Here is a 243,793-nt window from a genome sequence, read left to right as displayed (position 1 = left end):
ACTTATCACTCACCTCCCACCCTCCAATGATACTTTAGTCTCCCAGAAGGCAGGGGCTCTGTTTTGGCCATTTTGGCATCGCAGCACCAACAACAGTGCCTGGCACAGAGGAGGAGCTCCATGAGTATTGTCAAATGAATGAAAGAACGCGGATAGAGTACTGGTGGTAGCAGCCAAGTGCTACTAAGCCCAGCATCTGGCACATGGGAAGAGCGTGATCGATGGCAAGGGCTGTCATCATTGCCATTTCTTAATCCTCAGGGTACTCAGTACATGCCTAAAGTTTCTGCCTTCAAATAATTTACATTCTAAAAGAAGATAGACTTTTTACGTGCATTTTGCTGTGCGCTTCATATCATGTACTATGTTGTGTCATTGCTCTTTTTAAGAAAATTGTTTCTTAGTTTATTACTCTACGGTAGGCATCCTGAATACAGGAGCCGACGTTGAGGACTTGGTTTTAGTCCTGACCACTAAGTTTCTGTCTGTCCTGGTGATTCTCCTTTCCTCTGTGGACCCCGCCTTCCTCAACTTTCTCACTAATATAATAGTATTAATGTCCTTATAAGAACTTGAAATAAAGGATTTTGATTGAATTAAGATCTCTAGGGTCAGTTCTTTGCACCTTTGAATGTTACTGCTCGCCTGGTGTGTTGTTCTTATTTCCAACACCAGGGGGCAATCAGAACATTGAAACACATTCTGCTATTACAGTTCCTACCATTACATAAAGGGGTAAAGCAGAAAGATGATTGCTCTCTGCTTTGGTTCCCCGACTTCTCCCAATACCTTCAGCTCACAAATCTGAGCCTTATATCAGGCTGGTTAGACTCTCAGACTTCCATCAAAGGGAACAGAGCTGGATTGACTGAGAAATCTTGTATCCATCACTTTTCTGTCATGGATCATGTATGTGGTTGAGGAGACAGTATGTGGGTAATAAATTGCCTGTAAATGACAAACGGACACCCACAAGAAGGAAAACTGAAGTGTAAACTGAGATTTTGTTTGAAAGAGAAAGCAATTTAGGAATACTGTCCTGCTATGATGTCCGGATGAGCACATGGTGGGAAAGGTCCACTGAAGCTGTACATAGAGAGGAAGAGCCTCAGCCTGAACACTGAGAGACCTGCCATGAAGTCCCAGCTTATCCAGTGTCATGCGGTGTGACCTTGGGCAGGTGGCTTCCTCTCTAAGTATCATTTTCCACATGTGAAATGAGGAGAAGGGACCTATACACAGAAAACATGTCCTGTGTGTCTTTCCACCTCCTCCTGCATCATGGCAGGTATATCTCACCAGCCATAGGAGCCAGTCCTCCTGAGCCCTAACACAGCCTCAGAATCTTTTTAAATACTACAGCTAGTAAGAGTTGGCCCATAAGGGGAAACTTTGCTCTCTCTATTAACCTTAGATTATTTCTAAAAGTACTTCCAGTGTCAGCATTCTATAGTAATGAAGCTTTGGTAGCAGAGACCTCTCTAATGTTGACCAACTCAGGCCAGTTCTGGGTGATTTGGGGGTCAATATTTCGAAGACTTTATACATTAGGTAGAGACAGGAAAGTTTCTGATGCATGATTATAATGCTTAGCAAGAGTTGAAGAACATGATGCTTTAGCCCATTGGCTTAGCAAAAAAGCTTTCCTTGTGTGGAGAGGTTGGTCAGCACAATCCAAAGCAATAAAGAGGTAGGAGAACATGATTTCAACTTCGCCCTTGACCTTCAGAACTATGATTAGAATTTACAGAATGTGGCTACATTTAGGCACAAAGATCATGTTCTTCTAAGTAAATTTGGCATTAACAGGCTTCGTTCCTGGAAGCTATGTCAATTGTGTGATGTAGCCTCCATTCATTTAAAAATAGTTGCCAATAAACATGTCCTGTTATTAGTATTACTGGGATAGAAGACAGAAGATCTGAGTTGTGTTCCTGGTTCACTATTTGCAAGTCAAGTGATTAAACCTCTAAGAGGCTCAGTCCCCCACCTGTAAAATGGGATAATTATACCCGCTTTACTTAACTCAGGTTATGAGGGTCAAATGAGATCATGTACCTGAGAGTACTGCAAAGAGCAACATACCATACAATTCCAAGGGAAAAGGATGTAGATTTTTGTAGGGACCCTCTGGGGACATAATTATCACGTTGAACTCAGTCAAGGAACTAAAGATTGCTGGGCTCTCATGTATTGCTGGCAGAAATGTAAATTAGGGCAATTTTCCACAGGCATATTTGGGCAATGTGAATCAAAGGCCTTAAAAATGTGCATGCCACATACCCACTAGATTGATTAAATGAAAAAGGCATGCAGCACTAAATGTTGTTGAGGATATGGAATGCTTGGAACTCTCATATACTTCTGGCAGGAATGATGACTGGGAAAACCACTTTGGAAAACTGGTAGTATTTACTGAAGTTGACAATGTGCACATACCCTGTGACACAAGAGATCCACTCCTCAATAGTCACTCAGCAGAAATGTGTACATATGTGCACCGAAAGACATGGACCAGAATCTTCACGACAGCATTCTTTATAACAACAAACAGTGAAAACTTCCCCAAAGACCCTCCATAACAGAACGGATAAATAAATTAGGGTATATTTGTACTGTAGAATTCCATCTGGTAGTGAGAACGAAGGAGCTAAAATTAGTTGCTGCAGTATGATGACTCTTATGAATATAATGTTGAATTAAAAGTGCCAACTCAAAAGACTATGTGCCATATAATTCCATTTATAGTAAGTTCAAAGGTAGACAAAACTCATTTGTGGTGATCATAGTCAGGATACCAGTTACTCTTAAAGGCAAGGTAGGGTCTAGGAGCAGGTGTTATGAGAGCTTCTGGAAAGCAGAATAATGTTCTAGTTGCTGGTTACACAGATATGTTCATTTTGTGAAAATTCATTTAGCTGTACAATGATAATTTGTGCACTTCTCTGCAAGTATGTTCACTTTCAATAACAAGTTTACCAAATAATGTGCATGCCCTGACACAGAAACTCTATTTTTAAGAATCGATTTTTTTAAAATAAAATATTTATTAAGCAATTATTGGTAGCAACTACTTTAGATTCAGCAGCATGTCACTTTGCTGCACTGTCCTTTTTAAAAATGAAGTCACTAAGGTTTTCTTTTATTAGAATTTACATGATTTATCTTTTTCTATCTTTTACTTTCTGGGTGAATTTTTATTGTGATAAAATATACATAACATAAAATTTACCCTTTTAACCATTTTAAGTGTACAATTCAGTGGCATTAAGTACATTCACAATGTTGTGCAACCATCACCACTATCCATTTCCAGAAAATTTTCATCATCTTAAACAAAAAGCTCTGTACCCATTAAACAAACAGTAACTCCTCAAGCTCCTGGTAACTGCTGTTCTACTTTCTGTTTCTGAATTTGCCTATTCTAGGTACTTCATACACACGAACTAACGTAATATTCATCCTTTTGTGTTTTGCTTATTTTACTTAGCGTGACATTTTCAAGTTCATCTATATTGTAGCATGCATTGAATTTATTCCTTTTTATGGCCTAATTCATTTTTGCTTATTCGTTCATCTGTTAATAAACATCTGGGTTGTTTCCACTTTTTGGATATAATAAATAATGCTGCTATGAATATTGGTGTGTAAATCCTTGCTTTCAATTCTTTTGGGTAAATACCTAGAAGTGGAACTGCTAGGTTATATAGTAATTTTATGTTTAACTTTTTGAGGAACTGCACACTCTTTTCCACGGCAACTGTACCACTTAATATTCCCATCAGCAATGCACGAGTGTTTGAATTTCTCCAACACTTGTATTTTCTGGTTTTTGTTGTTGTTGTTTGTTTGTTTGTTTGTTATTATGGCCATTCTAGAATGTGTGAAGTGGTGTCTCATTGTGGGTTTGGTTTGTATTCCCCTGATGATTTAATGAAATTGAGAATCGTTTCATGCATTTCTTGGCCACTTGCATATCTTCCTTAGTATAACTCTTTTTAAATATAAAATATTTGACATACCGAAAGATATAAATGATAATGTAATAAACAGCTATGTTCCCACCAAATGGCTTAAGAAATAAAACATCCTCCAAACTGCAGAGTCCCCTCTGCACCCTTCCCACTCTCTTCTTCTCCTCTAAGTAAACCCTATCCCAAGCTTGGTCTATTATTCCAATTTGTTCTTGTTTTTTTTTTATGTTTTTTTTAGGGGAGGGGTAACTTTATCACATCTTATATGTATGCCCTAACAAAAAGTGGTATTGTTTTTGCATGTTTGTGCAGCTTACTTCAAAGAACTCACATGGAGTATGTTTTTCTCCACTTTTTTACTTAGCATTTTTGAATCCACCAGGTGTGTGCATGTAGCTGTAGTTCATTTGCTTTCCCTGCTTATGCCAGTCTATCCATTCTCCTGTTAATGGTATTTTTCTTCCCTTTTTTTTTTTTTTTTTTTTTGCCATTGCAAACACTGCTCCCTGAACATTTTTGTACCAGCCTCCTTGTGCGCATGAAGGATTTCTTGCAGGTAATGCATGCAAAGCAAAAGTGTAATTGAAAGGTCATTGCGGGGTCCACATCTTTAGCTTTATCAAAAACTATGAAATTGCGTTCTAAACGCACAGTGCCCTCTTAAACACTCCCAGCACTGTGAGTTCTTGTGGCTTTACAGCTTTATCAACACTTGACATTGTCAGACTTTTTCATTGTTGCCAATCTGATGGCTGTGAAGTGGATCTTGTGGTTTTAATTTGCTAATTTGCTCTTCCTTGTTTATAAGTGAGTTTCTTCATACATTTGTTAGCTGCTCAAGTTGCCTATTCTGTGGCTTTCTGGTTATGTTTTGCCTCCTTTTCCATTGGGTTCTTATCTTTATCCTATTTATTTATAGATGCTTTATGTCTCCTCAATACTGATCTTTTGTTGATTACATGTTACTAAAACCTTCCCACCTGTGGTTCATGTTCTCTCTTTTTAGCAGTGTCTTTTGTTTAACAGAAGATTTAATGTTTTATTTATCTCTCTTTTTCTTTATGGTATGACTTGTTTAAGAAAATTTTCCTACTCCAAAGTCAAAACAATATTTGCCTTTTGAAGTTTCGCTTTTCAAGTTGAGGGATTTAGTCTTCTTGGAATTGATTTGGAAGGACGTTGTGATGCAGGGGACCCCTCCCCACTTTTCTCTATTTGGATAACAAGTTGTCTGTTCACCAGATGTTCAATAATCAGTGACAATTGACTAATGTCATTCCTCTACTTAAAAATCTTTCTTCCGTGGCTCTTCAGTGCCATGAGGAGAAGCCCTGATCTCCTTGCCTCAGTCTACTAGATATTGTATCAGCCCCCTCCCAAGTCCCCCACCTTACTTCTCACCATTCTCCTGTGCTCCAGCCACACCAAACAGGATCTCTTACCTCCAGCCTTCACTGGTTTTATTCTTATTACCTAGCATGACCATATTCTTCTGATCTCAGTTAATACTAGCTATAGTGGGTTGAATGGTGGCCCTTCGAAATATATATCCTCTTAGAATCTGTAAATGTGATCTTATTTGGAAAAAAGGTCTTTACTAATGTAGTTAAGTTTAAGGATCTTAAGATGGGATCATCCCGGATTACCTGGTGGACCCTAAATCTAATGTCAAATGTCCTCATAAGAGACAGAAGATAGAAAGACCTCCACAGAGAAGGAGAAGGTCATGTGAAGATGGAGGCAGAGATTGGAGTGAGTGATGCAGCCACAAGCCAAGAAACTCTGGCAGACACCAAATGCTGGGAGAGTCAAGGAAGGATTCTTCTCTAGAGTCTTTGGAGGGAACATTGTCCTGGTGACACATTAACTTCAGACTTTTGGCTCCAAAACTGTGAGAGACTATATTTCTGTTTTTTTAAGCTGCCAAGTTTGTGGCAATTTGCCATGGCGGCCCTAGGAGACTAACGCAGGCAGGAAGCTGGAGTAGGGAGGCAGAGAAGCTGATGAGCAGAGAGCCAAGACTGGAGGGCAGAGACGACAAGATGGGTGGTGGGATGAAGAGAGTTTAAACCTCCAGGCAGGAGCTGGGCAGTTCTTGTATTGATAGACAGGTCCATGACCCCAGGCCTGGGAGAGAGGACAGTGTCTATAAAGGGGGTATAAGTGATAGGACCACACTGAAAGGACTCCTGGCTCCCAAAGTCCTCAACGGAATGAGTGAATCCATCCTGGAAACCTTGAGTTACCTCATCTACAGAGGATAGAGGCAGGAGGGACCCAGGGAGGTCCAAAGAGCACCAGGCAGTGAGGGAATAGACACTTCAGCTGTGGCAGTGAGCTAGAGAAAGGCAGACTAATCGCAAAAGAAGCTAAGAGCTAACCAGAGCATGGCTAAAAGTAGCATGGGTGAGGTCAAGGGGGCAATGGTGCAGAGGTAGATGCCACCAAGCTAAAGGCCAATTCCGGGATGGGGTTGTAGGAAGGTTTCCTGTGTCTTTAGGCTTCTTTGATCCCTGGGCCACTTTGGCAGGGACAGAGCCTTGGGCACCAATGGGGTCATGTCTGTTTAAACAAAATTAAACACTGGAGGTAAATTATTAACTTACTGAAGAAACAAATAGGAGTGTAGACATATCTCCAGCACCATGACTTGAGAGCTGCATAAAAGTTAAGAAGTCCTGCTTATCAGGGATGGCTGCCACTCAAGTTCCTGTAGGCTAGTGAAAGCATTTGCTGAAACCCTTCTCTGAGTCACAGTGCCAGGTGTGTTGGGAACAGAAGTATAAAGACAGCCAGAATCTGCCCTCAGCTGAGAGCTGGGAGAATCAGAGCTCACAGTCATGAGTGCCCATGTGCTAGTTACTGTGCCCTCAACAGCCCATCCATCATCTCATGTAATCCTCACTCCAACTCTCTGAGGTAGGGCAAGGATTGCCTACATTTCACAGATTAGGAAACCCAAGCCCAGAGAGGGAGAGAACTTGCCCCAGTCACATAGCTTGTCAGTGGAAGAGGAAAACAAACAGAGCTGCCTTTCGCAGAAAGGGGAATGAATTGTTACGGTTCAAGGTGTGCTTAGGAACCTAAGGATAGTAAGCATAGCTGACCCTTCTAAAGGATAAGGGCCAGGATCAGCGAAGCCATCAGGAGGCAAGGGAGCCACTGTCCCCTTCTCTCTCTCTTTCACAATATCCTGACTCTGCTTCTCACTGAGAACTTCTTTTATTTTTTCCTTTATTTTTGGGTTAAGAGCAAGAGTTCTGGCATCAGAGGTGTGTCTAGTTTTGGCCTCACCGTTAATTACCTCTGTGACCTCAGGCAAGCCAAGTTCTCTCCACTTCTCTACCTGTAAAATGGGGATACGATGAGCCCCATGTAGGGATCAAAGGATAAAATATGCACAAAGCCCTCGACACAGTGCCTGGCACATAATAAATGCTTAATAAACAGGAATTGCTGTTATCATCTCACGTGGTAGGAAAGAGCCTCCACAGCCCTCCTGCCTTCAGCACCACCAATCAGCTTACTAGCATCCTGGTTCTGAGTTCTTCAGCTGGATAATCACAAGTGATAGAGGTGGGGTCATTTTACTCAAACACAGTCTCAGGTGTCTGTGGACTAGTTTTAAGAAACGTGGAGGTGAGAAGCTGAGCACAGTAGTTAAAAGGTTTCTTTTACAGAAATCTCAGCCTCAGGTTCTTGTGATCAGAAAACTCATTGGTCAACCTTTTCAGATTTCTCCATCACGAACCCTTTGGGTGTGAGGGGTGGGCAGTCAGGCTGAGGGAACAGCAGAATAAAGGCTTAAAGGTGGGAAAGGGCCTGGTGTGTGCAGAATGGCTGCTGGCTTATAGGCTGTGGAAGGTACAGAAGGGGCAGGAATGATGGTTTGGGACCCAATGAGGAAAATCCTTGAATGACTACATTTTGTCATAGACCAAAGAGCCATTAATTTATTTAGCAACTATTTATCGTGTGCCAGCCTTATATAAGGCATTTTTGCTTGGGATTACCTAAGTGGAGGGCATAGCCTTTGTCTTCAAGGAGTTAAATTGTCTAATAGGAGGAAAGAGAGACACAAATGGATAAAAATTGTGCAACATGATCCAAACTCTAAAAAGGATCTGTTTAAGATGTGGCAGGACTTGGGGAGGAGCATCTGTCCACCCATGGTTGGGAGCCAGACAAGAAGAAGGTAATAATGCATCTATTTATGATTTTGTGTGTTCTGCCATTCTAGCTTTCCTAAGGGGAAACAGTCATCAGCCAATCTCAGTCCACATAGATGAAATGGACTGACCCCTTTCTCCACTTCTAGAGAAGGGCAAATGAGCCAGGTCTAGCCAATCAGCATATTCCATCCCTTGGCTATAGCGATTCGTTCAGTGAGTTGTATGTAAACCAACTCTGGCCAATGAGAGTCAACCCATGACTTGAGCTGGAGCCTAGAGGAAAGATGCTCTCTTTACTAGGAGTGCTGGCTTTATGGAAGACATATGAGCCTGGAAGAGAGTCCACTGTTTAGAAACTGAGAAAAATGACATCACAGAGGGAAGTAGAGCCAAGAGTTGGAAAAAGAAGGCACTTGATAATATTCTTCGAGCCCCTGGACCCAGCTGTGTCTGGAATCAAAATCATCCTTGGACCTTGTAGTTATGTTATTATTAAATTTCCATTTTTGTGTAAGGCAGTTTGAGTTGTATTTCTGTTATTTTGGAAAGATTCAATTTGTTCAGTCTCTGTCTCATCCTAGACTTCCAGTTTTTCTTCTTTCAAACAATTCTGATAACAGTTTCTTCTGTACATTGGGGAGGGAAAGGAGAAGGGATATATCTATATATCTATATATAGATACAGATGCTTATTTTTGTTTTGTTTTACAAAAAAGGGAATAACTAACTATAAGATTTCCTATCTCATGCCCTTGCCTTCCCCCCATTTGAGTTATCTATTATCTTGAATCCTTTACTTTCCTTTTATATACTTTATTTGCATCTTTATGTAATCCTCATTTTTTTTCATTTTAGTTGCTTTTAACTTTACACAATAATATGATAATGAATATAATCTTTTGGAGCCTTTCTTTATTTTTTTCCACTTAATATTGTGTTGCTAATATTTATCCATATTGTTGTGAGTCTTTGAAGTTAACTTGTTTTTGACTCTTGTATAGTATTTCATTGCATGGATATGTCAGAGTTTATTTATTTCATTCTTCTGTTGATAGCATTTGGGCTATTTCTAAGTTTATTCTATTGTGAATAGTGCTTCTCTTAACATATGATACATGTCTCATTGCACAATAGCCTGTAAGTTATTTTCAAGGTCCTAGTTTTCATTTTGGATAGAGGGATCATTGGCATTATTATATTATTAAAAGTAACTAACTAAATAAATAAAGTTTTCCATACATGGACCAGTGATGTGTATGCTACAACTAATCTAATTTTACACACCGGAGGTTCAGAGAGAAAAATAAATTGGGAAAAAACTAAATATTGCTGTGATATACCCAGCATTTTGTATGTAGCAATAAGTCTTGGAACTCTTGCTATAGTGGTACATATAGGTCTGTTTCATTTTTAACTTTGGCAGAATATTCTGTTAATGGACATATAATTTGAATGTTTAAATATTTTATCATGGAAAATTCCAAACATACACAAAAGAGGGAATGGTTAATGGAATCCCATGTACCCATCACCCAGCTTTAGTAATTATCAACATCTGGCATATCTTGTTTCATCTCTGCTACCACTCACACTCTCTTCTACTTTGGCTTCTATGAACAGTGCTAGAATAAAGGTCCTTTGTAAATAAACCTTTTCATGCATTTATAAAAATATCTGTGGAATACATTTACATTAGTGAGCTTGTTGGATCCAAAGGGTGAATGAAATCTAAGTTCTTACATATTTTCCTCAATTGTCCTTTAAAGAAGTTGCCCTAGTTCTCACTCTGCATCATCAATACTTCGTCATCTTTCAAACCTCATTTTCATGATTGCTTCATTTCAGGTTCCTGTTTCTTCATTTTTCTCTTTTTTCTTCTATCTTAGATGGAAAGAGGAAGGATGCCCAGAGCAAGTTAAAAAAAGCAAGAGTGGCATAAATGAGGTCAATCTCACAGCTGTTCTTGGGAAGGGATTGTCAGCAACTTGGGACCTGGTGTCTATGGCTTCCAAGAGCCTCAAGGCTTAGCTGACCAGAGTTGGGGAAAGTGGTACTGCTGCAAGCCAGTGCCCCTAAACACAAAAAAATAAAGTGAACTTGTGCTTTACCTTTCTTCTACATCATATTTGTGCCCAGTGTTTAATTGTTGCCAGATAGCAACTTTGTATAAATGAGAAGGTACAGACAGCTGGAGAAAGCTGTGCTGTATAAGTTGTCTTGATCTATTAGCTTGAGGGGTCTAGATCTTGATTTCTTCATCTGTCAAGCAAATAACTATATTATCTGACTTCTAAGGGATGGTTCAGCAATAAGATGTGAAGCTTCCCTGAATTTCATGTCATATTTGAGATTACAGTCTTGTTATTTTCTACATAGTAAGTTATTTCTTCTAAATGTTCTCAAATTGAAATGATAAGGAACTTTAGGCTGAGCATTCATTCATTCATTCTTCCATTCAATTAATAAATGTATTCAATACTTTTTTATTTTAGATTTTTTGCTTTGGAATTCTTTTTTATTTTTCTTGATTTGAAAAAAAAAATTTAGGGACAGATACTAAAGATCTCAAGATGAACTATATTGGACTTCATAGCTTTTCCCAGAAATTGGGTTTCTTGATCTACCTCCATCTCAGAGTTTCTTTGGTTTTATAGGGTGTGTGTGTGTGTGTGTGTGTGTGTGTGTGTGTGTGTGTGTGTGTGTGTGTTTACTTCCTCTTGTTGCTGCAGCAGTAATTGAACTAGTCAGCTTTACTGTGGTATTTGTTAGGAGTCTTTTGTTATAGTGATGGATCCAGGGGCTCAAAGGATGCAGCAGTACCTTCCCTCTTCTTGTTTGTCCCATCTCACTTTGACTCTGCTTTTCATTCTTCTACAGCAGCAGCATTTATTATATGGTTGGGGAAAATAGCCATAACCTTAAATTTACATAATCCTTACAGTTTGAGATCCTATGGAAGATAGGATAGACCTTCTCTCTCCCAGTTTCCAATAGACCAAATTTCAGAGAAGACTCTGATTGGTCCTGCTTTGGTCACATGCCTACCTCTGAACTAGTTATTCTAGCTAGGGGAGTGGAGTTCTGATTGACCATTCTGGGTTATATGTTCACCTATGTTGAGGAGCTGAGCTCTGCGATTGACAGATTCAGAGAGATGGCATGTGTGAAGGGGTAGTTACTAATAGGAAAGGATGCTAAGTCAACAATTCTTGTTCATTACCACTTCCCTGCAAACTGATGTTGCTTTTCCCCCATTCACATTGTCTACATTCTCACCCAAATTCCCTCTTCTGTCCTATTAACTCACCTCTGTGCTAAGCCATCCTGTCCTATACAGTTGGACAAAAGCAAGGGATTGGCCATTATTTTCTTCTAGTATTTTCTCTCAATACTTTTTTTCTTTATCTTCAAATAGAGGTGTAATCAGTATAAAAGCAACCCGACTTGCCTATGTTGCACAACTCTAATAGTAGATGAGACCCCTCATCTACTATCAGCTTTTCTTGGTCAAATTGGCATGTGATTACATTTCCACTTTAATTAAATATTGCATCCTGATGACAGGTGACCCTTGCGGTCAAGGGTGTAGCCCACATATGCAACTATCTCCTTTATACAGTGCAGTATTTGTACTTTTCAGATATTGGAGTTTCTTTCTCTTTCTCCATCTTAACAGTCTAGAAGTGATAATTTTATGACCTGGTCCATTCAGAGTCTACTTTGTCAGACTTCTTTTCTGTGTCTTTTGGGCTGCAAATGGCCTGTAGATGTGTTTAGTTGGCCCCACAAACAATGCAAATTTTTATTTTATTTTATTTTAGATTTATTTTTAGGTGAGGTAACCCTTGGTTGACCTCATGGATTGCAATCTCTTATTTTTTTATTTTTTACACCTACAGCAGCTGGTCTTCAACAATGCAAACCTTTAAAAATTTATTGCAAACATTGAAAAACCAAGAGACACTGCAAATATATCTGGATTTTTGTTTCTTTTGAAAAATCACATGGTCTATGAATCATGGACCCATGTTCCCCAAAGCAATGATGTGTGGCATTGGTCCTCTGGACTGGCCTTGTGTTCCCAGGCCAACACCCCAAGGGTGTTCTTGCCTGAGGCCCCTTTGCCATTTACTATCTCGCTTGCTAGTTATTTTTGCTTACACCTGGCCCACATCACTCAGTCACATTCCCTGCCTGGCCCCTGGAGCATTGTTTGAATTTGTGACTCCTGGTTGGGTGGCCATTGCGAAGCAGGGACAGGTTGAAGCAGAGTTTAAATCACTGATGAATCCGGGCCCAGATTGGCCTCTGCCTCAAGGCTCAAAGTAGACATAGATTGATGGTATACTTCAAAGGCGGAAGAGACACTTCTAAGAGTTTTGAAAGAACTGCCGCTACTTGTCTGTATTACATCCATTGTACCTTTCAAGAGAATTATATGATGTTTCAATACAATAAATGAAAGTTTCCATAAATAGATATAAATACTGTGGAAGAATGTTAGCGTGTCTTAAATTTGAATCACCTTAAAGAAGAAAGATGAGATTCAAACTCTTAAAATTACTTTGTAAAATAAAGTATGTTATCATCTTTTATGACTTCTCTAACTGTCCCATGTATTAATAAATGTTTGCAGAAGGAAGGCAGGAAGAAAGGAAGGAGGGGAAAAAAAGGAAATTATTTGAATATAGGGACTGGCTAATCCATTCTCTCTCTCTCTCTTTTTTTTTTTTACACCTACAGCACCTGGTCTTCTTAGGTGGTCTCCCATCCAAGTATTAACCAGGCCTGACCCTGCTTAGCAGCTGAGATCAGACGGGATAGGGCATGTTCAGGGTGGCATGGCCACAGATGCTAATTCATTCTTTAAAAATTTAGTTTCTAGTTGTATTAATTAGAAAAAGTTGCAAAAATAGTACAGAGGAGTCCTGTGTACCTAATATCTAGATTCACCCAAAGCTAACGTCTTCCATTACTATAGGCCATTACCTTTTTATATTCTAGTGTCTCATAGTGGGTGCTCAATAAAGTTTATTGAAAGAACATGCTTTTGTATAGAAAACTAATATTATCATCTACTGATTTAGCAGGTTAGTCTGTTTATTTTATTACCTTTGAATAGGTAACATCTGCGCATGGAATAAATTCAATAGGTAAAAAGTGTACACAGTGAATCGTAGGTGTCCCTCCTTTCCTTACCTCCTAGCCACCCATATGCCTCTCGAGAGACAGCCATTTATTCCTTTCTGTGTCTCTTTCTGCACAGTTAATAATAATACTTTCATGTGTCTGTTGTCTCCTCGCCACCCTACCCCCATCGTAGCATACCATATACACATCTTTTTCACTTAGTGGTATATATCAGAGGTCATTCTGTGTAAGGTCATACACTGCTTCACTGTTTTCAATGACTATTTAATACATGTCCAATCACATATTAAATGGCTGTACCATAATTTATTTACTAATCTCCCATCGATGAGCATTTAGGTTGTTTGATGTCTTTTATTATTAAAAACAATAATGTAATGAATATCCATGTTTGTTTTTCTTTTGCACAGATATAGTCTCTTTAGGTACCAAAGCATACATTTATGTATTTGAAATCCCTGACCATCCCTACTTGGTCATGTAAGTAGACCTTTGATGGCAGAAAATTTCCTAATGCTTTGTGTGATTTCTGGCCTAAGTCAATGAGATTTGCCAAAGACCTGGCAGCTTTAACCAGATACTAATGCACCTGTTGTCAGCTATTTTCATCTGAGTCTGATAAATGGAGAAAGGAACAAGATAAGTTGTACTCAAGATAGTCTACTAGAGATGTGTCATGAAACATAATGAATGTGTATTATTTTTCTTCACTCCTATCACTTGATCCAGCTCACTTACCCAGTCCTTGCTTCTAGCCAATGGATCTTATCTTTTATTCGAAGTTCTCCTCTATCTCCCCTTACAGCCCACCACATTTTGGTGAAATTTCATTACTCAGTAAATACCTCCACTCCCCCCCCGCCTCTCTAATTCCCCCCACTTCCACCCTTGACCCATGGATGAGGGTCGTCCCCTTCCACATGCTCCCAGTGAGCACCCGGGGCCTGGCATCCCTGGCACACTCAGGGGGCCTGGTACACCCAGGGGGTCTAGGCCACCAGGAGTATGGTCCATGGCTCCACCTGGGGTGCGAACCCAGGACCTTCCATGTGCAAAGCAGATGTGCTAACCACTACACTATGGAGCCATCCCAATACCTCCATTTCTAAACAGCTTTACACTGCTGAGAGATGAATCATGTCACTTTTGTGCTGCTGGCCTATGTCTTATTAACTATATCTTCCTTGAAGCAGAGATTTAACAATTGAAACTGGTTTCATTTTCGACCCTTATCTGGGTTTTCACTGCAGTCTCTACAGGAAGGACTGCTGCTCTTCTCCATGCTCAAAATTTATTTTGGTCCCATGAAACCCAGGGCTCCTGAGAAGCTGTTAGTTAATGAGCTGCCCCAAATGTCTGCAAAATGGGAGGGATACATGATGATGAGCTTACTTGTTATTCATTTAGTCATCAATTCATGCAACAAGTATTTATTGAGTGCCTACTCTGGGCCAGGCAGCCTTGGCCCAAGTCAGTGAACAAGACAAGATCCTTGCTATTATAGAGTTTGTTCTCTGGCATGTGTGTATGTTGGGTGTGGAGGAGAGACAAAAATAAATAAGCATATGATTTAGTATGTTAGAAGGTGATAAATGCCACAGCGGGGATGGGGAAGGGTGTGGGTGGGGCAGGATGAGGGAGGTTGGGAGTCAGGGACAGGGTGCACATTGCCATTTTAAAAAGAGTTGCCTAGATAAGCCTTGCTGAGGGTGTGAGATTTGACCCTAAGACTTCAAAGAGCAGAGAATATCCTTACATAGTATCCTGTGTGTGTGTATGTTTGCATGAAAATATCACTAATGACTAAATTTTTAAACAACTATATTGAGATATAATTGACACACTTTTGCATCACCTTTTTAAAGTGTACAATTCAGTAGTTTTTAGTGTATTTGCAGAGTTGTTCAACCATCATAATCATTACCTAATTCCAGGACATACATTATCATCATCCCCAAAAGAAACTCATCAACAGTCACTTCCCATTCCTGACTTCCTCCAGCCCTCCCAACCACTAAACTACTTTCTGTCACTGTAGTTGTGACTATTCTGGACATTTCAGATAAATGGAATCATATACTACATGGTCCTTTGTGACAGGCTTCCTTCACTTAGCATAATGTTTTCAAGGTTCATCAGTGTGCCGGTACTTCATTTCTTGACAAACAATATTCCATTTCATGGATATATTACATTTGTTTATCCATTCATCAGTTGATAGTGACCTTGAATTGTAAATATTGCAAAATGTCAGGGATGGGCTGTAGTAATTGATCTTCTCCTTTAGGACTAGGCTGCGCCATCTGTGAGAAGACTATTGTCAGGACTGATGTTGAACAGTTCCAGTTAGCACTTGTTAGGCTTGGTTCTGGGGAAACTAAAAAGCCACCATATTTAGATGCCTACACTCCCAGGTACCTCCCTCCTGAGCAGAAGCTCTGGGTGGTCCAAATGTGGTAAAGCAGATCTGTGTTTTTTTCCAAGTGTACTTTCTATTTCACATTTTGAAAATATTGTTTTCTACTTTAAAATGTAACCTCGGTAAGTTGTCTACCCAAGATAATTCTCAACAAATTTTCTTTTTTGTCCTTTTAATATTTTGGGTGTGGTAGAAAAGGGAAGCAGATCATCCTAACCAAATATTTGCGAATATCTGAACAAAGCCATTCGGCTGAGAGAAGGAAAGACTCCATGGAGGAAGTGGGAATTGAATCTGAATTTTAAACGAAGTTTCGATTTTCACAGAAGACTAGACAAGGAAGGAAATAGCATGTTCCAAAGAGGGGCAAAGAATGGAAAAGTTTATGTTCTGGGATACCGGGAACCCCTGGGCAATGTCGTCCGTACATTTTATGGCAGCCGTCAACCTGTGCATAAAGGGTGATGGTGTTGGAAATCCTCTGGATTTCTGCACATGTGAGACTCAAAGTTTCAGAACTTTTCTTGAGCGGAGTGTTTGAGTTAACAGTGTCTAGAGCTGCTGAAAGATGAACTGCATGAAAATCCAAATGGCTACATGGCTCCCTTCCCCCTCACCACCACGGTGAGAGTAACTGTCTAAACGACATCGGTGCGAAAACCAGACACGTCTCGGCATAGCTGCAAACAGCCCGACCGCAGGGGTCTTTCTCATTCGATCCTGGAAGTGGGGGTGAGGGTGAGGGGCCAGTGCAGGCGTCGCGTTCCCAGGAACTGTGAACTGAGGCAGAGGAGCCAGAAGGACAAGGCCCTAACTCCTACAAGGGACCAAAAGGCGTGGGGCACAACTCCGGGGAATGGATGCCATCCCCATTCCCGCCGAACTCTGGCAACCTCGAGGAGAAATGTCTGCAGCAGAGGGCTGAGAGCGGCAGGGGCGGAGCCGGAACGAAGGGGCGGAGCATGAGCATGGGGGCGGAGCGAGGGCGAGGGGGCGGGGTGGATAGGGCAGGGGCGGAGCAAGATGGTGGGCGGGGCGGGAGCAATGGGGTGGAGTGCGACAGGCGGACAGGGGCGGAGCTGAGGCGTGGGGGCGGAGCTAAGGAGGAGACCAGGGCGGAGGGATGGTGGGGGCGTGCCCGCCCGCTGGGCCCCGCCTCCCGCCCCCCGCCGCAGGCGCGCCCGCCCCGCCTTCCCGCTCCCTAGGGAGGCCGCGGCGGTCGAGCGCGGGGAGGGAGGGGAGAGCGGGTCACGACGCTGCCGGGGCGGGGATAACCCCTCACGTGGAGCAGATGAAAGGGCCGCGGCGCGACGGCCGGGGGAGCCGAGCCGAGCCTGCGACCCACAAAGCCGCCGCTGCTGCCGCCGCTGCGATGGGGCTGTGAGGCGTCCGCCTGCGCTCGGTCCTCCGCCGGCCCGCGACTATGCCCGGCCGCGCCCGCCCTCCGCGCCCTCCCGTCGCAGGACCATGAGGCCGCGCTCGGGCGGGCGCCCAGGGGCCCCGGGCCGCCGCCGCCGCCGCCTCCGCCGCCGCCCCCGCAGCCCCCGCGGCCACCGCCTGCCGCCGCCGCCACCGCTGCCGCTGCTGCTCGGGCTGCTGCTGGCGGCCGCCGGGCCCGGCACGGCGCGGGCCAAGGAGACGGCGTTCGTGGAGGTGGTGCTGTTCGAGTCGAGCCCGAGCGGCGACTACACCACCTACACCACCGGCCTCACGGGCCGCTTCTCGCGGGCCGGGGCTACGCTCAGCGCGGAGGGCGAGATCGTGCAGGTAGCTGCCCGCCGCCTGGGCTCCGAGCCGCCGCCGCCACAAGATGGCTCCGGGGGCTGCGCCCGCCGACCCTGCCGCGGGCTGGCGGGCGGGAGGGGCAGCGAGGAGGCCGGCGGCATCCCTCTTCGGCGGGCAGGCGGGACGCGGCCTCCTGAGCGCTGCAGCCAGGGGCGAGCGCACGTGGGGGCTCGGCCACCTGTGGGTTCGGGGGGCGTGAGGGGAACCGCGGGTCCGGGTACCCATGTTGGCGCGGCCCCCTTGGACCAGTTGGGCATTTCGGTTTGCCTCAGGTGGAAGTCCCGGGAACTACCTGTTGAATGCTAACTTTGGAAAGATGAGCTTGTAGCGGGCTTTGCTTTCCATCCATGCATTTTTTGAGGGGGGAGGGAGGGGAGGAGGGAGCAGCCGAGTTTGTCCAAGGGGGTGCACAATCTGGATCTTCCTTGGAACCTGCCTTCCGCCTCACCTGGGGGCTGACTCTTTTGCACGACTCTTGAGCAGCAATAGGCAGGGAAGCAGGGGTTGCTGACCGAAGAGAAGGGGATCGCGGGTGCCCTGGAGTGGCCCTAGAAGGCAGCTCTCGCTGCGTGCCTCAGGTTACAGAGGGTGGGAGGGAGACTGCCTGCCCGCTCCTGGGCCAAGGACTTCTGTGGAGGGCCTGGGAATCGGGAGTCAGGGTCGCTCACTGACAGGGCCTCCACCTTGCTCCAAGTGAAAGAGGTCTGCATTCAAAGCAAGCTGAGCTCAAGCCTCCGGGGATGGTGAGCTGGGTAGATGCTTTCCCGTTTCCTTGGCTTTGATTTTATCAACACTAGCTGACGGCCAGCGCATTTAAGGCGGTTAGTATGCATGATGGGGGCGATTTGAAATGTTTGGCTTGTCTTTGAACCTTTTCGGGTGATGAGATGGCTGCAGGGCCCAAGCTTTGGGCCTCTATGATTTACTCTTGGATGAGTTATACGTGTACTGTATGGAATGACTGCATAGCAGCCTCTTCCTTTGCCCTCCCTGGTGGAGACTCAAAGCTTTGCGTGTATAGGACAGGGATCAGCAGATAGGACGGGGAGCTGTGCAGCTTGGCTCCTTAGAGGTGTGTGCTTACAAAGCTGAAGGAGGCACCTCTGCTGGGCGATTAATCAGCAGCGTTGCCTCACGGGGCTCTCTTATTCCCATCTTAAACTTCTGCATGGCAAATAGAAGGGGAAACATGTTGTTTGAGTCCTGTGATGATATATCTTAAAGGCTTTTGGACTTTTTTCTTTGGTAATGTTATAACTATGGTCTTTATAAGTTTTAGAGACAATGCTCTGCTGAAGATTCCTACACGTTTCAGTCGCAGCCTTCACGACTAGTTAGAATCTTAGAGCTTGCTACTTGTGACTCCTTGTTTCTCTTTGAGGCTTTCAATGTGCCCTGATGGCTTTAGAAATGTTTGATTTACAGCCTCCCAAGAGAAAAGATGTTTTAACGTGGCACTTCACTTTTTGAAGGAGACTTTTGAAGTTTGCGATTTTTATCTGTAGTGTTTTAACTTGTACTTTCTCCACAGTAGTTTGGCGAGCTATCTATCCATTATGAGTAGTGCTATGCTTTGGAGATAATCTTGGGTTCACCAGTTAATATAGAATTAGCAATTTAAACATACCATTTGTAACTTTTTTATCCTGGTGAGTAGAGAGATAATGTGCGTATTTGGCAGAATGAATCTATTCTCTTTTGAAAATTTTGAAGCGCTTATCTAACTCTTTGTAGTCCATTAGCCTAGCCCAAAAAAAAAAAAAAAATTAAGTCAACAATTGCTAAGTAAAGAAAAGTGACTTAAATGGTATTTAATAAATTTACCTGTTAAACAATCACTAATAGGTGTCCTTAGTTCCCTTATAGCTGCAGTAATGTTAGTGAGTTTATCTGAGGTGTTTCAATAATCATTTCTTGATATTTTCACTATGTCATTAATAACTGTTGTGGGGGCCTACTTGTAAACCTCAGTGTGCACAGAAGGATCACAGTGTGTTTTCAAGGCCATGTATGTACAGAGGGTGGCATGCTTTTATCAGTTCTTTGAATATACTGCTCAATTTAAGGAACTGATGTGGTCCCTGTCAGCCTTGAAAAAGGTTTTTGAAAGGAAAGTTGATGTTTTAGGACTGCTGAGAGGAAATGCAACATTTTGCTTGAGAAATGATAATGCAGAAGAGACAAATTGGTGTTTCGCTTCAGATTAATCATGTTTTCTAAGTGCCCTTGTTGAACTTTTCAAACCTTTTATTTACTATCTTAAAAAGCTCTGCATGACTTGCTATTTAATACTTTATGGTCTTTAGAGCAGAGTTCTTTTCCTACAACTAAACCTAAATAGTAGCACTGTAGCATTGCTTTTGTTATTTCCAATTGGCTCAGTAGCACTGTTTCTGGTTTAGGGGAGGGAAAAAAAACCCTGTTTGGGAGTCTCCTTTAAGAATTCTAAGATAGGAAATTGGTTTGTATTACTGATTTGTTTCCTTCCCTATTACATGCAACGTGTGTGTGTGTGTGTGTGTGTGTGTGTGTGTGTGTATGTTTATACAGTAGATGCCTTATCATAGTCTGGTTTGCCTGGATACTTCTAAGAGTACCTGTTCAAGTACTGTTGCATGGATTAGGGTAGGGGGAGGCCTGGTTAAGAAGAGAGTATGTGTATGTGTATGTGTCAGTGTCTGAGAGAGAAAGTAATTTAAACCTTGGGATTAGTCACAGGATTCTTGGTTCTCCTTGTGCATTTTAGGTTTAAATAACTTTCCCAAGGTCACAGTGTGCTCTGTAAGAAAAGAGGTTTTTTTGTTTGTTTGTTTTTTGTTTTTTTTTGTTTTTGATGCCTTCATCTGTGAAAGTTGTGAAAACAATGTGTGGATGTGAAATGCTATTAATTACTTTTATTATCTTATTCATGCAGCATGAAAGCACATTTGCTTGTAAGAGTGTCAGATATACAGTGAGAACACTGAAGGAATTAATTACACTTTTTCCGTAGTTCTGAAGTGTGGAACTTTACAGGGATCTTAGGCATATTGATACATATTTCATCTTTGAACCAATCTGTTGCTATTAACGAGATTAATGAGATCATTATCTGAAACTTTCAGACTTGGCTGTGCAATTCACAGCGTTAGTGATGTTAAATAAAGGCCCGATTAAACAGTGGCTAGTGGTATGTGGACTGGTTAAACAGAGAAAATTTGCATTGCTAGAGATGAAAGATTGTTTTAAAGTGGAAATGCTTGCTTTTTTCTCCTTGAAGTTAAATATTTAGAAACGCTTGAGAAATTCATTTGTAGAAGGAATCTGAATGATAGGTTTTGTATAACTTTGAAATTCACCTTTCTGAATTCTGGGTTAGGTGTTGAATGGTCTTGAAAGCAGATGAGAGCTGAGAACGTTTAAGAGCTAAGCTGGTGCCTTTAGCTTTGAGGGGTTGGAGGAGAGCTGGGTGGTGGGTTAGAAAGGCTGAGTGAGATCTAGTGTTAACTAAGAGTATCACAGAAAATAATTTTTGGAAACTGATCCCTCTGCCTTGTTTCCTTGTCAGTGTGTTTCTGCAATTTAGCATTTGATCAAACACTTTATTTTCATCTCTATTTTAAGTTAACTTAACAGGCCTGCCTCTAAAAATTGACTTGGCCTAATAGAACAATTGTGCGCTGACAGCTGACCTGGATTTACACAGAAAGGGATTGCCGATTGTCTTGTCAGAAGGGCCTTCATAGGTTAAAATTAAGCATTTGATTGGGGGGGGGGGAGGGGAGAAGATGTTAGGACTGTGTTTTGTGACCATAAAACTCTTAGGGGCTCTTATTTTCTGTTTTCTTCCCCAAGACCTTATGTGAGCTACTAATACAGTTCTTAATGGAGATGAAGATGGGAATGGGAGCTAAGTATGGAGTCTGTAGACTAGAGGGAACATGGTGATGGCTTCCATTTGTGAACATTTATTGTATATAGGATACCATAGCAAGCAAAGCACATAGTTGCTCATTTCATCTTAACTGTAACATGGAATTAGCAGCTATTGTTAACCCATTTTACGGAGGAGGAAACTGAGGCTGAGATAGGTGATTTGACTTCTCCAGCCTCACACAGCTAGTGAATGATAAAACCTGCATTAAAACCCAGATCTGTCTGGCATCTTTGTTACTATTTTTGCAAAATAAATAAGCTTGGCTGGTTAGGATTTTGACATTAATTCAAATCTAATTTTTCATAGTCTGGTTTAGGAGTTCCTAACCTAAGGGTCACAGACTTCCAGTTATAGCATGATGTTGTGTATGTGCATTTTTATTTCCCTCCCCAAGAGTTTTGCCTCTTGGAGAGTTCTGTGATGCCCCTCTCCCCAAGAGGAAAAAAAGCACTAATCTAGTACCCATTATCAAATAGTCCATTGGACTATCAAATAGTCCATTACTAAGAATTTGAATGGAGTGATATGGGGCTCAGGCTGGCAAGAGTGGTAGAGAAGAAGTCTGTAGATTTGCATGCTTCCATTGATCATATTCATTTGATAGATTTTTACCAAAGCCTTATTCTGTACCAGACACTGTAATGCTGTTATCTTCTGGAGTTCATAGCCTCTTGGGGAGACAGACGTGTATGGATAAATAATAATCTTTCCCTATTGGTTTTCCCCACAGAAATAAGCCCTTATTCCCCGAGGCATCCATTGTCTATAATGGATTAACTTCTCTCCTGTGTATCTGTCTGGTACTAGATAAATTCATCATCCTTAGGAGAAGTGGGATAATAGTCACTTAAAGTATTTTCTGCATTTAGTTGGCAAAGTGTGAGAAGGCAACAATCTGAATGCAGAATGTGGGAGAACAGCATGTAAATGTGCTCCCTTTAACCATTCATTCACTGAAAAATGAAACGGAGCATCTATCATTGTTGCAAAGCTTTAAGAACAACTCACAACTTCCCTTGTGGACCTATGGGTCGGGTCTGTTTGTTTTTGCTCATCCCCAGATCCACCCCTGGGTCCCCAGTGCCTGCTACTTATCAGATACTCAGTATTTAGTGAATGAGTGATGGATTTAGAGTGGACATCAGGGAGGCAGTGGCTCATAATGGGTTTGGATTAATTGATCAGAATAATTTCATTTGGTTTAGTTAATAAATTCAGGGGCTATCTTTCCTTTTTGGTTGTTATTTCCAGAAACTTGCTTGATTAGATGGAAAAGATGGAACTCTCTATGGTTCTGGTAGACCCACTGGTATTATACCAAGCTGTATGAGAGTGACCTGTGTGTGCGTGTATCCTGCAGGGGCAGGATACCTGGCATTAAAAAGGTCTGAAGATGATCTTTGCTTGATAAAAACTTAATGTGGACATCTGTTATTGGTGGACAGACACTTGAAGAATAGTTCATGTCCAAGTCCTAGTGTCTCTGGGAGTAACTGTAACGGCCTGGCATTAAGAATCATCGTTAAGTTGAATATATGCCATGCAAAAACTTGCTTCTTGATGGTGTTTTCCAAGTCTGGAGAATGTGGATTTATAGTTCATGACAGAAACGACATTTAAATCAGTCTTCATAATTCAGAAAACTAGATCTAACCCTTTAGTGTGTTAGATGAGGAGACGTAGGTCCCAGAAAGTGAAGCCTTGCCTAGGGCCTTGTGGCAAATTAGAGACTACTTTGGATTAGTATTCAGGTCTTCTGACTACCAGTTTTGGAGCCTTTCTGTTATCCCTGGCGGCACCTCGACTGAGTGTACAAGGGAGACTAGATGTAGAAGTATGCTTTATGATCAGGTGTATAATTGGGGGAAAGCCAGGTATTCTTAAATTGTACATAGGGTTTAAGCACTTGCTTTTCTCTTTTAATTTAGATATTTTGAGTTGCTCAGACTTCCTTTCTGTCTCAGAGCTTTTAAATGATCAAGTGTTTCCTATGTCCTAGGCACTGGGCACAGGGCTTTTCTCACATTTAATGGGTGAGGTAAATGGCATGCCTCAGATTTTCAGATGAGGAAACCAAGCTCAGAGAGGTAAAGTCACTTGTCAAAGTCATTGAATAAGTTGGTAGTAGGGCTTAGATCCAAACCCAGATCTGTCTGATTCTAAGTGATTTCTGTTTTTTTCAAGAGTACTCTACTTGACATTTCTGCTTCGAATGAGAATATGGGAAATGATAGTAAAATTTAGAGTTGGGTATAAACCCAGACTGATGGATCAAAATATGATTCTGTAACGTCAACTGAGAAAATTACCCTCATAGAGAGATTTATTTCCTGCCTACCTTCCATCCTTCCCTTCCTTCTTTTTCTCTTCTTTTTTTTTAACCGCAGAAATCTCATTCTAACTTGTTTTTTCCACAGAGTGTCGATCTGGTAAGTTTGGGAAGAGGGACCAGTGACTTGACTTATCCAGCTGTCACTTGATGGCACTTCCATTTACTTACTTATTTATTTATCTATCTATCTATCTATCTATTTGTTTGTTTGTTTGTTTGTTTTGCTTCTGGGGAAATTGGAATGGCCATAGTAGTGTTCTGGCATTAAAAGGGATTTCTGGTGTGAGACACACCTCCTTCTTGTGGCTGACTTTCTAAGAGCCATTTTGGATTCTGCATGGCTTTCTCCAAAGAGATCATGGCTTCCGTTTATCACTTTTCTTACTTCACACAACACAGGCTGCGTGTTCCCAAACTATTCAATTTAAAGTCCATCCTCCTGGCTGTTAAAACTTACTATGGGTGCTGCATTCCTTTAGTAGGCAGACATTCATTGCTGCCTTCTGTCTGCCAGACCCTGTGCCAGGCGGTGTAACAGGTGGGGATGAGTACGATGCTGTCCCTGGCCTCAGCTGAGTGTAGGGTGCAGATAGCATGCAAACCACAGTCCTATCTGATAGGATGCATTCATGGGATACTTAGGAACACCTGGCCCAAGGTGCTAAGTTTAGGCACGGACAACCCATTCTGAAGAAACATGTATTTAATGGTACAGTGGATTTGCACCTTCTGGCCTTTTCCAACTGTTTTTACCTACCTTTGAGGTTAAAGCTGATAACCCCTTTATGGAGATGTACCTTTATACCTGTCAAACAGGATACGGAGGAAGTAAAGAGTAGAGGTTCTTTGCTCCTTTTGTAGCTTGAATGAGATGTTTTAAAACCTGACTTCTGGTGGCTCTGTTGATTTATGGTAGTGTGAAGAGAAGGAAGTCAGCTGGTCCACTGTGGTTCAAGGGAGAGCATTTTATTTTTGTTACCCATAAGATGTGAGACTTGATATTAATCCCCTTTTCTCCCTAGCAGTCAGTGTAATATAGTTGTTTAGAAACTCAGTGTGTAGAGTTGGTGAAAACAGACTTTGATAATCCTAGTAGTTTGATATGAAAATGTATGTTGGAATGGGGACTTCTAGTCTCCTGGTGCAGAAACTGTTGCATTTTTAAAATGAAAGAGTGAGGGTTATGGTTGATTAGGTGTGTATGTAAGGTTTACTCTAGTGCTGTAAGAATTTGATTGAAACTTAATTTTTTACTTGAACTGAATTCGAGTATACTAACTTGTCAGCAGACCTTTATTGAGTTCCTACTGTGGATATAACGTAGAGAAGACACAGCTTTTATGTATCCATATATAGTTTTTATGAACCCATGATATGTGGTTTTTAGATGTTGTTTCTTTGACTTCTCCCATACAAATATGAGCAGTCGAATTAGTCCCAGAGGAAACTGAGGCTGAGAATCTAAGTAAGCTTCTTGAGGCCAGAGTGCTGGCGTTGAACTTGGGTAACCTGAAGCCAAAGCTTACTGACTGGAGACCTGGGTGTATTTTGGTAAGATTAAGCAAAAATGTTAGGATAGATTCATTTTACATTACTTCTAGTTGGGACCAAGATCTTCCTTTTAAAAAAAATCATCTATAAATTATTTTTTAATCATAAAAGTAATAATGTGTATTGTAAAATACTTGGAAAATACAGAAGAGTTTGAAAAAGAAAATCCCATTACCTACAGATAACCTTTGTTTACCTTTTGTGTTTTGGTATAACTTTTTTTTCTCTTTTTTTTCCTCTTGAGCTTGGAGAAATTTTGAAGAAAATTCGGAAAAACGTTACATAGTATTTCTGACTTCATCCACCTTGAATATTTTCCTGCTACTACATGCTTTGATACATTTTAAAATGTCTCTGCAGCATATTATTGTTTTCCATTATCATAAGTAATGCTGTGAGGAACATACTTTCTCTATCTTGATTATTTTCATAGGATGAAGTTGTAAAATTAGGATCACTGGGTCAATGGGTATAAACATTTTTAATGTTCCTAATAAGTGTTGTCAACTTGGCCTGCAGAAGAGTGGTTCTAGTTTATACTCCCCTGCCAGGTCTGCTTACATGTTCCCATGTACCCTTGCTCACAGTGGGTAGTATCTTTTTCTGAAAACAATCCCCAAAACAGAAAAACAACTTCATAAAAGTAAAAGTCTATATAATCCTGTCATTTAGCAAATACTATATATACTGACTTTTTTCCTCTACCACGAGGATCTGAATTATGACTAATGTCCGCATCGAAGGGAAGGTACCTGGCGTGGTATATGGGTACCTCCCTTGTAGGTATGTCTGAGCACGATTCAAGAGCAGCAGGCTGCCCTTGTGTTCTGGGCAGGGACATGGCGGCTGTCCAGGCAAATGGCCGTGCTTGGAGGCTTAGAGAAGACCTCACCAAAGGGAGGACTGTGCTGTTGGCACACCCTGTGGCAGCAGCTTGTGGCCCGGGAGGGCGCTGCTGCATTCCCTGTTTTCTGCCCTGCCTCTTTCCCGTAGCACAGGCTCTCTGCTTATGAACAGACTGGGTTTGGAAAGACCACATAGATCTGACCTCTCATTCAGAGTGACACTGTTAGTCTGTGGTGGACAGAGATGCAAGTAGAGCCATGCACCAGACTATGGGGGTACAGTTAAATAGCAGGTCCCTGAGCTGAAAATGGCTTCGTGATATTTTATTTGATCTCTAAAAATTTAGAAATTTTACATAAAATCCTGGGGCTTTGGCTCTTCTTGAAAAATGAAAAGATCCGTCAACATTGGGTCCACATTCCCACATGGCAACAGCTTGGCCTGCCCTACTGGAGTTGCAGCTGTTCCCTTCAGATGGGACATGGGCCCTCCATCCAGTTGACAAGACCCTAATGCATTGCTTCAGCTTATTTTACTCAGTGGTAATTACATTCACCAGTGTGGCCCTGTAGGCATTGGGGTTTGCCATCCTGTCTATCTCTGAAAGATCTGAAGCTGAAGCTTCTAAGTTGTACTTGGTGAATCTCCTTTCTCTTGTTCAACCATCTGGCATATCTAATGTCCATTAGTAGCATTATGACACTTCAGTGGATCCCACAAGCCTCAAGTTAGGATGCTGAGGAAGGCCAAACCAGCCTTGATAAGACTGGAGTGCTCTTTTTACTTGATATAGGTGCTTCCATTTTTCTCTTGTTCTTCACAAAGGCTGAAGTCTCGGAGCCATTTGGTCTGCGCCTTCATTAAGATCTTTGTCCCTTCACAATTTTGCTCCTTGGTTTCTTTTGACTATAAGACTTGCTGCTTGAGCCAAAGGACACTTCGAAAATGCTGTGGCTCACCTCTTTTTTTACAGTGAGGGGACTGTTGGCAAGGACCTCGGGCCTTTGGTCACAAGAGGAGCTGGGATTAGAACTTGGGTCTTGGTGCTTTCAGGTGCTCATTTTTCTAGAATGGCATCCCGTATCAGTGGTTGGGTGCCAGAATATCTTCTATGTGCCTGGTGCTTTAGGGTCCCTAGAGAACTTTCTTTCACTTGTATCGTCTTGGAGCAGCTAGGAGCACCTTCCCTGGATTCTGCTCCAGAAGGCCGTCTGCTGTTCAGGTTGTCCTGGTGGCCAAAACTTGTCCCGCACTTGACGTAGAATGCTTTTCTCGGTATCTAACCGTACACTTTTACTTAAATACATTTGACATTCTGTGCTTAGCACCTTTATGCAATTTTTGGAAATATCACTGGCAACCTGGAGATTTGGCATCTTTTCAGAAAGTGCTGCAGTCTTGGAGTAGGTAAGCAGGCAGCTAATGGCATGTAAAGAATGTTGCAAGATTGACTTGCAAAGCCATTTCAAAATGTATATCAAGGTAGCTTATGGCCAAGTCAAAGGGAAATGGTGTACTCAAGATGGTGACTGATTTGCTCTTTCCTTGTTGACCTTACTTCTTGATGCCAGATGCTGCCTACGTGTGTCCCTGCCTCATATTCTTTTTCCCATCATTTCTCCTCTCCTCACCATTCATCTTTCTAAAGTAACATCTGATATTGTCACTCCCTTCATCAAAATCTTTCACGTCTGTCTCATGGTTTACTACTGAGCTGAGTACAGAGGTGACCTGGGCTGTCTCTCCAGCCTCTCTCACTGTTGCCTCTGGGATGCTGACCTGGGTCCTGTGTGTTTCTGCCCTTATTCCCTGAATGGATACTGGGCTCTCCTCCCTTTATGCCTTTCATTTTGGATTGCTCTTTTGCAGGAATACATTTCTGTGCTGCCACATTGCTGACCTTGCCTCTGCTCTTCCTTTCTCTTCTCCCAACTCTCACACTTCTAATCCTTCCCACCAAGCATTTCCAAGTTCTACTGGTGTGTTTCTTTGAATCAGAGCACTCTACTTTTTACTTCTCAGCTGGTCTTAAATTCATTATTATAGGTATTCTTTTATTAATGTTTTCTTTTACCCACAAGATAACAGCTTCCAGTAGATAGGGATTGTGTCTTACTCATCCCCCTATTGCCTTGCAATAAAATTCTTAAATATTTACTGAATTGAAATCTTCTTAATCAAAATAATAAGATGGTGATGGGGATGTGAGTATGGCCAGAAAAAGACTTGAGTTTTTGAGGGAGAGCTTTCTATGATTGTAGAAATAATTCACAAGCATGGGTGTTCCTAAGACTATTCCAGATAGTTGAGATGGACCAAACTCTCAAAATAATTTCACCGTGCTTCTGCTCTCCAGGAGGTCTGGAAAAAGGAGATGGGACAGAGAGATGACACCATCTAACTCTTCCCAGCCTGGCGTGTTGACAACTTGGGTATATTCTTTAAAACCTCCTGGAGAAGAGAACATCTCAGCCTGACAGTAGATTTTTAGGGAGTGTTTATGAATAATATTTTGGTGTCATTTAGAAAACTGGTACTTTGGGGGGCATAACAAAAGTTTACATGTAGTTCCAGAATGGCCCATTAGAAGCAACTGTATATGAGTCCTTACTTCAATTTATACCATTATATTTCCTAGACACCCCTGTCCCTGACACTGGAAGTTCTGGCATGATCCTTAATCCTGTGTTTAAATGCTGGGTAAGAAATAGTTTTAAAAGACTATAATAATATTTCCAAAGAAGCAAGCAGGCTATGTGTAGAAGAAATTGAAATTTCAGTTTAATGAACATTTGATAGGAACCACTGTAAACATTTAGGAATTATTAAGTTACGGTAGTCCCCCATTCTACTCTAAAACCCCTAGTGGTTGTCCGAAACTACGGATAGTACCAAACACTATATAAACTGTCTTTTCCTATACATACATAAATACCTTTTCACTTAAAGGAAGCACTTTATGGCTTCTCTTTGGCATATCTGAATTGCCATCATCAATATACCTGTGTTTTGGGGCCATTATTAGATAAAATAAGGGTTTCTTGAACATAAGCACTGTGATACTGTGACATTGATTTGATAAACTGAGATGGCTACTACGTGACTAATGAGTGGGGAGCATATTTGGTGTGGGTAGGGTGGGCAAAGGAATACTTCACATCCCAGGTGGGATGGAGTGAGGAGGCGCAAGATTTTATCACACTGTTCAGAATGGTGCGCAATTTAAAACTTTTGAATTTTACATTTCTGGAATTTTCCATATAATATTTTCAGACTGCAGTGGACTGTGAATGACAAACTGTGGAAAGAGAAACTGTGGATAAGAAGGGGCTACTGTATTACTTCATTATCTACATGTTGGCATGTTGAGATTTTTTGATAATTGTTTTTGTGGAACAGTGGCTATTGTATGGGCTATCCATGATGTGTTACATTTCACTCGTTCTAGGGGGGTTTCATGCCTTTTCATGGCACATCCACTCCAGAAATGTTCCCGTGTTCATCAGTAAATGTTACCCTCATTCAGGAAGTTAAATGAACAGCTTTAGTGTAGTTTTGAAGTTTTGGCGTTATTAGGTTCAAGACTCTAGGACACACATAAACTCACTTGTGGCATTAAATGTGCCATGTGGGTGATTTCAAGTTCCAGTGGCAGTGGTAATTTTTGCATTTCCTGACTCTTGTGTTTAAATTTGCAGTCTCAACATTGTATTACCATAGGTTTTCACATTTAATGAATATTTATGTTGAGCTCAGTTCTATACGAATGCGGTGGTTTCTGACTTGATTATAGCTTGCTATGCACTGTGGCCAGGAGTGCGCTACAGACAACAGAATTGGCACACGTCTCAGCATGCCAAGCCCTGGCGGATGTGGTTAGGGACCACAGTGACTGGTGTTCTGGTTGCCATGCCAACCTTGTTTTTGGAAGGGGGGGCTCTAAAACAGCCATAGGATGGGGGTAGGATAGTTTTGAATAGTCCAAGTAAAATTATTGCCTATATGTGCCTCTATAAGAAGATGTTGAAAACTCTGGAAGACTTATATGCTCAGATAACATTAATTTTCTTAATATTCAAATTTTAAAATTTACTTATGCAAAGTTATTTGTCCTCTTGCAAACTTGTAGAAGTTACATGGTGGACCTTTCATATATGAATGTCTTCCCTACTTGCTACAGGGTAAATAGGGAATCTTCTGTCTCTTAATATTACAAACCCCATCTCCCCACACTTTGCCGACATCTCTTGCCTTCTGGTAAATCTAACCTAGTGATGGCTGATTGAGGGAGGGGGAGGAAAAGAAGAACAGAAGGGAGGTAGATGGGGGACTCCCACTCCCCCAGCTTCTCATCTTCCTTCCTGCCTACTCCCCATCCCAAGAAGGCCTGTTCTCTCCCCTCCCTATTCTTGTGTATTCAGCAAAGACCATGGTTGCAGGTGCCATCACTCATAAGTGGGATCTTAGGATGCCCAGTTCTTAAGTTTTGGCATTCAGAGATGGGTGAGGGGCAGAGGAATGTGTCCCTGGCATCCTGCATTGGAACATCATTTACCCCTTTGCAAATGGTGTCCTGCGTGGTTAATGCTGTGGTGCCTGGTGTTGTGCAGTGAAATGTCTGGAAGGGAATTGATGGAATTCTCAGGCACAATTCACTGTCCTAGCTCCCCTTTACAGAAAGAGGCTGTGACTTGTGCAGGTTCAATAGCTCAGGTAGTCTCGGGTTGTGGTGGGCCTGTTCCCAAGACTTATCACATAAAAGAGCAACCCCCCCCCCCGCCCCCGCCACCCTTTCGAATGGAAATTTACTATTTTAGAAGGGGAGACCGACCACAAATTTAATCTTGCTGACTCAGAGGCACCTTTGTGACAGACAGTCCATTAGATTGTATGTATCCTCCTTCAGGGCAGGGGTGGTATCTCAACCTTTTGATATTTTCCCATTCCAGCACATAGGATCCCTTTGTGTGATTAGGAAAACCTATCCTTTCCTCAAGATACCTCACTTCCATTTGCCATAAATGGGTCACAAGGTGGATCTACAATGACCACAGATGTGAATGGTCCTCGAGTTTTGTAGTACACAAGACTGTCTCTTTGTTGGCTGAAGTGGCACCTGTCTAGAAGTTCTCCTGAGCTTCTTTCTCAGCAGTTCTGATTTGCTGCTTCTGATTTCTGTAGCTCATTCCTAGAAAACCAGAGCACTATGTGTGTTATAATTGAGCATAAAGGTAGGCAATATGATAACAAGGGAGAGTAAGGAGTTTAGGACATGGATTCTTTTTTTTTTTTTCTTTTTTCTTTTTGCCTACAGCAACTGGTATTCAGGACAGAGATTCTTAATGTCTGCTTTGGCTGCTTTTCTGCTTTGTGCTGATGAGTAGGGTCCTCAAATCTTGGGTACATTGTAATTAAAAGGTAGACCTTTTATAGAGCAGAAATATCACCACCATTTAATGGGAGAAAATACACATTTGTTCCTAATAACTAACTTGTAAGTTAACTTTTGGGCTATAAGCTGATTTGGGTGTAAGTTCTCTTTAGTTCTGTTATAACTATAACCTAGAGCCAACAGTATCTGAGAGGAGTTGGCAAGACACTTTCCTGTCATCGGATGTTGATATGGTTGTTAGAAGCAATAGTTTTCGACTTTGCTATGCAGGTACCCTGTTTGTTAGGTTCCTTAAAGCATGTTGTAAATTTTGTAGAATGAAGGGGTTCTGGATTTCCTTTGCTGATGAGAGAGGCAGCAGAGTGCCAGTTCTGGAGCCAGACTGCCTAGGTTCGGATCCTGACTGCTAGTCATCTGCTGCGGAAAGGTGACTTTGCCTCTCTGGCTTTCAGTTTCTTCATCTGTAAAATGGAGATAAAGTTTTCCTAGAGTTGTTTTGAAGATTTAATGAGTTGCAGTATGTGATTTGTGTTTAGTGAAGATGAGAAGGAAGAAAATAACATATATGCTTTCATGATGTCCCTCACATGTGTGTTACAGTTCCAAAGTGGTTGAAATTTTTTATTCTGAAGTAGTAGTTTATCAAGGTGCTAAAGATTTCAAAGGTGCTACTCATTGAGAGGTGATTATATCATAGAAATCATTTTTTAATACGCTCAATGCCTGACTACTTGCACCTGCACCCTTTATCTCTTAGTGTGGCACCGATGGGCCCCCCAGAGTGGCTCTTAAGCCCTGTGTGAGAGGCTCCAGGTGTTCATTCCTCCCTGATCTCCAGTTCCCTCTTTCACCTGTTTCCCGGGATGCATGCTTTGCTGCAGCTTTTTCTGCTCATCTCTGAGCATTTTCAGTTTGGCACGTGTGCACACACAGACACACACATGTGAACTGTGAGTCCAGTGTACAGGAGGCTCGCTTTCTAGGTCAGCCCGCTTGTTGTTCCTGAGGCCACATGGCCTGCATACGGGCATGAGTGCTCGGAAGGAAAGCTGGGTGGTTGGCTGCTTCTCTGGATCTGGCCAGGGCACGTGGAACGTTGTGATATGCTAAAGCTGGGCTCTGGGGGCCTAATTATGTGGGACCCGTGGCAAGCACAGGAGACTTCAGCACTTGGTTTGATCCAGTGTGCGATTTTGCCAAAGCAAATATTTTATTAATCTTAACCCCCCACATTAGACACATTGACTTTTTCTAAAAATGGGAATGATAGGAGTACATTGTGGTTTTTCTTTCTCTCTCTCTTTTTTTTTTTTTTTAACTGTCCCCTACCCCCCTCTGCCAACACTGGACTGTGCATTCTTCTCCTTGAATGGAGAAGGTAGCTTCCATCTCTGTCTACCCCCTTTTCGCACATTCCTGAGACTGGGTGATGGATAGACGCCCTTTCTCCTGTGCAGGTGTGCTTTTCTCCTTGCTTTCTCAAGAAGTTCCACTTTCTCCTTCAAGGCCAAAGAGTCTTTCTCCTAAAAAGATCTGCCATCCAGATGGAACTTCCCTAATTTGGCACTCTTCCTGGTTTCCTTAGGATTCTGGTCCAGAATACACTGTTAATCGACTTCCTGTAGTGACCTTCAATGTGTCTTGGGAGGTTCAGCCATAATTTTTTGTGTGGCACACAAGTGAATGAGTGAAGTCAGTAGCGAAGGACTTCCCACTTGACACCCTCAACACATCTTGGGTAAAGAGCATAGTCATAAGGTGAAATGAATCTGATATCAGCAAGTGAGCTTTTTCTAGTACAAACTAGAAAAAAATGCCTCTAAATAAGCAAGCATTCTAATGTCACCTCAGAAAACAATTCTGGGTTAGCCTCCTCCTTTCTCTTCACTCTGCCTCTGCATTGAAATCTGAGGGGACCTGGTAGGATTTACCAGCTTTGAAGTCCTAAGGTGCTATTTTAATACTTTTCTTTTACATTGCAGGTTTCAAGACCAATTTAACTAGATTCTGGAGGGAGCTTACTTTACAGCATTCTTAAGAGCTCGGACAATCTTGAAAGAGTTAAACTCTAATTAGCTCATTCCTAAGGTATTTAATGCCCTTATTAAAACTCAACTGCTCGTTCACTTTTTTCTTTAGTGAATCAGATTTCTTGAGGAGCTGAGCCTTGCTCCTCAGATCACAGGCTCACATGTTGAAGCTGGCAGTGCTAGAGGCTAGTTCCTATCTGTGTGACAGCATTTTTAATTTAACAGGACCGCCTTTGATGTTCCCAAATATTTATAGGCAGCTTTAGATCATTTCAGTGTGTGCTTTCTTTTTCTTTTCTTCTCTCTCTCTCTCCCCCTCTTTTTTTTTTTTTTTAACTGGAGCAAAAGTTCTTCCTCATGCAACAGCCTTTTATCCTCTTAGTTTATTTTTGTTTCCTTTGCAGCTTTGGCGAAGGCTCTTTGGCTGCATTCACACACAGGAGGTTGACCCTTCTTTTTGCTTCTTTAGGAGAGGCCACCTCTCTGTATCATCCTGCTCGCTTGAGATTGCTTAAGGCCTTTCTATTCGTCTGTTGACTTTTTAGAGGCTGAGTTTTTTTTTTTTTTTCCAATTTGGCTCAGGAATCTGCTTTCTGGCTGACCTGAAAGCTTTCATATCAGTGTGGAGACCTGGGTAACGTGTATGGAGGTGTCTCTTTATGGATGACCAGGCTGAGATGTCCTACTCTGCTTGTGCGTGTTGACCAGGCCTCAGCAAATTATGCCTTATAATGTAACCTCGGCAGATACTATTATACCTGGGCAAGAAATATAGGTAGATAGAATGATCTCCTGATATTTTCAGGCTTTCTCTGTTTGACTTTGTTGGATTTCTAAACTGAAAGTAGTAGAGAATCATAGATTTCACTCTCAGGGATGGGAAAAACAGAGTTGCGATATCGATTTGTTAAACCATTAAGAAAAAGAAAAAGGAAACTTTGAACCAATCAAAAAAAAAAAAAATGACAACACAGGACAGTGGTTTCTCCAGCCTAGACAAACATTCTGCTTGTGAAATAATCCAAGTTATTGAACTCTAAGTTGTGTGACTTACCTGGGTCCAGAACCTTTAATGGCTGCCTCCATCATCAATAAATAGTTCTGCCTCCTACTACATGGAAGCTTTTTAGGGCTGAAGGTCACATGGGTGGTTGGGGAGATGTTTAAATGAATGAATACTATGTAGACACTGTTCCTTGGGGCTTTACACTGTTTGTCCCATTAGATGTCCAGGAGGAGTCTGAGTGATAAAAGGTTCCATCTCTGGGTTTTTAGATGAGGACAGCAAGGTGCAGAGAGGTTTAACACAGCTAGTGAATGGAGAAGCTGGCCCGAAACTCATGACTGTTTATAGCTTCACCGTAAGGTAGTTTGAGTCAGGTAAATTAGATGGTGCTCTGTTAGCCTCTGATAGCTATAACCTCATAAGGCTAAAATCTAATGTGTGTTGCATTCTGAGATTTTAGAGCTGTCCAGGCCCTTGCCATGCAGGGGGTGCAGTGATGGAGAGTAAGGCCCTGGAGCCAGACAGGCCTCTGTTTGCATCCGAGCTCAGTTACTGCCAGCTTCTTTGACCTTGGCTAGGTCACCTATCTCCCTGAACCCATTTCTTTATCTCTAACATGGGATAGTATAGCTCGTACTCTAAAGGAGTTTGAGGATTAAGCCAGATAATATATGTAAGGTATATAATAAGTGCTTAATATACGTTAGCATCTTTGGCTGTTGCTGCATAGAATCGTCACCTTCAAGGAGTTCACAGTCCTGCGGAAAGGTAAACCAGTTATTAGATAGTCAGATAAACCAAGTAAACTTGGCAGCTACAGCAGAGAGAGATGTGCTGATGTTTATTAGCAGGGACCCAGGACAGAGCCGGCCACTGGCTTGGGTTTTCATATTCTTTTGTTCAGCGGGTTTGTATTGAGTGCTTATTCTGTGCTAGACAGAGCCTTTGAGTCATACTGATTACTCCCTTCCTCCTCCCAAAATTTCCCTTTTCCTTGGGGGAATTTGAACTAAAATGTTAATTGCCACCTGGAGAAAGATTTCCTGAAGTCATTTTTGCATTAAACCCCAAGATGCCAAGTGACAGTCCATTTGATAATTTATCTTGTATGGTTTCGCATTATCCTTCAACTATTATTTTAATCTTATCTAATTTTTCCCTAATTTTTTTGGTCTCTTCTACATGAGAACTTTATGGTCTTTGAGAATGGACAAGTGCCTCGCTGAGGGAGCAGGTGGTGATCCTTTTGTTCCTCACAGTGCCCAGATGGTGTCCGTGCCTTCTCATGGCCTGATTCCATGGGGATTTGTTGATAAGATTTTGCTTTGATTTGTTTTTCCAACTCAGCGCCATATTCAGATTTGATTACTAGCAGTGTAGCTTTTTTCTCTGCTTAGTTTCATTGTCTCTCATTGGCTCTCTTGAAACATAAATCTCATTCTCCATATCGCCCACCCCTTTGCAATTAGTGAGGGAGCTTGTGTAGTAGAACTTTTGAACTACCCACAGTGCATGATTCAGAGTGGGTGTCAGCATACTTTTACTTGTTGAATTAATTGATTGATAACATTTAATGTAGAACAAAAGATAGAGTTGAGAGGCAGTTTGTATTGTTTTTATATATTTAAGAACTCAAATAAGCCTTTCGCTTATTTGAGAGCTTTCAGTGGGAAGCGGGTATTTTCTAAATTTGTTGATTTGAAGCCAAGATGATGCTCTCCTACTTTTGGACCATGAAAATAATATTAATTTGTTATTCAGCGCTGTTTGAAGGAACCACTAGGGTAGGTCATTTATATTCAGCTTTGGTACACATGTTCTCTTTAAATAGCATGTTTAATTTCACATTAAAACTAGTTTATTTTATGTTCAGCTAAAACAACAAGTGATTGAGAGGATGGCGCAGAAGAAGAGTAAATGACAGAAAAGGAAGCATGCGATAGAAAATGGCTGCAGGTCAGCTCCATAGAATTAATTGAGAGTTAAGCAAAGCCTCAGTTTCTTTCCAGAGTACCCATGACAACCCTCTTCATTTATTTACCTTCTTTTGGGCATCTTGGTGGCATCCTTTTGTCTTCGGTCCATACACAGTGCACACCGGCTGTGTTGTGAATAAGGCAGTGGTGTCTAGGAGCCCATCTTGAACAGTAGTGTTGGGTAGTGTGCAAGTCTCTTTTGGAGGGGATCAGTGGGTGTCACTAACTAGCAAAATTTGGAAAGAAAGAAGTCCGAGAAAGTCGTGCCCATTCAGGGTGATGTTTGCTTTTTCTAATGATACTTGTGGAACATCAGTTTGCCCCATTTCATATGGGATATGTCTATCCTGTCATTTCCTCCCCCCTGCCCCCAGCTCTCAAAACTAGAAGCAAAGTCCATTCCGCATGGGTACTCCTTCCTCAGGCTTAGCTGGATTGCTGAGTGTGCGGTCAGTTGGATGCAATTTGTTTTTGCTCAAGAAAGGAAAAGCCTGCATTGATAATATGCTGATAGGACCTGTGCTTGCGATTTGGGTTTTTAAAATTGGTGATTAGCTAGCTCTCCGGGTGGGAAACATAGATGAAGTTAATGGTCTAGTGGAGACCACTAGTTCCCAGGCAAGGGCCTAGTGTTTCAGTTGGGCTTTTTAGTCACACTTGTCTGAAGAGGCTTTCTTGGTTTTGAACCACTTTCCAAAGCTTCAGAACCCTTCCTCGTCTTAGCTTTTTGTTGCCGCCTGTGGGAAACTTGCCCTTCAGGGATGGGCAGCAACTGGGAGCCAGCACCTTTACGCAAGGATCTGTCCTGGCGGCTTCCTGTTGGACTTGTTACTAACCCTTCTGTGACCTTTAGACCAGGATGATTTTCACTATATCTGTTTTCTCAGAAAATAAACTATAATTTGTTTTTATTGATGGAGCTTATGTTCCTAGGACTGTAGTTCAACGAAAAAAAAGAAAGCACTTTTTTTTAGCCCATATACTTTCCTCATTTACATAGTGAATTTGATGAAATCTAGTTTGTCTCTGGGAGCTTCAGTTTCTCCATTAGACTTTGGATCTGAAAGGTAGTAAGGAAAAAAGCAAAGTAACTTAGTATTTTCTTCTCCTCTGTGGATTTTAGCAGTCCTGACCTCTTTGTTGTAGTCTACCTTGTTACTGTATTTTTGGGTACAAATGGGAAGGAGTCTGTAGTAGGCTTTGGCTGTTTAAAGTGTGCCTGGCTGTGCTTAATGGCCCTCTTTCGTGGAGTGGTTTGATGGATGTGGGGCTTGACATTTTCTGGGTAGCGTTCACAGAATCACTGCTGGCCTCCTCCTGAGTGTCTGTAGGGGTGGTTTATGGGCCAGTGGGACAGACAGAATGTGTCCTTGAGATGGTGACATTATAAGACACATGGGCTGAGGTACCACATGCCCGGGGTGAGAGCAAGTACGCAGAAATGCTGAGAAGCCTCATGGGGGTTGGTTACCAGCTGAGTTCTTAAAGAAGGTGGATGCTTAGATTTGTCCCCTTTGGCCCTTGCTGGGGAGAAGGCATCCCTTGCTGAGAACCAAGCTGGGCTGGCATCTGACCAGGCTTTTTCTAGGTTTTAGGGTATAATGACTAGATCTGGAGGCTGCCTGACGTGGAATGTGCTGGTGGCAAAATTGGGCTATGGCTAGGAGATAAGAGACCTTATCTGCTCCCCAATCTGTCACTTAAATGGGACCTGAGGGGAGCCAGCTGCCCTGAGCCTTAGCCCTCAGATCTATAAACTGGGCGTGGGGGCTGGGTGAGATTCCTGGAGAGGAGTAGGGAGGATCTGCGTGCCTGGGCTGGGCAGAAACAGGAAGGGGAGAATCACTCAAACTGGAGAATCAGGGAGGGAACCTAACTTTGAATAAGGGATGGACTAAGGGAGGGTCTTTGAATGCCAGGGGAAGGCATTTGGCTTTTATTATAGAGGCCAATGAGTTCTGTAGCCATGTGAGAGAAATGATGTCCTCGTGCATGGTGGATTTTTGATGACACAACCTCCCCCTGCCCCATGTACTCCAGCATAATCACAACAGCCAGAGGATTTAGTTGAAGTCCCTGGCAGTCATTCCTCTTCAGAGAGCAGCCTGGAATGTAAGGGAGTAAGCGACTCTCTAGTGACATCCTTGAATTCATTTTATTAAAGATAAATAAATCACATGCCAACTTTGGCCTTTAACTGTTATTAGTAACAAATTGCTCTCCACCCGTATACTCGACCATTCATGACACCTTGGGGAAATTTGCTGTTGTGGCCTTTTTTTTCTGACCATTTTTATGTACCCCGAGTGCATAGAAACTTCTGGGGAGCGATTCACCAGCTGCCTTTCAAGTCCTGCCCATAACCCTTTAGCTTGGGCTCCGTCCGTTGACAGTCCTGGGTTTCAGAGGCGAGATTTTGAGATCCGTTAGGATTAGGCAATAAAGTGACAGGGCTGGTTTGGACATTTTTCTGGTTATTGACAGGCCTTACTATGGCTTCTCCCAAATGAATGAGGAATATATTTTTCTAAATCCAGCCATTGAGCCAAATGAGCCACAGTGGGATAAACTCTGTTTGTTTACAAATTATGTAAGAGAAGGGCCTGGCCATTAAATTCTTCTGGGCCAGAATATCTACCCCTCTTCAAAGTTGTAATCAAACTAAACAAACACTTTCCACAGGAACTAGCTCCCTCCCAAGAAACAGGAGCAGATGCTCCTGGGAGGCCTTTAGCAACTTCGGAATGTTTAAAGTAGAAATATGTTACCAAGGTGAAGTTGTTCCAGAAATGTTGCTTTCTGTAGCCAGGACCAAAGCGTGTGTCAGCTTTTTAATTTAGGGCAGGAGGTGCAGAATGAACTGGGCCAGTACCGGCAGAATTTCTGTAGGGTGTTTAATTTTCTGTTTTCACAATTGTCCCCTGCTTCTCATAGTTTCAGCTCCTTGTGACCTTTATTCCTTTCGGCTTAAGTAACCATTTTTTTTTTTTTAAGCTTGATCCTTATCTCTTATCTTTTAGTTATGCTAGATTATATCTGGGGATCAAGGAGCCTTCCTCTTAATCAAAACACTCAATTATTGCTTCTCTGTCCTTAGGAGAGATGTCAGGTGCAAAGCAAACAACCAGGGGTGGGAGGCTGAGGCTGCTTTGCCTTTGTTGTTCCAGTAAGACAGTGTTTTGGGGATTGATAAAGACCATCAAGCTCAGGGACACAGTTGCCCAGCTCTTGCTGATTTGGGTCTTCACTGAGTGGCTTGATTTATTTTGGCTTGAGAATGTTATGAATTTTAGGGCCTCAGGCACACCTGTATTAAAACTGAGATGCACTTTGTAAAGCCAAATGCAGATGTCTCTGGATTATGCCTCAAGATATGCTTTTTGCACGGCATCTTCTGAAGAACACTAGTCCTACAGAATGCTCTGGAAGGGGTTCCATGGTGAACTAACTTTGAGAGCACAGTTTATCATCGTTCACTCTTGGAGATTTATCTTGTACTGTAGTGGATTCATTGTTCTGAGAAATTTTGCTGAAAAGGAATCTAAATGAACTCTATTTAATCCGGCATTTCCCAAATATACTTGATTACAGAACTCCTTTATCTCAAAAATCCCAAGGTGCTGGGGGAAATTCTTCAGATAGTGATATTAGGTTGGTTTAGGGTCTGTGCTTGTCCATTTGGTGTCCCAATGGGTTATGAGTGTGGAAGGCCAAAATTGTGTTAACAACTTCTCACAGGGCCCTGGGATATAGTCATCACAATAAGAATGGTCTCAACTCCTTTAAACTATGGTAGAACTGTCTTTTTCATTTTAGCTTATCAGGTTTGTGGTCTTCTCTGTACTTGGATGGTGGGGCAGGGAGTTGCCCTATTAAAGAACTTAGAAACAGTGCTTCTCTTTGAGGAATTTAATTTCTACAAGGACTAGAAGATTCATGAAAGAGTTAAACAGAAATATCCTCCAAATGAGTATGAAATGAAAAGCAAGCACAGCCCAGCCCCAGCCCCAAATAGCCTGTCCTGTGGGCATTTGTCAGGGAGACTAGCAGGAATGAGTGCCTTTATTGGGATTTAGTGAGTGTGGGCATCTGGTGAGCTGTGGGGACTACGGGACTGTGAGTGAGGAAAGATAAGATAGAAGAGTGCCTGGGTAGTTGGGCTCACCTGTGTTTGACACATGTGTAACAGTCTCTTAGACTTGTCCCCAAACTGGTGTGTTAAAGTTGGATGAAATGCGTGCTAAGCTTTTGGAGGGAGGACTGTCTGGTTGATGTGCTAACCCACTCTCTGCTGGGTTAACATCCTGGATTTGGGGATGGCTGTCCTCCCCAACCCTGACTTTTAGGCTGTGAGTTTGGCTTCCAAGTTTTGGGGGTCTGCTGCCTTGGAGGTAGTGGGCTGAGCTGAATGGAGGTGCATTTTTCAGGTTCTTTTGCCTTAGTTAATGCACAAAAGACTTAGTTATGCTCTTCTGGCTCTAGTTGGAAGAATGTGACATGAGCAGGGCTGAGATATTCCCCCTGTGATAGGCTAAGAGGAGACTCTGAGACAAGGAGTTGAAATTCTTCAACTATGTGTCATATTTCATAGAATGTTGACTTAGGACTTTTTTTTTTTTTTTTTTTTAACTTTTTAAATTGGGGTTGACCTACCTGATGGATATTGTCAGCAGCTAAGCTCTCCCTAGCCTGGGGCATCCAGCCTTTTGCCTCATTGGCTTTGGATGAGGCCCTAGGCTCTGCTATTGCATTAAGGGTGGGGCTCAGCCTCTTCTCTATGCCCCCACCTCCACTCACTCTTAAGGAGATGCCCTCTTTTTGCTGGCTGCTGATCTTCAGAAAGTTTTTCCTTACGCAGAACCAAGCTGCTTCTGCTCCTTAGTTCAGGTTCTGCCTTTTGAGTTTATTGGTATTAGTGTCTCAAGGCTGCGAAAACAAAGTACCATAGACTAGGTGGCTTGAACAACAGCAATTTACTTTCTCACAGTTCTAGAAGCTTATAAGTCAGAGAGCAAGGTGATGGCAGGGTTGATTTCTTCTGAGGCCCCTCTCTTTGGCTTGTAGATGGTCGTCTTCTCTCTGTATCTTTCTTTATATGGTCTTCCTCCTATGATTGTGTGTCCTAGTTTCCACTTATAAGGACACCTACTATGTCGGATTAGGTCCCATCCTAATGACCTTGTTTTAAGTTAATCACCCTTTTAAAGACCCTTTCTTTAGATAGCCACACTGAGGTCCTAGAGGTTCGTACCTCAACATAATTTTTGGAAGACACAACTAGGTCCATAACATAGAGCCACTAAGACATAGATGGCTCTTCAGAGTTTTGAAGGGCATTATCCTCTGTCACCCCCTACCCATCACTACCACTAATAAAACTAACAAAATTTGTTTTCTCCTTTCTAAGTAACCCCAGTTCTTTCTGTTCATCATATGAAATGATTTTGAGGTACCTGGACTTGCTTCAGTTAAGAAACAGAGTACCCTGACTGCTTGTAATATTCCAGAAAGAATTAATTCTGATACCTGTTACCAGCAAATGGTTTTGATTATTTTCTGAAAATTTAAAAACTTAAAAATAGACCTGTAAAGTTTTATTAGCAACTTTAATAAACTTATCTTTAATTTTTGCCTTTTAATGGTGACCATTGGCATATGCACATGTGCACACACATGAACACACGCATTCAGCACCCTCCCATAAGATCAGTGCTAACCTACCATAGTCTTTTGTCTCAGGCATTTGTGTTTAGAGTCAGGTGCTCAGGGTCTAAGTTTATTTAGCACTCTTTGCCCTTCCTCATACTTCTTCAGTTTTAGGAAAGCCAGTGGGGATAGTTGTTTCAAAGGAACAAATGATTGTAGAGATGCATGTGTGTTTTTCAAATGCAGTTGCTGTCTGGAGAGCCTAGAAGTAACTCAGTTACTTGAATATAACTTCTTTTAGGTACGTGCTCTTATGCCAAAGTGTAGTGTAATTAGATTTAAAATTATAAGGTATCCTTTTCACTTTTGGAGATTGTTTTACTTTTTATTGCCCATCTCCTCCACTAGAAATTGTGTCCAAAAGGCTCATCTGTTTTGTTCTTTGTATTTTCAGTACCTAGAGTGAAATTCTAAAAAAAACCTTGTTGAATGACTGAACAAATCCTCTTAACCATCTTGTGCTTATTTAATCAGGAGAATCCTGTTGTATCTTAGAGGTAAATGTGTCAAAAGTGGCAGGTTGGGGCTATTCTGGCCACTTCCCCTTTTGCTGTTCAACTGTGGAGCTTCCCATGAAGAGACTCTCAGTACTGTTCACTCTTCTGCTAAATTATGGTTTTTAAATCCTGACTGATAGTGTTGACAGACTTTCTCCCTCTACTGTAGTCTCTTCAGATGGAGTGTGACACTCTTGGAGTACCTTTCTTTGAAGATGCTTTGACTACACCACCCAGGATTTCCAAATTGTAGCCCTGAGATGTCCAGAGCCCTGGCCCCACACAGCTGTTAGGCTGTTTTGGAGGCCCGACAGCATTACAAACACCTACTATTTATAGCATACTTTTCAGTGTCAGTAAATTATAGGATGCTCTTGCCAGTGGGACAGGGCGAACACCCACCTGCCTGCCACTCTCCGATTGCCCAGAAGCTTGCAGCCAGGTGGCAGGAGCTGCGTCCCACCTGAGTGCTTGCAGGGCCTCACCTGGCCAAGGCCTGCTGAGAGGCTCCCAGGGTTTTTAGTAGAGTCCATGTCCTTTGAGATGGAGTAAATGGGAATAAAGGAAAAAAAATGCCAAGGTATATGTGCTCTTGAGAGAAGCCCATGCTGATCTAATTGCCAGCTCCCTAGGTGATTGTATTTTTGATGGCCTGTGCAGGACTGTTTGTCAGGTTAAATCACTGGTGAACAGAGGAGTTTCCAATTCAATGTTCATTTAATTTGACCAGGCAGGATCCCTCGAATTTCAACAAGGTAACTAAAGACTGTTGAGTCTAAATTTGGGTATGATACAATCTCTGTTAAGGTGAAGAATTTTAAGAGTATGTAAAAGCTCTTCAAAAGGCCCGATAGGGTCGAGGGTCTTAGTGTTGCCTCAGTTGCTCCTTGGGAAAGATATTCTGGCCTGCCATTCAGAGTACATGGGAAGGGTTAGCCTCTTCAAGGCACTTTTAGAAAGGGCTCAGTTGCTAGAATGCTCTCCCCTGGCCTCCAGGCCTGAAGTAGTTGGACTTTTGGGGGCAGGTTTTGTTGTGCTAGCTTTTGGGCCCTTCATTTCCTTGCATGGTTCAGGGAGGGACATGGAGAAAGAGGCCTGCTCTGTTAGCTGGAGTTTCCATTGAAGTGCTAACTGCTGGATCCTTTGAACCTCCAGCCTGGGAGGGTATTTATAACTAGCTGTTTGCGTGCTTAGAGGAACTGAGGCCCTGCCTTTCTGTAGTGGTTGAAGAGCCGTGCCCTTGGTGTGGGCTGAAAGGGCAGGCCTGGCTCAGTGTGGGGACTTACACTCAGCTCCCCACGACCTTGTTCTCCTCCCCCCTCCCCCATGAGGCCAGCGGCCCTTTCAGGGTTAATGTCTCTGCTTTGGAAGCAGCTGGCCAGTTTACACTCCTCCCTGGGCTGTACAAAAATACTTCCTTTGAAGTGTTGGGAGAAGCGGTGAAGGGTAAAACCTGGTGAAGAATGAAACCTGGAGTGGGGCTTGAATGCACTTCTCTTTCAGGGAGTTTGCTGTGAGACTGACTAAGTCCCTAGCCGTCATTGTAACCCACTGGGCTGGTTGGTTCTCGTCACATATTTCACAGCTTCCAGCCCAGTCGCTGGCTTTCTCTGAATGTATATATGTTTTTGTTTAAAGTCACCCTGAAAGGAGTTATTTCTCAACAAGAGAGATGGTTAGAAGGCAGCCGCCAAACTTGGCGGCAGAAATCCCTTTGACCACACTGTTCCCTGGGGCTGCTCAGTGGGGGTGGTATCCCTGGGTATGTGTGAAACTGAATGAAGTGTTTCTACTTGGTGGAAAGTGGCTAGCCCTGCTTCTAGGCCCCGCTGGAATAGGAAAGCTGCCACCGACCCCATCTCTGATTCAGATCAGAGAATAGCAGCCCAGAAGACCACTGGAGTCAGAAGTTCTGGGTTCTAATACTTGACACCCAGCATGATGTTCTGTCTTCTCTTAACCTTGGGTTCCCCTTCCATAAAGTAAGCATCAGTGTAAATAAAGGATTGGGAGCACCTTGAGAAAGTGCAAGAGACACTGTTCTAAGGAAGAGCCTGCTGTTGAGCAGAAATGGCATTTAGGATAAAGGGACCAAAGAGAAAAGAATGCCAGAGCAGAAATGAGATGGAACAAAGCTTGAATGTCTTCTTAATCCTTGAGTATTTGCAGCCGAGGAGGGGTTGGGGTGAGATGGGAGGAGAGGCAGCTGTTAGATTCTAGAGAAGAATGCCAACCTGTTTCTCCCCACAGATGGGGCCACACAAGTTCTTTCTGAACTGGGGTTTGCAGTCCCTTCCTCCCTGAGAAATGTTCTTATCGTATGGATTTTGTATATCTTATTACACTATTTCCTATCTCTCTTAGGGGGTGAGGACCATGGATTTAAAATATCATATGGTTAACATTTATTGCTGACTTGTGCCAGGCCTTACACTAAGCACCTAACATGAATGATGTCATTTATTTGTTCTTATAACAGCCCTACGCTGTTAAGTGCTCTTGTCCCTATTTTATAAATGAGGAAACTGAGGCTTCAAGAAGTGAAATGACTTACCCAAGACCTTACTACCTACTACTAATACAAGTATAGAAATACAGCCCCATTCAAGCTGATTATAGACCCTCTGTTCTTAATAGCTACAAGTAAGTGAAGGAGGATTAAATTTAATTCTGTACCCAAACCTGGTCAGAAACTCTTTTTAGGGGAAGAAGTGAAACATCAAATGAACCCTGTTCTGGCAGTTTTGAACCACGTGACGTTCATTAGTTGACTCTTGCTGACCAGTTATATTTGAATAAACATAATTGTTTTTTTGCCTTGTAGTTTCTGAAAAGGAACTTTTCTGATTTATAATTCTGTGTTGTCTTTATAACATAAATGCTTTTTTTCTCTGTCCTTGGGAAGATGGTTTTAGGGCTCTGTAACCTTACAGTTGAAGGTCTTCATCTTCTATGGGTAGACTGCACCTCTAGGAATCTTTAACTCTAGGCTTTGGTCTTTCCCTAGCCTAGACTTGGCACTTAACTTCAAGGGACTTGAGATCCCATCCTTGACCTTCTTCAGCTGGCGGGGAGTGGGGGAGGAGGGTGGGAGGAGGAGACCAGGAAAGCTTGAGTGATTTGCCCCTATTTGCACATGGGGCCAGACCCAGGGCCAGGCCAACAGTCCACTGGCCACATGCCTCTCCTTTTCACCTGAATTTCAAACAGGAACGTAGATGAAAGGAATAGAAATGACAAGTCAGAGGAGTAGGAGGACTCTCATTTGCAAGCTTCTTTTGATCTTCACTCTTTTGTTTAAAAAAAACCAAACAAACCACAACTGGTAGCCTGAGCACATGGTTCCCTCTAATTTATTGAGGGGCAGTCATTTCTCTTTTGGCAGGAAGCCCCCATCTCCCCCATGGTCTGTTTCACTTAGGGTCCCATACCCCACTCCCGTTCTGTTACTTGGCTGCCAGATGTCATGCTCCTCTTTACAAATCTTTAAGAGCTTTTTCACTCTTCATAGCAGGGAGTTTAAACCCTGACTTACCCTAACATTCTAAAGCCCTTGGCATTTTGCTCCCAGTCTTTGCAATTTGGTATCCTGCTGCAGAACCCCTCACCTCCAGTCAAATGGCTCCTCTGAATAGGCTTTTTTGCCCACATTCTGCTCATTTATTTTTAGGCTTTTACTTTAGTGTTCTGCCCACATCTTTAAAGGCTGCCACCTCTTGGAAGCTCTCCTGGACCATTGCAGCACCTAGTTGTCTCTACTGCCTATGAACTTGAACAACATGGTCTAGCCACTCATTTGGCACTTTATAATATGTTATTTTTTTTGTTGTTTAATTTCTAGATGTATTTGTCTCCTCATTAGATTAGAAGCCTACTCAGGTCAGAGGCATGTGTTCTGAACTGTTTTGTGTCCCACCAGTACTCCATGGGTCTAGGCTGGATGCCGTATTAAGCATTTGGGACTGAAATCCTATAAATTTTCTGTTAATGGTAATGAAAGACTTGATAAATGAGTTTCCAAAACAAAAATTTTAAATGAGTAACAGATTTTTAGATAGCGTCTATGCAATGCCAGAATTAATATACTTTAAATCAGGAATTCTTAAATGAATCATGGAGTTAGTGTACATTTTTACATGTGTGATTTTTCTAAGAAACAGTTTATAGTGGGGATTTTTGACCTAGATCCCTTCAAGTTGAAAGCTTACTTACATACATCTTTTTAAAATCTGCCGTTATCGATATTTCATTCCTCAGTTAGTTACCCTTTTATTTTTAGGCTTTTACTTTAGTGTTCTTGTAACTTTTCTCCCCTAACTCATTTCTTGGCTCTCTAGTCACACTGTTATAATTGGATTCTTCTCTTAAAGATATCTCTGAATCTTATAGCTATTATAATAATGTATTTTGTTTCCTTATGCTTTCTGTAGTTTGTGATTACGCCTGCAACTGAGGGGTTCAGGTAAGTTGGTGGACTTCATTGGAATTTTTAGTTTGACCTACCAGAGTTCGAGCCACCTGTACAGGAAGGATTTATTTCCCTTAACCCACCTCTTCTCAGCCCTTTCCTTTGCCTTCTGGCCTGTTTGTATGAATTCTAGACTTGAACACACATAACAGTCCTGGACCATGTCTCTTTCTCTGTTAACTCTTTTGTGCCTGATCTATTTGTGGCTTGTTTAGCTGCAGCTGTGAGTGGAATCATGTTTGTGTCCCCATATGCCTTTTCCTTTTTGGCATTTTTTCCATTTCTTATTCCCCAGTTAAGTGTGTACCAGAAGAGGTGGTGACAACACAGGGTGGCCATTAACAGCTCTCTGTTTATAAAATGTGGGGATGGTCTAGGAGAGGTCAGGTGATTTACCTGAGGCCACTGGGCCAGTGAGGAGCAAAATTGGCCCTGTGAGGCAGCAGCAGGGATGTGTCATGCCCCATGCTGGTCCCACCTGGTGGTTTTGGGAGTCCAGAGCCTGGTTGATTGCCTCGTAGCTCTTTGAGGGAAGGCATTGTCCAAATGAAGCAACCTGCAGTGCTTACTCCAGGGGCCATTTCTAATCCAGTGTCAAAGTAATGAATTTTGAGGGTGAGTTTGGTATTTCCTCCAGGTTCTGTTGCGTTTGTGGGCATTTTTCTGGAGATGGGATCTATAATATATATCCGTCTCTTACAGAGGCCTGAGATCCCAAATTGGTGATGAGACCGTAATAGGGGTGACACTTGATGCCCCTCCCCTCGTAGGGATTGCATTGGAGAAGCTGACCCTGTGGGCCACATGCTGTTCTGGCTGCTCCAGTGACTGCTCTGGGGGCACAGGAGGAATAGGATGTGATCTACCCTCACCCCATCTAGTGTCAAATTCCTTCTTAAATTAAAAGCCTCTGTGGAATAACCTTTTAAAAATAGCAAAGGGTTAGAGGTTAGTTTCCTTTTAAAGTTCTTATTATAGAAAATGTTACATGTATTCACAAGTAGACAGAACCTTTTCATGTACATAATGTACCTCCAGTCAACACTCCATCACCATCACCTGTTTTAAAAGTTGTCAGCTCCTGCACCCCCAATACCATGTTATTTTGAAGCCAAGCCAGCCATATAATTTTTTTCCATAAATATTTCGATATCTTCAAAAGATACAGGTTCCTTTAATAAAACAATCCGATGCTCTTTCCACAAGAGGTTAATGTTAAGTTAGCATGACCCCTCCCAAGGGACAGCCCCTCCTCTCCATACTCTGTAAGTAATGGAGTGTGCACTTGGGTGCCCCAGCACTGATAGCCTGTTCAGCGGGTTGGATCCCGGTCGAGCCCAAGCTGGTGGGGAAGGAGCTGGCTCTGGCCCGAGATTGGATGGTGGATGGTGGATGGTGGATGGTGGATGGTGGATGGTGGATCCCGGATCCCGGTGTGGGTGCAGCGATGGTATCCATCGGCTTTGCCCGGGGCGGGAACTGCAAGATCAAAGGGCGCCGCGCTTCAAAGCTGCCGGAGCAGCCGGATTGATGCAGAGAATGAGAGCACTTCGCTGATGTAATCGCAGCTTGTGAGACAGGTTCTTTTCTTTCTTTATTTTTTTTTTTTTATTTAAACAAAGACACCCCTTGTTTGTTTAGAGAGGTGAAGCGTGTGCCATGGAGGACTCACAGCATCTGGAGGGCTCCACTCAGGTTGGGCAGGAATGTTGCAAGTGGCTGGAGTTGTCTTAGATGGACTTGCAGATGTTTCTGTAAAAGACAAACTATTTCTGTTAAGAGCAGCTGAATTTTGTCCCATAGAGTGGTCAGGTTTGTTTCCAAGTGAGCTCCTGAGATTTTGAAAGCAGTGTCTTCTGGTTGGGCGAATCCATCTTTGGAATACACCTGGTGAAGCAGGTAGGGTGACAAACCAAAAAGTAAGCAAGGAGTCTATGGGTGGCTTTTGCTCATTCCTGCCCCTGGCTCTAGAAAGGGAGCTCATCTGTCCCTTCCCTCATGGGTGTGAGAGATCTAACTGAGGCTGGCAGGTAGAACCATCCCATTTCTGGAAGGAGGGGGTCCCCAATTCAGAGTATGGCTGAATACCAGGATCTGAATATTGTCCCAGTCTTTATAAAAATCACAGGCCTTTGCCTGATCTTCTCATGTCTCTGTCTTCAGTAGTTGTTGTTCAGTACACACATTGGTGAAACCCTGTGCCATATATACCTTCACCTTCATGAGTAAAATCTGCCATATTCCATTTTCTTGATTAATAAGTCTTACGGACAAATAGCTACACAGACAGAACAGCCCTTCAGCTATTGAGTCAGCTTGTTGGAGGTTGAATTCCTTCCTAAGATCTTCCCCACATCAGAGTTCATGATCAGCGAGATCTGAGGTGCTCACCAGTCTAATTCGTGGTGATTAAAGCCCATGTCAGTACCTTACAGGCATCCTAACCAAACCCAGCACGTGTAAAACCAGATTTCTTTCCCCAAATCTGTTACCCTTAACTTCTTGTCTTTTACTCGAGATAAAATACATGGTATTTTTCTAGACTGTCTTTCTTCCCCTGGCCCCAGATGCCATCAAAATGTCTCTGAGCTCCTTAAGTGCAAGACTGGGAGGTTTTTTCCTTTTTTCAACTACAAATCAGATTTCTCCTGTCTTTTACAAAAGTGCTCCCCTATATTTTGTTATGAAAAATTTTAGACATACAGGAAAAGTGAAAGAATTCTATGGTGAAAACCCATATACCCACCACCTGTATGTATTCTACCATGAATATTTTACTATACTTTCTGTATTACATATTTGTCCATCTATGTATGTGATGTGTCTTTAATATTTGAAACCTGAGCACATGTTTATCCAGCACATGGTAGATGTCCAGATATTTTAACGGTTGTGACAGGATTTTACTTTTTTTTTCTTTTCTGTGATAGTGTTTTTTGAGGTTCTTTTTTTATTGCTTCTACCACTTTTAAATCCTGATAGTTTTCTCTCAGTCTCTATCTGTCAAGTTGGGAACAGCCCTAAGGATCTTGATTTTATTTAGATACTCAAGGGAGAACCTAGGATGTTATGGTGGCTAGAGGACCACCTGGAGCATGGAGTTTGCTTTGGCAACTGTTGTGTTTGAATGACTTGCCCTCTCACATTTCCTGGAGCAGAGCTCATTGCCTTTCCTTCTTGCCCCTTCCTTTGCCTTCTGGTGATATGGCCTTGTGGCTGCAGTGAGTATTTTGTTCAGAGGTTTTTATCCAACAGGGAGTGTACTATAGAGTGTGCTCTTAGCCTGCTGGTGGAACTTCTCTTCGGTTTTAAACAAACTGATTTGAAAAATATGTAATTTAAACAGTATTGTGTTCTTTAAAATTTTTTAAGTGGATAAAACAAGTCACATTTTTCTGAAATATCACTATGAACTTGTGCTTTAGGGGAAATTCATTGGAATTGACAAAGTCAGCTTATCCTTTTCATAGAAAGGCTTTAGCTCTGACTTGTAAATCAGCTTAGAGGATCCTAGAAGCCTAGAGTCTTTTGACTTATATGTAAAAATGAGTAAGTTTAACAAAGTTAAAATGAACCACAACTTACTGCACTTAGATTGGCTTCCCATGAACTCTTCTTTTTTCTTTGCTTTGCTTTGTATTCCGTCTAAAACAAGCTGGTGCGATTAGGGGTGTGTGCATGTGTCAAGTCTTTTAGAGGAGAAGAAACACTTTCATGATTCTAAGGAGGAAATGGACAAGATCTACAAGCTTATCTCATTCTTTCTCTTCATAGAATGGATAAGCTCTTCCTTTCTTGAATGACAGTCATATTTCATCCTGTGGCTTCCTGCTTCACGGGCTTGGACTTGGATAGGTTTCAGTTTCAGAGGGTGTGTGTGTGTGTTATTCAAAAGAATGACCTGACTTTGCAGTGGTATCCCATGGCCTCTAGTGTGCCAAGAGGTCCAGGACATAAGTTATATAGTGGACCTGCTGACTCTGCCTTTTATACCAGTGTTGTACCTATTTTATTTTGCTGTAGCTGTAAAAGGCAGCTACACAGCCTTTTCAGTAATGAAGCTAAGACCACTGTCGCCAGTTTGATTCTGTTTAGAAACTTCTTTTTTTATGTAGTCTAGTTCTAGTGACAGTTATGAGTTAATTGGTGTCTCCCTTCCCACTATCTTGATCTGTATTTAATTTTTCCCCAGCTCTTTTATTTAGAAGTTTTTAAGGCCATAAAAAAAGTTGAATGAATAGTTAGTTTAGTGTGACAAAATGTTAACAATTGCTCAGTTTGTCCTTTCACACGTACTCAGAGTGTTATGTATGTGTGTGTGTTTTGGCTAGACCATTTGAAAGTTGCCAGTATCTTGACATTTTATCCCCCAATACTCCAACATACATCTGCTGAGATTATGGACATGCTCCTAACCATTGTGGCATCATCACACCTATGAACTTGACATATTTGAAGTTCTCTAATTGTCTCAGAAATGTCTTTCATAGCTGGTTTTTAAAAAATGGAGGATCCATTCAAGGCCCTTCTATAGTATTTAACTTTTAAAGTAGTTATATTGCATAGATGCACAGATACTATATTGTTAAGAGGAAGCAAAATAAAAGGAAAGGCTTCTCCCACAATTCTATCACAATAAACCAAACCAATTTCCTTTTTCTCTCTCTTCTTATATTCTTAAAAAATGAAGCTTTGGACTGATTTTTTAGTGCATTTTTATAACCATGCATGAAATAATTGGAGGTATTATGGAATATAAAAGAAAAAATATCTTACCAAGGCTTATTATGTTGCTTTACCACATAACCAAAAATCGTGGTCTTTTAAAATTCTTGTTGAGATATTTGGAGTTTTATTAAGAATACCAGAGCAGGGGGTGGGGGTGGGGGCGGGAAGAATACCAGGAAGCCAGTGGCCTTTGAGTAATGTTTGAATCAAGAGGGAAGAAATCAACTCTTCCTTTTGTTTGTTCAAAGACTTTTTTGATAATTTATCAGTGTCTGTAGGTCTTGGGACTCCTACCTCGGCACTGTTGACATTTGGAACTGGCTAATTCTTTGTCGTGGTGGCTGTCCTGTGCATTGGAGGATGTTAAGCAACATCCAGGCCCCTACCCACTAGATGCCAGTAGAAAACTTCTCTCTCAGTTATGACATCTAGACATGTCTCCAGACATTGCCAAGTGTCCCCTGTTTGAATAGGGGTGATGGTGGTCAAATTGCCCTTAAAGAACCATTGCTCTAGAAACTCTTTAGAGTTAATTATTGGGTTGAAGTTGACTGTGCTACTGCTGAATTTCTGTGGAGGTACATTTCCTGTTTAATTATTTTAAGCCTTGTCCCTGTTTGAGAACCTAGAAATTTCTAGATGACACAGGCCCAGGGATTGAAATCAGTTGGCAGATGACAACTGAGTGTGTCTTTTGTGATTTTCACACTTTAGTGGAATCATTATTATCTGATACTGTTGGGACCTATAGGTGGTTGGGTAATTGAAAAAGGTCAGTTAAGTTGAAGCAGGGAATGATTGAAAAAGAATGATAGCTTAAAATTATGTTTTAATTAAAGCCTGTAAGTGGACATTCAAGCCCTGGCCTTTTTGAATGGGACCGCTGATCTTACTTTAGCCTTATCCTTAATCTATCACTTAAAATTACAGTTCTGGGTGTTTTTTTTTAAGTGAAGCAAAAACTTATAGAGACTTGTAAAGCTTTCAGGAGCTTTCTAGAATTTTGCCTGTTTTTTTTTTTTTCCATCTAATTTAAAAGTTGCATCTAGTTTTCAGCCCCCCACCCTTTTTTTTTTGTTATTTGCCTTCATTCAATCTTCCTGAAGTATTTTACTTAGTATTCTTAGGATAAAACTATTTTTTTCCATCATTTAAAATTTAGTTTAGTTATACACAGCAGGTAGATTTGGTGTAAACAGATCTAGAAACATCTTAGCGCTTATGTGTGGAGGTCCTAGAGAGTAGCTTCCTGTCCAGACGTCTGTGGTAGGAGCAGGTACTAGTTAGTGGTTAATTGGGCAGGTCTGTTTATAGCCCCTACTATATTCTGAAGTGCATGGAGAGGCTCCAGAGGAAAGTGGTACCTTTTCTAAGTGCATGCCTCCTTAGGAGTTGGAAGATCTGGGGCAAGCCCCTTAGTGTCTCCAGGCTTCTGCTTGCTCATCTGTCAAGTGGGAATGATAGTAATGCTTATCTTAACTACCGAGTAGGTTGTCCTGCAGGTTACACACAGGTCACTTAATAGGATATGCTTTCGTAAATGTTCCATGGGACACTGGTATGTTATTAATGAGCCAGATATTGCCGATCCCCAAGAATGGATTTGCTCTTCTGAGAATGTTGGCTGTTTCTTTGACCAGAGAGCACTTGAACCCTCATGGTAAGAGCTTTTAATCAGAACAGGAAATGAAGGAATAGCTCTGGGCTCCTACCATGCTGAGGATGAAGCCACGTGGCATGGCTGGGTCTTTGTCCTAGGTCTTGCTTGAAGAGAGATTTCTAGATTTCTCAGTGATGAACTTTAAGAGCAGGCAGGGGTGAGGAGGCAGGAGGTGGGAGGACCTGCGGCTTAGCTGAAATATAAGAGGCAGCCAAGGGTTCTCATCACAGGTTCTTTACTCACATTTTAATGTGAATACAAAGCAAGTGACTTGTGAAGACTGCACCACCCTGGAGGAAAAGAAGTAACCGTTTCAGTGCAATATTTTAGGATCTTCTGGAAAGTAACAAATTGTATTTATTTTTGCCAGGATATGCTGCTTTTTATTCTCTCATCAGCAGGTTGACCAACATTGGAGCTCTCTGCCAGAGTCTTGTGCCATTGAATGGTTAGATAAGTCTTGTACTAATCTTCATACCTTGAAGGGCCTTTTGTTGTAGAATGTCATGAGTTAGAGAAACTGAGCCTGCATAAAATGGAGCCCATTCATTTGCTCTTTGTAACCTTCCTCTTCCAAGGGAAGCTAGAATTAGCCCAGTAGGTGAAGAAGTCACTTTGTGAGTACTGTGGAACCTGAAGAAGACTGAAATTGTATAGCAGTTAGCATCAGGGAAACCCTGGAATTATTAGTGTAAATTGTTATAAGTATAGCACAAATTCTACTGTAAGTCAGCATTACTGTTTTGACATAGAAATTGGCAAAAGGGGAAAGAAACAATCAAGGAGGCTACCACTTTGTTAGGAAACCCCATCCACCTATCCATCTATTCATCTATTCAGGCAATATAGTAGGCATTAGGGATACTGCAATGGGAAAGACAAAAATCTCTGCCCTCACTGGGGAACCAAAGTCCTAGCACATTGTCATTCTGGAATCAGAATGATTCCAGACATGATCAAGAGACAGCTAAGCCTATGTCAAATGGCAAAATACAGGTGAGGTTTCTATGGTCAGAGAAGGCAGAAGGCATGATGGGGACACAATGAGCTTGGTGACACATCACTATAGACAGCCTGGGAGAACTATAGTAAGGACAGTGCAAGTCATCAGCTGAGCGTGGGCCAATTTGGGACAAAGGCTGTAGAAGGGCCAGGTGTGTGTGGTGCCTGTAGCCGAGGCTTAGCTGGTAACCTTACCCTGATCAAGCACAGAGCGGACGCATTCAGCCACACACTTGCGAATCACTGAGTGCCTGTTGGGAATCAAGGACGAAAGCATAGAAGCAGGGAGGTCTGCATGGTGCAGTGGATGGTGGAAGAGCTGATTCTTTCTTTAGTCAGGGAGAGCCCTGTTACTTCTGGCTTTGGTTTCTTCAGCTATAAAAAGAGGCCTGTATCTCAAAAGTCTCTACTGGTTTTAATTTTTTTAAAAATTGTAATATTGTTAAGAATGTAACCAGTTGCCTCTTTGATCTTTGATCAGTGACGGACATGAATGGAGGGGACCTGGCTTTTCCTGGTTTCTGCTACCTTTGGAGTGAATGCGGAATGTGTATTTTGCAGATGACTGGGTCATTACCAGCATGTGCAGAATTTCAGGCAGTGTGAGAGTATAGTAGCCACCCAGCAACACTGGGTCACTGTGTGAGTGTACTCATAATCTGTCACCAGACTGCTCTGCCCTGTAGTAACTGCAGCTGAGAGACAAGACTGAACAGAGAAGTGGACCACTACAACTGGAACTGAGTAAGCTTGGGCAGGGCTGACCTGTATTTCCTTAAATCCTCGTCTTGAGTGTCATTGGCTATGGCTGGGTCCCCTTAAGAACTCTTGTGGAAGAAAGTCACCAAATATTTCTGCTCATCAAGAGCTCTGCAGCCTTCTCATTATCAGCAGTAAATCTTCTGTATCCATCCTCCCTGAGATACACTGTTCCTTCTCTTCCCTATTCTCATGCCTTCTTCCTCTCCCTCCCTCTGCCTTAAAGAAACAAAGATTGGAAACGAAGATTGCTAAGGTTTTATTAGAGTGAAGTATCATGAGTGTGGGTGTGTTAACACCTATAACAGTGGCCAAATCTGTCAAAGTTCATCATCTGACATTGTAGAAAATCGACTTCCCTCTGATAGCAAAGCTGTATTTTAATAGCTTTTGGTTTTAAAAATACCGTTTAAACTCATGAACAAATGCATTCTTCTCAATTATACCCCAACTCTACCATGATCTTCCCTTTCTTCTCCTTATTTTCTCTAGAAATTATTGGAATCCACTTACAAAAACTGGAAAGTTGTATCTTATACTTGTTCAAAATGAATCAATTCAAATATGAACATATGGTAATTAAAAGGAGTTTGAGATGTTGTTCTGATTTTTTTTTTTTTTTTAGAGAGCATTCCTGGACCCGAATGAAGCAGTTAGTGTTCCTGATGAGCCACGGGCCCACTGAGCAACTGTTTGAGTCTTCTGGTGGGCATCATAACTATTAAGGAGTTAACATTACCTCTGCCATGTTTAAACATTAACCAAGGGCTTCCTCTGCTATTATCTGTTATCAGCAATTACATAGAACATTTTCTGGCAGGGGAGCTTTGTTTTTCCTCTGAGGAGATGCTAGAACAGGATGAAAATAGACGTTAGTCACCAACGAAGGAAGATTCTTGATTATGTCCAAAGAAACATTGGCCTTGTGGGTACATAGAGTTTGCCTTTTTGACATTTTGTAACCTCCCGTCAACACCCCCCACTCACCCACTGAGGGAGAGGGCTGTAGTATTTTATTCTATAATGATAAATAGTACCTATTTTCCTATTTGGGACAGTCATTAAAGTTGCTTCATGGAGATGGAGTAATGGCAAGGTGCAGTTAAACACAGTTGAGTGTTTTTGCTTAAGGACCGAAGGTATTAATGCTCTCCAGGTCACTAATATTTGGGGGGACAAATAAAGGGAGAACTGCTCTACTGCAGATGTGTTCATTCGGTTATTAACAAAAGACTGGATGACCCAGAAACTTAAACTCAGAGAACAAAAGTACTTTCAAACTTACAAATGGGAAGATCTTGGCGGCTCTTGAATAGCTCCTCTGGAGTGCTTTCTTTGCCACCTAGCCGCTTTGGAGCTGTGCAGTCTAATAGCTTCTCAGCCTAGCGGGCCCCATAAAATTTTAGCCTGTTTCTATATAGAGTGCTTTGGAGTGGCCATTTCTCTCTGCCTCTTATTTACTTTTAAATACCCTTTGGAAAAAGAGCTGATGAGATGCATTGAGACTTGGCATCAAAAGCCATTCATTGATAGCCATCACATGGGTTCCTGTGCACTTTTGGCTTTAAATTTTGTTTAAGAAATGTATATATTTTTTGTTTTAAGGAATTACTCTTATAACGGAAGAAGACATACACATTAAAATCTAATCTGTGAAAAAGTAGAAAGATTATAAAAGAGAAGGCTTCCCACTCCACTCTTCTTCTTATACATACCACTGTTACCTGCTGAGTGTCTGGTTTTTCTTTTCTACGCATTTATCTGTGCACCCCATTCCTTGACGTGCTGACCCAGGGCTTCTTGCATTACAGCCGGGAACACTAGGTGCACCAAAACCAAACCCCATTGTGGCTTATGGTTCAGATTGTGTGAAGCAAGACATACTCCCAGGGGGAATGACACTTATGGTTAAACTCTTGTTTCACTTCTCTTTAAGCTTCAGGTATTGCCCCACTTTTTGGATATGGCTATTCCGATTCTTTATTGTTCTCCTAATGGTGCTTTTCTAGAATGAAATTTCTGAATACCTCAGTTCCTTCAACCTCAGATACAAGCACACAGACCCTGCCTGTGTGTGCCCGTCCTTTGTCCATCCCTAGAGGCATCACTGTAAGAGCCCTAATCATGTGATCTGCTTCAGACCTACATGCAGCCCACCTCAGTGTCCCGTGTGGTAACACCCCACTGTTTTCAGGTTTCTAGTCACTCTGTGTGGACCTTAGCATTGTTCTTCTGTGGCTTTGATTTTTGGGTGCTCTTCCCATGTCCTTGGTTCATCTCTCCTCATTTTAGCCTCTTCACTAGAAGTATATTCACCAGGCTCCACTCCTTGAGATCAAGACTGCTGTCTTTGTACTCTTGGAAGCTTACCTGTATACACTGCTGAACTCATGTGAGGGTGAGGTGCCCACACCCGACACATTTGGCCAGCTGCCCTGGGTCAGCCTGCCACCTCCTCCTATCTCCTCCAAGGTTTGTAGGGTTCCAGCCTCCGAGTGGCTGCAGAAATGATTTTCTACGATTCCAGCATGATGGTTTATGATAGAATCCATTTTCCTAAACCAGATACTTCCACCAACAGCAGTATTCTTTTAGAGTCTCCAAAGAGGCTCCCCCACCTGGAGTCCTAACCACCTCACTAATCCAGGGAGTGGTGGATAAGGAGGGTGGACAATCTTTTTTTGCCTCAAAAAATGCTGCTTGTACTTTTCATCATTCACCACTTGTGTGCAGTGAACCCCATGGGTGGCCTTTTCCAGCGCCCTCTGCAGTGTGAGGGGAGTTCAGGGATGCAGACAAAGGCACAGTTGAGGTAATTTAGGAAGCTGGACGCCCTGTTCTCTGCTTTAGTCACTCCTAAGTGCCATCATTTTCATTCATCTTGGTGTCTGTATTCCTAGTTTACACTCACTGCTGCTCCCAAACTCAGGCCAACGTCTTTCAGCCATAGGTCCCTGATCAAGGAGAATGGGTTTCCTGTCTGTCTGCAGTCCAGTTTTATTCTCCTTATCTTCTGGTTGAAAGTCCTGACCCCACTCAGCCATGACCCAGACCTGGACCCAAGGTGGTCTTTCTAGCTTGGGCAGTCTCTCATCTCTACTTGTACAGCCTGGGTCTCGTGGTTGTCATGCCCATGCATTACGCCATACCTGTGCAGTTCCCACCTTGGTGACAGGCTGTCCCCTAACCCAGGAATACATCAGTGGCAGACCTTGATGCCTTTCAGGTCCAAGTGCCTCAGCACTTCTCTTGGGATCCTGAGGCTTGCTCACTGGCTGCCCTGACAGAGCCGCAGGCTCAGCACCTGATAATGTGGCCCATGATCCCTGGATCCACGAAGGCTGCTCAGTTCTGAGTGGCTTGCTTCTAATCACTCTTATTCCTCTCCCGCCCCTCCTCCCCTTTGCTCTAGGAGGTAGCAGTTTTTAAAGTAACTTTTTAAGGTTGGATTTCTGTACTTTTCTTTTACTGTGGTTTTCATAGAGCTTAGCCAGCAGACAAAAGCAGCCCTGTGAGTACCTCTGAGGATGGAGCTGAAATACGAATTTCACGGGTCTTCGTACTCCTGGACCTCGGAATAGTATCGAAAGTTTTGAGGAGACCTCCCAAAGCCAGGGCTTGTGATCTGTCATGGCACCTTGTTCATCTGAGCTGCTACTTACATACAGGTTTAGGATTTTTTTTTTTTTTTTTTAAATTATGACGATGAGTCGCTACCTCTTAAACTGTTAGTTGTCATGCCCTGGCTGGTGCTGTTAATATAAAGCTGAGACTGGAGGCCATAAATTTGAAGATGAAGATGATAAGCTTCTGCCAACAAACTTTTCTCTACAATGAAATTTTTTTATAAAAGAGAAATTTCCATGCCATACTTGTTTGTCTGAGATTTGTCTCCGTAGGCCTCCCAGAGACCCCCACAGAAGCTGGCTTGGGGTGGTAGAGAGAAGGGGATGGACAGAATGGGTCAGTTTGAGTTGGGACTGGCCTGTGCCTGCCTTCCAGTATGTGTACCATGTCAGGGCATGTGTCTGGTTTAAAATGCTATGCATCCATCAACATGCTGACCCCTTTTCAAGTTTCATTGTTCTATTGTTTTGACTATAAAAGTGACACTTGTTACAAAACCAGTTTCTGTGGTCTAGAACTTATGCATGTGTCAGAATCATCTGGCCCCACCTTTAGAAGATCTGATTCGGTGGCTCTGGGTGGAGCCTGAGAATTTGCATTTCTAAGGAGTTCCCAGATGCTGCTGCTGCAACTGATCTGGCCACCACCCTTTGAGGACTAATCTGTATTCCCTGGTGGTCTAGTGGTTAGGATTTGAGAAAGACTGATCCAGAGCTTACAAAGAATTAGCGTTATCTTCAGTCTTACCACTCAGAACATGGAACATTTTAGAATGTAATGAATATACACTTATATTATGGATGTATTCTTAAAAGCAAAGATAGTTCTGTGCTATACATATTATTGCTTTTTTTTTTTTTAAAAAAACTTTATTTTACAATAGTTTTAGGGTTACAAATAGGTTGAAAGATAAGAGTTCCTGTATACTCTGCACCCAGTTTATTTTATTGTTAATATCTTCCATTATTGTGATATATTTGTCATAACTAAGGAGCCATCATTACTACATTGCTGTTAACTGAATTGCACACATTTATTACTTTTAACGAAAATACACGAATGTATTTTTATAGTAAGTTTCAGGTATTAGAACTACATAGAAGTGAAAGACCCCTTCGCTCTTCCCATCCCATACTTTTTCAGAGTATTTTTCTATATATTTGTATACACATGTAATCTCTCTCTCTCTCTCTCTCTCTCTCATATGCATGCGCGCACACACACACCTTATTTTGAGACATGCTTTTTTTCATTTAAATATGTCTTGAAAGTTTTTCTATGTCAGTATATCTAGATTTTCCTCATTGTGTTGTAATGGGTAGTATACATTGTTTTGTATTCGTTTAAAATTTAATAATATCTTATCAGTTTCCGGATTTTAAATCTAGTAGATTAAAGGTGAGGTCTGGCACACCTTTCTTTTATCTTGCATTAGAGGTTAGAGATTATTTGCCCTCCTTTGTGGAGTACTTAGCATGTTCCAGGCACTGCCAAGCATTTAGCGTATATTATCTAACACAGTTATCAAAACAACCTTATGAAACAGGTGTCATTATTATCCCTGTTAACAGATGAGGAAACTGAGGGTCAGGGAGGTTAAGTGAGGAAAACCCTTTGATGACTTTCTAGCTGAAGCAGGCTCTTTGGTGTTTTGGGTGCCGTGAGCCATTCAGTTTAGTGTGAACATTGCTCGTTTGTTCAGCTTTCCTAGTGCCACACCTAGTGCTCCCAATATGAAGGTGAAGGATGTCCTTAAGGAACTCAGTCTGGTTGCGGAGACATGCATATAAGCAAATATGATAAGCATTCCAGTGATGCCTTAAGTTATTGGTGGGTTTTTGATGCCTTAAAGAAAAAAGTCCACCTGAGGAAGGGATATGTGCCTGTAAGCTGTTGCAGTGCAGATGGAAGTATAGCATCAGACCTGCATTCTAATTCTGAATGTTACTTTGTAGCTGAATGACCTTGGGCAAGGCACTTAACCTCTCTGAGTTTTTGTTAATGAGTATCTTAAAACATACTTCTTATGGTAGTTATTAGTACATATTAAGAACTAGCTATTGTTATGCTTAATAAATGCATAAATATATATTTTATATGTTTCATGGGCTTAATAAATATAAATATAAAAAATTAAATATAAAAATAATCTCTGGCCCATCAGTTGCTGAGTGGAAACTTGCTTTAAAAATCCTGGACTCATAGATACAGAGAACATTTTGACGGTTGCCAGATGGGAGGGGATTGGGAGCGGGTGGTAAAGGGGGAAGGGATTAAAAAGTACACATTGGTAATTATAAGAGTCACGAGGATATTAAGTATAGCATAAAGAATACAGTCAATATTATAATAACTAGTATGGTGTCAGATAGGTACTAGATTCATCAAGATGATCACTTCGTAAGTTATATGAATGTCTAATCACTGTGTTTGCACCTGAAACTGATATGATATTGTATGCCAACTGTAATTGAAAAATAAAAAATTTTTTTTTAAATCTCTGAAAAGTTCCAGATAGAAATAAGGAAGGTACCAAATCTCAGTCTTCTTTCTTTTATTGATCAAGACCAAATCCTGAAGCCCTCCCGGAGCTCCTTACGCCACCATCTTTGTATTCTCAGAGGATTCTCATGATGAGCCTTCCTCTCGGCACTTAACCCTCACTCCTATATATACATTTTATTTGCCTTCTCTCCTCTGTGTAACTGTAGTCTCTTTGGAGGGCAGAATCTGTGCCTTTCGTTCTTATGTCCCCTGCAGTTTAATGGAAACACATTAAATATCAGTTGCAGAACCAGATGCTATAGAGGGGCTCACATCCTACATGCCAAGATGGGATGAGTTTAAACTTAGGGTTTTTGAACAGTTTTTTCCATATCTCCCAACCATCCCACCCCTGCCCCCACCGTGGTTTTTTAGACATTAGCCTTTTACACCCAAACTTGAGTTTTTAATGTAGAAGGGTCATTGAACATTCTGTTAAACAAGATTTTTAATGAATTGTATCTTGATGTATGAGTAGTCTGTGTTATGAATTAACTTAATCCTCAGCTCTTTCACTGGGAGGAAAGATTTATGTTGATATTTTCCCCCCACTTAGAGAAGCAGAACAAAACCTCAGCAGGCCTACATCTCATGTAGCCAGGACAGTTCTGACTAGGCTGCCACAGGTTAGACATTTGCTCTTTCCTTCCCTACTCATGCTTGGGGTAGAGAGCATTCTGGCAAGGATTCTGGGGCGGCAAGGCTGGAATAATATCATAAAGAAGTTTTGGTAGAAGACCAAGCTAAGAGAATTAAAGGAAGGACTAGTTTCTTTAATGTGTAATGGCTTGGAGGAGTTTCTAAGTTTGTCCTGGGGGATTGGTGGTTAACACATATTCCATGTCAACCTGAACTGTCTAAATAGTAATCTTGAGAAGTATGGCAGTGTTATTTTTTCCTCCTTCCCCTGGAAAATGAGCCGAACTCCACACTTGAGTTGGAGAGTAGGCTTTACTTTTCGACTATGTGAAAATCCACTCTCCTAGATTCAAAGAGCAGGATGCCCCTTTCTGAGGGGCAGTGACCGAGAGCCATGCTAGGTTTCTGCCTTTTTTTTTTTTTTTTTTTTGCTTGGAGTTTGTTCCCCCTAAGAGAACTAACTATTCAGAAAACAATCACAGGTTCTTCTTCCATTCAGACTTAATCTGGTCATTCAGAGGCCCTTGCCCTCCCCTTCAGAGGTTGCCTATGCCTGACCTGGGGCCACAGAGGTCTTCCTCTTTGGCCTTCGGCCTTGGAAGGCTTAGAGGGCAGGAGCAAGTCTGATTCTTTGGGTAGCAGGTTGGGTTGGGTCTCTTAATCTCCAGTTGTGAACTGTAAAGGAGACCAACCAGCAGGGATTCCTTCTTCTCATAATTTACCATTGCAGCCAGAAGCTTCTAATGCTTTCAGCACCACCCCCCTCACCCCCTAAAAAAAAAGGAAAAAAGAAAAGAAAAGAAATACAAAGAAAAAAAAGGACCAAATATAATAGAAATTTATTTCATTGAGGTTGTTCATTTTATGGACAATTGTTCCTTTTCAGACATTTGGATTACTGTCATGAAATCCTTTCTTTTTCTCTTTTTCTGTCTTCAGTTCGCTAACATCTTTAGTGATAGAAAAAGGGCCTCAGGAAGTCTTCATATAAATGTCTACATCTCTCCTCACACTTCTGTATTCCTATGACACTAAACAATGAAAGCAGAAATAGGATTCTCAGAAATTCCATCACTGTAAAAAGGATTAGTTTAAGGTGATGGTAGTGGTTGGTAGTGGTGGTGGTAGCAGTGATGGCTGAGGAAGAAAATTATGAGGCCCTTGCTTTAGTATGTACTTGCTTGTTTATTAGCTGTGTGGCAATAAGTGTTAAGTTTTTATTTAGTGATTTTAATTCAGAGGAGTTTTACAATTAAAAAACTTATATTTATACTTTTCCACTTGGCTGAGGACAAATACAGATAGTCTTGGCCTACCGAAAGGGCCTTTTAAATTATGTCTGATTTTTGTTTTTAACATGGCACATTTTATATCTGTGAAATGTGGTGAAGACAGATCCATTTATAAAAATAGATTGCATAAGTCTTTGACTTATGAGTGTTTATGCTGGAAGAAATCACCCGTGCCATTTTAGCTTTGCCCTTTTGCATGGGATATGGTTCTGTGATACAGTTTCAAGCCTGAATGCTCTGTGTGTATACATTTAGCCCTATGACCGTCTCACCTGTTGCAGGAAATCATTTTGAGCAAAACGATACCTTCTTTGAGGGGCTGAGTGCTTTCTTAGCAGGGGGCTGGGGTGAGGACATACAGATGTGTCCACCTGCCTGGGCCTGACCTCTGTGAAAACTCACTAAAAACAACAGATGGACAGTTCTTTGGAAGAAGAGAGACCCAGCACATTTATATAGCAAGTGATTCAGTAGCAGCTAGAAATTAAGTGAAGAATGAAGACCAAGCTTTTAGCCCCTTTCCTTCTTGTCTCTAGACCTTTATGGATTTTACCCATCAATGGAAAGAACTTTAGCCTGGGAGTTGGGACACCTGGCCTCTAGATGAGCTGAGTGACCTTGGGCAAGTCTCTTAACATTCTAAGGTCTTCAGAATGAGAGAGTGGAACTTGATTCTCCAGCAGTCTCTTCCCTCTGAGTCCTGTATGAGTCCCAGGGGCTAGTGCAATATTTGGGATTGGAGGTTTCAAATGTGAAAGGGACTATTTGAGACGTCCATTAGGGGCTGTGAAGTCTATTGACTCTTGTGTCTTTCACCTGCAAAAATGAGGGCAGCTTCTACCCAAAATTAAGGGGCACTTTCAGATTCCCCTGTTGACAGACAAGTTGTAGGTCCCCTCTTCTGTGTGGCTGATGTTGCCCTGTTAGGAAGGAGTCATTTTAGATAAATATTTAGAGTTTTTTTTTTTCTACTAAGAGATGATCATATTTGTACTGAGATGGTGTGTAAAGCTGGTACTTGCCATTTATCACTAATGGCTGTGTTTCTCTTTCCATAGCTGTGGACGTTATCAGGCCTTCTCTCAGGTATGCCAGAAGATTTGGCTGGCACTTAAAAAGGCAACTTCAGGAAATACTATTTTATATATTTTCTTCTTTCCCTTGCTTTTTCCCTGTTTGAACAACACAGAACTACCAGGCTTTATGTCCCACTTGGCAGCTGCTGCCAGTCCGATGTTTTTCTCTCCCCTTCCTCTTGCCTCCTCCCCCAGAGGCCCCTTCCTTCCCCCATTCTTGTGCTGCTCTGAGGGGAGCTGTACCTTTGTGGTTCTTCTGCAGCTGCCAGACTTTGATGGGGACATGCTTGCTGCCTCTACACTTGCTTCCCGTAGCAACCAGTTCTTTGAAGATGACCTCTTGCTGTTTGCCTGTTGTCTCTCATGTTGGATTATAGATGAGAGATTTACCAGGCTGGGGGTAGGAGCCTGCTGTTAGCACATTTCTTTTAGGGTTCCCAGCATCCCTCAGCCTGTGTTTTCTCTTTCCAGAATATGAGGTTTGAGGAGGGGGGGATATGTATGTGGAGGGGATATTTGTGCTGAATCGAACAGAGTTTTAAGTATGTAGGATTGCCCAAGTTGTGAGATAATATTGAAATAGATGCTGCAGTGATTCTTTATTGAAGTATTTGATTGACTTCTCATTTTTTTTTTTTAATGTGGTTAATACACATAAGATTGAGGAGGACACCATTTCCTCCTCTCTCTGTTCCCCAAGTGTTTGTGTGTTGGCATTAAACTTGCTTCCTGGCGTAATCTGAGCTCTGGGAATTGCCAGATTCCCCAAATCTTCACACATTTGGACACCCCTATTTCTCCCTAAAGTACGAAGTTTTCCTTTTCCCTCCCTTCCTTCCCCATCCTACTCACACAGCTCCTGATGTGCTATGCATAGCTAGTGTGTGGATTTCTGTTTAGCTCAGTGAACTTGTGTTGGATGAGGTGGGTTAAGGAGGGAACAAGGACCTTGTAGTATAGCAAAGATTCTGAAAGAACCCTGATTAAAAGAAAAACTAGTCACTTTTTTTCCTTTCCAAGTGGCAAAAGCTAAAATAATATTAGGACCCAGTTTAGTAAAAAGGTAAAGAAAATAGACACTTTTATGCACTGCTGGTGGGAAGGTTGTTTGTAGCAGTCAAGATATTCATATTCCTTGACTCAACAGTTTTTCTTCTAGGAATTTAGCCTAAAGAATCATCAGACATGCCTCTCAAGGATTTTGTGTGAGGATGTTCACTAACATGTTATTTATGATAGAAAATTGCCAACAATGGGAATATCAATAAGGGCTGGCTAAGTGATCGTACTTTTATTCATGTCGTAGAGTACGATGCAGACATTAAAATTGAGAGTATTTGATGTCAAGGGAAAAGACTCTTAGTGAACAAAGCAGAATATAATGCAATATATCATGATACTAATTTTGTTTAAATAAAAAAGAAAGAAAATGTGGCATGCATAGAAAAAAAAAGACTAATGAAGTTCTATCTCCCAGTTGTTTCTCTGGTAATGAGATTATGGAGTACATTGATTTTCTTCCTACCTGAAGCTCTTTAATGATCAGGTATTGCTGAGAAAGTTTTCTTTTCATTACTTACCCCCTAAAAAATTACACTGAGAGTAGTTTCATTTAAAGCTAAGTATTTTTAAATAGGTGAACCAAGAAAAATGCTTATGTTCTCTTCTCTTTTTTTGTCATTAGAATATAATTGTAGATTTTTTAAAAATTTAATTAGTACCACCATCATTCTTTGTGTGAGAGGAATGGTCTTGCAGCTTCGAAAAGTTGCAGTTTTATCCAAAAGGAAGTTATATCCCTTAGCAGGGACTCAATAAAATATCATCTTTTGTAATAATGCAGTGCTGCCTGATTTCCACATGGCTTGTACATGGGTGTTGGTGTTTGGATCAGTTAGTTTTGGCACAATCCAGGTGGACTGTTTGCTAAGAGTGAATGGATGGCAGTGGGCTTTGAGCCTTCCTGCTTGTTAGTGGTTGAAATCACTAGTTATGGACCATGTCTTTATTTGGAAATAATTGTGATTAAGAAAGAATAAGATGTGTTAGTAGCTGGTGGTTCTATGAACAGGTTGTCCAGGGTGGTGGGAGAGGATTTGGGGGACTGGAGGATGGATTTCATTTGTGTTTGGCTGCTGAGAGTAGAAGGGTCTATACTGTCTGTGAACTTTACTATGACGGTTGAGTTAGGGGGATGGTGAGTAGCTATGAAATCATAAGCTGACAACCCTTACGCTTCTTCAGCCCTCACTGTCACCCATTACCTGGGAAATCCATAAGGCTGGGAGGAAGATAAATATAGCCGTCATTTCCTAGGAAGGAATTGAGAATCCAGTCTAGAATACTGGAATGTGAGTAGAACTAGATTCTGTTGAGTTCATCAGGGAAGCACTAATGAGGTTAGGGTTGACTCCCTTGAGAGGGTTCAGTTTTTTTGACATTCTTCTCTTTTGAATCCTTTACTTATAGACACATGTGGGAAACCACAGGTGTCTAAATGGGATTTTCTCTCAACTGGTACCTTATCATCAGCCATATATTACTGAATAATAATATTACATTGTATGGATACCACATTTTATTTATCCATTCATCAGTTGATGATCATGTGAGTTGGTTCCACTCTGATTATTATGAATAATGCTGCTATGCACATTTAGGTACAAGTTGTTGTGTGGACATGTTTTCATTTGGGTATGAACCCATGAGTGGAATTGCTAGGCCATATGGTAATTCTCTGTTTCATGTTTTTAGGGACTGCCAGACTGTTTTTTCAAAGTGGCTGCACCATTTTACATGGGAACCCTTATTCCTCCACAGCCTCATCAACACTTGTTATTTTCCGTGTTTGATAGCCATCCTAGTAGGTGTGTTGTGAGGTGATACTTCTTGGTTAATGGTGTGAACAAACATCTTTCTATGTGCTTATTGGCCATTTGTATATCTATTCAGATCCTTCATCCATTTAATTTGGGTTATTCTTCGTATTACTGAATTGTAAGAGTTCTTAATAATCTTAAAGTATTAAAGACCACAAAGAGATTTTCTTTATGTGGGTTATATCTGCCCATATTTTCTATATGAGAATTAAAACAACTTTAATATTTAATTTTTAAATACATTTAAAAATGATAGCAAACCCTTTACATGTTAATATAACTAACACTTTTTATGAAATAATATTTTGAAAAATATAATCAGAAGAGTGGCTTTAAGTGTTTCGTAAATCTCTTTAATGTCTGGCTTAGAAGACAGTTGGATTTTCACATCTACTTCTGTGCCGAATCTGTTGAGATATGCTTTGGTTGAAGTATATGAAGAAAGTCTGGCCTACACACATACACGGTTGAAAAAAAGAAGAATATTTTGTTTCTTAAGATAATTGGGGATATTCTTTGATGCCATATCAGAATTCAACAGGAGGTAGTTTCTTAAAGGTTGGTTGTAATACAGAATCCGAAACCATATGGATAAATGCTTCATATTATTTTACATTGAAATCCATTTGTCTCTCTTGTACTTTTAATAGATATTTTACTAATAAATGTTTTTATATTGTCATGTATTGGTCATGTAGAAAATACTGATTCATTGAATCAGGCAGCTCTTTCAAATGCTGACACATTTCATTATACACTATTAAAAAATTGTATTTGCTAATATCCCCATCTATCTCAATAGAAAAGTCTTTAAATATTGAGATTCTGTCAAGCTCATGGTGGTGGGTGGAAATTTCCCAAAATTCTAATTTTGCTTAAAAGTTCAAATTTTATCATTGGCAACAAATGTTATGAATTATTTTCCTTGAAGTGACATGCTCACTTCATTCATTTTTGAGAAAATGTCTGCCTGATACCCATCTCTATAACCATACTTTGTCAGTTGACCTTTTATGTAAAAATGATGTTTCATATTAAGGTGGCTAGTTCGGCTTGCAACTCAGAATTGCAAGAGAACTTTATCTTGAGGCAACCATTGCCCTTTGGTATGCAATGGTAGTGCTTTCTGCATACTTTCCATTCTGTCACAGACAGTATTAAAAAAGCATGTACTCAGGAGTTGAGAGCTAATACAATTAACAGTTATTACTTTATCAATATTCTTCATCAACGTTGCTTCCCCAACATTCTTAAGGAACCTTCTTTAATTGCGAGTATACAATAATCAAGAGTGCAGTTTGGTGCCACTGCCTTGATTCATACAACGGTTTTTCCCACCATTGCTTTTACACCATCAATGCGCATATCAGCATAATGTAAAAGGCAGATAATGTCTTAGTGTTATTATAAAAATAGTTTTGCCCTCACAGGTTCCCAGAAAAGATTTTATTTATCCTCTCCTCTCCCCTCACCAAGGGGCTTACAGATGGACTTTGAGAACCACTAGGTTAGATGACATTTAATAGTTGGGATAAAGCTGTTTTGAAGGCCCTTACCTCTCTGTTATCTGAGAATATCAGTATAAACTTGCATGATGATAGAGAAGATATGTATAGTATTATGCACCTTGTAGTTGATTCTTTCTTCCCAGTCTTCAGCAATATTCAGAATCACGAAGTCATTACCATTGAGGCTTCTTTGAAAAGAAAATGCTTTCCCATTTTCTTCTTCCTTTATTTGTTTTCCAAAAAAATTTTTAAAAAGGTGGTGGGGGGGAACCCTCTTCATCACCTACCTTTGCCAAATGTGGTGTTTCCCTCATTTTTTATTTTGAGTTAGAAAGGGCAGTGACCCATATGTCTGTTTCTTAGGGTGCTCCTTACTCTGAAAACCTTAAACTGGTGTCTTGTTCAAACCCAGGCCAGTGACTGGCAATGAACTGATCCTTGCCATGTAAATGCCATGTAAATCCTCATTGAATGGCAAGAGACTCAAATGTAGCAGTTCATGGAATTGTAAGATGAGCCCTGTTTCCCAGACAATTATGGCTCCATCTAAAGCCATAGCTGGGCTATTAATGTATTTTGGGCCTTGTCCTCTTTTCTATCTTGCCAAACTCTGAGAATCTACTATATGGCTACTGGCAACAGGCCTCTGCCAAAAACAGTCTGTGAATATATCATTTTACACCTCATTTTTCCTTGTTTCACCCTGTGATTGGCACCTTGCCTATATTTCTCTGCCATATCTTTCCACCTACTTAAAAAAAATAGTTCATTTAACTTATTCCTGCATTATGATACAGAATTTTAGTTTCCCTAGTTACTTATTGTGAGAGATGCTGAAGAATGACAATGCTAATATCTTCTTATAGGATTATCAACCGCTGGTGGTTCTCCTGAGGGCCCTCTTATGGAATGAATTGTGTCCTCCCAAAATTCATATGTTGAAGACCTAACTCCCTGTACCTGGGGGGTCAGAATGTGACCTTATTTGGAAATAGGGTTTTTACAGAGTTTGTCAAGTTTAAATGAGATTATTAGGATGGGCCCTGATTAAATATGACTGATATCCTTATAAAATGGGGAAATTCAGACATAGACATGTGCACACAAGGAGAATACCATATGAAGATGGGAGGCAGTGATAGAGGTGATGATTCTTACAAACCAAGGAATGCCAAGGATTGCCAGCAACCTACCAGAAGCTAGGGGAGTGGCATAGATCAGATTCTCCCACAGCCCCTCTGATACCTTGATCCCTGACTTACAGCCTCCTGAACAGTGAGACAGTAATTTCTGTTATTTAAACCATCCGGTTTGTGGTACTTTGTTAGGCAGCCCCGGGAAACTAACATTGGCCTCAAGGCTGACTGCCGTCTCTTAAGGCCCTGTGGTTCTTTTATTCACCTTGGATCTTTGTTCTACAAGTCTACCATGGATAGTCTCCCACTTTGTGGGAGTCCTGCTCAGAACAATGTTCCATTAATGCTCACACGATTGAGAAATGCAAGGTTGAGATTGATGTCTTCTAGAAAGATGGAGAGATAGTATTGGACCCTGAGACAGGTGGCTCCGTGTATCTGCTTCCATCCCTTCTTTTGCCATTCCTCTTCCCTTGCATCGATTGGAGAGGTTTAAATCTGACCGGCCTCCACTTGCTCCCCTTTCCTGCAGGGCAAGAAGCAACGAGCCAGCGAGCCAGCATGTGTATATTTGACTTTATTTTCTCCAAGCGCTTTATCCATGGGACCCTCCTGCGGGTTCCCAGCTGACCGCCTATTTGCACCACACATTTAGGAGAGGTGGCCAAGAAAAGCGAGCTGCCGGAATGCTCAGGGCCCCGAAACATTACCCTTCGTGGTAGTTTGGTTCTTGCCAGGATGTCCTTGTAAAACTTTTATGAAGATGTTGTTGTACTTGCATTGGAGGTTGAAAATTGCTGTTAACTTTGCTAAGTCCCATGTCCCCCAGGAATGTGGGACGCTGAGGAAATGCCTCTGGCCCTCCCTTCTGGATGGGCGCTCCGCTGCAGCAGCTGCCTGGGCAGAAAGTTGAGCTGGATAGATGGATTAAGGGACATCAGCTAGGCCTTTGTTTAAAAATATTTAAAATATGTTCGAACCTCCCTTTATCAACAAAGAACAGTTCCTTTCAGCAGAGAGAAGTTTTTCATTTCCATGTTTTTTTGTGATTTTGTTTGGTTCTTTTGTATATTCGCAATTTCAGAAAAGTGTCCCATTCACATTTCGGAAACTTAAGTACAAAAGGCGCTGCATAGTTATGTTCTATTTTGCTTAAGGGAAAAGAGTAGTTTTCTTCTATTAGGAACATAATATTTAGGAAGATCATCTTTTCTGGCTTGAGTTAATTTTTTCTTGTGCCGAGCTTTGATGATAAAAAAAAAAAAAGAATGTTTGAGAACCTGCATATTTAAAACTTCTTTGGAATTAAGAGTTAATGGAGTTATATTAGTGATGAGCATAAACTTTGGAAGTTACAAAGGAAAATAAAAGAGGTTCCTATGTCAGGGTCTTTTGGTTTTAGAACCAGAAAGAATATTATTAACCCACTCAAAGTCTTCAACTATTAGGTATTTTAAGATAAATGTCAGAATAAGGTAGCATTTTCCTAAAATAAGGTCCAGGTTTTTCCTTGCCTTCCTCTCTGATGATCACAGTATTGTATATCAGGTTTCTGCTTAACTTCAGATCCTCTCTGGGCTTTTGCCCAGTGTTATTAGAAACCTGAGATACTTCTTTACATACATGCAAGAAGGGCCAGCAGGTTGCACAACTCCAGGGGCCCCATTCATCTTAGAGTGCGTGGATTAGACCAGGGTGTGAAGGGTTCGCCAGAGCTGGGCTGCGTGCAGCCCTGCATGCAGGTGCTAACAGGAAAGGCATGGTGGATGGTGGTCCCTGCTTTGGGTGTCAATTCATACATAATTATTTTTAGAAACTGACCCTAGCTGTAACCCCTGATATTCTGTATCCTTAAACTGAATCATTCATCCAAATCATTCATCTCAAGGAGTATTTGGCCAACTCTGGGTGATGGCTTTGCCCTCCAGCCACTAGCTCAGCCACAGCTTGACAGGGGTGAGGCCACGGCCTGTGAAAGATCAATCTGGAGTATTATTAGTTGTCTCTTAAGGTTGTTTTAAAATTGCCTGAGGGCCAGTCCTGAAGTTTAAGAAAAAAGTGTATTTCTTCATTTTATACCTTTCTCTCCTACAAGTATTCCTGATCTTCGGTTGATTCTGGAGGCTGGAATCTGAATGAAGAAGATGAAAAGGGGCTCTGGATAAACATTCTAGAGTATTTCAAAACTTTGAGGGCTTTGGATTGAGGTTAATGATGCACCACTGGTACCGAGTTTACACTGTATCCTGAAAGCATAGTTCTTTCTTTTCAGCCAGTCACATGTCAGTCATTAATCAGACATTTAAAAAATGGCACTTAGGTCTCTTAGTTTGATCCTCTAAACCTGACATTTTGTAAACTAGAATTGGTTAAATATTGGCAGTTTCCCTTGGCTTTACCTAGAGTTCTCTGGAGAAGTTTAAGAACAGCAGGAAGCTGAGACCCACAGGCTTATGCTGGCCTGTGATTCTTGCCTTAGTACTTACTTGTGTGTGATATCAGGCAGGTCACCAACTCTCACTGTACTTACTGCAGTTTACTGCTCTGAAAATGGGGGTGATTTCAGATATCACATCATAGGGTTGTTTCAAAGATTAAATTTAAAGCACTTAGAGCAGGGCCTAACACACGGCACTCTACGTGCGATTGTTGTTATTAGTCATTCTTATACCACCATCCCAATTTCTGCCATATCTTGTGTCCCACCTGTTTACTCATTTATTTAGTATTTTTCTTTAAAGTGACTACAGTTCTAAAAAGGGAATAACTTGCTGATTCTTAAATGCTTTTTTCTTTTTTGTATCTTATCATCTTTGAAATTGGAATGTCTTAAAATCCATAGCTTGTCCTAGTTTAATTTTTTTCTTGTCCACTTAAAGATGTTATGGTTGATGGTATCTTAGAATTGGTGAAAAACAGTATTTTTTGAAGGAAATTTTATCAAGAATTCACACTGGTTATCTTTTCTAATTAAAAAAAAAAAAAGAATAAATGTCTTTGTTTTAAAGAGTCCCCCTGTGTACCACCTAGAATCCTCTGTGGATTGGCAGTGACTCCTGGCCTGCGTTTTGGGGTCATGTTTTTTGGAGTAGCTTCAGGGACCCTGCCAGGAGAAAGGAGGCTAAAGGAGTAGTAGCTTTGGACCCTCTTCACCCAGTGTAGCCTTGCTTTTTGTCCATGCTGTATATTAGAGTTTTACTTAAGGGTTGGTTTATAAAAAGGACTTCTAATACTAAACATGGCTTAAAAGCCAACAATAAGCCATCCTTCCATCTCCCCTCCTCCACCCCCAATGAGAGCCTGCTGAGGTCCCACAGGGCAGGCAGGATGGGGGTGCATATTTTCTCCATCCCCAGGACAGGAACAACACATTGACCCATCTGGCTGATGGGTGGAGGCTCTGTTCACTTGTAGAGCCTACTGAGTACCGCAGAGATGGCTAGAGACAGAGATTTCTGGCTGGTGGACGGCTGCCTTCAAGGAGGAAGTGTGTTCTTTGTAGGCTGCTTTCTGGGATGGAAGCGAAGCTGATAAGTGATGTGTGAGGCCTACCCCAAAATAGAAGGAACTGGGTAGGTATGTAGTACAAATAAGGTAGAGAGGGGCAATGGCTAGTTCCTGCTAATCATACCTGTAGATCTTCCTGTTAGAAGTGTCTGAGGACATTTTTTTGGATTTTCTGAGCAGCCCTTAATTTCTTTTCCTTGGATTATTATTATTTTTTAAAGTAGCAAATTTTTGCATTGGATGAAACCCCGAGCTTTCTATAAACAAAGGGACTCCTGACTCTTCTTCCCTTTTCTGGGGCTGGTGTTCTCTATGTGCAGCATCGAGAATTTGGGGGAAGTTGGTTTTCCCTTTTCTCTCATAGGAAGAGAGTCTTGTCTACAAAGCAAGGGGCCTGTCTTTCAGTCCTTCGAAGTCACATGGTCTGAGAGTGTTTCCTTGCTAGCTTCTTGAACCTTGAGCTGAGCAAAAAATTACTTGATTTCCCAAAGCAGTTTGTGAGGTCAGTGTGGGAGACTCCATGCATTCCTGTTTTAACTTCACCTGAGATAGAGCTGAGAACTGAGCGAGGCATTCCTGCCTCTTGAGACCTCTGGACATCGCAGTAATCCTGTAGAGGAGGAGGAGCTCTATCCTTCAGACTTGGAGTATAAATAGTTCCAGAGGGCTTTGAAATCAGGCCAGGTCAATTCTGAAGGAAAATGGAGTCTAACGGCCACCCAAAAGTCTTGAGCCATAGGGTCTTAGCAGCCACATGGGTTCCAGGGGCACCAGGAATCTTGATTGGCACTTCCCCTTCCCAGCACATCTTGATTTGTTAAGAAGGCGGATTTGAATAGGTCTAAAAGGTAATGTGCATATTGTGCAGAACACAGGGCTTTTTGTTTAAGGCTGCCTGTATTTGAAAGTAGAATTATAGAGCAGTGTAGATTTATGTGTAGCATCGTTTATTACAATCCTAGGCTTTATGATTTGGAGCCAGGACGGTGCTTTCCAAACTCTGTCTTTGTTGAGGGGCTTTGCAGTTCTGAGATTTTGCTTTGATGGCACTGGCTACAAGATAATGATTCACAAAATTCTGAGCTGATGATTATTATCTGGAGCCACTCAGAGTGGGATCCTTGGTCTGACTCTTCATTGTGTCACTCATGGCACCTATCACACAGCACATGTCACCCAGAGGGTGCTCAGTAAATTTGGTGAATGAGTTTATACACTTACAAATTGCTTTCTGATTAGATAATAATGCTCATTCTTTCTGAGACCTTATCCGTTACACTGCATCTAGCGTGATTGTACACTGTGCACCCTGAGATTATGCCATGTTTAGAGGTGGGAACAAATATTTATTGTGCTCAGTTTGGGGTAATGGAGAATTCGGAGTGGAGAGAATCAAGAACGACGCTTTGAAAAGTTGTTAATAATAGCTTAGGTTATAATTCATTGGAATGAGTTTTGTCTTTGCTGAAACGTAGTAACCAGTTGATCTATGAACACCTACTTGAGTGCCTACTAGGCAGCAATAAGTCAGTGATTGATAGATTTGGAGATGGATAAAACACTTGGTTTTATTTTTGTCTCTCTCAAATCCGAGAATGATTAAAAAGTCATTTATTTTCCCTATTGGGAAAGGTAAAAGGCACAGTGACTCAGGGGCGCAGTGAGAGAACAGGGGAGCAGAGTGGCTGGTTTGAATATGGGTCCAGGTGACTTTGGTATGTCACTTCCTGGGCCCAAGCTTCTCCTTATCACACAAGGGCAGTAATTTCTGTTTTGCACATATGACAGAAAAGGAGTGGATATGACTTGTACTGAGAGTTGTAAAGACTATCCACCCTAAAGTGGTTGCCACTCACAGGGGGAGAATATACAAGAATGCCCCTTGTGGGGCACAGTGGACACCAGGAGCCGCAGGCTTGTGACTGGCTGCTTTTGGTCCTCCTGCCTTCCTTGGGCACTGAATCACCCAGTTTCCTTCATTTGGTATATTTCCCAGTTGGGCTTCTCTCTTAGCTTAAGATCAACCAGTTACTATCTATTAAAATTGAATCTGGTACATTTTGTCCTTGCATCTTACAGCAAGGACCAAGTGGTACTCTAGGAGCTTGGAAAAGTGAGCAGCGCACCAGCTTCTTCACTTCACCAGAGAAGAACCGAGTCATGTGGGAAGGCCAAGCCCTGGAGGAGAGCATCCTTTTTCTCTCTCTGGAATTTCTCACCTATCACAGGTGCTTGTGAAAATTACCTTTTGCTACTCATCATCCTGTCCTTCCTGAGGGAAGGCTGAATTGCTTCTCATGTTTGTCTTGGAACCACCAGGGTGAGAATTCTAGTTTTGTTGAAAAGCTAGGGCTTGGAAACAAGAAATACAAGCTCATCTTTTTGGAGGAAGAAGGATGCCCTCTTACCTGAGCTTCTGGCCTGGCAACTCCAAGGTCCCCTTCATGGGTATTTACCCTTTAGCAGTGGAGCCAGGCAGATGGATGAATGCTTTGCCCTCTGGCTTCCACACCCCTTAGCTGCTTGCACCTCTCCCTGTCCTGGAGGAGTGGTACTGTTCAGGATGGAGGTTAACCTCTGGCCTGAGTAGACCTCTCTCAAATAAGATTATGCTCTTCTGTGGCTAAGGTGTTACCCATTCAGTGAGGTGCATGCTTACATCTAAAAGCGATAGTATCTTATCATCATAATAATATTGGAAGCACATGCAAATGCCATTTTTTGCAAATACAAATTGACAGATGGTGGCCATTTCATATTCTTCCCACTATTTCTTGAGAGTGTTGAGTTGTGATTTCTATTGTATAGTCAATTTCAGATAGAAAGTGAGAAGCCAGCTTTCTTTGGTCTAGGCAAGTAATTTTCAGTGTTCCCTGAGGTTCATCTTCATTTGAATCACCTAGAAATCACCTTAAAGATCCAATGTCTGTGGGCCAGCCTCAGAAATTCTGATTGGTGTTGTGCATGTGGCTTGACTTTGTATCTTTTATTTGTTTACATTTTTTTCCTTTGAAGTAAAATTTACATTGAGTGAAATGTGTGACTCTTCAATATACTACACCATGGGTTTTGATGAATGTATCCCCTTGTGTAACCCAACCGTTATCTTTTCTGTCAAGTTAAAAAACAATATGACCATTATCCAGAAAGTTTCCTGAGCCCTTTCACAGTCAATTCTCACTTTTTAATGGCTCCCCATGGCTTCTTATTAGTAGTGGCTGAAGCCAGAGAATCAGTGGGTTAATTAATAATGACATTGCAGCTCAGAAGTTTGATCTAGCAGGGAGGATTGGGGACTAAGGTCGACATTCTGAATTCTGTAGATCTTGGGCCATACTGATATATTTGAAAAAGAGATATTTTGTTGACCTGGTTAGAAGGAAATTGCCTGGTGTTCACCTTTGGGCCCGCCTTGCTGCCCCCTTCCAAAATCAGAGTGTTTGCAGTTCTGGATGGAGCCTGCATTGTTCAGAGTTTCCCCTCATTTGTGTTGCTATAACAAAATACCACAGACTGGGTGGCTTATAAACAACAAATTCATTTTTCACAGTTCTGGACGTTGAAAGTCTGAGCCAGGGTGCCAGACCTCTTCCAGGCTGTAGACTGGCAGGAGGGTGGGGTGTCAATCACTGGCTCTGGAACAAATGAGATAATGTATGACAAACTCTTATATTATGAAAAATAAACAGCAACATCTTAAAGTGAAGAGAGACAATACACTCAAGTGAGTCACAGGCAGAAACCAAGAATGACACTGTCTTAACGACTGGGAATAGCCACAGAAGAGGGCACAGATAGGAAACCCGGCATATGGAATTGCAGGGGACCCCACCAAAAGAGGACAAAAAATGAGCGGGACCTGGGAATGCAACATTACTCCAAGTGACTTAGGTGAAATTATGATGACATCTTGCTTTTAAGTAGCATTTGATACTCTTTAGCATTCTTTACCATTTCTGGAAATTAGATGGGGCAGGTGGTTAAATCCTATGTATTATTGAGGTATTGTGGTCCAGAGAGGAAAAGTTATTTGCTCAAGACTACACAGCAAGATTAGTGGTAGTCTGTGCTTCTGACCCTTGCTATCTCGAATTTCCTGTGTCACCTTACCACCCACTGGTATCTGACCCCAGAACACCTTCATCGCTGGTTTCCTGCAGTGTTTTGTTTGGTTCTGCACTGCATAGTGCTATAGAACAAAATCTTTTAAAAACATTTCCCCAGTAACCTGTAGCATCAAACACATTTTTTTTGTCTTCTAGATTTGAGCCAATCCTGACTTTAATTTGATACTTTTAAGATAATTTGAGGAGGACAAGGTAAGAGTATGTTTGGACTGTTTTTTCTTAGATTTGTAGGGAAGTACAGACTATAGAGTTTAAGATTAACAAGGTCATAGCCAGCTGTGGCTACTTACATTTAAATTAATTAAAATTAAGTAAAACCTAAAATTTAATCTATCAGTTTCAATAAATAGCCACATGTGGCTCATGGCTTCTACATTGTCAGAAATAGATCATCATCATGATTACAGAAGGTTCTGTCAGATAGCGCTGGTCTAAAGTTGCAGTCTCAACCAGATAACTTCCCTATAACCTTTTAACCTCTAACTTCTTCATAACCTCTGACCTTATAAAGAAGGCTCTGAGTACATAGGAGTTTGCAGGGTTACTGTGGTACAGACACGTCTCAGGCCATGTCCTTACATTCTCTGGTTTATCTGCCTAAAAGACATGAGCAGTCACTTGTTTTTCCCAGAGAGGGAAAACCTCTGACTTTAGGTGTACTGATTCTTGTTCCTGTTGCTATTGTTCAGGTGCTACTGTGGTTGGGCAGCATTATGCCATGATAGACTCTAGAACCAGTTGTCATTTGTTCTGTATTGATATGTGGTGTGCTACATGTGTCATTAGTGGCACATATTTACACAGTCATATGTGGATAGATCAATGCGTAAGTGTGAAGATACATGCCTATATTTGGAGAGGTGCAAGTAGGGAAGGACAACTGCAGCCAGAAAAGCTGTACAGAGGAATGAGCTGCCATGTTGCTGCCACTGCCCTTGGGAATATTCTCTGTTGTGGCTGCTGGTCTCTAACTGGAATTTGATTTGCAAATTCTTTGAGTTTGTAAAGAATTACAGGTAAGGGATTGCTCTTAGTTCAAGCGCCTCAAGATAAATTATTTTACGTGCACGTGACTTATACTGCAAGTGTCCTTTTGGCAGGGCAAGGCAAAGAGGGCTCTGGTGTGTCAGCATTACTGGATGGTAGGGCATCCTAAAGTCTGCTGTAGATTTTGGTCTTTATTCTACCAAAATTAGGATTTATGGAACATGGAAGAGAACCACACTCATAGTAGCTGTCTAGAAAAGGCATCTTTTATTGAGTTTTCCATGGCCTTTATTGGGTTATTATTTTGTATTAGGTTTTCCATGGCCCAGTTCTGAACTAGATCTGAATAAGAAAAGGAAAGTTCTCTTTTTTTCTCCACCAGGTCATCATATATTTATGAATTAAAAGCCAATCTGTATAACCAAGGCTATCGGTAATGACCCAGTGGGTAGCACTGGGATGTTTGTGAATTTGGATGGATTATAGAACTCTATTGTACAGTTGTTGACTCTCTTTTTAGAATGTCCTTTGTTCTTGCCCTGAATTCAACAATTTCCTTTTTTAAATAAACAAACACTTAAGTAGAGGTATTTCTATACAGTTAAGGACCCATTTAAAGATACAATGTAGGGAGATTTGACAGATGTATAGGGATTTTTGACAGATGTATACCTATGTGAAACCAACACCACAATCAAAATACACAACTTCCTTACGCATGAAAGTTTCTTGTCCCTTGGTGGTCCATTTTTTCCTCCAGTTCCAGACAATCACTGATCTGTCACTTTGGTTAACATTTTCTGGAATTCTGTATAAATGCAAGCATGCATTATGTGCCCTTTTTGGAAGGGAGGGAGGAAGTCTGGGTTATTTTATTCAGTGTGATGTTTTTGAGGTTCATTCATGTTGTAGCACATGTCAGTATTTTGTTGCTTTTTATTGCTGAAGAGTATTCCATTGTATGGTGGTACCACATTTTATTTATTCATTTACTTGTTGATGGATACTAGATTATTTTCACGTTTTGGCTTTTACAACTACAGCTGATGTGGCTATTTGTGTGGACAAATGTTTTCATTGCTCTAAAGGCCTGGGAGTGGAATGGCTTGGTCACCTGGAAAAGGTGTATGTTTTACTCTATAAGAAATTGCTGAACTGTTTTCCATCGTGACTGTCCCCAAAGAGTTCCTGTTGCTCCATATCCTCGCCAACACTCATGTTATCAGTCTTTTTTTTTTTTTTTCAGCCATTCTCTTGAGTATGTAGTGGTTTTATTTTTCATTTCTCTGATGACTAATGATGTTGAGCATCTTTTCATGTGCTTATTTGCCGACCCTATCTCTTCTTTGTGAGGTCTCTGTTCAAGTCCTTTACTCATTTTTAATTGAGTCGTTTGTGTTCCTGTTATTGAGCTTTAAGTGTTCTTTTTATATTCTGGATAATAATCTTCAGTCTTTTTTAGACTCTTATAGTAATTTTTTTGTTTTTGTAGTTGGATAAGAAGGCCTGATCTTCATTTTAAGGTTTAAAACTGAACTTATTCCAAAACAAACCTATCATTCTTCCTTATCTCAGGTCTTGGCATTCTTTTTTAGGGGGTGGGTGGGCAACAAGAGATTTGTCATTTTTATGAATTAAATTTTTTGAAGTTGGAATATTTTAAAGGATTTTGCTACATATATTATCTGGTGTAAATTTATAATGTGTCCTTTTTTCAAAATTGACTAAATCAAATCGGGTTTCAGTGAGATGAGATGAAATGAACTGATGAAAAGCTCTTTCTGAATCTTTGAAGTGGTTAGTGCTTTTTTTGTTTCTGATGTTGCCGAATAATGTACCATATTTAATTTTTTCTTTTTACATCTTGACCCCGTACACCCATTTCCCCCACCCCTATGCCCCTGCCTGTGCCAACCACCAGTTTGTTCTCTGAGTGCTTTAGATGAATTAAAATAAATCCACAGCATCTTGCAGTGAAATAGCCCAATATAGGAATAAAGCAAAAATCTCTAAGACTGCCAAAAGAGAGAAGACAGATAACCTATGCAAAAGTAACAGTTTTAAGGTAGTCTTTTTTCTCTCCACAGTTCTTCTTAATCACAAGCCTTAATCCTAGATACTGAGGCAGTAGGTTATTTATTGCTTATCTCTCAAAAGGTAGCTGCAAATTTAGTTCCATTGAGTGGGAAGGCGACCTTCGTTTGAGTGGCTGTCCTGTGTTACATACACACTGTGTTGGAAGTTGTATGAGTTGAGGTGTTTCCTTGTTTTACATGTGAAAAACATCAGGGCTCAGAGAGGCTAAATGACAGCCTCAAGGTCACAACTGAAAGAGACGGATTTCAGGCTCTGATCCAGAGCCCATGCTCTGTCCACCTCTCCCCAGGATGGTAAATCAACTAGGCAGATGTCCTGAGTGAGTGATCTGGAGTTAGTTCTCTAAGCCAAGTTGTAAGTTAAAGATCTCTTGCTGAGGCTGGGGCTCCTACTGAGGCAGATGATAATCTAGGTGTGGGTCAGTTGCATCCTGATGAAGGAGATGGAAAAATTGGGTGGTTATCCTCTCTTACTGACAGACCAGCTAAATTCCCTACTTCTTAGGCCACCTCCTTGCTTAAAACAAAAACAACAAATAAACCCTATTTCCTTTATTAATGTGTTGCTAGACCAAGTTAATGCACTTACAGATTGTTATTATGTATTACTCTTTTCTTCAGTTTAGGAAAATTGGCAGTTTTCTTCCTTCCAGGGTACCTTTTGAATTTCAGACACTTAATATGTTATATCTCTCCCCTCTGAACAAGGGCCTAAGAGCTTTGCAGAGGTAGAAACTAGGCTTTTGCCAGTAAGGGCTTTGGGGAATAATACCTGAAAGTAGGCAGGAGACATTAGGAAGATCACTGACTTATGGAGGAAGTCAAGTGTGCTTTTGATGGGTGGATTTATTATGTAATAAAGTCATCAAGTTTATGCTTTCCTAAGAAATCAAGGGATTGAGATATAAAACGATATATCAGATACTTGGGCATCATGAATTAGCCTATGAAATAGTATTTCCCTCTCTTTTCTTGCAAAATGTGACCACTGTCCTAAATTTGGTATTTTCATTTCCATTGCTGCCTCTATCTTACTTGGTCTAGCATTTGGATGACCATATTTCGCATGCTTGCATAGTCCTAAATTTGGGCCTTTGACATGTGGAGACAGGGTGTCACGAAACTCAGTTTTTGCTTCTCCTTAATTGTGAACCTAGTATGTATACTCTGCTGCCCCCAGGCTGGGTTACCTGTTACTTCTAGAGTCCCTTGTTCTCTAGATTCCTGCCAGCCCTTCTCTGTGTCTTTTTCCCCTCCTTAAGCTCAACCAAATAGCTAAAATCGCATTAGGGCAAGAACCATTCTTAGCAATTGGTGGGATAAAACATGTCACTTTCTCTTCAACAGCAAGAGCGTACATACTTGATGTCTACTGTGGCAGGGTGGTAAACAGCTCAGGCTCATAGGCTGCTTGGATTTAAATCACAGCTCGGCCACCTACTTGAGTGTGACCTTGAGCAAATCATTGAACCTCTCATCTATAAAACAAGAATATTAATAATACTTACCTTCAAAGGTTATTAGTATCAGATGAATTAACACCTATGAAACTAGTAAAACAGTGCCTAGAACACAACAAACATATTAATGTTAGTGGCTATTATTATTATCAGTGATGTGTTAGTGCCAGGCATTAAAGTTCCAGGCTCTGGAAGTTCAACATATGTTATCTTAATCTTCACAGCACCCTGTAATGTCAGCATCGGTACTCTTATGTGCAGATGATGAAACTGAGATGGAAAGAATTCATCTGTGGTAGGAAGAACATTTGTCCATGTGGCCTAAGGCTTTGCTCATTGCCCTGGATTCCGCTACCTTCCTTTTTGACAGGCCCCAGGAAGTCCTCTTGACCTAAAGCTTTGATGACATCTATGTGAGAGTTGGGTGTACCCTTTAGTCAAGAACACATGACAGGACAAGCTAAGGGTAAGGCCAGGGTCTGACCGATTTAGCTGGTAAAGGTACAATGAGCCACTTTTAGATTCAGATAATTTTTTACTTACAAAGAAGTAAAATGAAGGGCTTTGTTTCACACACCAAGAAAGTGTGATACTGAAACAGAAGGGGCCAGATGACTGCAGTGTGAACTGTGGGATACCTTGTTGCTGGAGTCAATTCTAGACTATGGCTAAACTCTTCTAAGTGGGGTGGGACAGAAAGCCTCATCCTCATCAGAACCTGGGAGGTGATGAGAATTTGTCTCATGAAGGCCTCTGAGGGGAGACAGGGAGGTGAGAGGGAGTCGACCTTGAAGTGCACCTCAGAATCCCACCTTCCCCCAAGTCCTCTCATGTTCATTGAGGATCATAGGTTCCCAAGCCTTTGCCTGCATAGCCCATGTGGACGTGCGAGGGTGGCACAGCCCAGCCATTCCTCTCTTTCCCTCTTGCCCACAGGGCCATAATCTCTCATCTTTGACCTGAAGCTCTTGCGTCCCCTGTCCTGATTTCTCTGCTGGTACATACCAAGGCCATTGAGCTTTCTAGGAATAAATGTCAAGTTCATCCAGCTGGATAAAGACCCTTGAAGACGGAGACCCACGTCGAGTATAGTTTTTGTGTTTGTTACACACACATACAACATGGCCTTGCCCTCACTTAGAAACACCATAAAATAGATTTCTTTGTAGGTGAACTAAGGGCCACCTGGTTTCTTTAGTTGGTAGCCTTGAAATTAGACACTGAATAAACCTGTCCATCAGTCTGACACCTAAGAACTGAAGAGTTGAAGACTTCAGGAGTTTTCCCCAGTGCCCTAAAATATTGGGGGTAGAGGATGGTAACACAAAGCAAAGAATCTCAATTAAAAACAACAAGCCCAGAGGGTCTTTTTAGTCATTCATCTCTGGTATCAAATGTCAGGCACTATGCTAAATTTTCAAGGTGCTCTCTTGCTGACAACTGTGAGTTTAAGGAGTGGCTATAACAAGACTGGCTAGGGCAGACTCGGCCTGGGTTATGACCTCCATAACCCACTCTTCTTTGAGCAAGAACTTTATAGCAGACATAATACAGCATAGTTAGCTTAATGAGGTGAGGAATGGGCGAGAAACTGTCCTAGCTTGTGCTAATAATTCCTGATACATAGTGGCTGTCTCCAAGGAGCCTGAAGCAGAGCACAGACATTATCTCATTAATCCTTCCCAAACCCCCATGGGGTAGGCAGGTGGCAGGCATTCCCCTTGCTCTCAGGATCAGAGAGAATGGGGCCCTTATGTGACTTGCCCAAGGTCATACAGGGTGACAAAGCCCAGCATATAATTTATTGCTTTAAACGCTTGAGTCCATGTTTTTCTTCCCTTTCTTTCCCCCCTCCCCTGCTATTAACAGACTACACAGTAATAGTTTAATCAGGTGATTTTCATCAAGTGTCCCTTCCTGAAGTTCTCTGGTTTGGAAACCTACCAGGGCAATTACAGAGAAGCAGGGCTGAAGTGAGGTGAGTCTGTAGCCTGTGGGTGTAGCTAGTGAGTCCTCAAAGAACCCTAGGCTCCCTTCCCTTACCTAGCGGTCTTGCCCACTCTGGATTTATCACTGGTATCCTGGTTTAATGCATTCTTTGTGACAGGTTTTTTTGCTTGATTTCATGCTCTTGGGGATGTTGAATAGGGTAGTTCAATTTCACCCTACCACCTTTTCACTGATCCTCCTGTTTTTACTCTGTTCGTGGTAGCATTTGGCCTCCAACCAGAGCCCTTTCCCTCTTAGGCAGTATGCCCTAATCTACTCCCCTTATGTCCCAACCTTGGAACCTTAATTTATTAAGTACATTGACTTGTGCCATTTCTGTTTTATGGATGGGGAAACTGAACCTCGGGCCTGTGTTCTTTTCATTATACTGTGCCACTGGTGATAATTAGAGTCTTGCCCTACTATTTCCCCCTTTTTTTCACTTGCCTTTTATTTTCATAACCTTTTAATAACAGCTTTATGGAGATATAAGGCACATACTATATAAGTCACCTATTTAAAGTATACAATTCAGTGGGTTTTTTTAGTATATCCACAGAGTTGTCACCATCACCACAATCGATTTTAGAATAATTAAATCACTTCAAAAAGAAACTTGTACCTTTTAGCTTCTACCCTCATCTTCCATTCTTGCACCCTCCAGGCTTAAGCAATTGCTTATCTATTTTTTGTCTCTATAGATTTCCCTGTTCTAAACTTTCATATGAATAGGATAATATAAGATGTAGACTTTTGTGACTGGCTTCTTTCACTCAGCATGTTTTCAGGGTTCATTCATGTTGTAGCATGTATCAGTACTGTGTTCCTTTTTGTGGCTGAATAATATTCCACTATATGGATGTACCACATTTTGTTTACCCATTCACCCATTAATGGACATTTATGTTATTTCCACCTTTTGGCTTTAATGAATAATATTACTATAAACAATTCATGTATAAGTTTTTGTGTTGACGTGTGTTTTCATTTCTCTCGGGTATACAGTGAGGAGTAGAATTGCTGGGTCACACTGCATGTTAACTCTGTTTAATTGGTTGAGGAACTACCAGACTGTTACAAAAGCAACGGCACCATTCTATATTCCCACCAGCAGTGTATGAAGGTTCTAATTTTTCCACATCTTGTACAACACTAGTTATTTTCTGTCTTTTTGATTACAGCCATCCTAGTGGGTGTGAAGTGGTATCTCATTGTGGTTTTGATTTGCATTTCCTTCATGGCTAATGATGTTGAGCAGCTTTTCATGTGCTTATTTGTATTTGCATATCTTTCTTGGATAAATATCTATTCAGATCTTTTGCCCATTTTTTAATTGGATAATTTGCCTTTATATTATTGTAAGAATTCTTTCTATATTCTAGTCCCTAATCAGATATATGATTCGCACATATTTTATACCATTCTGTAGGTTGTTTCATGTTCTCGATGGTATCCCTTGCAGCACAAAAGTTTTTAATTTTATTGGAAGTCCAGTTGACCTATTTTTTTTTCTTTGGTTGCTTGTGCTTTTGGTATCCTATTACCCCACTTTCCACTTGTCAGGCACATGGGCCCACTTTGTATCTAATCCTCAGGAATACATGCTACATAGTGGGCAGGATCAGCCCTGCACTTCAGATAGAGACATAAGGCTCTGAGGTTATGTGACTCTTCCAAGGCCACAAAGAAGTTAAGTGGCCATGCCAGGAACCACCCTGGACATTGGCTCAAAGCCCATGTCCAACATAGGCACTCTCACAGTTCGTGGAGGTATCAGCATAGAATGACAGGCTCTGTTCTTAGGCAGGACACCAAAGTGCCTGCTCTTAACACTATGTTAAGTGTCCCCTTCTCAGAATGGTTGCTTGGCAAATGTTGGGTTATTCCTCCCATTTTACTTTTTGTGTCTTTGCAATTAAAGAAGCCTTCTGAATAAAAATGAACTTAGAATCTTGATTGGGAGGTAATGAACCTACCTTTCAAAGGCCTGCCTTCCTTTGCATTCAGAAAACTAAAAATTACAGCCATGTAAGAAATTCCTCAACTCTCAAGTCATTGTCTTTATTTTATAAAGAACTCTCGATTTGTACTGTATAGTAATATTTGGGGATGTGTATTTTTGCACATGTGGTGAAAAGATTTTTAGCATTGTTATTGTTTTGAGTGTTTTTGTCTATCTGTTCTGTGTGTGTGGAAGAAATGAAACAAAATTCTGTTGTAACTTCATAAAGTATTTCTATGATCAGGTGGTCCTCTTGAGCAAGCTCAAAGTGTTAGGATAACCAGAGCTAAACCTCTGTCATCTTCAATTAGAATAGTATTTATTGTTGATTCTGTCCCGTGCTGATTGATGGTGCTTTTCTCGTGTGTCAAACACTTGCAGGCAAACTGTGCTTGCCTTCCCAGCTAGCACATGCTCATCGTACCTGGCTTTCCAGCTCATACAGAGAGATCTCTAGATGGTGTGCTCCAGCCCTGCTGGACCGGCCCGTTAGAGATGTGTTATCAGAAAGGAGCCCGTCTGTTTTAGGGTACAGTTTAAAAGTACCATTCGATACTTTTAAACTGTTGTACGTAGAGCTGATTTATAGGAAGAAGCCCTGGTGAGCTTCAAATTTCGGTCATCTGTTATGTCAGCATGTGCATGTATGTTTTTTGAATTTTTTTTTTTCAGACTACTGATCAAATAATACAGCAAGGGAAGAACCAGGTCTAGCACAGTGTCTAGCACAGGGTCAGTGCTCAGCAAATCTTGGTTTAAATGAAAATAAGAATCCACAAAAGTCTCTCACTATTCTTGCTGTCTAATCCATCAACTTTTAAAATTCTTTCTTTTCAGTCTTCTCCATCTGCAGATGTTTTATTTTAAATAGGTGTCATTTTACCTGTAAATTTTCCTGAAAATATTGTATGCGGTACTTTTTATACCATCTTATTTTCTTCATTATCTTATTATGATTAGTATTTCATAAATATGCATGTTGTTTTGCTTGATTATACAATCTCGAGGGGGCAATTTTCTTTCTAAGTTTTCATGGTTTGGAGGACTGCTTTAAGATTTCAGCATATAAAATCTTCTTTGTTTCACTTCCTCAGAATCTATTCTAGAAATGAAATGCTGGAAGAAAGAGAGACAAAGATCTTGGGCTTGTTGCATATTGCCAGATCGGTTCCCCTTAAGTTGAGCCAATTTGCAGCCTGGCCAGGTGTGTTCACGTGCATCCCTCTCTGTAGCCCTCCCTCAGTGGGGCTTAGCAGTTGTTTCACTTTGGTGATTTTGCTGAGCATTAATCAGTAGCAAGGGTGATGGTTTTTTGTTTTCTTACTATAAACTATTTTTGTATATATTTCATTCCTTTCTGTTATTGATCATATGGAGAGTTTTAAAAATACATTGTTCTTTCTGAGCTCTTTGTTGCTGTCTAGCTTAATTGTCCTATAGCAGTGGTCCCCAACCTTTTTAACACCAGGTACTGCTGCTCCTATGAGAATCTGATGCCCGATGATCTGAGGTGGAGCTGAGGCAGTGATACTAGCGCTGGGGAGTGACCACAAATACAAATGAAGCTTCGTTCACTTACTTCACTTGGCCGCTGCTTACCTCCTGCTGTGCAGCCCAGTTCCTAACAGGCCACGGACAAGTACTAGTCCACAGCCTGGGGATTGGGGACCCCTGTCCTAAAGAAATTGCCTTCATTCATGTCACCTCATCATTTCTCAAAATAACTTATGGATGACCAAGCCAAACTTTTTTCCACATTGCTAACCACCTATCCCAACACAATTAATTAAATGATTCCTTTATACATCCTTATATTGGTCCTGGTTTGTGTCATATTAAGATCTTATAAAAATTTAAGTATATTTTTGGAATTTCTCTTCTACTTGTTTTATTTTTCTAGCTTCAGAGCAGCATCATGTAGTTTTATTGATCTGTTGTTTTATAGTATTCTTTTTAAATCTGGAAAAATGAAGATTCCGCTTTTACCCTTTCCTCTCCAACATCTTTCTTCTTAATTTAATAACTCTTGGGTGTGTGTAAGCACCTAATCCTTACCTTTTAAAAACAAGAACAATCAGAGTCCTTTATTAAGTTGCCTTTCAATTTGTAGTAAAACTATGTCAGTGAATTTCTGTGCACAGGTCAATACTTGTCATCTGGTAGCCAATGACTCACTTTAAGAATAGATTTAAAATTAACTTTTGTTTAGCATTTTCAAACCCTTTTCTATAGTCTATTGGATTTTTTTTTTTTTAATTTAACTTGTGAGACATCTCCTTACTGATTTGAAAATGGAAATGGAAATTCTGAGTGGGGGTTTGTAAAGTCAGGCATGAGATATACACAGAACTGTATCTGAGTTAAAATGTAGTTTGAGGGCTTGGGAGGCATTTAAATGAGAAGGCAGAGTTGAAATACTTGCTCGTACACCCAGCTTCTGACAGGCTACTTCTTGGTGGTTCTTCTGATACAAAGGAACCAAATAGGAGAGAGGCTGTTCTTGGTTTTTCTCTACAACATGATACCTACTGTTGGAGAGTCCAGCTGGGTCTTCTGAAAACCAGCCTTCAGCAAAGAAGTCCTGGCTTAATCCTCAGGCAATTACCATATGGAAGTTTCCAGCAAACCGCAGCAACAGCCAGCTTCTTTTTCTGTGTCTTGGGCAGTTTCCATCTCCATTGCTATGACGACAGCGGGAAAAACTGTATTCAGGTACTTCTGGCTTCTAGATTCAGAAAAAGGTCCAGGCTCTTTGTTCGAAGAGCAAAAGAGTTGTCTGTTTCTTTGTATATAGAAGAAAAAAAAATAATTCTTATGATTCAAGGGAAAATTAGGTGGAGCTGCCCTTTTCCATTCCTTCACATAAATTATAAGTCTTGATTCTAGCCACCACACCTTTTAAGAAAAGGTCTGGGACTGTTGTTTCATGTGAAACTCTGTACCTTATTGACACTCTACCCTGGCCGACAGCAGCAAAAGGACAAAAGGAAGGAAGTTTCCTTTTTAAATCCCCAGGAATTTTTTGATGAGATAATATTACAGAGTGAAATATCTCTCCTCCTATTAGTTCATTGTTTGGCTCCTTGTGTAACAGTAACCCACTTAGAAGCAGGCGGCCTTTTTGAAGTTATTTTAAACTTTCAGTGGAGTGTAGAGATATTGTAACCTTGGATAAGAGCACCACCAGCCTGGATTTCAGTTATGCCCTTTCAGACATGTGGAAAGTGCACCAGTATATCTCAAGGATTTTGTACTGAAAGCTTCTTAAAGAGCTGATCTTGGTTTCAAAGCTTGGCTTGATGTTCCATACTCAAGGGAACATAGTTCTGTTTCTCCAGATATTTAACCTTGTCTGACGTAGTCTTTTGGCTTTGAAGTTCATGTAGATTCTTTGTACATTAACAAAACAGTGAAACCATGAGAGTCAACGTCTTTAGGCTCAGAAAATTGAAGAAGGTCCATCTTCATTCATATTTCAACATAAAACCAGGTGTTTGATACCTGGCACCAATGATGGTCAGGTATATGCATTGCTTCTTGTTAGCCATTTTCCCCTAACAGCTCCTTATTTGGAAATGCAAGGAGGATGTTCATTGCCTCTCCTTAAGAGTTATAGGATCTGTCTGTGTCTGGGAGAAAATTGGGGCTTCTTAGAACAATCATCCTGGTTATTGTGTCTGCCATCTGTGTAGCACCTGAATCCATGTCACACCCTGGTGCCACCTGAGAGTTATTTTTGATTATGGGGGTGGTGAAGGCTGCTGATTCTTTCTACATCATGTCTCTCTGAGTCATCCCTTTGCTGCGTTACCAGCCATCCCCAGTGCAGGTCCTGGATGGCTCCCAGAGCGGCCATCCCAGACAGAGACTCCCTACAAATGTCCCCTGTCATATGCAAGGGAGACCATGGGGTCTCTCTTTGGTCTGATAAAATGCTTTCCCACCGGACCCATAGAATCTGCTGAAACCCAGAGAAAGGGATTTCTATTCAGGAGGACATATAAAGTTTTTAATCACAATAATGCATGTGCTTGTTTATAAAAAGACAAGAGTACTTCATGACTTATAATTAAAAAGAGCGTTCTTCTGTACCACCCTTTGGCATCCCTGATTGCTATTCTCAGAGGCAACTATTTTCAATTATTTAGTCATTTCTTCTGCTGGCCACCTCTGAATATTTCTAAATTTCTGTGAATGATTTCTAAATAACATGTTTATACTGCTGCTTCATATTTTTAGTCCGTAATTTTTTTTTACTTCCTACTATGGAAGTTGAAGATTTTGTTCTTGTACTCCCATCTCCCCCTCCTCCGCACTTCCCATTTCTACATTTTTTCAGTATAATCATATCACAATTATTGCTGAGATTAGGTTTTACATTATTATGGCTGTCACTCTTCTCAACTGGGCCATGCAGACCATACCTGATTATGTTATACAATTCTGGTGTAACTTTATTTTTTTCTGGAGTTAATAATTATATCCCCCCCACACACACACACACACTTTAGTTTGCTATATAACTATCACATTTCATGTTCTTGTTCAGAACTATAACATTCTTCCCAGAGCTGTCAAACCTACCGGATAATGACTCAAGTTATTGTTTGTTTGTTTATCTTTTTGGCTCTTTCTCCTGCAACTCTCATCCTTGTGGTCCCATCTGGACTGGTCACTTGGCAGGCTGGTTGCATAGCTGACACCCTGGGATTTCCCATCACCATCATCCTGGGAATTCCTTCTATGTCTTTTCTCTGTTCGGTTTCCTGTGCCCTGGATCCCGTGCCTGCCTCTTTCTTGGTTTATTCCCTTGTTTTGTTGGCATTGACAGCAGCTTCTGAGATTGGATATGGATGGGAAATTTTGTGGTTTTGCTTTTTAGTGAGGGACATCCTCTATCTTTTCCCCCCTCTACTGCCTCTATAAAGTGCTGTCATGAGCCTGCCTGAGTGAAGGGCAGCAGTGTGGTGTTCTCTGCAGGTAGAAAGCGTTATGCTCGGCTGCTGTGGTTCCATTCAAGAAAGCTCCATGGAAGGGATGACATTTAAGCTGATCTTGAAGGACAGAGTACTTTAAGCAAAGGCATTAATGCATAAACAAACATAACAAGTCTAGAGAAAGTGAAGGAGAGGGCTTTCCCACTGATTGAACATTTACTATGCTACTGTGATTATGTATTTTATTTCATTTAATCCTTACAGCAGTACCCCATTGAGTCAGATGCCATTGTCCCCTTTTTACAGATAAGAAAATTGAGATTTATAAAAATGGAGTCATCTGCTCAAGGAGATGCACTTCATAAGAGGCAGGAGTGAGGTTTAAACACAAGGTTGCATGATTCCAAAGCTCTCATTTTTTTCCATCCCAAAACACTCTTTGGAACAAAATCAGGAGGAACAGAGCAGGAGCCATGGCTTCATAATATTGTCAAACTTCAGGATAAAGGACTCACTGGGCATTTCCCTTCAATCAACTTAAGCAAGAACACTGAGCGTCCAAAGTTATTGTTCTGATAGCATAGGATGTATTTTCTGGTATATCCTTACACTTGAATTGTACTTGTTAATTGCTTCCATTCTTCTGTGGATTTGTCCCAGGAGTTTTGCTTGTCTTTTCATTCCAGGCCATCTTTCCCTTTCTTCAGTGTTCTGTCCAGTGGACTCTTTCTCAAGTTCCATTCTACATTTCTGAGTGTGATTCTTTTTCTTTATGTTTTCATCAGTAATTCTTTCTGACATCTCCTAGTTCTTACCCACAAGTCAACCATTTTTAACCTTCTTAAAAATATTAAGGCAAAAACTTTTTAAATTTCAAACATCAGATCAGGTAAACCTCACACAGCCAGCCAGACATTTTAAGAAGATTCATAAATGCCTATAATTTTTAAATGTTTATGTGCTACGTTAAGTTTAAAGTTAATGTGCTTAAACATCATTCATTGAAGTATCCTAAGGTTAATTTTGAGTGAGTAAGCATTCAGAAGCACACACAGGTCTTATATGTAGTCACTGCCTATATGTTACTGGCTGGTGTCAACATGTATGAATTAACAAGTTGGTTTTTATGTGATGACTGTCAGGAGTGATGGAAGCAATGTCTAGCTGAATGTTCAGGAGAATATATGCATTTCGTATGTAGGAAGTCCTCATTATCTATCTATAGATGATTGTTATCCAGAAAAGGACTTAGAGATCTTTTTAAATTAAGTGCTAATATTTCTCAGTAAATAGTGGAAAGAAAGGTTTTGTTGGGGCTTTATCTTGGAAAACAAAACAGAAAATAATAGTTTATATTTGAATTTAGCATGTTAAATTCTAATAGCTTTGTACTGATTTCTAAGAATAGTGAATCCCATGTGAGTGGTGGTGGGATGTTTTCACAAAATTGGTTGAGATATGGATGTGGCTTCCTTCTAATGTTTGACTTAAGTAGGATCATCAAAAGTTGTTTTTCCAAAAAATATTAGAGGACTTTACTTTTCCCAAAGTTCTGTCTTAATCCTTTGATTATTCTCTGTGGAAACTCCCATATAGATTTCTTTTTTAATCCTTCACTAGATTGGTTGCCACTGGCTTTGAGTGTAATCCTGTTGTTAACTCTCATGGACTCCATTATATTCTGCATCGGTGGCTGATTTGTAGTTCTAGTTTGCAACTTATTTACATGATCTAGTCACTATATCATCCGTTATCTCAACAGAGGTTCCTAGGAAGATAAAATAAAATACATAAACTTGGTAACATAGTAGATGGTCAATTAACAGAAAAGCCATCTCCTTCGCTGGTGTCAACTTGGCTTATTCATTTGCATTTTATGCCTTTGCCTTTCAGAATATTCCATCCTTTGAGACAGGTCAGTTCCTTGTTCCATTGAATTGCCCAAGATCTCTCAACCCTGGGCTGTACCCTTCACTCTTCTGCTCCTTGATGCCTCTTGAGTCCAGGCAAAGTACTGCCAGAAGGTGTGTCACCCATCATCCTAAAATAACTATTTTCATTATGCCATTCTTCTGATGAAGAACCTGTATCCAAATTCCTTTTTAGTTTTCTAGCCTTTCTCTTTCTTTCTTGGTACGGACTGTGGCCCTCCATACTGATCAAGGCTAGTCTCATTCCTCTCCCACCTCAAGCCCTTAGCTCCTCCCTGGGCTTGGACCGACTGCCTACCCTCTATCTTTTTTCCTTGATCAGTCTTACTCGTCCTTTGAAGTTCAGCTCAATGTTCAGCAGTTGCACAGACTTCCCAAACATTCTAGCAACTCTTGTTGCCTGCATTAATTTAGAGCTGGCAGGCAACCTTTCTTTATAAAGATTTTATCACTTAGTCTTTTTTCCTCAATCAGATAACCAGCTCTCAGAGGAAAGGATAATACAGTTAAACAGGTGAAGCACGAAGGCACTGGACTATGAATTCAAGGGTCAGGTCACCTGTGAGTGCTGCCATTTGCTGGCTGTGTTGTCTTAGAAAAACTATCCTGAATGACTGTTCTCATCTGTAAAATGAGTGAGGGGTAAGGAGGGTATATTAGTGTTCTATTTGCTGCTGTAACAAGTTACTACAAACTTTGTGGCTTAACGCAACACAGATTTATTCTCTTACCGTTCTGGAGGTCAGAAGTCAAAAATAGGTTAGCAGGGCAACATTCTTTCTGGAGGCTCTAGGGAGAGTCCATTTCCTGTCTTTTTTAGCTTCTAGAGACAGGCCGCCTGCATTCCTTGGCTCATGGCTCCTTCTTTCATCTTCAAAGAGCATTGCTCCATCTCTTCTCTGTTTCCATGATTCTTTTTTTTCCTTAAAAGGACTCTTGTGACTACATTGGACCCACCCAGTTAATCCAGGATAATCTCCCCACCACAAACTTAATAACATCTGCAACACATAAGGTAACATATTCACAGATTCTCGAGATTAGGACATAGATGTTTTGGGAGCCATTATTCTGTCTCCCACACTGGGTTCTTAGGTCTCTTATGCCTCTAACATGCCATGAATCTAAAGACATATTTCTCTGTTATTTAAGAAATTTAGCATTGTGCTAGGCTCATTAATGTCTTGATAAATTCTGCTTATCCACGAGGATTTCCTCTTCTCAGATTGTTATTAGGATGGGGGGTCGTTTAGGGGGAGGAGTGAAAAGGTGAAGGCATTAAAAAGTAGACATTAATAGTTATGAAATAGTCAAGGGGATGTAAAGTATAGCATAGGGAAAATAGTTAACAATATTATAGTAACTGTGCATAGTGCCAAGTGGGTACTAAACTAAATAGGGGGATCACTTCATAAATTATATAAATGTCTAATCACTATGCTATACACCTGGAACTAGTATAAAATAATATTGACTGCCAACTGTAATTGAAAAGAAAACAAAAAGATTGTTATTAGGGATTCTAGAGCCTGATACGATGATAGAACTGGGAGCACAAACCCTTGGAATTGTTTAGGTTTCCACTGACTGCACTTTTCCTAGCAAAAATTTGACAATGCTCCTCTACCTGTCTTTAATTTTATGGTTTGCAAATCCTGAGAAAGCCCCAAAGAATTTTGTCTGTTTTCAAATAACCAGGGAGAGCCGTTAAATAGCCTGTTGATTACACTGGTGATTCTGCTGTGTATCTAGTGGTCTCTGTAAATTTCTGAATGTATGTTTCCAGGTCCTTTTGCATAAATTGAAGTAGATGCAGCCTAAGGTCTAGAAGCCAAATAGTCTTGGTACTAACCTAACTGGTCTCATCTGTAACTGCTAAGTAATGGCATGGTATTTCACAGCAATTCAGATTGGTGTTTGCATGGGAGCTGTGCTGTTTTTTCTGTCCCTACATCCCATAGGGTGGTGTCCACCTTGGGTGACTACTCCTTACAGAGCAGTGAGAAAGCATTCATAGAATATTTTTATAGTGGGTCTATTATTTTCTCCTCAGTGCTCAGCTCATTGTGCTGAGATAGGATTCCTGTTGGGTTAAAAATATGCCCCCCAATCATATAATTTTAAGTTTTGAGGTTACTTTTGATTATCAAGTCTGAGAAATGTAAAATGTGAGTCAAACCGAACTGCAGCTTGCGTATTGACATTTTCTTTCCCTTTTGTTTCCTAGATGCACCCACTGGGCCTATGTAATAACAATGATGAAGAAGACTTGTATGAATATGGCTGGGTAGGAGTGGTGAAGCTGGAACAGCCAGAATTGGACCCGAAACCATGTCTCACTGTTCTGGGCAAGGTAAGCACCAGGCCCTCCAAATCATTCTGACTCCAGTTGGTGTTCTCCACTCTCCCGTTTCCTCCATTTCTCAAATAGTTGGCTACAGAGAAGAGCCTTGTGGTACATTACTCTGTCCTAGCTGAAGTCCAGTGGGTTGAGGACTAAGACATATCTTATAGCAGCCCACCAGGGTGCTTACACTTTGGACTCTGATGGAGATTGCTAGCCTCAGAGTTCCCTCGACCTATTGTCCACTGTGTGGCTTTGGGCAAGTTACTTACTCTTAAGGAGTCTCAGTTTCTTATCTGTGAAATGGGTCGATAATAGAGATTCATAATACCTTATCTTATACCCTTGGGGCCAGATGTTTCAGAATTCTATAATTTTGAGGGTTTAGAAAGGTATTAAGGTTATATATATTTTATAATAAATAGCCCCTGGAAGATTTGAGGTAGTATTTCATATTCATATTTCATATTCACAAGTATTCATATTTGTGTAGCAAAGTATATGGATATTCACCTTAGTGGGATAACTAAAATCTAAATAGCCTTGTGTTAGTTTAGGGCAGCTTTGCCTCCAAAATGAGTTCAGGTTCATTAAATTTTGCTGCCAAGTAAGCTATGGAAAAACTTTTGGGTCTTAGAGCTTTTTTGGTTTCAGAATGGCAGACAGCAATTATGGTCCTGTATTAGAACTTACCTCATAGAATGGTTAGGCGGTGAGATGAGACGTGAACGTCTAGCACAGAATAAGCTCTCAAAAAATATTTGCTACCATTTGCTGTTGTCATCCCATTTAGAAGTACTAAAAAAGATTGTTTTTTAAGCCAAGAGGGTCAGCATTACCTCTGACTGCAGTATACAATAGAAATAAATTTATTTTGGAAAACCATCTGCCAATGATCTTAAAATATGATAGGTAACAACCTGTTTTAAACTGGATCATTTTGTTAAAGGGAAAGGTTTAGAGAAAGTTAGTGGAATTTTGGTTGGAGGAAGCATAGTATCTCCTTAGGGGATAGTGTTTTGCCTGGATATTCTTTATACTCTTAGAAGCTGCTGTTCTAGGTACCATGGGGAGACAGCTAGGGGAAAAGCAGTCCTGGTTCTTAAACTCTTGAGGATTTCTTGGGAGATCCAGGAAAGAGAAGAGGTGTACTTGATGCAGGGTACTTAAGAAGGGAGTCTTTCCCAGACTCGAAGAGCCCTAGCCCGTGTCTCCAGAAAGACTTTTGGCCCAGGAGACCTTCATGGGTCTAATCTGTGATTTTGCATCCCACTTGTCTTCTGATTAGCTTCTGGCACTTGCTAAGTTCTTTACCCCTTTACAGGAAACAAACACAAGAATGATTACCTGTTTGGTTTACAAGTCACAAAGTTGAAGCAAGGTGTTTTAGGTGGCCCAGGCCTTGATACTTCATCGTTTAAATAGTTGGCCAGAACTGCTTAATGATACTAGGAGAATAGTCACCCCCTTGAGAATATTTTAGTGTTTTCCTAGGAGAAATGCCAGCTACATCCAAAGGCTGTAGGAACAGTGCTTTCCTTGTAGCTAGTACACTCCTAACATAAAAATTTCTCATATACTTAAGCTGCCACTATGCAGGGCTCAGCAGCTTGTCTTAATTTGCTTTGCCCCAGTTCAGTGAGGCTCCACCTTTACATTTGATGTGTCTATAAATGAATTGTAACAGGGCTCCCAGAGACACCTCATTGTTCTCCCATGGCTTGGTAATGTTGAAGTCATTCAGAGGACCCAGTTGTTTCCTCCTCCACCTGGAACAACCCTGTAGTGGTTTTTACTTGGAGAGTTTTGTATGGTTTGGCCCGCTGGCCTATGAAGCCAGGAGGAATAAAAACCCAAGACATATATTGAATCATTAAGTACTTCTTGGGTTTATTCATTCACCAAATATTTATTGAATGCAGGGGCCCAGGAGCTAAGTATATTTCTACCTGCTTACAAGCAATAGTCCGTTACCCCCACCGCATGTTTCTGTGTAGAAAGACTGTGTGATGGCCAGGCGGTATTTACACATGGTTAGTTACTGAAATTTGGCTTAACACGTGATTAAAATCATTAGCAAAAATGCTTGGGCAAGACAGTTTCGCATTTGTTTAAAACCTGGCTTGGTAACAGGTGTGATGAGTCAGGTATCTCTCTCGCCCTTCCCTCTTTTTCTTTGTCCCTCCCTCTCCCTTTTTCTTTCATTTTCTTAAAATGTAGCTGTTCTCAGCTTCAGTTTTTTTTTTTAACTTTGCTAACTGTGTTTTCCTTTTTTCGGAGCCCCCAAGGGCAGTGGCAAGATACTTGGGTAAAGAAATGTGAAGTGATCTTCTTAGGTAGCTCAGTCTTTTGCAGAGCATGGTTTTCCATCATTTCTTTCCATCATTTCTTTGTAGTGGCTATGGCAAGGAGGTGGACAGTGAAGAGAGGCATGAAAGGAGAAACTACAGCCAAGTCAGTGTAGGGGGAGGGGAGAGGGATTCCTCTGCATAGATGTTGGGACTTGTTAAAAGCCATAGAACGGAGGACTCTGTCAGGCATTCGGAAAAGCCTGTAGGAGAATAGGGGAGAGTGCCAGACACATACCCTTCTTCCTCCCCCATCATCCACCTTCATTACCCACCCACCCACAGAAAATTCCATGGGGCAAAAAGTTAAAATAGAGTGGAATGTCCTAAATTTAAAAAAAAGTAAATGCCTCTCCACAAGTTCAAATAAAGTTTCATTTTAAAAGCAGAAGACATAAACTCATCACCTTGGTTTATTACTGAGTGCTTTTGTACTGAGACAGGATCACTATAAACTCATGAGGGAAAGTGATTTATGATCCCCTCCTTGTAATCTTTTTGATTCTGTAGGAGGTGGGGCAGACAGTAGGATCCCTTGCGGAGGCAGAGTTGGGGTGAGGGTGAGCACCCCACACAGAGGCAGCAGGCCAGGGCACCAGGCCAGGCCTGGCTTCACACCAGGCCCAGGACAAGTCTTTTTCACTGAATGTGAAGAGGCTGTTCTGGGTTTCTTGCCTTTTTTTTTTTTTTTTTTTTTTTTGAGCTTCTGTATCACATTTAAAACCTTCCCTTGTTATTCTAAGTTGGGGAGGTTCTAGTGGCAGCATTGACAGACAGACTCAGTTACTCATGACAGTTTAAGTCCTAGAAAATTAAAATAGAATAAAATTGACATTTCTGAGCAGCACACTATTGAAAGTAAGGGTCTTACACCATCCCCAAAGTACAGGCGTCTATATTTGTGCCCCAGGCATTTTAACCCTTCAATTCAAACAGTATTTATTAAGTACTTTATGGAACTGGTAAGAATTTTGAAGGTTGACTTGAATAGCTTTGGTTTCTATGACCCGTCAGCCTCATTGAGAGTCATGGCAGGGAACACACAAGATGCAGTGGAGTTTCTAATAAAGTCCACCTGGCCCAGAATTCATAAATAAGCCTCCCTACCCCCACACCCCACACTGGTGTGAAGACTTGGGGAGGATGAAAGCCAGGATGGTCAACAGGCATGGACTCTGCTCTTTGCAGTACTTAAGAGGACAATGAGTAAGTTAATGAAAAGACAAGGGAATTTCAAGTCATGGAGACCCAGCTTTGGCTGAGTGCAAAGGTCACTTCAGCTCCTGGGGCCTTACTCCTCTCATTGAGGCTCCTGCTGCCTTTGTCATTGCAGTGGGAATTCTATGAGATGTTTGTGGTGCACTTAACACAGCCTGGCTCAGAGTAAATTCCTTATGGTTCAGGTGCTCACCAAGTTCTAAGAGCTTTATATGCAGTGTCTCTTTTCATTGTCAGACCAGCTCTGAGATTGTGTCTAGATTCCCATTTTACAGTGAGGAAGTTGAGCCCCAAAGACATTTTCTACCTAACCTAGGATCAAAGGGCTCCCAAGTAGCTGAGCAGAGGTCTGAGACGAAGACTGTTCTACTTATTGCCTCATCACTCTTAGTCTCTTCCCCTTGCCTCCTTTTGTCTTCACCAGTTTTTCTGTATAAAAATCAGATGCTTTTCAGTAGTCGCTGGCTCGGTTAGGACTATTGTTTCCACTTAATGGAAATCCAGCTCTAGCTACGTTGCTCTCAGGGTCCTGAAAAGCATCAGAGAACTCATGATGGGTGTACTGCCCTTCTTCTAGAACAGCTGATGCTAGTGCTCTATGCCAGTGGCCCCTTTCCAAGTCTTCTCTTTGGTTGTCTGCTTTATTCCCCCACCTCCATCACCTAGTGGGAGACACACCTCCCCAATATCCCTGGGCCTGACACTTTCTTGATTTCCAGTCTAAAGGACTCCAGAAAAGGAATTCATTGGCCCATCTTGGATCAGGTGCTCACCTTTAGTCTGGTCAACTGTGATCTGGGGCTGGGAACACACTCAAACTTAGCTTCCTGCCCAGCCATATGTGGGAAATGAGAGGAAGATATATCTCCTAAAGAAAGCTGGTGAGGGCAGTGCTGGGCTGCCATCCTCTAAGTAGCTCCCAGCAGTCACCAAGTCATGTATGGGACCATAAGCTGGCGGATGATATCTTCAGTTTACCCTGAGTCATCCAGAGAGGCTCCAGTTGGAAGGGACTCCTCTGGTTCATGTGTACTTTGAAGAGTCAGGTCCTTTTCTTGCCCTGAACTGAGGGTCAGTCCCTGACACAGACAGTCTTAGTTGTTAAAGGAGAAGTGAGTCCACGTGGCTGGAGAGATTGGGCGAATTTTATAGAGAGGGGCTTGCCTGAGACAGGGTTAGATGGAGGAATAATCTCCAGGAATAGGACAGAGAGAAAGAGAGCAAGAAGTTTCTTCAGGGGACATTGAAAGTTGCTAGGGAAGGACGAGGCTTTCAGCTTAAGGAGTTTGGTTTTCATCATCTAGGTAGTTGGGAGCCACTGGAGGTTTCTGATGATAGGATGGGTGCCATAGATTCTGGCTTTCTAAATGTTCATTTGGCAGTGCCAGCTAGGCTGGTTAAGGGGAGGATCAGATTATGCTTTGCTGCTGGATGTTTCTGGAAACTAAATGGGCCTGGACATCAATTTTTTAAAATGCTTTGGTGAGGCTCAAGCCAGTGACACTGGCAAGGAAACCTTGTGTTTGCCTTCAGATTTCCTTGTCTCTTCACCTGCCCTTTTTATGTTTTCACATTTAGGCAAATGTGGAATGTAGAGACTGCATGGCCAACAGTATGGCAGGGTGGGAAATTGCTTGGCTGCAACGCAGGAGAGCTTGGTCTGTAATCCTGGCTCTTCTGACAAGCAGCAAGACCTAGGATGAGGGATTGAGGGAGAACTGGACCCTTATGTTCATATTCATTTCCGCATCCCATGTCTTGGTAATTTCTTCGCAAAGAATGGATAAAGACTCATAACCAAAGGGACTGGAAGACGGAAAACAGAGTCAAAGGAATTTTATTTTTTCAGGGTGGTTGTAGGAGGAGGGAGCATGTAATGGTTAAGACTTGAGTTTAGACATCAGACTAACCTGAGTTTAAACCCTGGGTACAACCCTTTAAGCTGTGTAATCTGGGACAGTCACTTAACCCCTCTGCATGGTTCTGCCTCCTTAGATGGGAACAGCACCTAAAGGAGTTGGTTGCTATTCCTGGCACAACTGAAAGCACTAAATAAAGTAGCAACTCTTATTGATCATCCTCTCTTCCTTCCTCTACCTCCCCTTATTATCCTTTAATTTCTTTTAGCACTCAAAGTGCTATAACTTAGTAGTCAAATTCACAGAGACAGAAAATAGAATGGTGGTCGCCAGGGGCTGAGGTGGGGATAGGGAATGGGGTGTTATTCTTTAATGTGTATGAAGTTTCATTTGAGGAAGATGAAAAAGTTATGGAGATGCATGGTGGGGATGGATGCCCAAAACAGGAATGTACTTAATACCACTGAACTGTACGCTTAGAAATGGTTAGAATGGTAAATTTTATGTTATGTATATTTTCCCACAATAAAGAAAAAGAAACTGTTTCACAATAAAGTATCTGGAGTTTGATGGCTAGTGGGTATTTAAAAAAAACAGGTAAGCATTTTGTTCCTGTGGGTTTGGAGTAGTCTCATCATGAATGACAACTCCTTCTACTGAGCCCTGTTGGAAAGCAAACCCTTTGTCTCATAAGACATGTTACAGACGATCCAGGAGCAGTGAGGACAAAGACCTCATCCACCTTTGCGACTCAGGTTACCCCCAGGAAAACTGCATACTTCCCTTTCAAAGAACAACTCCCAAAATAAAGAATTTGAGTAAAGGAAAAACAAAATTTTATTTGTATTCTCTTTCTCATGACATAGTGGAAAACAGGAAGATGACACTAATTGCAATACAAAGATGTTTGAATTTCTTCACTAAATATTAACCAGAACCTGAGGGGTAATATAGTGATAGATAATAGTTGGTGCTTAAGGGAAAAAAAGGACTCTGGGAATAATCCAGAAAGAGAACCATTGCCCCATTATGACTAATGGGTTTCGACCAAATTTCTCTGAACTGGCGCCTTTCTCGGCTGTCTTTCTGGGTCCTCTGATAAAAGTCAGAGCTGTTAAAATCATGTTGTCGGTGTTAATCTAGCACAGTGGTTCTCAAAGTGTGGTTAGGGAACCTTTTGGGATCCTTAAGATCCTTCCCAGGAGGACCTACATATCAGAGCTATTTTTATAACAACACTAATATGTCACTTGCCATTCTCACTCTCATTCTCTCACAAATGTATGGTATTTTCCAGGGGCATCATTTTGTGTGGTGGTGACTTTATTGCTGGGACGGTTGATGGAATGTGTGCTTTTGTATATTCTGTGTTTGAAAAATTTGTTTTAATTCTTAATTATCAATAGAGAGAACCCACAGAAACAAAAGTGCTTTGGGTTCTTAATTTTTGAGAATGTAAAAGTCTACCTGAGAATTGAATGCCCTGAACTAGCATTATGTCCTCACCAAGTTGTTTATAAGCCATATGGGAGGGGGGGGGAGAAGGCTTTTTTCTTCAGCATGCCATTTTCATTTGGCTTTTTGGTCACACATGTGACCAGAATTTCCTAGAATACCTGAATACTCTGGTTGCCAGGCTGAGTTCAGCTTAGCACTCCTGAATGTGAGATTCCTGCCTCAAGAGGGATGGTAGGAATGAAATCCTGGGATCTGACTCGCTGTGACAAAGGGGAGAAGGCAGTGAATGTAGCAGGGTCTCAGAGGCAATTAGCTGCTCCACACCACAGGCATTGGTCTTCTCCAGTCAGAGAAGTGAATGCGGTATTTGCCACATACTTGTTGTCACAGGGCACAGCGACAACAGCTCATTGCCATGGTATCCTTGGGAGCACCCTGTGCTTGGGACACTTAGCTGTGTCAAACCTCCCCAAGGCTTATTATCGGAGTCCTCTTATTGCAGTGGTTCTCAACTGGAGGCATTTTGCTCCTCCCTTCCCCACCCCTTGTCTGTCCCCCAGGTCCAGGGGACATTAGGCAATGTCTGGGGGCAATTTTGGTCTTTAGACAAAAATATCCAGGAGGGAGTGGGGGTGCTACCTACCAGCAACTAGTAGGTAGAGACCAGGGCTACTGCTGAACATCTTACAAGACACAGGACAGCCCTCCACAACAAAGAACGATCTGGCCCCAAATGCCAATAGTGTCACTGTTAAGAAACCCTGTCTTATCATAACATACAAGTTTTATCTCCCTAAGTCCTTAAATTCTACTTCTTTCCTCCTTCATTCCCTTCTCTGCCCCAGTGTCCTACAATATAATGACAGGTTCATGGCAGCCTTTGTGATATGTTCTGTTAAAGTACATGATCAGTTTCTATGTGAGGGGTACAGAAAACCCAGATCTTGGAGCCACATGGCCTAGATGCAGATGACATTCTGGTAGTAGCTGGTTAACTTTGGGCCAGTTAGCCTCTCTTTGCTTTCATTTCTTTCTATCCCCATATAAAGGTAGTGATGATTAAAATGCAATGTATGCCAAATTCTTGGAATACTCAATGAAAACGTATTCCCCCCCCCCACCCTTTTTCTAAGGTGAGCTGAGGTGGGTTTTTTTTTTTTTTTTTTTTTTTTGAGAGGAAGTTTGGAAGGCTCTTTAAATTTATTTTAAGGAGCACTTGGGTAAATATTTCCCATATTTGGTTGAAAAGGAAAGTAAGAAAGGAACTTAGTAGAAGAAATCAGATTGGGAGGAGAAGATTGACATGATATAAATAGAAAAAGGAATAACTCAGGGAATACCACTTTTCTTCTGAGGTCCTTTGTCTGATTTGAAAGTCACAGACTTTTAATTTGATGCCTTTCTTCCACAACTAAATCTTCTAAAAACCTCTTGATTAAAAGGCTATATTAAGCACAATATACTTTTTTTTTTTTTTACTAGATCCGAGACAAATAAAAGGCTAACTGAAACCATTATTTGAAATCTACTGAGAGGCTTAAGGGAGTTTTGAAGATAGAGTAGAACAAATAATGTGTCTGCCAATCCCAGGAGCAAAGGCTGCTGGCCACCTCTCCAGACAGGGAGAAGGAGAAGGAGAAGGCTGGCTTACAACACTTCTTCTGGGCCATTGTCCCCTCCAGTTGAACCACACTTGCAACAGAGCAAGAGCCACAAAATAAGGCTGTCCTAGGAAACTAGAAATGGTATGACAGCTTCTGAAAACCCCATTAAAAATAGCTAGGTAGACCATATATACCTTTGAAAGGCCATTTTGAAGTATAAAAGAAGTTAGCACCTAACATGGTAAGTCATCTTATGAATAGTACCAGTCCTAAGTCTCATGACCTGAATTTCTCATACCTGGACAAGCCCCAAAGTCCCATCTGCTCTCTGTTCTCAGATAGAGGGAGCTTGCATACATCATATACATGAATTAACCCAAATGAGCAACAGCCATGTCTATGGGCATTTCAGATTTTGGGGGCTGCTTGACGGTGGGTGTGTGTCGCTGGTTTACTTTTTACCAAGCCTTTGGAAAACCTGCACACCAAGTTTGAACATGGCACATTTTAGAGGACTTGAGTTACTCTCATGTAAGAGAGTGTCACACCCCCAGCCTGGCCAGAGATTCCCACTGGATGCAGAAGCAGGAAGAATGGGGACATTGGCAAGATCCTGTCTGCTATTCTTGGTCATAAGACCATCTCAGACTGCAGACAAATGCAGTTTCTTTTCCTTGTTCTGTCTTTTGTGTTTGTTTCCTTTCCAAAAAGCACTATATTTTATTTGTTAAAAGATACCCTTCTACTTTGGTGATGTTGTTGTCCAGATCAAACATTAGCCTATGTGTTCTGACTAATGCTTTTTGTGCTCTGTTTTAAGTTGGAGGCAGTCTAAACAATTCCTTTGGGATACTGAAATACTTTAAATTCTGCATCATTTTTGATAGTTATAAAAATAATAGAAGAGTTTCAACACATCCCAGTTACGCTAAGCACTTATGGATAAAATAAGATTCTAGTCAACCTGAAGAACTTGGGCTATTTCTTGGGATGTGCAAAGGCCCTTGGCCTTCACTATTACACATTAACCTCCTGCTGATAGATTTTCACAAATGTATCAACTCTTAAATGAACCTCAGAGAAAAGAATGCGGAATATGCAAGGAACTTTTGTTATCTTCGCTTGATTTTTAGAAATAGAATTTTAAAGTGTTTAGTTTCAAAAGCTTTCTTTTTCATGTATTTGTAAACAGTAGATTGTTTTTATTTTGTCTTTCCTTTAAAGTTTCGATTGATAGAATCTTAATTTTTTTATAACCCCTAATTTTAAAGGTATACCCAAAATTCGTAGCATTAACTTATTTTACTATTTTTGTAACTAACAAATTTCTGGGTCCTTGTCACTTTTTAAGTATGTAGGTAATATAATAGTTTTTACCACCATTCTTATATTTTTAGTGCCAAGAACAATTTCTAAAACATATAGTAGGCACTCAGTAAATATTCGTTGCATTAAATAATTATGGAGAATTTGAAAATAGGACAAAACTACCTCTAATTCTACTCCCTTAACCCAAGTACTGTCAGTTTAGATTATTCCCTTCCAATCTTTTTAATAATACATGCTAGTCATTTTACCAATTTGCTGTTATTTTGATAGCCTATAATTATAATAGCTACAGAACATGACAGTAGAATATACCATGATTTACTTGACCATTCCCCCAGAGTTCAATAATTAGATTGCTTCTTTTGTATTTTTAACCCTTACAAGTAAACCAAACCTAAACCTTTACGTAGGGTGAGCTTTTTGGGTTTCTTTTTCTTTTCAAATTGCTCCGTGTGGTAATATTCCAGATTATAGATCAAAAGATGTGAACATTTTTTTTAGGGTTCTTGCTTTTCAAGAAAGTTCCCTCAGTTGACTCTGCCACTAGTAAAGTGAACCGTTTTTCACAAAAACAATACTAACACATTGACTATTGTCAATACGTTTCTTTTACTTCTTCGTTTATTTTTGTTTGCATTTCTTTGATTATTATCAAATATTAAACTCCTAGCATTTTCCATCTACTAATTAAATTTCTTCGCCTGAAGTCTGTTCTGGTCCCTTGCTTGTTTATGGGTGGGTCTTGTTCTAGATTTTTAAAATAATAATTTAGTAATTTATTGTCATTTGGAATAATTTTTAACTGACCCTTTTATTTACTAATTTTTGGTTGTTTAGCTTTCTTGGTGTGCAGAATTTAAAATTTTTAGTCATTTCTTCATGATTGCTTTGATTGCTTCTAAATTTAATTATTCCCTCCCTTGCAAGTTTAGAATCGTTTTACCTGTTCTACTTTTTCTATGGTCACTGTTTTTCTTTTAATACAGTACATCTTTAAATCACCCAAAATTTATTTTGACATGTACTATCAGGAATGGCTAAGTAATCTCTCTCTCTCCCAAAGTTTTCCCAACCTTTTAAGTTATTTCCTTCATTTTATATATCCCCCTCCTTTTAAAAAATAATATATTCTGTTCTGTATTCTACAGTAGGATCATATCCTGCATTATCTACTATCAAATAAATTCTGTATCCCTTTTTGGGCTAGTTCCACAGTTTTAATTTTTATTGTTTTAAAACACATATCCAGAGCTAAGTGAAATGAACACTTTTAAAAGAATTCAAATGCCTTTTTGTATGTTCTTTAGACCAGGGAATCCTAATTAATCCTCATTCTCTCCCACCTAATACATCATATCCCCACCCCCACTGTCACTATGGGAATTGCTTTCAGAATCTTTGTAAATTATCATAATTACCATATTCAAATTTCACTTCATTCAGCATGCACACATAATTTTTATTAAATGGGAAATGGGTATCCTGGTTAAAACTGACTGCAAAACCTATTTTATCTTCAGGTTGTTTAGGATCATTTCACCACCAAAACTTTCCTGTCTTAGAAACATGTTTTTAGAAATTTGGACTCTACAGAAACAGAATAGAAATGATTGATAAGATTGTTCCACAGAAAGGCTTATTCATTTTTTTAAAGTGTATAGTGGGTTTTAGTGTTCAGAGAATTGTGCAACCACCACTACAATCAATTTTAGAACGTTTTCATATTCTTTATGTATTACAGATACAAGTCTCTCTTCAGATATATGAACATTTTCATTATTACAAAAAGAAACCCTTTTAACAGTCATTTCCCCTCTATTCTGAACATTTCATGTAAATGGAATTATAACTATTTGTGGTCTTTTATATGTTTCTTTTGTTTAATGTAATGTTTCAGCATACGTCAGTATGTCACTTTTTTATTTCCAAATAGTCTGTTGCGTGTTTATTGTTTGTTTATCAGTTGATGGATATTTCGATCACTTCCACTTTTTGGTTATTAAGAATAATACGCCTGTGAAAAATTTGTGTACAAGATTTTGCATAGATAAAGATTTTTATTTCTCTTGGGCAAATGACTAAGAGTGGAATTGCTGGGTCACACAGTAACTCTGTATAACCTTTTGAGGAAGGTTAAACTGTTTCCCAAAGTGGCCATACATTTTGCATTACCATGAACAGTGTATGATTTCTCTACATCCTAGCCAATACTTGTTTTTATCTGTCTTTTTGATTATATCCACCCTAGTAGTAGATATGAAGAGGTATCTCATTGTGGTTTTGATTTGCATTTCCCTGATGGCTAATGATTTTGCTCATCTTTTCATGTGCTTATTGAAAGTCTGTATATTTTCTTTGGAGAAATACCTTTTCAGATCCTTTGCCCATCTTTGAATCAGTAATTTATCTTTTTATTGAGTTGTAAGAGTTCTCTATATATCCTAGATATACATCTCTTATCAGATACATGATTTGCAAATATTTTCTCCCATTCTGGAAATGATCTTTTCATTTTCTTAACGTCCTTTACAGCACAAAAGTTTTAAATTGTGATGAAGTCCTGTTGATCTATTTTATCTTTGTTTGCTGGCGCTTTTGGTGTCACATCTAAGGAACCGTTGGAGGGTTCATTCGTTCACTGAGACCCGTTGTCCTTGCTGTGGTATTTTAATGGTCATATATTTAAAGTCTTTCTGCAATTCATAATATAAAATTTATTCTTGTTTTCTCCAGAAGCTTAAAGGTAACAGAAGGTCAGGGAGCATTGGTCTCTCTTCATTGCTGGTCCCTGTCCTGAGGTGCCTTCTCAGATTCCTTGATTTCACCTGGGACATCTGAGCCAAAACAGTCTCCACACATCCTACACTAGGAGGACAGTAGATCACTTTGTGTACCAGTAGTCAGGACTCCTCAGTTCCAGCTCAGTAATTGAATGGCTGGGTTAAAAATATGGAAAGACAGCAGAGCTACTGTCCAGCCTTCTCCTCCTTTTTTTAGCTAATGATGGTTCTAGAAGAGACTGGTCTGCCACTTCCTAGAATCCCAGCAAGTGCCCATGAATGCAGATACTCCTACTGACCGCCCTGAGGGACCTGATTTCTTAAGGGTGTAAAGTTCTATTCTGTCAGGTCTAAGTAGGGAAGATAAGACAGTCTCTCAAAGTAAAGGTAAGAGAGGTGCCGTATTTGAAATGCTACAGAAAGGATGTAGGCGAATGACAGCTGTCAGTAAGGCTTCCACCCCTGCTTTGCTTTTAGTGCCTTTGAAAAGATAACAGCTTAAAGATTCCATTTTAGAATATTCAAGATCTGGAAAATGTTTCCAAAATAATTTTTCTCTCAAAGGTTTGCTGATGATCACCCAACTGAAAATAATTCCCCTAACCGATAACCAGGCCCTTGTTCTCAGAAGGGGGTCTAGGTGTATTTGGGGGTGAGAGTCACTAACCAGGATGCTCTGCCTCTAAGAACAACACCAACAGTCAGTCCAGAGACCTTTCGTTGAGTTCTACCCACAAACCACAGCCTGTCTGCAAGGTCTGACTGCAGGCCACTCAGCCTTGGCAAGTGTGTGCTTCAGAAAGTGCCAAGCAGAAATGGGAACTGATGGACAGGTGCATGTGGCAAGGGGAGATGGTTGTGCAATGGCTGCATGTTTGCTAGATCTGAAACTGTTTTTTCAAGTTCTTTTTCATGATGCTAGGAGCACTGAGAAAAGAGGAAAAAAATTGCAGTTGTTGCTGGATCATTTATATCATCTGAAATCCATCTGAAACCCCACAAATACCATTTGTTGTTTAAGCACCTCATTTTTCCTATTATATAGTCTTCAGTCTGTCTGCTGATATCATAGTGCAGTTGGCTTTTATGTCATGATTGTATTAAGATGAATGAATGAATGAATGCAGTTGGCTACCACACAGAATTTTTACTTGGCATGGAAATGGGCTCTTCAGTAAAGGTCAAATGGAATCAGTTTATTGTGCAAAGAGATTACCTGTAGAAATGCTTTCAACTGTCCATACTTCCCTGCAAATACCTCCCCACCAAAAAAAAGATAAATGCAGTATACACCCATCTCTTAAGAAGTGGTTGTATTGCATAAAGCTGCATCTCTTACCAGGCCCCCACCCTCTTTATCCCTCTGTGCTATTGTCATCTCTGCTTAGGTTGGTCTCTCTTCTGTGAATATAAGAAAATAAGAAAATTGCCTGTTTTAGGCGATGCAGGTGTGTTTCAGAGATTTAGAGTTAAGAAATCAAGTAAATATTTTGGCAGCCCAACAAAGGTAAGAAAGGGAGAACGCACCTAATGGGCTTCTCGAATTACAGGCCTGTCCAAACACTACTTTTCTCAAGAGAGGCTGGTCAAGGCCAAAGCCTGCCCTGCTCCACAGTGGCAGCAAGGCCCACCAGAGAAGTTGGGCTCGCTTCTCTCACTAGTACTGGCCCTGTGCCCGACAGGACACCGTTGGACTTTTTATTCAGTCCAACCCAAGAGAAACTCATTAGTAAGTGGGAGATCGTTCCTCCTTAGCAGACTCAAATCACATTGCTTCCTCTTCCTTGCTGAAAAATATTCCAGGTAGCTTTTTTCCTCCTCTTTTAAGTTAGAGCCCTGAAAAAACGGGGCACAGTATTACTCTCAGGTAACTTTTTCATTGTAACTTCATCTATCTTGAGGGTTGGGAGTGGACAGCTGTGAAAGAAGACCTGGAAGCAGTATGGTGCAGGTATGCTAATCCTTTGGGCTCAGGATCTGGTCATCCAAGTGCGCCCAACAAGCCAGTTTGGTGGCTTTTCCTTTGCCCGCTTTAAGAACAGAGACGTCCCAGAAGGACAGAGCTCTGACCTTCTAGTGGTGTGTCTCCATTCTAGTGCTTTGTGTCTCCTCTAACAGAAAGGCAGACAGAAAAGCTGCCTCTCTTCCTTGCCCTCCCCCAGTGGCTTCCACTGAATCACCTTGGCAGGGCCTCATCCGAAGAGGGCGAGAAGGCCAGAGTGGAGGAGGGTGGAGGATAGAAGGAGGGTGTCGCCTGCACTGGCGGTTCCTTTGATCACCTCCTGCCTGGTTCCAGGCCCTGCCGCCAGCAGGCCAGCCAAAGGCCTGGCTCTACTGATCTGATGAGGTACTGAATAGGACCCGAGGGGCAATGACGGGAGCGAGAAGAAAGCCTCAGGAATGAAAAGGAAACCCCGGGAACCTGCTCAGCTTCATTGGCCGGATCTTCCTACCAGGGAGCCGCTCAGTTCCTGCCAGCCCCAGCTGCCTGCCCCTCCCCTGAGCCCCTCCTGTCTCTCCTTTTCAGACCCTGTATGTGTTTTGTGTTTGAATCACGGCTGCTCTCTCTGGTTCTCAGGCTGGGAACCCACTGTGCCTGTTTCCATGGTCACTGGGAAGCTCTCAGCGCCATGTGCTTCAAAGGGAACCTTTCCCCTCCCAGCGCTGCCGCTGCCTGCCCCTGGCGGCCGCACAATAAGTGGCTCCTCAGAGCCAGGCCTCTGACCCTCACTTGCCAAGAGGAAAACCTTGCCTCTGCTGAGTGAGGCTGTGCAACCTCACAGAACTATGTTTGTGCAGAGAGAGCAATCCATGTCTTCCTCTTCATTATAGGAAAAGAGGTGGCTTCGTTTAGGGTGGAAGAGAGGAAGGGGGAGGAAGACTTGGATCGGGGAAGATGGTGGGGCCCAGAGGCTATGTAGGACTTTCTCAGCTAGACCTGTCTTTTGGGCCAGCAGAGAATGGAATTGAGGCAGGTGTCCCTGGCTTCCTGTGCCCTGAGCTGAGGTGGTGAGGGTGGAATCTGACCATTCCTTCAGGGCCACAGATACCTGAGCAGTTGCCCACCAGGCTTGAAGTACGTTGTTGCTTGTTTGTTGACTAATGCCAGAGGAATGAAACCTCTCCCATCTGGTTAGAGAGAAAGAATCAGTGATTTAATGATCTTAGAGGGCTGCTACATGATGATGCTGGAGTTAAAAGGTGAATATCATCTGAGGAGCTTACATGCTGAGCCTGCCCCCTTCGCTCTCTAACATCGTACCTCCCTCATTTGTGTGCTCAGGTGATGAGGAAGGGCATATGAAGATGTCACAATTTCTCTATATTCAAAAATGTCATCATCACTGTGACCCATTTGGTGGGGAGAGTATGTGCTCTAAATTGTGTTCTGACTAGTGGGAGTTGAAGACCCTGAACTATTTAGGGGCTGGCTAAGGCATCATCACCACATTTTCAGAGTGCTGTGACATGGCGATGGAGTCTTCTGGAGACGACTTTGCCCATCACCCTGAGTATGCTGTTCCTGGAGGTGATGGTTTTGCTCACTCTAAGTTCTGAGCCGACTCTCCCAAGATTCTTTACCTAACTTGACATGCAGAAATTAATGGCGGCATGATTTACTTTGGCTTTTTTAGGTGTCAGGCATGTGTCTTGAAAAGACTAGGAAAGAAGAGTTGAGGGTTCTGATTCACTTGAACCTTTTGAGTTTTATGTCTTTCCTTCCTGCCCAGTGTCAAGCCTATCTATCTGGGATGTAGCTCTATAAGTCTGAGTGAATGAGCACCATTATCTTTCTGTGTTCTTGGGACAGAATTTAATGGGTGGGGACATGGGACAGCCTGGGTCTCCTTTAGATCCACGCAGGTGGAAAGTACATTGGTTTTGGCTTTTGACTTGAATGTAGTGGTTCTTCAGAAGAAGGTTATTCGTTGTCATCAGTTACACCAATGACTGTTGTTGTTGGAAGCTTTACTAGAAGGATTAGGGAAGTTGGATGTCTCTTATCACTTGCAATTAATTCTCCAATTCAGTTCAATTGTTTGTCCAAGTTCTGTGGCTGTGATAATCTAGGTAGCCATTTAATCTTTTATTAACCAAGGTTTATTCAATTATCAACTAGGTTTGTAGTTTCAGGTATGGGTGTAATGTCTGAGAATTACAGCTCTCTCTTTTGCCCTGGTTGCCCTGATTCTTCAGTGTTCATCAAGCAGCTTTGGAGTGTTCACAGTGCTCCAACCCCCGTTAGATACCGCAAGGCCATCGTGGGGAGAGAATAGGGACAGACTCCTTAGGGTCTTGCCTAGATATCACTTTCTCCTAAGTCTTTCTGAACCAGTAGTGTGTTAATAGGGAAGACTTCACAGAGGAGATGAAACTTTGAAGAGTGGGCAGGTTTGGGGTAAGGAAGGAAGGGATGGATGGAGGAGGACTTTCCAGGAGTGGGGCCAGCAGGAGCAGAAATAGTGCATGGCATTTCTCAGGGCCAGTCGGAAAGAGCACCTTGACTGGGCCTCATGGTTTTAGTGGACCAGAGAAGCTCCTCTTGGAAGGGAAGGCATGTCCAGGGAGTGCATCAAGGAGTGTGCAAAAGGAGGGCGTGCAGTGGAGCGGAGGGGAGCGAGCTCTTGGCAAGGGGAAGCAGGATGTGCTTTGGCCTAGAAATAGATCGCCAGTTTGGCTGTTTCATTCATTGATATTGCTGTTCTCTGGCAATGTAACAAAAACAGAGGAATAAAATTTAATGTATTAGAGACCTTAAAATGTAAAATCAAAGAGAATTTTTACATAATGAACAAAAGTGGTACTTGGTAGAACTTGCCCAGTCAACATAAAACACAAGCAGGGCTCTAATTTCCCTCTTCTGTGGCGCTAGTTCTTTTCACTCTGAATCTTTTCTCTGTTTTCTCTCTAAACTGTGGTTGTGGTTGTGTGTGTGTGTGTGTGTAATGTAAAAGTTACCATTTTAAGCATTTTTAAATGTACAGTTTTGTGGCATTAAGTTCACGTTGTTGTGCAACCATCACCACCATCCGCCTCTAGAACTTTTTCATCTTCAACTGAAACTCCGTACCCATTAAACACCAACTCCCCATCCCTCCCTCTCCTAGCCCCTAGCAACCACCATTCTACTTCCCATCTCTATGAATCTGACTACTCTAGGTACTTCATGTAAGTAGAATCAGTTAGTTCTCCTTTTGTATGCTTTTCATTTAGCATAATGTCTTCAGGGTTCACCCATGTTGTAGCATATGTCAGAATTTCCTTCCTTTTTATGGTTGAATAATATCTTATTGTATGAATGTGTAATATATATGTTACATTTGTTTATGCTTTTATCTATTGATGAACATTTGAGTTGTTTCTACCTTTTGGCTATTGTGCATAATGTTACTATGAACATAGGTATGTAAATGTTTCTTCAAGACTCTACTTGTAATTTTTTTTGGGGGGGTGGGTATAGACCCAGAAATGGAATTGCTGGATCATACGGTAATTCTATACTTAATTCTTTGAGGAATCACCACGTTTCCACAAACAATCACACTATTTTACATTTTCCACCAGCAGGATACAAATGTATGGTTTCAGTTTCCCCACATCCTAGCAACATTTCTTGTTTAATGTCTTATTATTTTTTAGATAATAGCCATTCTAAGGGGTTTGAGGTGGTGTTTCATTGTGGTTTTGATTTGCATTTTCCTAATAATTAGTGATATTGAACATCTTGTTATGTGCTTATTGGCTATTTGTATGTCTGTTTTAGGGGACTATTCAAGTCCTTTCTCCATTTTTTAATCAAATTTTTTGTTGTTGAGTGTAGGCATTCTTTATATATTCTACCTATTAATCCCTTATCTGGTCAATGATTTGCAAATATTCTCTCCCATTTCATGGGTCTCTTTTCACTCTGTTTGTCATATCCTTTGATTAAAACACGTTTTTCATCTTAATGAAGTCCACTCTCTATTTTTTTCTTTTGCTGCCTGTGTTTTGGTGTTTCTTCTCTCGTTTGTGCTTATTCCTTAATTCATCCTCACTTAAGATATAGAAGGTTATACAAACATATCTTACTACTCATTCTGGTTTATAATTTACTATTGTCCTGAGAATTCCAGGAAGGAGGAGAAATCTTGCTTCCTGGGCAAGACTCTCTGGGACTCCATGTGTTAGAAGATGCGCTGTTAGGGGTACAAAGGATGATAAGGAACGGCACAGAATGTGCCCAAGGCTGGCCACAGGGGTCCAGCAAGCTGACTACACTATTCTGTGGTCAACTTCTTGCAAATGAGGAGCCCCTGTCCGCCTCTATGGCCAGCTGCCACCAGCCCCACGGTGTGAATGGTGAGGAAGTGGGGGCTGGCGGCTGGCTGGACTCCAGGATGATGCAGCCTTTGCTGGCATAGAACCAAGGCGGAGGGGGAAAAACACTCTTGTGTATGAGAGAAATAATGCTCCTCCAAAACCTATAATTCCCAAGTTTAAAAAAAAAAAAAAAGATTTTTCAACCAAACTGTGCTTTTATCTTTGAATTCTGAATGGGAGATTGTTCACACAGCTAAGCTGGCTGCAGAAGCCAGGCCAGTTAAAACAATATGCAGGCAGCTCTCCTCCAAGTAACCAGAAACTGTTGGCTCAAAAGAGTCTGAACCGAGGAACCAACCTGCTGGGAGACGTTTTCCAAGTAACTCCAAGCAACGGCCTGAATGTAAATCCTCCTGCTGGGGAATGGCACTTTGGCAAATGAAGACCCTAATTAGAGATGGAAGGGTTTCTATTTTGTTTTTCTTTAATCCTTACCCTGGGGCCTTTGCAGGGCCGCCATGTCTCTGCTTGTGTGCAAAGAAATTTCCAGCTTCTCTTTGTAACAAGATCCTCTTTTGGGAAAGAAGCAACAAGCTGATAATGTGGGCCCACCACAGCCGGGGACCCTACCACCAGCCTAACACAAAACAAAAAGCTTGGTATGGACTGGAGAAGCTGGGTCACCTGGATGGGCTGGCTGTTTGAAGTTATTGGCCAAGTTGGATCTCATGCTGTCCCCCAGCCCCATGAGACACTCAAATTAATGCTTAAACTGCAAGTAAAGTTTCTTAGGTTCCAAATGAGAACAGAAGTGTAACAAAATGCAAAGCACTAAGGGAGAACTGCAAGTCTGAGGTACTGAGGCCAAGGCTGAATTTGAAACGAGTGGTAGGACCCTCTTATCTCTTCAGGCTTTCACATGATTTTTGCCTGTTTGATCTAGGCAGTAAAAAGAAGCGCTGTGCTTTTTCAAACTGATTACCTCTTAGTTCTCAAAATATCCAGAAATATCACATATGTGGAGAACCTGCACATACCAGTTTTGTTTTGTTTTGTTTTGATGTGGGCACATCATCAGCTCACCCAGGTACCCTCAGGGGCTTAGAACTGATGATCTCGCTCATTTTAATTTCTCTTTGGTCCTAAAAGACACATGCGCAGTGTTCTCGGGGCCCAAAGTATCAGGCTGTCAGTAAATTATAGAACCAATTTTAGAAGATTCTAGATAACTTAAAGTGAGTATAAGTAATATGCCTTTTCAACCTTTCAGGGTAATTGTTCTTGTATGAGGCATCCGTTGTATTCACGTTGGCAAGTGTGGGAAGGGCATATGAGAATTTTATGCACCTGAGTATTTTATGTATTATCAAGGCCTGTTGACTTATTTGTCATTAAGATCTCTGCTTAGAACAGGAATCTTGTGCCCAAATGACTTCAGAATTCGTGAGGGTAAATTACACATTTTTGAGTCAAATATAATAAGGATTCTTCTCCCGAGCAACTACTCCCTCCTGAGCCCCAGACTGGGCTCTGCTCAGGTAGAATCTTCTTCAGTATTCACAACTTCATGAGCTGGTTGATAGTCAGGTTTAAGATGAATTCACTGAGTCTTAGGAGAAGAGACTTATCTGCAGCTACCACACATGGCTCTGTCCAGGCCTCAAGTTAACTTCAGATCCACTCTTTCTGGGCCATCTTAGCTCTTCTTTGCGTATCGGTTCTATCCTTTGAATCAAAAGTTGAGCCTACAGATAGTGGTTGCTCCACTTCTATGTAAAAGGACAGACTGCCAGATTCCTAACCAATGGTCTACCCCACCATTGGTGAGAAGTGTAGTACGGCCAAAGAGCCACCCATTCCTGGTTGTCACATGCTAGACAAATGCTTTTGCTGCATTTATTTCCCAGAAGTCCCCAGCTTGCTCATACTGTCTAAAGTTAGGTTTCAGGGAATCCCAAGATGTTTCTTTTTCAGCTCTATGCTTATGGTTAGGCTTCTGCAGTTTTTTGGAGAAAGATGGCCTGATTTGTTGGCCGTCTGGCACAATGATGACCATGAAGAGTGTCCCTTCAGTGCTAGTAACTGTCTCTGGCCCACTTTCTCATTCTTGGTTTAATTTTCAATGGGGCTCATAGAAACTACTTAAAATTATTGGGAAAGAGGTAGATCCAGTAGTAAAATGAAAATTGAGTTTTTAGATGCCATGTTGGTCCTTTTAAAAAGATAGGACAAAAGAAAACCTTACCATCGTGTTCTTGATTTATTCTGTTGCTCTTTGTGAAGTGTGACATGTAAATGGCAGAGTATAGTAGGAACTTTACCTTTGTGGTTATAAAATATCTGTGGTAAGTTACACTCATAGCTAAATTAGAGCTGTATCAAGCTGAAATGGCGGGAATCTGATAATTCGCATGTCAGCTTGCACTCTATGTAATGAACAGCTTGGATCATTGCCTGCTAAACTTGTAAGGACAGTGGCTTTGGAAAAGGACTTAGATGTGAGGAACCAAATTCTAGCACAGATTTTTTGATTGTGTCGACCATAAGAATGATGATATGGAGTAAATTGAACAATACTGGATTTATGGCAATGCTACTTTACTTTACTATATTAGCATAAGGAACTGGGTGAGGCGGACCTGGGGGCCTGGGTTAGAGTGGGCACCATTCTCTAACATAAACAACCGTGAGTATCACAGAATATTGATGGTAGCCTTTTCCAGGACAGCTTAGCATTGTTAATAGTGTTAAAAAGATCTCCACGATCAGGAAAAAAACATGCAAAAGTCTTAATAGCCTTTATATTCTCTAAATACCTTTCCCTTGTATTTTCCTTCTGCCCTGGTCTTTTCCATATTGCCATAAAGTCATACAGATATCCTAGTGCTGCTGTGACAACAGCGAGGATCCTAGCTAAAACCTTGCTGAGAAATGTCACTCTAATTGCCACATTCTTTTTCTTGCTTTTGAGTTGTGTCTGCCACTCCCATTTTTAAAAATTGCCTTTGTTTTTATTTTTTTTGAACAAAGCAATTAATAATAGTGGCATCTTTGATGTCACTCAGTCATCTGAAGTCATTTGTTAACGCCCCACATACTCTCAGTAGTTTTCCCAGTAGCAGCAGCCCCTTGGCCTGCTTAAGCTATAAGACAGGTTTGGGTGGTGTGATTCTTGATATATATGGGACCCCTGAGCCAAAGGCAGCTCAGCAGCGGCACTGCACAGGAGCTGGGGTGGGGATGAGAGCTTGCAGACCATCTTACTGCAACCCCTTCATCTGACAGGAAGCAGAACTGCCCTGGGCTCCCAGCTGTGCTGAAAAGATGCAGTGAGCTTGACTCTGAGCAGCTCCCTTTTGTAGCTCAGTGTAGAAAAACAGAAGTCTTTGGAATTCATTCATATGTTCACTAAGTACCTCCTATAACATAAGCTGTGTGCTAGACACTGTTGACACAGTGGTGACTCAAATAGACAATTCCCCTGTCCTCATGGGGCACATAGTCAGTGGGGAGGCTGCAAGACAATACAGCAAGTACACATGTGCATGCACAAACACACGCACAGGCTAACTGAAGATTGCGATGCGCGTTGTGAGAGCAATAAATGGGTGAGAGGGTGAGTGGGGAGTCTCTGCATAGGCTGCCTGGAGCTGAGAGCCCAGAGGCAAGGTTCCTGGAAGCAAAGAAGGAGCTGTTCCCCAACCCTCACCATAGCAGAGCTTACCTATCTCTGTGCCTGTACCAGCTCTATCATCTGTTCGTCAGGAACCTCTGTGTGGTGTGCTCTCTAACCATCAGACAGCACTTTGCTACCATACGAGTCCTGTCTGTTAAGTAGTAAAACGAGGGCACTCAAGTCTTGCAGAAAGTTAACTGCTTATTTTAGGTATCTTGTTAAATATTATCTAGTTGACTGTTTTATGACAATTGCTTTTAAACCCTCTACATTATAGAATATGCTGTGTGATGTAAAAGGACATATATGCAAAACCTTTATTGTAATAATTGCTAAAACCTACTTGGTGTTGTTTAATGTTTAGTTGTCACCTAAGAAATCCAAAGTTTAATGAAAAATTGTTTTGGTGTATTGCTTAGGTAATATCCTTTCCTCCAGACTTCTTTCCCTCTCTAAGTGGCTTTAAGAGGGGAAGGAAGAAAAGAAAAGAAAAAAAAAAAAAACCTGCTTAAAGTTAAAATTGCCTTGGTTGATGAGAGTTCTATCTTTTACTCCAAACTAAATGTTGCAAGAGGTCAACTGATCATTACTAAATGATGTCTCTGGTACTGGCAAAGGTCATTGTCACAGTTCATGCAGAGCTTCCTAGTGCATTGACCTCATGTTCCCACGAAAATCTGGAGACCAGATGAACGAAGTGTCCTCTCAGCCCGTAATAGGTGCATTTGTAAAGGTGAAGTGGTATTTGACCACCTAAGGAAGATAAAAGTGTGGAGACAAGTCGTAATGGGTTAGAGAACTTTCTCTTTAGAAAAAAAAAATGAATGAGAAAACAAGGTTTTTCTAGAGTAAGGGGTGGGAACTCTAGCAAATAAAAAGTTATACTAGAACCTACTTCCCTTGTTTGTTCTAAGTAAAGTCTTGGAAACACTGAATAATTACAGTAGGGAAAGCCTGAATGAAGCCCATACTTATACTTGTTCAATGAAGGTTAATTTAAGAGTTAATTTAATGAGATCTGAGCTAGAGCTTAAATTTAGAGATTTTTGCAAATAACCTGTTAGAGGCGATGAGAACAGAAGTATATTTGTTCCTTAATATGTAAGTGACCTCTTAGTATTTAAGAATGATTACTGATTAACCAGGGAGTTTCAAATGAGATGTTTTCATATTCTGATTTAAAGAACTTGCTCCAACTGAGTGAACGTTTGCTCATATCGTGAGCATCGTCGGGCTGCTGATCTCTCAGAGCATTGTGACTTTAGCTACAAACTCTCTTCCCATGTAAAGGCTTCCCATAGCATCCTAGGGTTGTGTCCATTGGGGCAGTTAAGCTACCTCTGCAGCACGTTTCATGCAAGAGACTTGAAATGAAAGTAATACCTAGAAAGAAAGTTTGTCTGATCCCTATATTCTAGATAAATTGAGACAGCAGCACTTTGCCCTCACTAATGATCTTTGGGGCAGAGCTGGTGAGTGGCAGAGACAGACTCAGCTCACCTCTGGAGCCCTCTCATTTATTTCTATTTCTGAAAGTGGGATGTTTTCCAGGCAGAGATCTGTAGGCTTGTTGAAGGCCAAATGTGTGAGGCACTGGCCACTCAGGGTGCACCCATACAGTGTTTGAAGTATAAATCAGTTGTCAACACTTATATTGGAAGATTTACTCTAAAAATCCACATTTCTACCTTCTCTTGAAGAATCATAAGGTGTAGGAGTACTGGTGCTCCATCTCTTCCGGTAAGATAGCCTGAGCTGTGTGGAAGCCGCCCCTATTAGACAGGTGTGCACTGTGCAGTCCACCACAGTCTCCACCACTCTGCTGTTTTCCTTGCACTACAGCAGCATATCCATTTCCATCAGTCTTACACCTGGCCCCTGAGGGCAGTTGAGTTTGTGATCTCCATTGTATGCTTTTAAACTGCGAGGGGAATACCATCAAGGTTATCTGTGGAAGGTTGAGTGAATCACGCGTTAACACAGATATTTTCTGATAGTCAAATAATAAATATGAAGAAGGATCCAAGGTGGTTTGGACTAGCAGACTTCTATTATGCCTCTGATTTATATTGAGCAGTGTAAGACTACTATAGGGTGACCATATCTTTTGTCACTCAAGTTTGTACACTTTTGAGAATGGAAGGGGTGCCATTCATTATTCATTATGGTAAGAAAACAAGTGTAAAGCAGGGCTGTCCTGGGCATGCTAGGGATAGGATATATGACCATCCTAGGTCTATGTGACATGAAAAGAGGAAGCTTATATTCCATCAACCAGGGTGAGTGAAGTAAAGATTCATAGGAGGGGCTCCCATGGAAACTACAGTGGTATAGAAATGGTTCTGGAAAAATTGAGCAAGACTTTGCAGGAAAAGGAGGCTTTTAAGTGGGTCCTTGACCATGAGAAGGGCTTTGAGAGGTAGAGCAAGGTCCAGGAGAGCAATTAAGGTAAAAGGAATAACCTAAAAAAGGTGTTTCTGTGTCTTAATTTTCAGTAATGGGGCAACTGTGTGACTAGAGCACATGGGGCTTGGAGGCAGACAGTGGGAGAGGAAGTAGGCCAGGTAGTTCAAACTAAGATGAGTCTTGAACATTAAGGGAAGGCATTGGGAGTTGAATCTGAAAAGGATGAGAAGATAACAGTGGACATTATGTGGGATGAACTGGAAACAGATTGGAGACAGGGAAACTCCTGCGATACCAGGTAGCAGGGATGCACAAGGGAGAGCCTACTTGTGAGTGATCCGTTGTGGAGGTAGAACTGAGCAAACAATGTGGAGAAGGGAAGAGAATGGGCTGTGAGATGAGGGGAAGAAGACGGGTTTCTGGAGCCGCATGACTTTGGTTCTATTAATCTGAGACAAGAACTGTAGGTTCAAGAGAAGCTTGATGACTGATTTTGGTTATGTTGAATTGGAGCCCTAGAATTCAAGAAAGGGGTCAGGGCTAGAGATGAAGTTTGGGAAATCATTAGGTGGGAGCATGTGTTCAAACCAAGAGTCTGAATGAGCTTGGCCAGGAAGAAAGTACAGACTAGGAAGAGAAAAGGGCCAGCATAGGAAAACTTGGAATAAGGGATCTGAGGGGGAGTTGAGGAGAGAGACACATAAATAGGATGTTAGTCTCTGGAAATTTCCAGGGGCAAGCAGTTAGTAGGACCACGTAAGAGTCAGTAAAGGGAACCTGAACATATGAGAGAAGAGAAGCAGGCTCGTGAGCACAAAGCAGTGTCAGCGGGGTTATGGAACAGCACAGAGGACAACCCAGGTGATGTACTGTGACCTAGCTGTGCATGTTAGCACAGGTGATGTATTCGTTAGTTTTTGCTGCATAACAAACTACCATGAAACTCAGGATCTTAAAAACAGCAATCGTTTTCATTGTTCATGATTTTGTGGGCCAGCTTTGCTGATCTCTGGTATGCTGGTAGATCTTCATATCTTCTCAATAGGTGGTCTCTCATCATCCAGGATGCTAGTCCAGCCTTCTTCCCATGGTAGTCTCAAGGTTACCAGTAGCAAAAGAGGCAAACCCAATGCTTAGGCACTTTTCAAGCCTCTGCATGCATCGTATTTGCTTATGTACCATTGGCCAAAGCAGGTCATATGACCACGCCCAGCTACAAGGGCTGTAGGAATAAACTTCACCTCTTAATGGGAGAAGCTGCAAAGTATTGTGGCCTTTTTATTTTTTTTTTCAGTCTACCCTGAGAGGCATGAATTTCTTTTAACACTTGGCAGGAGGGGCTCTTTCATTCTTTTGATGATGGTCGTGTAACTCAGTTGAGCCAGGAAAAATTGAAGAGCACAATGGAGCAGTTTATATTCAGAAGACCCATCTATCTAATTGTGGAAGAGGTTGTTTCATTTCTGCTCCAAATGCAAACTAAAGGTAATGCAAGGGGGAAACAATACCACTCATATCCATGACATCAAGCTAAAGTGATTACTGAAGACATTAATGTACCCAGTTCAAAACTCAAACCTGAGTGTCCTCTCTCAAAGTGGCGTTGTCTGATTTGCAGCAATCAACACCTCTTAGTGCCATTATTCATTTAAGACCAGATAACCGAGTAGTAATCATAGCTGTCATTAATTGGTGCCTACCATGCATGTGCCCAAACTATGCCAAGCACTTTACCCTCAACAGCCTTATAAAGTTCTCTCGCTGTCCCAGGTCTACAGTTGAGGAAACCGAGGATCAGACATGAAGTGACTTGCCCAAAGTGTCTATTTAGTAAGTTACAGAACCATGAATTAGAAAAAATCCCTCAGGCCACTGGGCTCCCCTGACTGGGCAGCAGTAGCAAGTGTACAGAGATACACACATGTGCTTCCCACAGTCCTGATCATCCTGGTGTCGATATAATATTCTCTCGAACATACTGACCTGGGATCTGCCTGCTTCCCAGCATCCACGCAGGCTCCATGCTGCTAATTTAACTTTTGCATTCATCCAGATTGAGAGAGGATGTGTGTTAGAATACTGAGGTAGTTTTAGATATCAGAAGGTGTTATATTGCTCAGTCTGGGTAATTTTTAAAACCGGCTTTAGAATTTTCCTATATTAACTAAAATTAACAACATTTACTTGATAGATGTTTGTGTCATAAAAGTTTTGCTTTTAAGCAATAAGAGCAGTAACAGGAGAAAAAAAAAGTGTACAACTTGGTAAGTTCTGACCTATACACATGCGCATGCATAATGATAATGAAACCTTTCATCACACAAAAAAAAGTTCTCTCAGGTGCCTTTGAAGCCTCTCCCTTCCCCTCCTTTTTGTCCCTAGCCAATCCCCAGACAACCATTATCTGCTTTCTCCTACTGTAGATTAGCTTGAATTTTATAGTTTTATATAAATAAAATTATGCAATATATACTCTTTAATTTGGCTTCTTTAATTCAGAGTAATTACTTTGAGATTCGTCCATGTTGGTTGTATCAATAGTTTATTCCTTTTTCTTTTTAATTTTTAAATAAGAAAAGGGAACACTGCTTTTTTTACTCTGAACTTGGGCCAGGATTATTGAAGGTGCCTATAAAATTGTACATTAACCAACTAATGCCAGTGATGAGTTAATCTATAACTTCATCTGTTAGCTGTTAACGTGACCCCCAAATCTAACCTTCTTGGACTGTCAGACCCTGATCCTGGGCGCATTCTCTTGAGGCTAAAACTGAAGTAGGGCTAGGAGGCTTAGGGAAACCCAGTATTTCTGAATCTTGGTTGTTCCCTGCCCATCATCATTACCTTAATGTAGAATATCTTCACAATGTAATGAGAATGGGGCTATTTATGTGACGGTGTGAGCAACAGAATAGCAGTGGCTGGGTGCTCTGCAAAAACTTTTAGGAGTTAGAATTATGCAGACATCCTAACCCCAGTAGAAGCAAACTCAGTGTATGGGGGGAATTAGGAGACTTCCGTGATTTGAAAAGTACTCACTTTAGGATTTATTATTTTTTTATAGTGAACTTAAATGATACATTGGAAATTAATTTATACTTCTTTCCAAGAAACCATCTCCTTTCTAAGCTAACAACACCTTTCCTCAAGCAAGACCATTGTAGTCAAGTATCTTCCTTTCACAAATCAGTTTTGTTTTCACAAAAGTCTTTCCTTAAATGCTTGGCTTCAGATCTCTTAGTTTAGAAATGTTTAGTAACAATTGCTAAAAATCATACATAAAATATTTATGTTCTTACTAATAGGTGCCAATTAAATATATCTTTCAGTTATTTTTGGAAAACTAACATTGAATTCCCATAAGTTATGCTTTTCCCCAAAAAGTACAACTTGGACGTGACAAAATTTAATGGGCTATAAAGAAGTGGGGGAGGCAGGGTTGACAGGATGCAGTTGGCTCCGAGTTGAACAGCCTCCTCTGCTGCCAGCATACTCTGACCCCGGGAAGTCACTGCATCCTTTGCAGAGCTAGGACAAGGGACTAGGTACTCTTTAATCTCATTCCAGGACCGAGAGGCACTTAATCGATTCAGATGGGTCATAGTCAAAGTCACTGTTGCTTAAGCGGCCCCTTTGTCCCTCTGCATGAGGACTGCGGTGACTTCTGGTGGGCCACGTTGGCTCCTGAGGCCAGGAGAAACAGGCTCAGTCTCTCTTCAGGATTTGGCCCACCAGTTCTTCAAATGTCCCAGACACCTGGCAGGTATGCATTTTGACTTGTTTAGCTTCAAAATGATGCCATCTTGCCCCTATGCCCTCAGAATAGTTGGGTGCCTCTTGAACCAATGTTGGCATAGTCTATAATTATCTGCTTGTTTTCAGGGGGTTACAAAGCACCTGTAGTTTTAGTACTCTCTACTTACCCACAAACCAGACTGTCAAACTCCTGGATCATAAAACAAAGGATAAGCACCTGGATCATGACCCAGCTCTTTTCCTGTTCTTTTTGAGACTTCCCCAACAGGAAAGGCTCTGGGTAATTGATAGAGATTATCCCTGATTCCCTTAATGTAACCTTTTTACTCTTTCCTTTTCCTGGGATTAAGCTGTTCTTAACAAGAAGTCCTTTACTTAATGACACAGTCATCGACCTATTATTGACCAAAGGAAGTGATCTCGCCAACTCCACCTTTCTGTGGTTCACAGTCCCTTTAGTCTCTTTCATTGTGACTTTTAAAGTCATTAACTGTTTTTTTTCCCAATTTTCTGCACTGTTAAAGGCTATCAAACTATGCTTTAAAATTAATCTGTCTTTTTGAAACAATAATTAACCATAGATTTGTTGTTGGATATAAGTGTTCATATTGAGTAGATGTTTTAATATTTGCTGAGTGAGGGTTCTGAGGCAGCACACCTGCGCTGTTGAGGTGTGCCATTCACAGGATGAGTAGAGGGCTTACATAAAGAAGACACATGGACTCTGTCAGCAAGCACCTTTCTTTCTCTCTCCTTCCCTCTCTTTCTCTGTTGCTTTGGTCAAAGAGCATTTTTTGCTGTGCACGCAGGGTCCCTAGTGTAACTAGTAGAGCTCTATGAGAAGAGAGACTAGATCTTTGAGGACTGGATCTTTTCAGCATCTGATTGCATCATCATGTTAGGTGTTTAATAAATATGTGTTGTTATTAAATCCTGGGAAAGACAGTCACTTAACAATTAAGCATTTTCCCTGGAAGCACATACTTGCCACACTGAACCTAGTGTAGGGGTCAGGGAACCCCTTCCAGAGAAAATAAAATTTTAGTTAGTGATCCAAAAATGTCAGTAAACCCCAGGGACTGCTTGGTTGCTGTGTACCAGAAAATAACCTGTTGACTGCTTCCAAAAGAAAAACTAGTCTCAGTAAATAGTCATATTTATATTTATATGATAGACTTGCGAATGGACTGCGGTACATAATCACCATGCAACTAAACATTACCTTTTGCAAACCTCTTCCCTTCTAGTACTTGGTGTGTGTCCTCAGGGTCTGCAGCCTCAGCCAGTGCCTCATGTGTCCATTTCCTGGGTAGCCTCTCCTTCCTTTTCATTCAAGCAGCTTCATCTCCATGAAGCCCTTCTTGACCATACTAGCCCATATATAACACATATCCCCCCCATCCAAGTTTATCTCTTCTAGATCTTAATTATTTTAAAAAACATTAACCCCAAATTATTTCTAAATTTAGATGTGTGATTATTCGAGAACTATTTTGAACATCCTTCAAGGTGGTCTCTCACAGTCGAGCTCTTGATCTATTTGTTTCCTTTGTTGGTCTAACTCCACTTCTATAAATAAGTAGATTGCTAGCTCTGCACAGGCAAGAACTTGACCTCCCACCCCTGACTGCTTTGCATATCAGATGGAGGGGCATGCATGGGACCGTGAACCTAAGAGCAGGAAATACTATCGCTGCAACCCTGACACCTGGTAGGGATGCCCAAGGACATCTTGTTCTCCAGCTCATGTCCTTTCCTGGCATGAGGAAGGCCAGCCTAGTGCTGATTCAGCTTTTCTCCTACCCCTTCCATAATCACCACCATTGTATGTCTATTTATTGAGCATCAGGACTGGAAAGCATTTGGAAAAAAATAAAAGTGTAGTTTCAAAACGGCTTTCAGTTTGTTGGCATGTAGACATGGGATTATAAGGCTTATTCTTTAAATTAGACACTAAACTATGGCCTTTCTGGGTTTAACTCATATTGTGTTTTACACTTAACCCATGATCTCAGCTGTTATAACCAGTATCCCCTCTCTAGTCTCTGTAGCTAGAATTGCTTCTAATGGCAAAGCTGTCATAACTTATTGCAGAGAAGTGGATATTAGTTAGACAATTGGCATCTAAGTTCTGTGATTTGATTAACTGAGCTGAGAGTGTGTTTGAGGGCTTAATTCAAGAAAATATGTATTTTATGATAAAAAATGGGACTTAAACTTGAAAATGGTGTCCTTGGGATACTCATCTTTCCGAATTTTTACCATCCTGTTATCACAGAAGACTCTTCTGGAGCTTACTCTGTCCTGCCAGCAGGTAGAGGCCTTTGTTTGAGCTCCTCAGACCCCTGTGGAGTCCAAAAATAGTTGAAGCCAAAGGTCTGAACTCAGGGACCCTAGGAGCCTCTACCGTGAACCCCAGCATCTTACCCTCATACGGGACAGACAATGGTTCTTGTACACACATTTGTGCCTTGCAGCATTTGCTGTGTGCTGTATCCCAGGTGCCATGCTAGGGGCTGACAAGATGTAGCCACTGCCCCCAAGACCTTTTAATTGTATGGAACTAAGGCTTTTGCTTTGAGGAGTATCATTCCCATAGCCAGACATCACAAGAAGCTCAATTGTTTACTACCTTAAAGTGTATTTTTCTTTTTGACAAGGGCTTTCCTTAAGTCTGAGTTATAATAGTATAGGTGGGTTTCTAGAAACCAAGTAGTGTAACTGGGAAAGGAATCTGGCAGATCTGGGAGGAGACGAACAAGGGATTGATGAATTGGGGTTAAGAAGCACACTTTCTACCACCCTCTCTCTTCTGACCTCCTTAGGATCGTAGTCTTTTGTTTTCTCATATTGGCTGGGTCTAACAGTCAGACCTACAGAGGCCAGGTCCACCACCAGCCCAGCAATCCTCAGTCTCCAGGGTAGCATCTGCCCTTGTATTTTTAGAAAGCCCATTAAGACATTCCAAGATGTCACTGGGCTGATAGCCACTGATCACCTTATACCTGTTTTGTGCCATGGCATCATTTTTTGCCCTAAACTTGATGTTCCTGTATGTCTGATGTTGTATCAACATCACAGCACAGTACAACAGCACAGTTGTATCAACTTCCTGAATCCTTCAGAAGGTAGAGTCACTGTGACTCCTGAGTGCCTGCTGCTCTGTGTGGGAACTAGGCCTTCAGGAGGGATCAGACAGGGTGCCTGGGCTCTCTTGCCAGAACAAGAGAGGAATCCTATACAAAAACAGTCAAGGGGAGGGCCAGGAGCCAAAGGAGACACATATAGCTTATGTACTGTATCCAAAGGAGGGAGAGCATGCCTAAGTGCTTACCATGTGCCAGGCATCTTCTCATCTAGTATCCCAATGACTGTGAGAATGCTTCCTTATTAGTATCTCCATTGTACAGGTTGAAGAGATGGAAACAGAGAAAGGTTGTCACATCTGCTGATAGTCATAAAAGCTGGTAAGGTGAGCCAGGACTTCAGCCTAAGCAGTATGAGATGACAACTCCCCCAACCTGTCCTTCCCCTGGCAGTGTTAAAAAAAACTTGGGTTGGCCTGCCCATTCACACTTCACCTTTGAGCTGCTTTCTTCCTCAAAGCCATTTGGTTGGAGGTGTCATCCAACTATACTCAGATAAGAATAGGAGGGCTTAGTGGGGCCTTGTAACTCTGCCCTTCTCTAGGAAGAGAGACTTAGTTCTATTGCCGTTTTCAGTGATTTTGTTGTGAAGTTTAGAGATTTGTATTCTAATACAGTCACAGATACAAGGAGTCAATATAGTAGGGTACACAGGGGACCATTTGGAAACAACACAGGTATATCCTTAAGTATGTAGAGGGGAAAAAGTATACAGGGAAAGTCGTACTATTTGTGAACTTGCATTGGCTAAATGCAATGCAAAAGGCTGAATGAAATAGCCTCTGACAAAACAGACCTGAGCTTTCAAGCAGCTAATCCTGTACAAAAATAGTACTTTCCACCCTGCCACCCTTCCTTTATGTTGACTATATGAGCTGCATGACATTTGTAAAGGGGGTTCTAAAGATGAGACAGTCCAAATGGGTTAGGATCAGAGCTATCTGGAATTTCCTTGTGGGATTGAGAAATACTTACATAAGCTATTAATGGAATACTTGGAGTTTCAGCATTCATTTTTATATATGTGCACACATCTCCATCATGCTTGATTTGGGAAACTCCTAGGATAACATTAGAGTAATTCTCTAGCCTAGGATTATGGAGAGAGACTGATGTCAGATGTCACCTCTCTACTTTGTGGTGATGTGATATAACCTCTGAGCATCCAGCTGTCAGGTGGAGATCAACACCACCTCTCCTGCAGAGTGCTGTATAGTTTCAGTAACATTTGAACTCACTCACTGCCTTGCCTAGTACATAATAGGTACTTTCCTTACCCTCTCTTCTTGAAGTCTGACGCTTCGGGCCAGGATTGGCCCAAGGCCAGGCAAGACAGGCCCTGTTTCAAAAACTTCTGGCCACCCAGTAAAGAGCTCAAGGGGAAAGCCCCTTGTAAAATACTCCCAAGATCCCTGAATTTTCCCCCAAGAAGACCCTGTGCTGGCTTCTAGGACCTTGCAGACCTCTTCTCCAGGACATCATCCTGGGGGCAGATGCCCTGTCAGCACACCCCTCTTCTCAAGAAGCATAGACCTTGGCCTCAAGGCTGGAGTGTCCACTCACAATGTAAGTCCCCCTTGAAATGTAGGAGGGAAAGATCAGCTTTCCCCACATTGACATGTTCTATGGGGGAACTCCAAGGAGTTAGAGAAATTCAAGTTGGAACCTGATTTTTCAGGTCTTTATGAGGTTATATATGTCAAGATAGAAGGGTAGGATACATTTTATTTGTTCGTTAGCTCTTGTCTCAAGCCCCACAAATGTTAGGGCCAAACCTGATTTGGGCTGCAAAATTCTTTCACCCAGATTCTTTTCCTCTTTAATAAAAATAAATTCATATAATCAAAACAATCCTTTTTTTGTTTTTTCAATCCATTTGCCACCTGATTCAGGAATTCTCTGATACTCTCATTGCCTCGTTGTATTGCATAAGGTGCTAGTTAGATAGTTTCTAGACCTACACCACTCCTATGCATCAGGAGAAGGGACCCATAATGTGCATTTGACAGTCATCCTAGAGGCTTTGTGCAATTTTGCACCCAGTGGTTTTCAGCCCTACCTGAATTTTAAAACTGAGACTCAGCAAAGTGGAAATAGAGGGAACATACCTCAACTTAGCAAAGGCCGTAACAGCCAACATCATACTGAACAGTGAAAAGTTAAAAGTGTTTTCCTTAAGAACAACACAAGGATGTCCACTTCACTATTTTCATTCAATATAGTATTAGAAGTCAGACAAGAAAAAGAAAGAAAAGACATCCAAATTGGAAAGGAAGACATAAAACTGTCATTATTTGCAGACAACATGATATCATATAGAGAACCGTAAGGATTCCACTAAAAAACTATTAGAACTGATAAATGAATTCAGTGAAGTATGTGCAGGATACAAAATTAATCTTCAGAAACTGGTTGCATTTTTATACACCATTAAGGAACTACCAGGAAGAGAAATCAACAATCCTGTTTACACTTGCATCAAAAAAATAAAATTAAATAAAATAGAATTAAAGTTAACCAAGGAAGGTAAAAGACCTGTACTTGGAAAATTATAAGACACTGAAGAAAAAAATTGATGAAAATACAAATAAATGGAAGCATATACTATGTTCATGGGTAGGAAGAATCAGTATTGTTAATGTTCATGCTACCAAAGCAATCTATAGATTCAATGCAATCTCTATCAAAATACTAATGGCATTTTTCACAGAACTAGAATAAATAATCTTAAAATTTATATGGAACCACAAAAGATCCCGGATAGCCATAGCAATCTTGAGAAGGCAGAACAAAGTTGGCCATATCATGCTACCTGATATCGAACTATACCGTATGGTTATAGTAATCAAAACAGCATGGTACTGGCATAAAAACAGACATAGATCAATGGAACAGAATAGGGAGCACAGAAATAAGTCCACGCCTATATAGTCAGTTAATCTATGAAAGAAGAGGTAAGAATACACAATGGTGTGAATACAGTCTATTCAATAAATGGTGTTGGGAAAATTGGACCAGATATGCAAAAAAAAATGAAACTAGACCACCTTCTTGCATCATATACAAGAATAACGTGCAAGTGATTAAAGACTGACATTTAAATCCTGAAACCATAAAATACCTGGGAGAAAACTTCTGCAGTAAACTCTGGCACTGCTCTGAGGAGTGTCTTTTCTGACGTATCTCCTCTGGCAAGGGAAACAAAAAAAACAAATGTGACTACATCAGACTAAAAAGGGTTTTCGCATAGCAAAGGAAACCCTCAACAAAATGAAAGGACGACTTACTGAATGAGGGAAGATAATTACCAATGATACATCCGATAAGAGGTTAATATCCAAATTTTATAAAGAACATACACAATTCAATAACCAAAAAAAAAAAAAAATCCAAAGGATATGAATAGACATTTCTCCAAAGAGGACATAGAGCTAGCCAACAGACCTATGAAAAGATGCTCAACATCACTAATCATCAGAGAAATACAAATTAAAACCACAATGAGATATCACCTCCCACCTGTCAGAATGGCTATCATCAATAAATCAGCGAACAAGCGTTGTTGAGGATGTGTAGGAAAGGGAAGCCCTCGGGATTGCAGATTGGTGCAGCCACTATGGAAATCAGTATGGAGGTTCCTCAGAAACTTAAAAATAGAACTAAATTATGACCCAGCCGTTCCACTTTTGGGTATTTATCTGAAGAAATCAAAAACACTAATTCGAAAAGATATGTGCACCCTTGTGTTCACTGCAGCTTAATTCACAGTAGCCAAGATATGGAAGCAAGTGGATAAAGATGTGGTACATATATACAGTGAAATATTACTCAGCAATAAAAAAGAATGGACTCTTACTATTTGTGACAACATGGATGGACTGAAAGGATATTATAGTAGTGAAATAAGTCAGACAGACAAATACCATATGATCTCACTTATACGTAGGATCTATAGAACAAAATGAACAAACAAAAACAGAAACACTCATAAATGGATCAAACTAATGGTTGCCAGATGGGAGGAGTGTTGGGGGACCGGGTGAAAAAGGTGAAGAGATTGAGTAGTACAAAGTGGTTCTTACAAAATAGTCATGAGGATGTAAACTACAACACTGGGAATATAGTCAATAATATTGTAATAACTATGTATAATGCCAGGCAGGTACTAGATAATTGAGGGGATCACTTAATAAATTATATAAATGTCTAACTACTATGCTGAACACCTGAAACTAATATAATATTGAATGTCAACTGTAATCAAAAATTTTTTAAATTAAAAGGTAAATTGAGAAACTTTTAGAAAAATATTGTGGCTGAGGTTCCATTCCACATAGATGACATCATCGTCTCTAGGGATAGGGTCCAGGCATGAGAAATTTTAAAATCTCCCCAGTTGCCAACTCAGCGGGCCAAGGTTGAGAACCAAGTCTGCCCTGCTTGATGGCTCCAGCAGGGTAGAGCTCAGCCCTCAGCCCTCAAAAAGAGCCTGTTCCTCATGGTGGAGGAGAGGCTACTGTAGGGTCTTCAGACTTTGCAGAAACTGTTGTTCCTTGTTAAGCCTGATTTGCCATCTAATTAACACTTATTTATATTAAAACAATCGTTAGCTGCCATATACAGAGAAGGGAGTGGTCCTTTTTGAAGTTTCTAGGTGCTGACTTTAGAAGATTTGGCCTGAAGGGGGACTTCTGGAAACTCAACCCAAGATAGCAGCTAACAGTTTCTTCCAAAAGTTTCTCTTCCTGGCATAGACATCTTATGACAATCCAACTGCAGATGTTCTTCTGTAACATCTCTTCATCCAGCAGTGAGGATGGAAAGCAGGGTGTGGATAGGTTTCCTGGGTTTTTGCTGCTCCTTGTCAGGTGTGAAAACAAAGAGGATCATTGTGTTTTTGGAACTGGTCTAAATGTCTATGTTTAAGATTGAGATCTAGGGAAATGCATTTCCTTTTGACACCCAGTATTTTCTGATTGTGAAAAGGGTACCAACCTGTTTAATGGCGCCGTGACACAGCAGCGGACTCTAGCCGCTTCTGTCGGTTCCTTTAATTAGGAGAAATTAAGTGGGGCTGCTACATATTTTGAGAATAACACTATTTAAACTTAGGCAGCTTTAACCACTAACTTAACCGCTGAATTCTCGCTGCTACATGTCTCCCAAATAGATCAGCATAATCTTAACTAGGACTTAACATGCATCGTCTTCATTCCGGAGCTCAGAACCAGCAGCCGGCAGGAGCCTTTGGAGGCTTAATGACTTTAATTATGGCGGAAAAATACCTTCTCCCGGTGGGGAGGGGTGCGGCCGACCTGGTAGGGTCATAGAAGGCCGGATGGAAGCCCGCTCCCAAAGGCTGCCCCACTGCGTGGGGGAGGGACTGGGAGCAGTAGAGAGGCTAGGGAGAGGGACCCCGGGGGGCTTGGAGAAGCAGGGCTGGGGGAGGAGGGGAGAGGCTGGAAGGTTGGAATGGGAGGAGGGACCCTGGGGAGAGGCCTCGGGGCCTCGGAGTTCTGAGCCGTGTTTGTGGCTTCGGCACTTTGATCTCATGCCAGGGAAACCTGGAAGGTCAGGCCAGGCTGCAGCCAAGCCCCGGAGCGAGGAGCGAGGAACCAGGAGCCCGTGGAGCGGGCAGGGCTGCACCACCCACCCTCACCCGGGCACCCACCTCCTCCCACCCCCTAAAGTGAAACCACCAGGCTGCCCAGCAACCACGCCCTCCCCTACCCCACCCCACCCGCCCCACTCAGGCCCCATTCCTCTGTAACTGTTTTGTGTGTCGATCTCCTTTAGGCAATGGATTAGGGGCTCCAAGTCATGAAAGTAAACTAACCAAATGCCCTGCAAGTTTGGTTTGGTAAAATCTTTTATTTTTCTATGTTTTAAAAGAAACCAGGTTATTTTTAAGCTATGTGCACCCCCTTCCTTTATACCTCCTCCCTACAGATTCCCCTAGACTGGCAGGTGGTTCCCCTGGTGGTCATGTGTGTTAGGGTCCTTTTCCCTCCTCACTTTCTTCTCACACCTGCCCCCTTCTCGCACTAGGATTTTCTAACTGGTTACCCATGTGCTCTGGTGTGTGACTTCATTTCCTATGGAATGAAAGGTTTCTGTAGGAAAACAGGACTCTTGGTGAGACGGGCCTTGCAAGCTCCCTTGCCTGGCAAGGGTGTCCCCTGTTGTGCAGTGACTCATGCTTCAGGGAACAGCAGCTGACCAGAATGATCAAGAGCCTAGTGCTTGGGTGGTCACTACTAAGTGAAGAACACAGGGGAGGAGGAAAGGAAAAAGTGAGGAGGGAGGGTTTAAAATCCACTTAGTGGCCTCCAGAGGGAGGGGCATAAAGGGATGCAGTGAGCCCAGGTTGTTTGTGCTAGGGTAGGACCAGCTAAGAGAGACTGATGGGCATCAGGCGTGGCCAATCTCTGGGAGTGACTGGTTGGTCTCCATCGGTCTTCACAGTCCCTTGCCCCTCCCTGACCACAGCAGTGACGACATAAGTAACGCTGTTCCTGGCACTCTGCATTCCTGGCAATGATGTGTGCAAGGCTCAGGTCTCAGGTGGATGGGCCTCTCAAGCCTGTGCTTTGGTCTCTTATTGTCCCAAACCATCAAGTTTGTGAGTTTGAAATCTGCACTCAGAAACCCAAGCTCAAAATCTTCCCACCAAGTGAGGAGGGCAGGCCAGTGTCCCTATACTTTCCCGGGACAGGCCCATTTGGTACAGGCCATTTTTCATTTTTCTCCACAGGTTTCATGGTCTTTTAGGTCCCCGAAGTGATAATGGAAGGAAACTGTAAATTCGCATCTGTGCCATATGTTCTGTGGATATGCCCAGGGGTTGTGATTTCCTCCACTTTCCGTTGGTGAGAGTTCTCGAGGGGGCTTGCATTCCTCCCTTGAGTGGAAGGAACAAACACTGCAAGTGTACGGACTTGTTCTCTAAGAGCTACGACATCAAAGATGTGCTCACAGAGGCCTGGGGCCTGATAAAGATCCCAACCAGGTAGAGCCACTTTTAATGGCTGTGGTCAAAGTTGCCCAGAGACAATTATGGCTGCATCAGAAGTAACCACCACCAATCAAAGGCCTATCAGCAAACACTATAGCAGAAGCCATGCGTGCCGTTAGTAAGAAACCAAATCCTGAAAATCCGAAGTGCAGAAAATCTTGAGTTCCAAGAAGATCTGGTAGAGAATGGGCTTTTCTCAGTTTCAGAGTCAAAGGGATTATTAGCTGGTCAGGTGTGAGCTATAGTCTATGCTTAGAGCCCAGGGCCCAGGGTGTTTGATGCTAACCTGAGGGCAAAAGCTGATTATTTTTAGGATGATCAACAAACATTTCTTGGCCTGTTACCCTATCCGAGGTCCTTTGCTAGATTATGGGAATTCAAGAAAGAAGTCTGACACATTGGCTGCCCTCTACTGAGGGCGGCACTTTAAGTAAACAGTTAACAATGTGATGTCATAAGAGTCGCAATGGTAGGACTTAGAATCAGGCCACAGGTACTAACAGTGCGAAGAAAATAACACCTGAGCCAAATGAGAGACGAAATAAAGTCTAGCCGGTGTCGGTGAGGTAGTGTGTTCCTCAGTGGGAAGGACACAGGCGGTCAGAGAACACAGAACAGCTCAGCCTAGCTTGACTTGGGGGCTGGAATGCTGAGTTTGCGATAAGCGATGGGGAGGTCACACCTTGTTCTAAGCTCAGTGTAGTCATGTGCAGAGAGTGGTGCAGGTCAGATCTTTGATTTAGACAGGTCCCTCTGCTGTTACACGCTGGATGGGGGGTGGCATGGGCTAGGGAACTCCCAAGGGATAATGGTATTGTGACTCAGGATAAGTCTGGTGTCCTGGATAGGGTGGCAGCAGTAGGGATGGGAAAACAATGGGGTGGAATCAGCAAAACTTGGTAAGCTATTGAGTGTAAAGGTGAGGGCAGAGGGCTTTGGTTTGGCGTGGCCCCCTGGAGGGATTGGTTAGAGGGGCACCCACTTCCCTGAGGGAGGGAGCCCAGGTTGTAGGAAGGTAAAGACTGGATGAAGGGTAAGCCCATGGCAAGACTCCATACACCCATATGAGCTTGAGCAAGAAATGACCCACAGGTGTTTGAGACAGTGTATTCCGCTATGGGAATAGCCACAGAAGCAATTTGGGGACCTAAACTGAAGCAGAATGCTGATGCCAAGTCATGGAAACCAAGCTCTGGGACTCTGGTGTCATTTCAGATTCTTTGCAGTCATGGTTCCTGCCACCTTGGGCCACAGTGCTATAGAAGTGTATCACAGGAGAGCTGCAAGTGAATACTTGCTTGGGTAAGAAAGGAAGAGACAGCAGTGTCCTCATCCTGCTCCTTGCTAAAAAACTCTCTTCCCCCAGGACAGCAGCAAGTGTGGAATGACAGACACTTCTCAGAGGTCCTAGCATCTATCTTTCTTGGGGTGCCTGGCACACAGTTAGCCCTTTTAAATACTTAGCAGATTAAACTATGTAATTGAATGTTTTCATATCAATAACTATCATTCAAATTGCAATGTATGTATTCTTTACACATCAACTTTTTCAAGATCAAAATGTAGGTCCTTGTCACATCCCTCAGACTCCTACCTGTGAGTTAGAGCAAGGGAGTAACTGGAGGATGATACTCCTCCCACCTTATCGTACTGTTCACCAGCATTGAGTCCCAGAATGTCTTTCATCGAAAGGAAGGTGTCGACAGGAGTTACTGCAAAAAGATGTGTCCAAAAAAAATTGGAAATGCTGGATAGAGAAGAGCCTCTAGCATACTAATGTGCTCTATAAATGTCAGGGGTAACAACTGGAGATTATGCAGTGTTTTTCAAAGGACACTGGCCAAAAAAAATCTCATGCCCTGATACATACTTTGGGAAGTGATCTCTTGGTCACAATTTCTTACCCATTTGCCTATGGAACTAACCTCTCCGACTATTCCCTAGGACTCCCCTGGCCTCATCAGAAAGGTCTGCCACCCTGCTGCTCACAATGTGTGTATCCCCGGGGCCTGGCACACATAGTAACTGGTTAATTACTACTGTGAAACAAATAAATTAATAAATGACACTACAAATAGAAGTGAACTCTGTTCCCGCCTACTATGTTAATTTGTTGAGTATGGACCTTGCCTGGGGCAATCTGCTTCGCTAGACTTTATGGGGCACACAGACTGGACAGTAAGAACTACCTCCTGGCTCCATTAGACCCTGAGGGCAGGTTAGCCTAGCACCCAGGCAAGGCATATTTATATGTAAGATGTTTATGCCCTTTGTTTCAGCAGGGCCACTTATAGCTATTTATTTTAAAGATAGATACCACGAGAATATGAGTATGAGATTATAAATACAGCACTGTTTATAATAGAGAAAATGTAGAAATTCTCTAATGCCTGTCAGGGGGACAGTCTTAAGTTCTGGCACAAACCATGTAATGGAATAAAATGTATAACTTGTAAGAAAAATGAGCATTTTTTGCATCAATGCATATAGTACTGTTGAGCAAATTGTTGCATTAAGGGGGAAAATAGCGTACAGAACAGTATATACATCTAACTTAATTTTAAGCATTTTGATATGTGAGTATATACATATATACTTTATTCCTGCTAATATATATGTGATTTTTAAAGAACATGGAAGAATATAAACCCCACTATTATGTTATAAAGCTGAGATATGGGGGGGGGTAATGGGTGAGTTATTTTTTGCTTTTAATTTCTGAATTACAGTAAGTCCTCAATGTCATTGATAGGTTCTTGGAAACTGCAACTTTACGCAAAACAAAACCAATCTTACCATAGGCAAGAGTTAAGTTCCTATGGCTTATTTCTGGTCACATAGCGATCACTCAGCTTCTAAATAAAGACTAAAAGCTCTTCTAATATTCAACATTGAAATAAATGTGTGCTATACAATATTTAAGAAAGATTATTAAAAACAGGTAAGATCATTGTTTCCAAACCTGCTTATTCCGGGGTTAGGATCCTCGGTGGCCAGAGCCTTTCCCAGCAGCTCAGGGTTTGCAAGGCAGGAACATAGCCTGGACAGGACACCCTTCCAATATACGGTGCGTGTGTGCACGTGCACGCGCGCGCACACACACACACACACACACTCAGACTTGCACAATGTAGACAAACCAATAATGAAATGATGTTTTTCAAGGACCTGCTGTATTAAAATTTTCATATCAAGCACATACACTTTCTTAAATAGCAAAAACACAAGAGATGCTCATATTTGGAGGGAGGGGAGATGCATCACAGAAAGTGGTAAGCAACAGAAGAGAAATCCTTGGAGATGTTAGAGCTCAGAAAGGGACAAGAGCTGTTTTCAACTAAAGAGAAAGCATTTGTCAGTCTTGTGGGGGTGTTGCACATGAACTTAACCTTGAAGAATCAGTAGGATAGGTATGATTGATTCATTATATAGTTCACTCTGGAGTGTCTTTCTGCATATGAAGTATTATGCAGAGTTACTCTCAAACCGACTTCCTTCTCCTAGCCAGCTCACCAACAGGCCCATTTACCGAGAAGTTAAATCTCTTGACCAGTTTGTATTGTATTGTCTGTGCCATCTTATCTCGTCATTACTGTAGATAAATTGAATTGCATGAGTTTATAAGGAGGGGCATTTAAATCCTGTGTGAATTATATTGATTCTTAATAATCTGCATATTCTTCAGTTAGCCTCCATGGCCCTGAGCCTTCATACTAAGGAAATTGGAAATGTAAGCCAAGATTTATACAGTGTAGCATTAATTAAGTAAAAAACTGGAATAACCCAAATATCAAAAATAACACAAGCGAGGAGACTATATGAAGGCATATATCACAGCCTTAAAAATACTTACAAAGAATTTTTAATGCCTTGTTGGAAGTGTATAAGTGCAAAGAAAAAAAAATTAGATTCAAGAGAGGCAAAAAAATAAGTCCATTTGGATCCCATCCATGATATGTCACAAATTCCTGTAAGAGGTTGAAAACATGTCTTCATGTCAGCTCTAAGTCCAGTGTCCTTGATCAAGAGTTTGGGACAAAGGAGAATTTTTAGTCATCTTTTGGGTTATTTCTCATTAAGCTTGTATTCTGTTGAAATTTTCCTACAGTAAAGATTAGGCATTGGGGACACCACACTGAGTGCTTGACAAAGAAACAGGTAAATAACAGGTGAAAAATGGAGTCTGTGCTCAGAGCCTCCAGCAAGTAGGTATGGGCCGAGACCAAGCCCCAAACCAAGTCTGTGTATAACTACACGGTTCTATTCCTGATTGAAATTCCTAGATTTAATTGAAACTAAAGCAGACTTTAGGCTTTAAATTTTCCTACTCACAAGATAGTAACAGGACTAATCCTTAGGGGAAAACCATATCCCTGTTTGGGGAGCAATAACCCAAGAGTAGTCTCAGCAAGCTTGCTTTCATTCAGAATAAACATTTATTGAATAACGTTAGGAGTCTTGCATTGCAACAAGTACCAACCACAGTTGGACTCTGTCTTCTAGGGCTTGTGTACTTTGCAAACTATAAGTGTGCAGATGTTTGCAGTTTTGATACTTGTCTCAATGGCTATGGACATTGCCTATCCTCAGGTCTTGCAGCCCTGGAAAGGTAAATAAAGAACCATGACAACCTTTTATTCCACATTCTGCTGTTGGGCTTCTGGTCACCTGCTTGCTGGTGCCAACCTGCCCTGGCCTAATCAAAGCATCAAAGTGATGAAGAATGTGAAAATACCTGTGTGGGTGGGGTCGAGGGAAAGGGCATGCAGAGGTCAGTAAGGCAAAGCCTTTGGGCTGCTTCTAGGAGAACTTGCCAAGACTCCCCACGTGTTTTCTGCTGCTCGCACCCTTCTCATGCTCTTCTTTCCATTGTTCTCTGTGCATAGTCCAAGGGTAATTGCCCTCTGCAACTATAGCCCAGTTTACCAGTGACTTTCATCTAGCAATGCCAACCAGGCTGCACCTTTCCCATCCTTCCTTTGAAACAGCCTTGAGAATTTTGGACATTATAAAGACAGGGTTTCTGGCAATTACAAGACTGGTAATCTCCCAACTATGATCTAGATTGGTTTTAAAATATTATTCTGCCTCAAATTTGGGTAAAATGGTGAACAATCCAAGATACAAAGATTAGTTTAAGGAATATGTCATCAACCAAACTTGAAAACATGGCAAATGGACAGTGTAACCAAGTATTATTTTATGTTTTTAATTTGCTTTAAGAATAGTAAAATGTGTCATTTTGAAAATATGGATTGTTCATGGCTTATTATAAATCCTGAGTGGGCCTCTGACAGGCAAGTTCCCTGTAAGATCCTGGGTTGATTTTCCTCCTGCCCATTCGTGGTATATGCAGGAAATCAGCCTTGTTTTAATAGCAGCTTACATTAAACAATTTTTAAAGTAAGTCAACTGTGATAGTTGTCCTTTTTCCAGTACATATTTGTACTTGGATCTTGTGCATTAGCCTGGTTATGTCTGAGGTAAAGCTGTACATGGGATTTAAGCACCTTATTCTCAACATATTCCCTTTAGTGTAGAAACCAGGAGGCTGGTCAACCCTCCTAGATTTTTGTTAAAAACATCTTTTGAAAAGTGCCTGTCCCGAATGGGTTATGCCTCACCTCCAAAGCCCTGAGACTTCCCCATTCTTGTGGAGCAGGGAAGCCTGAAAGCATAAGGAGGCCTCATGCTGTAGGCATTGCACTCCTGCAATCATGCAGGCTTTTGTCCCACGGCCATTAGACTCTCCAGGTGTGCCAGCATCAAAGCTGGCGGTGCTGAGTGCTCCTGATCAAGATGCTTCTGAATGCACATTCCCCTCGGGTGCCTTTTGATGCGCTTCATCGAGGAATGAAAGCCAAATAAAGGAATGAGAGTTCCTGTTTATTACCTCGTTTTTCATGCTGTTCCTCAGGGCCCTTCTATATCTTGGGAAAGTGTGAAAAGACTAGAATACTACCTGAGCAGAAGACATAAGCACCTACTTCCTACAAACTCTGGGGTCCACGAGATGTTGACCTCAGGTAAAGGAGTGTGTGTCCCTAAAGTTTTATGAAGGAAAGGGATATCACCTGGCCTCTAACTTTCTCACGATGCCATCATGTCCCCTTCTGCTGGAGGCTGGTGATAGGGTAACTGCAGCTTTTTCTCCATCACTCTGGACAGTCCTCTGCCTCTCAGTTGAGTGTCCAAGACTGGAACTGGAAGGGACCCTAGTCATGATGACCTCGGCTCTCTCTTCCTTTTATGGGTGGGGTGACTGAGGCTGAAGCTTAGATTTGGTGACTTACCCATCGTTGGCAGTTTGTCAGTGGCAGAGCCAGGAATATATTGCTCCTAAGAGTTACTCCTGACTGCGGCATGCTGGTGATGAAACAGGGAGGGTTAGACAAGCAGCAAAGGAGACTTTAAATACATCAAAACTCAGTGCAGTAAGAGAGTCCCCAACAGAACTAGGATAGCTTTTGCTGCACAACACCCAGGGTGCCCGAGCTTGTTAGTTGTGGAGGACTTTGCAGTATCCCTGAGGAATTCACTGTTCTGCTTGATTGGTACAAAGTACAGGGAATTGTTTTAGAAAAGCTGTGGGATAAGACTGCCCTCTAGTGGGCTGTTGGAGTCATTGTTCTAGCCACATTCTCATGTGCTTGAGTTCAGAGTTGCTTTCTTAAATGCTGCATCCACATTGAGTGATCCTCAAGAATTCAGATTTTATTTTTAAGCACTTTGGCCCATAGGGACTTTCTTCATCTCTGAGCACTAACCATCATTTGCCCATCTTATAGGAGGTTTTACTTTTTGTATTGTTTTTAACTCGGTGTTACAGGTGTCTAACTTCCCTAACAAGATTTGGGTTCCAAAAAGCAAGGGTTATGTCTCATGTCTTTTTCTTCCACAGCTTCTATCCCATTGTCCACTGAGCTAGACATAAAATTCGAAGGCTAATTGGAATGAGAAGTGATCCTTTTCTCCAAAAAAGAATCTCACCACTTCTCATCTATTCCTAAAACATTCTAATCTCATCTCTCTGATCAATAGTTCCCTAAGTGGTTGAATCATCAGAATCCCTCAGAAAACTTTCAGAACTCAGTTTCCTGGGCCTCACTCCAGCCCTGAATCAGTCTCTGTGGTTTGAGCCAGGAAATTTGCTTTACAAACTTCCCAAGTGGTTTTTGATGTGCAGCCAGGTTTGGCAGCCAACTTCTCTAAATCCCCATTTGCAATTATTTCTCATAGCTTTTTCCTTTGACAGTGTCTCCAAAGGTTTTCAGCTTATGTCAGTTATTAAAATTGACCATTTCGAGATTTCCTTCAGAAATATTCAGTATGCTGTTCCAACTGCAGTGCCGGGTGACATGGGAGGGACGAAGGACCACAGGAGAAGGACCAAAGGCATTTGCTTTGGTCGCCATTGACTCTGTTCATAGCAGAAAATACTGAAACCAATACCTTTATGCTGACTGGGCAGGTTGTTTGTCATTTATTTTTAATGTTTAGGCTGCATAGGGAGATAAAGGTTAATTGAGCACCCAGTTATTTATTTTCACTCATCCATTCTAGCTCATCTGATTCTCAAGAGAACTGCAAGGTAGCTAGCATTGCCTTCCCCCTCACCCCCAAAATGGGAAAGTTGAAGGTTAGGAAAGTTAGTAACTTGCCCAAAGTCACATACATTGGTAACTCTCAGATTCTACATTGGAGTACAGGTCTGATTTCCAAGGCCAGCTTTAGAAAGGTGAAAGGACCAGAGTGCCAACCTGCTCTTTTTCACTCTGCCAGGCCAAGCGAGCAGTGCAGCGGGGAGCCACTGCAGTCATCTTTGACGTGTCTGAAAACCCAGAAGCTATCGATCAGGTAAATTCCTTGGGCCATGCCAATACTGCAGTCTTCCTGAGAGAAGTACTTTTTTAGTTAGCTTGGCTTGTCACAGTTAATGTCACCCTCATCTCAGTACCTTTGCATTTGTCTGCTGACGTTAGCTATCTCTGTTTAGACATATACTCCAAGGCAAATCTATTGAGGGGGTTAAAGAGCCAGGAAGTTGGGCTTGGGGGGCATTTTCAATGACCCTTCTGGGCTTTCAGCCTGCCCGGTCCATCCTAAAAATCATCATCCTCAGCCTTGCCCTTCTGGGAGCTCCAAGGCTATAATGCTTAAGGAGTTTGAGGATTTCCAAACGGATTTTTAGTATTCTTTCCCTCCAGCCTTTCTTTCTCTCTCCTGCTTCTTAAAGTAAGCACATCTTCTAACCAAGAATATTTCTTCTTTCTTAGCTAAACCAGGGCTCGGAAGACCCACTCAAGAGGCCAGTGGTATATGTGAAGGGTGCAGATGCCATCAAGCTGATGAACATCGTCAACAAGCAGAAAGTGGCTCGAGCAAGGATTCAGCACCGCCCCCCTCGAGTGAGCCTCCACCCTGGCCAGCCACACCCAGCATCTTCTCTGCTGCTGCCTGAGCCTTTATTCCCTTTGGGCTTTGAGCTTTTGATCCTGTCTTCTTTCTGTCTAAAATGCTGATGCGCCCTCAGGTTCCTACAGGTTTAGGTCAAATAAAAGGCTGGAGGCGAGAGAGAAATTTCACCAGTATTTTTCATAGAGAGGATTTGAAAAGTCCTTCCAGAAACAGACAATTTGTGCCAAGATGTCTCTGATCTCTTCCATCTGGTGTTCCCTCTTGGTAACCTCTTGTCCTTCTTTGTCTTCTGTCCCATCTCCCTCTGAAAGGCTAACTGAGGAGGACTGAAGGGAAGGAATAACCAGAATTTCAGCTTCCCATGTCTTCTTCCTTCCATGTGACCTAGACTAAAGAAAAGGCCTGTACGTCCTTCCCATAGGGTAAATTGCATTTTTGAAACCCCTTAAACTTATATCTGAGTCTAGAAAAGTTAGCTTTCAGCTAGGATTGAAGTCCGTGCCTTCCAGGTGGTTAATGAATAATGTTTAAAGCTAAAGTGTGTTGAAGGAACACTGCTGGCCGTTAACTCTTGTCTGGCATCTTTTGCCCAAACCTCAGACATAAGATTCTAGGAATCTGGGACAGGTGCCCCATATATGGTTTTATTTCCTACTCACAAACATTGGAATATTCACACATAGGCTTGATTCTTATATGCACAAAATGTCTGAATACTTGCAGCATTCGATAGCAAAACTATTCCTGTCGTCTAAAGGCATGTCCTAGATGAAGTGGTTTCAAGGTCTTAGGAAGCAGTGAGCCATGAGGAAAAGGTAAGAACTAAAAGTAGAGGAAGTTTGCAGAACTGACTTGCTGGCTTCTTTTTAAAGGAATAAAGGAGCGCTTTGGTAAATATGACTCATTGTAGTGGAAGCTGATATTTGTGGAAACAGCATTCAATTTTCTAAGTTGTTGTAAACCATTAATTATATGGTTAGTAATCACTGTTCCCTCAAAACATGACACTCACTCCTTTGTCCCATAAATGTGATATTTGTGTTTATTTGGAAGGGCCTCTCCTACCGGTTACAGCAAACTTCATGCTATTCCACAGGGAGTTAGGCTTTATGGCCTGAGTTGTCTTGGCTTCTAGGAGGCCTGGCTGAGACCACCGTAGGCCTCCCCCAGCCACTCTGGAGGGTACTATCTGGGCTTGGATAGCACACCATGTGTGTGCTAGCAGAACCCCAGGTGGTTCCTGGAAATGAGGGGATGCATACCCCAGGTACCCTATCCTTATTGCAAAGTGGGCCAACACAGCCGGTGCGTTGATCCTCAGACTAAGAGAGCCGTGACTCACTGTGTCTGTCTTCTGTTCCAGCAACCCACAGAATACTTTGACATGGGGATTTTCCTGGCTTTCTTTGTCGTGGTCTCCTTGGTCTGCCTCATCCTCCTTGTCAAAATCAAGCTGAAGCAGAGACGCAGTCAGGTAATACCTCAGAGCAGCCCGTGAACAGTGCTGCCTGCTGCTCTGCCACTGGTGAAAATCAGGGCTGGGGCCTGAGCTCTGCAGCTTGTTCCGGGGACCTAGAAACAGCAAAGATGGAGAAAAACTAGAGCAAAGCTTATAACACATTCTTCTCTGTTCCAAGAGGTCCAGTCCTACAAAGGCTGAGCATTGGGGGTGTTGTCAGCCAGGAGTTTTTCCAAAGAAATGTTTAAATGTTCATGTGGAACCTTAGAGCCTTTATCTGGGATCAGCAGCATCAGTAGCACCTGGGAGAAATACAGAATCTCAGGCTCTGCCCAGACCTGCTGACTCTGAATCTGCATCTGCCAAGCTCTCCAGGTGCTTCTCTATAAATTAAGTCGACACTCTAGTGCCCCAGCTGGCACATACATCACTGTGTAAGAAGGAAGGATTCGAAGATGGAGGGAGAGAGGATAAGTGAAAATCTAGACTTTCAAACAAGTATCAGTGTGACATCTCAGGAGAGAGAGAATGGACCTGGTGCAGGCAGTCTATAGAAAAGAGAATCACCAAGTTCTCACAAGGGTTGAGTGGCCATCACTAACAGAACAGTGGCTGGTGTTTGTCAAACATGTCTGATTTTCCAAGTGCTGAGCACACATGCGCATTGTCTCATTTGCCCTCAGAGTTTTCTTCAGTGTAAAAAGGAGGAATCCTTGCTACAGAGCAGGTTAATGACTTAGGGTCTCCCAGGATTGGCCAAGTAATTGAAGTAGATTCTGCTGGTCCTGCCATTTGGGAAAAGCCTGAGTTGGTGTCGTGGACACTCAGGAGTCTGGCCAATGTGTGCTGTGGCAGTCTGAATTTTTAGTGATTTCTCATAACTCTCTTCTGGCCTGATAGAGACTAGCATTTACCCATCCTGATTCATCAAGTGCCATGGGGATGACTACAACTGTAAATACATGCCAGACCCTAACACGGACCCCATTCTACCACGCAGAATTCCATGAACAGGCTGGCTGTGCAGGCTCTGGAGAAGATGGAAACCAGAAAGTTCAACTCCAAGAACAAGGGACGCCGGGAGGGGAGCTGTGGGGCTCTGGACACACTCAGCAGCAGCTCCACGTCTGACTGTGCCATCTGCCTTGAGAAGTACATCGACGGAGAGGTAATGGCAGAGGCCAGACCCATCCTGGTTGGGGCTGAGGTAGACAGGTCAGCAGAAACACACAAGCCCTAGCAGGGCAGGGCCCTGTCTTCATTTCCAATAGCTCTGCAGGAGCAGAGGTTTCCAACGCCTATGTCTCAAGGGGATGGCCTGAGACATTCTGAATACTATTTCCCCATAAAAGGGGGTGGCCTTGATGCAGACACACTCTCCAGAAGACCCAGCTGAATGTAGGTGATTTTGCAAGTTGATCAGAAGTATATGAGAGACCAGAAGATGTCTGGTTTTAAGAACATTCTCACATGTTGACCTAATTTTAGAATTGCTCTTCTGAAAATTCTTAAGACCTGTCTTGATACAAACTTTTACAAAGCTGTGTAGGACATTTGTTTTTATTTAGAAGGAAATAAGGGGTGTGATAGCCCCTTTTTCTCTTCTAGCTTTTTCTAAATTTTCAAACCTTCAGAATCGTACAGTGAATCATACAATGAGTTTTGTGTCATTCACATAGAATCACCCATTGTTACCATTTTGCTATGTTTGCTTAATCTCTAGGTAGAGGTATACATACATACACATTTGTCACCCCTTTGATAAAAGTGTTCCACTGCTCTGTAGACTATTGGATGAAAAATGAATTTTTACAGAGGCCTTTGCATGGCCTCTAAGGGCAGACTGCCTGGGTTCTAATCCTGGCCCAGGCATCTTCTAGCTTTGTGATCTTGGGCAAATGACTTCATTCTCTATGCCTCTGCTTGTGACATGGGCCCAAGACTGACCTGCATTTCAGTTGTCATGAAGTTTACATGAAAAAATACAGGTAGAACTCTTGCCGAGGTCAAGCACAGCGTTAGGTATTAGTTTGAATACTATTATTCAAACTGAACTGGTCGGAGAATGGAGGGAAAAAAGGAAATTTAGCAAATTTGGAGGGTGCTTGGGCTGAGGAACTCCAGAGATGGTTCTGCCTCAGAAAACCCCATCACCTCCTCTCCACATAGGCTGCTTTGTTATAAACCATGTGCCCCAGGTAAGTTTTCAGGGTCCAGTGAGGGAGCGGACAGGAGAGAGCTTTACCCCTTTGCTGCGCCAGCTGTCAATCACAAGTTCTGGGCATCTTCCTTTCTACACGTTCCCATTGGAGTACTCAGAGGTGGCCACCATCCCAAAGATGCGGAAGCCCTTTCTCTACACACCCAGGCTTCCCATCTGCATTAGCACAGCATCTGTCTCCCCTCGTGTGTGGCATGAATGTGAGTACCCTCCTCTAGCCACCAGAAAAGAGCCTGCCTTTGTGTGCTTCCTCCCTTAACACAGAGGGCCACAGTTGGGCCTGGCTGATGGGCTATTTCCTTCTCCCTAGAACTCATGTATGGGCCCTGACTCCAGGGAATTGAGCCTACCTATAGCTAGAGATGGGGATGAGGTGGGGAGGGAGCCTCTGGCACTGGCCTGGTGAACAGGGCCCCTCTGTCCACGCTGGGCTCCGCAGGAAGAAGCACGTGCCGGGCTGAAGGCAGAACTGCCCCCGCCTATGCCCTCCGCTCAGGCTGTGTCCTCTCTCTCTCCCCAGGAGCTGCGGGTTATCCCTTGTACTCACCGCTTTCACAGGAAGTGTGTGGACCCATGGCTGCTGCAGCACCACACCTGCCCCCACTGTCGGCACAACATCATAGGTAATTATCACCCACCTCCATCGTTGCTAAAGAGTCACTGTTCCTACTGAGTGCCTAGCAAGAATGTGACACATGATACAGCCTGGGGAGGGAGTAAAGCCACTATAGCATCGCCAAGCTTCCAAACCCTTAAGAGAGCCTGGCATAGAGAATTTCCCTGAGTCAGATTTTGGTTTTCACATGAACTGGCTTCCTGATCTTGCGCAAAGGATCTGGCCTCTTCAGGCCTTAGGCCTGCAATCTCTTTAGCAGGAATGACTGCTAAAGTAATAATGCTTGCCCATGCCTGGAACTAGAGGGTTGGCCCCAGGCTACAAGAGACAATGAGTATGAGGTGGTAGGGTTGCTTGCCATGCTGCTCCAGGGTCGCCGGTCCCAGTAATATGATATTGAACACAAAGTGCACTCCAGGTAGCTGTTTTTCCATGAGGGAACATGCCTTTTATCTTGTTCACCCTTTTGCACTCTGCAAACTCCTGTGGTGCCTTTGTTGGGCAGAGTGGCAGGGAGATGGGCCCTAACAGCCATGACTACCCTTTAGATGGAGAAGTGGGTCAGCCTCTGCCAGTGTGGCCAAGTTTGATGACAGCTTAAAGCAGGAGCCAGGGCACCATGGCATGTGACCAGCCCTGCTGCTTCAGTCTTTGCCCTTACTTATCTATCTCTCTAGCCCCTGGCACCATGCACTCAGCCCTGCTGACTTTGTTCTCCCGCCTCTCTCCAGAACAAAAGGGAAACCCAAATACCGTGTGCGTGGAGACCAGCAACCTCGCACGCAGCCGGCAGCAGAGGGTGATCTTGCCAGTGCACTACCCCGGCCGTGTGCACAGGACCAATGCCATCCCAGCCTACCCCACAAGGACAAGCATGGACTCCCACGGGAACCCCGTCACGCTGCTGACCATGGACCGGCATGGGGAACAGAACCTCTATTCGCCACAGACCCCCACCTACATCCGTGGCTACCCACCCCTCCACCTGGACCACACCCTGGCCCCTCACCGCTGCGGCCTGGAGCACCGGGCCTACTCACCAGCCCACCCCTTCCGCAGGCCCAAGTTCAGCGGCCGCAGCTTCTCCAAGGCAGCTTGCTTCTCCCAGTATGAGACCATGTACCAACACTACTACTTCCAGGGCCTCAGTTACCCTGAGCAGGAGGGTCAGGCTCCACCCAGCCTCGCTCCCAGAGGTCCGTCCCGTGCCTTTCCCCCAAGTGGCAGTGGCAGCCTGCTCTTCCCCACCGTGGTGCATGTGGCCCCACCCTCCCACCTGGAGAGTGGTAGCACATCCAGCTTCAGCTGCTACCACGGCCACCGCTCGGTATGCAGCGGCTACCTGGCTGATTGCCCGGGTAGTGACAGCAGCAGCAGCAGCAGCAGCTCTGGCCAGTGTCACTGCTCCTCCAGCGACTCGGTGGTGGACTGCACTGAAGTCAGCAACCAGGGTGTGTACGGAAGCTGTTCAACCTTCCGGAGCTCCCTCAGCAGCGACTATGACCCCTTCATCTACCGCAGCCGGAGTCCCTGTCGCATCAGTGACATGGGCGGCTCAGGCAGCTCGGGTCAGGGGCCCATCATGCACCTAGAAGGCTCCCAGCCACCCGAGGAGCTCCCAGCAGCCCACAGTCAAGGTGCTGGGCGTGGAGAACCTTGGCCAGGCCCTGCCTCTCCTTTGGGGGACCAGTTGTCCACCTGCAGCTTGGAGATGAACTACAGCAGCAACTCCTCCCTGGAGCACAGGGGGCCCAACAGCTCTACCTCAGAAGTGGGGCTCGAGGCTTCTCCTGGGGCCGCCCAAGACCTCAGGAGGACCTGGAAGGGGGGCCATGAGGGGCCATCGTGTGCCTATTGCTGTGAGCCCCAGTCCTCTGCACTGGAGCCCAGCGTAGGTGCAGCTGGGGGCAGCACCTTGTTCCTGGGTCCCCCCCTCTGTGAGGGCTGTGGCCCCACAGGTGCGGAGTCACAGCCGGGAAGCTCCCAGGGCCTGTACAGCCATCACCCAGACCATTTGCCCAGGACAGACGGGGTGAAATATGAGGGCCTGCCCTGCTGCTTCTATGAAGAAAAGCAGGTGGCCCACGGTGGCGGAGGGGGCAGTGGCTGCTACACTGAGGATTGCTCCGTGAGTGTGCAGTACACACTTGCCCAAGATCCCCCGCCCAGCTGCCACCCAGGGGTCCGGGACCTGAGCCAGCGCATCCCCATCATTCCAGAGGATGTGGACTGTGACTTGGGCCTGCCCTTGGACTGCCAAGGGACCCATGGCCTCGGCCCTTGGGGTGGGACACTGGGCCCTGACTCCCTGAGGCCTCACAGGGGCCTGGGAGAAGCCCAGGAAGAGGAGCGGGTTCTGTGCTGCCAGCCAAGGGCACCGCTGCTGCCTGGCTGCCCTCCAGAGAAGGCAAGGGCCACCAGGGTCAGCTTCCCCAGTGCCTCCCAGGACATTCAGGAGTCCAGCACCACAGCCACTGAGGCTGCAGGTGAGAGCAGATGACAGTAGGCCAGAGTCGGGTCCTCTTCTCTCTCCCTTATCATTTTCTAAGTGACTCTCTTTGTGCCCTTGACTTTAAACACCCATCTGTATCTGGTGACTTCCAAATGTTATTCCCCAGCCTGGCCTTTTCTCTAAGTTCCAGACCTATTGGGCCCTCTGCTTTCATAATTTCTCACCCAAGATGCCGTGCAGGTATCCTAACCTGTCAGGTTCACAACAGTGCTCTCAGATTCCTCCCTCTGCACCCCCATTCTTCAAGGCTCCCTACCCAGATGCTCAGGCCAAAAGTCCTGGCGCCATCTCTGAGCCTGCCCTGCTCCTCATACTCCAGTGTCCTGGGTTTCTTAACCTGTCTGCGAGAATTGTGCAGAAAATTGAATTCCCAGAAAAGTGAAACTTAGCCAAAGATGTGTCAAATCCAAGTCCAGAATTTTTATTATTAGATTCAGCAGGTGTCATCAAATTGCTATAAAGTTTCCAAACATTTTGTCTCAGTAATACACAGCACCTTGGAGTAGCACTGTGATAAGTTCCACATCCAAAGTATATCTTATGTCTGTCTCCCGCGTCCCGACGTCTGTTCCTTAGGCCCATTTCCTCTCCCCAGAGTGAAGCACTACTAGCCTCTGACTGATCTCTTGTCTCTAGTCTTGCCTTGTGTTCCACATGGGAGTCAGAGTGGTCTTTTTCGAACATAAAGTCTATATTACATTAGAAAACCCTTCAGTGACTTGCCATGACCTTTAGAATTTTGAAAATGTAAAGTCCTCACCCTGTTCTATGTGGCCTGGCCCCTGCCTGCCCCTCTGACCACCTACTTCGCTCTCCTTGCTTGCTGCTTTAGCCCCCTGTGGCCTCTGTGCTGTTGCTCCAGTGTGCCAAGCTCATCCCAGCCTCTAGACCTCCTCGCTGCTTCCCTCCTCCAGATTTCAGCTTAAATGACACCCTCCACTTGCTCCGAGGTTACTCTTAGAACTGTTTCCTCCCCAGGATATCACAACCTGAAATTGCTTTGTTTTGAGGTCTGTAAGCTCTGTGAGGGGGGTCCTCTCCCCTGTTCTTCCCAGTGCCTACAACAGTGCCTGATGCACATCTGTACATTGTGTTTTCATGCTACCCTAAGGGCTTCCAGAAGGCTCTGCACATCCAATGAGAGAGGCCTCCTCTAGGAAGTACCTCTGCTCTCGGCACAGAATGAGGGGATCTGCTTAAGCCCTTTACCACATGCACAGTCTATCCAGTATTGTGGCCTGTCACTTCCTAAGAGTCTGCAACACCTCCTGGGCATGGACACCCAAGTCCCTTGCCTGGTCCCTGTGTCGTTGTATCTGCGGTGCTGGCTCCCTCCCCTGATGATTGTTCTCTCTCTCCCAGGACAGAGATCTCACACAGCAGACAGCAGTGGCACGGGAGCCTGAGCCCAGAAGGAACTCTTGTGTGGAAATGGGAACTGTACGGAGACTCCAAACTCTTGACTTCCTTCAGAAAAAAAAAAATTTTTTTAGCTTTGATAAACACAAATGTGGTAATAAAGAGAGCCCTCCTCAACCCAAAATGTGAGCCCCCTGTGGCAACGCCCCCACCCCCCCTTAACAAATCAACAGACAAAATTCTCAAGTTTTTGACTCTTTTGATAACATGTTATTCTTTTTTGTAAAGTGTGTGTGCTTGGGGTTCCGAGGTGTGTGGGATTGAATTCTCGGCTTTGTTTTTTAAGATATTATATGTAAATGTAAAAAGTTATTTAAATATATATTTTAAAGAACCCTAACCGCCAACTTTTGCTGAAAAAAAATCACTGCTGCATTAATTGAATCACATCATGTATAGATACTGTTGTCTCCCCAGAGGGAGCTCAGGCCTTTGAAAAGCTCAGGGCTACACCTGCCTTAGAAAATGAACCAGAAACTTGAAGTAAAGCTAGTCGATATGGGTACAAACTCTAAGGAACAATGCAATGCTGCCTCTTTCTTTCTCGTGGCAAATACCAACATACAAAATTTCAGGTCTTCTCGGAAGCCATGCTTCTCCAGCCAACACCTTTTAGGCAAGTGATGAAACAGCTAGGAATAGGGTGGAAGGTCTGTAGGACTGGGGAGCCGGGACAGGCCCCAGAAGCCCCAGGGTGACAGGGACAAGTCTGCCCCCCCTGGAATTATCGTCCTAAGGTAAAGGACAGAGTTCACAGTCCTGATACTGGGCTTCCTGCAACGGGCTGCAGAAATGGTTCGGTGGGGTATGTGGGGACAAACACCCAGGAGGAATATAGTTTGTGGCCTTGGTGTCTGATGAAGCTGGGACAGAGGGCATGCAGGAGCTGCTGCTTCCTTGGGCTGCCTTCCTGGAGGTAGCAGGACCCCATCAGGTCTGCACCAAGCTTCATTTGAATGATATGGTCCCCATCCCATTTCACTACAGAAGCACAGCTTCAGGGTCATTCAGCCCTCTGCCTTGGGGCTGAAGTTTCTCATCTCACCTGCAAATGTCTACTATCCTTTCTTCCTAATGCACTATTATGTATTGATTCTCCATGAGACAGAGAAAGAGACTATCAGATAGTTTAGACCCAAAGGGTAGGTTTTTATATATTTTTCCAGCCTTTGGTGGTGGTTGCTTTCTTTTTTTTTTAAGAGGGAGGGAAAGTTAAAAAAACCCAAACCATTTTTTAAAAAGGTATTTTCATTTTAAAAGGGAGAATCTATTTAAAGCTATTTCAGATCAGGGATTGTCATTCTTTTTGTTCAATGTAATTCTTGTTCTTAAAATTCTTTTTTAGAAGAAACTAATCACTTTAGCCCTGTGTTCACTAATCTCTTCCGGTCACTTCTGTTTATGCATTTACTGGGCAGATATTTGGTGCCACCTGAAAGCTCATTTGTGAAATAGGAAACCTGGGAGTTGGCCCCCTGTGGGTGGGGAAATAGAGACCACCCTGCGTTGCCAGGAGACTCTGATGACTCCTCTCCTGTAAGGCTCAGGGGGAGACAGCCCAGAGTCCAGACGAGAATGTTTTGAATGAAAATCTCACTGTATCAGAATCTTTTTCTTAAAAACCCCAGTTCCATGATGAGGAAATTTACTTACTTCTAGCCAGGATGTGACAGAAGGAAATTCCAGTGTCAAATGATTGAGCCACTTGCCATTTAGGAACTCACTGTGGTGAGATTTGTCCTCCAAGCCTCTGAGGTGCAGTCCCTCGGGAGCCGCTCCCCCCAGGCCTGTGCCCAGCACACCTGTTGGCGAGGGTGTGAGAAGCGTCTAAGCTGTTGACATGTGATCTGGGCCGCCTTTATTTCTCCAGCCAGGAGTAGCAGCTGCTGAGGACAACAGCTTGCATTACATGGTTTTGGGGAAAGGGGGTTGTGGGTATGGCTTTTAACATGAACAGCAAAAAGCAGCTTCTCATTGTTGAGGTTTTTTTGTTTGTGGTTTTGTTTGTTTTTAATGCCTTTGAGTGCATATTATCTTCCTCGTCAGAAACTATACCCCCAAAGTGGCTTTCTTTAGCCTTAGCTGGAAAATCACTCCTGAACAGCCTTAAGCAATAAATAGATGAGCAGAGAATGTGGCTTCAACTGGGCTTATTAAAATAATGTGTTAAGTTTTCATTTAAGTGAACAATAACTAGAGATGGCAAAAGAAGCACATTTAATGTTTGTAGTTTACAGGGTGGTAGAAACAGAAAAATGAAAATTTTAAATTTTAAATATCATTGTCTTAAATTTGTGTTGGCTCATCAAACGGGGAGGTCACCAGAATATAGTAACCAACTATGTTATTGCCGCACCATTTAAATCAAAAGAAATGTCTTGTGAAGTTGTAAGACTCCAGTCATTATGACAAGTACCTTTTTTCAGTGGCCTCTCAGTGGTATGTGAGGATTTATAGCTGTGGAAGCTGGGAGCATCGCTTTTTCCATTGAGAAGCCCCCACACATATACACCAAGCTGGAGTGTGACCATGGGTGGGGCTCCGTGGCCCAGCCCCGGTGTGTGGGATAGCCATGTAAACTGACGAGTGCTAGAACCAGTTAAATGGGGGTTTGGAGTTCTGATCAACAAGGTACCTCTTTGTAGACACAGCCCCTGTATGATGGCTTTAACTCCTCGTCTCTTTCCCCCTCTCAGCTGAACCCAAGCCATTTTTTAAAGCCTCATCTGCTGTCCCACTGCTCAGACCCTCTCTTTTGTGCTGCTAGTTTCTATTCCAAGTTCATGCAGGACTAATGCTTTTAAAATGAGGTCTAAAAAATAATTACTAATCAAGAGTATTATTTTTTAAACAGAACTGCCTTTTTCTATATGTAAACTCTATTGTGTTGGTCTAACAAGGCACTATTTTAAAATGTTTTTTTTTTTTTAATTTTCTCCCATAGCACTTAAAAGATATTTTGTAAAGACTTTGCTGTAAAGATTTTGTAATAAAATGGTCTAAGGGCTCCTTCTCCAACATTACCATTTTTAAAAAATGTTTTAAAAGCTAGAAAACAACTTATGTATATTCTGTATATGTATAGCAGCACATTTCATTTATGGAAATATGTTCTCAGAATATTTATTTACTAATATATTTATCTTAAGCCATGTCTTATGTTGAGAGTGTGACATTGTTGGAATAATCATTGAAAATGACTAACATGAGGCCCTGTAAATACATGATAATTGCACACAGATTTTACATATTTGCCGACCAAAAATGATTTAAAACAAGTTGTAGTCTTCTATGGTTTTGTAACAAATTGTACAAATGACTGTAAAAAAAATACAATTTTATCAAGTATGTGTTCTATGTTGTCATTGCTCTGTTTAGTAGAGGTCTACACATTTCACAGAGGAGAGGTTTGCATGAAGCAGTGGCTTGAACTTCAACTTGCTCATGAGAGCATCCGTATAATTTCCTCTCCAGTTAACATAGAGTTCAGGTTCTTGGGGATTTAGGTGGTGTCATAGGAGAGCATCCAGTAAAGAGTACGTAGGATTATTTCCTTCAGATGATAGTTTTTTAGCTCAGCCCTAGTGCGAAGGGAGTGAGGGAAATGGTAGTGCATCCTAGCAGTCCACCATTTAAAAATCAGGAACACAGGCTGGGTATAAACCATTGGCTACATCTGCCAGCCCTTTTTCTACCCTCAATCCCCAAAGGAAAGGTGCTTTTAGGAAAAAAAAAAAAAAACCTAGCCCTTAAAATTACCTGCTCATGAGAGTGGAGAGGGGCCCTTAGTCTCTGAATCTTGTACCCATTTGTCTTATTTCCCACAGAAGGTAGTTACTAATTTGTAAAGCAATCTGAGATTACATGGAAGGTGCGAAGTGGTATTTATTTTTCAGACATTTAGCAGAGGATATCCTCATCCCGTGAGTTGCAGTTTCTATTTCTCCCTCTTTAACTTGGGCCATTTCTTGGGCACAGGCTCCTCCTGGACCTCTAACCGCTTTGTGCCCAGCAGCGGGTTCTGAGCACCTTCGAGGCTGGCAGCTTGGCTGCACAGAGCCTCCCAGAGCTTTTGCTTGACGGCCTTGCCCAGCTCCAAACTATACCTCTTGGGGGTCCCCGAAGGATTCCACAGCATCGGCTCAACCACAGTGTGGTACAGAGCCCGGTAACCCTCTGTGGGGAGGCCGTGGATGGTGAGGGTGTCTGACAACTGCTGTCTCTTTCTGGCTTCAGGAAGCAATGCCTGGGCCTTCCAGGCTGCTGTCCCAATGTCCCGGGGTAGCACTTGGGTGGCAGCCAAATGTTCAGCATATCTGTTCTCAAGATCTTGGCGGACTGTTACTTTTTTCTCCTTTGAACTTTCTTTACTCTAGCCAGGAAGAAAGCAGAGAAGTCAAAGCTAAAACTTGAGAAGGGAGCTCAGAATAATTATCTGGGATTTGTGTCCCAGAGTCTTGGTTACAGCCACAACCAACATTTGTCTAGCGTGTTCTAGTTGACTGGATTCCTTCATGTATACCACTGTGTGCGTTCCCCATAACCCTGTAAGGTCAACAGGAGACAGCTTTAAAGGAAACAAAATTGGAATTGGTTTGCCCAAGGCCACACAGCTAGAAAGTTAATAACCACAGTTGTCATCTGTTGAATACCATGCAGGATCCTAAGCATTTACTCTGTGCCAGGCTCTGTTCAAAAGCCCTTTGTATGTATTAACTCTCAATCCTCACAAAACCCTGTGAGAGAAGAACTGTTATCCCCATTTTATAGATGACAAAAACCAAGGCAGAAAGAGGCTAAGCCCGCTGTTGTCCTTAATTATAGTCAAAGCTAGGATTTGAACCTGACAGCCTAGCTCCAGGGTATATTCGGAGCTCTGCTGACCACCATGAATGATAAAGCCGAGCTCTGATCAGGCCTCTAGATGCCAAGTTCTCCATGTGAAAGTTCATAACCAGGTCTGGCTCACCTCTGGTGTTCCAGTGTGCATGCCTGCATGCTCTACCCATATCCTGGCCTTTTACACCCTTATTTTCCCTTCAAGTCAAGTTCCTTTGTCTGTGTTTATGAAAGCCAATTCGTCCTCCAATAGAACTAGGAAGGTAATAAATAACATGACCCAGATCTAGTGAAATCTTCACTGTATCATGCTGCTGCCCCTTCGCTCCCACCTTCCACCTCCCTGCAATCCTATCTTTAACCTTAGGATACTCTTCAATTCATGTAAATCTCTTAAGTGTTAGGTATTCTCTAGCTGACATTTCCCTCTCCCTCCTCGTCACATTTTCTGTAACACCAGCTATCAACTACCTCGTTGATTCCTCCTGCAGGCCTCTTGCGCCTAGATGAGCCCAGATGCTGCCCCACGGGCCGCTTGCTCTTGGAACTCATGGAGTTTCTTATCCTGCCTTGCTGAGTGGCTTTCATTGCTGAATCATCCTTGGGCTTTAATCTCTTCGAGGGTGTTGCTCCTCCAAACTTGTGTGGTACTGGGTGGCATTTATCCTTCAGTTGTCTCCTGAGCACCAGCTTAACCAGGGAGAATGAACTGGCAGTTAATGGGTTCTTTACGACTTCCCAAGAAGAAGTGGTACCTGGTGCTGTGGCATTGATGTTCTGCTTTGCACACATTCTGGCCGTCCAGATGTTCGTGAGAGTTGATGAGTCCACATAGCAGTCTTGAAGCCTGGTGTTCAGTAAGATAGACCGTCGGAGTCCATAGGTGGGGATGCTGGGGTCTCGTCGCACATAGATTGGATGCTAGAATTATAAAGAGGGAAAAAGGAATAAAAAATACCAGTTCTCAGGAAGAGATTGGAAGGTCTATTTGGAGGCAAAATCTTAACATCTTTTTAGAGACCATTCCTTCCACACCCATCTTAGAAATCTTTCTACATATCCTCTCTCCTGCTCACCAAAGCCTTTTGTGCCAAGATCACAGAGATATTCAGGCTCTCATAGAATATAGCATGCTTGGGCCGGAAGTGGAGGGTCAGGGAGCTTTACAAGGAATCGAAAACAAGCCCTGTCTACTGATAAGCTAAAGGAACTTGTGGCAGGAAAAGGAATGGGAGATAGGATCACTCAAGATTCCTCCAGGAACTATAGTCACTTCTCAACCATACTGCCACATAGAAATGACAACAGGTAAAGTCCTGCCAAATCCTGAATATACTTTCTAATCAGATTGCCATGAGCTAAGAAAAGCTGCTATACACGGAAATATACTCTGGGGTCCATAAAGGCAAAAGTACAATGTAAATGAAGCTGACCTCCATTTCCTGGGACCAGGCAAGAACAAGAGAACAACTGGGATAAATTAAAATCACATCTTTAAAGAGGCCTGATTTTCTAAGAAATGTCATCTATAAAAAATAAAATCACCTTACCATATTTCGGTTGCCTTAAATTTTATTTTAGCTAGCTTAGTAGGGGGAAGAAATATGTTTTTTCCTTTCCTTTTTTCTCTTTTGCTTTTTGTTTTGTTTTGTTTTGTTTTAATATTTCTAGTCACCTGTCTTTCTCTTCCTCAGTCACACATGGACAAATTGCAGTTTGTTTAGATTTTGGCTTACATGCAGCCAGTTTTGAACCATTATCTCTAGTATTTGTGATGTCACTTTGGTTTGTGATGTGAGTATGGGTGGATATTACATCATCGGATTTTATAGTTAAATTATGTTGGAAGAAGTTCTATTTTGTTGTGCTTACAGCCTCAGGAACTTCTGAAGGCCTCATTTCCCCCAAAATGTCTCCGGTGAATTTTGAAGGTTGAATACTCTTAAGAAGCACGTTTTGCACACCACGTAGTCAAATATGCAGACCAGATTTGTGGATACAAGTAGTGAGATGCATCCTTACATGTGCAAAAGTGCCCTTCTTCATGCGCATAAAGAAGGTACTGTTAAATTCTCAGAATAGCTGCCAAGGTTAGGGACCAGAAATGAAAGAACACGTTCCTGCAGCCCTGGGCACCTCTCCTTGCGTGTCTCTCCCTGGGAGACTACATGGTTTCTGGAATGCGGTTTTATTTTACATCCCATGGCAAATGCAGTAATTAGAGCTGTTAGCAGTGTCAAGGGCTTGAAACGAGAACAAAGATGCCTCTTCCTGGGAACTCTTGGGCAATGCCTAGCTCCTTATCAGGTGCTTGTCCTGTTGGTGGTTTTGATTTTTCATACACAAAATGCCAAAGGAGGCTCCCTCCCGAGGGAGAGGAGAACGAAATGATGGAAAAACAGAGTATGAGTCTGGCAGGCGTTCCTGGAATCGCATGTGTTGCCTGTTTGATTTTTCAAGTGTTGTCCCTGGAGTGAATCAAAGTCTGCAGGCACACCACACCGCAGGCCGTGGTGGAACCACCTCCAGGCCGACGGCATCTGGACCCACAGACGCTTGGGAAGACAATGGGGCCCATTCAGTGGCGAGCCCTGGCCTCACCTCCCAAGAGGTGGGTCAGTTTAAGAGCAGGGTGTTGGAAAGGGTTTGTCTTTGGGAAGCATTTGCAAACGTCTGGAGACTGGGCAGGCAAGCATCCTTTCAAAGCCGGTGAATCCCAGAAAAGTGGCACTAGGCTCTTAGGTTACTGTCTTCCTTACCTCTGCATGGCAGGGACAGAGGGAAAAGTTGGGCAAGAAAGACATACTGGGAGTAGCTCTTCTGTTTCTCTTCTCTTCTTCTCCGTTTTGAGGTTGACCTTCCCACACCACCTCTTTCCAGACACTCATCTGTCGTATTTACTTTCCTACGCCTTTTACTTAATAACCAAGTGTCACTGCTCTGGCTCCGAGGAACACTCTAAGTCTCCTTCTAGCACAGTGCTGTTCACATGGACAGCAGCTGATGCATACTTTTCCATCAAATTCTGCCTTCTCTCCCTTCAATGTAAGTCACTTTAGTTGACTGTACCCAACAGGAAACCTTCACATTCCTTAGAACTAAGAGTAATCTGGCCTGTGCTGTTTCTCCTACATCAGTAAAATCTGTTTTTATTGAATGCTTACCAGAGGCCAGGCACTCTTCTAGGCATTTTACAAGCATTATCTTGTGAAATGATACCAACAGTTTTATGAGTTTGGGTACTGTTGCCATCCCCACTTTACACATGAAGAAACTGAGGAACAAATTTCTCAAGAACCAGGCCCCAAAGCTAGTAACCAACAAAGACTGGACTCAAAGGTTTATACACGCTTTCCCTTATGTGCTTTCACCCAGTTGTCACTGTAATGCTTTGCCTTCCATCTGGTTAGCCCATCACATACCACACCTGGGCCCAGTTATAGTCCTATCCTTGTCACGAGACTTCCTCTGGACTCAGGAGGTAGTTAGTCTGTATGAGTTCACATCCCAGATCCATCTCTCAATGTGCAAGTGAATTCACATTTCTGAATCTTATTTTCCTCATCTGTGAAATAGGAATAGTAAGAGTACCTACCCGAGGATACTGGGAGGATGAAATGGACAATGTCTGTGAAGCACTTGGCATGGCTCCTGGCACATAATAAGCACTCAATAAATAATGTCCTTATTAATATTATTAATATTGTGGCCTATTCACTCATCTGACCTTTTCTTGAGCTCCTGTTGCCCATGGTCTTAGTGACATAACCCAACAATTAATATGAACTTTGTCTCGGGTCCTTCATGTGTATCCATCTGATTTATGGGGCCAAATAAAAGAGGCTCTTGAAGTGAGGAATGAGTTTGATCTGACCCAGCATTTCTTTTTCTATGATCCATCTTCACTAAACATTTGTCAGATTTATCAACTTCACAAAAGCGGTGAAAATTTCCCCCTGGTTGTGGGAGTTTTCCAGAACATCCCATGTTTCATTAGACAGAAAGGAAAGCAGGTACCTGAAGATATGCTATGGAAAGTGACTAGTCTTTCATAGAGATTGTTCCATCAAAGGTTATTCAGAATTACCAAGTCAGGATGGTTCAGGGTCCTGAAATCATGGCAAGAATTTCTATTGTCGGTGCCAACACTTGATTCACGAACTTGAGGTTGAGGCAGTGGGCTTTCATATTGCTCAAAATCCTGTTCTTTAGTTTGATTCTCCAATGAACCATTTTTTTTTTTCCGGCTGAGCTCAATATACATAACTTTTATTTTCCACCCATCGTTTGGAGCTGTGCTTCCTGACATATCTAAACCACCACTTCTATTTGGAAACACATCTGCCCTTCTTTGATGCTTAGCCAAACCCTCCTCACCGTATTTTTAGCTCCTATAATGTTTCTTCTTTCTTTTTTCCTCTACTACAACCTTTCTTCTCTTTAGTTTCTCTTAGCTCTTCTGTTTCTGGCGGATCAGTTAATAAAGAGGAAATTGAGCCAGTTTATATAAATTCTTGTCTTTTCCCATCATGCCCCACTCCCAAATTCTGGTGGAATTTAGCTGTTTTTAACCTTCTCAGATGTTTTTATTTTAACACCCAAGCAGTAAACTTCCACACCCATATGGGAACATATCTGAGATGTGCGATGTAGAAAGTTTAGGAAAGATGAGAAGAACTTTGGATGAGAGAATTTGAAAAGATTCCTAAACCATGATGCAAATTCTGAGGACCAGTGATTTAGACCACATGTGCTTAATACGCACCTATCATGGGCCAAGCATGTGAAATAAGGGTGCCCTGCCCACCCTGCAACCCCTTCTCACCTGACTATAAGTTGTCATAGCTGGCCACCTGGATGTCCCATAGACACTTCTAGCTCATTATGTTCAAATCAGTTCTCTTTCCCTTCACCCCTATCAGAACAAGCAAACTATTGCCTCTCTTGAATTTTTCATCACTAGTTGCCTGGCCCAGAAACCTGGGAGACAGGATCAGTAACAGTACTGTGCTGAGCCAAGTATGAGGCTAAAGAAAAATCAGGAATCTAAACCCTGTTTTTATTTTAAAATTTTGACATTGTGTTCAACTTGAATTTTTTGGCATTTATTTACATTTTAAGATACTATATTAAAATAGTTGATTAAATATATTTAATATACTTTAAAACCTATTAAATAATATTTATTTCTTTATCTTGATTATTGAGTTTCTTGGGACCCTTAGAGTTTACAACTGGGGTGAATGCCTCGCTCACTTTACCCTAATTCTGGCCCTGAACCACTCAGTAAGCATTTGTTACTAGAACCCCATAAATACAAGAAGGCAACTCATCACGGTGATTAGTCCTAGAGGCTCGCTGCCTGGGTTCAGAGCCCAGCTACACTGTTATGTGACCTTTGGGTAAGCCATTTAACCTCTCTATATGAGGGGGTATGGTAAAGGTGCCTCAGTCATTGGGTCTTATAGGAGGATTATATGAAATGCAACAGTAAGCACTGTACCCAGCCCAGAGTTTGGTGAAGTTCTTGGTAAATGTTTGCTATGGTTGTTATTATAAGCAGGCTCCTTATCTAGGGCTTACTCCACAAAATTGACTGCCCTGTGAGCAAAAATCACCCCAACTGGAGTTTCAGAGATACCAGGATCACCCAAACTTCACCAGCTGAGCTCTCCCAGTTTCTTGGCAAATCCTGCTGCTCTTGGAGGAATGAAAGGGCCCAAATGCAGAGCTCAAGCAGGCAAACAGACAGACACCATCTTCCCAGAGGCCCAGGGGCTATAGTCTGTGTCCTCACTCTTTCCATGAAATAAAGCTGCTAACTGACTGAGGCATGTGAAGGATTAAAATGAATGTCTCAGGCTGCTCCTTGCCAGGGGCCAGGACCACATAACTGAGCAAAAGACCTTGAGCTATTAAGTGCCCTGACCTAGACCGGCTCGGCTATATTTTTAGCCTCTGTGCACTGTTTCCATCACCTGTGCTGGATTTTAAGCTGGAAAAGAGGGGAGGGAGGCCTGTGGAAGGCATGAGGGATGTTTCTCATAGCAGTCAGTGGGGGCAGGGGCTTGCACACTGTTTCCGAGTTCTGTTGGAAAAGGCAGCTTCATGGGCTTGCAACCCCAGTGATTTGAACATAATGAGTTAGAAGTGTCTGTGGGACATCCAGGTGGCCAGATATGACAACTTAGAGTCAGGCGAGAAGGAGTTGCAGGGTGGGCAGGGCACCCTTATTTCATATACTTGGTGCATGAAACCAGCACATGTGGTTCCTGCCTTCTTGCTGCAGCTCTGAGCTTAGAAGGGCTCCACGCTTGGTTTAAAACTCTGTAGTTGCCATCTTGAAATTCTTAATCATTTTGAACAAGGGATCCCCACATTTTCACTTCTCACTAGGCCCAGAAAATTACATAGACCATTCTGGTTGTACACAAGGCTAAGACAGCCAAATGAAGTAAGGGTACCCTGCTGGAGGCAGGACAGGCCGAAGTTATTATCATAAGGCAAGAATCCCCAGACTTGGCCAAACAAACCTTATTTCGACTCTCCTGTCTACCTCCTCCTAGGACGTCCTCTGAAACTGAGATGAGATGTGAAAGAACCTTGTAAACTGTAGAGAGCTAAGTCCTTCTTTGTTAAAACCTTTACCCAGCTTTCTATTTAAAACAGTCCATTCTCTGTCAACATCATTTGTATTTCTGGTACTTTTTGCTCTCCAAAATTCAGGTTATGTTCATGTTGGTTGACTACTCCCTCCCCTTCATTAGAATGTAAACTTGTCCTATTGCTGCTCTTGGCATGTTCCTCTCTGGGTGTTTTTAAAATTATTAAATTAGGTGAGGTAATATTGGTTAACAACATAAATTTCAGGTTACAACATCATATTTCAGTATCTGTAAACTCTATTGCATGCTCACCACCCAAAGTTTAGTTTCCTTCCCTTTCCCCTCATTGAGTATTTGTTGAACGAAGGTTCACCTTTACTGAGTGCTTACTTTATGTTGATGGTTTAACCTGCAACTTCTCATTTCATTCCTCTACTAGGTGCTCCTTCCTTCCCCCGACATAAGGGCACAAGTTAAAGGCGAAGCGTTCCCAGGTCCTGCAGAAGGAGTTTTTGGAAGTGGGGAAGGGACAAAAATGGTGAAGAAGAATGGGAGACACCAGGTGGGATGTGGAGGGTGTGTCCCCAGGGACGGAGGTGTCCTCCTGCTCCAGTAAGGATCCCAGAGGGTTCTTGAGCTCGAGAATGACACAGAGAATACAATAAGTGAACAAGATTCTTCTTGCTGCAGCTCTGGGTCGTGTGGGTGGAAAAGGACAGAGATTGAATGAGAAGCCTCGTGGGAGGTAGCTGTGCCTTTGGGGCCCAGCCCTGGAAACAGCTTGGGAGGGGGGATGGAGGGAGGCAGACCCTGGGAGTGGGCGATAGGACAGCTCCGGGTGGCAAGGGGTCACAGGGGCCGCTGTACCTAACACGGGCCGTGTTTCCCGCCAAGTGGGACCGCCCCAGCCCAGCTCTGGGAGCTGCGAGTCCGCACACGAGGGCAGATGTTCCTGCCGCCGCGCGGGGCGCAGGCCCACACTTGCAAGGCCAGGACCAGGGACTTAAAAGCGCCCGGCGCGCCGCCCAGACCTGCTTCGCGGGGCGTCACCGCGGCGCTTTAGGCAGGAGCTGAAGGAAAATCTCATCTGCCTGAGGGGAATGCGGGGGCGGAGGGAGGCCCAGGGTAGACTCCTAGGACAGCCGGGGAAGACCTGGGAGGTGGGAAGGCAAAGGGCCAGCTGCGCCGGGGCTGAGAGCTTCAGGAAGCCTGCCTTGAGCTCCAGGGTGCTCCAGTCTGTATGAATGTATCATTACCCCATCCATCTCTGGACTTTCTCTGCGTCAGGAGCTTTACTCGCTTCCATGTCACCTAACCTCGTGAAGTCCTTTACTGATTCCCCTTTAGCAGATGACTGAGGCTCGGACAGCAGGAAACTTGCCCCAGTTGACAAAGGTTATGCAATAGGATTCGGAAGCGGGCGCAGTATACTGTCTCTGTGTCTGCGAAAATTGGGAGTGGTGAAAGGAAATCCATTTTCTAAGCTTCTACTGTAAGTGTGTAAAAGTTTCCATGCATCGCTTCATTTAGTACCACAGCTTTGGGGGTAGTTGCTATCAACACCCCCATTTCGTATGAAGAAATTGAAGTAAGAGAGCTACTTAAAACTTGCACTAGGTCTTACAGGTGACCTGGACAGGCTGACTCCAGAGCACTCTTTTGTTAACCACTACGATTAGCCAAGCATGGAAAAGTGGTTTGTAAACTACTGTTCTGATTATTACTGCTGCGGTTGAGCCCGTGTGTGGGTCACGACCCGAGTGAGGGTGGAGCAAGGGTCACTAGGCGCCCGACCCGCTCCAGCCACACCAACCCTCCCGGACCCCGCCCCTCACCTGCTGGCCCCGCCCCTCGATCGGACCAATAAAAAGCTCCGCAGGAACCGGCCCAGGTGTGGAGGCCGATGTAGGCAACGCCTGGCGCGTGAGTGGCAGGCGCGGCCCGAGGACTGGGTGGAGGGGGCGTGCGCACTCGGCTCCGCCCCTCGGGCCTCGCGGAGCAGCCTGGCGGGCCCCGGGCGGCCGGGGCGGTGGCGGCGCTGGGGAGGGCGGGCCGGGGCGGGCCGGGGCGGGGCGGCCGGGCGGCCGGGGCGGGGCCACGCTTCAGCCCCGCGTCCCGCTCCCATGGCCGCCCCCGGCTCCCGGCGCTGCCCCCTCTCCCCCGGGCCGTGCCCCGGGGCCCCGCACTGACGGCCCATGGCGCCGCCCGCCGCTCGCCTCGCCCTGCTCTCTGCCGCCGCGCTCACGCTGGCGGCCCGGCCCGCGCCCAGCCCTAGCCTCGGCCCCGGACCGGGTGAGTGAGCGATCCCCGACGCCGGCCCTGCGCGGTACCAGCCGGAGGGGCCAGCCTGGGAGGTACAATCCCCTCGCCACTACCCTTCGGGACTCCTTCCCCAAGCCCTTCAGCGACGCCCCTCAGGTGAGGGCGGTCCCCTGCCTCAAGACCCAAGACTCGCCCCAGGCCCCTCAGCGATGCCCCCGAGCCCGGTTGGTGCCCACCCGCTTCAGGAGTCCCTCAGCGACACCCCCGGCCCCGACGCCCTCTATGTTTTAGTACCTCCTGAGACCCCTTCTCCAAGCTCTTCAGCAACGCCCCCCGGGGTGGGACGTCTTCTCTGTCTCCAGCTCCTCAGCGCCTTCTCTCGGACCAGGACACCCCCTCGGCCCCGGTACCTCCTGGGATCCGGTCCCTCAGTCTCTCAGCGACGCACATCTGGCCAGGACACTCCCCCACCCCGCCTCAAGACGCTGACTCCCCTCCCCAAGCCCCTCGGCGAAACCTCTCCCTTGGGCCAGGATCCCCTCCACAAGCCCCACAGCGACCCCCCTGCACCCCCGCGCCTCCTTGCTCCGGAGCTCCTCTGCCCCGGTCGCGGCTGCGCCAGCTCGCCCAACACTTTAGTTTCCCCCTCGTGAGGAGTCGAGTTGTCTTGCCCACTCTGCAAGAGTGGGTCTGGGTCTGGGTCCAGACTACCCGTAGTACCCAGCCGGGGTTCCCCTCCCACCCCCTGCCCCCCGCCCCCCGAACCGCTTTGAAATTCCTCATGACTCAGGTGCCAGCCCAGCTCGGAGACTGGAAAAAAGTAAAGGGTAATGGGTAATTTCTCCCTACAGAGCTTAGGGTGCTTATCCTGAGGGTGCAATGCAGAATCCTGATTCCCAGGTAGCCCCACACTTTAAATAAGGCCACGCTGCTCCTCGGGCCAAGGCCAGGTCTTCCCCTAGGTGGGGCCCTGGACCAGGATAGAAGCTCTGACTTTGCTTAGCTTCCATACACACCCTTCCTTGCAGCAGAACTCTATCCAAGTTGAAGAGCTGGCAAGAGGATGTTATCTGGCCCAGTTGTTTGGGTATTGAGAATTGGGCATTACTGAAAAAGACAGGAAGAGTTCATTACTAGTTTGCCCAAGTAAGAAGACCTGCCTTCAGGTTCTCCACCCAAAGTTGCAAACTGTGATGCTGGAAAGAGGATATTGCTGCCAAAAGAAAATTCAGTATTGCTTTGTTTATTTACTAGCTTGGATTAATGAGAAGAAAGGACTTGGTGTTGTCACTTACTTTGAGCCATGCCTTCAGCTTCTGAACTTCACTTTTCTTATCTATGAAGGAGGGAAAATGAGAACTCCCTTGCAGGGTGTTGCGAAAATTAAATAATATACTGCAGGTAACACCCACATATAGAAGGCAGTCAATAAATATATTTTAATAATACTTTTTATAGTGCTTCATAGTTTACCAAGTAGTAGTAGACACCTCATTTGCCCTGGGAATGCTCTGAACTTCCAGTCTGATTAATCCCTGTAAAAGGCAAAGCTTGGCTTTAGATCAGTAGAAGGGAGATCGCCAAGTATTGTAAACCTTAGGTTCAGGAATTGGTTTTTGAGTGATCGGTGGCATTTTAGGGGACTTCTGCAAAACCTTCTGCATAAGTTTGATCATTTCTACTGTTTGCCGTATGTAAGGAATGAAGGAGGGACTTTCTGAGAGCCAGGATATGTCAACATAACTGTAACCTAGTAACCCCTTAGCACCACTTTGCCATCTGTGTGGTCAGGATTTAATGTTCTACAGAGAGAGAGGTACTGGTGGAAATAAACTGGTTCCCCTTCTGGAAAGGGCAGAGCAATAGCTCTGAAAAGTGTTAAGTGAGCCAACTCTGTGCTTACACTTGTTAAAAGGTGGTGTCCTTTCCTCAGGCACTTTTGCTTTGCAAAGAAGTATCAAATGCAGCAGCTCTCATGTAATGCGAACTTCAAACCTTGGTGTACTTTTATTTGGGAGTCTGAGGTAGGGACAAATAAATAACCAGTGTGAAATAATTCATGATAAGTGGCCCAAGTTCCCATTTCATTGAGCCTCACCAGCTCTTTTTTCTACTATACTGTGATGTTTCCTCTTTAGTTCCAGAAGCAGTTTTAGGGAGATACCCCATGGTCTTGAGCATCATATCCTGCCTCTAGTCTACCCACTAGTATTTTTAAAATCCTTTCTAAAATCCTTTCCAATAAAAAACACGTTTTAGTCTGAGGATATGCCAAAGTTGCCATTTTATATTTTTTGATACTGTAATTTTCTCTAGAATTTTGTGGATGGAAAAAATTATTTCAATACTTATATTCTGTACAATTTTATAATATTTAAATTACTGGTGGTTTGCATTTTTGAATGCTGACTTTATAAAAACAGTTAGCTCATTCCCCATCAATGCTACTTCTAATTACAGTGTGTAGCCAACCCCAAATGATCTCCCTTTCCATTCTTTGAGATTCTCTCCCTTCATGCACAACTGATAAAGAGGAAGATAGAGGTTAATGGTGCAATCTAGACTCCCTTTTCAAGGAGGAAGGCAGCCAGGGCCATGGGGTTGATGGGCTCTTCGAAGTGGATGTCTATCTGGAATTTACTGACCTGCCAAAGAGAGCCAAGAGGTAGAAAGAGAAGAGAAGGCTAGATGGTCTTTGGTTATTTGAGTTTTCTATTGAAAGCAAACTACCTGCTTGGGCATTTCACTACATTTAGGTATCAGGTGTGCATCAACAGCTTTTCGGCTCAGGTTACATTTTCTGTGAACAGCCTTTTGTAGTTGATGTTCATTCTCCTCTAACTCCTCTTCTAGAATTCATCCCATTAGTCAGTAATATGTCTTGCTATAAAACCTGTGAGTTCAGCTAAGAATGAGAGCATCATACTGTACAGAGCCCTGTCCCTCTTCTAATGTTAATAGAATTACCTGTATGCAACGTAGGCGCTGAGAGGAGTGAAATGGACCTACATGCATAACTGTTACTTTTATGCTTTGAGTATTTTAAGAAACACAAAACTGTCAAAACTGATCTGGTATCAAAGAACCCTGGGTTTTTTTTTTTGCAGAAATTTGGTTTGGCCCCTAAACAAAACTATTTAAATGTTTCAGATATGCAATGCGACCCTTTATAAATCTTAATGCAAAAAGAAGTTCCATTTAGGTTTATTACTAATAAACAGCAAGTTGGTGCACTTATTATAGATATTATTAATACACTCACTTATGATTTAGTATAGTTGAAGTTAAAATATACTGCTTTAAATAGCTTCATCATACAGATTAGAGGTGTTTGGTGATGGGCAGTACACCAGCTTTAGTTTAGAATTTTTGAGCATTATAATGCCATCTGAGGCTCTAGGACAGGTGTTGGCAACTATTTTTTGGAAATAGCTAGACTAAATAATTTGGGCTTTGTGGCTCTGTTGCAATTACTCATTTCTGACTATGTAGGGCAAAAGCAGCCAAAGACAAAATGTAAGTGAATCAGCGTGACTGTGTTCCAATAAAACTTTATGGACACTGAAATTTGAATTACATGTAATTTTTATATGTCACACAATATTGTTCTTATGATTGATTTCAACCATTTAAAAACTTAAAAACCACTCTTAGCTCATGGGCCATACTAAAAGAAACAGGAGTCCAGATCTGGCCCACAGTCTATACTTTGCTAAGTCCTGTTCTAGGTTCATATGTATTAACTTTTTCTAGCATTCACTGGAAAGAGGACAAGGAGGCTTGATTTTGGTGAATAAATGAACCTTTTACCTTTTACTATTAACTAACTTTAAGAGACATATGGGAGAAATGGTTAAAATTGTAAATTTTATGTTATATATATTTTACCGCAATTTAAAACAAAGATACATGTGGGGAGAAGTGCATGCACATACATTTAACTCTTTAAAAAGACTTTAAAAAATGCTTTAAAAAGAAATTTAGTATGGTTCAGTGTGCACTATATAAAGAAAATAGTGCCTGCCTTGGAATTGGCCCATGGTTTGTTCAGCAATGCAGATGTTGCTTGGAACAAACCGTTGAGAGATCTGTTTCTCAGAGGAAAGCCCAGGCAGCAGGTGGCACCAGCCCTGAGAATTAGAAAAAGAGCCAGGAAAAAAAGGAAGAAAACAAACTTCTATCATTTTCCGAAATAGTTGAATTTTATTTCCTTGGTCCCATTGTCATTTTAAAAGTGGCCTTTAAAAAACAACAATGTGCTTAGCATGGCTGATTATTTTGTTTTAATTAAAATATTTTTGAAAAAACAAAATTAAACATTTAAACATACCAAGATGATTGTGTTTGTACTGTGGAACAGTTAATGCAAAACACTTGAGTGAGGCCGGAAGTTTGGATCTGTAGCTTTTGCCTGAGGTTTTGCCTCCTGAATAAGGATAACAGAGGAGGAAGTGAATGTGTCCCTTGAAAAACCTACCTATGAAGGTTTTGAAGTGAGATCTCCTCAAGCCCCTGATGCCTCTTGGCAGGTTAGTTCCCGGCTAATTCACTGTGCGGTCCCTGAATGGGTGAGAGCGATGACTGACGTTCCTTCCATAATCAGTTAGACCTTGAGAATCCAGCTGGAACCTGCAAGTATTAGTCTAGGAGGAGCAGCCCAAGGTCACTCTGTTTTTCCCTCTCTCTTTTGTCCTCAGTGTCTTCCTGTCAAAATGGTAGTGCTTTATCAGACCTCACCTCTGAGATATTATCCTGGATTCAAACTGAACAGGGGAAGGGAAGAGGCCATTGTACAAATGTCAGAAGGGTATTCATATTACCCAAAAAATAGCCACCCTACAGAAACTTGCGTTCTCCTCCTCGAAGGAAGTCTCCCTCTCGCCCCTTTTTAAATCTTTCTAGGTAAACATCTCCCTAGCCTGAACTTGCACCAGATTGAAGAGGAATGATTCTGGGTGCTAGGAAGTACCTGGCAGACACGAGTTTAGGCCACCTCACATACAAGTTTGCCTCTCTCCCTCCCAGTTCTAACAGGACCCTCACAGGGCTGCCTCTCTGCTGAGCCCAGCTTCTAGTTTTTCTTGCCACTGATTTAATCCCTGGCAAGTAGCCAAAGCATTAAACTTTTATTGTTCAGTTTACCACAAGGGCAGGGCCTTGCTTCTAGTGGGCTGAAGAGGCTGCAGCCGCTTCCAAACCCGAGTGTCACACCACATTAGCAACTTCAGATTTTGAGGGCTGGATTTCTTTCAATTTGGTTAGATTCTTGGTTAGAACCAGAACAGTATACTCACACTTAAAGTCTGAAGGCTAGCAAATTGTGAAAACAGCACAGACAACTTTTAAAGATGATTCAAAATGGTTGCAGGATCAGCATATACAACTCACTCTACATGGTTTTTCATACCTTCTAAACAGGTATGTTAAATGGCTGTCCATGTTCCTTGATATCCTAAAGTTAGATGAAATCATGAGGACAAAGTAATTCTCTTCGAGACCATTAGGGTTTGTTAACCGATGCCATCACAGTATGTAAATTACTTGCTGCTGTTCAATCTATAAAAATTCATCTTCAAAGAAAATTATTGGGCTGGTAAAAATATTTTTAATAATGACCACAGAAGCCATATTTGTTTTTCTTTGATGTTCTTCCGAAGACCCTTCTGGTTTTAATCAGATTGTTCCCACATAAAATACAGTGGAAATCTACAATAATAAAATCCCTATTCCTATTTCTATGGGGAAATAAACAGGATGGGGACTGTCCTTTTAAGGGGTTTTCCCCTTCCCTTTCCCCCGACTCAAAGCTTCTATTACTGGTGGGTGTTTTGGCATCAGTTAAGGGCCTTCAATCCTTCCCTCCCTCCATGTTTTGCTCTTTCATTAAAGTGTTTCTGTTGTCTAATTATATCCTTTCAATCAAATTAGAGACTGCAGCATCTGGTGAGGGCCGTAACTGCTGCCATCTGCACCTCGTATATACAGGCCTTTTCAGCTGAGAATCACTCAACTTCCAAATGGCAGGAAGAGATTTGGAAAAAGTTTAGTTGGAAGGGAGGTTAACTTAAAAGAAATGTCTTCAAAGGCTGGGTGCAACGCCTTGCTTGCCGTGATGTGTGCACTGCCATGCAGAGCTTCCTTGGCTGGCCTCACCAAAGAGTCTTCTGTAGAGCTTCTGGAAGATGAGCTTCTGATTGTTTTAGCTGAAATGACTAGGTCTTCTCATCCTTGTTAGGGCTTGAAGGGGCCCAAGGCAAGCGGAAAGTTTCCTCCTTAGGAAGAATCTTTTGTTATATGACTACTGGTTAATGGATATGACACTTTCTGTTTATTTGACCATTTCTTCTAATTTAGTGGTTTCAACTGGAGATTTTGCCTTCGAGGGACATTTGCAATATCTAGAGACATTTTTGATTGTCACAACTCAGGATAGGGTGGGATGTGCTCTTGGTATCTAGAGGGTAGCAGTCAGGGATACTGCTAAACACCCTAGAATGCACAAGACAGCCCCACCACAAAGAATTATCCAGCCCCAAAATATCAGTAGTACTGAGGCTGAGAAACTCTGTCCTAATTGTATTTTATTCTTTTGTTCTTCCCTTCACTGCTGCCCAGGAGTAGGGAACTCTCATCAACATCTTTTTTTCACTCTTAAGTAGATTTGATTCTTCATTATCCATATTAAGCTCCTTAAGCATTTCTGTGAACAGTGTTTCAGAAACCTTAATGGTGTAAGGAGCTCTGTAATTGACTGTGTTTCCATTCTCTCTAGACTAAGATTGCCAGATTAAATACAGGACACTCAGTTAAATTTGAATTTCAGATAAACAATGAATCATTTTTTATATGTGTGTCTCATGCAATGTTTGGGAATACTTATCTTAAAAAATGATTTGTGTTTTCATATGCTAAATCTGGCAACCCTACTCTAGATCCATGAAACATTACATGAAACTTTAAACCTCTGACTGTCAAACTGTTGGCCATCATCTACCCTTATTGCTCTGGGTGTTTAGAAATAATGGCACTGCTTGTTCTTGTTTATAAGTCAGTGCTACAATGAGTCTTCTGCCCCAAACTGCCTTTCTGTCCAGAACTTCTAAAACTTGTCAATAGAGTCATATTTTTATCTTGGGACCAGCTAACAAGAGCTTATCAAATGCCTACTATATGTCCAGCATCTATTGTGCCAATTCATGGAAGACTCCAAAGTTGCCACTTAGGATTTTTACTTTAAAGGTTGTCTCTAGAGATATGCTGTCTACCTGTCAGGCTACTCAAGAAATCTTGTATTATTAGACAATCTCATATCAACCAAGGGAAGCCGAGCAGCCAGAGCCTGACTTCCATGAAGCACTGGCTGCCCTCCAGAACTCCATTATTGGGGAAATTTCTTACCATCTGAAATTTAAAATAGCACACAGGAAATACTGATGAAACTTGTCCAGAAGCTGGATTATATCAGTTTATTTAATCTCCTTTAAGACTGAGAGCTTCAGACAGTGTGAAATAGGGTTGCTCAGGAGATGGTGAGACAAATTGTAGATTTGAGCCAGGTGTCTCCTTCTCAAAGCAAACTCGGAATGTAAAAATGTATGTTCATTACAAAGGGGGGTGATTGTTCACTGTAGGTTTTTTTGTGTTTTTTTTTTTTTTTTTTAAATAGCAGATTCCCCTGGTTTGAATAGCAAGTATTTGATTTCAAATGCTTGATTTATGTAAACTTCCCTGGAATTTCTCATAGGTCATTGCTAGGTAAGTCATGATTGCTAGCCTAGAGGCATAAAATTTGTGAGGAAAACCAGGGCACTCTGAGTATGTCTATAATGGTTTTTGGATTTCCCACCCCCTATACCCCACCCCACCTGCTTCCCTCATTAAACAAACATTTGCCAGGCACGTTCTGTGTGGTCTGTAGCTGAATATACAGATATGAGTGAGATGCTCAAGAAACTCACAGGTTAGTGGAACCAGGGGCAGGTGCTTCTTGAGCAATTACAGTTTAAGGTGATCAAGTCTTACAAGAGCTGTGGCAGCGGACGCTGTGGGACTTGTTTTAGAGCCCCTGGTGTCTATAGGAGAATAGAATAGTGCTAACTATTGAGCTTTCAAATAGTGCTTTATCTTTTGTCCAGTTTTTTATTTTCTTTAGAGTTGACTTATAATTCACTGTTATTGTCCATCAGAGAACTGGACTTCAAGCTTTAAAACATCTGTGGTTCTCATTTCTTCATGTGAACACTCTTTCTAGTGTGAATTTTTTTTTCAAGATCTAAGTAGATCTATTTGTACTCAAATATTATATATCAAGAGAGATACCATCACCAAAGTAAGATACAAAATGTTCTGGTGCTATTAGCAATAAAATCCACGGTTAATGAAATTCATTAGTTAGGGTTCTGCTGAGTCCTTTCTTTAACTGAGGCTTGGCCTAATCTCTCTGTATATGTTATAGAGCTACATTCTTTCTCAAAAGCTATCTTTTGGTCTTCTGTTTGATGACTGTATGTGTTTATAATATCCATTTAAATTCCTCAAGCACTACTGCATATTCATGGTGACTATTCCTGGCAAAAACATGTACTTCACAGTGACTACTACGACATGTTTCCTAGTGGGTCCTGACTAGGGTAGGAGTGGCGCATATTCAAGATGAGAGCCAGATGGGAAAAGAGTGGTACCAAAGCAGCACTGCCTTCAGGGACATGTCTGCCTCAATAATTACATACTTTTCAAATTGTCCTATAACAATAAGGGCCCCTCTCCGAAATGTTTTCATGGGTCTTCTGATTTTAAACCTCTAGTTACTTTTGGTTCAGTTTTTCTTGGACTAGTCTTTTAGCAATTAAAGATTTCATCTGTCAATAGAAATGAATAAACTGGAGATTCAAATAGATAGACTTCAAGTCCCCTTTTAAAAAGTATAAATTCTTTAGTTAAAATAACTTTGAGAGGCACGGTCTTTTTTTCTGTTACTCTTTTTAAAGACACTATTTTCTTGAATGAAAAGGAAGATCTGAAAGATATTTTAATGAAAAAGCTACCGGTAACTTAAAAATTGCAGTGATTATTTTTGTGGTAATTCTACTTTGGGCAAAAGAACACCTTGTTCTATGGTTGTTTGAACTGTTAATATGTACTCCAAGAACATGATACATGAATGTCTATCTTGATTTTAGATGACTGAATTTATGACTGATTGAGTTTGTTTATAGTTCTTGAAAATAAACTAAGGTAGACTAATTGTAAAACAACATGTTAGTAACTATTTTCAAGAAATCCTTTAAAACATTTTCATTATGGGAAATTTAGAACATATACAAAATTAGAAGCGTATAAGGAAATCTCTTGTATCCATCTCCTAACTCCATAATTATCTACCACGGCCAATTTTATTTCATTTGTACCCCCTTCATTCCCCCAACTAGATCATTTTGTAACAAATTTAAGATATCCTATCATCTCATCCATAAATATTTCAGTATATATCCCGAAATGATAAAAACTCTTTTCAAAAACATAGTAACAGTAGTACTATTACCATTATTACATCTAGAAAAATTAACAATGCCTTAATATCAACTATCCAGTCATAATCAGTTTTCAAATTTCCTTGGTTGTCTCATCACTATTTTACCATTCAAATCAGGATCTAAGCAAGGTACATTTAGGTGATGTATCTCTTGAGTCTCTATTAACCTATAGATTTCCCCTCTTTTTCTTTTTTCCTTGCAATTTATTTGTTGACGATGTAGTTTCTTTTAAGTAAAAACAGTGCTTAAGTGCTTCTTCAGAGGGAGGGCCTACGTGGGAAGTGAGTTATTTTTTTCTGTAGAATTCTCACTTCCATTAGAGAAAGTGAATTAGAGAATTTTAAGCCTGGAAGAGATTTTGAGCCATCAGTCCTTTCCAGTCACATGACCCCAGACTTTTGAACCTCAGTTCTGTTTTGTTAGAATCTTGAAATTAGAGTTTAGACTGAAAAGACATTGAGATAATCTGACTTAAATACCCTCATTTCACAGGTGAAGAAACTGAGGCCCAAAGTGTCTGGGTAATTTGCTCAAACTTAACAAATCAGTGTCACAGTGTCAACTACTCAAATGGTGTCATTTCCTTTTCCAATGATTCTCAATATGCACTATGTGTATAAAGGACTCCTTCACCCCCTAAACTATCCCCTCTCTAGTCTAGAACTGATAACCTTCCTCTGTACAATCGTGGGAATCACTGCTCTTGGGGAGCCATGATTAAAGACAGGAGAGTATCTTATCATAGCTTCATCCATGCTGGAGTGAGAAAAGGTTGGGTACCACTGCCTTCCCAGGGCCATGTGCCTCTCTATTATGGGGTTCCACATATTTGGAATAAGGATTTCTTCAGTGTTTTTGAATGTCTGAGGGCAAAAGCCAATTTTGTCCAGGAGCATAGGCTTTGATGATGTATCTGCAAGTTCCCACCTGACACCAGTTTGTACTGGAAACCGAACACATGTTTGCACATGTGTTGTGCAAACATTGACAGCACTGTCACGTTGTCCTCTAAATATTAAAAGGAGCTTTGTCTGCGTAAGCCTTATATTTCTATAATCTACCTACCTACCAAATTTCAGAGACATCTTTAAAAGAACAGAAGATATTCTCACTGGAAAATGTTTTCTGCTATATTATTTTAAGATGCCATAATTGAATTTAATGTATATTTAGTTATGTCCATTCCAAACTGGCTAAAACCAGCCAGACTCTTCCAACATAGGACCAGTAGAGATTCTGAGTGGTCCTGTATGGGATAGAGACTTAACTTTGATTGATTAAAAACAGTGACTCTCACAAACTCATACAGAGAACCAACTAGCAATTCTACCAGAAAACTAGGAATATTCCAGACCCAATATAAGAAAAATGTCCTATTTCTCAACAGTGTGGTTTTGGACAAATAGTGTAATTAGGAATGACCTGGTTATAGAGCTTTATTGAGAACATAGTCTCAACTTCAATAAACCTTATTAAGGAATAGAATGTCTTTTAGATTATCTGCTATTATCCTACTGTTATCTCAGATACGTCAAGTTTTAATTATTTTAAAAGAATAGCTCATTATAGTGTAAAAGATGAACTTTAAAAATGCAATACATGCACATGCTAGCAGAGTTAAATTGTCTGAGACTCTATTAGCTTGACATTTTCCTCACTTATAATAAGAACAAATATTGAATTATGTGATTTCAGTAGCATGTATAAACAGAGATGTGTTTCATCACATTTATAGTAGAAATTTTGATGAAGAAAAACCTTATTTGCTTCATTATACCTTTTTTCCTTACCTCTTATTCATTGAATGCTAATGTTCAACACAAGGTTTAAATCATACATATTTTTTCTATCCTGGTGGTAGCCTGACAACCTTAAGCAGAATTGTAGCGAGATGAGATGCCTATCTACTAATTTTATATTGCCTTTTATAGCTATTTATTTTTGTGGACCAGAATAAACTATATGGTGATGATGGGTATAATACTTTCAAATTTATAATAGTTTGATTACTTTTAAAACTTTAGAATTACATAATAATAATTTAATGGGTACCTGTGGTGTGCTAGGCACTTTACTTTCACATCCTCCAATTCTTCCAGTTGCTAGCTGTGGTTAATTTAATCCACCATATTATAGGCGAAGAAACTGAGGCTCAGAGAGGTTAGCTGAGTGCCTATAGTTGTAAACCACAAAGCTGAGGTCTGACTCCAGCTCCTAACACATGATTTCCTTACTATACCACATTGTTGCTAGAAGTTTTCCATTTATAAAAGTATTTGATTTAAACTACTTTGTAACCCTTGAAATTAAATACTCAATCCTATAAAGTTCTGTGATCTAGACATCACTTGTTCAGTGGGCCTTTAACTTAGAGTGAATGGATCTTGGGGCTGCATAGGAGGGCTTCTAGGGCTCCCTGAACTCTTCTGAAATTGTAAAATGTTGTGTATATGATACTTGTCTGAGGGACAGGTCTTTACCCAATTCTCCAAGAGATCTGTGTGTATACCTAAAATAATTAGGACTCCTCATCTAGTAAACCCCAGTCTTTTCAGAGATAAAAGATACTTGGCATTGCAAAAAGGCTATGCTGTGCACAAAGGCAGCAGAGAGCAGCTAAGTCAGGGCCAGAGCAGAGGAGAGCTCTCACTCATCAGTGTTATTCTTTGACCATGACTTTCCTGTCTTGGCAGAGAGGTGATGCTAACCTCAGCTGTCAGCCATATTAGTGTGAGTCCAGGCCTCTTTGCTCTATAACCATTGTTCCTTGACTATGTATAAGCTGCAACCCTCTATTCTAGTATGTGCAATTTATAAACTGTTAAAAGAGTGCCCATTTGAAACTAATACTAAAATAAAATAAAATAAAATAAAAAAGATTTTCCATTAAATCATTAGATAGACTGACTTTGCGAATCGTAATGTGGAAAATATATTTGGAAATATTTCTAGGTCTTCTGCAGGCTGTGCATCTAAATTAATTGAAGAAATCTTCAAATAATTTTACATACAGCATTGTGAGTATATGGGATCCTATGGAATTTGAAGTCTAGATATCAAAGTTTAGAATATTTATGCCATCAAGTTTATCAGTCTTTTCTTTATACCAGCACTTCTAAATTCCAAGCATGATGAATAGCAACAGTTTAATAAGAAAAAATTTGAGCTAGCTTTCATTAGCCATGAAGGAGTATGAAGCTTTGACCCAAATGTAGTCTTTGCCCTCAGATCTTATCGGAGAATAACCTAAAGGCCATCATACAGTAGCAAGTCCTACAGAAAACAGTCGGTTTGCACAAAACCATTTGCTCAAGATTCTCAACCAAGAATTTGTATACCCTAAATGTGATTGTCCTTATCTCAGAATTTTAATAAAATTAGCATCTCCAATTTTTATTTTTTGATTTTTAATTAAATTGTTTTTTGTTTTTTGTTTTTGTTTTTTTTTTTTTACTGGCTATATCCCCTGTGCTGTACTCTACATCCCGGTGGCTATTTTTGAATTACTAATTTATACTTCATTCCTTTACCTTTTCACTCAGTCCCCCAAACCTCCTCCGCTTCTGGCAATCACCAGTTTGTTCTCTGTATCTGTGATTCTCTTTTTGTTTAGTTTGTTCATTTCTTTTGTTCCTTAGATTTCGCATGTAAGAAATCATATGGTATTTATCCTTTTCTGTCTGACTTATTTCACTCAACATAATACCCTCTAGGTGCATCCATGTTATTACAATGGTAGGTTACATTTTTTTAATGGCTGAGTAATATTTTATTGTATACATGTACCATAACTTCTTTATCCAATCATCTACTGATGGACACTTAGGTGCTTCTGTGTCTTGGCTGTTGTGAATGGTGCTGCTGTGAACATAGGAGTGTATAGATCTTTACAAACTAGTCTTTTGGTTTTCTTTGGTTAAATACCAGAAATGCAATTGCTGGGGTCAAAAGGTAGTTCTATCATTGATTTTTTGAGTAACTTCTGAACTGTTTTCCATAGTGACTGTACAAATTTGCAGTCCCACCAATAGTGTACAAGGATTTCCTTTTTTCCACATCCTTGCCAACACTTGTTTTTTGATTTATTGATAGCCAGCCAGTCTGACGGGTGTGAGGTGATATTGCATTGTGGTTTTAATTTGTATTTCTCTGATGATTGAGCATCTTTTCATGTGTCTATTAGCCATCTGTATGTCTTCTTTGGAGAAATGTCTATTCAGGTCCTCTGCCCATTTTTTAATTAGATTGTTTTGTTGTTGTTGAGTTGTATGAATTCTTTATAAATGTTGGATATTAACCCCTTTTGCTGTGCAAAAGCTTTTTAATTTGATGTAGCCCCATTTGTTTATTTTTTCTTTTGTTTCCCTTGTCCTAGGAGATGTATCAGGAAAAAAAAAATTACTAATAGCATTATCAGAGAGTTTACTGCCTATGTTTTCTTCTAGAATTTTCATGGTTTGGGGTCCTATATTTAAGTCTTTGATCCATTTTGAGTTTATTCTTGTGTCTGGTATAAGAAGGTGGTCCAGATGCAAGCATCTCCAATTTTTAAAAGAAATGCCATCTGCCATACTTTGGAGGACTTTGGCGATGGGGAAAAAGATAAGGAATTACCAACTTGGAAAAGTATAATTAATCCTCAGAGTGCTTTGATGCCAGCCTTGGAAGTTTTTACAAAGGAATTTTTCTATTTTATTACTAAATTTCTGTCAGGCTTATATTTAATTTAAAGGCTATTTTCATTAAATCCCCAAAACAAAAGATTTGGATGGAGAGATAGGGTCAAACAGAGATGAATTCTGTGAAGTAATTGGGATCTAGCCAGAGGACAGGGAGGAAATAAGGTTCCTCAGTTTTACAGTTCATTATTCCTTCCTTCTTGAAACACCTTCTTCCTTGACTTGCAAGGCACACACACTTTCTTATTTTTTATGTTACTTTCTCAGTCATCATTGTCAGGCCTTCCACTTTCCAAGCCTGAAATGTCAGAGGGTCCCAGGGCTCAGCCCCAGATGCCTTCTCTCTTCACAGGCTTGTAATCCTCTTCCTTCTACATATAAATGCTGTTATCACCACATTTCTAGCTCTAGCAATGGCCTCTTCCCTCAACTCCAGGCTTATCTAACAAGTTGTTTACCCTGTATCTCCATTCATCTTTCTCAAAGGTGTGGCCAACTTCACTAATTCAAAACCAAATCCTCTATTCTACCCCAAAATACTCTGCCCCTCTTGGGTCCTCCACATTATAGTTAATGGCGTCACCACTCACCCAGTTGCTTGGTCCCAAATCCCTGTTGTTGTACCTGATTCCTCTTTCTTTTAGGCCCTGTATTCAAACTCCCAGCTTCAGAAGACATCTGAACTCCAGCTACTTCTCACCACCCTTCAGCTACCAATCTATCTGATCCGGGCCATTCTTCTTCCTAGCCCATCTATTGCCTAGCCCATCTTTTGCCTTTCTACAGTTCTTCATCCACCCAGCAGCTAGACAGTTCTATTAAAAGATAAGTCAGGTTATGTCATTTCTCTGCTCAAAACCTTTCAATGGCTTCCTCTCACATTTAGAACAAAAGCCAAAATCCAATTCATGTCCTGGCCTTGCCTGCCTCCTCCTCCTCTTCGTTTCCCACCCTCCCTGTCCCAGGCACTCGCCCTACTCCAATCAGATTAGGGCAGCTGCCTTATAGTTCTTCAAGCCTGCCAACCTCATTACCGCTTGCAGGGGTTTTGCATTTGCTGTGCCCTCTACCATTAACGCTCTTCCCACATCATTTACATGGTTTGCTTCCTCCCTTCATTTACATCTTTGCTCAAATATTTCCTCCTTTTCAGGCTTTTCCTGACTCATACTATCCAAAAGAGATTCCCCACCATTCAATTTCCTCCCCTTATTTCAGTTTTCCTTATAGCACTTCTCACTATCTGATGTTAATTTTGATTGGTTTATTATGAGCGTGTCTCCTGTTAGCATGTAAGCTCCATGAATGCAGTGTTCATCACTGTAGACCCAGTGCTGTGAACAGTGTGAGGCACATAGTAAGTATTGAATAAATAATTTTTGAATGAATTAATGGATATTGTAGACATTAGATCTATTGCCTTTGCTTATTCGCTTTCATTGAATGCATAAATATACAGCTGGCCATGTGATATTTTATTTTTTATTGGTTTAAGTCACTCCTTACCTATCTAGCCAAAGCTTATGTCAGTTTCACAGCAATAGAAACTAAGGGAGGCAGGGTCCTCATTACCTAGTACCACACCCTAGTACCCTGATGAAATCAAGATGTGTACATAACTTTAGTCTTGAATACTCAGGTTTGTCTTCCTTGCATTTTTCCACAGTTGACCTGTACTGGGCAAGTCTGTTCAAAAAGTAATCATAACTGCCTCAGTTTCCCTAGTGTAACTGAGAAGAAGATTGGGTCTGGGAGAAACAGACAAGCAAACAGGCCTGCACTGTCCCATTTCCTGTCTCAAATGCCACCTCATTCCCATTCATGAGACTTGACACTTGTGTGGATGGCTGCCACATTCTTTTGTGTTACAAATCAAGTCATCTGAGCCTCTGGGAACACTGACCCCACCACCCTACAGGTTGCTGTGTACTGCTAAGGCCTGTACTTCTGGCTCCTGGGTAACTCCTTAACCACTTTTCATAGGAGAAAAAGATGTAATAACACATAGCAATTGAAATCCTAATAATTGGCAAAAATTTGCTTGATGTACTTAGAATCATCTAGTCTAGTGTTTCCTAAACCTGACTACTTAACCGAATCACCTAGGTAGTTTTTTAGAAATAACAGATTCCCAGGTCCCTCTCTAACCCTGGGGTTGTGAAAAGTCTCTAGTACACACCCACATACACAGTCTCTCTCTCCCCGCCCTCCTCTTTCTCTCTCTCCCTCTCTAGCAGATCATATATAATCTCAGTGATAATAAGTGCTGTGAAGCAAACAAATGAAAGGCAGAAAAATAGGAGTGGAGATGGTGGGAAAGGGTTTTCTGAGGAGGTAACATTTAGTGTGCCATGGCAAGTGTTAGGGGAAGAGCATTTCTGGCAGGAAATAGTGTGGTGTGTTTACAGAATTAAAAACAGATCAGTGTGGCTGGAGCACAGCGAGTGACTAGGGGAAGAGCTTGGGGTGTGGTGGGAAGGAGGGCCCAAGGGCACATCAGGAGGCTTTGCAGACAAGGTTGAAGGGTTTGGGTTTTGTTTTCAGTGCTCACATCTTCCTGAGAACTTTGAGCACTGTGTAGAGAATGGATTGCAAAAGCACAAAAGTGGAAACTCTGAGATCTGAACAAGGCTGTACTGTGTGTCCTGATGATGAAGGGGACTATAATGGTGGCACCCAAGATGGAGAAGAAAGGGTAGTTTCCATGTATATATTTTAAGAAAGTCAGCAAGCAGCAAGGCTTGTTAAGGAGTGGGAAGTGGAGTGAGGGACAGGCTATGGAAAGCAAGGATGATTCTGAGGGCATTCTATTAGAGGCAGTATAGGTTGAGTGCCCCAGTTGCGTCATCTGTAAAATGGCAGTATTAAGGGACCTCCTCACTGGGTTGGTGGTGTTGATATTTGTAAAGCACTTAGAACAGAACTTGGCACACGGTAAAGTATTCTGTAAGCATTGGTAATGTGGATGATGGTAATTCATCCAAGGTCGCACAGCTGGTCAGCAGCAGGTCCAGGATGAGAAGCCAGGCTGTTTCTTGGTGTATTTTATGCTACACTGAGCTGCCTCCTTCAATTACCTTGAACTCTTTTATTTATGCAGACTCTTGCTAGAGCATTTGGTTGTCATCGTACATGATGAGTCGCATATTGTAACATGAATGTCACATCAAACACAATAAATTACTAGGCTGTTCTGTGCAGCCTGGAATTCCAGATTATTTTGGCTGTCCGTAAAACTGTGCTATTCCAGACAAAACACAGGGCCCAGATAGTGGGAGAAAGGGGGTACAGAAAGAGAGATGGTCTGTGGATAGATTCTTAAATATTAAAAGAAATGTCTTCCAGAATATAGATGTGCTCATGTTGTGTACATTCTTAGACTGGAGCACACACATGCACTGCAACAAGAGTCCTTCATACCACAACTTATAGGTCAGTGCATGCAGGGAGAAGGAGAGAAGTAAAGCTGAGAATGTTAGTGTAACTCCCCAGGTTGTCAAGTTCCTAGTGATACATCTTAAAGAAGTGTTTGAAGTGCTTCTATCTGTCAGTTTCAACTAAGCTAATTTTCAAAAATTGTTCTTTGTACTGTGGCTTTCTCATGAACCTCTGTGAATTTAATGCATGCAATATGTGGGGGGAAATCCTATCAGCCTCAGTTCCCATCCCCCCAAAATCTGAGAAACAGATTTTCAAAGCACATTGTTGCACCTGCAAGGATTTTGTCGTTTTACAAAATGGACCTGAGACCATGTTCAGCATGTCTTGCATGAAGGAATTTCAGAAAGAGGCGAGAGAAAATGCCAACTTGGCCGTTCCTGCCTGCTGTTGACTGTTTTGTTGCACCTCTATCTCAAACAGCATGGGGAGGACTGTTCCTCATTACCAGGGAATGTGAGTCATTCCCAGACTTGTATGATTGGGATTCCAAAGCATTGCTGTATCCGATGGTCTTATTAAATCCAAGTGTCAGTGCAGCCTTTCAGACTGTAGGGGAGAGCTCAGTTACAGCTGGTGACCTGGTTCTAGTTACCACACAGAGACACTGGCGAGAGCAGTGACCCCCTCCAAGCACCCAGAATTCCTTGTGGATGGCTGTTACCAACTGTTCCCAGATTTGGGTTTCCTGGTTCACTTCATGGGCTTCAATACATTTTAACTTCCTGTTTACATCCTAGTCGGGATCTGTATACTTTAAGGGAAAATGTTCTAGTGTCTGTAGACAAGCTAGTGCCAAGATTAGCCTAGCATTTGGAGGGTGCCCCGTTTCAGTTTTACTCAGCCCTTACATTGTTAATTTTGCTGTGTCCAGGATCTAGCAAGACACTATCCGTTTCTAGCTTCATCCAAACAAAACAAATAAAACATCAACCAGAGAGGGAGGAGAGTATAGATGTTGCCAGAAAATTAGTTTGCTCTGTCTTTTCTTTTTCCTAGAATGTTTCACAGCCAATGGTGCAGATTATAGGGGAACGCAGAACTGGACTGCACTGCAAGGCGGGAAGCCATGTCTGTTCTGGAACGAGACTTTCCAACATCCGTACAACACTCTGAAGTACCCCAACGGGGAGGGGGGCCTGGGCGAGCATAACTACTGCAGGTAAGATGGGGCCATGCTGTACTTAAAAAAAAAATCTCTAGTCTCTTCTTCCAACCCTTTCCGCCCTTGCTCACAACTAGGGAAAGCATCTTTGTCTCCCTTTAACCAACTCAGAAGGATTTTCTTGTTACTATTTTAAAAATCTTTCTCTTGCACCTGTGTGTGTGGGTATGCATGTGTGTGCACACACAGACATACACACAACCTATTATTTTTAACTTGAGTTGCTTTGATACTGGTTTTCAGAGTTCTGCTTTTCTATCCGATCACTTGCATGTCTTTCTGGGAGGGTTTTCTTAGTTGGCTCTTCCACCAGTGGCCAACACACAGACAGCAAAACTTCTTAAGCTGCTGTGAATGTAGTGGGCAAGCAGAGCACCATCTGTGGCCAAACCTCCCCTTGCTTCTGAACAAAAAAAGCTGCCCCCTGCATTATCCCACTTTCTGCCAGCGCAGGATAACCTTGCTCTGGGAGCAGCTGAAGCCATCAGATTTGTGCTGTTTTCTTCCTTTCAATAGACTGAAGTGTTTCTTTACTCTTTACCTCCTTTCTGACTCTAGCAGGAACTCTTAACCTGAGATCCATGATGTTTCAACTATGTCCTTGCAGTTTTTTTCTAGGGAGATGATCAATGCCTTTGATCAGATTCTCAGTTATTAGTGATCCGAAACAAGTTAAGACTCACCAGTCCATAAGGACTAGAGCAAAAATTCTAAGCATTTTTGGTTATAGCTTTGTTTTAGCTATTTATATCCAAGATCCTGGTTATGTGACTCATAGTTCAGTAATGTGTTGAATTTAATTATTATTAGGACAGGTGCAAAGGCAGCCTCTTGAGCCATTGGGACAGGGAATAATGATCTCTGAGCTTCACTTTGAGCTACACATGGTATCCCTGGTTCCACCAGTATGTTAGATTCTCAGCCATGGCATTGTTGACCCAGGTGAGCCAACATATTTATACCTGCATTGCACAGGCCATACGGTTTACCTTCTGCTCTTCCTACATACCTTTGCTAATACTCTAGGACTTTTGTGGTTGTCTTGAAGTCACCAGGCCTGTAGTTTGTTATCTTTATCTCTGCATCTTCAGCTCTTTCCTTCCCCTCTGCCCTAATTTGCACTAACTGGCCATTCCCCCATATTTGTATGGCATTATTTTTTAGTTATACATGTTCTTCAAATTTTTTTTGCATAATTTAAAATTTAATCTCACTCCATTTTTTTCTTTATTTCCTTTCCCTAATTTTTCTTTTCATAGTAATAGTTGGGGCTGGGAAGAGTGTTTAGGAAGAAAAAAGCAGTGTTTATTTTTCGTTTTTACATAGTTATAGTCTTGTTCTAAAGTGTCTCTTGTTAGTGGGCTACCTGTTTATTCTGTTATTCTGTTGCTTTCTATCAAGCAGATCATCTCAGAAAAGCTCCTATTTTTAGGTCTGACTTAAAGGTAAATTTGAAATTTCCAGTGAGGTTAAATTTATATGAAAAAATATTTGTTTCTTATTGATTAGCACCCAGTTCTCCCCCATAGACTCCCAGAAATAGACTAGTAAATATCCATTAAGACAGCAGTGAGAGCCGGGGACAACCTTCTTTCCTTCTTAGCCCTGGCCAGCTATAGCCCTTTCCTGCTTTGATTTGATGAAATGTACCAGACCTGAATTACCGGTTTATACTTCAGAAAAGAAAGGCTGAAATTGTTGATTGTTATCAAAGAGTCCCGGCCTTTTGTTTTTAGCACTGCAGTGAAATCAAAGATGAATTCGCTTCTTCTCTATTAAGCCATTCTGATGCTTTTCAGAATACTTTGACATTGGTAATAAACAATTGTTTTCTAAGGTCTTTACCAAATACTACATCAAAGCGGAACACTGAATAGAGGGAGGAAAATGACAGTGAAGTACTGTTTAAAGAAGGGCTTTGTACAAGTTCTCCTACTTTGATTTCTCAGCCGATATCTGACACCATGTTTGTCTTGTGTGATGTTTCCAGATCTATCACAGTTGAGATGTCTGAGCGATGGCCAGTGATGGGAACACACATCTCTGGGCTCGACATATCTGGATTAGAGGGGAAGGCAGAGAGACAGGGAAGAGCAGAATTGGGGCTGGCACCTGCCTTTGGACACACAAAATAAAAGGACCCTTTGTGCTTTAGGGCGGCTTATCTTCTGGGCCACACAATAGGCTTATCCCTCTCAGGCCTGATAGGAGTTGATCCAGAGCTCCAGGCTGCTGGGTCTTTATGCCCATTTCCGGCCTAACTGGAGCATCAGGTTTACAGTGTTCGAGTCTAAATAAAGGGAGCTTGGAGAGCAGTGAAGAGAGGCGAGGACTTTCTGTGTGTCCAGTAACCCCTGCTATTTTTTGGTCCGTTTCAGCGGTGTTGCCCATTATCGTCATGGCATCTCTGAGTTGAAAAGACCTTAAAGGGCATTTATTCCAAGCCAGTCATTAAGAAATGTGAAATAAATCTTTTAAAAATATTGCTATATCAGAAGTTGGTACCAAGATTACAGGATTGATTGTATGTTCTGACTAAAACTCTTTGGCATAGCTTTCTTCAAAATTCTCTGAGAAGGTAGTATTTTGAGGTAGGACTAGGATCCATTTCTATCAAACATAAGTTGGCCAGCCTGATGCTAGTGAAAGCGTATTAGTGGAATCTGTTATATGAATTTTATTGTATTGTTTAAAAATTACACAATCATTCTTTATAGAAGAAATAAGAAAATAAAGAGAATCAGGAAAGAAAAAAACATTAAAATTATCAGTAGTTCCATCATCCAGCAATGGTACTTTCAAGAGTTTGGTGTGTATCCTTCTAAGGATATATCTTTCAAATAATGGGGTTGTGTCATCCATCATGTTTTAGAACTACCTTTTATAAAACCTAACAAGGCATTGTGAATATCCTTCCATATTAATAAATGTGTCCTATACCACATTTTTACTAGCTACCTAGCATTCCCTTATATGGCTATAATATTTATTTAACCAATCCTTAATTGTTGTTTTCTAACTTTTTTGTATTATGAAAATACTAAAGTCTTTGTGGCGAAAGTCTTTGTAAGTTAAGATTTCCTTAGAATAAAGTACTAAAGGAGAAATTGCCAAGTCAAGAGGGTTTGCATATTTTTAGGGCTTTAACTCTAATTACCAAATTGCTATCCTGACCATTTGCGTCATTCACATTTTTATCCACATTATTGAGGGCACCTGTGCTCTCAGCTGTGGGAATGGCCATATTCACATTTAAAGTGCCATGCTGTTTGTCATGATTTGTCCTGGTTACACTGTAGTGAATTTGTGTAAACATAAATCACCTTTGCTCACTGCTCCCCACACTCAAACTCTGAAGTATATGTCAGAGTGAATAGGAATTATCAATGTTTTCTTCTTCATAACTTATTAGAGATAACAAAAGCTGAAATGTTCCTTTTTGGTAAAACAGAAAAGCAACAAGCAGATGACTTAAAACAATTGCAATGTTATTAGTGTGCCCTTTTCCTCAACAGAAACCCAGATGGAGATGTAAGCCCCTGGTGTTACGTGGCAGAGCACGAAGACGGTGTCTACTGGAAGTACTGCGAGATACCTGCTTGCCAGAGTAAGACTCGAATATACCGTCTGCAGGTTTCAGGGCACTGAACACTAAAAGTGCAGAGTGGAAGGGCACTGCCAGAAGGCAGGTGGTTCAGGCAGGTGGATTTCATGAAGCAGGTAAAAGGAGAAGCCATCCTGGGTTGAGGCTTTTCGGAAATAGTAATGCCTGATTCCCTCAGTGCCCCACTTCCTTGATGGATAAGCCCAACCAGAATGTCTACTCCTACTTAATTTCCTCATTCTGATTCTTTCATGGGTAGAGATGGCAACAGCTCAGTAGGAAGCCAGAAAAAAAATGTATCTGTACTTTGGGGAATTAATTTTTTTAGGATGAGTGAAGAACCCCTTTACACAGTAAAACTAAGTTGTAACACCACTTATTATTTGTATTTGACATGCTATGGCCCCTGAAAAATGGTATTTAGTAAATAATTAAGTACACTCCCAAAGCCACTGTGATAGTCTTTTTCCTCACATTAGCATAAAGATGTTCTATTGTGAAAACTTACAACGTGTCCCTTTCTCCTACCAAAAAAAGAGTTTCTTCAGCCTTTTACTACAAGGCCTGTTTCCTAACAGTTTTATTCATTCAGTCCTATATTTAGTGTTTATTATACGCAGGGCGCAAAGGCAGAAAGATACTCTGACCCTCAGGGAATATATGATGTGGCAGGAGATCTTAGGAAGATACTTTAAAACAAGGTAGAAAATATAGGGGGACGATTTAAAATACAGAACTAAACATGGTACTGTAAAGAGTTTACTAATGTAGTGTTTGTAATATCTTTTTAAATATAGCAAAGGAGCAGGGTTTCTTGGTTCCTAGAGCTGAAGAAAAGAATCGATCATCCATATTAATTCTACCAGGGTTATTTTTTCTTATTATTTAAACCTACTCCATGCCCTGCCACCTTTCTCAGTCTTCAGGTCAGGAGGCCCTATATGGAGAGTGATATGGAGGTCCACGTGGGACCTGACACTCACGCCCACTGCAGCAGTCTAAATCTAATGCCCCAAGGGGAAACAGCAGCCCCTAAACTGGTGCTGCAGGTACAGTGCTAACCTTTCATAAGTTAAACTTCCAAACATCACCCCTACCCGGCTGTTAGGCCTTAGCTTTACTACCCTTCCAACCTGAGTGTATCATGATTCAGGCTCAGAATTGAGGAAACAGTAAAGACCAGAAGAAAAGGCTTTTGCTCAGTCTGCTTAATCAAATTTTTAAATGAAAAACATCTCATTTGGCTCTAGTTATGTAAAGTAGAAAGGGGCAGAGGGAGAGGAAAGCAGATTTTCCTCGGTCCATTTGTTCTACACAAAGATAGTCTTTTAGTATCAGCCTATGTCATTCTCTCAGGAATGGCAAAGAAGGGATTTCAATCTGGGTGCTTTTATTTGGAAAGATAATCCTCAAACTTGCGTTTAAAAAAATATAATTTGGGCCGATGGGAGCTGACTCATGTGACCACTGAAACTAAGTTCCAGAAGAGAGAATTATGGCAAAATGGTACAAACCACTAGTACCCTTCTAATTCATACTATTTATTGGATGTGCCTCACTATTCCAAAAAAGGAAATGTCATTTCCTTTTCTTATGGCCCTTTTGTGACCCTCTCAAAGCTTCTAAAGCTGCCCTTAAAATGATCTCAGTAGGGAGACTTACAAAAGTTGGGAATAAGAACTGGGGTGTACCAAGTTTGGGGGGCTGGGAGAGTGTCTGGCTTTGGTATTTTGGAAAACCCTTCTGTTCACTCTGTGGGTACCAGGGCTGCCCATCAAGCTGAGCTTCAAACCTTGAGTCTGGCAGAACATTGTGCATTTAGTGGGTTTGATTAACATAGTTGAGAAAAACTGTGATATTTGCAGCAAGAGACCCTGGTAATTAATTGCCTCACGTGGACTCAACTGAGATGCAGCCTGACTATTTTAGGCCAGTTTTGCCCTATTTCTGGATGTGAAGTCATAATTTTCATGGATAATACTAACCCTCTGTGTGAAGCCTGCTATTCATGATTAGCATCAAACTCGTCATAAAGAAAAAGGCCAGTGACATGATCAGATTCCTGGAAAGTTCATATCTGAATATAACAGACCCAGCAGGAGCTGGGGGAATGAATGTTAAGGGACAAAGCAGAATGTAGTTGAATGGTGGGGCCATTGTGTAGAGACCGGAATCTCTGTCCCTCAGCGTGTTACACAACTGAAACAAGCAGGGGGGCAGAAATGAAGTATGACTCAAAAAAGGGGCCAAGAGAAATTTGAACTGTGCTCTTGACCTGTGGAGCATGGATCAGAACTTACTGTTAAAAGAACAACTCCAAGGTAATTGGATTTGCTCTTCAAACCACTTCTGCTAGTATATTTCTCAGGAACCCCAAGTTCATAGTGAAGGGAAAAGAAATGCAAATTTTTAAAAGCAAATTCCCACATCATCAAGTTTACCATCCCTCTAGATCCTACCTTTAAATCTCTAAGTCCAGCTGGTTTGGCTATTGAGGGGGAAATCATTTGGCTTAAAATTCATCCTTTGTGTATTTCTCTTTTGTTAAGTAATTATCCTCACCATTCTGTTTCCTGTTTATTTCCTTGCTTTTGAGGACCAGGCTTGTCTGGACCTCAGCACGGCTTTTGCTTTACTCTCTTTTACCTATAGGTTCTTTATAAAAGTTTTGTATGGTTTTAAAAAGTAAATAATCTAGCCGTGAGTTGGGGGAGGAACCTGCAAATGGCATTGAAGGCTAATATAATTTTCTTCACATAGCTGATTTGGGCCTGAGGCCAGAGGCATGAGAAACAAGAGAGCTTTTTTTGTTTGCTGTAAAACATTCAGCTGATTTCTACAAACCCAGCTATAAAAATTCATCTTTGAAATAGGGAAATTTGAATATAAACTATTACATAATAGTAAGGAATCATTAAGTGGACATTTGTTGATGCAGGGTGGCGGGCTCGTTATTCTTTCCTACTTTTGTGAATAATTGAAAATTTCCATTGTAAAATATAAATCTTATAATGTTTTAAAATTTTTATAGCATTTTAAATATTTAAAAAATTAATACATAAATGCAACATTCAAAATATCTGGATTCGGATGTGTAACATGATTAACTTAAATTGTAATACTTTAAGTGTAGCTCACAGGTATCTGAATTAGTTATTAAAATCAGTGATTACAGTTTTGGTTATTAAACTTATTAAAACTTTTAGTTATTCTTCAAAGTTATTAAAACTTATTTAAATTATTAAAGTTAAAGTTTGTTATTTAAGATAGTTATTTAAAGTTAGTTATTAAAGTTTAAAATCACAAGGACTTTAGAAGTTATTAGCTGTGACAAATGACATTTTTAACCTCTGACCATATGCCAGACCTTGTACAACATAAGGGACACAAGGATGGCATGGTCTACATTCTGTGGGGAGCCTCTGCCTAGGACCAAAGACAGACTTATAAACAGATAAGCATATGCAAGATACTCTATAATAAGTGAAATAAGCAAAATGTTGAGAGGACCAAGGAGGTGCATCTGCCCTTCGATGGTGGAAGGCAGGAGCTACTGTTTTTTCAGAGTGTTGAAGAGGGTTTCTGGAAGCAATGGGGTCTTAGGGCAAGACTTCTTGAATTTTAAGTTTCCTTATAAAAATGTAGTGGCAGTACAATTACCAGGTGTCTTATTAAAATGAAGATTCTGATTCAGTAGGTCTGGGACAGACTTGAGACTCTGCATTTCTAACAAGCCCTTGGGATGCTGAAGCTGCAGGACCACACTTTTTAGCATCCAGGTTCTGGATATTAGAATTGCATGGAGCAGGGAGGACACTAGAAGCAGAGCATGCATACACACACACACGCACACACACACACACACACACACACACGCACACACGCACGTACGCACGCACCAATTCCCAAGCAAAGTCACTGTTGCTGAGACAGAAATTTTAAGAAGGAAGGCAGGAGATCAGGTCTGAGAAGAATTAGATGAGGCCAGATAATGGAAGATCTTGTGGTGTGGTGTGGGTACAGAGCTTAGACTTGATCCGGGAAGATGGTGATAAGGCTGAAGAGAGTGTGGAGTGTCAGTAGGAGACCTTTCTCCATAGCTTCTTAAACTTTTGTATTAGGGATTTAGAGCAAGTTCTCCCTCTTAATTCATGAGAAGTTCTTTAGTGATTATATCATTCACACAGACCAGCCCTAAGAGGATGCCGCCAGTGATAGCAACTCTGCATTATGGGACCTTTGGTCAGTCTCAGCCAGTGACCTCACTGGCTCAAGTACCTTTCAATTAAGTGACACCCTAACCTTGTTAAAACAGGTTTGTTGTTCCTTACAAAAAACATAGCCCCAAAAACAGGATTTGAAACTTACAATTTTGATCCCTAATAAGAGTTTTTAAAGCTATGTTCAGAGTCTGAGTAAAAAGCCAATGGCACTTTGGCAGTGGTGGTCAAGGCAGTCTCAATTACAGAAAATGTTTTGTTTCTGTCAGCACTTTCTGCATTTTAATGTTAGCACTGAGTTTTATATGTTTTAGCTTTTATTTGAGATATCGAGTATCTACTATATATAAAACACTTACATTCACATTATCTTACTTAACTTTTTCAATAGTCCTATGAGGCAGGTTAAGTATGTCCACTTCTAACTTCCTCCCCTATCCGGGCCATTGTTCAGATGAGAAAATGAGGCTAGACTAGTTAAGTGATTTGATGAGGATTACTCTCCGAGCCAAATAGGATTCAAATCTAGCTAGGACTCCTAATGGCAAGACCAATGCCCTTTCCTTCTAGTACTTGAGAATAGCCCCGTATCCTTTATTTCTGTGGAAACAGGGCCCCTGGGATGGATCCAGGCTACTGTTGAGGTCATTCTTGAGAATTTTCTTTGTGGATTGTTTGGGCATTAGAGTTTGGAATTCTGATGGTATGCCGAATTATTAAGATTGCCTTTTTGCCGTTGTGGAAACAAAAAGGATTAACTCAGTGGCGACAGAGGGTCTGCAGTTCAAGCTGTTAGCTCTAAGTCATTTTCTTTTCTTCTTTGGGTTTGGGAAATCCCAAGCCCCAAGAGTAAAGCAGGCTGCAGTGGTATCCAGGAAGCATTTGTTGCACAGCAGAGCTGCTCAGTAGAATGTTGGGCCATCTCCGTGGGTGTTCCCAGCCCAGCTGTTCTCAGCTGGGAAGGGGCTCCCCAGAGTTGGACCCTTTGCAAGAAATATTACATCAAGTAGCTTGTCCAGTCTCAGGGTCTCTCCCAACACCATGTCTTCATTGTATGGGCTGAAGTTCACCTTGAAAAAGACTCATTTCTGTGCATCATTAACACTTTATAGCTAAAACACAACCTCAAATTTTATCTGATAGCCAAAGCAAGATTGAAACAAACATTAGTCACACAAATTATGCATTTTTTCACCTTTTCTGTCTTCCCATTACAATTAATGTTTTTGTTTAATTCAACCCTTTAGACTACCCAAATTAACATTGTCAGAATCCTGTTTTCTATTGTTTATTCTTGCTTTATGTGAGTAGTTTCTCAACTAGACTAAGCTGTTCAAAGGTAGAAGCAGAGATAGCTCTGGAATTTCTATGAAGGAGAGGCTTAAGGTAGAAAGGGGGACTCGAGGATTTCTTTTAAAGCTGTCTTTATATAGCAGGCACACTCATTTTACTTGGATTGTATGTTACTTATGGAGGGGTGCTGATGAAATTTATGAGGCTTTTCCCTGTCGAGCCATATATGTTAACAATCTTCTGCAACACCTAGCATAGTGGAGGCCATAACAGGTGCTCATAAATATTCTTGATGACATGAAATCACATGTCTTCCAATTATAGAGAAAACACAAGCTACTTGAAAGAATGTCAACCTGAGAGTAACACTGACTTAGATTTGAATCATTACTCGTTTAATAGCTTACTCCAAAACGACTCTCCCCTGGGCCTTGGTTTCTTCATCTGTGCCTTCTAGAGTTATTTTGAAGATTAAATGAGTAAAATACACACAACCCTAAGTCTAGGACCTAGCACATGGTAGGTATGACAGTATCAGCAGGTATTATGGTGGCCTGTGCTTTCCCCCGAGGAACAGACTACCATTGGCATGTTTCCGTCATCTAATTCCTAAATAGGTCATTCCTAACCTGCGTGTTATTTCTGTCCATTCCCTTGTGATCTGACTGGCCATGGGGCTCAGTGGCGCGCCTCCGCATCTGTGGTAGCGTTCCCCTGGAGCCTGATGTGGCACTGCACTCAGGGAACACCAGAGGCCCTGCATTTGTTCTTGCAGTGCAGTTTTACGGTTTCAGATCTGGCGTACACTCCATAATTCTTTGTTTTTGGCCATGGATATTATTTAATTTTCCATTAAGAAAAAATGGACTTTCTGAACCAAGTGGGCATTTTCCTCAGTGACAGATACATACTATATTTTCAAAATATTCTAAAGCACAGTTGTGTAAAACATACTAATAACTTGAAAAGGGAAAATCATTTAGATCAATAAAGATGATTTTACTAAAAATCTTTATGCTACTACTTGCCTGTATAGAATATACATAAACATAAGAAATAGTCCCTACCTTCGATCTTGTGATATAATTAGGAATCTGAGTTATAAACATAGGAGAAAAGTTGGAGGCCAGCCCACCAAATATGTAAATAAGATTGAATTATGAGGTCAAGTGCTGTTTTTGAAGATGAGAGGGCTCGGGATGGGTTACGGAAATTGGAGACATCATCATGGAGGAAGGCTGAGGGGGGCTGGATGGGTCAGGACACACCCTTCAGGGAACAGCTTGAGAGAGACTTAGAGGAAGGGCACAGGATTGTTGTGCATGTGGATTGGGAACCACACTGCCCAAGTAGAGGAAACACAGAGAGGGACCAGGTCAGACCTTGAAAGCCAGAGTTGATTAGATGGGAACTGACATCCTGAAAGCCCGAGTTGAGAAAGATGAGCCCAGTGTCCATTTATAGGATGGACTGGAGGAAGGAAGTTTGGGGAAGACTGAGCGGATGCAGATTTCTAAATCCAGGGGATAAAGGCCCGGGTTACGGCAGCAGTGAGATAAATCAGGAAGGGTTAAATTCAAGATGCCTTTGGGAGGAAGACCAAATTTGATGACAAGTGGAATATATAAGGGATGAAACAGCAGGAAGAGTCAAGGACAACTCTGTGGTTCCTTGCCTAGGGTATTTGTGGTATCCCTGAAAAAAAGTTTAAGTCAACAAAATGAGCTCTTCTTCCCAGAGACACAGCTGTACCATTCCTCTTGAACTTGGACTGACCTTTTGTTGAGTAAGGTGTTTCAATTGTCTCTTACTACATAACAAGCTACCCCAAACCCTAGTGGCTTAAAACAACAACAAATTATCACTTCTCTTGATTCTTTGGGTTGTCTGAGTTTTAGCTGGGAGGTTCTTCTGCTACTTTCCTGTGGGCTCAATCAGGTAGCTGCTTTCACGGGGGTGGCGTGGGGTGCTTTGCTGGGGCTAGGGCATCTCAGATGGCCTCAAGCTTCTACCTAGACGACTGTTTTTTTTCAGCAGCATATTCAGACCTCTTCTATGATGGCTGGCTTCCAAGAGAGAGGAAACAGAAGCTGCCAGTCCTCTTAAGGCATGAACTCAGAAGTCCACCACATTCTGTTGATCAAAGCAAGTCAAAAGGCCAGCTCAGATTCAAAAGGAGATGAAATTGATTCTGACTCTTAGAGTAGGGAGCAACACACATGTATGGAGGGAGGGTAGAAACTATTAGAGCCTCCTTTGGAGGCCATCTACCACATTAAATAAGCAAAAATTACATTTCGGAGAAGTAACTTCCACCAGAAGAGAACGACTACTGTGATACATCAGGATCTTGAGGAACTCTTACTTACCTAAATGTTAAATTTCACAGGGGAAGAAAAGACTGTTTACTTATTTGGGTGAGTTGTTATAGACTCGGAGATACACATAGGGCTGCTTGAAGAATCAGCGCGACTGAAGAAGAGAGTTGGTGTTTAGAAATAAATTTATAGGGGTAAGATGGGGCCATATTGTGATAGGACTTGGACCAAGATGGCAGCTGTCAGATTTGGACTGGAAGTTTTAGATGGACAAGATGGGGTGCAATATGCTCATGGTCACAGGCTGAGAGCGTGGATGAATGTATACTTAACCCACTGATGTTCCAGTAGAAGTATTCTAGATGATGGATCCTCTGATAGGACACCAGCATCATCATCTCATGTGTACTCGGTCCTTGTTCCCATGGAAGGGAGAAATCAGCCACTGAGGCACCAGTGTGGAGTCCCTGGGGCAGAAGTTGGTCTCTGCTTCACAAGGTTAAGTGACATTGAAAATAAACAGAGTCACTGCATTGTTTCTGAAGAAACAGATTTTATTTATAAGAAAAGGTAAAAGATGTTCTGCAGAGCCAGGTAAGAGTTTTCTAAAATGCAAGAATAGAACTTTGCTTCTGGTCTCTTGAACAAATATCCCAGATCTGGCCAGGGCACTGGAATAGAAAACACAGTAACAGTCAGGACTTCTTATGCAAATTACTATCTGAAGATTTGTATTCAAACTGAGCTTTTACCATAATAGCAAGCTTTCTTCCTTTGTCTGGAATTGTTCGATTACCTGGAATAGTACTCACTTAGCTAACTTGAGCAAAAGGCATGTATTGGAAGGTCTTTGGGAGAGTATCACAGAATCCAACCCCTGGGTCCCAAGACCTTGAGAAGAAAGTTTTCACTCTTGCCCACTATTTCTGGGGGCCACATGGTTTCCCACCTGTTTCTCTCTCTCAGCATAGTGTCCAATCTTCTTTCTCTTTGTATACCAACAGAATCAGCTTACTCATCAACTCACATGGCTCAAACATGACTGGTTGCCTTAATCCCCGCTTGACAGAACACTGCAAGTCTCGTGCCTGCAATTCACTAACTGAAATCCCAATTCCAGCTTCCTGGAAAAGAGAATCTGGTGGCCCCAGTGGGAGTCAGCTATGGCCAGAGAAGTGGGTCCTTTGGCTTGTCCCCAATGAGCAGCAGTTATGGAAGTAGATCCTCTGAGAAGGTGCCATGGGTAATAGGTGGTCCTCAGAATAGGGCTGTCAGCTGTGGAGGCCTCTATGGGGATGTGTGAAGTACCTTCACAATGAGGCCACAGTTATATCCAAATGTAATGCATGTTTAGTAAGCCTACCTGGTTGCTTCCCAACAGTTCCTTTATGATAGTAAAAGAACAATAGTTCCTGGGTTAATCTGAATAGAGGGCCATCTCCCCTCAGTCTCCTCTAAAACTTTATCTCTGCAAAGAACTCTGAACATCTGAAGAGAATGTTGATGATTAATTGTCATGAGTTTTAAAGCATCGACTATGATAAACAAGGGGTCCATTTGTATCTTAAGATGATTTTTTTTAAAACTGAAAGTGATGGAGCCTCTTTGGTAAGAAGAAAAATGCATGACCAAGCCACAGGGCTTTAAAGTGGTCTTGAAAGTAAAAAGGAATTTGAGAACAAATATCCTTTTTCAAATTGACTTTTCCTCCCTGCTTCTGGGAAGAGCTAGGGGTGGGACATGGTCTGGAAATCCACTCAGTTGACCAGTAATGCTTTTGAAGACTATATGACGTGTCTTCTCTGGCAAGACTTCGAGCCACACTTTCCAGTGGGACTCAGAGGACAGTGGCACCCCTCAGGGGCTGGCTACTGTCTCAGAGGCTGGCCTCATGCTGCACAGAGCATTGAGGGACTAACGTGTTTGAAAATTCTGTCTTTAATTTCAGGGAGTCATTTTCATATAGCTCCCCAGACTGGCCCTATCAAGAAAGGGAGCCAGGGATACCAAGAAAAAAACCATGGAGTGAGAATCTGTAACCTTAGAGCTCTACTCTGCTCTCCAGTTCCATCATATATGCCCCATGCAAGGCCCTTAACCTTGCTAAACTGATTCCTTCTCTGTCACATAGGAATAATATCATCTGGCCTGCCTTTCAGAAAGGGCTGTGAGTTTTATGCAAGATGTTTACGTGAAAGTATATTTGTATGCTAGCCAGATGCAAGAGATTAACATTTGAATATCTGGACTCAAACCCAGTTTTTTGAGGTGGGCTGCCTTTGATATTTGTCTTTTAATTCAATGCTGTTTTACTTTTCTGCTGCTAAGCAAGTTGTTCCTGTTTGTGTGGTGAATGATGAAAGCCTTTATTCCATATAATGATAATAAACACTATTTATTCAGCACATACTATCTTGCCAGGTCTTGTAGTGTTTATTTTATTTACATTATCTCATTTCAATTCTCAGAAGAATCCTTTGAGGCTTGTATTGTTCCTCATTCCACTGTTGATAAAGCTGAACTTAGAAAGGCTGTGGTGAAGGGGCCAGAATTCACCCTGGGGTCTGTCTGATTCCAAAGCCCATGTTAGTGACTGCTGCAAAATGTTGACTGCTTCTGAATGGAGGAAGTCGTACCTTCAAAATAGGGCCAAGTCCTGGGAAGTGAGCAGGCAGAAACAACTCCTGAGCTATATATGATATGTATGGCAGAAGATGGGGAGCATTAAAGCCCTCCTTCTTTTAGAAACTATTTTTATTTTTCACACAATTTTAATAGTCTCGATAGTTTTTCTTCTAAGTTTAAGCAGCAGCAAATTAAGAAGATAAGCAAAGACTGCAGGCAATGACAGCAGCAAGAAGTAGGTACTCTCAAAGACTTCTTTCAGTTCCCAGGTTCTGAGGTTTCAGTAGCCTCGACAGTAACCAGAGAGACAGATTGAATGTTGAAGTCAGACACAAGAATATGAAAAAAGCACACTAGTCTGGGCCATTTGGTGAAATGCATTTGATGACCTCAAGCCACCAAGAAAAAGTTAAAGTAGGTTAAACTAAGATTTTTTTTTTTTTAGAGAAAATAGCTAATGCATTTTCGAAAGGTTTCATCCAAAATAATAAATTCAAAACTTTTAAGTTTTAAAATTAACCTTAATGGAAAACTCAGTTATCTAGACTGGTGTTTCTTTATAGCCAAAGGACAGTCAGTAAGCAGTCGGTTACTCACTAGAAGTGGACTTCATTATGCAAATAAGCGCTGCTTTTCCTTTCTACTCTGCTCTCTTCATTCACGGCTGCCTGAAAACTACCTTTTCCCACTCATGCCATGATTTAAGCTGATGATGTTGAACGTGTTTGTTTTAGCACACAGTTTTAGAGCACCAACTGTGTGACTGAGACCATGCCAGAGCCTGGGAACACAATGGTGTGCGGAAGACTGTCTTACCTTTAACTTATTCATGGCTAATTGGGGAGACATATAAACAGGTGTTCACAATCAAGTTCAGCATAATTTGCTACAGAACTACACAACAGAGGCATGTAATCTTTTTTGTGTGTGGTAGGAAGATGACGGGAGGGCCATGGGGCTTCCCAGGGGAAACGATGCTCAGGCTGCAATCTTAAGTAGGGATGAGTAAAAAATAATAATAAAGAAAACATACACACACAAATAAAGAAGAAGGAAAAAAAAAAAGGGAAGAGTATTCTAAGCAGAGGGAATAGCATATACAAAAGTCCAGAGGCCAGAGAGCAATGGGTAGCTGGGAAACTTATAAATATACTATAATTTATTTTGACCTTTATCTAGAATGTGATCCCAGGGATAAAAAGGTCATCCTGATGGGAGAGGAGAAGGGGACCAGCACAGCTAGCGCAGAGCCTTGTGTAGCACGTAAGAGAGTTTGGACTGTACCCTGAGGGGCAAACAGGGATCTCTGAGGGTTTTAAGGAGGGCCCCTGCATACCTCTCCAGCTCCTGTCACTTTTCTCTCTCTGTGTCACTGGTCATGCTCACTTTTTTTTGTTCCTACAAAAAAAAAAAAAAAAAGGCTAAGGTCACTCATTCTTTTCATATGCCTCTTCCCTTATCACTATTTCTGCCTAGAATGTACTTTAAAGATTATTCCAGTTGCAGTGTTCTAACTAGATTAAAGTAGTGTGAGCCTAGAAACTGAGAGATGGAATAGAAGGCTGATGCAGTGGTCTAACGGGGAGGAGATGGCATTTTAAACTGGGGAAGTGGCAATGTAGATAGAGAAACATGAACAGGTATCTGCAATATTTTAGGAAGTAGATTGAGTGTCCAGCAAGTGACTGACTTGAGCAGCAAGGATGATACCTCAAACCATTAACATGCAAATGGATGGAGCAATAGCATAGTGTGATCTGATTTCCAGTGATAGACCTCATAGTGTGTTTTGGGACCTCATTGCCCCAGTGGAATGTGAGCTCTGCCTAGATTTGCTCACCGAATTGTTGTGAATAAAGCTTATAGATTGCAGCTGCATTACTGTAACCCATAGCCTTGTATATGCCTAATCTTAACATTTATAATTATGTGCCTTGGGCTTTCTATAAACTAATACCTAATAACATGCTTACTTGTGTGCATAATGGAATAAATAAGACAAATATCAGAATAAATGACCAAAATGATCATGATCAAGTAGTTCTTATTAAGAACCATTTAACATGTGGCTTGAGTTTCCATATACAAGGTCCCATTAACAAACTTGACTTCTATGATATGCCTCGACTAGAGATGCTTAACTCACTGCATTTGTTTAAACTCTAAAATTAAGCCATTCCCTAGCCAGGCCCCCACTGAACATGAAACTCCTACTGCCTAGAGTTTTTCTGTTTACATTTGCTACTATAGAGATTTGGTTTGTTTCCGAAAGATGCATTTTAACATTGTGTGGTGAGCCACATTTGTTATATTTGAACCATGTGTGACGTAAGGGAGAAGGGTAACCACTTGGCTTAGAGGGGAAGGGCGACTCTTTGGGTTAGCAGAGGTACTTCCTGCCAATTTAAAATGAGCTGTTTAGATGTAGATGGTGGCAGAAATTAATAGTGTGTGTGTACATACATACGTATACACATGTATATTTTTTATATGTCAAAAGACTAATGTGGATATGAAGCTTATTAAACTGGACCATGCTGTTTTTCAGCCTTAAACATAAAGGGAAAATGCTTTCTAAGAGTCTGTATTGCTCACATTAGAATTGAAAAATGTATAATTTAACTGACCTAGAAGTACTTCTAGGATGAGGCCTCATTCACATCTTATTATATCTTTAGTTACATAAACTGTGAGGAGCCAAATAGAGAAAGTAGGGAAAGGGCTTCATCCGATGGTGGAGTGATTCCTAAATTAATAACACAGATAGGAAACTAAGATCCAGAGAGCCTGATTTAGCCACAGGCCACAATCAATTAATTCCTTCATTCAAGAAACATGTATTTAGTATGTATTATATAGGTGTATTAGTTAGCTATTTCTGTATAACAAATTACCTTAAAATGCAGTGACTTAAAACAACACACATTTATTGTCTCATACTTTCTGTGGGTCAGGAAATCTTCACGTGGCTTTTCTGGGTTCTTCTGCTTCAAGGTCTCTCATAAGGCTGAAATCAAGGTATTTGGCAGAACTGGGGTTGCATCTGAAGGCTCCACTGGGGAAGGATCTACTTAAAGCATACATCGTTATTGGCAGGATTCAGTCTTTGCAGAAATAGAAAGTCTTAATTTCTTGCTGGCTCTTGGCTGAAGGCCATCCTCAGTTCCTTGCCACATGGCCTATCTAATATGGCATATTGCTTCATCAAAGTATATAAACCAAGAAGGCAATAGAGAGAACAAAGTCATAGTCTCTTATTACCTAATCACAGAAGTGGCATCCCATCAACTTTGCCACATTCTGTTGGTCAAAAGCAAGTCATTCGTCCAACCCATACTCAGGGGGAGGGTATACTACAAGGGCATGACCACCAGGAGGTGGGGGTCATTGAGGGCCATCTTCAGAAGCTGTCTGCTACAGTTGGTGCATATATTCATGTTTCTTTATTCTTGGATACAGCCTTTTCTACTAGACAAAATCATCTGATGGTGTGATTGTGAAACACTAATATATGTTCGCTGTGGTAGCTCCACCCCCACCAAAAAAAAAAAAAAAAAAAGGTCTATGTAATCCTTAGAATTTTTAAATATGTTTCCTTACTGGACATAAGGGACTTTGCAGGTATGATTAAGTTAAGGATTTCGAGATGGGGAGATTATCCTGAATTATCCAGGTAGGCCGAATGTAATCACACAGATCCTTATAACAGGGAAACAGAGAATCAGAGTCAGAAAAGGTGATGCGATGCTGGAAGCACAGGGAACAGGATGTGATGGTAGAAGTAGCGGCTGAACTAGTACAGCCACAAGCCAAGGAAGAGAGGCAGCTTCTAGGAGATTGAAAAAGCAGAGACTCTCTCCTTGAGCCTCCAGGAGGCTGACACCTTGATTTTTGTCCCATAAGATACATTTAGTACTTCTGACCTCCGGAACTATAACATAATGAATTTATGCCGTTTTAAGCCACTAGGTTTATAGTCATTTGTTCTAGCATCAATAGGAAACTAATACACTCACCAAAGCACCTTGAGGAAATCCACTTGTGGAGCTTTTTAGGGAGCAGAGGGAGGCACAGGTGTAGGATGATGGGCTTCCAACAGTTTTTCCTGTCCTGTAGTGACTGAAACAATTTACATATTGTAGCTTCTACTTTTAGGAATGTATTCATAGTTCAATACTAAATTCTACCAGTAGTGAACAGGTAAATATATTAGGTTTAGTTATATAGGCCTCACTCTTCAAAATAAAAATGTGGCATTTATCAAGAGGACACTAAGGCTTCCATTTTTAAAGCTCGTTATTTGTTATTTATTTGTGCCTTAGGAGTGGAAGTATTGGCTGAGATGAAAGTACCTGGCATGAAATGCTTTTCCTCCTGGGTATTTCACTGCCAGATATTGTGAAATTCTCTTGTTTTTCTTTTTTCTCCAGTGCCTGGAAACCTCGGCTGCTATAAGGATCATGGAAACCCACCTCCTCTAACTGGTGCCAGTAAAACATCTAACAAACTTACCATACAAACCTGCATCAGTTTTTGTCGGAGTCAGAGGTTCAAGGTAATGGCTCTATAATTATATATCTATAGGAAAAGATAAAGATGTAAATGCACTCTGCTGAGATAACTTTAAAAAAAAAGTGTAAAACCGTACAACTCTACTCTTCTGCCAAGGAGAAGTTGAAGAAAGAGTGGGGCTTGGGATTCAGGAGTATGAGGCAACATTTTTGTCCAAAGACTGAAAGAAAAGAGGAAGAAAATCTCTAATATCTGCATCCCTATTTGACTTCTGACAGAGTTATGTATTTCCTTGTGCCCTTGTATATTATGAGCAGGGACATCTCTGGCTCCATGGGGGATCTGGGAATAAGTCAAGGTAGTTGTTACTTCCTTGTTACATTAAGGGGCTTAGCCCGGACACCAGTCCAAAATATTTTCTTTTCTTTCTATCCATTCCTCTAGCTGAAATTCATTCATTGGCTATCGAAGTTCAATAATGCTATTGTTTGTTATATCAAAAAAGAAGAAAGCTAAGTTCATTCTTTCCTTCCTCCCTTCCTTCCTCTCTCCCTCCCTTCCACCCTCCTTTCCTTCCTTCCTTAATCATTCAGCCAAAAGGCCATGAATCATGCCCAAGCAAGGAGAACAGCTTGGCAGGGTTCAGGGCCTATGTGAGAAAGGTGAGTGAACAAGGTAATTGACCCAACATGATCAAGTGATTGGTTGCTTGCAAAGGATTGAGCACCTAAGTAAATATATTGAAGATAACAATATTCAGGAGCCAAGTTTCTCACTGTTGGAGAAGGGAGCCAGGGAAAACTGGAATGAAACTTATAGGGTTAGACAGGGATTGAAGTTATTAGTATAGTGCATGGTTTTTTATATGTATAGAGATAGATATAGAAATAAATATAAATATAAAGGGGTGTGTGCGTATCCATATATCTCTCATAGCTGTGTCCACTAAGAGGTCCCAGGAACAGTGACACACTGGTAATAGAGAACATACTTAGCACTGAGATCTTGGTTTCTAAATACTGTTCTCCATTAAAAAGAACTAGGGCTTGTTGGAGAAAACTGCTGATTCTAGAGCTGGATCTAAGAAGGCACAAGATGATCCTGCAACACCTTGTACAAGAAAGTGAGGAATGATAGGGACTTGTCAAAAGGACACAGGAACAAGGTTGAAGGGGCTCCCACCGGCCAAATCCAGCATAACTTGAGCGTCAAAACTAATAATGATAGTAGTAAATATATCTCATTGAATAAAATAAGAGTCCACAAAAGCTGGAGCTCTTTATTAAAGAAAAAAAAAAATGAACCTCTATCCTTATATGACACCATAGACAAAAATTAACTAGACAAAAAACAACCCAACTGAAAAAAGAGCTGCAGTACTGGTGTAAAGATGGACATAAGGATCAATGGGATAGTATTTAAAGTCTAGAAAGTAACATATATATTCTTTAAGGTCAACTGGTTTTTGACAAGGGTGCCATATCACTCAGTGGGGAAAGAACAGTCTTTTCAACAAATGGTTTTGGGACCCCTGAATATCTACATGCAAAAGAATGAATTTGGACCACTACTTCACATCGTATGTAAAAATTAACTAAAAATGGTTAAGGGATCTAAATGTAATAGCTAAAACTATAAAACTGTTAGAAGCATAGGTATAAATACACATGACCTTGGATTAGGCAATGGTTTTATAGTTATGATACCAAAAGCAGAAGCAATCAAAGGAAAAATAGATAAATTGGACTTCATCAAAATTTATATTTTTTGTGTGTCAGGGACACTATTAAGAAAGTGTAAAAGCAACTCAGAATGGAAGGAAATATTTTCAAATCTTACATCTAAATAAGGATCTAATGCATAGAATGTATAAAGAACTCTTACAATGTGACAATAAAAAGACAAACAACCCAACTAAAAGAATGAGTAAAGGATTTGAATAGACATTTCTCCATAGAAGATAGACAAATGGCCAATAAGTAGATGAAAAGATGCTTAATATCATTAGTCTTTAGGGAAATGCAAATCAAAACTACAATGAGATACCACTTCACCATACATAACATGTGATGGCTATAGTTTTTTTAAAAAAAGAAAAAAGGATAAAAACAAGTGTTAGTGAGGATGTGGAGAAATTACAACCCTCATCCATTGCAGGTGGGAATGTTAAACTGCACAAATGCTTTGGAAAACAGTCTTGACAGTTTCTCAAAATGTGAAATAATTACCTCATGACCCGGCATTTCCACTCCTAAGTATATACCCGAGAGTGTTAAAAACATGTTCACACAAAAATGTGTACACAGCTGTTCATAGCCAAAAAATGACAACAGCCCAAATGTCCATCAAATCACGAATAAACAAAATAAAATATATACATACAATGGAATATTATTCAGACAGTAAAAAGAAATGAACTACAGGAATACTTTGGAGATATTATGGGTTCAGTTACATACCACCTCAATAAAATGAATTGTCATGATAAAGTGAGACACAAAGTTTTTGATTTCCCATTATATATAAAAGTTATGTTTACACCATACTGTAATCTATTAAGTATGCAATGTACATACCTTAATTGAAAAATACTTTATTGCTAAAAAAATGCTAACCATCATCTGAGCCTTCAGAGAGTTGTAATCTTTTTGTTGGCAGAGGGTCTTGCCTCGGTGTTGATGGCTGCTGACCAATCAGGGGAGTGGTTGCTGAAGGTTGGGGTGGCTGTGACAATTTCTTAAAATAAGACAACAATGAAGTTTGTGCACTGATTGATTCTTTCACAGATAGTTTCTCTATAGCATGCAAACTGTTTGATAGCATTTTACTCTCAGAACTTCTTTCAAAATTGGAGTCAGCCTTCTCAAATCCTGCTGCTGCTTTATCAACTAAGTTTATATAGTATTCTAAATCCTTTGTTGTCATTTCAACAATCTCACAGCATCTTCACTAGGAGCATATTCCATCTCAAGAAACCATTTCTTTGCTCATTCCTGAGAACAACTCCTCACCTGTTAAAATTTTATCATGAGATTGTAGCAATTTGGTCACATCTTCAGGCTCTGCTTCTAATTCTAGTTCTCTTGCTATTTCCACCGTGTCTGTGGTTACTTCCTCCACTGAAGTCTTGTACCCTTCATAGTAATCCATGAGGGCTGGAATTGACTCCTTCCAAATTCCTGTTAATGTTGACATTTTTACCTCTTCCCATGAATTGCAAATGTTCTTAATGGCATCTAGAATGGTGAATGCGTTCCAGAATGTTTTTAATCTACTTCGTTCGGATCTGTCAGAGGAATCACAATCTATGGCAGCCATAGCCTCACAAAAATGTATGTCTTAATAAGTCAAAATGAGTCCTTGATCCTTGGGCTGTAGAATGGATGTTGTGTTAGCAGGCACGAAAACAACATTAATCTCATTATACATCTCTGTCATAGCCCCTGGGTGATTAGATACATTGTCAGTGAGCAGTATTATTTCCAAAGGAATCTTGTTTTCTGAGCAATAGGTCTCAACAGTGGGATTCAATAAACCATGTTGTAAACAGATGTGCTATCATCCTAGCTTTGTTGCTCCATTTATATTGCACAAAACTGAGTAGTAGGTTTAGCATAATTCTTAGGGTCCTAGGATTTTTGGAATGGTAAATGAGCACTAGCTTCAACTTAAAGTCACCGGCAGCATTAGCATCTAACAAAAGATTCAGCCTGTCCTTTGAAGCTTAAAAGCCAGGCACTGACTTTTCCTCTATAGCTATGAAAGTCCTAGATGGCATCTTCCAATATAAGGCTGTTTCACCTACATTGAAAATCTGTTGTTTAGCGTAGCCACCTTCATTAATTATCTTAGCTAGATCTTCTAGATAATTTTTTGCAGCTTCTACATCAATACTTGCTGCTTCACCTTGTACTTTTATGTTATGGAGACTGCTTCTTTCCTTAAACCTCATCGACCAGCCTCTGCTAGTTTTAAATTTTCTTCTGCAGCTTCCTCACCTCTCTCAGACTTCATAGAATTGGAGAGAGTTAGGGCCTTTTTGTGGATTAGGCTTTGGCCTAAAGGTATGTTGGGGCTAGTGTGATCTTCTATTTAGACCACTAAAATTTTCTCCGTATCAGCAATAAGGCTGTTCCACTTTCTTATCATTTGCGTGTTGACTGGAGTAGCACTTTTAATTTTCTTTAAGAGCTTTTCCTTGGCATTTACAACTTGGCTAACTGTTTGGCACAACAGGCCTAACTTTCAGCTTATCTCGGTATTCAACATGCTTTCCTCGCTAAGCTGAGTCTTTCCTAGCTTTTGATTTAAAGGGAGAGATATGTGGCTCTTCCTTTCACTTAAACACTTAGAGGCCATTGTGGGGTTATTAACTGGCCTAATTTCAATATTGCTATGTCTCAGAAAATAGGGAGGCCCAAGGCTGGTCATGGGAATAGTCAGAACACACACAACATTCATTGATTAAGTGCATTGTTTTATATGGACATGGTTCATGGCACCCCAAAACAATTACAATAGTAACATCAAAGATCATTGATCATAGATCACTATAACAAATAAATAATAATGAAAATTTTGAAATATTCTGAGAATTACCAAAATGTGGTACAGAGACATGAGATGAGCAAATGCTGTTGGTAAAATGGCATCAATAGACTTGCTCGATGCAGGGTTGCCACAGACCTTCAATTTGTAAAACACAGTATCTATGAAGTGCAATAAAGTGAAGCACAATAAAACAGAGTATGCCTGTACTGATGCATGCTGCAACATGGATTAACTTGAAAACATTAGGCTAAATGAAAGAAGCCAGACACATTGGGCCACATATTTTATGATCTATTTATATGAAGTGTCAAGAATATTCAAATCCATAGAGACAGAAAGTAGGTTAGTGGTTGCCAGAGGGTGGGAGGTGGGAGGAATTGCAACTAACTGTTAATTGGTACAGGGTGTCTTTTTGGGGTGATGGAAGTGTTCTGGAATTAGATAATGGTGATGATTGCATAATATAGTGAATATACTAAGAACCACTGAAATATAGACTTTAAAAATGGTAAATTTTATATTATGTAAGTTACAGAAATTAAAAAAATTAAAATTATTGAACTTCTAGAAAAAATACAGAAAATGTTATGACATTCAGTTAGATAAAGATTTTTTTAAACAGGGTACTAAAAGTACAAACCATGAAAGAAAAAGTTGGTAAATCAGACTTATCAGAATTAAAAGCTTACCTTTAAAAACCAAAGTTAAGAAAATGAAAAGACAGTCCACATACTGGGAAAAAGCATTTTCCAAACATATCTGATAAAGGACTTTTATATGGAATATATAAAGATCTCTTACAACTCAATAAGACAGCTTAATTTAAAAATGGGCAAAAGATTCGAAGAGACATTACACTAAAGAAGATATATAGATAACCAAAAGATATATGAAAAGACGTTCAACATTACTAGTTATTAGGAAAATGCAAATTAAAACCACAATGAGATACCTCTATATTGACTAGAATGACTAAAGTTAAAAATTCTGAAAATACTAAGAATTGGTAATAATGTGGAACAACTGGAATTCTCATAGACTGTTGATAGGAATGTAAAATGGTGCAGATGCTTTGGAGCAAGGTCTTGAAGTTTCTTATAAAATTAAGTATATACTTATCTTACAACTCAGCAATACCATAAGAGAAATGACAACCTATGTTCACACAAAGACTATGCTTTAACAGCCATGGCTGCATTATTCGTAATATCCCTAGACTGTAAATAACCCAAATACTCATTAACTGATCAACAGGTAAACAAATTGTAGTATATCTATAGTATGGAATACTATTTAGCAGTAGAAAGAAAAGACACAGTGAGACAAACTGATACACACAATAACATGGGTAAATAGCCGAAACATTATACTAATTGAAAGAAATTAAACACAGAAGACTACATACTGAACTCAAAAGATCTTAAGTCTAGCTGTAAAATGTAAAACTATAAAACTTTTGGAAGAAAAGAGGAGAAAATCTTTATGCCCTAGGTTTAGGCAAAAAGTTCTTAGGCATGACACCAAAAGCATGATTCATTAAAGAAAAAAGTGGTAAATTTTAATTTTGACTTCCAAAAGTTAAAACTTTTGCTGAAAATACAAGAGAATAAAAAGAAAACATTTGTAAATCATGTTTGCAACAAGGCACTTTGTATCCAGAATTAGAATGTGTTTAAAAGAAAACCTAAAAACTCAAAAGTGAAAAACACCAACCCAATTGAAAAAATGGGCAAAATATTTTAACAGATACTATACCAAAGAGGATATATAGATGGCACTTGAAAAGATATTCAACATTATCAGCCATTAGGACAATGCAACTTAAACCCACAATGAGATACCATTATATACCTATTAGTATAACTAAAATGAAATATACTGAAAATAGCAAGTGCTGACAAGGGTATAGAGCAACTAGGACCCTCATGCATTTTTTTTTTTTTTTTGTAAATATGAAGTGGTACTGTCACTCTGGAAAACCACATGACAGTTTCTTATAAAGTTAACACATTCTTATGATATAACCTAGCAGTCCTGTTTCTAGGTAATTGCCCTAGAGAAATGTAGAGTTACATTCACACAAAAATCTACACAAATATTTATAGCAGCTCTATTCATAATCATGAAAAACTATAAACAACCCAATGAATTAAACAGTGGTACATCCATGCAATGGACTACTACTCAGCAATAAGAAGAAGTCAGCTATTAATACATTTTCTAATTTGGATGAACCTCAGACATTATGCTGAGTAAAAGGAGCCAGTCTCCAAAGGTTACATACTATATGATTCCATTTATATAATGTCTTATTCTGTTTTTTGGGCTGTTATAACAAAATTACCATAGACTAGATGGTTTAAAAAACGAACATTCATTTCTCACAAGTTCTGGAGGCTGAGAAGTCCAAAGTCAAGGTTTTGGCAGATTTGGCATCTGGTGAAGGCTTATTTTTTGGTTCATAGGCGGCTTTGCCCTCATGACCCAATCACTTCCCAAAGCCCCCACTTCTATCATACTGGGAATTAACTTTCAACATATGAATTGGGGGGTGGGGGACACAGACATTCAGTCTATAACATATGATATTTTTGAAATGACAGTATAGTAATGGAAAACAATTAGGAAGGGGAACTATAAAGCAATATCATAAGAAAGATTATTGAGATGATGCACCCTTTCTGTATCCTAATTGTAGTGGTGATTGCTCTAATCCATGCATGAGTTAAAATTTATAGAACTATACACTAGATAAATAGTTTTACTATATAGTATATAAAAAATAAAAGTTTTAAGGGCACCTAGAATGAATTTGCTGGGAGGACTAGCTATAAGGCACTTACTACCCCCGATGCATAGTAAACATTCAATAAAAGTTTAGCTGTTATTATTTTTAATGTTTTAAGTTTATGGGATTCCCACCTCCCAGCCCCGTTAAAACTTACTTAAATACACTGAAAGTGCAAACATTTAAAAGGGACGCTCACTGAAGGGGAAACGCAGTGGCGGCGCACAGTTGCTGATCGATGTGTAATGAAGTGTTATGACAGCGGGACAAGGGAGAGGTCCAAGGGGGAGCATGGGCTGAGAAGATGAGGCTAGTTGCTTGCTGCGGGCCAACCTTGCCAGACCCCTTCAGGTCATTTGACACCACTGATTGATGCTTGATGCTCACCAAGTCCTGCTTCTCTGTTGTACCAGTTTGCTGGGATGGAGTCAGGCTATGCTTGCTTCTGTGGAAACAACCCTGATTACTGGAAGTACGGGGAGGCAGCCAGTACCGAGTGCAACAGCGTCTGCTTCGGGGATCACACCCAGCCCTGTGGTGGCGATGGCAGGATCATCCTCTTTGACAGTGAGTATGCCCTGTTCCCGTTACTGTCGAAAACACAGGAACCTATGGGCCAGGGGAACAAGCCTGCCTCCCCTCCCCTCTCCTCCCTCCATCCCTCCCTCCCTCCCTCCCTCCCTCCCTTCCTTCCTTCCTTCCTTCCTTCCTTCCTTTATTTATTCATTCATTTACTTGGCACTACTTACTAAGCACCTACTGCAGGTCAGGCACTGACCTGATCCTGGGGATACAGCTCTGAAGAAGAAGTCTCAACCCCTGCCCTCTGGAAGGGAGAACATTAATTTCACAAGTAATTAATTACAGCTGTGCCACGTGCTTTGAAGAGACATGGCCTATTGTGAGATACATAGCCAACCTAGAAAAGATGACCTTTCCAATTTGATGTAGACACTGACATAACTATTCAGTATCAGCTTTAAGATCCTCTTGTTTTAATGTAATTTCCAAGCCCTTTTAGTGTTTTCTTAGGCACTTGGATTTATATCTTACTGTGATGCAGCTGAGAAGAGAACATAAGTTGTCTTCAGGCCCGGTACTGAGTGTGCCTGACCCATCTCCTCTCTGACCTGCTGCACTTGTGAGATGCTGGCTAGAGGCAGAGTGTGTTCTGAATAGGGTATGGATCTGGGGCCTTGACCTCCCAACACCTTCTTCTAACCTCTGGAACACTTGATCTCTCGTCATAATCCACTCTCATCCACTCAGTGGTAGTGAGACTTTGTGAGAGACATAGCACCAGTATCTGGTACCATAGTACCAGGTTTTAAGATGGTAGAAAGAAAATAGTCACAAACAAGGTGGACGAAAGATTGTGATTACTAAAATATACAATGGAGTCTGTAATGGCTTAGTTATACTCTGTGCATCTCGAGTAGGGAGTGTGGCTCAGTTTTAAGCAAAAATGTCATATAATGTATTAGTTTCCTAGGGCTGCCATACCATATTATCACTAACTAGGTGGATTATAAGAACAGAAATGTTTTATCTCTTAGTTCGATAGTCTAGAAGCCTAAAATCAAGGTGTTGTCAGGGCCAGGTTCCCGTTAAAGGCGCCAAGAAAGAATCCTTCTTTGCCTCTTCCTAGTTTCTGGTCATTGCTGGTAATCCTTGGCATTCCTTTGCTTGAGCTGTATCACTTCAATCTCTTCGTCCCTCTTCACATGTCTGTCTGTATGTGTCTGTGCCTCTGTGTCTCTCTGTAACCCTCTATAAAGACACTAGTCATTGAAATGAGGACCCACCCTAATCAAGTATAGCCTTATTTAATTTGATCATATCTGTACAGACCATATTTCCAAATAAGTTCACATTCATAGATACCAAGCATTAGGACTTGACATATCTTTTTGGAGGCTATAATTCAACCATGATGTATGATGACTGTAAAACCCAGCCCAAGTTTATAACTGAGCCTGTCACAGGTTATAGCTATAGACATTGCCTAAAGTGTGTCAGTTTTTTTGCAGGGAGGACAAGGGAAGGATTGGCAGGCAGAAGTCACATAATTAATTGTTGGCCTTTTTAGTTAAGTGTGCCCATTGGAGACTGCCATTGGCTTCCTCTACGTCCTGTTATAGAAGGCAAATGCTCAGTTTTAGTACCTCTGTTAAAGCTAAATACTGAACCTTGGCTAACATTTAAGGAGGAACAGTTAGCAAATAACATGCACTGTACATTTTTAACCTTTCATTTCCAGAGTTCATTATTATAAAGTCCTCTGCTGTGACACCCTAACCCAGGAGAGGATGTTTGCTAAGCTTACAAATACTCTTAAGTGAAAAAAGAAAGAAAGTAAACATTGAGTATCTAATATGTATTAAGGCTTTATATACATTATCACATTAGATCCTCCCAGTTGCCATCTGAGGAAGGAATCATTATCACTGATTTTACAGAAGAGAGCCCTAGGATGTGGAGAAGATGAATAATTTGCTGAGCCTCACATGCTGCCAACAAACTGTATGTAGGAGTAGCCAGTAAGCAGAAGCAGGGTGTGTGGGTTTACTACCTATTTTTCTGCTTTAAACAGAATATTATGTTAATTTTTTAAAGTGGAAAATAAGTATTGGTGAGGGTGTGAAGAAGTTGGAACACTTATACATCACTGGTGGAAATGTTATATGGTGCAGCTGCTTTGGGAAACAATCTGGCAGTTTCTCAAAACATAAAACAGGCTTACCTACGACCCAGCAATTCCACTCTTAGGTGTATACCCATGAGAGTTGTGAACATATACTCACACAAAAACTCATACACGGAAGTTTACAGCAGCACTGTTCATAATAGCCCAAAGTGGCAACAACCCAAATGTCCATCAACTGATGAATGGATAAACAAAATACAGTACAGGCATACCTCATTTCGTTGTACTTCACTTTATCGCTATTTTTGTTGTACTTCTCAAATATCACAATTTTTGCAATTGAAGGTAAGACCCTTTACCAGCAAAAGGATTATGGCTTGCCGAAGGTTCAGATGGATAGTTACCATTTTTTAGTAATATTTTTTAATTAAGGTGCATACATTTTTAGACATAATGCTATCGTATACTTAATTGACTACAGTATAGTGTAAACATAGCCTTTATATGTACTAGGAAACCAAAAACTGTGTGATTCACTTTATTGTGATATTCGCTTTGTTGCAATGACCTGGAAACAAACCCACAATATCTCTGAGGTATGCCTGTAGATTTATACAAGAGAGTATTATTTAGGCACTAAAAAAAATGAAGTACTGACACATGCTCCAACATATGCTCAGTGAAAGAAACCAGATACCAAAGGCCACATATTTTATGATTCCATTTATAGGAAATGTCCAGAATAGGCAAATCCATAGAAACAAAAAATAGATCGATGGTTGTCAAGGGCTGGGTGAGGGGAGAATGGGAAGTGACAGCTTAATGGATATAGGTTTTCTTTTGGGGGTGATGAAAAACTGGAATTAGATAGCGGTGATGGTTATATAACATTGTGAATAATGCCACTGAATTGTATACTTTAAAATGGTTAAAATAGTGAATTTTATATCAATAAAAAATAGAATATAGTTTTTATATAACCATGTAGCACGTTTTTATTAGATATCTGCTGTGTGGCAGATAAAATCATGTTTTATTTAGTACAATGCCTCTGTTGGAGGTAAAAATGGAAATAATTTGGTTTAAATTCAGTCATGTATAAAATATCATCTTTGGTGCTAAAAATATATCTAGGAGATAGTATTGGGCCTCACACCAAGGTGCATTAAAATGAATTTAAAACAATGAAAATAATTGCTGTCTATTGAGTGCTTGCCAGGTGCTTTATTTTGTTATTTAATCCTTGAAACAACCCGGTTGGTAAGAAAACTGTGCATCGAAAGATAGAATAATTTGCGCAAGTGAATAAGTGCCAGAGCCAGGTTTCGAACCCAGGTTTTCCACATTTTTAATTTTTCTGTTTTCAGCAGCTAGAATCCCTTTTATTAACAATAATAAAATAGATCATAATAACAGATCCAGTTTAATGCTTTAAAAGTATGTGAACAAAGTTTGTGCAGTTGTTCTGATTATTATTTAACTGGTCCCTTCTGCAGCTCTACAGAGGCCGCCCTCTCTGGTGTCCAGCCACTCAAAGACTAAGGTTTGCATTCTCAGAGGCTGCCTATACCAGTCTTCAGAGGCCCTGATAAAATGTTGATTGGCGGGGGCCCCTGACAGTAACCAAAGCTACTAGTTTATACCCTACAGCTCTACAGAGAAAGGTACAAAATGCAACACTGTAAAAATAATTTCTAAAGTTTCATCTACTAGAGAATGAAATAGTTTAAATAGCTTGAGTACTGTCTCATGGAAATCCTTATGATCCATTGCATAAGGCTGCGCATTTTGGAGATGTTGCCTGCAGACTGTCCCATAATCTGGAAGGACAAAGATGTCATTCGAAGGAAATTAGAGAAGTTAGAGGGTGAGAAAGGGACCAGGTTACAATCTCTGTGTCCCAGCACATCAAGCTCTGCTACTAGTGTGGCTTGAACCTGGGTCTCAGTCAGAATGTCAGTAAGATCCTCCTCTTCTCTGCTCATTACAAAAGATCTTTGCAGGCTCCTCAGCTCAAGAGGCACTTAGGCAGCATTTGCACCTCAGGAGAGAGACTGTGGAGGCAGCTGGTGGAAGCTGTCTGCTCAGACATCATTGCTGCATCAAGTAATTTGTCATAGGCTCTATGGTTGATTTTTCCAGCAAGCTCTCATAAACTTGGGGAGGTCTGTGTACTATGTATAAATGTAGCACTCATGGAGGCTTCAGAGCCTCTGCTGCCCCCAGAATTTAATTTATTGAATTAACAGAACCAAATAGAAGATCAGGAGGCTGGAGTCAGCATTAGATTACAGGGAGTGCCCAAGCTGGCCTCGTGGGTCTCCCTCAGCTTCCCGGCACTGAAGGGATAAGTGAATCATATAGATTGGGTCTTATTTTTAACATTAGTTAAGCACTTATAGTTGCAGGGCACTTTCCATGCATTCTTTCCCTTAATGCTCAATATTGTTAAGCAGGTATTATTATCTTTTTTTGCCATATGAGAAAATTGAGGCTTATGAAAATTCAGTATCTTGCCCAAAGTCCCAGAGATAGTGATTCTGCCCTCATGGAACTTATACTTTAGTGGGAAGGAAAGAGATTAATGATCAAGGGTCCAAGGATCGGTAGGATCTAACAACTGGGACTTCATTAGTAATTGGATTTTATTGGCTCCAAGATGTTATCAATTGTAAGATGTAGCGTTATTTTATATACCACTGAGGGGGAAAAAAAGGCCTCCAATTAAACAATGACATGCATTGATTGAGAGACACATCCCAGATTTATGTTGTAGGCTAATCTCCCCTTCAAAAAATAAGATCTTGAAGATATTCCTAGGTTTTTAGTGTTCTGTTATATCACTGAATTTTAATAATCCATCTTAGATATCATGTGTACTCAAAATTGCTGAATTGGACATGCTGTCTGCGTGGCACACATCTGGGAATCAGAAGTTCCAAGTTTTTTTTTTCTTATTTTTAATCCAGATTACAAGTTAAATAATTGTATTTATGTGTTATATACTCTTTCCTTTGCAAATGCTTATTTTCTGAAAAGGATTCAGAGTTTTAAAATTCATGACAACAACCAGGCTGTCCATGCTTACCCTCAGTAATTCTTTTTTTAAAAAAATAAATTTATTTATTTATTTAAATTAGTTTCAAGCGTACAGTACATTGATTAGACATCTGTATCATTCATAAAACAATTCCCTCAATTGCTCCCTCCCTCCCCTGACCCTCCACTTAGCCATCATATTAATGCTAACTGCATTTCCTGTGCTGTCCTCCCCATCCTCGTGCCCAACTATCTACTACTAATTTGTACTTCTTTAATCCTTCACCCATTCTCCAAGTTTAAGGTCCAAGTTTAAGGTCTGCTTTTGCTGTTGAAATATCAGTTTAACCTGGATACTTTATTCTTTCCTATAATAATAATAAATAATAATAATAATAAAATAGCTAACACTGAGCTTGTACTATGTGCCAGACCTTATACCTAAACATTTTACACATATCAACTCATTTTAATTCTTATAACCCCATGAGGGAAAAACTATTGTTATTTTCATTTTATAGATGAGGAGACTGAGATACATAGAAGTATCTTGCTCAAATTCACAGTTAGTACCTGGTAAAGTCAAGATTAGAACCCAGGAATTCATTTTTTTTTTAATTTAGATTTATTGAGATATAATTTACACACAGTAAAAATCACCCTTTTAGTAGTACAGTTTGGTAAGACTTGACAAACGTATATACACAATCAAGATATAGAACATTTTTATCACTTCAAAAGTTCTCTTGTGCCTTTGGCAGTCAGTCCTATCCCCTACCCCTAGCCCTTAGCAACCGCTGATCTGTATTCTATCTGTATAGTTCTGTCTTTTGAGAATGTCACATAAATGGAATCATACAGTATTTAACCACTTGTGTCTGGCTTCTTTCACTTAAAATAATGCTTTTGAGATTCACCTATGCTTCAGTAGTTCCTTTTTATTACTAAGAAACATGCCTTTGTACAAATGTTTGTTCATACATTTACAGCTAACAAACATTGGTCTGTCTATGATAAAGGTGTTATAAAGCTGCTAAAAACATGTATATGTTTTTGCGTGAGCATGTTTTCACTTCCCTTGTGTAAATACCTAGGAGTTCCAGGATTTCTGAGTCTCATGTTAAGTGCATATTTAGCATTTATAAGACACTGCTAATTTTTCCAAAGTGGCTGTACCATTTTGCATTCCGACCAACAACATATGAGACTTCTAGTTGCTCCTCATCCTTGCCTGCTCTCTTGTATTGTCTGATTTTTTAGTGTTAGCCGTTTTAGTAGGTGTGTAATAGTAATTCATTGTGGTTTTAATTTGCATTTCCATAATTACTAATGATGTTGAACATCTTTTCATGTTCTTATTTGCCTCCTGGTATCATATTCTTTTAGCCTAAAGAGATTCCTTTAGCATTTTCTCTAATGCTGGTCTTCTCTCAGCTTTCATTTGGGAAAGCTTTAATTCACCTTCATTTTTGAAAAGTATTTTTGTCGCATATTGAATTCTATGCTGACAGTTTTCAGTACTTCAAAACTATTATTTCTTTGTCTTGTGCCTTGTATAATTTCTAGAGATGCCTGCTCTATCTTTGTTCCCCTATATGTAATCTTTCCTTTCTTCTGCTTGCTTTTGGGATTTTATCTTTGCTTTTGGTTTTCAGCATTTAACTATAATATATCTAGGTATGTTTTCTTCTTCTTTTTTTTTTTTTTTAACTTATTTGCTTGGGGTTTGCTGAGATTCTTAGATTACTTTTCATTGACTTTAGAGTGTTCTTAGCCATTTCCTCTTCAAATATTTCTTCTGCCCCATTCTCTTTTTCTACTCTTTCTGGGACTCCAATTACTTATGATTAGATCATGTGATGTCCCACAGTTGTTGGATGCTCTCTTTTGCTCTTTTCTTTTTTTTCTGTGTTTTATTTCGAATAATTTCTATGAACCTGTCTTCAATGTTTGATTCTTTCCTCAGCTTTGTGCAGTCTATTTATAAGCCCATCAAAGGAGTTCTTCATCTCTAATATTGTTTGTTTTACTTCTAGCCTTTACATTTGACTCTTTTTTCTAGTTTCCATATCGCTGCTGACATCTGTTCAAGCATGTTGTCCATCTTTTCCACTAGGTACTTTCTGTATTAATCATGTAGCCTCTGTCTGGTAGTTCTAATGTCTGGGTCATTACTGAGTCTGATTTTTTGAATTGGTTTATCTCTCCTTTTTAAAAATTGAGATGTAATCAGCATAGACCATTGTAGTCATTTCGGGCTTACAACATAATGGTTTGAGATGTATATATATTATATATATATATATTTACTAGATTTTTTTTCTCTTGACAATGAATCTTTTTTTTTCTTTTTTTTCTTTCTTAATTATTTTCTTGCTTTTTTGTGTATGTTGTAATATTTTACTGACTTCCATACATGATGTATAGAAGATTGGTAGAGGCTGAGGTCAGTAGAGCTTACACCTGGAAATAGGCAGGCCTCCTTAGTGTGGGGATTGAGCCAAACTGTCAGTAGTGAGCTGGGTTTGGGTTTTCTTATTTCTCTCATTACCTTCATTACACATCAGATTTCAGATTCCTCCAGTGATGAGCTGCTGTTACCTTGTGTTTAGTGTGAAGCCTGAGATGCCATTGTGTTTTTTCTTTCTTTTTTTCCAACGTTTCTAGTCCACCCTCAGCTTTGAGCAGTTTCTACATGCCTATGCCACAGAGAGGACCTTTTCTGTCCCTCAGTGGCAGAGTGCTATTGCTTATTACTTGGTACTATGATCTTGGTGAGGTCAAAGGCAGCGGTAGTGGAAGGGGGATCTTGGTTCTCCTGCCCATACTCCTTCTTAGACAGGACGTGTTACTGGGCCTCAGGGGTGGGACCTCTTTAGCATCCCGGCACACCTCTGTCTTCCCGGTAGCCAAACGCTGCCTTGCATCTGTGGTGGCTCTCGGGAAAGAGTTTCCTGCCCCTGTTTTGCAATGGTGCAGGATCCTGGGGCTCAAGGCAACCAGGGGCTTATAGCTTTTGCTTCTGCACTTCCCCCAGAAGCAGTAGATCTTTGTCTGATTACTTTGGCAGGAAGAAGAGCTTTTCCTACTCTCTCTTCCCAGGGGCAAACAGGTTTTGCTTCTACCCTGGCCATGGGAGTGAGAGGGTTTGCTGCCCCTCTCCCAGCAGCTGAAGGCTTTGCTTCCTTTGCAAGGAGGGTCCAGGAAGTGGCAAAGTTTCACACCTGTTTCCCAGCAACAGCTGATCACACCCATGCCACCAAGGCAGATGCTTTGGTCTGCTGCCCTACCTCAGTCACTCTGGCGGGCACTGGGCGGAGGCCTGCGCAGAACTGTTTGCAAGTGCAGGGAGACTCCTGTTGTGTCTGGAGCTCCTGGTAATCCTAGACTGAGAAACTAGCCCACATTTAGCCTTTTGGAATTTGGTAAAATTTTAGCTGCTTTCTTCTTATTTGTTTTTATGGTGGCCACCTCCTCCTCTCATGCTCTGTCAAGGATGAAACACTTTTGTATGGCCTGACTCTCCTCAGAGGGGCTTCTTACTATGTAGAACTGAATTCCATGTGTTTTCTTCAACCCAGCTTTCTGACGGGTTGAAGAAAAGTTTTGAGCTTTTTCTCACAGTTCGGATGGAAGCAGCATTCTCTTACTGCTTTCTACATCCTAAAGGGAAGTGGAACTCCCCTAAAGTCTGCTTTTTAAATCCCAGCCCTACACGCCCTCTCAAAGACTTTCATTTCTAGGACCTTGTTTATACTTCACCACATAAGATATGGTGAAATAGTTGTATCTCCTTCCCAGAACCCACAGATCAAAAATAGGAGTTCAGAGGAATCAAATGTGCTAATACAGAGTGATCAGAATTGAGTGAGTCTCCACTATGCAGTCATTTCTTATGTCAGTTTCCCACTTGAAAAATGTGTGGACCCTTGTGTGAGCATTGCACCTCTAAGGTATCAGGGATGCCCTTCTCTTTTTACTCTACCTCATCGAGCGCCTCCAGTGCATAGAGGTCCCAGTGTTGTCATGTGCTTTATGTCATCTGTCCTCACACATTCATGTGATACAGGAACAGGTGGTGGTCTTTCCATCCTTAAAACTGAGGGAAGCAAAAGTCCTGGAAGTGAAAGATCACATGGCCCAGCTGGTCCCAAACCCAGACTCTCAGACTCCAGCCTAGCCCCCCGCCTAGGCCGCACCACTGTACTATGTGCTAATTCTAAGGTCTCCTGGGGTGGGGGGGGGGGGATTGGAAAAAGCCTTCACGGTCATTTGTTCAGGGCTTAAGTGATTCATTTTGTGATTTGATCTTGAAACATAAGACAGTCTGGTTTTATAGACCAAAAAAACGACATCTCAAACTGGGTCACATTAGTTAAGAAGAGTTTTGTTTGTAACAGTTTGGTAAGCGAGCCCTGTGGCTGAGCCCCAGGCTGAGTGTCCTTTTGTCTTTCACAGCTCTCATTGGTGCCTGCGGTGGGAATTATTCAGCCATGACTTCTGTGGTCTATTCCCCTGACTTTCCTGACACCTACGCCACAGGGAGGGTCTGCTACTGGACCATCCGGGTTCCAGGAGCCTCCCATATCCACTTCAACTTCACCTTATTTGACATCAGGGATTCCGCAGACATGGTGGAGCTGCTGGACGGCTACACCCACCGTGTCCTGGTCCGTTTCAATGGAAGGAACCACCCACCTTTGTCATTTAACGTCTCTCTGGATTTTGTCATTCTGTATTTCTTCTCTGATCGCATCAATCAGGCCCAGGGATTCGCTGTCTTATACCAAGGTAAGACTCCCCGGTGTGTCCTGGTCTTCAGACAGTTCTTGCTGGGAGGTCCGTGAGTCAGGAGCTACTGACTCAGCTTGCAGGTTTTTCCACCAACGTTTTCATAGCTCATATATGTTTCGTGATACAGAAGAGAGCTGGAAACTGTCGATTTTGATGTGTTAGGAATTCTAATCACAGTTTTCATGGGAGGATTAAAAAAACAAGTAAAAGAACGAGCTGAGATTAGTAGACTTGGAAAGCTCTGAAGAGGTCATTTGGTCCATCTTTCTGCCTCTCATCATGATTTGGTCCATCCTCCTGCCTCTCAGGATCCTAGCCAATCCCAAAAGCCTGGTATCCCATCTTTCTTCAAGTCCTCCTAAGGCAGAGAGTCCCACTCTCTGCCTCTGTAATGTGGACACATGTGTTCTGGGCACATCTTTGTCAGCACATGAGAAAAACGGTGAGAATATAAGACCTAGACTCTGTCTTAGATGTCAAGGGCCTCAAGAGTTCAGTCATCGTGTGCTATGGGAAGTCAGAGGGAGGAGACCTCCCTACAGGTGGGACGAAGAACAGGTAGGATTTGGGTCAATAGATAGCAAGGAAGAGGGCCTTCCTAGCAGGAGCAATAGCTGCAAAGGCACAAAGGTAGGAAAATGGTAAAGCATGCTCAGATGTCCATGAAGAGACCATTTAAATGACTGGAAGTTGGCAGCTCATTCCTTCTGTCTCCTTCAGGTCCAGGGCCTGGCAGGTTCAGTTTTAAGGCCAGTGGGTCCAGTGGGGAGAATTGTACCCAGAATTGAATCAGAGAAAATAGCCTTTCTACATAACCAGTGCTGCCTCCTCCACAGCTCTTCACTGTCTTTCCCCTACTTAATTCCTTTTGATCTTCCAGCTGTCAAGGAAGAACCGCCACAGGAGAGACCCACTGCCAACCAGACACTGGCCGAGGTGATCACGGAGCAGGCCAATCTCAGCGTCAGTGCCGCCCGGTCCTCCAAAGTCCTCTACGTCATCACCACCAGCCCCAGCCACCCACCCCAGACCGTCCCAGGTAGCAGTTCCCAGACGTTGTCAAAGGGGGGTAGAAGCCACAGAGCTTGAAGGCAGCAGTGTTGACAGTTACAGACACAGAGCACTCTTGGGTGTGTCCTCATTCCAAGGCTAGTGGGGGTCCTGGCTCTGTGACTCTGTTTGTCTTGGCCTTTGGGGGATATTTTCTCATTAGCTTGATTCCTTAGTCCTTAGGAAAAAGTGCTCACCTCCATAGATTCAACATGTGTGCCTTTTGTACATTGTGATTAATCTGCTAATCCAGTGTTTTCTCACATTGAGAATATCTTTCTAGAGCTCCAAACTGTAGCTCCCTAAATTCATTAACAATTTCAGCTTCATTCATTCATTCAGAAGATATATAAGTGCTTTAATGGTGCCTGGTGCTGTTATAGGCACTGGACTTTACAGTGAACCAAACAAAATCTGCCCTCCCATGGCTTACAAGTGAGAGGAGCAAGACAAGAAGCAAAATAAAATCAGCGGTAAGAGCTGTGAAAAGTCATGCAGGAGAGGGATAGACAGTGGTCTATAGTCTGTGGTTTAAGCTGGCTAACTTGGTTGAGTACAAACCTCCATTCTTTCTTTTCTGCCAAGGAAGTTAGGGCCTTTATGAGCTGACAGAGCTGCAGCGTACCTAGAGCTTTTCAGATTGCTCCTTAAGTCCCCCATGGGTCCCACCGTAGATCAGAAACAAGAGCCCCTGCAGCGCTTGCTCTGTGTCATTTGTTTGTATATCCCAGTAGGATTTCACAGGTCACATATCTCATTCCTCAGATGAGGAAACTGAGGCCCAAAGAGTTTATGTAGCTCATCTGTAGTTGCACAGTGGATCCAGTGGTAGAGACAGAATGTACACCACCCCTTTCAAATCTTAGTCCAGCATACTTTGGACTACACCACCACCCCCTCTCCAAGATGGAGCTCTAGAGCCAGGCGAGGTGCACAGGAGGCCAGGACTCCATGCCTGCCTGGCTCTCAGCTGCATTTGGTGGCTGCCCCCACCGCATGGTTCTCCTCAGCCAGACCTGCATCTCTGAGCTGCCCGTGTTCACTTGGGCTTCCAACAGACTTCCTTTTGAAAACTGAGCTCGGACAGGTCTGGTAAACCCTGGTTTTTGCCCTTACAGGATGGACAGTGTATGGGCTGGCAACTCTCCTCATCCTCACAGTCACAGCCATTGTAGCAAAGATACTTCTGCATGTCACATTCAAGTGAGTACGAGAGAGCTGCCCGATTCCGGGAGGGGAAGCCTCAGGACTCTTTTTCTACTATACTTCATTTTTCTGGCTACAATTGTAATATCAAAACATGATTCCAAAGCCCTTAGTCCTAGGGAACATAAGGCAGTAGACATGCTTTATTCTTGTAGAGTAAAATATACATGGACAAATCTCACTAAGGTTTGAGGGATCTTTGCTCCTGTGAACAAAGGATGCAATTTCAAGGAAGATTGAAACAGTCTGTGCATAAAAAGCAACAATTTCCATTTTTTGCCTCGTGCTGGCCCCTTAAGGAGATCTTGATGCAAAAGCAAAGATTCCTAGGACAGTACCATGCATTTTTCCTGGTGCCTTCTAGAGGAAATTGGGAAGTATTCTTAGGAAGAGAATTCTAACATTTTATTAATTATTGCTTAATAGTGATTTTAAGGTAATTATTTAAGACTCTTATGGCTTATTTAATCCTTCAATTCTGACCAATTTGGAAAAAACTATTTTCTTCCTTTACTTTGTTGCTAAGGGTTAACAGTCCCGCCTTCCAGGAAAGGGGCAATTGTTCGGGCTGCCGAAGTATCTGTGCTTACTGAGGGGAGCCCATTCTAATTTTTTCTAGAGTCCTACTCTGTCTTTCCTGTGGGTCTCAGTCCAACCTCTCTCCATGTCTTTTTTTCCTCAGTTTTATTGTGATATGATTGATATACAGGCTTTCTTTATTGCAAGGCTTTTTCCTGCACATTGGTGTCCAGTGAAAGCCACCTTTTTCCTGACCTTCTCACTAGCCCTCTGCCACAGATTCTTTTATACATTAAATGCTGCCAGCTCCTCCATTGCCCTCTGAAGGCTGCCCTTGGCCATACTGCAACCACCCGTAGGCCTCCCCACCCTGCACTTCACATTTTTCAGTGGAAATAATGTCATTATTGCTTACTGAGTGCACTAGCGTGCTCACTCATGCGCTCTCTCTTTCCCTCCTTCCCCCCGTGTACACACACACATGTATATATATATTTTTTCTTTTTTCTTTTTTCTCTTTTTCTTTTTAAATTGCAGTTCACATGTTCTGGAAGCCTCTCAGGCACGGTCCTGTCTGCATGTCCCCTACAGCAGTAGGAGAGCAGGAGGCTTTCCTATAGGGCCCAGCAGCTTATAGCACACTGAGATCCTAAATTACATGTGACTCCCATCTGACATTGGAGTCTGTGTACAACTTCCCTGCCAAGCAGCACTGGTGGTAAGGCAGGACCCACTTCAAGCAGAGTGGTTTTGCCTTTATCCCATTTTAACTGGGTGGGCTTCCATGTAAATGTCATTTGAAAAATAACATTTGTTACCAAAAAATTTTGAAAAGTCATAATCCCTGAGGATAGCCCTTTCCAGGTTTGGATAATTCTGCCAGTTACAAAGTTCCTTGTTATCCTGAGCTGGAATCTGCCCTGCTACACTCCCCTCTCACAGGACTCATTTCATCAGCACGATCGTCCTTCAGAGCTCTAAAGGCAGCTCTTAGTCTTTCCTGGGACCTCACCTCGCTAAGGATGCCATTTCATAGATACACATAACTCATGATATGGTAGGTTGTTTTTATGCTTTGTTCTACTATACTTGAAAAACTACGCTATTTTTATTTGACAGATCCCATCGTGTTCCTGCTTCGGGGGACCCTAGGGATTGTCATCAACCAGGGACATCAGGGGAAATCTGGAGCATTTTTTATAAACCTTCTACTTCAATTTCCATCTTTAAGAAGAAGTTGAAGGGTCAGAGTCAACAAGATGACCGTAATCCTCTTGTGAGTGACTAAAAGCTACCCCCTGTGCCCAGGACATGAGGTTCCTCTGAGCTCAAGGCCACAAGAGACCACCTCTCCCGTGGTTTCCTCTGACCATCTTTCCCCTGCCTCTCTGTCAGCCTCTCCAGGGGCACCGCCTATGGACTGGGAACGGGTGCCCTGCTGCAGGGGCAGGAGTAGCCCGGATTCGTCCTGCTTCATCAGCTGCACTTAGGAGAGAGACTCAAGTTTCCTACATCTGTCTTTCTCTCTGTGATCTAGGAAAAAGGATATCAGGATGGCAGGGCTGAGACAATAGAGTTGGTTGTGTCCCAGCACTGGGTTCAGGTACATTCTAGACGACTGTTGGGTGGTGGGTAGGTGTAGTGTATGTCAAGTCTTGCTTCCTTCTTCTCTGTTTTGTCCACACATAGATCACTTTCTCCTGGTCTTTATTGTTTGTAACAGAGCCAGAGAGGGATCATTCTGAGGTTCTCTTGAGGGTTGGCCTTGTCCTGTACTCCTGGACGTTAGCACCCCCAAAGTCCTAAAGAGGGCCTATGACCTGTGCTGACTCTGGTGCTTTGCTCCCTGGGCCCTGGATGAGGGTGATCCCCTCCCAGCTGGGAGGGCCTGAGACTTGAGGATGGTGATCCGCATTCACGTCACGCCTGACGCCTTCCACATATAGGCTTCTTTCCATAGCTTGGTAACCAGCAAAGCAAGCTTGAGAAGTGGTTGTATAAAATATCCATTCAGTTATTCACGTAACAGATGTTACTGAAAGCTTTTATAGGTGCTCAGTGACTCCTTGTTGGATTGGGTTTGTCTGGCCTTGTCCCCAAGCAGCTTGTGGTCCTGTGGAAACTGAGGCTGGCCCCTATCTCTTCTTGATTCTCTAAGCTGACTCTCAGTTCAGAACGGGCAATATAAATATTGTGATGTAGCATTTAGGCAGTGTTATGTGAAACAGGGTGCCAGCAGTCTCTCCTTTAGGTGTCCCTCATTTTTAAAGAAGATCAAAAACACCCCACAGCTTGTGTTCTCTGCAGCCCTCTCTGTGCTTTCTTATAACAAAAGAGCGGGGTTCAGAATGGCTTGGTAAGGAAGAAGAGGGCTTTTGTGGAGACGGTTCTTGTCCCTGATCCCACACCATCCTGCCCCTCAGGTGGGGAGGTGAATCTCCGAGATGGCGCGAGAAGCGAGAGGGAGGGTTTGGGAACAGGAGACTTGCAAGTGCAGTAGCCACTGATTGTGAGAGTCATTGCCATCACCAGTTTGGAATTCCCCACCATCCAAAAGCACCTGAGAAGAGCAGACTGTGCCCCTGAAGCCCAGGCTGAGCCTTTGGCAGAACATGACTCTCCCAAAGGCACTTGGGCCCGGGTCTTGCTGTGCCTCTGGCCTCACAGGTTCCCTCTTTGAGCACTTTTCTTCCCTGCCCCAAATCCCTAAGTCACTGCCACCTATGATCCTTCCTCGGGTTCTGCTGTACTGGCAACTCATCTGTAACTGGCCACTCCCCAAAAGACAGGGCTATGTGGGGCCAGCTAGGAGGTGTCTGCAGGAGAGATGCTAGGAGCTGGCAAGCAGAGGGGCATTCAGAGGAGGGAAATGGGGCAGTGTCTCCATAAGAGGTGCTGCCGTAGGCACCATGTGAGGCCTGCCACAGGCCTGGAGCTGCTTAGTGCTGGCCTCACTCTTTGATCTGGAAAAGGCGATTACCCTGGAGCAGCTGTCCACAGGCCCCTGGGTCTGCAGACAGAGGTCTGTCCCATGTAATGACCACTGGAAATACACTGACACGTGCAGTCTCCCCTCCAAGCTATTCCTGGCATTTGCAGAATCCCCTCTCAAACACAAGTGTCAGGTGTGTACAGTCACAGAGGGCCTTGTGCTGTGAATAGATCCATCCACAGCACAAAGGGAATGTGGAATTTGGCGAAGGGTCCGCCCAGCCAAGGGGCAGTCATTCAGCTGCCTGGGGCTTACTCTGGTCACTGGCCTTTGGGGTATCCTGTGGGCCCATCCACCAGCCCTGTTCACCTCACACCTCTGGTCCCAGGGCTCAAGCCCCAAGCCAATGTCCTGTGTGAGCCTGCAGTTGCATCAGCCGTTTCTCAGAGATCCTGGAAGTTCTGGTGGCACCCCAGTGCTCTCCTTCTGGCTGGTCCTGGAACAGCCTGGTGCCGCCAGGGTAGACTTGCTGTCCAGGGAGGGACCACGGGAAACCCAAACCAGCCTCAGGACAGTGTGGGGGAGATGGCCATAGATTGTCCTAGGCCACACCTGCATAAACTCCTTGGCCATAGTCTGCCCATGGGCTTGGTTGAAACCTGTCAGCAATACTCCACAGGGGGTCCCTTGTGTCTAAGTAAACACTCAAGAAATAAATTGTCCCAGAAGAGGTAAGGTGTGCTTCCAGGAGCATCAAAAGAGGAAGCACTTGATCTTTTAAGAAACTACTTTAGAAGAGAAAGTAGAAGTTGGAGGTGATTGGAAAGGGTGACCCCGAGAAAAGTACATTACAGATCACATAGTAGGAGACTATGAAAGGGGAAGGGGGAGGGGCTCTGGGGACAACCATGGACTGCTGCTCTGAAAGCATCCTGTCCAGAGCCTCTGCCCTGGGATGGCAGAGCAGAGGAGACTGCAGCCGGGTGCCTCAGGACCTGTGTACCCATCTCACCATGTTCCCTGCTGGCACCCAGGTCCCGCCTTCTCCACGTGCGTCTCAACAGGAGGACCCTATTACCTCCCCTGGTGAATGCACCTTCTCTTAGACATATTTCACGGTGTCCTTGGCCCAAGTAGAAGGCACTCATTGTCCCCTGTTCTCCGCCATATGCCATTGCTTACAGAGCAGAGGAGTAAGAATGAACCCCATGTACCCTCCCCTGCATCCCTGTGTCAGAACAGAGGTGGAGCCTCTGCCTGAGTGTACGCAAGGTAACCTGATTGCTGTAACTTCTGAAGTATGGGCTCTGGCTCAAGACTCCAGTCAGCCAGAAACCCACAAAGATCAAAGCATTAGTGAGTACAGCTGTCCTGGACCTCAGGCCAAACCTGTGGGGCATAGCCCCACCCACACGCCTGTTGTCAGCCCAAGGCAGAAGTTGGCCTGACCCAGCTGAGGATCTGGCCAGGCCATCCCGACACCAGTGGGGCACGCAGACCAAGCCTCCGTGCGTCTGGGCACTTAGTCCTCATAAGCACTTAGTAGATGGCCTCCGAGATCCTGTCTCCCCTGCCTGAGGAGGCCATCCCAGGTCTTCCACAGAGCCAGGCAAGCTCCCCCTCCATAGCCCAGTCAGCTGGTACCCTCTTGGGTTTCGAATCTCCTATGTGGTGTTTGATGTCTGGTTTTGTTACTACCTTGGGAATTTTTAACCTTTTGATTATTTCCTCTGGTGTCTTTGTTTACCTTCCTCACTCTTCTACCTCCTGGCCAGGTCTCTCAGCTTAGCTGCCCTGGCATGGGGTGTTTCTCAAACCTTCCAGCCCCAGCTGCCTCTCTTCAGGCTGGCTGGCTCAAGGGTGACGGGGCCTCAGCCTCTGCCCACAGACCCCAGGGTGGGGCCCACCTCACAGGCCTTTGTCTTTCGGAGTTGAGCATACTCAACGAGACAAAAGTGGGGTGTGGAGGAAAGTTCGAGGCAAATCTACTGCTTCAGAAAGGATATGTCTTCAGGAGCACATAGTGGGGGGCTGCCGCTACAGGGTTCATGCAGCATCCAGACCTGCCCACATCCAGACTCACCTTCCCGAGGGATTTTGACTTTGGATGACAAGGCTTTATATGTAAATATGCTCTTAATATGCAACTTTGAGAATAAAATAGAAACATCATGTATTTTAAAATATAAAATGAAGTGTGACGCACTGTATACAATTTAATATATATTTTTAGGATTTTGTTATTTAAGAAAATGGAATGTAATGGTACTTAACTTTTACAAAAGAGAGGAAAATGTTATTTTTACTGCCTGGAGAAAATAAATATTCTCATTGTTGTAGAAACAGCGATGGGCCCTGGCTTGTCGTTTTTATGGACGCACTCCCAGAGCCCTGGGAGGCGGAGGGTGTCGCGCGCTGGAAGACCGCAGGCTCCTGACCCTGTCAGTGCCAGGCACCATCGATTGCTCCGTTTTTCCTATTCGTGCCTCCAGATTTCCTCAGGTCCTGTCACAGCTTTTACCCACAGTTGCTCTTCAGCAAACAAGATCCGAAAGAGTTGGAATTCCAGATCAACACACCATATGGTGGAGATAGGGGCAGTTCTTGGGGAGGAGCGGGGGGCTCTGCCCTCAGAGACCTGGCTTTGAATTGACCTTGAGCTGGTTGGTCCACTTCTCAATCTGTTTCCCCTCCTATAAAATGTAATAGTATCTGCACCTCGGAAGGTGATGACGATTAAGTAAGACAATGTGTCTAAAACACTAATGTAATAATCATCCCATGTGCAATTCATCTTGCCTTTCAGAGCATCCACTTCTTCGTCTCCCCGCCCCTTCCCTCCCCATCCTTCCTTTTGAATAATACTAATGGAAGCTCCACATGGAGTTGCTTGCTCTGTGCCTGTCACTCTCCTGTTAGGTGCCATACAAACCCTCATTTGCCAATGAGGAAACTGAGGCTCGGAGAGGAGTGTGGACTAGTAGTTGAGAGCACAGCGCTGGAGTCGGCCTATGGGATTCAGCTCTCACTATTCATTCACCATGAGGCCAGGAGTGTAAAACAGGGAGACTTTGAAGGGTTTCAGTGGAAGAGTGACATCAGATTCCCAGTTTAGAAGTATTTTCTATTTGCATTAGGAAAAACAGATTGGCGGGGAGGCGGTAAGGCTGAGGGTGAGGAAGGCGGCCAGTCATTTGGCGCATGGATACACAGGTCCACGCGAGATTTGGGCAGGACCTGACTAGGCCCCCAAACCAGTGCTACGGAGGGAGGGGAAAACCTAGGTGAGAGAAAACTGGCCATACCCATAGGTCAGGCCAGGTGCTTAGGGCTAACTGCCTGGGCTCACGCCTCAACCCCGCCACTTACTATGTGACCTTGGGCAAGTGACTCAGCCCTGAGTGCCTACTTTCTCATCTGTAAGGTGGGGGCAATTACAGTACCTGCATCATAGAGTTGTGATGAGTTATTTCCATGTAGCATGGTTTTAATAAATGGTAGCTGTTCCTTGTTATTCTAGAATAGAGGGTTGGCGGGGTGGAGCGGGGCAAGAACAAGAACGTGTCTAGGACGGTGCCCAAGTATTCTGACTTGGATGCCAGGGAGAGAGGGGCTCATGCTTTGAAACAAAAAACAAAGTGCCAAGTGTGAGAGAAAACATACTGAGTTCTGTTTGGGCTGTCAAGTGAGGTCCATGTGAGACATCAAGGCAGAGATGTCCAGTGGGCCCTGGACAGGCACCCTAAGATCCATGGAGGGTCAGGCCTAAGGAGCACAGTCCATAGAAATATGGGCCCAAATGACATCCCTGGGGTGTGTCTGGGGCCATCCCAGAAGACTGCTGAGGCCAGTGTCTTGGGACACATTCAGGCAGATGAGCCTGGGCAGGACCTGGGTAGTGGGCAGGAGAGGGCCAGCCCCCGAAGCCAAAGAATTTATGAGCCAAGCTTCTAACCTGACTGGTCCAGGCACACACATGCTGCTGGTTCTGTGAGTCCCAATTCCAAATTCTCAGGGGATGGTTTGCTGGATGGGTCTCACTGCTGCGACCGATTAAGGCTAGAGGAAAGGGGCACAGGTCAGTCCAGCAAAAGAACATCACCACCACCTCAGACACAGACCTGTTTCTCAGAGTGGTGCCTGGATCACTTGCCTCAGAATTCCTGGCGTGTTTGTTCAAAATGCACGTTCCTGGGCTCCAACTCAGACCTGCCAAGTCAGAATCTCTGGGAAGCTTCCTGAATGACACCACAGCTCACTGAAGTTTGACAACCATTTTCATTTGAGAAGTTTGGTTGGTAGTCACCTTCTGTTCTGAAACTAATTGTCCACAAAGAGTTGTGTCAATTCCAATGGCTGCTTCCTTCAGCGTCGGCAGTGTATTTGTTACTTGGCTGCAAAAGCTGTATTATTATTCCAGAAGATTCACTGCAGGACAGAAAGGGGTGGGGGAAGAAAGGTGTGCAGCACAGCAGTTCTTCCAGATACAGCAGGTCCTCAGATGACATCGTTTCATTCAACATCATTCTTTAGAACACTAATGAGGAAAAAAAAAACGTGTGGAGTTTGCACATTCACCCCATGTCCACATGGGTTTTCTTCAGGAACTCTACTTCCCTCCCGCGTCCCAAAGATGTGCATGTGTGGTGAACTGGCGTGTCTACAGTGTCCCAGTAGGAGACTGTATGGGGGGGCAGGGGCGGGGCGGGGAGACAGTGAGAGCATGAGCGAGAGCACCCTGTGATGGAATAGTGTCCTGTCCAAGGTGGAGACCCGTTTTGTGCCCTGAGCTAAAGGGAAAGGATGCTGGCACCTTCGACCCTGACCTGGGGTAAGTGGCTTAGAAAATAATGTTCTTGTTTTTATTCATCTTTCTCAAATGTATGTATAACTCACATTTATTTCAATGTTTAATATTAGAAACGTTTTGGGTCCTTATTTAGAAGTTTGGTGCTGTTTTTTGTGACCAGAAACATGCCATAGGAACTTAACTCTTGTTTAGATCAATTAGCCTATGGGAAAATTGTTTTCGTGATACTTTGTTTCACTTAAAGAGACAGTTTCCAAGAACCTTGCTGTGGTTCTCTGGAAGGCACCTTTCCTTGACGTGGAGTTTGTGCCCCTCTCTTTCCTGCTGTCTTCTCCCTAGCTGACCTTGGCCTGCACCCAGAGCAGCCAGCTCTCCACTGCTGTGGCTGTTGCAATATGATGATGGTACTGGAAAGGCCCTCTTCACGTGAGCGTGTGGCTTCTCTGAGTTTTCCTTCCGTCTTCCCCAGCTCTTTCCTTTCCTGAAGGGAATTTTTTTTTTTTTAACTTTTTAAAAATTTAAGTATAGTTGCTAGACACTATTACATTAGTTTCAGGTGTACGATTTAGTGATTCAACATTCATATACCTTGCAATGTGATCACCACACTAAGTCTAGTAACCATCTGTCGCTGTGCAAAGTTATCACAATATTATTGACTATATTCCCCTTCACCTTTTCCGCACCCCTCCCTTCCCTGTTTTAGAGTCTGTTTTTGTTTTGTTTTGTTTAGATTCCACATATAACTGAAGCCACATGTTATTTGTCTTTCTCTGTTTGACTTATTTCGTTTAGCATAATACCCCCTAGTTCCATCTATGTTATCACAAATGACAAGATTTCATTCTCTTTTATTGCTGAATAATATTCCACTATGTGTGGATGGATGAATAGATAGATATATAGATGATAGATAGATAGATAGATAGATAGATAGATAGATAGATAGATAGATAGATAGGAGATAGAGATAGAGATAAATATCACATCTTCTTTATCCATTCACCTATCGATGGACACCTAGGTTGCTTCCATATCTTGCCTATTGTAAATAATCCTGCAACGAACATAGGGGTGCATCTATTTTTTTTTGAATTAGTGTTTTTGTTTTCTTCAGACAGAAACCCAGAAGTAGAATTGCTAGGTTGTACGGTAAATCTACTTTTAGTTTTTCGAGGAGTCTCCAAACTTTTCCGTAGTGACTGCACCAATTTGCAATCGCACCAACAGTATCCAGAGGTTCCATTTTCTCCACATTTTTGTCAATACATTTTATTCATTGACTTTTTGATAATAGTCATTCTGACTGATGCGAGATGGTATCACATGGTGGTTTTGATTTGCATTTCCCTGATAATTAGCAACATTGGGCATCTTTTCATGTCTGTTGGCCAACTGTATGTCTTTGGAAAAATCTCTCTTCATGTCCTCTGCCCATTTTTTGATTAGATTGTTTGATTGTTTTATTATTGAGTTGTATGAGTTCCTTATATATTTTGTGTATCAACCCCTCATTGGATATATTATTTGCAAATATATTCTAAAGGAGAGTATTTTTAATAGCTAGTGGAAAACAAATGGGTTGGCCTCACTGGTGAATTTCTTAGAGACAGATTAGCCTGCAGCAAAAAATAAATGCCTCCAGAATGTGCAACTGTCCTGCCTAAAGCAGGCCCATAAAGAGCCCCCCGAACCCTCTGAGTACACTTTGAGGCTGCTGATCTTGACTTCCTCTCCTTGTTCTTCCAAACCTGAGACATTTGGACAGTGCAAAACCCGCCACCCGGGAGCCAGCACCAGAGCAGCATCAGCCTCATCCTTTGTCAGGCAATCAAAGGCTCTTCTTCCTGTGGAGACGAAAAGGGCTGGACAAGGATGACCTTGTCTCCAAGCTTGGAAGTCACATGATCATCTCCTCTCCCCACTGGGCTGTGCGTGCCTGAAACTGCAGACAGTCTCTGGGACTCCGAGAACTGGAGCGCTTTTGTTCCTCTGTGGCTGCGTCGGGTCCCTGTGGGGGATTGTTTTTGCTTGGCTGAAAGGGACACTTTAGGGATAGAATATTTGAACCTCAAGAAGCAGCAACATTTGCTTGTAGCTGGAAGTCTTTGTTTCTGGTCTCCAGCTGTTGTCTGGAGCCACCAGCCCCCTGCTGAATGGGACTACGCCCAGCAGCTGGGGGCACAGAGCATCACGCCAGGCTGGCCGCGCACCAGCTTGTGTCCAGGAGGCCTGTCTCCAGGACAGCCCGATGGCAAGAATGCCCTTGGCCCTCCTGATGGCAGTCGCTGGGCTCTAGAATGAACCTGCTAGCTGTGGATGACTGGGCTGGGGAACCAGGCTCCACAGAGAAGCATTTTAACAGGAAAATAGATCCAAGTTTGAGGTCCAGGCTAACTCCTCAGGGGAAAAAACAGAAAGGTCTGAAATGGCCAAGGCTTTTACAACAGAAGTTTCAGATTTCACTTATTTCACTCTTAGGAACATTTACCATTGTCCTTGTTCAAATGAGACCACTGAGCCTTTAAAAACTTAATTGGGGGCTTGCGATTTTCACATTGATTGTGTGAATATGTTTAATGAACTTGCCTTAGTTGCTGATAGATCAAGAGCAATCAAGGAGTATTCACACCTCATATTCGGCCAAATATGGGGCAGCTTTTTATAGTCCCTGGGATGAGTGAGGGATGAGCTTTTGAATGTGCAGGGATGTAGAGATAATAATAATGATATAACAATAACGACAACAACAATAATAATAGCAGCTACTATTTTTGTGGTACCTATGTATGCAGAAACTGTGCTGAGCACCCAAAAGGTATTACTGAATTCATCCTTGGGACAACTCAGCCTGGGGACAGAGGTTCAGAGAAGAGGCCTAGCTGGTGGAGGGCACAGCCAGGAATCAGCCCTCAGCCAGGGCTCCTTAGTCCAGTTGCACTTCAGGCCCCTCCCACCTGGGCAGGCAGGTGGGCTCTGAGGGAGGCCCCAGACCCCCGAATATCTCACCATCACAGGACGTTGCCTCCAGATAGGCCACAGAAAGTACAGCTCACGTTGCCTGGGGCAAGGAAGGTGGCAAACCTACACTTTATGTACACTTTGAGAATACAAACCCCTTTGAGAATCAGATAAATGTTATCAAGCCTCTCCCTGCAAAAGACTCCACCTACAAAAATCTACATAGAAATTCTGGAGATTTAGAGACCCCCACACACACACCAAAACCCTTCCATGGACTTCAGGTTTCAAATCTCTCCATTAAACCATAAGTCTCAGTACCGGAAAAAAAACTAGACTGAAAGAGGACAACAAGAAGAATATTAATAATAATAATAATAGTAACTGTGGAAACATTTTACCGATCACTTATTAAAGTGTCAGGCACTGATTCCAGATATCGGCAAACTGTTTCTGTGAAGGGCTAAATATTTACTATTTTACAACCTTTGCAGGCCATAGAGTTTCTGATGCTATCATAACTACTCAACTCTGCCTGCACTGGTCGGGGGTGCCAACTACTAGAACTACTGCCCATTCTCTGGGACCCTTCAAGACCCCATCACTGCAAGTCCCAGAGCCACCTGGGTGCCTGTGAGAGGCCAGAAATTGGCAGTGGGAAGGGGGCACTGGGGCCCACAAGTAACCAGCTACAGAGAACATGGAAACAAATGGTGAGTGGTATTGTGATAAAACTGAATTTATAAACACTAAAATTTGAATTTTATATCACTTTCACATGTCACCCACCAAACATTATTCTTTTGATTTTTCCCCCAATGAATAAAACCTATAAAAATCATCCTTAGCTTGTGGGCTATACAAAAATAAGTCGCAAGCCCACAGGCCACAGTTGGCCAACTCCCACCCCCACCCCACCCCACCCCACACGGTGCCAACCAGTTTCACACAGTTTATTTAATGCTCACAGCAACTGTGGATTAAACGTTATTATTATTCCCATTCGCCAGTTGAGGACACTGAGACTCAGAACGGTTAAATCACTCATCGAAGAAGCACAGGAATCAGGACTTGAACACACCCCCAAGCCTGTTTGCTAAGAGATAAGATCAGTGAGTTTAAATTGCAGAGACAGGGAAGAAAAAGGTGCTGGTGGAGCGGAAAGGGGGTCCCTAACGCATGGCAGCACTCTGGGCCCTGAGAGCATAAGGGAGGGTGAGGGAGAAGCTCTTAGCTTGAATGGCCTGCACTGCAGGGGAGGGCGGCTGGTTTCCTGAGCTGTTCCTCCAGACAGAGGCCCAGATCCAGGACAGCTGGTGGCCCTGACATTGTTTTGCATCTCCCAGGTTCTCTTAATTATAACCAATTTGCCACCCTCAGCAATTCCTTGTTCTCCTTTGCTAATACCCATGAGTTGGAACCATGAGCCAGATTCCCAGCCAAACATTCGGCTAAAATCACTTCCCTTTCCCATGTAGGGATCCCCAGTCTTTTAGAAACTTGCCTTTCTTCTCAGCCCTGTAAGGCTGGTTAGGCTGGCCCTTTTGCATGCTGCCTTGCTTAGCTGGGCTTGCCGTCCAAATCTCTTAGCAAAGGGGGAGGCAGAATCTGCTTAATTTTCTCCAACTCTTCACCTTCCTGGTTGACTCTCAAGCTCAGGGAGACGGCCGATGGTGCGCACCTGGCCATTTCTCCATTCTCACCTTGATTATTTGCAACTTGGGTCCAAGGCTTTGAAATGAACTCTCTATGCCAGAAACACACTCCAGGCTGTACCTGTGTATCATTTGGGGTGACAGGGCCTGGAAGCTGGGACTGCGGAAGGTGGCAGCATGAGGGGTGGGAGAAGGAGGCCGTCTTGATGTCATACCCTGTATAGGTGACCTTGGATGAGCACCCTGACTTCACTTAGGTAGCCTTGACTCCTCATCAGAGGAGCATTGAGACTATGAGCTCTGGACTCATAAGGACCCGGGTTCAGTGCAGGCTCTGCCATCACTAGTTCTCAGACATCAGACAGTTTATTTTACCTTTCTAATCTCAGTTTACCCATCTATAAAATAGGTATAACAGTAGTTTCTCATAGAGTAGTTGTGAAGATGAAATAATATAATAAAGGTGAAGTGTTTAACTCTTTCACCAGTATTTTAATAATTTTTATCAGTAAACTAAGGGGGTGATACTCCTAACCACAAAGGTCTAGAAAGGAACCACCATGTCAGGGGCCTTGCCCATAGTCCTGACTCCGCAAACGGGAGCTGAATCACATGGTTCTCAAAGAAGACCTCAGATGCATCTTGCCATTGGGATTGAGAACCCACATAGTACACAAAGGACAGTTCTCTCCTTAGAAAAAAAACCCTGACTCGGTTCCTTTAAGTAGCTAGTTTCCTCCACTACATTCAATATGTGGTCCTATTTCATAAAAGTATCTAGTGACCTTCACCTTCTGGGGGACATATCTATCAAGGGAAAATACCCTTCCCTACTGGCTTCCGGCCTGCGGTGGATTTCTTTATCCGTTGCTTCAGGTCAAGAACAAATAGAGAATTTGGATGTCCTCTTATTTGGGGCAAACAGGCAGGCTAAGCCCCCAGGCCCAGCTGGCAGAGAGAAGGCAGCAAGAAGCTGCCTGCCTGCCGGGCTCCCTCTCATCACAGCCCCTGCACCGTGCCTCCTACATCCTGACTTTCTCTGCAGGAGCCGTCCCCGTGCGGCCTTGCTCACCAGCGCCTCCCAGTGGTAAGAATGGAGAGCTGCTGAAGGAGGATGGCCCTGGACCTCTGACTTCAGGCAACCCTCCAGGCCCTAAACCTGCTCTTAACCTAGGACTCTCACTCTCACCATGACACCCAGAAGCTCTCAGATTTGCTTTATCTAGCTCTCTGTCGGAAGGTGAGTCCTCTGGGGTCTGACCTCACAGGACCCAACAACAGGAAGATCTTTATTTAAGAGCATCCTTTTTTCTGCTTATAAAAGGAATTTATTCTATCAGTGTGGAGTGAAGCTGCCCCACCCCAGTGTGCCCCACCCCACCGTGAATCACCCCCAGAGACACCCGTTGGTGCAGGGAGTCTCCCAGAAGCTTCTCCCTTAAGCCAGCAAGACACTTAGTCCTCAAACCAAAAGGTCCTTCTTTTTGTTAGCTACAAAATAAACATCTCCAGGCCCCCTGGGCTACTTGCAGTACAAATGTTTATGCCTTTGGAAAGAGAAAAAAGAAAGACTCTTGCAAGTTCTCCTTAAGCATATGGGTGCCAAGTCAGTAATTAACCCTCAGCAACTTGGGTGTCTGATCTTCCGCCAATGGGTCTACAGCAGGTTGGCAGAGTGGCTGGTGTGGGCTTATGCTTTAACTTTGCATTTGACGAGCCTTCGAGGCCTTAGAATGCTCTCTGGAAAGGATGCCTGCCATATCTTTAAAACCCTGAATTAGGTACTAGGGGTCCATCCCCAGAAAGTCTCCAACTCCACAGCACCCACAATAGGTAAAGAGTTGTGAGCATCCACAGCATTCAAACCACTCTGGGTGAGACCACGAGGATGGGTGTGCACACAGCCGAGTGGAGCAGGCTCTGCCACAGAGCTTGTCATATCAATGGTACTTAGTCATTTCAATGGTGAACGTATATTAAGTACCTAAAAACCAGGCTCACTGCTACACCCTACACACTGTGTGTTATTTCATTTTGGTCCTTCAACAACCCCACGGGAGGATATGGTTATAGTCACATTTTACAAATGAGGAAATTGAGTCTCAGAGGAATAAAGTCTGCTGTTGGCACCATTTAATTCCAACTTAGTAGAGTCTATTCTTCACACAGAACGTTTCCCTTGCCTGAGGTCATCGAGCTGCTGAGTGGTGGCAGGACAGACTGAAACTCATGGCTTTACACTTTCAAAGTCACATCCACCCACCCCTGCCCATTTGTGACAGTTATCACCTTTCAGACTTCCAGAAGCAATGCCGAGCTCAAAGGAGCTGACCTGTGGGAATTCGGTGTCAAGATCACCATCAGGTCTCCCCTTGGGTGTAACCAGAGGGAGCGAGAGTGACAACTGCTGTCAGACGCCCATGGGTCCAGAATCCCATTATGGAGAGGCTGGGGGATCTAAAAGGATCAGACTCTGCTATCTTTCCAATGGCAGCCCAGAGGGCAGAATTCATGCCCAAGGTCCTACCACGATTTTGCCTCCGTAATCAATGTGCTTTCCATGGCTGCTTGGAGTGCCCTAAAAATAAAATTGAAGCAGATAGCAAAAACCAGACTGGGAAAATGGGGAGAAAGCTGATCTTCCTGGAGTATTCCCTGGGCTCTCAGTCTGTAAGGAGGGCATTTTTCAGTTTCTAAGGGTGTTTCTTGATGATGCAAAGTCGGCTGTGGACTGCTTTCGTCTTTAGCTCTGCCATCTTGTGTATTCAAGGCACCCTTAGTGTCACAAACAAGCAGGGGATGTGAGGAGTGTAAGCAGAGAGCCTCCAGGAGATTTTAGGGATGAAGCCTAATTGTGTATTCCTTTACCATTATTCACTTCCTCCACATCCCATGGCATACCCAGTCACAGGCTCACCAGGACACAAGGGCCTCTGGGAAATGTGGTCTTCTTTCAGGCAAGGAGGTATGGGAAGTAAAATTGGTGAATCAACAGTATTGTTTCTGCTACACTATTTTTCCTTTAAGGCAAGGCAACCCTTGTTTGACCTCGCAGATTGCAAGGACCTTGTCAGCTTATAATCCTTTATTATTATTATTTTTTACACCTACAGCACCTGATCTTCCTAGGTGGTCTCCCATCCAAGTACTAACCAGCCATGATCCTGCTTAGCTTCTGAGATCAGATAGGATCGAGCTTGTTCAGGGTGGCATGGCCATAGACTCTGCCACACTATTCAAAAGTTCATAGTCAAATTATATTAGGGCCTGAAAAATCTCAAGATCGGAGGGAAGTCCAGTGTACATGTTGCTCAGCACATAGGGTGAGGCTGGAGAAGTGGGCTGGTCCAGTGTGAGAAATGACAGTGAGAAGGTAGAAGGGGAAGAAGGCATTGATTTGTAATCAAGCTTCATGTGACTCAAGTCTCTGACATAAACTCAGCCATGGCAGGAGAGAGATGAGATCGTGCCAGAGTAAGAAGCAGAATCTTCCAGATGGATGTCAAAGGAAACCCAACAGCCCTGAACACATCAAGGAGAGGCCACATCATCCAGGAATCCTGGCCAGCTTTCCAGAAAAGAAGAGGATAGAAAAGGGAGCTGGGAAATGAAAAAAAAGAACAGAGGAGGGAAGCAAACACGGGGCACTGGGACACTCTAAGACAACTGGGTCTGGTGCCAGCAGGGCTCACTTCATATATGTGCTACCACTGCAGTCACGCGGGGAGGGCCCCATGTTCAAAAGGGCCTCACGCTTGGCTCTGTCGTCACCATCTTAAAATTCTTAATGATTTTCAAAGAAGGGGGCCCATGTTTTCATTTTACATTGGGCCCCACAAATTATGCAGCCAGCTCTATGTCCAGAGATATCAGCAGTGGTTCCAGGTGACCCTGCACCCCGGACATAGGGTGCTGACAACAGGGGCCACTTTCCCACCTGATGGGACAGCAAGGCAATAGGAAATGGATCTAGAGGAAGATGAGTGTGGGTGGTCAGGAGTGTCTTAGTGGTCTTAGGTATAAATATTTAGGAGGGACAGATTTTAGGTTCCACTTGCTCGGGGAGCCAGATTGGAAGGAAACAGGTGCTTACCGGTGAGAGATTTTTCAAAACCAGAGAATGATGAGCTCTGAAAGAGGTGTGATGTTGAAGCCAACAGATGTGTAGATGAAGTCTGGAGGCCCAGATGGGCAAACAGGGGCATTGGATTCAAGTGCGAGGGAGCGGGGTTCGGACTGGGTTCCTCCTAACCTTGGGAGTCTCTGCTTTCCTACATGAAGAGACATTCAGGGAGGCCTGTATAGTTTTTTGTTTGTTTGTTTGTTTGTTTGTTTGTTTTAAGTGAGGCAACCCTTGGCTGACCTCACAGATTGCAAGGACCTTGTCAGCTTACAATCCCTTATTATTTTTATTTTTATTTTTCACCCCTATAGCACCCGGTCTTCTTAGGTTGTCTCCCATCCAAGTACTAACCAGGCCCGACCCTGCATAGCTTCCAAGATCAGACGGGACCAGACTTGTTCAGGGTAGCCTTGCAGTTTTTTAAAAAACAGTCCTGAGGTTGGAGACATTACAAAAGCAGAAAATAGATTAACTAGCCCAAAATGGAAATGGCTGTGGACATGATGGTAGGGATCTTCTTCAAGTCAAAAAGTTTATCTTTATTCTCCCTCCTCAGACAAAAGCAATGGGCTCAGCACAGCCAGTCACAACTGTCTGACTCACTTGAGGCAAGTCACAACTCTCTTCCCTCACGTGAGCCCCACTTAATTCTCTCATCAAAACAGCACACAGAAAGCCACAAACACCAGGGCAGAAGGAGGGACTTCCCACATGAATTCAGCCCTGGTTGCAGTGTATTTTATCACCTGGAAGGGCACATAAAGTTTTGTGTGGCTTGCTCAGGATCAGTGGTCACAGTTGTTTAATCCCAAAGAAAGACTTGTCACCTGGTGATGTCAAAGGGTCCCAGGCCCAGTGCAGGCTTTTCTGAGTGTCCCAGAACCAAGTTGCACATTGATTTCCTGGTGCTTATAGCTCTTCCTAGTTTGTATATTTCACTAGGAGTAGACTGCCTGTCATGGTCACCTTCCTGGGAAATAAGGGAGCCAGGACCCAAACGTACATTGTCTGCAGCCCACCTGAGTGGGGACAAAATCCACTGTGGGTCTCTCTGTGGCCAGGGCTTCATTGGTAGGCCCAGTCACCATGTCAAGGCTTGGTACTTTCAGGAGGGTAGAAATTAGAACTTGGGCATCAGACTAGCCCAGCAGAGGGGACCTATCATGGGGGCAGCCAGGGAGGTCACAAAGCAAACAGGCCCAGGGCAGAGATGACATTAAACCTCCCTCCTGGACCTCTTCTTGCCAGAGACAGATGTATGCCACGGGCCCTAGACAGACCATAGGGAATGACCTCAGCCTTCGCTGTAACTGAGAAATATTCCTGTAGCTTCTGAACAACCCCCAAACTTCTCTTCACTGCCTGACCTAACTCATGGTTTCTCCACATTCTTTTTAGCTAATTGACATTCATACAACTCCCCACCCAACAACAGCAGAATACACATTTCTTTCAAGTGCACATGGAACATTTACTAAGACAAACCATACTCTGGGCCATAAAAGAAACCTCAATTAACTTAAAAGGATAGAAGTGAGCTTTGCCTTAAGAAACTAGAAGAAGAAGGAGAAGGAAGAGAAGGAGGAGGAGGTTAATGAGATCCAAAGTAAGTCTAGGAAAGGCATAAAATCAGAGTGGAAATCAAATCAATGAAAAAGAAAAATAATAGATAAAAATCACTGATACCAAAGTTGGTCTCTGAGGTCAATAAAATTGGTTAACCTCCAGCCAGAACGATCAATGGAAAAAAATAAGGCACTGTGCAGAGGTGACATCACTATAGAGTCTACAAATATTTAAAGGACAAAAAAAGGAATATTTTGAATAAGCTTATGTTAATAAAATTAGCAATTTAGATGAAATGGGCAAATTTCTTAATAACATGATTTACTAAAGCTCATTCAAGAACCAAGAGACAATCTGAATATCTCTCTATTTATTAAAGACTTTGAATTTGTAGTTAAAAACCTTTCTACAAACACAACTTCAGGGCTGAATGGCTTCACTGGGCCTAGGAATTCTACCAAACATTTAAGGAAGAAATAATACTAATTCTATACAAATTTCCAGAAAATTGAACACGAAGAAACATATCCCAATTCACTCTATGAGGCTATTATTTCACTGATACCAAAATAGACAACAGTATTACAAGAATTAAAACAAACAAACAAACCTATAATCCAATATCACTCATAAACATAGAAACAAAAATGCTTAGCAGAATTTTGGCAAATTTAATCCAATGACATAAAAAAATCTCAATTTCTGTTTGTCTTGCATTTTCAAAAGGTAATTTTGCTGAATGTAAGATTCGTGGCTGACTTATTTTCCCTTCCAGCACTTTGCCTTCTAGCCTCCATTGTTTCTGACAAGAAGTCAACTGTTACTCCAATTAAGGTTCTCTTATATAGGATGAGTCATTTTTCTCCTGCTGCTTTCAATCATTTATCTTCGTCGTTGAACATTTTTACTATGATGTGTTTGGGTGTGGATCTGTTCATACTTTTCCTCCTTGGAGTCCATTAAAGCTTCTTGGATATGTAAATTAACATCTTCATCTAATTTGGGGAGTTTCCCTTCATTATTTCTTCAAATGCCTTTTCTTCTCCTTTCTCTCCACTCCTCTGGTGCTCCCTTATGTATGTGTTAGTGTGCTTAATGGTGTCTCACATTTTTCTAAGGCTCTTTTCATTTTTCTGCATTCTCTTCTCTCTCTGTTCTTCGGATTGCATAATCTCTATCAGTCTATCCTCAAGTTTGCTGATTCTTTCTAAGCTGAGATGAGTGGGAGAGGCAGGGAATGGGCATGGCTCTAATGCCACAGACTCTTACTATTCTAAGATTAAGGAGATTTTCTTGAATGTTTCTTTGTTGCTATATACCCTTCGGGAAATTTCCGGAGACTTTAAATGGGTTTTTATCCCAAATAATTTTTACCAATTATAATTGTTTCTCCAGGGAGAGGGTCCACAGAGCTCTTCACACCACTGTCCAGAAGCTACCTCCTAATATAGAAAATATAAAAAGCGTAATACATCAAAACCAAGTGGGATTTTTCTGAAGAATATGAAGTTGCTTTAACATTGGAAAATCAGTGTGATTTGCCATATTAACGAACTTAAAAATAAAAACTGTAAAATTATTTAAGTAAATGCAGAAAAACATTCATTTCTGATAAGAACTTTAAGCAAACTAGAAGAGAACTAACTTACCTAATAAAAGACATCTACCAAAAGACAAAAACAAAAACAAAAAAAATAAAAAACAAACAAACTTTTAAAGCCATAAAGATAACACCATTTTTAATGGGGAAAGACTGAATTCTTTTCTCCTAAGATCACGAACTAGACAGGCCTGTCAATTCTCACCATTTCTATTCAGCATCATATTGGCAGTTCTAGCAAATATGATCAGGCAAGAAAAAGAAATAAAAGGCATCTATATTTGAGAGAAAGAAGAAAAACTGATTTTATTTGCAAATATCATTGGCATCTATGTTGAAAATCTGAAGAAATTTACAAAAAGGCTACTAGAACTAATAAGTAAGTATAATAAGGATGAAAAATACAAGATCACTATACAAAACTCAATAGTATTACTAGGAACAAAAATTAATTTAAAAAATTAAAAATTTAAAAATTTAAATATTATTTACAATAGCGTGAAATACTTAGGGATAAATACAACAGAAAGTGTGAAAATTATATATAACGTTGTGAGAAATTTTAAAAGTCTAAATAAGCGGAGAGGTTCAATCCATATTCATGGATTGGAAGACTCAATATTGTCAAGATGTCATTTCTCCCTTAATCAATTTATAGATTCAACATAATCCTACTCAAAATCTCAGCAGGCTTTTTGTAGAAATTGACAAATTGGTTCTAAAATTTATAAGTAAATGCAAAGGACTTAGAATAGTCAAGTATTTAAGAATAGAGGACTTAAATACCTGACTTCAAGACTTATTGTAAAGCTATAGCAATTAAGACAGTGTGACATTGGTGTAAATATAGACAAGTAATTTAATGGAATGGAATTAAGAGTTCAGAAATAGACCCACATATGTATATGGTCAATTAATTTTCAACAAAGTTACAAAGGCGATTTTGTAGAGAAATGATAATATTGTCAGCAAATGCAGCAGAAACAATTATAGTGTGCTGAATGGTGCCCCCATACCCCCAAAAAGATATGTTCACATCCTAATTCCTGGAACCTGCGAATGTTACTATATTTGGGAAAATGATCTTTGCGGGTGTAATTAACTTAAGGATCTAGAAGTGAGGTCATCCTGGATTATCTGGGTGGCCCCTAAATTCAATGACAAGTATTTTTATGACAGACACACAAATAGAAGGTGGTAAAGTCAGAGGTAGAGATGAGAGTGATGTGACCGCAAGCCAAGGAATGCTACACAGCCACTAGAAGCTAAAAGACATGAGAAATGGACTTTCCCATAGAGTCCCTAGAGGGAGCAAGGCCCTGCCAACACCTTGATTTCAGATTTTTGATCTCCAAAACTGTAATAAAATGAATTTTTGCTGTTTTAAACCACCAAGTGTATGGTAATTTCTTATAGTATCCTCAGAAAATGAATACGGACATCTATATGAAATATTTTTTTTAAA

The 243,793-nt window shown here is 42.0% G+C and overlaps 3 protein-coding genes and 1 pseudogene across 8 annotated transcripts; 2 read left to right on the top strand and 2 right to left on the bottom strand.

Moving 5' to 3' along the window:
• Nucleotides 1-12,880: 12,880 nt before the first annotated feature.
• Nucleotides 12,881-12,999, bottom strand: LOC118603709 (annotated as a pseudogene).
• Nucleotides 13,000-16,944: 3,945 nt separating this feature from the next.
• Nucleotides 16,945-154,342, top strand: ZNRF3 (zinc and ring finger 3). Of its 5 annotated transcripts, XM_036221855.1 has the most exons (10): nucleotides 17,400-17,483; nucleotides 55,996-56,075; nucleotides 95,335-95,460; nucleotides 142,132-142,206; nucleotides 142,626-142,757; nucleotides 144,131-144,241; nucleotides 145,227-145,394; nucleotides 146,968-147,070; nucleotides 147,795-149,549; nucleotides 150,938-154,342. In XM_036221855.1, the coding sequence occupies exons 3-10, from the start codon at nucleotides 95,335-95,337 to the stop codon at nucleotides 150,979-150,981; spliced, it is 2,514 nt and encodes an 837-aa protein (XP_036077748.1). In that variant the 5' UTR covers nucleotides 17,400-17,483; nucleotides 55,996-56,075; the 3' UTR covers nucleotides 150,982-154,342. The 5 variants fall into 5 exon arrangements, with proteins under 5 accessions (XP_016019793.2, XP_036077748.1, XP_036077747.1 ...); XM_016164307.2 differs by lacking the exon at nucleotides 55,996-56,075 and having other exon boundaries at nucleotides 16,945-17,483; XM_036221854.1 differs by lacking the exon at nucleotides 17,400-17,483 and having other exon boundaries at nucleotides 52,134-56,075.
• A 417-nt stretch (nucleotides 154,343-154,759) lies between these two features.
• On the bottom strand, nucleotides 154,760-157,879 carry CUNH22orf31 (chromosome unknown C22orf31 homolog). The gene is made up of 3 exons (XM_016164295.2): nucleotides 157,856-157,879; nucleotides 156,305-156,754; nucleotides 154,760-155,366 (listed from the first exon to the last, which is right to left on the bottom strand). Exons 1-3 carry the CDS (start codon nucleotides 157,877-157,879, stop codon nucleotides 154,932-154,934), a joined length of 909 nt encoding a protein of 302 aa, XP_016019781.2. The 3' UTR covers nucleotides 154,760-154,931.
• Nucleotides 157,880-164,581: 6,702 nt separating this feature from the next.
• KREMEN1 (kringle containing transmembrane protein 1) lies at nucleotides 164,582-227,958 on the top strand. 2 transcript variants are annotated; one of them, XM_016164308.2, is made up of 9 exons: nucleotides 164,582-164,730; nucleotides 183,350-183,512; nucleotides 187,031-187,122; nucleotides 202,006-202,130; nucleotides 209,840-209,993; nucleotides 219,571-219,903; nucleotides 220,787-220,945; nucleotides 222,075-222,159; nucleotides 223,801-227,958. In XM_016164308.2, the coding sequence occupies exons 1-9, from the start codon at nucleotides 164,634-164,636 to the stop codon at nucleotides 223,967-223,969; spliced, it is 1,377 nt and encodes a 458-aa protein (XP_016019794.1). In that variant the 5' UTR covers nucleotides 164,582-164,633; the 3' UTR covers nucleotides 223,970-227,958. The 2 variants fall into 2 exon arrangements, with proteins under 2 accessions (XP_016019794.1, XP_036077751.1); XM_036221858.1 differs by having other exon boundaries at nucleotides 164,615-164,730; nucleotides 220,787-220,948.
• Nucleotides 227,959-243,793: the final 15,835 nt, after the last annotated feature.

This window comes from Rousettus aegyptiacus, unplaced genomic scaffold (genome assembly GCF_014176215.1).
Source record: "Rousettus aegyptiacus isolate mRouAeg1 unplaced genomic scaffold, mRouAeg1.p scaffold_m13_p_5, whole genome shotgun sequence".
Taxonomy (NCBI): domain Eukaryota; kingdom Metazoa; phylum Chordata; class Mammalia; order Chiroptera; family Pteropodidae; genus Rousettus; species Rousettus aegyptiacus.
The sequence above is the reverse complement of the archived record's forward strand: the minus strand, read 5'-3'. Positions and strand labels throughout refer to the sequence as shown.

What these genes read in the sequence shown, in the direction of transcription:
- ZNRF3 (XM_016164307.2), top strand. Translation starts at nt 17,184, where the DNA reads ATGAGGCCGCGCTCGGGCGGGCGCCCAGGGGCCCCGGGCCGCCGCCGC. An exon ending in ACCCAGAAGCTATCGATCAG is followed by an intron (nt 142,207 to 142,625) that starts GTAAATTCCTTG and finishes CTTCTTTCTTAG; the next exon opens with CTAAACCAGGGCTCGGAAGA. An exon ending in CACAGCCACTGAGGCTGCAG is followed by an intron (nt 149,550 to 150,937) that starts GTGAGAGCAGAT and finishes TCTCTCTCCCAG; the next exon opens with GACAGAGATCTCACACAGCA.
- CUNH22orf31 (XM_016164295.2), bottom strand. Translation starts at nt 157,879, where the DNA reads ATGAAGAAGGGCACTTTTGCACAT. An exon ending in AGAAGGGCACTTTTGCACAT is followed by an intron (nt 156,755 to 157,855) that starts GTAAGGATGCAT and finishes TTATAATTCTAG; the next exon opens with CATCCAATCTATGTGCGACG. An exon ending in CTGCAGGAGGAATCAACGAG is followed by an intron (nt 155,367 to 156,304) that starts GTAGTTGATAGC and finishes CTTCCTGGCTAG; the next exon opens with AGTAAAGAAAGTTCAAAGGA.
- KREMEN1 (XM_036221858.1), top strand. Translation starts at nt 164,634, where the DNA reads ATGGCGCCGCCCGCCGCTCGCCTCGCCCTGCTCTCTGCCGCCGCGCTC. An exon ending in CGAGATACCTGCTTGCCAGA is followed by an intron (nt 187,123 to 202,005) that starts GTAAGACTCGAA and finishes TTTTTTCTCCAG; the next exon opens with TGCCTGGAAACCTCGGCTGC. An exon ending in ACCCCAGACCGTCCCAGGTA is followed by an intron (nt 220,949 to 222,074) that starts GCAGTTCCCAGA and finishes TTGCCCTTACAG; the next exon opens with GATGGACAGTGTATGGGCTG.